Raw genomic sequence first — 269,833 nt, 5'->3', positions numbered from 1 at the left:
CCCAGGTTCAATTTATAGCCCGAGAAACTCCCAAACTCAGCAAGAATCTCCATCACCTCCGGCATTCCCCCCACAGGGTCTGCTACATACAGCAGCAAGTCGTCCGCATACAGCGACACTCGGTGCTCCTCCCCACCTCGCACCAAACCCCTGCACCCCTCCCGACTCCCTGAGAGCCATGGCAAGAGGCTCAATTGCCAATTCAAAAAGCAAGGGGGACAGGGGGCACCCCTGCCTCATCCCACGGTGGAGCCTGAAGTACTCGGACCTCCTCCCATTTGTCGCTACACTCGCCATCGGGGCCTCGTACAGCAACCTCACCCATTTAATAAACCCCACCCCAATCCCGAACCTCTCCAACACCTCCCACAAGTACCCCCACTCAACCCTGTCAAAGGCCTTCTCCGCATCCAATGCCATCACAATCTCCGCCTCTCCTTCTGCTGCCGGAATCATTATCAGATTTAGCAGCCTTCGCACGTTAGTGTTCAGCTGCCTCCCCTTCACAAAACCCGTCTGATCTTCATGTACCACCCCCGGCACCCGGTCCTCTATTCTAGTGGCCAAAATCTTCGCCAGCAACTTGGCGTCCACATTCAGCAGTGAAATCGGCCTGTGTGATCCGCACTGCAAGGGGTCCTTATCACGCTTCAGGATCAGGGAGATTAGCGCCCGAGACATCGTCGGGGGCAGAACACCCCCCTCCCATGCCTCGTTGTAGGTCCTAACCAACAGGGGGCCCAGCAGGTCCGCGTATTTGTTATAAAATTCAACCGGGAACCTATCCGGTCCCGGCGCCTTCCCCGACTGCATGTGGCCAATCCCACTGACCAGCTCCTCCAACTCGATCGGCGCCCTCAGTCCCTCCACCTGCTCCTCCTGCACCCTTGGAAATCGCAGCCTGTCCAAAAAGCTCTCCATTCCCCCTCCCACCACCGGCGGCTCCGACCGGTACAGTTCCCTGTAAAAGTCCCTAAAGACCTCATTGACCTCTGCCCCCTGCCGCACCACATTCCCACCCCTATCCTTCACTCCACCAATCTCCCTAGCCGCATCCCGCTTACATAGATTTACATAGAATTTACAGTGCAGAAGGAGGACATTCGGCCCATCGAGTCTGCACCGGCTCTTGGAAAGAGCACCCTACCCAAGGTTAACACCTCCACCCTACCCCACAACCCAGTAACCCCACCCAACACTAAGGGCAATTTTGGACACTAAGGGCAATTTATCATGGCCAATCCACCTAACCTGCACATCTTTGGACTGTGGGAGGAAACCGGAGCACCCGGAGGAAACCCACGCACACACGGGGAGGATGTGCAGACTCCACACAGACAGTGACCCAAGCCGGAATCGAACCTGGGACCCTGGAGCTGTGAAGCGATTGTGCTATCCACAATGCTACCGTGCTGCCTTACGAAGCTGATGCGCCAGCATCCTGCTCGCCTTCTCTCCATACTCATAGACCGCTCCCTGCGCCTTCCTCCACTATGTCTCCGCCTTTCTGGTGGTCAATAAATCAAACTTGGCCTGCAGGCTGCGCCACTCCCCCAGCAATCCCTCCTCCGGGGCCTCCGCGTACCTCCTATCTACACTCAACAGCTCCCCCACCAGTCTCCCTCTCCCTCCTCTCCCCCCTCTCCCTATGGGCTCGGATGGAGATCAGCTCCCCCCTAATCACTGCCTTCAGAGCCTCCCACACCATCCCCACCTGGACCTCCCCAGTATCATTGACCTCGAGGTACCTCTCGATACATCCCCGAACCCTCCTACACACCTCCTCATCAGCCAACAACCCCACGTCCAGACGCCAAAGCGGGCGCTGATCCCGCGCCTCCCCTATCTCCAGATCCACCCAATGCGGAGCATGGTCCGGATTCGCAATAGCCGAATACTCGGCCTCCTCCACACTCGGGACCAGTCCCCTACTCAAAACAAAGACATCAATGCGGGAATAAACCCTGTGCACATGGGAGAAAAAAGAGTACTCCTGAGCCCACGGCCTCCCAAACCTCCAGGGATCCACTCCTCCCATCTGGTCCATAAACCCCCTCAACACCTTGGCCGCCGCCGGCCTCCTGCCTGTCCTTGAACTAGAACGATCCAGTAGGGGATCCAGCACCGTATTGAAGTCCCCCCCATGATCAAGCCCCCCACCTCCAGGCCAGGAATGCGGCCCAACATACGCCTCATGAAACCAGCATCATCCCAATTTGGGGCGTACACATTAACCAACACCACCCTCTCCCCCTGCAGCTTACTGCTCACCATCACATATCTGCCGCCACTATCAGCCACAACCGTAGACGCCTCTAACGCCACCCTCTTCCCCACCAGGATCGCCACCCCCCGGTTCTTCGCGTCGAGCCCTGAATGGAAAACCTGCCCCACCCACCCCTTCCTCAGACGGACCTGGTCCGCCACCTTCAGGTGGGTCTCCTGGAGCATGGCCACGTCCGCCTTCAGCCCCTTCAGATGCGAAAATACCCGGGCCCACTTAACCGGCCCATTCAACCCCCTCACGTTCCACGTAATCAGCCGGATCAGGGGACACCCCGCCCCCCTCCCCCGTCGACTAGCCATAGCCCAACGACTGCTCGCCCCTGGCCAGCACCCATTCGGCCCGTTTCCCACGGCGATAGAACCTCACCCCGACCCGCACCAACTCCTCCCTGGCCAATCCAGCATCAACCCGGTATCATCCCCCCCCCCCCCCCCCCCCCTCCCCCCCAGGCTAGGACCCCTCATAGCCGCGACTCCCCCTCCACTGTACTCCCGTGAGCCAGCTGACTTCTGCTGACCCCGGCAGCTCCCGCCCTAACTCCGACCCCTCCCGATATGAGGTCCCCCCTCCTCCCCTGCATCAGCTCCTTGGCACTGCTTCAGCGCGGGAAAACGGATCTGATAACCACGCCCCTCGCCACCAGCTCCACCCCCTTGTCCCGCAGCGCGGGAAACCAGAAAAAAGCCCGCGCTTTCACACTGCCCCACCCCACCCCCTCAACGCAGCTCCCAAACAGCAGTCCCAACCCATCCACCAACTCCGTGCATACAAAGACACAGATCAACCACAAACCCCAATACCCCCCTTAAAACACTAAACCATAACCAACATCATCCGAAAGCGAGAGAAAAAACAGAAACAAACAGAATAACCAGCAACAGCATAAAAGTGATACAGAAATAGAAAAACTCCCACAGCCCCCAATCTCTAGTTCGAGTCCAACTTTTCAGCCTGCACAAAGGCCCACGCTTCCTCCGGGGACTCAAAGTAGTAATGCAGGTCCTTGTAGGTGACCCACAGGCGCGCAGGCGGCAACATGCCGAACTTCACCTGCTTGCCGTGGAGCACCGCCTTAGTCCGGTTAAACCCGGCTCTCCGCTTGGTCACCTCCGCACTCCAGTCCTGGTAGATACGCACTACCGAATTCTCCCACTTGCTACTCCTCACCTTCTTGGCCCATCGCAGCACACACTCCTGGTCACTGAACCGATGGAACCACACCAGCACTGCCCGTGGGAGTTCATTCGCCTTAGGCCGCCTGGTCAGTACTCTGTGGGCTCCCCTCCAGCTCCAGGGGCAGATGGAAGGATCCTGCCCCCACCAGCGAGTTCAGCATCACGGCCACATAGGCCGGCAGGTCCGACCCCTCCAGCCCCTCCTCGAGGCCCAGGATCCGCAGGTTCTTCCTCCGTGACCGAAACTCCATCTCCTCGAACCGATCTTGCCACTTTTTATGAAGCGCCTCGTGTATCTCCACCTTCCCCACGAGGGCCGAGACCTCATCCTCGCGCTCAGAGGCCTCCTGCTGCAACTCAAGTATCGCTGCACCCTGGGTTGTCTGGGTCTCCAGCAGCTTACTCGTCGTTACCTTCAGGGATTCCAACAACTCCCCTTTCAGCTCCGTGAAATAGCGCAGAAGGGCCGCCTGCTGCTCCTCAGCCCACTGCCTCCACTCCTCAGGGGCTCCACCGGCCGCCATTTTGTCCACCTTCCCCCGCTTTTCCAGGGGAGCTGCTGCCATTTTTCACCTCGCCCCACTCCGGGTCCGCACCATAAATCCCGGGGGGTTTTGCTCCAGACCCCTTTATCCACCGGGAATCGTCGAAACAGCGCCGTTTGGGGCCCTTAAAAGAGCCCACAAGCCCTATTAAAGCGGGAGCTGCCGAACGTGCGGCTTAGCTCCGCATAGCCCCAACCGGAAGTCACCACCACCTTCTCAACGGCAACTAGGAATGGACAATAAATTGCTGCCTTAACCAGCGACGCCCACATCCCTTAAATTATTACTTTTTTAAATGCAGTAACTCACCTAGGTTCCTTCCACAGCATCTTCCAAACTCTCAATCTCTACCACCTAGAAAGACAAGCAGATGCAGGCTGACACCACCTGTAAGTTGATCTCCAAGTAGCACCATCCTGACTTTGTTGTACGTTGCTATTCCTTCCCTGGGTCACAATCCTGGAACTCCCTCCCTAACTGCACTCTGGGTGGGTGCACCTACAATACATTGCCTGCAGAGGTTCAAGAAGGCAGCTCATCACCACCTTCTCAAGGGCAAAAAATAATTGCCCTTGGCAACAATGCCCACATCCCATGAAAGAATCACCCACTCCATCTAATTCTTTGCCTTTCCATATTCCTCCTCTTATTGTGCAAAATATGACCCGAAACACCCTGGATCCTTGTGAAATTAAAATAATTTCAATGTTTGATACATTAATAATCTATCAATTTTTTCACCAATCACTTTGACCACTTGACCAACCAATTTTTCATTACATTAATAGGGCACTGAACGTGATTACAAAAAGTAGGGTAGGTGGAAACAAGGGATTAAATTTTCTCTGTTGAGTTCTGATCCCAATGCTGGGAAGCATTCTGAGTCAGGAAGCTGGAAGTGGCCATAAGCAGGGTTCATGGATGCAATCTTCCTGGAGATGGCTATTAAAACGCCCCATCAATTAGGGATGGAAGGTGGTTTCCAAGCATTGGGAAGTCCACTCAGTGTCGCCCTTGGAGATGGCATAATCCATCTTTGCCGTGTGGCTGATAACTGGCCATCATCTGGAGTGGTGACAAATCAGTCTCCTAGGGGTGGCTGGAAGGGCATGCCAGCAGCCTGGGGAGGGATAGAGATATCTTTGTGAATTACTGCCAGAAAATAAAACTAAGCCCTGAAGAGTCTCAGCTCGGACTGTCTCTATGGGGCCACCTCCCACCCATTTTGGGGCTCCTGAGAATCAAAGCGGGTACGGGGTCGCTGGGGCATCAGGAAAGCCTCTTGCCACCTGGAAATTTGATAAGTGGCTCATTACCATCCGTAAATGGATTTCAGCCACTGCTGAGCGGACTTCCTTCACGCACGCCAGCCTGATCTTGGAGGTGAGAACACATCATGGCGTTGACCCAGTGCACACATTTCCAAATTCCCCCACACCTCCGTGGCGCGTTCCATATCACCTCCTTGGCCCTGGGAAAATTCAGCCCAAGGAATCTGGTTAGTCCTTGGTAACCAGGTGACTGTTTCCAGGGCAAAACCAGCTTATTGTCTTTGAGTGCTACGATTGGTCCATGAGAACAATACGACTGAAAATCTGATCTGTTATTGGTTTCCGATGCTTATGTAAGAAAATGACATCTCAATGACATGGTGACATCATAGAACAGCTGTAGCTGCCCACCCACAGCACCCCTCCATGAATGAAAGACACACTTTCAGCTCAGAAACAGGTCCTCCAATGGTTATTTTACGATAGGACAATTTTCCCTCTGTACAAGGTTTCAGTTTCTGCCCACTAGTAAAGTCCCAGATGGCCATAGACCGATTTCCCCTTTGAGGGGGAGAGTTGACTGGTGGTGATTTAACCTGAGGATCACCACACCTCAGGCTGGGAGCAAGGTTGGTTCGGCGGGGTCTTCATGAATAATCTCAGCCGGTACAGGATTGAACCCGCGCAGTTGGCCTGGCTCTGAATCACAAATTAGCCATCAGGCCAAGTGAACTGAACAGATTCTGGCCACTAGGTGGCACATCAGAGCAAATTATATCAATACCCTCCCCATTCCTGTTTTTTTTCCGGGAGGTGAATTATCCATTGTAATTACATAATCATAAATGCTGGAAATCTGAGATAGATACAGAAATCTCTGGAAATGAAGAAGTGCATGACCAGTATCTGAAAGCGAAAGATAAGCCATCAATTAAATGTACAACTGGAGTTTCCTGGAATTGGTATCAATCTCCTGGTAGCTATTGAAACCAATCCGGGGGAATTAAAAATCTTATTTTAAACAAATAAATGAATATGTACAATAACTAGTGCCAAGAAGCTCATGGTTCAATGTAGAACGCTGATTTGATTGGGTACTTGGCAGTGTAATGACGGCCCTGAAGTGAGGGGCTGGTTTAGCACAGTGGGCTAAAGAGCTGGCTTGTAATGCAGAACACAGCCAGTAGCACGAGCTCAATTCCATTACCGGCCTCCCCGAACAGGTGCCGGAATGTGGCGACTAGGGGCTTTTCACAGTAACTTCATTGAAGCCTACTTGTGACAATAGGTTATTATTATTATAATACAGGGTCATGCTGTGCTAATAAACATCGCGACCTACTGTTTCTGCCTGATTTGCCTCACAGTCAGAGGAACTCCCCCCCCGAGTTGCTTTATTGGAACGAGTAAATGTTCTGGTGTGAATTGTGACCCAGACCCCCTCTCCCCACCCGCCCTGGTCCTAGATTTCCTCAGTGGGCAAAGAGAATAAGCTGCAGCATGAATAGAAGTGAGTCGGAGTAACGCAATGGTGACCCCTGTGTCTCTGGTTTGCACGGTAGGAGGTTTGGAGGGTCCCTGTGGTGAATGCGGTGTGAGCGGACAGGATGGTGACCCCTGTGTCTCTGGTTTGCACGGTGGGAGGTTCGGAAGGTCCCTGTGGTGAATGTGGTGTGAGCGGACAGGATGGTGACCCCTGTGTCTCTGGTTTGTACGGTAGGAGGTTCGGAAGGTCCCTGTGGTGAATGCGGTGTGAGTGGGCAGGATGGTGACCCCTGTGTCTCTGGTTTGCACGGTAGGAGGTTCGGAAGGTCCCTGTGGTGAATGTGGTGTGAGCGGACAGGATGGTGACCCCTGTGTCTCTGGTTTGTACGGTAGGAGGTTCGGAAGGTCCCTGTGGTGAATGTGGTGTGAGCGGACAGGATGGTGACCCCTGTGTCTCTGGTTTGCACGGTAGGAGGTTCGGAAGGTCCCTGTGGTGAATGCGGTGTGAGTGGGCAGGATGGTGACCCCTGTGTCTCTGGTTTGCACGGTAGGAGGTTTGGAAGGTCCCTGTGGTGAATGTGGTGTGAGTGGGCAGGATGGTGACCCCTGTGTCTCTGGTTTGTACGGTAGGAGGTTTGGAAGGTCCCTGTGGTGAATGCGGTGTGAGCGGACAGGATGGTGACCCCTGTGTCTCTGGTTTGCACGGTAGGAGGTTCGGAAGGTCCCTGTGGTGAATGCGGTGTGAGCGGACAGGATGGTGACCCCTGTGTCTCTGGTTTGCACGGTAGGAGGTTTGGAGGGTCCCTGTGGTGAATGCGGTGTGAGTGGGCAGGATGGTGACCCCTGTGTCTCTGGTTTGCACGGTAGGAGGTTTGGAGGGTCCCTGTGGTGAATGTGGTGTGATCGGGCAGGATGGTGACCCCTGTGTCTCTGGTTTGCACGGTAGGAGGTTCGGAAGGTCCCTGTGGTGAATGCGGTGTGAGTGGGCAGGATGGTGACCCCTGTGTCTCTGGTTTGCACGGTAGGAGTTTCGGCGGGTCCCTGGGGTGGATTAGATGTGAGGGGGCAGTAAGCGAGGGCATGTGTAGGTGTTTCACTTGCTACCTGACATGGGAGTGGAGGATCTGATTGGGAACCAGCGTCACCTCCGGCTTGTCCAAGCAGCAACAAGCGACAGGTTGCTGAGGAGCAGGAAGAAAGTTGAATCCATGATACCTTGTGGTCTTCGGCCAAAAATGATTCCCCTCCGATTCCTGGGCCTTTGGGAATGCAATCATTATCGGGGATTCAATTGTCAGGGGAATAGACAGGTGTCTCTGTGGCCACAAACAAGACTCCAGGATGGTATGTTGTCTCCCTGGTGCTCGGGTCAAGGATGTCTCAGAGTGGTTGCAGGTCATTCTGGAGGGGGAGTGAATAGCCAATGGTGGTGGTACACATCGGTACCAACAACATAGTTAAAAATAGGGATGAGGTCCTAAAAGCAGAATATAGGGATTTAGAAAGAAAGTTGAGAAGTCCGTCTTCAAAGGTAGTGATCGCAGGATTACTACCAGGGCCGTTACTACCATTACTATCACTACCTCTGCTAGTCAGAGTAGAAATAGCAGACTATATCAGATAAATATGAGGCTGATGAGATGTTGTGAGGAGGGTGATTCAGATTTCTGCAGCATTGGGACCGGTTTTGGGGGAGGTGAGACCAGTACAAACTTGACGGGTTACACCTGGGCAGGACCGGGACTGATGTCCTCGGGGGAGTATTTGCTAGAGTGTTTGGGGAGGGTTTAAACTAATATGGCAGGGGGATTGGAACCAATGCTAGGGTGTGGGGGTGTTGAGGGTGGTGCAGGGGGTGGTGAAGCGCATGCCTTGGGGAATCGCAATTCAGCAGAGTTTCACTTGCTCGCCTGATGCTGATCTCTGCCCCAGTGACTGTCCTCTCTTTGGGCCCGCCGACCAGGTCCCGTGCCCACTGCTCTGTTGCAGTGAGGGGCCACAGGTCCGACAGCCCCATCAAATCTTTTTCCTTTCCCAGTGGTTGTGGGCCTCCTTCCCCCGGGGGTGGGGAGTTGGAAATACAAAGTGTTAGACAGTCGGACGCACGCAGCACAGGGGGTGGGTAGCTGGTGGCCTTCGTGACCAGGGCACCTCCGGGTGGGGAGGTAGGGGTGGGTGCAGGGGCTACAAGTGTGTGGAATGGCGGTGAGGCACTCTCAATTACGACACGAAAGTTAGGTCAGTAATCAAAGGCTTTAATAAGCAGTGAACAATGGCAGCCTCCATGAGAAGTGTGCTCGCAAAATGGAGTCTCATCTTAAGTACTGTTTCCCAGGGGGCGTAGCCAGAGGCGGAGTCCCCCAGGGTTCCAAGCCTCTTAAAGGGGCAATGTATTCCGATCATCACAAGCCTCTTAAAGGGGCAAGGTATTCCGATCATCACATTCACCCCCTGTTTAAAAAAAACATAGTCCGTCGGGGATGAAGTGTTTTTAAATTATAAGTTCAGTCTTTGTGGTGGTCTGATAGTCCGTTCTGACTTTCGCCGCTCCGGTGGTGGCGCCATGGATGCGGTCGGTTCCGATGGTGGTCTATCCGGGAGCACGGTTGACTGAAGCTTTGTCCGCCTTGGAGAGGGGGGGTATCAGGAGTGATTAGGGTGGTCGGTGTCGGCTGGGGGGCAGGGGGCGTTATGGAGGGGGCGCTGTCGAAGTCGGCGCTCAGTGTAGGGCCGGGAGCGTCGGTAGAAGGGGGGGGTCGGTGGGAGGATCGGTGGAGTCGGTGGGAGAGCCAGCGGGTGCCAGGTCTCGCAGGGATACAGTATCCTGCCTGCCGTCGGGGTGCTCGACGTAGGCATAACGAGGGTTTGCGTGCAGCAGGTGGACCCTCTCGACTATTGCATCCATTTTATGGCTCCTCACATGCCTCCGGAGTAGGACTGTACCCGGAGTCATCAGCCAGGGTGGAAGCGAGACCCCAGAGGTGGACTTCCTGGGGAAGACAAACAAACGATTGTGAGGGGTCTCGTTCGTGGCCGTACAGAGGAGCGACCTAATGGAGTGCAGGGCATCGGGTAGGACCTCCTGCCAGCGGGCGATAGGGAGACTCCTTGACCGTAGGGCTAGGAGGACAGCCTTCCAAACTGTCACGTTCTCCCTCTCCACTTGCCCGTTTCCCCGCGGGTTATAGCTCGTCGTCCTGCTCGAGGCGATGCCCTTGCTGAGCAGGTACCGACGCAGCTCATCGCTCATGAACGATGTACCCCGGTCGCTGTGGATATAAGCGGGGAAACCAAACAGAGCGAAGATGCTGCGCAGTGCCTTGATCACGGAGGCCGAGGTAGTATCAGGGCAGGGGACAGCAAAAGGGAAGCGGGAGAATTCATCGATGACGGTGAGGAAATAGATGTTGCGGTTGTTGGACGGGAGAGGCCCTTTAAAGTCAACGCTTAGTCGCTCAAAGGGCCCAGAGGCTTTTATCAGGCGGGCCTTGTCTGGTCGATAGAACTGCGGTTTGCATTCTGCACAGATCTGGCATGCCTTAGTCATGGTCTTGACCTCCCCTGTGGAGTAGGGCAGATTGCGGGACTTGATGAAGTGGGCAAGCCGGGTGACCCCCGGGTGGCAGAGGTCATCGTGGATGGCTCTCAGGCGGTCCAATTGCGCGTTGGCGTACGTGCCGTGAGACAGGGCATCTGGGGACTCGTTGAGCTTCCCCCTATCGTACGTATAGGTGGAGAGCTCTATCCTCCACCTCAGAATCTTGTCGTTCTTTATTTTGCCCCGTTGTGCGTTATCGAACATAAAGGCGACCGACCGTTGGTCGGTGATGAGGGTGAACCTCCTACCGGCTAGGTAGTGCCTCCACTGCCGCACGGCCTCCACTATGGCTTGTGCCTCCTTCTCGACTGCAGAGTGTCGAATTTCCGAGGCGTTGAGGGTTCGGGAGAAGAACGCGACTGGTCTGCCTGCCTGGTTGAGGGTAGCAGCCAGGGCGACGTCTGATGCATCGCTTTCTATTTGAAAGGGGATGGCTTCGTCCACCGCGTGCATGGCGGCCTTGATGATGCCGGCCTTGATACGGTTGAAAGCCGACTGGGCCTCATCCGTCAGAGGAAAAACCGTGGTCTTAATGAGTGGCCGGGCTTTGTCCGCATATCTGGGGACCCAATGGGCGTAATAGGAGAAAAGCCCCAAGCACCGTTTGAGTGCCTTGAGGCTACGGGGGAGGGGGAGTTCCTTAAGGGGACGCATGCGGTCGGGGTCCGGGCCTAGGACCCCGTTCTCCACGACGTAGCCGAGGATGGCGAGCCGGGTTGTGTGGAACACGCATTTCTCTTTGTTGTAGGTGAGGTTGAGGGCCCGGGCAGTCTGGAGGAACTTCCTCAGGTTTGCATCGTGGTCCTGCTGGTCATGGCCGCAGATGGTGACGTTGTCCAAGTACGGGAAGGTCGCCCGTAAGCCGTACTGGTCCACCATTTGATCCATCGCCCTCTGGAAAACGGAGACTCCGTTTGTAACACCAAAGGGTACCCTGAGGAAGTGAAACAGCCGACCGGCTGCTTCAAAAGCCGTGTAGGGGCGGTCCTCTGAGCGAATAGGGAGTTGGTGGTAGGCCGATTTCAGGTCAACCGTGGAGAATACCCGATACTGGGCAATTTGGGTCACCATTTCAGCTATTCGGGGAAGTGGGTACGCATCGAGTTGTGTGAAGCGGTTTATTGTCTGGCTATAATCCACAACCATGCGTTGCTTTTCCCCGGAGCGGACTACTAATACCTGGGCCCTCCAAGGGCTGTTGCTGGCCTCTATGACCCCCTCTTTTAGTAGCCGCTGAACCTCCGACTTGATGAAAGTCAAGTCTTGGGTACTGTACCGGCGACTCTTGGTGGCGATGGGCTTACAGTCGGGAGTGAGGTTCGCGAAGAGGCGGGGTGGCGCAACTTTGAGTGTCGCCAGGCTGCAGACTGTGAGTGCGGGCAGGGGTCCGCCGAACTTCAGTGTCAGGCTCTGGTGGCTGCACTGAAAGTCGAGGCCAAGCAGCAGGGGGGCGCAGAGTTGAGGAAAAATGTACAGTTTAAAACGGGAGTATTTCGCGCCTTGAATTGTGAGGTCAGCGACACAATACCCCGTGATTTGAACCAAATGGGACCCTGAGGCGAGGGCGATAGTTTGGGAGGCGGGATGGGTGCGCAGGGAGCAGCGCCTTACCGTGTCTGGGTGGATAAAGCTCTCCGTGCTCCCGGAGTCGAACAGGCAGGGAGTGTCTTGGCCGTTGATTCGCACCCGCATCATCGAGTTTCGCAGGTGTTTCGGCCGTGATTGATCAAGCGTGATCGCTCCTAGGTGCGGGTCGTCAGAGTCGGACTCACAAAATGGCCGCCCGGAGTCACAAGATGGCCGCCGCCGCCGGTCGCACGTGTCGGGTTTCGAAGATGGCCGCCGCCAAGATGGCCGCTCCCATGACTCGCACGAGGTCGATGACGCGTCGGAAGTGGGCGTGTCTGGCCGCAGCGCAGCCACGTTGCTGGGTCTGTGAGGCCGGGAGCTTGATTTCTGGGCCCGGTGAGACTTTTGTTTGTGGCCTTTGGGCCCAGCCAGGCAGACTTTCGCGAAGTGCCCTTTCTTCCCGCAGTCGTTGCAGGTCGCGGATCGGGCCGGACAACGCTGACGTGGGTGCTGGCCTTGCCCACAGAAATAGCATGGGGAGCCCCCGGAGTGAGTGGATCGACGCGTGGCACAGGCCTGGAGGGGATTGAGAGGGATTCGTAAGGTCCGCGGAGTACGTACGGAGGTTACGGTGGGCCGTTTCGAGAGAAAAGCCGAGCGTTACCGTGCCTTGGAGATCCTTCGCCCCGTCTTCTAGGAGCCGCTGCCGGATGTACGATGACCTGATGCCAGACACAAGGGCGTCGTGAATGTGTAAGTCCCTGTGTTCTTCAGCCGTCACTGCTTTGTGGTCGCAGTTCCTCGCGAGCGCGGTGAGTCTTTCCACGAACTCGTCCAGCATTTCTCCGGAGCGCTGGCTGCAGGTCGAGAGCAAATGCCTGGCATGTACCTCATTGGTAGTCTTTATGAAGCGTTTCTTCAATATTTCGATCGCCGCCTCATAGGTCGTAGCGGTTTCAATCATGGCAGAGATTCGGTGGCTCACCCGGCCATGTAGGAAGCGCAGCTTGCGAGCGCTGTCGACATCAGACAGTGAGGAGTCCAAATAATCCTCAAAACACCGGAGCCAATGTTTAAAGATTTCCGAGGCTTCAGGCGTCCTGCCTTCCCGGTTGAGTCTCTCTGGTTTCAGACCGCTGTCCATCTTGATGTGCACTGCTTATTAAATTGAGGCACTCTCAATTACGACACGAAAGTTAGGTCAGTAATCAAAGGCTTTAATAAGCAGTGAACAATGGCAGCCTCCATGAGAATGTGCTCGCAAAATGGAGTCTCATCTTAAGTACTGTTTCCCAGGGGGCGTAGCCAGAGGCGGAGTCCCCCAGGGTTCCAAGCCTCTTAAAGGGGCAAGGTATTCCGATCATCACAGGTGGTCAGTACCGGCAGGGCCGGCTCAAGGCACCGGCAACTCGGGCTGTTGCCCGGGGCGCCATGTGCTCGGGGGCGCCAGACTCGGGTCCCGCGCATGCGCAGTTGGGCCGGCGCCAACCAGCGCATGCGCGGTGGCCGCATTCCCCGCGGTCCGTCCCCTCGGTCCGCTCCGCCCGCTCGGTCCGCTCCCCCCCCCCCCCGCCTCGGGTCCGCCCGCCCCGCCCCCCCCTCGGGTCCGCCCGCCCCGCCCCCCCCTCGGGTCCGCCCGCCCCGCCCCCCCCCTCGGGTCCGCCCGCCCCGCCCCCCCCTCGGGTCCGCCCGCCCCGCCCCCCCCCTCGGGTCCGCCCCCCCCGCCCCCCCCTCGGGTCCGCCCCCCCCTCGGGTCCGCCGCCCCGCCCCGCCCCCCCTCGGGTCCGCCCCCCCGCCCCGCCCCCCCCATGGGTCCGCTCCCCCACCGGGTACAGATTTTAAACTGTAATATTTTTTCTCTCCCCTGTTTAGTATGTGATGCGGGCAGATGCTACAGAGCTCACTGCGTGGCTGCTGTTCAGAGACCTTAAGATCTGTGTTGGAATACAGCCATTTTATGAAGCAGTGGAGTGCCCATTGAGCAGTGGTAGTTCGTTAAGGCCTTGGGCAAAGCTTATGGGTTTAACAATATCGTCAGAAGCCCGAGACACAAACGTCTGACGCCCTGATGTAAAGTCTTGCCACATTTACTGAAGACATTCGCTCACCAGTTCCCCACACACCCGCACCACCACCCCCCCCCCCCCGCCCCCGCCATGTGTGCGAGAATAAAGATAGAAGTAAGCCATTACTTGTTTGTATAAGTGCTCTTCATCTGTGGATTTATTAACAAAAGTAAATAAACAGACTCCGCCGCGGTGCTGGGAAAATACTATTTTTGGACGTAGGGTTTTTCTTTTCCTATTTTTACTAAATGGGAAAGTAAGTGAAGGGTTATTATTGTAAACTGGCAGATGTTTTTATGTCATAGACAGGAAGTCACCAACAGTCATGATGTTGTCAACAACCGCTTTCATTTCACTGCATCTTTAAAGTCGAGGGTGCTGCACAGAATGGTTATCAAACAAAATTTGACATCAAGTCACATGAGGCGCGGTTGGATCAGGTGACAGGAATCTTGGTCATTCATCAAAAAACTAGACTAACGGAGTGTCGTAAAGGAGATTTGAGGAGAGCATTCCGGAGCTTCAAGTCCTGGACAACTGAAAGCGGGTTCGACGTTGAGAATGCGGAAAAGGTCGGAGGCCCTCTCGGCCCCGCCCCCCCTCTCGGCCCCGCCCCCCCTCTCGGCCCCGCCCCCCCTCTCGGCCCCCCCCCCCCCCCCGGCCACGCCCCCCCCCCCCCCCCCCGGCCACGCCCCCCCCGGCCACGCCCCCCCCCCCCCCCCCCCCCCGGCCACGCCCCCCCCGGGCCACGCCCCCCCCGGCCACGCCCCCCCCCCCCCCCCCCCCCCCCCCCCGGCCACGCCCCCCCCCCCCCCCCCCCCCGGCCACGCCCCCCCCCCCCCGGCCACGCCCCCCCCCAAGGGCGCCGAAGCTCAGCTTGCCCGGGGCGCCAGCAACCCTAGGGCCGGCGCTGAGTACCGGGGGTAGCAGGGCTGCCTATTCACCTTGGCTCCTGAGGAGTTCATGCAGTATTTTATGGCACTGCTGGCTGGTCCCACAGCGCTCACGGCGCCTGCCACCTGCGCCCGATTCCTTCTACCCCGGGGTACAGGGGGACCTCTCCTCCATGGCAACTAACAGGGTCTCCAGCTCTGCGTCTGCAAACCGGGGTGCCGGCCTCCATGCTGCCATCTTGTTGGCTGGGATGGGGAGAGGAGGGCTAAAATGCGGCTGCAGCTCATGGGACTCCCGAATGTCAGTCCCAACTGTGGCATATCCGACACCGTTTCACATTGGAATCGCTCGAGTTCCACATGACACCGGTGCTAGCCCATTAACGGTTGATGAATTGCTCCGATATCAGCCCCAATTTTGCTGTCGTAGAAGTCCACCGATTCAGTCCCAACATTAGCACTTAGTCCCTGAAACGGAGAATCACACCCGGGATCTTTAATTTTTTTTAAAAAAAGTTTTTATTCGAGTTTTATTTTCATACACAACAAAAATAAACATAAACAAATCTGTGCACATCAGTTACAATTTACAATTACAAATTTCCCACATTAGTATCAGCCTCGTGACTCCTTCCCCTTCTTGCCATCTGTCGTGTTTTCATCACACGTTACTTCATCAGTCCTCAGGGGAGTATAGCGATAGATATGTTGCATCGTGGTAGGTTGTCTGTATTTGCAAACTTTCGGTCTGGGGTGGGGGGTGGGAAGGGCGCGCGAGCACCGCCCCATCCACCACCAATGGGGTATGTTTGGCTCATGTGCCTTCCTATTCCCCCCCCCCCCCCCCCCCCCCTCCCTTTTCATTGGTGTCTATGGTCCCTCTTAGGGACCCCTCTCTGTTTGGCCTATTGGCTGTTGGCCACAAACAGGTCTTGGAACAAGTTGGTGAATGGCTTCCACGTCTTGTGGAAGTCCTCTTTCGCCCCTCGGATGGTGAATTTTATTTTCTCAATTTGGAGAAATTCCGACAGGTCGGCCAGCCAGTTTGCAGCTTTAGGTGGTGCTGCTGATCGCCAGCCAAGCAGAATTCTTCAGCAGGCGATTAGGGAGACAAAGGTTAGGGTGTCGGCCCTCCTCCCCATAAAGTGTTCTGGCTGGTCTAATACCCCGATGACTGCCACTTTTGGGCATGACTCCACCCTCATCCCCATAACTTTGGACATTGCTCTGAAGGAGGCTGTCCAGAACCCGAAAAGTCTGTGGCATGCCCAGAACATTTGGGCCTGATTGGCCGGGCCTCCCTGGCACCATTCACATATGTCCTCCACCCCTGAGAAGAACCTAGTCATTCAGGTTCTCCTTAGGTGCGTTCTGCGTGCCACTTTCAGCTGCATTCGGCCTAGCCTTGCGCATATAGAGGTGGAGTTGACCCTGTTCAGTGCTTCGCTCCAGAGTCCTCACTCTATTTCAAACCCTAGCTTTTCTGCCCATTTTTCTCTTGTCTCATCCAGTGGGAACGTGCCTTTTCCAGTTGTCACCCATACAAGTCCCCGCAGTTTCCACCCCCAGGTTGTCTGCATCCAGCAATTCTCCTAATAATGATTGTCTCCGTACCCGTGGGTATGTCTTTGTTTCCCTACGTAAGAAATTTTTAATTCGTATGTGTCCATGCTTGTTTCCTGGTCAGTTGGAGCTTCTCTGTCAGTTCCTCTCACGTTGTCTGTCTGTTGACCATGTAGAAGTCCCTAACTGTCAGTGTCCCCCTGTCCTGTCTACACCTTCTGAAGGTGACAGCCATTTTGGATGGTTTAGCACAATGGGCTAAACAGCTGGCTTGTAATGCTGAACAAGGCCAATAGCACGGGTTCAATTCCTGTACCAGCCTCCCCGAACAGGCACCAGAATGTGGCGACTAGGCGCTTTTCACAGTAACTTCATTGAAGCCAACTTGTGACAATAAGCGATTATTATTATTGTTATGGTTATTGCGAATGGGGACCATGATGGACATTTTGGTTAGACAATAGTGTTGTCTTAGCTGGTTCAACAAGCAGAGCGTGGCTATTACCACTGGGCTTGTAGATTGCTTGGCCGGAGGGGATGGGAGCGCTGCCAGTCATCCAGCCATCAATGATTTGGATCCTCAGGTCATAGAATTTTGGGCGGGATTCTCCGACTCCTCGCCGGGCCGGAGAATCGCCGGGGGGGGGGGGGGGGGGGGTGGCGTGAATTCCGCCCTGACGCCGGCTGCCAAATTCTTTGGCAACGGTTTTTCGGCAGGGGTGGGAATCGCGTCACGCCGGTCGGGGGCCGTTGTCAACGTCCCCCCCCAGTGATTCTCCGCCCGGCGATGGGCCGAGTGGATGCCCGTTTTCGGCCGGTCCTGCCGGCGGAAATCAAACCAGGTCCGTACCGGCGGGACCTGGCTCGGCGGGTGGCCTGCGAAGTCCTCGCGGGGTGGGGGGGGGGGGGGGGGCACGGTAGCCTGGCCCCGCAATCGGGGCCCACCAATCCGTGGGCGGGCCTGTGTAGTGGGGGCACTCTTTCCCTCTGCGCCAGCCGCTGTAACAGCCCGCCATGGCCGGCGCGGAGAAGAACGCCCCTGCGCATGTGCTTGGATGACACCAGTATACGCTGGCGCTCCCGCGCATGCGCCAACTCGCGCCGGCCAGCAGAGGCCCTTTGCCGCTGGTTGGCGCGGCGCCAAATCCTTCAGTGCCGGCTGGTGCGGCACCAACCCCGCTGGCGCCGGCCTAGCCCCTGAAGGTGCGGAGGATTACGCACCTTCCAGCCGGCCCGGCACCAGAGTGGTCCACACCACTCCTCAGTGGCGGTACGGCCCGCCGCCCCGAGTTAGGGGAGAATCCCACCCTTTGTTTTGCACTTGTTTAAATGCTAGTCCCTCCAGCTCTGCCCCTCTCCTTTGCGGCTTCACCGGGAAGATTTCACTTTTGCTGAGATTGAGTTTGTAGCCCAAAAGGCTCCAAACTCTTTCAAGAGCGCCGTGATTCCTTCCATTACTACTTAGTGGGTCGACGGGATAGAGAAGCAGGTCATGTGCTAGAGCAAGACATTTTGGTCTCTGACTCCCCTGCAGATCCTCTTCCTGGTCTTTGCTGTTCAGAACACGATCGCTAGAGGCTCGATCACCCAGACAAACAGCAGCAGGTACAGCAGCATCCCTGCCTTGTGCCTCTGTGCAGCTAGAAGTACTTAGAGCTGATGGTGTTTGTCTGCATGCTTTCCATGGGAGCGCTGTACAGGAGTTTTACCTGGGCAGAGCGCAAACGGCTCCAGTATCTCTATGAGGTACTTCCATTCAACGCTATCAAAAACCTTTTTTGCGTCCAGGGAGATGATCACTTCTGATGTTCTCTCCCTGGGTGGGGTCATTATCATATTTAGCAAGCGCCTGATGTTCGACGTTAGCTGACAATCCTCAACAAAGACCGTCTGGTCTTCTGCCAGCAACTTTGGTATGCAGGTCTCCAGTCGCCTGGCTAGGATTTTGGACAGTATTTTCACATCAACATTGAGCAGCCAGATGGGTCGCAGGACCCACATTTTGTCGGATCTTTGTCTTTCTTGGGTAATTGAAGCTTGTGCTAGTGTAGGCGCAGGGTGCCCCTTGCCAGCAAGTCCATGAACGTCTCCCGCAGGTGTGGGGCCAGTGCCTTCGCTAATGTATTATAAAAGTATGCCTGGAAGACTTCCGGTTGCTGTGATGAAGTAGGAAGCCACACATTTGGGAGGTCCCGTTTTAAAAGGACTTTGCGGCTCTTTTTAGAGCCAAAACGGAAATTTTTCGACGTCTCCCGGTGGGGGAAGGTGTGCTGAACGACTTTCCCCGCAGTCCATGACTCGAACTCGGAGTGGAAAGGGGGAAAAAGCAGCAGCAGCTCCCCAGAAAAAATGGGGGAAGGGATCCAAGATGGCCACCGGCAGAGCTCCAGAGGAGTGGAAACAGTGGGCCCAGGAGCAACTAGCTGCTCTCCTGCGCTGCTTCACAGACTTCAAGGCTGAGGTACTGAGCTCTCTGCAGGAAAAAAACAGAAGGCTGTCGGAGATTCAGACCACCCAGGGTGCTGCCATCAAGGAGTTGCAGACGCAGGCCACTGAACGAGAGGAGGAGGCCGTGGTCCTCGTGAGTAAGGTGGAGGGGCACGAGGCACTCCACAAGAAGTGGCAGGAACGCTTCGAGGAGCTTGATCACCGCATGAGGCGGAAAAACCTGCGGATCTTGGGCCTTGCGGAGGGGCTGGAGGGGTCGGACCTGACAGGAGGCCTAAGGACAATGAACCCCCGCGTGCGGTGCTGGTGAGGTTCCACCGGTTCAGTGATCGGGAGTGTGTGCTGCGCTGGGCCAAGAAGGTGAAGAGCAGCAAGTGGGAGAATGGGGTAGTACGGATCTACCAGGATTGGAGTGCGGAGGTGGCTAAGCGGCGGTCCGGATTTAATCGGACGAAGGAGGTGCTTTACAGGCAAAAGATAAAGTTTGGAATGTTGCAGCCCGCGCGCCTGTGGGTAACTTATTCGGACCGGCATTATTATTTCGATTCCCCGGAGGAGGCGTGGGCCTTCGTGCGGACGGAGAAACTGGACTTGAACTAGGGGTTTGGGGTTGCGGGGTCGGTTGTAATATCTTAGCGCTGGATTCTGCTGTTGCTATGTTCTTTTTTTTTTGTACTTTTGCAATTTTGATATGGTTATTTATGGGGGTGTTCTGCTATGTTTTTTTCTGCTGTGGGGCATTGGTTGAGTTGTGTATCTTGCGGGGAGGGTCGGGGGGGTTTGTTGTATTCTATGTCGGGTTGGGGGTATGGAGTGGGGCTGTTATTTGGGAGCTGCGTCAGAAGGGTGTGGTGGGGCAGTGCGAAAGTGCGGGCTTTCCTCTGGTTTCCCGCGCTGCGGGGCTGGGGGGCGGGGACGGTGACGGGGAGGCGGGGCCCTAACTGGTTCTTCCCCGCACTGGAGCGGTGCCTGGAGGAGGGATAGATTGGGGGATGATCCCACTTTGGGCGGGGTTGGGTTATTGGCAGGAGTTTCCGGGGTCAGCAGAAGTTAACTGACCCACAGAAGTACAATGGAGGACGGTTCGCAGCTGGGAGGGTTCCTAGCCTGGGGGGGAAGGGAGGGGGGGAAAGGGGAATACCGGGTTGCTGCTGGTAGGGTCGGGAAGGAGCTGGTGGGGGCTAGGGGGACAGAGGAGAGGTGTTGTCGCTGTGGGGACTGGGTCGGGCAGGGGGTGCTGGCCTGGGGCGGGCAGTCGACGGGCTATGGCTAGTCAATGGGGGGGGGGGCGGGACGCCCTCTGATCCGGTTGGTCACCTGGAATGCGAGAGGGTTGAATGGGCCGGTGAAGCGGTCGAGGGTACTGGCTCACCTGAAGGGGCTAAAGGCAGATGTGGCAATGCTTCAGGAGACCCACCTGAAGGTGGCGGACCAGGTCCGCCTGAGGAAGGGATGGGTGGGGCAGGTTTTCCACTCTGGGTTGGATGTGAAGAACCGGGGAGTGGCGATTCTGGTGGGGAAAAATGTGTTGTTTGAGGCATCGGAGGTGGTGGCGGATAAGGGGGGTAGGTATGTTATGGTTAAGGGCAGGCTACAAGGAGAGACGTGGTACTGGCTAGTGTGTATGCCCCAAATTGGGACGATGCGGGCTTTATGAGGCGTATGTTGGGACGGGTCCCGGATCTGGAGGCGGGAGGTCTGATCATGGGGGGGGCTTTAATACGGTGTTGGATCCTTCACTGGATCGGTCCAGCTCTAGGACGGGTAGGAGGCCGGCGGCGGCCAAGGTACTGAGAGGGTTTATGGATCAGATGGGTGGGGTGGATCCATGGAGGTTTGTGAGGCCGAGGGCACGCGAGTACTCTTTCTTCTCCCACATACATAGGGTCTACTCTCGGATAGATTTCTTCGTGGTGAGTAGGGGACTGATTCCGGGAGTGGAGGAGGCCGAGTATTCGGCCATTGCAATCTCCGACCACGCTCCGCATTGGATAGAGTTGGCGATGGGGGAGGTGCGGGACCAACGTCCGTTGTGGCGGTTGGATGTGGGGTTGTTGGCGGAGGAGGAGGTGTGTAGGAGGGTCCGGGCAAGTATTGAGGGGTACCTCGAGGTGAATGATATGGGGAAGGTTCAGGTGGGGATGGTCTGGGAAGCCCTGAAGGCAGTGATTCGTGGGGAGCTGATATCCATCCGGGCACACAGGGAGAGGAGCGAGATGAGTGAGAGGGATAGATTGGTGGGAAAGATGCTGGAGGTGGACAGGAGGTATGCAGAGGCACCAGAGGAGGGACTGTTGGGGGAGAGGCGCAGCCTACAGGCTGAATTTGATTTGCTGACCACTAGAAAGGCGGAGGCACAGTGGAGGAAGGCACAAGGGGCAGTGTACGAACATGGTGAAAAGGCGAGTAGGATGCTGGCTCATCAGCTCCGCAAGTGGGATGCGGCTAAGGAAATTGCTGGAGTGAGAGACAAGAGTGGGAATGTGGTGCGGAAGGGGGTAGAGGTGAATGAGGTCTTCAAGGACTTTTACGGGGAACTGTACCGGTCGGAGCCAACGGGGGAGAGGAGGGGAATGGAGAGGTTCCTTGACGGGCTTTCTTTCCCAAAGGTGCAGGAGGAGAAGGTGGAGGGGTTGGGTGCGCTGATTGAGCTGGAGGAGCTAGTTAAGGGGATCGGGCAGATGAAGTCAGGGAAGGCACCGGGGCCGGATGGGTTACCGGTGGAATTTTATAAAAAGTTTGTGGACCTAGTGGGCCCCTTGCTGGTGCGGACACACAATGAAGCGTGGGAAGGGGGGACTTTGCCCCCGATGATGTCGCGGGCGCTGATCTCGTTAATTTTAAAGAGGGACAAGGACCCCCAGCAGTGTGGTTCATACAGGCCCATATCTCTCCTCAACGTGGATGCTAAGGTCCTGGCAAAAATCCTGGCCACCAGGATAGAGGACTGTGTGCCAGGGGTTGTGCACGAGGACCAGACAGGTTTCGTGAAGGGAAGGCAGCTGAACACGAATGTGCGGAGATTGTTGAATGTCATCATGATGCCGGCGATTGAGGGGGAGGCAGAGATAGTGGTGACACTGGATGCGGAGAAGGCCTTCGATAGAGTGGAGTGGGGGTACCTATGGGGGGTGTTGGGGAGATTTGGATTTGGTGAAGGGTTCATTAGATGGGTAAGGCTGCTATATGAGGCCCCAATGGCGTGCGTAGCTACGAATAGGAGGAGGTCGGAGTACTTCCGGCTTTACCGAGGGACCAGGCAGGGTTGCCCCCTGTCCCCCTTGTTGTTTGCACTGGCAATGGCGTTGAGGGATTCAGAGAGGTGCAGAGGCTTGGTGCGAGGTGGAGATGAACATAGGGTGTCGTTGTATGCCGATGACCTGTTACTGTATGTGGTGGACCCGATGGGAGGGATGCCGGGAGTGATGGAGTTGCTAGCTGAGTTTGGGACCTTTTCAGGTTATAAATTAAATTTAGGCAAGAGCGAGGTGTTTGTGGTGCACCCTGGAGACCAGGAGGAAGGAATTGGTAGGCTCCCGCTTAGGCGGGCAGGGGAGAGCTTTAGGTACCTGGGGGTGCAGGTGGCCAGGGACTGGGGGACTCTTCACAAGCATAACTTCACCAGACTTGTAGATCAGATGGACGAGGAGTTCAAGAGGTGGGACATGCTGCCATTATCGTTGGCGGGGAGGGTACAGTCCGTCAAAATGACGGTGCTTCCGAGGTTCTTGTTCCTCTTTCAGTGCCTGCCCATCTTTATCCCCAGGGCCTTCTTTAGGAGAGTGACTAGCAGTATTTTGAGCTTTGTGTGGGCACATGGGACTCCGAGAGTGAAGAGGGTGTTCTTGGAGCGAGGGAGGGATAGAGGCGGTCTGGCGCTGCCCAACTTTCTGGGGTACTATTGGGCAGCCAATGTGTCAATGGTGCGTAAATGGGTGATGGAGGGGGGAGGGGCGGCGTGGAAAAGAATGGAGATGGCGTCATGTAGAGGTACGAGCCTGGGTGCCATGGTAACGGCACCGTTGCCGCTCTCCCCTAAGAGGTTTACCACGAGCCCGGTGGTGGCGGCGACCCTAAGAATCTGGGGACAGTGGAGACGGCATCGGAGGGAAACAGGGGGCTCGATGGAGGCTCCACTGGGTGGAAACCATCGGTTCATCCCGGGGAACAAGGATGGGGGATTTAGGGGGTGGCAAAGGGCGGACATCAGCAAATTGAGGGACCTGTTTATTAGACCATAAGTCATAGGAGTGGAAGTAAGGCCATTCGGCCCATCGAGTCCACTCCGCCATTCAATCATGGCTGATGGGCATTTCAACTCCACCTACCAGCATTCTCCCCGTAGCCCTTAATTCCTCGCGACATCAAGAATTTATCTATAAGACCGGAGGGAGGTTATTGGCGGGAGGTTTGCGGGCCTGGGGGAACTGGAAGATAAATTTGGCCTTCCCCAAGGGAACATGTTCAGATACTTGCAGATAAAGGCGTTTGCTAGGCGACAGGTAGAGGGATTCCCTCTGCTGCCGTCGCAGGGGACGATGGACAGAGTGCTTTCGGGGTGTGGGTCGGAGAGGGGAAGGTGTCTGACATCTATAAGGCAATGCAGGAGGTGGAGGAGTCGTTAGTGGATGAGCTGAGGCTAAATGGGAGGCGGAACTCGGGGAGCAGATAGAGGACGGGACTTGGGACTTGGAGAGAGTCAACTCTTCCTCCTCATGTGCGAGGCTTAGTCTCATCTAATTTAAGGTGCTGCATCGGGCCCACATGTCCGGGACTAGGATGAGTAGGTTCTTTGGGGGCGAGGACAGGTGCACCAGATGTTCGGGGAGTCCAGCGAACCACGCCCATATGTTCTGGGCATGCCCAGCACTGGAAGAATTCTGGAAGGGGGTGGCGTGGACGGTGTCGAGGGTGGTTGGATCCAGGGTCAAACCAGGGTGGGGACTTGCGATTTTTGGAGTTGCGGTAGAGCCGGGAGTGCAGGAGGCGAAAGAGGCCGGTGTCCTGGCCTTTGCGTCCCTAGTAGCCCGACGAAGGATTCTGCTACAGTGGAAGGATGCAAGGCCCCCAAGTGTGGAGACCTGGATCAGTGACATGGCGGGATTTATAAAATTGGAAAGGGTCAAATTTGCCCTGAGAGGATCAATACAAGGGTTCTATAAACGATGGCAGCCTTTTCTGGATTTCCTGGCTCAAAGATCGGTAACTTGGTCAATAGCAGCAGCAACCGGGGGGGGGGGGGGGGTGCTTTCCTTATTGTAGTGTCTATTCTGTAACTTTATATTGTGTTAATTTGCGTTGTTGTTAAAATGCTGTGTTGTTCATGGAGGTGGGGCGAATGTTTATGATTGTTAATATTATTGTTATTTTTGGTATTTTACTATAGTGCGTTATTGTTGTATAAATTCAAAATTTTTCAATAAAAATTATTTCAAAAATAAAAGTATGCCTGGAATTCATCTGGTCCAGGTACCTTTCCTGCCTGCATGGAGTTGATCCTCTTTATGACTTCTCCCAGTTCTAATGCTGCTTCCAGCCCCCGTTTTCTATCCCCCCAACGACTGACATGTACAGTCCATCAAGGAACTGCTTCATCCTCAAGTCCCCTTTGGTGGGCTCGGAAGTATACAGCCACCGATGGAAGGCCTCGAATGCATAGAGCATAAAACATATACAGTGCAGAAGGAGGCCATTCGGCCCATCGAGTCTGCACCGACCCACTTAAGCCCTCACTTCCACTTATCCCCCTAACCCAATCATCCCTCCTCACCTTTTTTGGACTCGAAGGGTAATTTATCATGGCCAATCCACCTAACCTACACATCTTTGGACTGTGGGAGGAAACCGGAGCATCCAGAGGAAACCCATGCAGACACAGGGAGACGTGCAGACTCCACACAGACAGTGACCCAGCGGGGAATCGAACCTGGGACCCTGGCACTGTGAAGCCACAGTACTATCCACTTGTGCTACTGTGCTGCCCGTATCATTGACCTTTTCCAGCTCCACTACTAATTTTCCCTTGTCTCTAATCTGTACAATTTCTCTCATGGCTGACTTCTTTCTCAGCTGCTGGTCCATAGAAACGTGGAAACACAGACAATAGAAGCAGTAGGAGGTCATTGGCCCTTCCAACCTGCTCTGCCATTCATTATGATCATGGCTGATCATCAAGTTCAATACCCTGATCTTACCTTCCCCCAATATAATCCCTTGATCTCTTTAGCCCCAAGAGCTATATCTAATTCATTCTTGAAATTACACAATGTTTTGGCCTCAACTACTTTCTGTGGTAGCGAATTCCACAGATTCACCACTCTCTGGGTGAAGACATTTCTCCTCACCTCAGTCCTAAAAGGTTGACCCCTTATCCTCAAACTATGACCCCCTGGTTCTGGACTCCCTCACCATCAGGAACATTTTTTCTGAATCTACCCTGTCTAATCCTGTCAGAATTCTGTATATTTCTATGAGATCCCCGCTCACCACCCCCCCACCCAGCCCTTTCTTACCCACAGCTCACTTTTCTAAACTCCAATAGATATAATCCTAACCGACTTAGTCTCTCCTCATATGTCAGTTCCGCCAACCCAGAAATCAGCCTGGTAAACCTTTGCTGCACTCCCTCCATAGCAAGAACATCTTTCCTCAGATAAGGACACAGAAACTGCACACAGTACTCCAGGTGTGGCCTCACCAATACCCTATGCAATTGCAGTAAAACATTCATATGCTCAAGTCCTCTCAGGCAGCTGGCTTCGACTCCGTGTTCATACAGGGTTCCCCGTGACTGCATCGTTTTCCCCGTGGAGAGCAGATCAATGTCCATTTGCAGCATTTTTATCTCCGCCAGGAGCTCTATGGATCCGGGCCATGGAGTATTACCGGTCTCTCTCCAGTATGGAGCCGAATAGCAGTTGCCTAGCGACCCTCTCTTCCCTGTCTCTATGTGCTTTTGAGGCCATAGTCTCACTCCTGAGCACAGCCTTCAGCGCCACCCAGAGTGTGGAGTGTGAGACCTCCCCGTTCTGGTTATTGATAAAATACCTGTCTATGGTCTGTGATATTTTCTCGCAGAAAGCCTTGTCAGCAAAGGAGGACCATGTCCAACCTCCATGGGAGGGGGGGGGGGGGGGGGGGGGGGGCGTTGGGCATGGCCTGTCTCCAACTTCACATCCATGTCGTGTGGAGCATGGTCAGAGATCACGATCGTGCAGTATTCCGCTCTTACTAATACTAGAATCACCCATTTTCCCACTACATAGAAGTCAATCCGTGTGCATACTTTATGTACCTGGAAGGAGAAGAACTCCTTCTCCATGGGTCCGCTGCCTCCATCTGCTCCATGAATATGCTGAGTTCTTTTGCCATGTTGGAGATCTTCCCTGTTTTGGGATTCAACTAGTCCATTCGTGGGTCCTGTACACAGTTAAAGATACCGCTCCACCCCCCCACCCAGCCCTTTCTTACCCACAGTCAGTTCTCCCGCAGGTGCGTCTCTTGGAGGAAGACTATGTCAGTTTTCATACTTTTCAGATGGCAAAGGCTTTGGATCTTTTAACTGGCCTTGATGTTCCAGGTGACTATTCTGATGGGGGTTTTTTTTTTGTCGCCCCCCGCCCCCCACTTCTGCAGGATCAACCTTACTGACCTTGTGGATGTGCCCCTGCATTCTTGGGTTTCTCTTTGTTAGGGAGCCATCCAAAATGGCCACGGTCACCGCTGGCACCATGAGGCCGGGCCCCTGCGCTCCGGGGTTTCCCTTTGTCCAGAAGCCACAGAACATGGCTGTCATCTGTGTGTACGCCATGTGGGTGAGCCCCTGGGGTTTCCCTTTGTTTGGGGCTCCAAAGTGGTTGTTTGTGGTGCCATTTTGTTCCCTGTTACCATGTATGGTCTGTTGTAGCCGAGAGTCCTCCCCCCCCCACCTTGTTCCAATTTCCCTCTCTCGGTCTGCGCTTTGCAGACCGGGGTCGGTCTGAGTTTCCCCTTGCCATTCTTTTTCTACCCTTTCCCCACTTCCTCTTTCTCCACTCAGGCCTCCTTCACTCTGTTGAATTTGGTCCGTTGATTGGCCAGGTCTGCCCCAATGCCCTGATAAATTCTAACCTGGTGTCCCTCCCAGTGGCAGATTTTCATCTGTCTGGCCCATCTCAGGACCCTTTCCCGGGCTTGGTACCGGTGCATCTTTGCAATTATTGCCCTTGGTTGCTCTTCGCCTCTGGGTTTAGGCTGGAGTGATCTGTGTGCCCTGTCTATCTCTGATAGGTTGTGGAAGCTGTCCTTTCCACCAAGTTTCCCACCATCTGGGCCACATAGTCCATGGGGTTTGTGCCTTCGATCTCCTCTAGCAGCTCCACTATTCTCAGGTTTTGGCATCTGGACCTGTTTTCTTGGTCTTCCACCTTCCCCTTCAGGCTCCGCTGGGTCGCCACCAACCTTGATGTGTCCGCCTCTAGGGTGACGATCCAGTCACCTTGGCCTGTAGAGGTCCTTTCTAGGTCTCACCTCTCCACTTTGACGAGGCGGCCAGCATATTGGCTAGTGCCTCTGTGACTGCTGCCTGGACCGCGAGCCTTATCCTCCTTGGGCTCCTTCTGCTCTTGGGTGAGGAACTTCCTCCAGCCATCATCAGGCGAGGGGGAATTCTTGCACGATTCATTGGCCCCTCTCTTTGCGTGTCACCAGGGCTTCCTCCTCTCGTGGGTCCATTGTCCCGCCCGTGGGCTTCTCTCGGCTCCTGTTGCCTCTCGTCTCCTTGCAGTCTGTGGTGCAGCTGCTGTTTGGCATTTCGATTATTTGCCTGTATCTTCTTTAGTGGTTGAAGAGCGTGATGAGGGCGTGCTGTTTCCTCAGATCTGGCGGGCTAATTTCGGATCAAATTGCCTAAATTCAATTTCCTAGGAAGAGAGCCACCTTCCGTGCATCCACTCAACACAAAGCCATCGCCCGCAGTCCCCTCAGGATCTTTAATAACTGCAGATACTGAAAATCACACTTTCTACTCTGAACAAGAGTTGGAAATAGCACAAGTCTTGGGATGTTCAAACTCTTACCTATCAGAAGATGACAGCTTGGGCTGCAAAAATGGGGGTGTTTCTTGGCCGACCTGGCACTGCGCCCAGTCCTACCTGGTTTTCTATGAATGCTGGCTTCAGGGAGCAGCCAGCATCGGATGCCTGGCCTTAAAAAATGCTGTCTAGTAAATTGTGTATTTATTCCTGTGATCAACATGAGTCAGAACTGTTGTAAATCATCTGCAATGAATGCAAAGTGGAAATTACTAAAGACACAAGCATTTTATTCCAGATTTCTATTAATTAAATTTCCCCAGTCGCTGCAGTTGAATTTTAGCTCTCGTCTCCAGAGCATTAGTCTAGGTCACTGGATTGCTCATTCAGTAACATTACTGTTATGCTGCCATGCCCTCCTGATGCATTTCTGTGAGAAAGAAAAAAAGGGAGCTAATACAATTTTAAAGAGGTTTGGGAGCAGAGAGACCTATGATTTACGTACGCTGCTCATTACCACGGACCATCCACGGTCAACTGATCAATCAGTACTCCTCCATGTTGAACACCATTTGGAAGAAGCACTGAGGGTGGAGAGGGTGTCGAATGTACTCTGTATGAGGGACTTCAATATCCATCAGCAAGATAGTACCACCACAAGCCAAGCTGGCCGGGTCCTGAAGGACATAGCCTCTAGACTGGGTCCATGGCAGGTGGCGAGGGAACCAACAAGCGGGAAAAACATATTTGACCTCATCCTGCATGCTGCAGATGCACCTGTCCATGGCAGTAGCAATAGGAGTGGGCCACCGCACATCTCTCATAGAGATGAAGTCCCATCATCAAATGGAGGATACCCTCCATCATGTTGTGTGGCACTACCAGCGTGCCAAACAGATCCAGAAACTCAAGACTGAGCATCCATCAGGCGCAGGGGGCCATCAACAGCAGCAGAATTGTACTCAACCATAACCTGTAACCTCATGGCCCGGCCGATCCCCTACTCTACCATTACTAACCATGCCAGGCAATCAACCCTGGTTCAAAGGAGAGGAAGGAGGGCATGTCAGGACCAACACAGCCATACATAAAAAATGAGGGGTCAACCTGGTGAAGCTACAACACAGGAGTACTTGCATGCCAAATAGCATAGGCAGCAAGCGATCTCACACCAACAGATCAGATTTAAGCTGTGCAATGCTGCCACATCCAGCTGTGAATAGTGGTGGATAATTCAACAAGTCATTGGAGGAGGAGGCTCCACAAATATCCCCATTTTCAATGAACTCACCAAGGCTCCTCAGACAGCATCTTCCAAACCCATGACCATTACCGTCTAGACAGGCATCAGATATATGGGAAAACCACCTGGAAGTTCATCTCCAAGCCACTTACCATCATGACTTGGAAATATTTCGCTGTTCCTTCACTGTCGCTGGGTCAAAATCCTGGAACTCTCTCCCTAACAGCACTGAGCTGTACATATGCCACATACACTGCAATAGTTCCAGGAGGCAGCTCACAACCACCTTCTCAAAGGCAATTAGGGATGGGGATACCTGCTGGCCGAGCCAGCAAAGCCCACATCTCTTGAATGTTTAGACAGTGTACATTTCTTTGAGACGAGTTGATCGAGCTATTTAAAACATAGAATCATAGAATTTACAGTGCAGAAGGAGGCCATTCGCCCCATCGAGTCTGGACCGGCTCTTGGAAAGAGCACCCCACCCAAGCCCACACCCCCGCCCTACCCCCAAAACCCAGTAACCCCACCCAGCACTAAGGGCAATTTAGCATTGCCAATCCACCTAACCTGCATGTCTTTGGACTGTGGGAGGAAACCGGAGCACCCGGAGAAAACCCACGCAGACATGGGGAGAACGTGCAGATTCCTCACAGAGTGACCCAAGGCGGGAATCGAACCTGGGGCCCTGGGAGCTGTGAAGCAATTGTGCTAACCACTGTGCTACCATGCTGCCCGAGATCACAGGTCAGAATTGTATGGTGGGTGGGTTGTATTGCTCACCTCTTTGCAATAAACGTTGGTCGCAAGTTGACCGACTTTTTAAAAAAAGGCTGCCCTCCTGGAATAGTATATGTTGGGATAATTGGGACTTTCTTTCCCTGAGGCGCAGAAGTCCCACCCTTGAGACCTGCCAGACAATCTGATGTCTGCAGCTGACCAGCTCCAGCAGTTCGAGAACTCAGTACTGGCTGCTGCTGGGACTGCAAGGCAATGCCAAGGAGACCATGGATACCAGATTTGAAACTTAGTCCAGGCTCCTTGTATCTATCAGCTGAGGTCTAACTAGTGTCTTGTACTCTATATGCCCTGGCCCTTATTAATAAATCCTAGACTACTACATTGTTTTATTAACTTCTCCTCCTGTCCTGCCGCCTTCAATGATCTTAAGGACATAAATCCAGGTCCCTCTCTGCTCCTGCATTTCATTGAATTTTACCCCTTTTATACTCTCCAGTATTGAGGGGGGAATCCAACTTCTGTATTGAACTTGATCTGCCAGGCCCTATTTGGCCCAGTCCACCAAAGTAGAAAATTTTACTATTCCTTCACTAACTAGCACTGGGTTAAAATCTGGAACTTCTACCCTAATGCGGGTGGGTACCTAGACCACATGGTCTGTCAGTGGTTCAAAAAGAAGGCTGGCTGCCCATAACCATGGAAGGCAGCAGGCCTAACTTTACCCATCCTGTTTAAACATGCCCTGTCACCTGCAAATATGCCAGTGCTGCCAAATCCCCCCATCCATTGGATGTCGAGATTTTTAAAGATAACCAACCTTTAAAATACCCGTGTCTTTTCAACCCCAGCTCCTCATACTAAATGCAATAATGAGTCACACAACATTTTAGTTCTTTCAAATCTCAAGTACTTGTAGGCGTTTTATTCAATTTGAATCAGTGAAACACGGGTGTGAAGTAGCGAAGATGCATTCAAATAAAATTCCCTCCAAGTACAAGTCGGCCTTGTGCACATTTCTGCTAAGCACTTGCTAGCTCAAAACATCGTTCTATTTCTTTTTTGGTCTATCATAGCTTCTTAAGGGCAACGTCTTGCAGCTCTTCTGCGATGAACAAGATGAGCCCTGACAATCGTACTCGATCTTTGTTTACACGCCCGCTTCTTCCGCTTGCACGCATGCCTGCGCCTGCGCCTGCGCTTGCGCCCACACTTCATGGTTCAGCGTTCAACCACTGGTTTCCTTTCAATCGTACAAATCACTGCTTTTATAGTATTTTTACCTGTGTGGCCTATTATGATGTCATCGTGATTTCATTATCTCTTCACTACCTTAACATGTCCATATTTGACTTTAAACATGGGGGTGTTCAACCGGATGTGCTACAAAGCGAGTATCACTGCCTTATATGGTATTGTTGTGTGAAGCTATTGTACTTTGTTGTTCAGGTCATGATCCTCCAGGCATAGACAATGGGATTAAACTCACAAAAGCATGTTTCTGCTTCTAATATATCTCTCTCACCAATGGATTGTTGAGTACAATCGAGTCTATGTGTCATAGAGTTCTCATATCTGGTTGAAGGTATTCCTTTATGGGCTGATCACATAATACCGAATCATGCTATCTAAATGTGTGGGAAGGCAATTGAAAATGAAAATGAAAATCGCTTATTGTCACGAGTAGGCTTCAATGAAGTTACTGTGAAAAGCCCCTAGTCGCCACATTCCGGCGCCTGTCCGGGGAGGCTGGTACGGGAATCGAACCGTGCTGCTGGCCTGCTTGGTCTGCTTTAAAAGCCAGCGATTTAGCCTGGTGAGCTAAACCAGACCCTGGAATTGAGTCTTCACAGTTTGAGTAAGAATTGGATTTTCCCTTATCACACCGATACAACAATGTAGACCTTTGTAACACCTGCAAAATTACCTATTGAGATAGAGAACTGTTTCTCCAACCTTTTCCTCAGAAGTGAGACTAAGTTTCTGCTTTGTCATTGTTCTCTGTAGTGTTTGAACAGTGTTTGAATAGTTCCTCTTTCAATAGCCAGATATGGTACAGGCCACTGGACAGAATGGCTGTCTTTAAATTCTATCCTGTTTTTCCTGTTCCATGGTGCAACATTATCAGCAGTGCCTGCTGCACCGAAGAGTTGGAAAATGAGTGGAAAGGCTGTTGCTTATCTTATTAGAAAATACAATTCTTTACTTCTATTTGTTATGTTCTACACAGTTTTATATTCGCTCCGATGTTTCTGGAGGGGAGCTTCAGGGTCAGGGTGTGACCTCAAGGTGGGGTGTGGAGAAAGAAATTTGCAAGTAAATTAGAGGTGCATGGATTATAGAGTAATTGTAATGGGGGACTTCCATTATCCAAAAATAGGCTTGGATAGGAATCGTGCTGAGGGGTAAGAGGGGCGAGATTTCCTTGAATGTGTTCTGAGATAGTTTTCTGCAGCAGTGTTTTCAGTTTGGCGAGAGGGTACTGGCGCTGAGGAATGAGTTGCCCCGAGTGGATCAAATATCCAGAGAGCATTTAGGGGGACACAGTGACCATTGTTGGCCACAGAGGAGGACAACCAATTGCAGAGCAGGGATAATTAATTGGGGAAATCCAACTTAGTGGGGATGAGAATGTATCAGAGTCGAGTGAGTTAGAATCAAATGTTGGGAGAAAAGATAATGGCGGAAAAAAAAAATCCCCTATCACTATAGCTCTCCCACTGTCCTTCTTCACCCCAGCACAGCTGCACCACCCTTGGAGCGCCCTGAGGAACCATTTCCTCACCAGAATCCAAAATGGGAAAGCGGTTAGAGAGTGAAATAGCTTCAGGGCATTCTGCCTTACTTTGCAGTCTATCTTAGATATTCTACGGCAGTCACCCATTCTCTGATTGTATGGCTAACTGCAGTGTGGCCACCTTTCTAAATCTGCTACCCATGCTACCCTTAGCCTTGCGGATATTGACCACAGTGAATTCAGCTGCTGCTCGAGTTCTGCAATCCAGAGCTCAAGTTTTGGCAGATGTAGTCATCAAGAAGACTATGTGCCTGTGTGACTTCCCATGCCACGCATGATGCACATTCCACATGACTGATTGTTCTCAATTTAAAAATGCGACAGCCAATTTGCAGGCAGTAAACTCCCACAAGCAGCATTTTCTATTATGTATTTATGTAATAACGACCATATAATCTGCATTGTGATGCTGTTTGATGGATTGAACAGGACACCAGGGATTCTGTTATGCTTCATGGACTCTGTTTCATCCACCTGAGAAGGTAGAATGTCGATGTATTTGACCATCTGATGTGTAATCAACTGGAACATGAGCCGAGATTTGTTTTTTGTTTTTGAGCCCTGGACCTAGATCTGAACATGCAACTGCTGACTCCAAGGTGGTCGTGCCAGCAACTAAGCCTGGGCTGATGCCACATATTTTTTTGCTCTGTAAATTGCTGGACTTCGGAGCTGCTAATGGAAAGGTGAAGTGTCCCTTGAGGAGATACAGGATGCAAAAGCGTGTTTGGGCCAGGGTATCTGCAGCCACTCACCTGGCTGTCTGGGATTTCAGTGATGGACCGATCCAGGCATTGTTCAGATGGGTGCGTGAAGCTTCATTCCAACAATAACCCACCTCCCCATACCCACCGGGTTGCCAGTAAGCCTGATAGAGTCACAGAGGTTTGCAGCATGGAAAAAGGCCCTTCGGGCCAACTTGTCCATGCCACCCAGTTTTTACCACTCAGCTAGTTCCAATCGCCCATATTTACCCACCTTGTCCATATAACTGCTTTTTAAAAGACAAAATTGTATCCGCCTCTACCACTGCCTCTAGCTGCTCGTTCCAGACACTCATCACCCTCTGCGAGAAAAAAATTGCTCCTCTGGTCCCTTTTCTATCTCTCCCCTCTCACCTTAAACCTATGCCCTCTAGTTTTAGACTCCCCTATCTTTGGGAAAAGATGTTGACTATCTACCTCTGCCCCTTATTATTTTATAGACCGCCAGAATATTTCCCCTCAGCCTTCTAAGCTCCAAGGAAATAAGTCCCAGCCTACCCAGCATCTGAGTCCATTTTTTCTTTCCTCTTTCTAGGTTATTAATATCCTTTGTATAATAGGGGGACCAGAATGTTACACAGTATTCCAAGTGTGGCCTTACTAATGTCTTGTACAACTTCAGCAAGATGTCCCAACTCCTGTATCCAGTGTTCTGACCAATGAAACCAAGCATACCGCACGCCTTGTTCACCATCCTGTCCACCTGTGACTCCACTTTCAAGGAGCTATGGACCTGGACTCCTAGATCTCTTTGTTCTATAACTCGCCCCAACACCCGACCATTAACTGAGTAGGTCCTGCCCCGATTCGATCTACCAAAATGTATCACCTCACATTTATGTAAATTAAACTCCATCTGCCATTCATCGGCTCACTGGCCCAATTGATCAAAGTCCCATTGCAATCCCAGATAACCTTCTTCACTGTCCACTATGCCACCAATCTTGGTGTCATCTGCAAACTCACTAACTGATGCCAGTATTGAGGAAAATTCTAGAATCCATTAGCAAAGATTTTATAGCCGAGCACTTAGGAAAATGTAGCAGGATCATACAGTCAGCATGGATTAATGGAGGGAAAATCATGCTTGACAAATCTACTGGAATTTTTCGAGGATGTAACTAGTAGGGTTGACAAGGGGGAGCCAGTGGATGTGGTATATTTGGACTTCCAGAAGGCTTTTGACAAAGTCCCGCATAAGAGATTAGTGTGTAAAATTAAAGAGCAAAGGATTAGAAACAGAGGGATAGAAAACTGGTTGGCAGACAGGAAACAAAGAGTAGGAATTAATGGGTCTTTTTCAAATTAACAGGTGGGGTAGCGCAGGGAGCAAAATGAAATATCCCCAAATTTGCAGATGACACCAAGTTGGGTGGGAGGGTGAGCTTTGAGGAGCATGCAGAAATTCTTGAGTGTGATTTGGGCAAGTTGAGTGAGTGGGAAAATGAATGGCAGATGCAGTATAATTTGGATAAATGTGAGCTTATCCACTTTGGTAGCAAAAACGAGAAGGCAGACTATTATCTGAATGGTCATAAATTAGGAGAGGACATTGTGCAATGAGACCTGGGTGCCCTCATACACCGGTCACTGAAGGTAAGCATGCAGGTGGTAAAGAAAGCAAATGGTATGCTGGCCTTCATTGCAAGAGGATTCAAGTAAAGGAGCAGCGATGTATTGCTGCAATTATACTGGGCCTTGGTGAGGCAACACCTGGAAAATTGTGTAAAGTTTTGATCCTCCATATCTGGGGACGGATATTCTTGCAGCAAAGGTTTACCTGACTGATTCCTTAGATGGCGGGATTGACTTCGGAGGGGGTATTGAATTGGTTAGGATTATATTCGCTCAAGTTCAGAAAAATGAGGGGGTTCTCATAGAAACGGATAAACTTATAACAGGGCTAGACAGGGTAGATGCAGGAAGGATGTTCCCGATGGTGGGGTGCCCAGAACCAGGGGTCATAGTCTGAGGATAGAGGGTAAACCATTTAGGATAGAGATAAGGATGTCTTCACCCAGAGAGTGGTGGGTCTGTGCAATTCGTTACCACAGAAGTAGTTGAGGTCAAAAAATTGTGGTCGGGAGTCTCCATTTCTGAAACTAAGTGTTGACGCCGACGCAGAATTCGTGGTCTTTCATGACTGCAAAACTGGCGCCACATCTGGACTAACTCCGCTACTGTTAAGGGGAACATGTGGAACACAATTGGTTCTAATGAGAAACAGTGCGGGATTTTTCGGTTTCGCGATTGACGCTCAGGAGGCTGACAAGTTGCAGCTGCATATACACACTTCACTCCCCACACACAATCCCAGCCAACAAGATGACAGCGAGGAGAGCAGCCCCAAGGTTCATGGGCGCAGACCCCGAGACTCTCCTGGTTAACGGGTGGATGTTTAAATGGAAAAAAGGTGCAGGAGTAGTGGAGGAAGAGTTTACTCCACCGGTGGATTGATTTGTGGACCAGAAGTGGTTTTAGGCGGAAGGAGCTTTGGGAGCGAAAAACTGTTCCTGCGACACAGGGGAAGATGGCGGAGGGCAAGGGATCGGCCCTACCATCTCAGTGGTCTATGAAGCAGCTGGTGGACGAGAAGTTCACCCAGCAGAGAAAGGAGCCTCTGGAGGACCTGGCGAGGACGGTGGATCCGTTTGAGGACGGTGGATCCGCGTAAGGCCACATGGACCTGGGTTTGGAGTCTCAAAGCCAGACAATCCAGAAGGTGGAGGAGATGGTGAGGGAGCATGAGGAGCAGCTTACTTTGTTGGCGACCGAGATGGGGGTGATGTGAGATATCCAGAAGCGCCTTCAGGAGAAGGTGGAAGATCTAGAGAACCGCTCCTGGAGACAGAACCTGAGGATAGTGTGGTTGCCAGAGGGCATTGAGGGAGCTGACACACATGTAGCCAAGATGCTGGAGACGCTGCTGGGATAGGGGGTCTTCGACGGTCACTGGAGGTGCACCGGGCGCTCAAGAAGCCTCAGGGTAACGGGCCGTCGAGGGCGATGGTGGTGCGGTTGCAGAGCGGGCTTAACTGAGTGAATGCTGTCCTCTTTAAGGAAGGGGTGAAATATGGGATGCTGTACCCGGCCCACCTCTGGGTAACCTACAATGGTCGGTAATATTATTGTGGGATACCGGGGCAGCACGTTGGCGCAGTGGTTAGCTCTGCTGTCTCACAGCGCCGAGGTCCCAGGTTCGATCCCTGGGTCTCTGTCCGTGTGGAGTTTGTACATTCTCCCCATGTTTGCGTGGGTTTTGCCCCCACAACCCAAAAAGATGTGCAGGGTAGGTTGATTGGCCATGCTAAATTGCCCCTTAACTGGAAAAAATTAAATGGGTACTCTAAATGTATATATTTTTTTAAATTAAAATTTTGGGACACCGAAGGTAGCGATGGAGTTTGTGAGAGACAATGGACTGGCAGGAAGGTAGCAATGGAGTTTGTGAGAGACAATGGACTGGCAGGAAGGTAGCGATGGAGTTTGTGAGAGACAATGGACTGGCAGGAAGGTAGCGATGGAGTTTGTGAGAGACAATGGACTGGCAGGAAGGTAGCGATGGAGTTTGTGAGAGACAATGGACTGGCAGGAAGGTAGCAATGGAGTTTGTGAGAGACAATGGACTGGCAGGAAGGTAGCGATGGAGTTTGTGAGAGACAATGGACTGGCAGGAAGGTAGCAATGGAGTTTGTGAGAGACAATGGACTGGCAGGAAGGTAGCGATGGAGTTTGTGAGAGACAATGGACTGGCAGGAAGGTAGCAATGGAGTTTGTGAGAGACAATGGACTGGCAGGAAGGTAGCGATGGAGTTTGTGAGAGACAATGGACTGGCAGGAAGGTAGCGATGGAGTTTGTGAGAGACAATGGACTGGCAGGAGAAGAAGGACATTGAACTTTGGAGGAGGTGTTTGAGGAGGTTAGTTCTCCCTATAGAATCATAGAACCATAGAATTTACAGTGCTGAAGGAGCCCATTCAGCCCATCGAGTAGGCACTGGCCATTTAAGCCCGCACATCCACCCTATCCCCGTCTTCCCATCCAACCTTTTTGGACACTAAGAGCAATTTAGCATGGCCAATCCACCTAATGCACATCTCTGGACAGTGGAAGGAAACTGGAGCACCCGGAGGAAACCCACGCCGACACGGGGAGAATGGTGGTGGGGGGGTGGGAGGAGTGGGGGGTGGTGGTGGGGGGGGGGTCCTTTCCTCCTTTCTTTCTTCCAGGAGGGATTGTTAGGGTTATTTGGGGAGGGGGGGGGGGTGGGAGAGGATCATGGGTGAGTGCATTGGGCTCTATTTTTGCTTTGGGGGCCATTATCCTTTGTTCATCTGTGGGGGTTGTGTCTTTTTTTTCTGTCTTTGATTGTTGATATTTTTCTTTGCACCAAGATAGTGCTTGAGCAGGGGAGGGGAATTAGTGGGGGTAGGATGCTAGGCTCCTTGAGCGGGGGCAGCCAGGCTAGCTGGGCGGGCTGGTTCATGGAAGCGCAGTGGAGGGGTGAGCAGGTGGTTAGAGTTTTGATGGGGGTTGGGATTGTTGTTTTGTTGGGGGGAATGACTGCATGGTCAATCCACCTACACACCCTTTGGACTGTTGGGGGAAACCGGAGCACCCGGAGGACACAGGGAGAAAATGCAAACTCCACACAGCCAAAGATTCAAAGATGCTTACACAGCGTGAAAATAAACTGACTTAAACTCCACTAATCCAATGCACAATGCTGAATGCTTTAACATTTCCTTTCCTTAGCACAACAAACTTTTAATTGCCAGGGAGGTAGATAGTTTGTACGAGCAATTCACCTTGCATCACTGCTTTGAGGCCATATATTCATTCTTCCTTGTCAACTTTGAGTATGATGCAGAGACTAAGTCATGTGATGAGCTTGTGTCCCAGAATTCAGTATCAAATCGTATTAGGTTGACATAGATTGTGTGTCAACTAAACTAAAAAATAATCAATTAACATTGGTTTCCCTACCTTGAGACAGATTGCATGGGCTTTTGATGCCCCACCTAACTTGTCTGCTGTACGTCAAATATCTCTCATTGTGTTTTCTCCTGTAAGTGTGGGTACTGAACTGGCCGTGCCAGTATCATTGTAACTCCCAAACCCTACCATTTCCTAATCCTGGCATCATTTGTAAAATATGAAATTTGCTCATTTTCTGTATTATTAATCCCATTCATTGCTTTTTATGTGGCTTAAATAGTATTTCAATTTATGAGACAACTATAAGATTTCAGTTTTCACAGGGTGGCATTTTACGTCTTCACCTCTCACCTTATTATTATTCTTTTTTTTAATAAACATTTTATTGAGGTACTTCTTTGGCATTGTAACAGCAACAAAATCAACAATGTAAATAACAAGGAAAATATTAACATCGTACAAATACTCTCTCCCATAGGTCCCACCATTACTTACCCACTAGTCTGCATGAGCCTCCTCCCCGGTTGCCACCTCCGGGCGAACCCTAACAATGACCCTCTCATAGCAAACTTAATTTTCTCCAGGCAGAAGATCCAACCATGTCTGTTAGTCAGGTCTCTGATTTCGGAGGCTTCGAGTCCCTCCATGCTAGTATTATGTGCCTCCGGGCTACCAGGGAAGCAAAGGCCAGAACATCTGCCTCTTTCTCCTCCTGGATTCCCGGATCCCCCGACACCCTGAAAATCGGCACCTCTGGACTCACTGTAACCCTAGTATTTAATACGTTGGACATGGCGTCGGCAAACCCCTGCCAAAATTCTCTCAGTTTTGGGCATGCCCAGAACATGTGGACATGGTTCGCTGCCCCCCCCCCGCCCCCCCCCCCGCACACTTTGCACACCTGTTCTCCACCCCAAAGAATCTGCTCATCCGGGCCATTGTCATGTGAGCCCGGTGAACGACCTTGAATTGGATCAGGCTGAGCCTGCCGCATTTTGCGGTCGTGTTGACCCTACCCAACGGTCCGCTCAGAGGCCCTCCTCTATCTCTCCCCCAGCTCCTCCTCCCACTTTTGCTTCAGCTCCTCGGTCTGCATCTCCTCTGATCCCATAAGCTCTTCATATATGTCCAAGATGCTCCCCTCTCCTATCCATCCTCTAGAAACCACCCTATCCTGAATCCCCCTTAGCGGCAGGAGTGGGAAGGTTGGTACCTGCCTCCACGGAAAGTCCCGCACGTGTAGATATCGAAATTCATTTTCCCCCGCCAACGCTAACTTCTCCTCCAGCGCCCTTATACTCAGGAAGCTTCCTTCTATAAACAAGTCCCCCATCCTCTCAATCCCCGCTCTCCGCCAAATTCAGAACCTCCCGTCCATCCTCCCCAGGGCAAACCGGTGATTATCGCAGATTGGGGACCACACCGATGCTCCCTCTGCTCCCACATGTCTCCTCCACTTCCCCCAGACTCTCAGGGCCGCCATCACCACTGGACTGGTGGAGTACCGCGCCAGCAGGAACGGCAGAGGCGCTGTTACCAGCGCCCCAGACTTGTGCCCTTACAAGAAGCAGCCTCCACGACAACCCATGCCAGCTCCCCCACCACCCCCCACCATCCCCAGCCACCTCCTCACCATGGCTATATTAGCCGCCCAGTAATAATTGCTGAAATTCGGCAGCGCCAGCCCACCATCCCCCCCGACCCCGCTCAAGCATTGCCTTCCTCACTTGCGGGGAATTGCACACCCCCCCAAACAAAGCCCACAATAATTTTATTGATCCGCTTAAAAAAGGACCACAGAATAAAGATGGGGAGGCATTGGAAAACAAATAGGAACCTCAGGAGGGCCGTCATTTTTACTGATTGAACTCTGCCCGCCAGAGGCAACGGGAGTGCATCCCATCTCCGGAAATCCTCCTTCATCTGCTCCACCAGCCGGGCCAAGTTCAATTTATTTAACCCGTCCCAATCCCTCGCCACTTGGATACCCAGGTACCTAAAACTGTCCCCTACCATTCTGAACGGCAGATCTCCCAGTCGCTTCTCCTGTCCCCTCGCCTGGACCACAAACATCTGGCTCTTCCCCATATTGAGCTTATACCCCGATAACCAGCCGAATTCCCTAAAATTCCCATAATTCCATCCATCCCCTACATTGGATCTGAGACATACAACAATAGGTCATCCGCATACAGCGCGACCCTGTGCTCCACCCCTCTCCCTCCCGGGCCAGCCCCTTGCGGCCCTCCGAGCAATTGCCAGCAGCACTATCGCCAGCGCAAACAGCAGTGGGGAGAAGGGGCATCCCTGTCACGTCCCCTGGTGCAGTCTGAAAAAGTCCGAAGTCGCCGTTTGTCCGTACGCTTGCAACCGGAACCCGGTACAGCAACCTAACCCAGTCAATAAAGCCCCTCCCAAAACTGAACCACTCCAGCACCTCCCATAAATAATGCCACTCAACTCGGTCAAAGGCTTTCTCCACATCCATTGTGACCACTACCTCAACCTTCCAAGGGCATCGTGATCATGTTTAACAGCCTTCTTACATTGGCCACCAGCTGCCTACCCTTAACGAACCCTGTCTGATCCTCCACAATAACGTTCAGTACACACTCCTCGATCCTGGACGACAAAAGTTTGGCCAGAAGTTTGGCATCTACGTTCAGGAAATCGGCCTGTAAGACCCACATAGCTCAGGGTCCTTGTCCCGTTTCAGGATGAGCGAGATCATGGCCTGTGACATTGTCTGGGGCAGAACCCTTCTTTACTTAGCCTTGTTAATGACCTTCATCAGCACCGGCCCCTATATTCCGGAGAACTTTTTATAGAACTCGACTGGGTACCTGTCCGGCCCGGGGCCTTACCCGACTCCATGGCCTTCAAATCCTCCACTATCTCCTCCAGCCTGATCGCCTAGTTGCCCCCTCCCCTCCCCCGCCGATCAGCCATCCCCTTGCTTGGGCCCGTCTCCAGCCTCTGCGCCGTACCTCCACCAGCCCGCCCCACGGCGGCCCCCACCCCTGACCTCCTCAGTGTCCCTCCACCGAAGTCCCACCCTGGTCAGCAGAACCCATCCCCCCCTTCCCCGCCCAGCAACACTACTCTAAAACCTAACCCAACTAGCAAACCAAACATTTTTTTTTTTTTAATAAATTTAGAGTACCCAATTATTTTTTCCAATTAAGGGGCCAATCCACCTAATCTGCACATCTTTGGGTTGTGGGGGCGAAACCCACGCAGACACGGGGAGAATGTGCAAACTCCACACGGACAGTGACCCAGAGCCGGGATTCGAACCCGGGTCCTCAGCGCCGTAAGCAGCAATGCTAACCACTGTGCCACCGTGCTGCCCCTAGCAAACCAAACATATACACACTCCTCCCCCCACCCCCCACTGTGTCTCACCCAGCTAGCTTGGTGGCCCCCGGCGCCAAGAAGTCTCCCACCTATTGTTCCTTCGCTCCCCCCCCCCCGCTTATACAAACAAAATCCCTCATCTAACAATCCCCAAACAAACACCCAACAGCAAGAAAACAGAGAAAACAAGAGCACCACCCACCGAAACCCAGACATCCTACAAAAGTGCACATCCAAAAAACAAAAGGGACATTGCCAACATCTACTGTCTTTTTCCCGCCCTTTCTTATTTTTCCCCTTAAACAGAGCCCCGAAAACAGACACGAAACGCTAAGAGAAAGCCTAACAAATTTTTTTTAAAAAAGGAAAACAAAACCTTTTCTCCATACACCAATACGTGGAACACCGGTGCCCAATTGCCTCAGCCTTCGAATTTGCCGTTTAAAACCAGAAAAAAGTCCGGGGGAAAGGTCCAAAAGTCCGACCAGAGCGGGAGCCACCAAATGTGCGACTTACTCCTTCATAACCGCCACCGGAAGTCCCCTCATTATTATTCTTAATCATTTTTTAACTCTCTGTAGCAAGTGTGTGATCCGTGCAACAGGAAAATCTATTTTTGTTTACTCCTGTTTCCCCTTTCTCCCTGACACTCTCCATCTGCAGATCATCCCACTTAATATCATTCAAAATAACATAATGCATGAATTAGCACAGGGCTAATTTGCTGGCTTTGAAAGCAGACCAAGCAGGCCAGCAGCACGGTTCGATTCCCGTAACAGCCTCCCCGAACAGGCGCCAGAATGTGGCGACTAGGGGCTTTTCACAGTAACTTCATTTGAAGCCTACTCGTGACAATAAGTGATTTTCATTTCATTTAAAATATTCGGCAGCTCTCCACTCCTCCAGATCCATCTTGTGAATGCGTTTCACCAGGTTTACTTACCACCATGTCCTTAATAGTCCTAATCCAAATTATTCACTCTTTCACTTTAATTTTACTCTTTTTTGACAGTTATTGATGTGTTTAATTCTATCCCAATTGTTTTAAAATCAGCATCTCAATGGAGTATGTGGAGCTTTGATAACTGAAAGGTATTGTCTTACACTACTGGCCCCATTAACCCTTTCACACCATGCTGTTTGTCAGGTAGTGGTCATGCCTGGGGCCTGCTCTTCAATGCATAATTGCAAGTATTTTCAAAGCCATGAATGTGAGGAAGTGAACAAACGAACAAGGTGTACTTTAGGACCATGCGGATTGAGTGTTCACAGACAGGACAAAAGGATTCAGCCAAAAGCCTGTTTGAAACCATCGGGGGAAGGGGAGCTTTTGCCTCGTGGTAAGCATGGGGCAAAGGATGATGGGATTACAAAGGCAAAGCGACCAATTAAGATATAGAGCCAGGTCAGGAGGTGTATAGAATGACCAATGGGAAGCTTATATGTGAATCTTACTGTGATTTTTGAATATATCAGCTAAAGCTCTTTTGTATTCTGTCTCTTTGGTCCGGAGTGCTGCAGGAGACAGCATGTGGGTCCTGCAGCTCTATGGATTAATGCAGCCTTGCAAGTGAGTCGATTAAATGATATTATACCTGCAAATCCATCTCGATTTAATTGAATCTAGACTGACTGCGAATTAACCAGGAATTAACAAATGTGCCTATTTTGAATTGCTTTCCTGTACATTAGTTACTTCATATACAACTCTTCTGCACACTTACACCGTGCCCCAAATGTTATACCGTGCATTCTTGAGCTCTTTGCAATCTTATCAAAAGATCTCAAAGTTATTGCTGATCTCTGATACCCAGATGCCCTGGCTGGTGGCCAGGATATCACATTTTGTTCTCCGAAGTAAAAACATAGACATGGGCACAAGCATTACCAAGAGAAAGTTTATCAATTTATTAGCCTCCACCCCTTTACATATCGAGGCCAGATTGAAGCATTGCATTGAATTGTTCCAATGTTCCAAATCCCATTTGCTGCTTTAATTTCCTCCCTCTATCTTCTACCCTCAATGACTTAATCCTATCCCAACCACGAGCGCTGGAGAATGTTTGCAGTCTAATAAAATATCTTCATAATAGGCAAGATTCTCTGGAAATATTTCTAACTGTGGTATTTAGTGGGAACTGCTGCGAGCTTCCCGGCGCTCGGCCCAGCTGGGCCAGCAATGTCATTCAACGTTAATTGGTCCACTTATCGAGGCTCCACGGGCTTCTCGCCGCAAGTGAAGGCTTGCCAGCTGATTTACGGGCACCGCGCTTGGCAGCAACACGCTAACAAGGTCGAGCAGCACTTGCTCAGCCAACCCCAGCCAGCTCACAATAATGGTGCCGAGGGGACCGGCCCCAAGATTCAGTGATGCACACCTGTGGAGGGTCCTAGATGCAGTGAAGGCCAGGAGAGATGTCCTATTCCCATGAGGGTCCTGGATGGACAGCCATAGGGCAGCCAGTGCTACCTTGATGAGGTGGCCGTGGCTGTAAACTCCAGGAGTGTGACCAGGAGGACTGGCCTCCAGTGCCGAAAATAGGTCAATGACCTACACCAGGCAGCACGAGTGCGTAGACCCCAACGCACCCACCTGCCCGAGACTTTTCCACCCCCATGCGAGCACGCACCCCCCCAACTTTCAATGCGACCCCCAACCCTCCCTCCACCCCACCTCTCCCTTCAATTCCCCCAACCCTTCCTTCACATCCCCCTCCCACCTAGCATGAACCAAGCATGTGGCTAACGATGCCTTCTGTGTCTCCTCAGGAAAGCTCTCTCTCACAGTCACCGGGAGAGGTTCCAGACTGGCGGTGTTCCAAATTCATAGTGTTGTTAGCTTTCAGATTTCTTTTTCTTAAATAAACAATTTTATTGAGGTATTTTTGGCATATAAAACAATGACATTGTATAGTTGATGCACAATCAATAACTCCCGAAGCGAGATTGTAGGACAATTGAAGGCTTTATTGAACTAGATGTTTCCCCCAGCAGCGCAGGTACAGAATGCAGCAGCAAGGGAAACACAGACTCTTATACTCGGCCTTACTGGGTGGAACCAGCAGGCAATTCACCAATGATCTTACAGCATCAGGTACCTCCAACCTAGGTACCGTAATACCCCTAATACCGACTATTACAATAGTACCGTACAAAAGGAAAAGCAAATAACACATAGTGCAAACCATTCGCGCAAGGATCTGCACTACACTACCCTAGTCTCCCCCCCTGCTGACGATTAATTCTCCGCAAAGAAGTCAATGAATGGCTGCCACCTCCGGGCGAACCCCTATAGTGAACCTCTCAAGGCGAACTTAACCTTTTCTAGACCACGAAATCTCGCCATATCCGATAGCCATGCTTCGGTCTTCGGGGGCTTTGTGTCCCTCCATGCCAACAGTATTCGTTGCCGGGCTACCTGGGAAGCAAAGGCCAAGACATTGGCATCCTTCTCCTCCTGGACTCCCGGGTCCTCCGACACCCTAAAGATTGCCACCTCAGGACTCATTACCACCCCAGTTTTCAAACCCCGGGACATGATGTCCGTGAATCCCTGCCAGTACCCCCTGAGTCTAGGGCACGACCAGAACACGTGCACGTGATTAGCCGGCCCACCGGCGCATCTGACACACTTGTCCTCCAGCCCGAAAAATTTACTCATCCGGGCCACTGTCAGGTGGGCCCGGTGCACGACCTTAAACTGGATCAGACTGAGCCTGGCACACGTTGCGGTCGTGTTTACTCTGCCCAGAGCTTCTGCCCAAATACCGTCCTCCAGCTCCCCCCTGAGCTCCTCTTCCCATTTAAGCTTCAGGTCATCAGTCTGTGTATCCTCTGCTCCCATTAGTTCTTTGTAAATATCTGAGACTCTACCCTCACCTACCTCTCTCTTCGATACTACCCTGTCCTGCCTCCCCTTTGGCGGGAGGCATGGGAAGGATGGCACCAGTCTGCGCATGAAATCCCGCACCTGTAAGTGTCTAAAGTCATTCCCTCCCACCATCGCGAACTTCTCCTCCAACGCCCTCATGCTCGGAAAGCTCCCTTCCAGGAACAGATCACCCACCCTCACAATCCCCGCCCTCCGCCACAGTCGATACCCACCGTCCATGTTCCCCGGCGCAAATTGGTGATTGCCGCAGATTGGGGTCCACACCGATGCTCTCACATCCCCTATATGCCTCCTCCACTGACCCCAGATCCGCAAAGTCGCCACCACTATAGGGCTGAGTGGAGTACCGCGCCAACGGGAGCGGCAGAGGCGCCGTAACTAGGGCCGCCAAACTGGTGCCCCCGCATGATGCAGCCTCCATCCGCTCCCAGACCGACCCCGTGTCCACCATCCATTTCCTTATCATCGCTATGTTGACCACCCAGTAGTAGTTGCTAAAGTTCAACAACGCCAGCCCCACCTCGCCTCTGCTCCTTTCGAACATCACCTTCCTCACCCGCGGGGACTTCCCCACCCAGACAAATCCCAGGATAATTTTATTCAGCCTCTTAAAGAAGGATCTCGGGATGAAAATGGGGAGACACTGAAATATGAACAAGAATCTCGGGAGAATTGTCATCTTGACAGTCTGCACCTTCCCCACTAGTGACAGCGGGAGCGCATCCCACCTCCGGACCTCCTCCCTCACTCATTCCGCCAATCGGGACAGGTTGAGCTCATGCAATCTGCCCCTGTCCCGTGCCACCTGTATCCCCAAGTATCTTCCTCCTACCAGCCTGAATGGCAGCCCCTTCAGCCTACTCTCCTGGCCCCTCGCCTGAATTATGAACAACTTGCTCTTAGCCATGTTCAATTTATATCCTGAAAACTGGCCAAATTCCCTCCATGATGCCGTCCAACCCCGCCATTGGGTCCGCTACGTATAACAACAGGTCATCCGCGTATAACAAGACTTTATGTTCCACTCCCCCCTGGACCAGCCCTTTCCAGTCCTTTGAAGCTCTCAGATCAATTGCCAGCGGCTCTATGGCCAGCGCGAACAGCAGTGGGGAGAGAGGGAAGCCCTGTCTTGTCCCGCGGTGTAGTCTGACGTAATCTGATGTCACCCTTTTTATCCTTACACTAGACTCTGGGGCCTGGTATAACAGCCTAACCCAGTCAATGAACCCCTCCCTGAACCCAAACCTTCCCAGCACCTCCCACAGATAGTCCCACTCGACCCGGTCGAAAGCCTTTTCCGCATCCATAGCTATCATTATCTCTGCCTTCCTGCTCTCCGGAGCCATCATGATCACATTAAGCAGCCTTCTTAGATTGGCCGCCAGTAGCCTACCCTTTACGAACCCAGTTTGGTCCTCTGCAATTACGTCCGGTACACAGTCCTCAATTCTAGTCGCCAAGATCTTGGCCAGTAACTTAGCGTCTGCGTTGATCAAAGAGATTGGCCTATAAGACCCACAGGCCTCCGGGTCTTTATCCCGTTGCAGAATAAGCAAAATAATGGCCTGCGACATCGTCGGGGTAGGACCCCTCTGTCTCTCGCCTCATTAAAAACCCTGACCAGCACCGGCCCCACTATCTCGGCAAACTTTTTGTAAAACTGCACCGGATACCCATCCGGCCCAGGGGCTTTACCCGACTGCATGACGTTCAGGCCCCCAGTACCTCTACAATCCCAACTAGGGCCCCCAGTCCGTCTACCAACCCCCTACCCACTTTTGGGAAGGTCAGTCCATCCAGGAACCATTTCATCCCCTCCAGTCCCCGGGGGGTTCCGAAGCGTATAGCTTACTATCGAAGGCCCTAAACACCTTGTTCAGTCCTGCCGGGTCCCCCGCCAGATTTCCCTCTCCATCCGCTATCCTTCCTATTTCCCTAGCCGCTTCTCTCTTCCTTAGTTTTTGCGCGAGCATTCTGCTGGCCTTCTCTCCATGCTCATATATCGCACGTTTTGCCTTTCTAAGCTGCTTTACAGCCTTGCCTGTAGTCAGCATCCCGAACTCGGCCTGCAGCCTCTGTCTTTTCCTGAGTAATTCTGACCTCGGGGACCCCGCGTAGCTCCTGTCCGTCCGTAAAATTTCCTGAACCAGTCGGTCCGTTTCTGCCCTGTCTGTCCTGCCCCTATGGGCCCGGATTGAGATCAGCCCCCCTCTCACCACTGCCTTCAGTGCCTCCCACAGCACCGCTGCTGAGACTTCTCCGGTATCATTTACCTTCAGGTAATTCTGTATACATCTCCTGAGTCTCTCACAGACCGCCTCGTCCGCAAGCAATCCAACTTCCAACCTCCATTGTGGGCGCTGGAAGCTATCGTTACAAATCCGTCGGTCTACCCAGTGCAGAGCATGGTCCAATATGGTAATTGCCGAATATTCTGCCCCCACCATCCCGGCCAGCAAGTCCCTACTCATGACGAAATCAATTCGGGAATACACTTTATGGACATGGGAGTAGTACGAAAACTCCCTCGCCGACGGCCGGCTAAACCTCCACGGATCCGCTCCCCCCATTTGCTCCATGAACCCTCTCAGTTCCTTTGCCATCGCTGGCAACCTGCCCGTTTTTGAAGACGACCGATCCAGACTCGGGTCCAGGACTGTGTTAAAGTCCCCACCCATGATCAGTTTGCGTGAGTCCAAGTCGGGGATCTTTCCTAGCAACCTCCTGATAAAATCCACATCGTCCCAATCAGGGGCATACGCACTGACCAAGACTATCCTCACCCCTTCGAGCTTACCCCTAACCATAACAAATCTGCCGCCCCCGTCCGCAAATGTACCCTCCGCCTCAAATTGAACCCTTTTATTAATCAGGATCGCAACCCCCTTCGTCTTAGTGTCGAGCCCCGAATGAAAGACCTGACTAACCCAGCCCTTCCTCAACCTAACCTGGTCTACCACTTTCAGGTGCGTCTCCTGCAGCATGGCTACGTCCGCCTTCAGAACGCGCAAATGCGTGAACACACGCGCCCTCTTCACTGGCCCATTTAGCCCTCTAACATTCCAGGTGATCAGCCTGGTTGGGGGGCACTTCGCCCCCCCCCCCTTGCCGATCAGCCATCCCCTTTCCTTGGCCAGACCTCAAGCCATGTGTCGCGCTTCCTCTGGCCCGCCTCCTGGCCGGCTCCACCCATGACCTCCTCACTGTTGCCATGTCCAATTTCCATCCTCGTCAGCAGATCAACTCCCCCCCCCCCCTCCCCACCAGTGACACCATCCTACCACCTAACCCCTGCTCTAGTCTAACTGTATGAATCCCCCCCACCTGGCTTCCGTTGACTAGCCCACCCAGCTAGCCTGGTGGCTCCCCGCTTCGGCGCCAGCACGTCTCTCACCCATTGTTCTCTGGCTCCCCTGTTGGCACTCCTGGCACCGACGTACCAAGGCTGCTATGTCTGTGTCCAAACTTGGCCACCAAACGTAGCTTCGAGCTAGCATCTTCATTTTAGACACCCCTGGGTGTCCGTGATGTAACTCGGTTAAGATTGCCTGACGGCCCTGAGCTGGGACGATTACCCGGGCTCCCCATAATAGGATACTGTCTTCTACGGTTATTTGGTCCCTTCTGCTCCAGTATGGGTGCATCTGGGGCTCCACTGGTCTTTCCAGTTCCCCTGTTAGCAGTAAATGCTTCATCTTGGCTAAAACTGGGTCTTTTTGCGTCCACAACCGAATATGTTGTGCGTCTACTGGTAGGGTGTCCAAAAAATTTAGAGTCATTACTGTCTCCTCTACTTTTGGTAGCGGTGGAGTGTCCGGGAGGGGAAGTCTGCTCAAAGCATCTGCATTTGCGACTCGCGTTCCCGGTCTGTGCTCCAGAACGTATCTATACGCCGCCAGTAGCAACGGCCAGCGTTGGATTCTAGCTGATGCAATCGGGGGTATTGACTTGTCTTCTTTTAATAACCCTAATAACGGCTTATGGTCCGTCACTATGGTGAATTTCTGCCCGTACAGATACTGGTGAAATTTTTTTACTGCGAATATCACCGCCAGTCCTTCCTTCTCAATTTGGGCGTACTTCCTCTCAGCCATCGCCAAGGTCCTCGAAGCATAGGCTATTGGCCGTTCTTCCCCATTACTTCCTCTATGGGCTAAGATGGCTCCTACCCCGTAGGGGATGCGTCACAAGTGACCACCAACTCCTTCCTTGGGTCATAATGCTCTAGGGCATTTTCGGATGACAGCTGTTCCTTAATGTCCCTAAATGCTCGGTTTTGGCGGGTGGACCATTTCCATTCTTGCCCCTTTTTTAGTAGCTGGTGGAGGGGTTCTAGGATGGACGCCCTATTTTCAATAAATTTTCCATAATAGGTTACCAACCCTAGAAATGATCGTAACTCCTGGACCGTGGTGGAAGCTGGGGCTTCTTTTATTGCCCTTACTCTGTCTTCTAATGGGTGTAAGCCTGACTCGTCTACTTTATATCCCAGGTACATCACTTGTGGGGCCAGAAAAATACATTTTTCCCCTTTTAGCCGTATGCCTGCCTTTGCGAAACACCTGAGCACTTCCTCCAGGTTCCTTAAGTGTTCCCTGTTTGTCCTAACCGTGATTAAGACATCGTCCAAATAAATCGCCACCTGCGGTAGTCCCTGCAGAATATTTTCCATCGTACGCTGGAATATAGCGCAGGTTGATGACACTCTGAAAGGTAGCCTAGTGTAACGAAAAAGGCCCTTCAGGGTGTTGATCGTAGCGAACTTCTGGGAGCCCTTGTCCAGTTTTAACTGTAAGTAGGCATGGCTCATGTCCAGTTTCGTGAACAAAAGCCCATCTGCCAATTTGGCATATAGGTCGTCTATTTTCGGGATTGGGTATTTGTCCAAGCAGTGCGTATTTGTTTACTGTCTGTTTGAAATCTCCACAGAGACGTATCGAGCCGTCTGGCTTCAAAATTGGTACCACCGGCGCTGCCCATTCCGAGAACTGTACTGGTCTGATAATGCTGTCGTGCCGTAACCTTTCTATTTCGTCATCTACTTGTTTCCTTAATGCAAAAGGTACCGGCCTGGCCTTACAAAATTTCGGAAGGGCTTTTGGGTCCACGTGCAAAGTTGCTTTGGCGCCTATGATTTCCCCCAAACCTTCCTGGAAGACCTCCGGGTATTTTTGGAGTACTCCACTCAACTGCCCGCTTCCACACTGGAAAATTTTTATCCAATCTAATTTTAGGTCTTTCAGCCAGTTCCGTCCAATTAAGCTCGGTCCGGAGCCCTCTACTATAGTCAACGGTAATCTGAGCAATTGTTTCTCATATTCCACGGGTACATGAGTCGTGCCTAGAACTTCCAGGGGTTCCACCGTGTAGGTTTTAAGTTTCGTCAATGTTTTTGTTAGGGTTAGTGGCTGGAGTCCATCTTTGATTTTTCTAAATGCTGTCAGTCCCATTACTGATACGGCCGCACCCGTGTCTATTTCCATTATTGTCGGCCGCCCGTTCACCCGTGGGGTAATCTTAATGGATTCTGCTTTCTTCGTTGCAATATTATATAATTGTTCCCCTTCAGAGGAAGATGGGGCGTCTAGGTTGTGTACTTCCCTGTGTCCCCACCTGCTATTCCTCTTTTGCCACCTCCTTCTAGGGTTTCTGTCATTGTTACCCCACTCTGTCTGGCGCCAGAAACGGTCCTTCTCTGTTGGGGGAGCCTCAGCCGGTACTTCCCTCTGTCTCCAGTTAGTCCTGGCAGACTTGGGGGCAGTTCTGGGGTTTTCCTTTTTCCCTCTATTCCTCAGGTTTTTCCTGAGATCGGCTATCTGGTAGCAGGACCCGTTGTGGTAGTCAAACCTCTCACAGGTTTCTACCTCCATTGGCGTGCCCTGTAGTTCCTGCGCCCCACTTGCTGCCTTTTCTAGGGTCAGTGCGAGCTGTAATGCCTGCCTGCAGTCTAGCTCTGTTTCCGTCAACAGGAGTTTCTGTATTGTGAGGTCGTTTGTACCACACACTAACCGGTCCCGAAGCATTTCATTTAGCGTTGGGCCGAACTCACATTTTTCCGCCAGCCTTCTCAGGCAGGTCAAGAAATTCGTGACTGACTCCCTGTCTTCCCGCTTCGCTGTGTAGAATCTGTACCTATGCAAAATGAGGGGTGGTTTTGGGTCGTAGTGCTCTTTCACCAATTCCGTTACTTCTTGGAAAGTTTTCATGTCCGGCGCATCGGGATAAGTCAGACTACGTATAATGTCAAAAGCTGAGGGTCCGCGTGCCGACAGCAGGATAAGCCGTCTCCTTTCGTCCGTCAGTATATCATTTGCCCGGAAGAAGTAACACACTCTCTCCACAATCTCAGTCCTCAATAGCCCGGTCGAATGCCTCTAACCTTCCAAAAAAACGGCATTTTTAAAATGGCAAGGCTTACCCTCCGAGTGCGGCAGCTGGTCTCCGCAAAATTCTTAGTTTACCTCATCGCCACTGTAGTAATCCACGGGAGGCAGGAGTTCCGTCACCACACCAATATTTATTTACAATAACGATATTACAGGAGGACTTCCGGTAGCGGCAATGAACAGCTGAGCCGCACGTTCGGAGGCTCCCGGAGAAAACGGACTTTGGGGCTTTTTTAAAGGCCCCCAACGGAGCTTGTGAGGCGAATCCCGGCGTGGGAAGAGGCCAGGAGTCGCCCTAGTGGTCCCATGGTGGAGACCAGGAGCGGGGCAGGGAGAGAATCGACGGAAAAAACACCCAGAAAAAATCGGGACCCGAAAAACAAAATGGCGGCCGGCGAAGGTTTTGAAGAGTTGAAGAAGTGGGTCGAGACGACTCTGCTGCGCTGCTTCCAGGAGATGAAAGTGGAGCTGCTGGAGTCCATCAAGGTAACCAACAGGGAACTGATGGAGTCCCAGACAGCCCAGGGAGCTGCGATCCGGGAGCTGCAGCAGCAAGCCGCCGAGAGGGAGGATGAGGTCGCGGCCGTGGTGGGGAAGGTGGAGGTGCACGAGGCACTCCATAAAAAATGGCAGGAGCGGATAGAGGAGTTGGACAACCGGTCGAGGAGGAAGAATTTACGGATCCTGGGCCTCACAGAGGGGCTGGAGGGGTCGGACCTAGCGGCCTATGTGGTGACGATGCTGAACACGTTGATGGGGGCTGGTTCCTTCCAGGGGCCCCTGGTGTTGGAGGAGGCCCACAGAATTCTGGCTAGGAGACCCAAGCCGAACGAGCCGCCGCGGGCGGTGTTGGTGAGGTTCCACCGGTTCGTGGATCGTGAGTGTGGGCCAAGCGGGAGCGGAGCAGCAAATGGGAGAACACGGAGGTGCGGATCTTCCAGGACTGGAGTGCGGAGGTGGCGAGGCAGAGAGCCGGGTTTAACCAGACAAAGACGGTGCTCCACAGTCGGAAGGTGAAATTTGGAATGCTGCAGCCGGCGCGTCTGTGGGTCACCTACAAGGATTGGCACCGCTATTTTGAGTCCCCGGAGGAGGTGTGGGCCTTCGTGCAAGCCGAGAAACTGGACACAAACTGAGGGTCCCCCGGAGGGGGGATGCTGTAGAATACTGTATTTATTTATACTGTATGTGTATTTGCGGGGTTTAGGGTATGAGGTGGGGTGGCCGTAGGGTGGGTGGGGTGAGGCCATACGGGTGTTTTTGTATGGGTTTTCTAGCAGGAGTTGGGTGGACGGGTTTGGACTGAGGGGTAAACGGGGTGTTTGGGGAGCTGGTGGGGGGGACTGACAATGGGAGTGGCCCTGGAGGAGGTGGGGCCCGGCAGGGCGATAGCGCGGGCTTTCTGCGGGGTCCCGTGCTGGGAGAGGGAGGGGGCGGGGTCTTCTTCTCCCGCACAGGAGCGGGGGAGGGTGGACTGGTTGATGGGCACTTTGGAGGAGGGGCGGTCTCACGTTGGGAGTAGCCGAAAGTAGGGCGGGAGCCACCGGGGTCAGCAGAAGTTAGCTGGCTCACGGGAGTGCTGTGGAGGGAGGGGCGCGGCTAGTAGGGGTCCTAGCCTGGGGGGGGAGGGGAGGGGGGGGGGGTACCGGGTTGCTGCTGAAACGGTCAGGAAGGAGCTGGAGGACGCGGGGGGTGCTGGAGGGGGGGGAGTTGCCGCCGTGGGAAACTGGCAGAGCGTGGGACGCTGGCCGGGGGTGGGCAAGGGATGGGGTATGGCTAATCGGCAGGGGAAGGGGGCAGGGAGCCCTTGGATCCGGCTGATAACCTGAAATGTGAGGGGGCTGAATGGGCCGGTCAAGAGGGCCCGATTAGTTGCGCACCTGAAGGGACTGAAGGCGGATGTGGCCATGCTCCAGGAGACACACCTGAGAGTGGTGGACCAGGTCCGGCTGAGAAAGGGGTGGGTGGGCCAGGTATTCCACTCAGGGCTGGACGAGAAGAGGAAGGGGGTGGCGATCCTGGTGGGGAAGAAGGTGTCGTTTGAGGCGTTGAAGGTGGTGGCTGACAGTGGCGGGAGGTGCGTGATGGTGAGTGGCAAGCTGCAGGGGGAGCGGGTAGTGTTGGTAAATGTTTATGCCCCAAATTGGGACGACGCGGGGTTTATGCGGCGTTGCTGGGCTGCATTCCGGACCTGGAGGTGGGGGGCCTGATCATGGGGGGAGACTTTAACACTGTGCTGGATCCCCCACTGGATCGATCCAAGTCCCGGATGGGTAGGAGGTCGGCGGCGGAGGGGATTTGTGGACCAGATGGGGGGGGTGGACACTTGGAGGCTTGCGAGGCCAAGGGCCAGGGAATACTCGTTTTTCTCCCATGTACATAAGGCCTACTCGAGGATTGACTTTTTTGTCCTGAGCAGGGGGCTGGTGTCGAGGGTGGAGGAAGTGGAATACTCCGCCATTGCCATTTCGGATCATGCCCCGCACTGGATGGACCTCGGGCTGGGGGAAGAGAGGGACCAACGTTCGCTCTGGCGCATGGAGGTGGGGCTGCTGGCAGAGGAGGAGGTGGCCGGGAGGGTCCGGGGATGTATTGAGAGATACCTCGAGGCCAATGATAACGGGGAGGTTCGGGTGGGGACGGTCTGGGAGGCATTGAAGGCGGTGATGAGGGGGGAATTGATCTCCATCCGAACCCATAGGGAGAGGGGGGAGCAGAGGGAAAGGGAAAGACTGATAGGAGAGATGGTGCAGGTGGATAGGAGGTATGCGGAGGCCCCAGAGGAAGGATTGCTGGGGGAGAGGCGTAGCCTTCAGGCCAGATTTGACCTACTGACGACTAGAAAGGCGGAAGCCCAGTGGAGGAAAGCACAGGGGGCGGTGTATGAACACGGGGAGAAGGCGAGCAGGATGCTGGCGCACCAGCTCCAGACGCGAGACGCGGCCAGGGAGATTGGGGGAGTGACGGATAAGGCTGTGAAGGTGGTGCGGAGGGGAGTAGATGTTAATGGGGTCTTCAGAGACTTCTATGGGGAACTGTACCGGTCGGAGCCCCCGGTGGAGGGGGGTGGAATGGGGCGCTTCTTGGACAAGCTGCAATTCCCGAGGGTGGAGGAGGAGCAGGTGGAGGGACTAGGGGTGCCGATCGAGTTGGAGGAGGTTGTCAAAGGGATAGGGAGCATGCAGTCGGGGAAGGCGCCGGGGCCGGACGGGTTCCCGGCTGAATTCTATAAAAAGTATTTGGACCTGCTGGGCCCTCTGTTGGTCCGGACCTTTAACGAGGCATGGGAGGGGGGGGGCCTTGCCACCAACTATGTCGCGGGCGCTGATTTCCTTGATCCTGAAGCGGGACAAGGACCCTCTGCAGTGTGGATCATATAGGCCGATTTTGTTGCTGAACGCCGACGCTAAGCTGCTGGCAAAGATCCTGGCCACTAGAATAGAGGATTGTGTGCCGGGGATCATACATGAGGACCAGACGGGGTTTCTGAAGGGAAGGCAGCTGAACACAAATGTGCGAAGACTCCTCAATGTCATTATGATGCCGGCGGTGGAAGGGGAGGCGGAGATAGTGGTGGCGTTGGACGCGGAGAAGGTCTTCGATAGGGTGGAGTGGGAGTACTTGTGGGAGGTGTTGGAGAGGTTCGGGTTTGGGGGTGGGGTTTATTCGGTGGGTGAGGCTGCTTTACGAGGCCCCGATGGCAAGTGTAGCCACGAATAGGAGGAGGTCGGAGTACTTTCGGCTGCATCGGGGGACGAGACAGGGGTGCCCCCTGTCCCCCTTGCTCTTCGCGCTGGCAATTGAGCCCCTGGCCATGGCATTGAGGGAGTCAGGGAACTGGAGGGGCATGGTGCGGGGGGGGGGGGGAGGAGCATCGAGTGTCATTGTACGCGGATGACCTGCTGCTATATGTGGCAGACCCGGTGGGGGGATGCCGGAGATGATGAGGATCCTTGGGGAATTCGGGGGTTTCTCGGGGTATAAGTTGAACCTGGGCAAGAGCGAGCTGTTTGTGGTGCATCCGGGGGATCAAGAGGAGGGGATTGGTAGGCTCCCACTGAAGCAGGCAGGGAAGAGCTTCAGGTACCTAGGGGTCCAGGTGGCTGGGAGTTGTGGTGCCCTGCACAAGCTCAACCTCACAAGGTTGGTGGAGCAGATGGAGGAGGAGTTTAAGTGGTGGGATATGTTACCGCTGTCACTGGCGGGGAGGGTGCAGTCCGCCAAGATGACGGTGCTCCCGAGGTTCTTGTTCTTGTTCCAGTGCCTCCCCATCTTTATCCCAAAGGCCTTTTTTAGGAGGGTCAACAGCAGTATTATGGGATTTGTGTGGGCGCATGGGCCTCCGAGGGTTCGAAGAGTGTTCCTGGAACGAGGCAGGGATAGGGGGGGCTGGCGTTGCCCAACCTCTGTGGGTACTACTGGGCAGCCAACGCAGCGATGGTGCGTAAGTGGGTAATGGACGAGAAAGGGGCAGCATGGAAGAGGATAGAGGCGGCGTCATGTGTGGGCACAAGCCTGGAGGCGCTGGTAACGGCGCCGTTACCGCTCCCTCCAACGACGTATACCACGAGCCCGGTGGTGGCGGCTACCCTCAAAATTTGGGGGCAGTGGAGACGGCACAGAGGAGAAATGTGGGGCTCGATGGAGGCCCCGATACGGGGGAACCATTGGTTCGTTCCAGGGAGCATTGATGGCGGATTCTGGGGCTGCCACAGGGCAGGGGTTAGGAGGTTGAGGGACCTGTTTGTGGAGGGGAGGTTCGCGAGCTTGGGAGAGTTAGAGGGAAAGTTTGGGCTCCCCCAGGGGTGCATGTTTAGGTACATGCAGGTGAGGGCGTTTGCCAGGCAGCAGGTGGAGGGGTTCCCCTTGCTGCCCCCACGGGGGGTGCGGGATAGGGTGCTCTCGGGGGTGTGGGTTGGAGGAGGGAGGATTTCGGACATATACCAGGTAATGTAGGAGGTAGACGAGGCCTCGGTGGAGGAACTGAAGGGTAAATGGGAAGAGGAGCTGGGTGAGGAGATTGAGGAGGGGACGTGGGCGGATGCCCTGGAGAGTGTGAATTCCTCCTCCTCCTGTGCGAGGCTTAGCCTCATACAGTTCAAGGTGCTGCATAGGGCCCACATGACGGGGACAAGGATGAGTAGGTTCTTCGGGGGCGAGGACAGGTGTGCTAGGGGAGCCCAGCGAACCACGCCCATATGTTTTGGGCGTGCCCAGCGTTGGGGGAGTTTTGGAAGGGGGTAGCAAAGACGGTGTCGAGGGTGGTGGGGTCCAGGGTCGAGCCAGGCTGGGGACTCGCAATTTTTGGGGTGGCAGTGGAGCCGGGAGTGCAGGAGGCGATAGAGGCCGGGGTCCTGGCCTTTGCGTCCCTAGTAGCCCGGCGGAGGATCTTGCTTCAATGGAAGGATGCGAGGCCCCCAAGCGTGGAGGCCTGGATCTCGGATATGGCGGGGTTCATTAAATTGGAGAGGGTGAAATTTGCCCTGAGGGGATCAGTACAAGTGTTTTTCAGGCGGTGGCAGCCGTTTCTGGACTTCCTGGCGGAACGGTAGGGAAATAGGTCGACAGCAGCAGCAGCCCGGGGGGGGGGGGGGGGGGGGGGGGGGTAAGGATTAGGGGGAGGGAGAACTGTGCACATGGGTTTGTGGAGGGTGCTATCTCCCTCTTGTTTTTTTTTTCTTCCTTTTCTTTTTCTTTCTTTGTTGTTGTTTTTTCTTTTTGTTTGAAGTTGCTATTGAAGCTGGGGGGTATTGTTCGTGGAGTGTTATTGTATGTTAATAGAGCTAAGATGTTTATATTTTGTATTCTATTTTGTAAAAATTTCAATAAAAATTATTTTTAAAAAAACGATATTACAGGAGCAGCTACAAACAGTGCTGCTAGCTGTCCAGTCAACTTAAGACTAGCTCACAAAGCCTATATACAGGTGATTATATGGGCCCCCTCAATGAGCTATAATTGAGGGAGCTCATACTCCAATTGGCCAACCAATAAAGCCAATTGGAGTTCATTACAGAACCTATACTAAGGGGACATGGATTTTCTATATCCCACAGCAACTCCTGATTGCTTGCAAGAGTAATAGGTTACAGGTTGCTTTTCATCTCCCTGTTGTTGGGTCACTACCGCAGTGTAATAATTCCATTATGGCTGTATATGTGGAAGGGGAAGTTAAATCTGGCAGCCTAATGCCGGTGTTGTTGCGAGGAGTTTTTAAGACTGCTGAATGCAACCTCGTATTCCTCTGTCCATTCTGTCTTTCGTAGCTCCTCCCTAGATGCCCACTCCCCTTTCACTGGATTTTAAACTGGGCTGACTATTGCTGTGATATTGACAGTCTGCAAATAAATTCTTGAAGCTACAATCTTTTTTCATTTGCAGTTTCCTGTAAAACAAAACACAAAAGATCCATTCTGCTTGGGGCAAAATGGGTTAATTGATCTGAACATAGCGGACAATTAAAGAACTTAAATTTTGTAATTCCCAATTCCTGTAAAAAAAAATATGTATATATCTTCAGCTGTTAACAGACACAAGTTAATTCTCTGCTAGTTTGAAAGAGGGTTGCGTATAAGTTCTCACGACATCACCACCACTCTGTCACTCTGTGTGTGTGTGTGTGGAGACGTCTTGAGTGTCGGCCGGTGTCTGTGAGGTTCTGTGCCAGGAGCTCAGGGTGAGTGAGATGCGGTGATTGAGGGGGTGGTCAGGCCACTCCATTCCCAAGGTGAGACGGAAGATGCCCCCCCCCCCCCCCTTCCCGGTGCACCTGCGCCCGAGGCTTGACGCACTGCCACTCGTAAATGTCAGTCAACGTGCTTATTCTCGGGGGATGTGTCCACGGATTTTTACATTTTATTTTAGTATCTGAAGTCACATTTTGAAAGTTAGTGCCTGGCTCTTCTGAGAAGGATTCCCCTCTTGTGATATAAACCAAACTTTGGTGTAAATGACCGTGAAAGGTCTACAGCTTATTTTAGTATACTCCTTCGAGCACCACCGGAAATGCACACATCCAATGTTGACACCCTTCGTTGTCCATCGCCACCACAAGCTCGCCCCTCCCCACCAAGAATGGACAAAATCATCACGATGTAACATTTTATGAACATACTGCTCGTGTCCACCAGGCAGATTCAGACATAGACCCAGAAGGACCACACGCTGGCGAAACTATGCCACGATCCTGAGTGGCACAATTCAAGGACAACCTATGGAGGACCTGAATCCCTCACTATCTAAACATCAAGAATTCATCCTGTGGGGAGTCCAAGTAATTGCCCCTCGCCCTGGCCAGTACCCAATCTTCAAGGAGTGACACGGTGGTCACCCAGGAGTCGTCAAGGTGAAGATGCTCACACGGAGCTATGGTGGCCTGGGCTTGATTCTGACATTAAAAAGTTTGTGAAACAGTGGCCATCATGGCAGGAAAATCAGAAGCTCCCGCAATTGGCCTTGTTACACCCAGGGTGGAAATGGCCAGGGAGGCCTTGGGCGCAGGTATGCATGGGCTTCGTCAGGCCAGTTTATTGGGTCAATGTTTTTAACCTTGGTTAACGCCCATTCTAAATGGATTGGCATACTTCTGTGCGGGGGTCGGAGAATCGCCAGGGTCGGCGTGAATCTTGCCCCCGCCAGCTGCCGAATTCACCGGCACCGGGGATATGGCGGGGGCGGGAATCGCACTGCACCGGTCGGCGGCCACTAGCAGCGGCCCCCCCAGCGATTCTCTGGCCTGTTTTCGGCCAGTCCCGCCAGCGTATGTTGCACCTGGTATTTGCCAGCGGGACCTAGCTGCGTGAGCGGCCTCTGGGGTCCACCGGGGGGGGGGGGATCTGTAGGTGCCCCCACGGTGTCCTGGCCCGCGATCGGGGCCCACCGATCCGTGGGCGGGCCTGTGCCGTGTGGGCACTCTATTATTTTGCGTCGGCTGCTGTGGTCCTCCGCGATGGCCGACACGGAGATGAACCCCACTGCGCATGCGCTGGGATGATGCCAGCACACGCTGGTGCTCCCGCGCATGCGCCAACTCGCGCCGGCCGGCAGAGGCCTTTCGGCGCCAGTTAGCGTGGCGCCAAGCCCCTTCCCCGCCGGCAGGTGCGGCGCAAACCACTCCGGGGCCTGCCTAACCCCTGAAGGTGCGGAGGATTCCGCAGCTTTGGGGCAGCCCGACGCCAGAGTGGTTCACGCCACTCCTCGCCATCAGGACCCCCCATCCCGCCGCGTAGGGGAGAATCCCGCCCATTATGTCCTCCATGACTTTCAGCACCATGATTGCACCAGCGGAGAATTCCAGGCGTTCATGAAGTCCAATCGGATGAAACACGATCAAATAGCGCCATGCCACCCATCATCTAATGGCCTAGCTGAATGGGTGATCCAACCATTTAAAAATGGTGTGAATAAACAGTGAATGACCATGCCACATGCCACGACCGGGGTTACGCCTGCAGAATTGCTGCTGGGCCGACGCCTCCGGATTAGACTCTACTATTTTCGAACCTCGGTGGGAAAGTGGAGTCAAAACAGGAGGCGCAGAATAAACATTATGACACCAAATGACACGACTGCACCTTCAGGCCAGGAGATACTGTCTATGTACGCAATTTAGGAGACGTGTCCCCTTGGATCCCAGGACTGCTGGTAGGGAAGACTGGCCCCTTGTCATACAAGGACAAGTCCAGGGAGAGGACTGCAAGAAAGCACGTAGACCATCTCCTCGACTGCAGAAACTACTCTGGGCAGGGTGAGGCCCTCAGCATCCTTGAAACCTACCTCCAGGCAGCGGACTCAATCCATGGTACAGCCAAGGGTAATCCCCCAAGAGGACAAAGACTCAGGCTCCGAAATGGAGACTGAGGTGACGAACCCACAGCTGGAAGACAACGTTGGGGTAGAACCCCCATCAGTGGCCTGCTGACGCTCAGCTCAGAAGCTGCATTCACCCATCCACTTTGTGGGTTTATGTTTGAGTTTAAAATAAAGTCAGTTCACCCTTCGTCTTCGTGTCTCCCGGATTACAACAGGTAATGATGTCTGTCACTGACAAATTCTCTTCCTCCCTCAGATGCGGCATTCTTGTGACATGCCACAAACCCAGAGGACCCTCTCGACATCCGAGGAGGAACCGCTTCAGCAGTGGAGAATTCCCGGCGGAATGCACCTGCGTCACATCATCTCTCGGTTCCAAGCACCGGGGCAGATACTGGCATGTCGCTGGTCAATAGGGCATCGGGTCAGATGGCATTGAACAGTGGCGAGGGCACGTCACCCTTGCACAAGGAGCTGGCAGAGAGTATCCAAGGCGATGGCAGTTTTGAGGACTGCTGGACACCGGGACCATGCTGAGTCCAAGCCAGATGATCAGCCTCTGGAATTGCCCCTCAGGCAGCAGGGACTGCGGGATGTGCGGGAGAAGTCCTGGCAGAGGTCCCTGGGGGTATCTGTGCCATGGCCACTATCTTGGGGGAGTTCATGTGGAGCATGACACAACATTGACCCTGAACAATGACTGCACCAACCCTCTGAAAGAGCAACATCACCCTACCTAGGCCCACACCCCTGCCCTATTCCCGTAACCCCATAACCCCACATAATGTGTGAGGAAACCAGAGCACTGAGGAAACCCATGCTGACATGGGGAGAAAGTGCAAACTTAGCAGTCACCCAAGGCCGGAATTGAACCTGGGTGCCTGGCTCAGTGTGGCAACAATGCTAACTATTGTGCCACTGTGCCTGCCGCCCTTTGTGTCACCATGCCCCCATCCCCCTTTGAGGGGAGAGCTGGCTGGTGGTGATTAAACCTGAGGATCACCGACAATTTTCAGAAGGGGCAGGGCGCCTTCATGAATAACTTCAACTGGTCCGGGAATTGAACCTGTTCTGTTGGCCTCGCTCTGCATCACAAACCAGCTGTCCAGCCACCTAAGCGGCGGATCGTTAATGTCAGTGGCATCACAATGTGCTCAAACGTCCCAAGTGCACTTTCCCAGTGATTTACCATTGGATAGCAAGCAGGGAAGGGGGAGGGGCCCCTTGGTTGTACTTCCCTTTTCCTGATCACCGAGATTCCACCGGACCTTAAAGTCCCATTTGAGACCTGGAGTCTCAGGAGCAGAATGAGGCTGGAGCAGTTTGTATGGCTAATACACACCGACGGAAGTCCCCAGGATGAAAGGCATTGGAGAGGGAACAAAAAAAGTAAAAAAGCTGATTAGACATAGTTACATCATAGATCAGTAAATAATTATCTCTAATCCGTTCGATTGAAAACAGGATACACATTGTTTATTTGAAGTTTATTCAAATGGCTGCAGTATATATGAAGCAGCGTGTACTGTTTACAGAAAGGACCTTGTTATGACCAGTGAAACACTCTCCACACGTAATTTTTGATGTTCGGTGAAGTCAGCTAGGTAATGTTTTAACATCTTCTTCTTCTCTTCTTTGGTAGTCTTCTGACGTGACGCCTTCTTCGATACGTTTTTGACGTATCCCTTTTGCATACGTTCAGGCGGCGCAAGTGTCGTCTTCGTAAAAAGCAAGGAGCTTGTTTCTTTTTCGGCTTACAGCTTCCCATTGTGTCTCTCACCTTTCTTTTTGCTTCTTGTATCGCAGTATTTTTTTTTGATGTTTTGCCATCTTTCACAGCTTATAATATATGAGGCATCTATTATGATGTGGTGGATTTTTGTGACTTTTCACTGCCTTGTAAGGGATTGGTGACAGGGCGCGTTGGGCACTGATTATGATGTAGTTGAGACATTAATGCCTTATAAGGTATTGTGTCCACCCAGGATCTCTTATCTATTTTGCCTTTGGTAAAGCAAGGGATTTTATCCTTGGCACCATAACACTTTGCAGCACCAACATAGCCCACATTAAGTATCGCACAAGCAGCTGCAGAGTAAACCTCTCTCTAGATATCCTGACCCTCACTGCACCTATTTCTATGTAATACACAATGCACCATTATTGCCTTTGAATGACATCATGAATTTGATGCCAAATTAGGAGCTTTTTTGTATTATGGGCTCACCTCTGGCCAGAAATGGGCTGAAGGTGCATATCTCGCAGAAGGCCCAGCCAAGAGCAGACTCCCATAATTTCAAACTGCTTTCCAATTGGGTTCCAGAGTTGGAAAGGCATTCAGCTGGCTTAGCTGTGCCCTTCAAATTATTCTACAAGGCTTTGTACTGTTGGTTGGGGAGTTTCTCACCTTATGGCACTCAGTTATTTTGAGCTCTGAGCTTCTGAAGCTGGTAGCAAATAATGCACCTGAGAGATCAATGTGAAGCATCCATCTGACATAGATTGCAAAGACCAAAATGGTTAGATGCTGGCATTAGTGGGTGAGATGCTGGCATTTCATCTCTGGGATCTGGGTTCATCTGGAGTTTCCAACCCTGTTGATGGAGCAGTGAGGTACTGCCCATGCATTCTGCAGGAAGAAAGCTGGGCCTGAAACAGCATATTCACTTCATTCACAGCATCTCACAACATGGATGGAGGTTCTGTGGCCCATCACGTCTGCCCTTTGAAAGAGCCACTCAGTTAGGCCCATGCCCTAATTCCCTCCCCCACTTAACCTTTCAGGCATCCATCCAATACTCTTCTGAAAATTGTTCTTGACTCAACATCCACCACAACAACATCCAGAATTTATATAGCACCCTTAACCAAATAAAATACCCCAACCCCTTTCACATCAGCATTGTCAAATAGAATTTGATATCGAGCTACATTAGGAGATATTAAGACAGGCGACCATTAGCTTACACATTACAGATCCTGTAGAAAAACTCAAGTTCTCTTGCCAATCATCTTAAATCTCTATCCCCTGGTTGCCAAACCATGTGCCGGGGGAGATTTTTCTCTTGTTTATGATTTTGAACATCTCTGTTAAATCTCCCCTTAACCGCCTCAGCCCTAAGGGCAAAAGCCCTTGTCTCTCTAGTCATCTCCACACAAGTGAAGCCCCTCAGCTCCGATTCCATTCTAGCAGTTCTCCACAATTGCCAAAGCCTCGACAACCTTGTATGATGCCCAGAATTGGACTCGGAAGTGCCATTGAGGCCAAGCCCGTGATTCATGTTATTCAATTAATCAAATACATGCCAATGGACCCCCATGTTGTTTTTCAATTGGTAGATTATAAGGGAGAGGGAGGAAAAAGCTAATTTCCTTTGTCGGATGCAGTTAGACAGGTGGAAAGTGATTTATTTTATTTTCTTTCAGTACAAATATCTAATGCAAGTCACCAGAACAAATAGGATTTATCAAAGTGTTGAATGTGTTGCTCCTCCACAAAAAGAGCAGAGTTTGGCTTTGCCACCTTTCCACGTAAGTGGTGGAGTTCTCAGTGCCTCCCAGTGATGGCAGATCCGACAACTATTTCCATTTCCTCCTGTTGTTTCGGTTGATAAATTTTACACTCAGCTTTTTCAAGCTTTAAAGGTCGATAGATACGCCATGATCCACGATGGGTTAGAATCATATCCTTATTTCACTTATTTATGAATTCCAAGCTAAACTTCTGTCACAAAGTTGTCAGCCCCATGGGGAAGCCCATCGGTAGGACCAGTGTATAGTCACAGGAATCATCCATTTGTGGGTTAAGTGAATCTACTCTGGTGCCACCAGTCGAGAGGATCCCTACAAACCACACCCGATACTGTGGATTCCATTTGGCGAAACAGATTGGGAGTCATCGTTTTAAAATTTGAAGTTTTATCTCATTGTTTGGCTGCGTTGGATTGAGAGGGGTTGATTTTGGACGCCTCTAACTGTGATGTTTTCCTTTGTTATTTCCAACTAACCAATAAAGATAAGGCAGAAAGCAAATAAATCATGCACGACTGATGAAATTTAATGCAGGGATGTGTGAAGTGAATCATTTTGTGAAGGTGAGGTAAAGTCCCCATAGTCCCAGATGACCATAGGCTGCTTTCCCCTTTGAGGGGGAGAGCTGACTGATGGTGATTCAACCTGAGGATCACCACACCTCAGGCGAGGAGAAAGGCATGAATAACCAGGAATAACCAAGAAATAACCATGAATAACGAGGAAAAAGATGGAAAGAAAATATAAAATACATGGTGCAATTCTAAAGAGGGTGCAGGAGTAGAGGAACCTTGCTGTACAGGTGAATAAATCAATGATGGCAAAATAGGGTGTGAGAGCGATTATTAAAGCATTCGGCACCCTGGGCTTTATCAAAGGGGCATAGAGGGCAAAAGTAAGGAGGTTGGTTATGTGAAACCTCTATAAACACAAATTCAGCCTAAACTGGAATATTCAATCCAGTTCTGAGCATCACACTTGAGGAAAGATGCAAAGATATTGGAGAGGATATAGAAAAGATCCACGAGAATGGTGGAAAGGATAAAGAGTTTCAGTTACGTAGAAAGATTGGCAAAGATTCTGTTGGAGAGAAGAGGAGAGAGATGAATGCCCTGGGGTCAAATTGCACCGTAGCAGATAGCTAAACCTCCGTTCATTAAAAATTGTGGAATTAACAAATGCATGTCTAACAATTACCATAGCTGCCCTAAAATCGCATTCAGTTCACTGATGTCCTTGTAACCACACAGTGGTTAGCACTACTGCCTCATAGCGCTAGGGACCCAGATTCGATTCTACCCTTGGGTGACTGTGTGAAGCCTGTACATTCTCCCGTGTCTGTGTGGGTTCCCTCCGGGCGCTGTGGTTTCCTCCCACAGTCCAAAGATGTGCAGGTTAGGTGAATTGGCCACACTAAATTGTCCCTTGGTGTCCAAAAATGTGTAGGCTATGTTGCGGGGATGGGCTGGGGGAGTGGGCCGAGGTAGAGTGCTCTTTCGGACGTTCAGTGCAGAAGTGATGGGCTGAATGGCCTTCTGCACTGTAGGGATTCTATGATTCTAAGTCAGGAGCCATCCAGCTCCCAGGCTGTGGGCACTGTGTAAAAAGTTGTAAGTTGTAAATGTTAATATTATTTGAAAAATGTGTTTGTGCATACAGAGTTGATAGTAATCTTGCAGTGAAATGAGGGCAAGCGTGCAGTGCAGGAAAGGCAACATGATGTTGATTGAAAGTGTAAAAAAAGAGGTAAGGATTGTGCAAGACTGTTGTTGAAAGGGGAAGAAAGGGGACTTAGCTGAAGCTTTTTTTGATGAGCTGGTCCATGAGGGTTCAAACAGACAAGAGTTATATTAGTCACTTTTAATCCTCAACTTCCTCTTACATTTCATCTTCTCCTCTACCTGCAGATGCTAAGGTAAATTATAGAATCTTACAGCACAGAAAGAGGCCATTCTACTTGTGCATATATCTTTGAAACAGTTGTCCAATTTAGCGCCACGCCCTAGATTTTCTCCTATAATCCCAATTGTTAGTGCGCTCACTAAAACACCGAATACTAGTACAACATATGAAAGGTGTGAACTTCAACATGCATCAAGGAAATGGCCAGCTTTTCACCAATTCTGTAAGGCATGTGGCAGGAGGAGCCATTCTCAGCAGCAGTTCACCAGAGCAAAGGCTACAAAGAGCTGTGCCCTGATCCAAACAGACCAAACACAATGAGTGCCTTCAAGCAACAGGAATAACCATTCAGTAACCTGTCAGAAACACATACATGAGGTGACTGACAAACCAGAAAATGATGATGATGTGCACAATGAGACAAAGAGTGGTGGACAAATGTTTCATACCGTCAGCCTCATGGAAAACATACATGTCATCACTTTGTTCAAAGTGTTTGCCAAGATTCAAATGATCTGTCCTACGAAAGTTAGTAACTATTCATTATTGCCATGGTTGACACAGGGGCATGTGCCAACATAATACCTCCGGGAATTCTGAAAGACATTTATCCACAGAAGTAACCACAGAAACATATGAACATACGAATTAGGAGCAGGAGTAGTCCAGTCGGCTCCTTGAGCCTGCTCCCGTCATTCAATAAGATCATGGCTATCTAATTTTAATCTCAACTTCACATTCTTGCCCATCCTCAATAATCTTTAACCCCCTTGCTTATCAACAATCTATTTACTTTTGCTTTTAAGATACCAAAGGCAGAATTCTCCGCTCCCCACGCCGGGTGGGAGAATCGCGGGAGAGCCGGGGCGACTCATGACACGCCGCCCTGGCACCCCCCGCGATTCTCCCACCCCCCCCCCCCCCCCCGCTCGGATGAATCGGCGCTCGCCGATTTTCACGGCGACCGGCGATTCTCCGGCCTGGATGGGCCGAGTGGCCTGACGTTCCCGACCGGTTCACGACGGCGGCAACCACACCTGGTCGCTGCCGTCATGAATATGGCGCCAAATCTTTGTTTGTGTCTTGTGGGGGGCAGAGAGGGGAGTGAGCACCACGGCCGTGCTCGGGAGGGGACTGGCCCACGATCGGTGCCCACCGATCGTCGGGTCGGTGTCGCCAAAGAGACGCACTCTTTCCCCTCTGCCGCCCCGCAAGATCAAGCCGCCACGTCTTGTGGGGCAGTGGAGGGGAAGACGGCAACCGTGCATGCACGGGTTGGAGCCGGCAGCAGTCGTGACGTCAGCCGCGCATGCGCGGGTTGGAGCCGGCCAACCTGCGCATGCACGGCTGACGTCACTTAGGCACCGCCGTCGCGTCATTCTCGGCGCGCCGCCTTGACGCAATCGTCAAGGCCCGGCGGCCGAGATTTACGGAGCGCCGCTCCCAGCCCCCTGGGGGGGTGAATAGGGTGCGAGGAGCGGCCTCAGAGGCCGTCGTGAAATTCGGCCGAGTTCCCGATCCCGCGCGGGAGCGGAGAATTCCGCCCCAAAAGTCTCAGCTTCGACCACCCTTGTGAGGAAGAGAACTTCAAAGTCTCACAACACTTTGAGAGGAGAAAAAAAATCCTCATCTCTGACTTACGGGTGACCTCTTATTTTTAAACAGTGGCTCCTAGATATAGATTCTCCCACAAGAGGAAACATTCTTACTGCATTTGCCCTGTCAAATCTCTTCAGGATCCTTAATGTTTCAATCAAGTTGCCTCTTAAACTGGGAGCTGGTTTAACTCAGTTGGCTGGATAATTGATTGGTTTGTGATGCAGAGCAAGGCCTTGAACAGCACAGGTTCAATTACCATACCAGCTGAGGTAATTCATGAAGGCTCCACCTTCTCAACCTTGCCCCTCAGCTGACGTGTGGTGATCCTGAGGTTAATCCACTACCAGTCATCTCGTCCCCTCAAGTCATCTGGGACTATGGCAACTTTACTTTACTTTTACTTGTCTAAACTCTAGTGAATCCAAGCCTAGTCTGTCCAGCATTTCCTCATAGGCCAACCCCACCCGTCCCGGGTATTAATCCAGTAAACCTTCTCAGAATTGCTTCCCATGCATTTACATATTTTCTTAAATCTGGAGACCAATACTGTACACAGTACTCCAGATATGGTCTCACCAATGCCCTGCTTTACTGAAGCACAACCTCCGTACTCTTGTGTTCAATTCCCCTCACAATAAACAATAACCTTCGATTAACTTTGTTAACTTTGTGAAATTCTTACGCTGAAAGTTTTGGCATACAGCGGTTCATTAAATCCATTAAATCCAGACCTGTCACCGTGTGTGCAAGTCCAATCAATACTCCTGGGTATTTCAGATGTTCTGCATCATGGAAACTAAAGGCCCAGCAATTGCATGTTTACCGGAACGTTGTGACCTCACAATAGTAACACTCCTAACAATCTATGGAATCAGTTCGACATCACAATCTCAGAAAGTGCCACTACCTCCTCAGTTCAGGTCCTCAAATAAAAAGATCTAGAATGATTGAACAAAATTGGCAGTTTCAAGGGAGCTGCAACATTTCACATTGCAGAAGCATGGAAGTGTTAAGAATTGGGGAAAATTAAGATTAAAAAAGAAGGGAAATTAGGGAATTGATTCAAGGCAGACGTCTGAGAAGTGATGAGATCCGACTTTGTCTATTGGTGGAAAACAAGTATTTGAACTCCGTCCCTCACATTATAGCAGAAAATACACATACACCACTACGAACCGGGGTTCCAAGTAACCCTTCTGGGTTTTGGATACCTTCGTAATTAATTGGGGCGCCCCCCCCCCCCCCAACCCCCGGCAATTCTCCGGCCCGGGATGGGCCGAAGTCCCGCCACTGTCATGCCGGTCCCACTGCCGTGAATCAAACCACCCATCTTACTGGCGGGACCAGGCAGCGTGGGCAGGCTCCGGGGTCCTGGGGGAGCGCGGGCCGATCTGGCCCTGGGGGGGTGTCCCCACGGTGGCCTGGCCCGCGATTTGGGCCCACCGATCGGCGGGCGGGCCTGTGCCGTGGGGGCACTCTTTCCCTTCTGCCTTCGGCCCTGGCTGGCGTGGCGCCAAAGGCCGTTCCCGCGGCCGGCAGGGCGCCAATCACTCCGGCGCGGGGCTAGCCCCTCAATGTTAGGGCTTGGCCCCTAAAGGTGCAGAGACTTCTGCATCTTTGGGGCAGCCCGACGCTGGAGTGGTTCACGCCACTCCATCCCGCCAGGACCCCCCGCCCCGCCGGGTAGGGGAGAATCCCGGCCCAGGTTCCTCTGATTTTGAATCTCTCCATCCTGCCCCAAATATACCATTTGGATTATACAGTCTTTCCATTTATTCTCCCAAAATTGCATCATTCACGCTTATCGACATGAAATTGGACCTGTGCATGTGTCTGTCCATGCTCACCTCAAGTCTTCTATTCATGATTTACTAATTGCTAAGTTCTGTATCATCCATAAGCTTCAAAATTGTACTTCCTATACCCAAGTGCAGGTAACATATTTTTAACAAGAAAAACAATAGCGAGCAATAGTAAGCATTCTAATAATCCGAAAGGGTCTCAGATGAGACATGAAACCGAGGACCTGGCTGCCCTAATCAGGCAGATGTAAAACACCACACATTAGTATTTCAAATACCAGGGAGTCAGCCATGGAATCCTGGCCAATATTTATTGTTCAATCAACATCGTAATAAACAGATTATTTGGTGCTGTGCTATTTGTGGGAGCTTTCTTTGCATATTTTGTCTGTTGGCTTTCTGCACCATAACATTATCTACACTTCAAGTACTTTATTGGCTGGCAAGAGATATTGGATGTAGTTGTGAACGGCTCTATTTAAATCTGTAAAATAAATATAAATCATCATAGAATTTACAGTGCAGAAGGAGGCCATTCGGTCCATCAAGTCTGCACTGGCCCTTAGAAAGAGCATCCTACTTAAGTCCACATCTCCACCTTATCCCCAGAACCCAATAACCCAACCTAACTTTTTGAATACTTAGGGGTAATTTTAGCATGACCAATCCACCTAACCTGCACATCTTTGGACTGTGGGAGGAAACCGGAGCACCTGGAGGAAACCCACACAGACACGGGGAGAAAGTGCGAATTCCTCACAGACAACCACCCGAGGCCAGAATTGAGCCTGGGTCCCTGAATGTGTGAGGCAGCAGTGCTAGCCACTGTGCCACCGTGCCGCCCATATGAGTCATTATTTTTTTAATACCATCTACTGACCGCTTTTCTCTCCATAATACCATAAGACACAGGAGCCATTTGGCCCATCAAGTCTGCTACGCTATTCAATGAGATCATGACTGATTTAATATGATAATTCTCAACTCCATTTTCATGCCTCATCACCATAACCCTTGATTCCCCTACTGATTGAGAATCTGTCTAGCTCAGCCTTGAACAAAGTAACCCAGCCTCTACAGCTTTGCAGGGTGAAGAATTCCAGATCACTACCCTCTGAGAGGAGACATTTCTCCTCATCTCTGTCTTAATGGACGGCCCTTTACTTATACCCTCTGGTCACAGTCTCTTCCACAAGGGGACACAACCTCTAATCATCTACCCTGCAAATCCCCCTGAGAATCCTATACACCTCAATAAGGTCACCTCTTATCCTTTAAACTCCAATGTGTACATGCCCAATCTACTGAACGTCTCATAAGAAAATCCCTCTATACTTGCGGTCAACCGAGTGAACCTTCTCTGGACTGCCTCCAGTGCTCGTATGTATTTCCTTAAATAAACCGTCAGAAAATCATTTATTTACCACTACACGCTGCTTCGTAACCCTCAGTCAATTCCACCTCCAAGTTACAATTGTCCCTTTAATCCAAGTGCTTTTATTTATCGAATGAGCCCATTATGTAATACTATACAAAATGTTTTCAGAAAGTCCACATATATAATATCTACTTCACTACCCCATAGCCTTCTGTTACCTCATCAAAGAACTCAAAAAGGTCCATCTGACATAATATTACTTTACTAAATGTATACTGGCTGTCTCTTATTAAACTCATCCTCCCCTAGTGAGAATTTAATTTGCTCCTTGTCAATGGTTTGTAATAGTTTACCCACTGCTGACAATTAAACTAATTGGAGTGCATACAACATCTCATCTTCCGGTTAGGCACGCTACAGCCTTCCGGTCTCAACATCGAATAAACAACCTCAGATGATCAGCTCTACTCCACCTCGACCCATTTTATTTTCATCCCATTTCATTTTAACTGTCTTTTACCATTTCTTGTCTTTCTTAATATATATTTAACGCCATCTTATCCACCTTTCCTTACCCTTTCTCCTCTTTGCTTCCCCCTTCTCTCCCCCCCACATCTACAGTTCGCCCTCTGATGTTAGTTTCTCTGCTGTTTGTCCCTTCACATCTTTTGTTCTCTCTGGGGACTGCCATTAGCACTCTTTCCCCTTGGTTTCTGTGGTCATTAGCACCTGGTTTCCCTGGGTTTCTGTGGCTATGACTCATCTTTCATTTTCACGCGACAGTATAAATATTTCACACTATCTCTGTCTGTTAGCTTTGACGAAGAGTCATCGGACTCGAAACTCTTTTCTCTCTCTACAGATGCTGCCAGACCTGCTGAGATTTTCTAGCATTTTCTCATTCATTTCAGATTCCAGCATCCGCAGTAATTTGCTTTTATAAAACAAATTGACCTTTAGTTACCAGTTTATAGAAGATCTTGTGGTGCAGGGGTAGTGCCAAAAGTTCAAATCCCATGCCAGGAATTATTAGTCATGAAGGAGTGTTTATGATGTGGTTCAATGCGCTGATGATGAGCCTGGGAATCCATTCACCACCTCCCCATTGTTCTCAGAGGAAAAAGTCTGACGGTACACTTAAAAAAGACAGATTTATTCCTCTCCCCTTTCCCCAGTCCCATGTCAAAGGAGGATTAAAGTGTTGTGCTCAGTCTCCGCCTTCACGTGCCTCAGCAAGCTCGAATGCATGACTTATTACCCTTGAATGACGCCAATCCAAATAATGTCTTCCTTGTATCTATTTTTATCCTAATTCCCTGTCCCTCCTTCGCTAGAGCAACACTCACTTTATTGTCATTTTTGGTGCAAAATACTCTTTCAGCACCGCAGTGCCCTCTTGCTCTATGAGAAGATTTTGTTTTTGCCCTCAACTAGTGTTATCAATCACTTAAATATCCTTTTGCTTTGTATATATTTATAAAAGACTTTTAAGTTCCCTTTTATTTCACGCGTGAATCTTTTTTCACACTTTCCCAGGGCAAGTGCTACCCTCACTCAGACAAACCTTTCCCTTCCACAGTGACCTCCCTCCTCGCCACTATCCCTCCCATTCCTCATCCCCCTCTGCTCACTCATTCCACCTCCCTTCACACCCCTATTCTCTTGATACCCCTCCCCTCACCTCATCACATCCTCTCTTCATCCCATTCTCTCAACCCCCATTCCACTCCTCACCACCCCATCAACCTCCATTCACCCCCACCCGCTTAACCCCATCTTCCCTCTCTTACCCATCCCCTCACCGATGCCCCATCCTATCACCATCTCATTCATTCTCCCCTCACCTCCTAAGACTCATCCTCTTATCTACATCCCTCAACCCCCATCCCCTTCCCTCACCCCATCCCCTCACATCCATTCAGTCCCCTCATCACTCCATCCCCCTGCTCTCCCCATTACCTCCTCTCCTCACCCATCCTCTCCAATGTTTATTCCACCCGTCACCATCCCATCCCCCTCCCCTATTCCCCCCCCTCATGCGTGCATCCTCAACCCGCATCCCACTCCCCACACCCTCGTACCCCCTCCCCCTCACCACTACTCATTTATTTATTTAGTGAATGCAAAATATTTAAACCAAGCAGTTTCTTCCGGTCCTGCTGTGCTGAGTACAGGCAGGTGTCCGCTGTGTCTGTGGATTGGACATTCTTCTATGACGTGTTGCATAGTTTGTTGTATAGGGGGCTGACAGTAATGTGGAGGTTGGCCAAGCAGGGGCCATGGCCAGCCCTGAAACCATTAATGGTGGGCCACACTTTCCCTGCAAGGTTTAAACTAGGCCATTGTTGGTTGGGGGAGGGGGGGAGGGAGGGGGGGAGGGGGGAGGGGAGGGAGGGGGGATGGGGAGGGGGAGGGGGAGGGAGGGAGGAGGAGAGGGGGGAGGGACGGGGGGGTGGCATTGCAAACTTTTACTGTCAATTTGTGGATTATTGGAGCTCAGTGTATATGTGGAGGAGTGACGTTTGCCAGGACAGAGAATGGTGTTGAACATAATGTTCCAGTAATGATACACATGGTAGCATTCAGCTAGATATCAACTCTGTGTGTGAGTGTGATGATCTTGGTCAAACCGGGAAGAAGCATTCTGCTACTGAGTGTGAGAGCACGAGTGCTGAGGCTCGGAGGGTGGTGGTAACTGCACCCCACCTCGAGCTGGCTAGTTTGGCAATCAAGTTGTTTCTGGACCTGACCTTGGCAACAGTAGTCCCAGAAGGTCAGCGCCCTTTCCAAGGTCACTCTGAGGCACGCTGGAGTTCGGTGGTGCTTTAACTTGTAGCCATTCATTTGGGTGTTAATCTTTTCACTGGCTTTTGAATTGTAAAGATGCGGTAGGCCGTATACTGTTTTTGCAGGGCTTGGCTCGAGTCCCCGTGTGTTACACTGTTATTCAATATGTTTATTGAGAAACAACAAATAAGCTTAAAAAAAATAATTGAACAGCCAGGCAAACTATTCTAATTCTATTCGCCGATTCTCACTGCATTTAGGCTGGTTTAGCTCAGTGGGCTAGACAGCTGGTTTGTGATGCAGAACAAGGCCAGCAGCGCAGGTTCAATTCCCGTGCCAGCTTACCCGAACAGGCGCCGGAATGTGGCACCTAGGGGCTTTTCACAGTAAATTTGTCCTTGTGACAATAAACAGTTATTATTATTATTTATTCTTGCTTTTCAGCTCAAGGATCAGTTGCCTCTACACTGTGCAGCTAGTCGACCCAGTGGGGCACTCAACATCGTGCAGACACTGCTGAAGTCCTCAAACAAAGATGCTCGGTTCATACAAGATAAGGTAGGTGATGGACAACCTTCGCAATTATTGGGTGCAGCTGAGTACACTGGCACTGTCATTCTCTTTCTGGTCGCACTTTCCCAGGTTGTTGACAATTTCTGCAGCATTACCCGTAAAATTCCAGTGGTTAGGCAAGCGGATCACTGAGTGAACATGATGTCATCAAGTGGATCACTGATTGAATGTGGAGTCACTGATTGGATCACTCATTCAGCCTGGTGTCACTGAGAGGATCACAGATTGAATGTGGAGTCACTGAATGGATCACAGATTGAATGTGGTGTCACTGAATGGATCACAGATTGAATGTGGTGTCACTGAGTGGATCACAGATTGAGTGTGGTATCACTGAGTGGATCACAGATTGAGTGTAGTATCACCTGAATGGATCACAGATTGAGTGTGGTGTCACTGAATGGATCACAGATTGAATGTGGTGTCACTGAGTGGATCACAGATTGAGTGTGGTATCACTGAATGGATCACAGATTGAGTGTAGTATCACTGAGTGGATCACAGATTGAGTGTAGTATCACTGAGTGGATCACAGATTGAATGTGGTGTCACTGAATGGATCACAGATTGAAGGTGGTATCACCTGGGTGGATCACAGATTGAAGGTGGTATCACCTGAATGGATCACAGATTGAGTGTGGTGTCACTGAATGGATCACAGATTGAATGTGGTATCACCTGAGTGGATCACAGATTGAAGGTGGTATCACCTGAATGGATCACAGATTGAGTGTGGTATCACCTGAGTGGATCACAGATTGAAGGTGGTATCACTGAGTGGATCACAGATTGAATGTGGTATCACTGAGTGGATCACAGATTGAGTGTGGTGTCACTGAATGGATCACAGATTGAATGTGGTGTCACTGACTGGATCACAGATTGAATGTGGTGTCACTGAGTGGATCACAGATTGAATGTGGTGTCACTGAGTGGATCACAGATTGAATGTGGTGTCACTGAATGGATCACAGATTGAGTGTGGTATCTCCTGAGTGGATCACAGATTGAGTGTGGTATCACCTGAGTGGATCACAGATTGAAGGTGGTATCACCTGAGTGGATCACAGATTGAAGGTGGTATCACCTGAGTGGATCACAGATTGAGTGTGGTATCACCTGAGTGGATCACAGATTGAAGGTGGTATCACCTGAATGGATCACAGATTGAGTGTGGTATCACCTGAGTGGATCACGGATTGAGTGTGGTATCTCCTGAGTGGATCACAGATTGAGTGTGGTATCACCTGAGTGGATCACAGATTGAGTGTGGTATCTCCTGAGTGGATCACAGATTGAGTGTGGTGCCTCCTGAGTGGATCACAGATTGAGTGTGGTGCCTCCTGAGTGGATCACAGATTGAGTGTGGTATCTCCTGAGTGGATCACTATATTTGATGTCACCAAGGCAGTCGAGAGGTAATCCAAGCTTATTTCAGCCAAGTTGGAGTCTGGCAGCTGTTTTTTAAATTGTTACCAAGGCTGAAATTTACACGGGTGGGCCTCGACCCCGGCAATAAGGCCAATTCTTGATCAGGAACCCGGAATTGGCCAGAGCAAGGTGTTGGGCGAGATCTTCCCAGCGGCGTCCAATTAATAAGTTATCTCCAGGAGCCAATCCAATTAGGGCTTTTTCTGGGTTCTACAATTGCAGTCCATGCATTTGGCTGTTGGCAGCTATTTCAGCAGGAGAGACTGCAGCGCCATCGAGATGCCTTGAGTAGGACTTACACCATTCGTGGAGACATCAGTCTCAATGACATGGCTCCAGTGGTATTGTCTTGCTCCAGAGGACACATAAGCCTTGAGAATTACTGCAAGTAAATTAATAAACAACCTCAAATGTTTCGCATCTCAGATCTCCCACTGTGAAGGCGCCTTGGTGGCGTTGCTGGACTCCAGCCACAGCAGGGAGTCTGCAACAACAGAAAACCTGTCTCCTTCCATGCAAATGGGTAGGTATGAGTTTTCCATTGCCTATGACTGCCTCCCGTGGACACACTGGCAAACTCATTCACAGCCCGCTTTGAGTAAACCTGCCGGAGGCAGAAACGGGCAGCATGGTAGCACAGCGGTTAGCACAAATGCTTCACAGCTTCAGGACCCCAGGTTCAATTCCCTCCTTGGGTCACTGTCTGTGTGGAGTCTGCACGTTCTCCCCGTGCGTGCGTGGGTTTCCTCCGGGTGCTCCGGTTTCCTCCCACAGTCCAAAGATGTGCAGGTTAGGTGGATTGGCCATGCTAAATTGCCCTTAGGGTCCAAATTGCCCTTAGTGTTAGGTGGGGTTACTGTGTTATGGGGATAGGGTTGAGGTATGGGCTTCGATAGGGTGCTCTTTCCAAGAGCCGGTGCAGCCTCGATGGGCCGAATGGCCTCCTGCACTGTAAATTCTATGGAACTATTAGTGAGCTTTCCCAGCTTCATATGACGGCAAGATAGCACAGTGGTTAGCATGGTTACTTCACAGCACCAGTGACCTGGGTCGATTCCCGGCTTGGGTCACTGTCTGTGCAGAATCTGCATGTTCTCTCTGCATCTGCGTGGCTTTCCTCCGGGCACTCCGGTTTCCTCCCACAAGTTCAGAAAGACGTGCTTGTTTGGTGAATTGGACTTTTTGAATTTTCCCTCAGTGTACCCGAGCAGGCGCCGGAAGTGGCGACTAGGGGCTTTTCACAGTAACTTCATTGCAGTGTTAATGTGACACTTGTGACACTAGTAAAGATTATTAATTATTATTTTCCCTATTTTCCTAGTATCCTTCCCCCAACCTCCTATCCTGCCTCCAAGGAATATTCTGGCCTGAGAGAGAGCCTGATAGAATTAAGCTCAGTCAGCTATGCAATTTTCCGATGTGTGCAGTGGAACTCTGCAGAATTGTATCTTGTAAAATGACTGCCCAAAGCCCCATAGGAGGAGTTGTGGTGGAATCTTGAGAGTCTTTCTGCACCTCTTTTCTTCACTGGGTCAAAATCCTCCTTCCCTAACAGCACTGTGGACGTACCTACACCACATGGACTGCAGAGATACAAGAAGGCCACTCACCACCATCTTCTCAAGGGTTAGGAATGGGCAATGTCCGCATCCCATGAACGAAGAAATAATTTTTATTTTAACTCGCTTGGCCCAATTCTCCAGAAAAATGTCTGTGTGTGGTAGCGAGCCGGAATTGCTGTGAGCTTCCCAGCGCACGGCCCAGCGAGGCCGGCAATGCAATTCACCGTTAATTGGTCCACTTACCGAGGCCTCATGGGTTTCCTGCTGCAAATGAAGGCTCGCCAGTCCCCCCCCCCCCCGCCCCCCTGTTAATAAGCACTTAAGCTGCACTTGCTCAGCCAACCCCAGCCAGCTCACAACAAGTGAGTTTGAGTGGGGTGATCATTGCTCGGCACAACATCGAAGGCCGAAGGGCCTGTTCTGTGCTGTACTGTTCTAAATGGCGCCCAGGAGACCAGCCCCAAGTTTCAGGGATGCTGACCTGGGGAGGATGCTAGACACGGTGGAGGCCAGAAGGGATGCCCTGTACCCCCGATGGTCTCTCAGGGTGAGCCACAAGGCAGCCAGTGCTGCTTGGGCTGAGGTGGCGGCAGCTATCAGCTTGAGGAATGTGACCAGGAGGACTGGCCTCCAGTGCAGGAAGGAGATCAATGACCTACAGCGGGCAGCATGAGTGAGTAGAAACCAACACTCCCCACCCCCCAAGGGGGCATCCATACCCCAACTCCCCATGTGACCTCCAACCCTTCCTCTACCCCCTTCCCCCCCCCCCTCAACCAACTCCTGCAACCTCTCCTTCACACCCACTCTCCCACCACTGTGAACCACACATGTGGCTACCGATGCCCTCTCTGTATCTTCTCCCCAAGAAAAGCTCTTCCATAACCATCAAGAGAGGGCCCAGACTGGTGGAGGAGTGCCGAACATAAGAATCCTCACCTCCTTCGAGGAGCGTGCCCTGGAGATGACGGGGGTTGCCGAGGCCAGATTGGTCAGCCGCAGAGTTGTGAACCACTGGCCTCCACCTGGTGGACCTGTCAAAGTGGGTTATTGCATTACTGACTGATCAATCTGTACCACTGACCACATGTCCATTCTCCAGCAGGTCATCGAGCCAACGGCGTTGGCCCATCCCAGGTGCTCTCCTGACTCCTTGGCAAACCTTGGAGGAGAGCTCCGAGGATGCCACCGTAGTTGCTGCACAGCTGTCATCCCCACCCCCCACCAGCGCAGGTACACACACCTTGGTGGGACATGTTAGTGGACAGGCTTCCGGGGCACAATCTGGTGAGTACCACACCTCTGATGATGCACATCGGGTGGAGGCAGTAACCCCCAGGCGAAAGAGCAGTTGGAGGGCTGCTGGATCCCAGGATCCAGCTGGGTCCCAGCCTGATGCTGAGCCTCTGGTACAGATGTACCCAGAGCTGATGGACGATGATAGGGAGCAACCTGGATGTTCAGAGGGAGATGTCAGCGTCACTCCAGCAGATCCGAAGCCACTTCGAGGAGTCCCAGAGGCTGCGGGTGCAGGAGGTGGTGCCGGCAATGAGTGGCACCAAGGACAACAGGATGTTCGATTAGCTGGGGGATGTCACCAGTCCCAGACCGACCTTGATAAGGTTGTGTGGGACATGTTCCGCTCTCAGATGGGCATGGACGAGGGGCTGCTGAGCATGACTCAATCACTGAGGAGCATCACCGAGGGCACCGACATTATGGTGCAGTCCATGGGGAGCCGCCAGGGGCTGGCAGAGTCAGATGATGCCTCTACCTCTGATGTGCATCCTGGGGAAACCAAGATGCACTGTTAGAGGTAGGAGGGCCACGGAGGGCATCAGGGGAGGGGCGAGTACATAGGGAGTGGGGAGGAGGGTGGGGGTTCAGGGGGGCACCATCGGAAGTGGGGCTTGTACAACACATTTAACATCTTTTCGTACAACCATTATGATGCCTCTGTCCCTTCTGCAATGCGGGCTGATCCCCCGGACCCTTTGCCCATCTCTCCAGGTATCACCCCCCCCAACCCCCTCATGGCGCTCACCCACCATCCAGTGGGCATGTCCCCGGAGTTGTGTACCATCCCCTGGGTGTTCGGATGTTGAGAGTGTGGTGTTGCCTCCTGCAGTGTTCAAGAATAGTGTCCAGGGTCAGGGTGTTATTGGAATGCAAGGCAATGACTCCCACATACTACATGGCCCGCCTACCCATGGGAACCCACTTTGCATGTGTGAAGTGCTCACTTAACTACGATTGCCAATTTCCTATTAGCGATAGCCTTCTGCCATGCAGCCAGAGACCTCAGCAGTCTATCTCAGAATAATTTACTATGGATGGTAGGGAGCTACACTCCATGTAAGTTTGTTTTGGGGAGAAATCCCAAAATTCCTTCAGTCTAGAACGATCATCCTCCAGCTTGAGAGGGGACTACAATTCAATCAACCTTTTCTGAGCATTTGAATGCACTGCACGTGGGCAGGAAAGCATTCCTTAAAGCAGAGACTTCAAAGAATTCAGAGAACTTTGAGGCACAATGTTCGGTCATCGGAACATATTTTCAAATAGGGAGATGATAAAATATAAAAATGATGGATATACCGAGTGGAAAGGTCCAGGAAAATAATAATCTTTAACAGTGTCGCACGTAGGCTTATATTAACACTGCAATGAAGTTACTGTGATAATTCCCTAGTCGCCACATTCCCTAGTCGCGATTGTTCGGGTCCACAGAAGGAGATTTCAGAGGCCAGGATTCTCTGAGCCCCCGTGTCGCAATCGCACCCGGCGCGGGGAGGAGAATGGGGCGTCCGACCTGCGACGGAGAATCGCCGCCTGCTGTGCGTGCGTGGCCGACGCGGCACCGGTTGGGGGCCGTTGAAAGAGGCCCCGTGGCGATTTTCCGCGGTTGACTGGCCGAGTTCCCGCTGGCGTGGTTCTCGTATGGTTCCACATGGCGGCTGAGGTGGTCATCCTGGTGGGGGGAGCGGGGGATCAGTCTCCGGGGGTGGGGGGGGGCCTCCACGTCGGCCAGGCCCGTGATCGAGAGCCACCAATCGGCGGGTGGGCGCGATCTGTGGGGGGGGCCAACCTTCTTCTGCGCTGGCCCACTGTGTGGGTCCACCATGTTTCGCGGGGCCGGAAGTGCAGGGCCCTGTATCGACAGCAGGAGCTGCGCAGAGCACGCCGGGGCCCTGTAAGCCCCCTTAAAATGGATTGGCGCCCATTTTCTGACGGGCGTGTTGACTTAGCCCCATTATTGGAGAATCCCGGCCAGAATGTCCAATTCACCTGACAAGCACGTCTTTCAGGACTTGTGGGAGGAAACTGGAGCACCCGGAGGAAACCCACACAGACACGGGGAGAATGTGCAGACTCCGCACAGACAGTGATCCAAGCCGGGAATCGAACTCGGGTACCTGGCACTGTGAAGCAACAGGGCTAACCACTGTGCTACCGTGGTGCTATAGTGGTGGGGTGATAGGGATAGGGTGGATGTTTAGGCCAGGTTGGTGCAGACTCGATGGACTGAATGGCCTCCTTCTGCCCTGTACAGATTGTATTGTGAAACAGGGAATATGTAGCCAGAGTGAGAACGTGATGATGCGGCTACAAATGAGGTCATGTGGCGGGAGTGCAGGCAGGGCATAAGTGTCATATGTAGCTATTGAGCTCAGGAATAAACTGCTTCTGTTGGAAGTCCTCGTTGTTGGTGATTAAGGGAACCCACAACATCTACAGAATGTTGAAAATCCCAGCAGGTCTGGCAGCATCTGCAGGGAGAGAAAAGAGCTAACGTTTCAAGTCCAGGTGACAAAGGGCAATATGGACTTGAAACGTTAGCTCTTTTCTCTCCCTACAGAGACTGTCTGTGCAGAGTCTGCACATCCTCTCCGTGTGTGCGTGGGTTTCCTCCGGGTGCTCCGGTTTCCTCCCACAGTCCAAAGATGTGCAGGTTAGGTGGATTGGCCATGCTAAATTGCCCTTAGTGTTGGGTGGGGTTACTGGGTTATGGGGATAGGGTGGAGGTGTTGACCTTGGGTAGGGTGCTCTTTCCAGGAGCCGGTGCAGACTCGATGGGCCGAGTGGCCTCCTTCTGCACTGTAAATTCTATGATAATCTATGAGATGCTGCCAGACCTGCTATGATTTTCCAGCATTTTCTCTTTGGTTTCAGATTCCCGCATCTGCAGTAATTTTCTTTTATCTGCAGAGTGTTTTCACATTGAGAAAAAAATGTATGGGGTATTGAAAAAAGGGCTTAAGGTGGAGGAACAAGGTCAGAGTCTAAAGTTGTTGAACTCAATACTGAGTCCCGAGGGCTGCAACGTGCCTAATCGGAAGATGAGATGCTGCTCCTCCAGCTTGCTTTGGGCTTCAATGGAGCATTACAGCAAGCCAAGGACGGACATGTGGGCACAAGAGCAAAGTGCTGAGTCACACTCAGTATATTGTCACACTCAGTTCACTGCCCCTGTGTTCATTTTGTTATCTCTTGAGACTTTTCTAAGACTGGAAAGTTTTGCTAAAAATATCAGCATGCCTCTGTAATTGCTCCCACCATTTGAAGAGTTTCCCTGCAGCATTCCCAATCCAGCTCCCAAAGCTCATCCTCGGGTCAACTTTGGAGATTGTCTAAAACTTTATGAATGAAACTGAACTCATCAAAATCAGATGAGGGGAGTGATCATCCAAAGAACAGAACGGGACCCAGCAGCTGAGAGCTTATTGTAACCCTGACTGGAAGACACCTCGTTTGTGTCCAGTTTACACTTTTCACGACAGATTATCCAGGCCAAAACTAGGCACTGGCAGCACTAATTCTCATGTACTTATTACGCATGGCCAGTCAGCAAATATAGAAGTATCAGTTGCGAGAAATATCACTTCCAAAGGCTCTGGGTTTTATAGGAGTTCAGTACTTGTTGGGTTATTGACAGTATTCAAACTTGGTGCAAAATTTTAATACAGCCATGAATTTATTTTAAAATCATCAAGGATTTCATCCCACCCATCACGACTAATAGATACAAAAATACACTAATTAGCTAGTTCACGAGGCATAATTTTCTTTATTTCTTGCTTTCTTTCTTACAGGGGCAGCACGGTAGCATTGTGGATAGCACAAATGCTTCACAGCGCCAGGGTCCCAGGTTTGGTTCCCCGCTGGGTCACTGTCTGTGTGGAGTCTGCACGTTCTCCCCGTGTGTGCGTGGGTTTCCTCCGGGTGCTCTGGTTTTCTCCCACAGTCCAAAGATGTGCAGGTTAGGTGGATTGGCCATAATAAATTGCCCTCAGGGTCCAAATTGCCCCTTAGTGTTAGGTGGGGTTTCTGGGTCATGGGGATAGGGTGGAGGTGTGGGCTTGGGTAGGGTGCTCTTTCCAAGAGCCAGTGCAGACTCGATGGGAGTCTGGACTCGATGGGCCGAATGGCCTCCTTCTGCACTGTAAATTCTATGAAATAAAATATGTCTGTCAGTCAGGGCTCAGTTGGTACCACTCTTGCCTCAGAGTCACGAGGTTGTGGGTTCCCAGTACCATTTCATGGACCTGAGCATCATCAAGGCTTATGCTCCAATGCTGTGCTGAGGGAGGGTAACACTGTTGGAGGTGTCAAGTTTGGGATGAGGCATTAAACTGAAGGCTCGTCTGCTCTCTCAGGTGGACATAAAAGATCCCAAGGTACTATTTGCAAAAGAGCAGATAGTGCTCTCCGCTATTCTGTATCCCTCAGTCAGTATCACAAATCAAAAGAGATGACCTGGTCATTATCACATTGCCTAGGTGGGACCTTGCTGCATGCAAATTGGCTGTCATGATTCCTACATTATAAAAGTGACTACGCTTCAGAAGTACTTCATTGGTTGTAAAGCCTGACATTGTGAAAGGCACAGTATAAGTACAAGTTCTTTCTTTCTACACTCTCTTTCCCATGTCTCACTCCCTTTTCTTCTTTCCGCAGGATGGCTGCATCCCATTGTTCCTAAGTGTTGAAATCGGTAACATCGCAGTCTGCAAGGAGCTGCTTAGTGTCAATGCCGATCTGCAGCTCAGGGCACAGAGGAAGGTATAAGTGAGCAAAGGTGTGGGTCAGGTATTGTTGGAGCGATGTGCAGTAAGGCTTATCACCAAAGGGAAGAATATCATGGGCTAAGTACATCCAACTTCGCAATGCATGTTCCCCAGTGCACAGAGCTCTGTGCTGGGAATGCTGATGCTCTTGATGACTTTAACTGAAATGATTAGACCCTGATCTCCCCTGCGAATGTAAACTTGTTTTTATGTTGAGAGTTGGAATCCCCTATGGTTATGAAATAGATGCGTTCTTTCTTGAATCCGGTGTATAGTGTCATGGGAGTGTTGCTTTAAGAAAGGTTTTTGTCTTATTACATGGCTTCAGTGATGTCATTTTGTTCTGCGAGGGCTATTTGTTCTTTTTCCCTTTCCTCTCTCCTTTTCTTTTTATTCTGCTCGGGCTATTCTTTCTTCTTCCCTCATTTCAAATTCAAGCTGCTTTAATTTTTTTTCATGCTTAGCCTCTTTATCTGTAATTGAATTCTTGCCATTTCCAGCGATTCTGACTGTCTCAGGCAATTTTAAATTCTCAGCTACCGCTGCAATTACCCCTTCTTTCCGTACTTTGTCGGGCAATTTTATCTGTAATGTTATTACCAAATCTGAAATCCTTTTTTTAGTCTCCATTTGTAAGGTACTCCACCCCCAAAAACCTCTGAGCCTCTGAAAGAGCCATTGTCTGGGGCTGGTTTAGCACGGGGCTAAATCACCAGCTTTGAAAGCAGACCAAGGCAGGCCAGCAGCACGGTTCAATTCCCGTACCTGCCTCCCCGAACAGGTGCCGAAATGTGGCCACTAGGGGCTTTTCACAGTAACTTCATTTATAGCCTACTTGTGACAATAGGCGATTTTCATTTTTCATTGTCCACAACACACTCCCTATTTAAACTTGAAAAGAACACTTGAAAAGCAAACACAAATATGCTCACCCCTCACTGTCTTTAAGTTCACTAAACCAACCCAGTCACGAAAGATAGACTTTTATCCCACGAGCCCCCAATTTGGTTATGGGCCAGGGCTTAGAAATTCCAAAGTATATTATGAAGTCCACGTTGAATTTGGCTAGGATGAACACAAGAGCCTTCCCTTCAGGTGTGATTCAACAGACTCCCTAGACACTTTCATCAAAACAAGCTTTATTCTAAGAATTTAGTTAACATATATATATATATACACACACAGGCAGCAATAATTTTTATTAATTACAAACATAAAGACACCCCACAGCTACAGTAATCTATGTATAACACTTAATGAATTCCCCTTAACTGTTCCAATTCAAAAACAAAATCCCATAAACTAAAAACCCCTTTCAATGGTATGGCCCAGCACTCTGCATTCTCACTTCAATAAAACTGGCTTTCCATGAGATTCTGACCCCGTCTCACCAGCAGGTTTAAACCATTCCAAAAAGCAAACTATATATTTTAAGTTTAATTTATTTTATTTTAATTTTATTTTAAAACATAGTCAATGTTTTTTTTATGGAACAATTCTTTAAATTGAAAATAGAGAGAGACAGGCCAAAACACTTATTTTCTCTGTTTGTAGTTCACAGCAGTCAAAACTGAAAGCGAAAGTAAAACAGACCTCACAGCCACAGCCCAGCTCCACCCACAAAATGACATCACTGAAACCATGTGAAAAGACAAAGACAAATACCTTTCTTAAAGTGACACTCCCGTGACAATAGTCTCGTCTCAGTGTTGAGACTGGGCCACATGTAGCCGACCCCAATCATTTTGCACACTTTGACTGGTTTGCATTCTGAAGTTTGTCAACATACTCAAATTGCTGATGTGAGGAAACTGTTGTTTTGTTCAGTGACTAAAAACGAAAATGCTGCAGTTGCTGGAAATCTGAAATAACAGAAAATGCTGCAAATATTCAGCTGGTCAGGCAGCATTTGAGGGGAGAAACAGATAACATTTCCAATTGATGATCTTTCATCAGAACTGGAAGAGGTTAGAGATTTAATAGGTTATAGGCATGTACAGAGTACTAAATACAGCAATGAAGGAGACCAGGACGTATACACAAGCATTGCAGGAGGTACAGCAACATTTCTCTAAATTACTCCCTGGGATGAGGGGGTTGACCTTGATGAGAGGCTGAGTAAAGTGGACTTATATTTTCTGGAAATTAGAAGAATGAGGGGCAACCTCATTGAAAGATGTAAGGTTCTGAAGGGGCTTGATAGATTCGAGGCTGAGAGACTGTTTCCTCTGGTTGGGGAATCAAAAACACAGGGTTGGGGGTGTGGAGCACAGTTTTGGGATAAGGGGCTGATCATTGAGGACTGAGATGAGGAGAAATGACTTCACTCAAAGATTGTCGATCTTTGGAACTCTGCCCCAGAGAGTTGTGGAAGCTCCATTGCTGCGAAAAGTTTAGGCTGGGATAGACAGATTATTGATGTGTCAGAGGAACAGGGATGTGGGAGCGAGCGGAAAAGTGGAATTGAAGTCCAAGATCAGCCATGGTCATATTGAAGCTGTCTCAATGGGCATTATAGTCCACTCCTGCTCCTACTCCTTGTGTTCTTCTGAGTGTCGACCCATCTTGTCTGTATTGATCAAGAGAGCGTTCCCCCCTCTAATTCCACTGCCCGGCTCTTGAGTTTTTTGGTTCTGGCACTTCAAGTGCATATCCAAGTACATTTTGTTCCCAGAGACCATCCGCTTTGTAAGGTACCACTCATCCTTTTAAAAAAAATAAATTTAGAGTGTCCAATTAATTTTTTCCAATTAAGGGGCAATTTGGCATTGCCAGTCCATCTACCCTGCACATCTTTGGGGTTCTGGGGGAGAGACCCACGCAAATACAGAGAGAATGTGCAAACTCCACACTGACAGTGACCCAGAGCCAGAATCGAACCTGGGACGTTGGGGCCGTGAGGTAGCAATGCTATCCACTGCGCCAACCACTCATCTTTTAATTCCAGTATGAAATTTAGTAAAGCTTCTGAAGTCTTGTATGTGTTGTTCTTCTGGGAGTCCTATGCTGCTTACTCCACATACTATCTAACAACATGCACATTCGCAGCAAATCTCATATTGCCACCATCTTGTTTGGTTTGACGATGTTGCGCCAGGTCTGATCTGGATTGTAGATTATATCGGATACGTTTGACTTTGCGTCTTAGTGCAAAATGGGCGCTGGTGAATAGGCAGACACTTTTGCAATTCTTGTGATTATTTCCATTGCCTTCAATAAATATATAAAATGTTACATGTCACCGAGCTGTAACACTCTTGGCATCCAGTGTATTATTAAGGGGTGGCACAGTGGCAAAGTAGTTAGCCCTGCTAACTCACAGCGCCAGGGACCAGCTTCGATTCCGACCTCGGGTGACTGTGTGGAGTTTCCACCTTTTTCCCATGTCTGAGTGGGTTCCCTCCGGGTGCTCTGGTTTCCTCCCACAGTCCAAAGATGTGCAGGTTAGGCGGATTGGCCATGCGAAATTGTCTCTAAGTGTCCAAAAGGATAGGTGGAGAAAGAGCAGGGGGTTGGGTTCAGGGAGGGTGGTATTTTGCAGGGTCAGTGCAGACTCAATGGGCCGAATGGACTCCTGCACTGTAGGGATTCAATGAAGTGACTAAAAAATCAGGGCCGGGATTCTCTGTCCCACCAGTCCCGTTTTCCAGCACAGTATGTCCTGCCGGCAGTGGGATCCTCCATTCCGACAGCTGGCCAATCGGAAGATCCCGACAACAGAGAATCCCGTTGTAGACATCTGAAACTCCTACTGGGCGCACGTGGGTGGTGAGAGAAACGGAGTTAAAGGTTATTTTGGCCTGAAATGTGAACTCTGGGCGCGATTCTCCGCACTCCCGACGGTGCGGAGAATAGCGTGGCTCGTAAAATTTTACGGCCACGCTGTTCCGACGCCCTCCCACTATTCTCCCCCCCCCCCCACGCCCGACTCCCGATACGAATCGCTGCCGCCGTTTATTTACGGCCGGCAGTGATTCTCAGCTGATGGATGGGCCGAGTTCCCAGCCCTTTACGGCTGTTTTTACGAACGGCAAACACACGTGGCCTGGCCGTTCGTAAAAACGGCCGTAAACTGTCGATTTTTAAAACCATGGCACCGATTGGCACGGCAGTACCATGGCCGTGCTAAGGGTGCCATGGGCCCGCAATCGGTGGGCACCGATCGCGGGCAGCGGGCCCGATGCCCGCGCACTATTTGTCCTTCCGCCGCCCCGCAGTATCCATTCGCGGGGCGGCTGAGGGGCATCCCGGCCCGCGCATGCGCGGGTTTCGCACAAATGCGCGATGACGTCATCCGCGCATGCGCGGGTTGGAGTCTTCCAATCCGCGCTTGCGCGGCTGACGTCATATGACGCGTCAGCCGGCGCTAACTCTGGCAAGCGGGCTTAACGAAATTCGTTAAGCCCGCGATGCCGGAGTTTACGGCGTCGGGATGCTAGCGCCGACCGGGGACCAGAATCGGTTCCCGGTCGGGAAGGGGGGGGGCTGGCGTCAAACCCGCCCGGATTTGACGCCAGCCTTACGATTTCTCCCCATATGGGAGAATCGCGCCCTCTGTTTCTCTCTCCACAGATGTTGCCAAACCTGCTGAGTTTATCCTCCATTTTCTGATTTTATTTCTGATTTCCAGCATCTGCAGTATTTTGCCTTTGTGATTGGCGCACATGGATGTTCATTTCAGAAGAAGTTGCAGGGTCATGAATTTTAAACATGCATGCCATAAAATGATATTAAACTGCACCTGATCTTCTGACTTACTTTTCAGGACAATGGCGACACAGTCTTGCATGTATGCTGCAGGAAAAAAGACACGGAACTAGCTAAACTTTTGGTGGAGCTAGGTGCTGGTGTTGATTTTCAAAATGTGAGTACAGAATAATGATGGCCATTTCAGGTTATCAGGAGTAGACAGGAGATTAAATTTGAATCAGCCATAATCTTACAGAATGGTGCAGCAGGTTCGAAGGGCCAAGTGGCCTACTTGTGCTCCTAGCTCGTATATTGACGGTTGTTGGCTGGTCAGGATCAAGGGAGACTGCTGAACCTATTGATGGAGAAAGATTTCTTCATAAATTGCGAGCGCCGTCAACAGTCGCATTACCTAAACTGCAAAAGCCAAAAGATTAAAATTTCCAGCTATATCCATGGGGGAGATATTTCTTCCTTTGTCCTCCCTCTGTGTACCGAACAAGTGCTGGAATGTGGTGACTAGGGGATTTTCAGCGTAAATTCATTGCAGTGTTAATGTAAGCCTACTTGTGACAATAATAAAAATTATTCTTATTTTTATTTCCATAATACAGCAATGGCTACTTGAACACAAACAATTATATACAAATATAATCTTCCCCTTCATAAGATGATATCATCAGTCACATCCGGACAATACACGGACATTGGGCACGATGCTTTTGGGTGCAATGGTGGGGTGTTTCTCAGCAGCTCCAGCGCTGAGATTCACCCCGCTACTCACTGGCACTTTCCCGTTTTTTTGAGTCTCGGGGAGCTCCTTCCTGCCGAGGTAACGCTTTAGTCGATTTCCTGTTAGCAAGCTGATCTCGCCAGCAGGAATTTACCCTCACAGATCGGGGCACTATTGTTAACGGCAGCCCCGATCTTTTCCCGTCCCTTTCAGAACCCCCCCCCCCCCCCGCCCCCCCACTTTATTTTTAAAAATAAATTTAGAGTACCCAATTAATTTTTTACAATTAACGGGCAATTTAGCATGGCCAATCCACCTACCCTGCACATCTTTGGGTTGTGGGGGCGAAACTCACGCAAACACGAGGAGAATATGCAAACTCCACACGGACAGTGACCCAGAGTCAGGATTGAACCTGGGACCTCGGCGCCGTGAGGCAGCAGGGCTAACCCACTGCGCCACCGTGCTGCCCTACCTGCCACTTTATTGATTTCTCCTTCACACACCCCCAATCTTGCCGTGGCTCCTGGACCCTCCCCATCTATCCCCCCCCCCCCCACCCCCACCCCCCACCCACCCCAATAGACCTGACCCCAGGCAGTGCCAATCTAGCACCCAGGCACTGCCAGCCTAGTACTGCAGGGTGCGTGAGTCGCACTGCCAGGGTTCCAAGCTTCTAGTCCCAAGGTGCCTGGGTGCCAAGGGGAGTCCCAGGGTACCACACGACTTGCGCCCATTATCTTTGCTCATCGAAAATAAATTCTTCCTGTTTTGCTAATTATTGGGCTGAGTTTTCCATGTTAGGACAGACGTGGCAGAAACTTCGGCTGGGTTCTTCCTCTTTCTTGGCAGTGGGAAGCAGCATGCCTCTCACTGGCGTTGGGATTCTCTGTTCCCGCTGCTGTCAATGGGAATTCCCATCGAATCCAGCCACACTGCCGGGAAACCCGCGGGCGGGGTCGAGCTTCCAGCGTGACCAGAGAATCCCGCCACCAGCGAACATCCGGACAATTCCGCTCCTAATGTCGTAAAGTGCAAAGTAACATATTTTGGTCGGAATAATGAGAATCAATACAAACTAATAGCGTATAATCCTAAAGTGGGTGGAGGAACTGAGTTCTTGGTTATATTAATGGACTGGCAGAAGCCTGGACTAATGATCCAGAGTCATGCAGGGATGGTAACCCCGTCCACAAGCTGAAAAGCCCACATCCGCTCGACCTGGACACAATTACACTATTTTATGTTGTGCAGACCATTAGTTGCCTGAGGTTGGGGCTTCTAACTAACTCCCTGTGGCAGGATGTCCCACCTCCAAGCAAGTCAGAGAGCTGGCAGCTCATCAATCCTGGCAGCTCCATTGGGAGCAATGGCCACTGCTGGTACTGCAGCAGTCCCCGGGCCATGCCAGGGCCTGGCGTGTAACGGAGCTGGAATTAATTGTAGCTTTCAAAGGAAGATTGGATGAGCACGTGAACACAAAACGTTTGTAGGACGACCGGCAATGAGCTCGGGAATAGAGCTAGCTATGAGACAGAAGGTATACAGATAATGTTTTTGCCTGTACATCAAAATCCTCCTTCCACAATTTGAGTTGTCTTCAGCTCGGTCACAGCAGATGGAACCCAAACAGCACAAGCTTTCAACACAAAATAAATATTGGTTTGAAAAATGATGGCTGAATTAAGAGCTTCCCATAAAAAACATAAAAAGGAGTTGTGAGGGCTGAAGTTGTACAAATGTCAGTTGAGGATGATGAACATGAGAGCCATAAATTAACAGCAAGGTAGGTTGTAGATAGCAACAGGAAAGAAACATAGATGTAGGAGTAAGCCATTCAGCCCATTGAGCCTGTTCCGCCCGTTAAATAGATCAGGGCTGATTGCCTGCTCAACGCCCATCTTCCCATACCATCCCCCATATCCCTTAATGTCATTAGAAATCTATCAATCTCAGGGCAGCATCGTGGCGCAGTGGTTAGCCCTGCTGCTTCACAGCGCCGAGGTCCCAGGTTCGATCCCGGCTCTGGGTCACTGTCCGTGTGGAGTTTGCACATTCTCCCCGTGTTTACGTGGGTTTTGCCCCCACAACCCAAAGTTGTGCGGGCTAGGTGGATTGGCCACGCTAAATTGCCCCTTAATTGGAAAAAACGAATTGGGTACTCTAAATTTTTTTTTTTAAATCTATCGATCTCTGTCTGAAACAGGCATTCCTGCCTTGGAATGAACAAAGATCAAATGTTAATTATGGGAGTGGTGTGCAAAGACACTAGGTGTAATTTCTTCCTTTTGCAGAGTGTGGCAGTGGGCAGGTGAAATGACCCCAACGGTGACTTTCTCCACCGTATTACGAGCAACATAGAAAAGAAAAACCCAAGCAACAGGTCCCATGTCACACTGGCGGGGCAGGTTCTGGTTGAGTCCATCCTGTCAGCAACTTAGATTTTAAAACATTGGGGCAACCTTTTTAAAGCACATCCCGATATATAAAATCAAAAAAATAGAACGCCTCCACCATACGCCCCATCCCTGATTACCCCGCCTGGCACTCACCTGAACTCCTCTGGTGGGTTCTGCTCACCAGGTGCACACCATGGGAGATGTGGGCATGCCATCGTGAATGGACACTCTGACAAAGGAGGGGAATCATCAGGTGTAGAGGCTTGGTAATCGTGTTTAAATTTATTCTCTTGGGCGTTCCAAATTTCAACATTGGATAATCGCGACAGGAAATTCCACCGGCGTAAATCACATTTTGGGACTTCCGGACAATTTAAACCCCCCCCCCCCGCGAAAAGTGGGAACAGAAAATCACCCCCCCCCCCCCCCCAACTTTCTTTGAGTGGAAAACCATGCAGACACTTGGAAAAGGAGAAAACAACAAGCATGTTTGAAGTCAACAAGACGGCAGAAACTGCAGTTAATGTCAAATATAATCAAATTTGCAATGAAATTCATAAAAAGTTATTTTAAAAGTAATTGCTCTAATCTATGTTAACATCAAATAATTGGATAAAGTCATGGTAATTGAGAAAGTTTTGTAAAGGCAAAAGGTGCATTGAATTAATGGATAAATCAGTGGCTGGATTGAGGACTTATTCAGTGATGGAATCATTCAGGACACAATCTCAGACTAAAGGGATGGTCCTTTAAAACAGAGATGAGGAAGTTCTTCAGCTAGAGGGTGGTGAATCTGTGGACCTCTTTGCCGCAGAAGGCTGCGGGGGCCAAATCATTGTGTGTCTTTATGACCGAGATAGATAGGTTCTTGATTAATAAAGGAATCAGGGGTTATGGGGAGAAGGCAGGAGAATGAGGATGAGACAAATATCAGCCACGATTGAATGGTGGAGCAGACTCCATGGGCTGAGTGGCCTAGTTCTGGGGTTATGGAGAGAAGGCAGAAGAATGGGCATGAGAAAAATATCAGACATGATTGAATGTTGGAGCAGATTTGATGGGCCGAGTGGCCTAATTCTGCTCCTATGTCTTATGGTCTCATAGAAGATGAAGCCAAACAGTGATATCTCAGGGAAAGCAACTAGTGGGGTTTCACAAAGTTAGCCCTCTGTTCCTTCTTGTTCACCCAATACATAAGGTAAATTAATTCCTGTAGTTTTGTTTGATTATCTTCAGGGGCTTGGAGGAATCTTTTCCCTGGAAAGTGGTCAAACCCGGGTTTTACATGGGCAGTGGCGGGAATTGGTTTTCTTTTGTCTTTTGCATCTCCGCAAATAGGTCCTTCTTTCAGAGTCAGATTACAGCGGAGAACAAGCATTCTTTGAGCTTTGCCATTCAAATATCATCCGGATGAAGGTCTTGCTTTGTCGGGATTGTATTCTACCTTTAATTCAGGAAGTGCAAATTGCAACTTTCAAATATAACCAACAGTAACACAATTGGCGATTTGCTGCACGGTTAATTTGCATCGACCTTTGCTTCTTTCTTCAATGCAGGATGATGGTCAGACTCCCTTACATGTCGCTGCCTGGGAAGGGGATGAGTTAATGCTGAAGTTTTTCTACCAGTATAAAGCTAACCCAAACATTGCAGACAAGGTACATTTGATATTGAGTTTGCATCAATTAAAGTGATGATAAGGAACAAAAATTCAACGTTTTCTGTTCAAATACAGGACTGAGTACTGAGCGAGTGCTACACTCTTTGTACTGCTGCATTTTGGATGAGATATTAAACCAGATCATCTCTGAACATATAAAACCATGTGGCACCATTTGAAGAAGAGAAAGATAAACCTTATCTAAGGAAGGATATACTGACATTGGAGGCAGTCTAGAGAAGGTTCATTAGGTTGAAAGAAAATTATTGCCGATGCTGGAATCTTAAACAAAAACAGAAAATATCGTAAAATCTCATCAGGTCTGACAGCGTCTGTGGAGAGGGAACAAAGCTAAAATTTGAAGTCTGGATGACAGTGCGATGTTTATAAACAGCTAGCTATGATTGACAGCTCATGAGTACATTAAAAGCAGTTGAGTACTTGCTGCTAAAAAAATGAGGAAGAGAAAGCACTTAACTTCTAGATGTTTATAAACTATTGTGGTCACGTTCAAAGCAGGGTACTTGAGATCCATTCAAGCATTGAGGGAAATTAAAATAAACAATTCACCCCATGGATCCCCAAAGCCTATCCACCGTCTGCAAGACACAAGTAGGGAGTGTGATGGAATAATGATAATAACTCCCCAAACCAGTCTATATTGCCCATCCCAGTTGCCCTTGAGGTAGTGGTGGTGGGCTGCCTTCTTGAACCGCAGCAGTTCCTGAGGTGTAGGTACACCCACAGTGCTTTTAGGGAAGGAGTTCCAGGATTTTGGCCCAGTGACAATGAAGGAATGGTGATATATTTCCAAGTCGGGGTGGTGAGTGACTTTGAGGGGAATCTGGGGTTCCCAGGTATCTGCTGCCCTTACCCTTCTAGATGGTAGTGTTCGTGGGTTTGGAAGGTGCTGCCTAAGGATCCTTGGTGAGTTCCTGCAGTGTATCTTGCAGATGGTACAAACGGTTGCCACTGTTCATCGGTGGTGGAGGGATTAAACGTTTGTGGAAGGGGTACCAACCAAGCAGGCTGTTTTGTCCTGGACGGTGTTGAGCTTCTTGAGTGTTGTTGGAGCTACACTCATCCAGGAAATTGGAGAGTACTCCTTCACACTCCTGACTTGTGTCTTGTAGATGGTGGACAGGCTTTGGGGGAGTCAGGAGGTGAGTTACTCGCCGTACGATTCCCAGCCTCTGACCTGCTCTTGTAGCCACAATATTTATATGGCTAGTCCAGTTCAGTTTCTGGTCAATGATAACCCCACTGATAGTGCCATTGAATGAATCGTTCTCATAAATCTTTTCTGCCTCCTCTCCAATGCCCGGATCCTTCCTAAGGTGTGGTGCCCAGAATTTGACACAATACTCTAATACTCCAGCTGAGGGCGAACCAGACCACTCTGGAGGAATGAATTAAGATTTGGTGTGAGACGTACCTCATGCAGTTTTATTTATTTTTGGACAACGAGATGCAGACTGTGGGCAATACAATAAAATACTCAGTCTTCAAGGTTTTAATACAGCCAATACAAACAGAGGAATAAGTTACTCCTCATCAACAATGCTGAATTGCACTGAAATGTTTATTTATTTAATGTGGACCGATGTCTCCTCCTATGTTATTGCAGCTGGACAGGTCCCCATTACACATCGCTGCAGAACGAGGGCACACTAATGTGGTGGAAGTATTAACAGGGAAATTCAAGTCTAACGTGTTGGCCCGCACCAAGGTACTTCCTTCGTTCACAGGTTTCAAATGCTGACATGTCTCCCTGAGTTGGACACAAGGCAGGTACAAATAAACGACAATGATAGGCAGGAAGCAATGATTTAATTCTTCCTCTCATCTCATTGCTATTGATCATGGAGCGAGAAAAGAGAAAAGGCCGGGTGTAATAAATGAGAAACCATGTCAGCCACATATCAGCCACAATCAGGGCCGGCTCAAGGCACCGGCAACTCGGGCAGTCACCCGGGGCGCCATGTGCTAGGGGGCGCCAGAGACTCGGGTCCCGCGCATACGCAGTTGGGCCGGTGCCAACCAGCGCATGCGCGGTGGCCGCCCTCCCCCAGGGCGGCCCCCCCCAGGGCGCCCCCCCCGGGCAGCCCCCCCCCGGTCCGCTCCCCCCCCCGGCTCGGTCCGCTCCACCCGCCCCCCCCTCGGTCCCCCCCGCCCGCCGCCCCGCCCTCGGGTCCGCCTCCCCCTCGGGCCCGCCCCCCCCCGGGCCCGCCCCCCTCGGGCCCCCCCCCCCGCGGGTCCGCCCCTCCCTCGGCCCCGCCCCCTGCCCCTCCTCGGCCCCGCCCCTCCTCGGCCCCCCCCCCGCCCCTCCTCGGCCCCCCCTCGCCCCCCCCCCCAAGGGCGCCGAAGTTCAGCTTGCCCGGGGCGCCAGCAACCCTAGGGCCGGCGCTGGCCACAATTGAATGGCGGAGCAGACTCGATGGGCCAAATGGCGTAATTCTGCTCCTCTGTCTTATGGACTTATGGAAAAGAAAAACCCTCTCCCTCTCAAAAGTAGTCAGCGTCTTCAATCTGACCTGTTACCAGTTGGCATTCAATATTTATTTAAATCCAAAGGTTCACTGTCACCAGCAGCTGAATAAAGACAATCAACCCAGAAGAACCTGTTTTGTTCAAAATAAATCAATATCCCCAATTGTACAGAAAATATGGCTGTGGGGTTTCTGCCCCACCCCCACCACCCTTCACCCTTCCCCACTGAGGGCAATGACCCATCTTTTCCTTTTGAAAAAGGGAAATTCATATTCTTAAAGCAACGTTTGAGGCTCATTTGAAAAAGACGTTCAATTATAGAGTGAAATCAGGAACAGGTGGATGTTCGATATGTTTCCCAAATGGCACGGAACACTCACACAGGGCAGAATCTTGTCTTAGAATCATAGAATCCCTACCATGCAGAAGGAGACCCTTCAGCCCATTGAGTCTGCACTGACCCTTGGAAAGAGCAACCTACTTAAATCCATTCCTCCACCCTATCCCCATAACCCAGTAGCCCCACCTAACCTTTTGGACACGAAGGGGCAATTTAGTATAGCCAATCCACCAAACCCGCACATCTTGGGACTGTGGGAGAAACGTGTTCCCCTAGCTGCTGCCAGATATCCTAATGGGTGGGCTTTGCCAATGCTCTTTCCCATAGCAATGATATGAGCTCCCCAACCAATTACGGTTGGGGTCTGCGTGCCGAATGACACGGCCCTTCTGTCAAAGGAAAGTTGTCTAGTTAGAACATAGAACAGTACAGCACAGAACAGGCCCTTCGGCCCTCAATGTTGTGCCGAGCCATGATCACCCTACTCAAACCCACGTATCCACCCTATACCCGTAACCCAACAACCCCCCCCTTAACCTTACTTTTATTAGGACACTACGGGCAATTTAGCATGGCCAATCCACCTAACCCGCACATCTTTGGACTGTGGGAGGAAACCGGAGCACCCGGAGGAAACCCACGCACACAGGGGGAGGACGTGCAGACTCCACACAGACAGTGACCCAGCCGGGAATCGAACCTGGGACCCTGGAGCTGTGAAGCATTTATGCTAACCACCATGCTACCCTGCTGCCCCGTTAAAGAGACCATGTTTAGCACAGTGGGCTAAACAGCTGGCTTGTAATGCAGAACAAGGCCTGGGTTCAATTCCCGTACCGGCCTCCCCAATCAGGCGCCGGAATGTGGTGACTAGGGGCTTTTCACAGTAACTTCATTAAAGCCTACTTGTGACAATAAGCGATTACTATTATAATGATGATGTGGGAATTGCAGGAGCTCAACAGGCTGCAGCACACCTACAGGAATGGAGAGCAGACCTAGGCGAGTAGTCCTCTGAGTCTATCACTCCTCTTGGAGTCCCTGCTGTGGGATCTGAGGGACCGCAGTGAGGTGAGCTCTCCCAAAGACGGGCAACTAGTCGCTTTTCCCAATGTCCTCTCCGGTTGGCATCAGACATCCTATCGGCAGAAAGCATGGGCACGTGTGAGTGCTGTGGTCACTTCCACATGGTACCAGCAGGACAGTAGATTCCCAAATCAGACAGCACCAAACTGCGGTGAGATTTAGGTCAGAACTGATTTGCAGTCTTTTATTTCAAACTAATAAGACCTGTGGTCAGATCTTCTTGTGGATAAGAACAAAATCCTCTGAGTTTTGGAAGGTTTCAAATAATTATAGTCTGGAAATTGCTTTTAGTAATATAACAAAATATCCATTCACACAATGGTAATTTTTCTGCCATTTTAGTATGGATCTGTTAATCAATTTTAAGTAACAGATTAAAATTGAGTTGAAAATAGCAGTCAGAGGATTGTTGTGCATATGTGTCCATTAATATCACCAAGAAAAATCTAAATTTGCGCAAAATGGCCCTTTGGCTATATTAAATTGCACAACAATAGGTGCCTCTTAACTGTTCCCTCATGGGCAGTTAGGAGTGGGCAATAAATGCTGGCCCAGCCAGCGATGCCCACGGCCTGTGAATGAATAAAATAATAAATATGGATAAAGGTGGAGGAGGGAGTTCACAGTCTGAAGTTGTTGAACTCAATGTTCAAACCGGACATGTTCTGCAAAGCGGCTACCGCGTCTGCATTTAGTCTTCCCGATGTAGAGTAGACGGCACTGGGAGGAGCGAAATGCTGACAGGGGAGAGTGAGGGGAAAATGTGTTTGGTGGTGGAATCATGCTGGAGTTGGCAGAACTGATGGAGGATGATTGTTAGACTGTCAACTCTGCATCATAGACATAATGAATCTACAATATCAGATACAATTGTGTGCATGTATGTCCAATAGATTTTTTTTGTTGTTGCTGCTTATCCCCGGGGACACTTCGATCATTCCTTCCTGGGCAAAGAGCAGTCAAGTAAGAAGCGATATCGGACTTGGAAATCTCAATGTCATATGAGATAGAATGTATCCCCAATTCAGGCTGCCCTGTGTTTTTAATTTTCATTAAATACTTCAATAAACACTTCATGCCAATTAATACTGAATAAACCGATTTTTGTGAACTTTCTATATTGTTGCAGGATGGAAGCACCCTGATGCACATCGCCTCACAGTGTGGCCACCCTGACACAGCACTGGCATTTCTGAAGAAAGGGGTCCCTTTGCATATGCCCAATAAGGTAGAACTGATCATTATTTGTAATGTTTTATTTACTTCCCTCACTTTGGGCGACGCTCTGGGGACAGATTTTCTGCACCAATGAACACATTGATTTGGTTGGCACTATTCCATATACATTCCCCAATCCTGCTCTCCCAATGGGGAACTGTGCTTGGAAGGAGCATGACTCAGAGATCGATAGCACCGATTTACAAACAGCACTTCCTTTGAGCTTGACTGGGTACATGGAACAAATGAATTTCCCCCAATTGGCCTGATTCCATCATACCATATGGTATTTTAAGGAATAAATAAGAAAGGCCTTCAAAAACGATCAGAAGCCTACTTGGGTTTCTTTGCTGACTTTTCTCTCTTCCTATAAATCACTTCCCGAGTGGAATATACGGTTCCACAAATGCCAACAATCCACCTTGTGTAAGTGGCAGTTCTTCAGGCTGTGCCCAATTCTGTTCAAAGTCTAGATGATGTTTCCGTAAAGAACTCTTGCATCTGTGTCCTGTGATTATAATGATTGGCGTCTAAAAACTTTAGCCATCATCGTGTGCATTAGAGCTTGAAGGCTTTCCCCTTGACCTTCATTATATCACATTTTACCAACAATGTTTCAACCGGTCCATATGACAATGTTGGCGAGGAGAATACTGAGATACAGGCTACTAGACTAGAAGGGCTTGAGGCTCATAAGGAGGCGGTGTTAGCAATTCTGGAAAGTGTGAAAGTAGATAAGTCCCCTGGGCCAGATGGGATTTATCCTAGGATTCTCTGGGAAGCTAGGGAAGAGATTGCTGAGCCTTTGGCTTTGATCTTTATGTCATCATTGTCTACAGGAATAGTGCCAGAAGACTGGAGGATAGCAAATGTTGTCCCCTTGTTCAAGAAGGGGAGTAGAGACACCCCCAGTAACTAAATACCAGTGAGTCTTACTTCTGTTGTGGGCAAAGTCTTGGAAAGGTTTATAAGAGATAGGATTTATAATCATCTGGAAAGGAATAATTTGATTAGTGATAGTCAACACAGTTTTGTGAAGGATAGGTGGTGCCTCATAAACCTTATTGAGTTCTTTGAGAAGGTGACCAAACAGGTGGACGAGGGTAAAGCAGTTGATGTGGTGTATATGGATTTCAGTAAAGCGTTTGATAAGGTTCCCCATGGTAGGCTATTGCAGAAAATGCGGAGGCATAGGATTCAGGGCGATTTAGCAGTTTGGATCAGAAATTGGCTAGCTGGAAGAAGACAAAGGGTGGTGGTTGATGGGAAATGTTCAGCCTGGAGTCCAATGACTAGTGGTGTACCTCAAGGATCTGTTTTGGGGCCACTGCAGTTTGTCATTTTTATAAATGACCTGGAGGAGGGCGTAGAAGGACGGGTGAGTAAATTTGCAGATGACACTAAAGTCGGTGGAGTTGTGGACAGTGCGGAAGGATGTTGCAAGTTACAGAGGGACATAGATAAGCTGCAGAGCTGGGCTGAGAGGTGGCAAATGGAGTTTAATGCAGAAAAGTGTGAGGTATTCATTTTGGAAGGAGTAACAGGAAGACAGAGGGAAGACTGGGCTAATGGTGAGATTCTTGGTAGTGTGGATGAGCAGAGAGATCTCGGTGTCCATGTACATAGATCCCTGAAAGCTGCCACCCAGGTTGAGAGGGTTGTTAAGAAGGCGTACGGTGTGTTAGCTTTTATTGGTAGAGGGATTGAGTTTCGGAGCCATGAGGTCATGTTGCAGCTGTACAAAACTCTGGTGCGGCCCCATTTGGAGTATTGCGTGAAGTTCTGGTCGCCGCATTATAGGAAGAAAGTGGAAGCATTGGAAAGGGTGCAGAGGAGATTTACCAGGATGTTGCCTGGTATGCAGGGGAGATCTTATGAGGGAAGGCTGAGGGACTTGAGGCTGTTTTCGTTAGAGAGAAGAAGGTTAAGAGGTGACTTAATTGAGGCATACAAGATGATCAGAGGATTAGATAGGGTGGACAGTGAGAGCCTTTTTCCTCGGACGTTGATGTGTAGCACGAGGGGACATAGATATAGTCAGAGGATGGTTCTTTACTCAGAGAGTAGTAAGGACGTGGAATGCCCTGCCTGCAACAGTAGTGGACTTGCTAACATTAAGGGCATTTAAATGGTCATTGGATAAACATATGGATGATAAGGGAATAGTGTAGATGGGCTTTAGAATGGTTTCACAGGTTGGCGCAACATCGAGGGCCGAATGGCCTGTACTGCACTGAAATGTTCTATGTTCTATATGCCAAGGACCATGGGCAAGCACTGTGCCCATGGGTTTAGTTGAAAGTGGGGGCAAACAGATTGTATTTTACTTTTGAAAAACTGTAAAACTCGTGTCAGAGCAAAACCTCTTCCTGGTGTCTGCCCATTTAAGGTGACCTCAATTTTTGATTGGGCAAAGTAACAATTAAAATGATTTGATTCTACAGGAATTTGCAGTTCCGTAGTTTGACTATATTCGGCTTCTGAATGCTCCCTGATGTTAACAGACAAGGGATGGGGTGGTTATGTCTCTGCAATCCAGCAATAGCTTTAAGTGTACTCGTGCAACATCAGTTCTCTAGGTATAACTTGTATTCCATTTGTAGCCTGTCTGTCCAGTTTTACAGGGAGTGAAGGTAGGAGGAGGAGAGGAGATTAGCACTTCTGTGTTTCTTAGTATCTGAAAAAATACTCAGTCAAATTTGGCATCCAAATACAAAAAAAATGTAGACTTGCTTTTGAATTCCTCCATCTTCAAACATGCTTATCGAGTTTGTAGTCAACGCTTTGGCACTCTGCTAAAATACCCTATCTATTTTAAATAATTGCATCCATCCAAGATGTTAATTAAAGCTTAAATTAGGGGGAAATCTTATAGAAATATATAAAATTATGGAGGGAATAGATAGGACAGAAGCAGGGAAATTGTTTCCACTGTGGTGGGTGGGGGGGGGGGGGGGGGGGGTGAAACTAGAACTGGGAGGCATAGCCTCAAAATAAGGAGCAGCAGATTTAGGACTGAGTTGAGGAGGAACCTCTTCACCCAAAGAGTTGTGAATCTATGAATTCTCTGCCCAGTTAAGCAGTTAAGGCTATCTTGTGAAATGTTTTTAAGGCAAAGGTAGATAGATTTTTGAACAGTAAAAGAATAAAAGGTTACGGTGAGCGAGCGGGTAAGTGGAGCTGAGTCTACGAAAAGATCAGCCATGACCTAATTGAATGGTGGAGCAGGCACGAGGGGCCAGACTCTGCCCCTAGTTCTTATGTTCTTATGTAAAATATCCCCAGCCTGTCTTTCTTAATTTGATGGTACAAAACTTGAGTTTTGTGAAAAAAGAGACATGCTGTCGAAGCTTTTTGCTTTGCACTCTTTTTTTTTTTTTTAATTTTAGATTAGCCAATTATTTTTTCCTATTAAGGGGCAATTTAGCGTGGCCAATCCACCTACTCTGCATATTTTTGGGTTGTGGGGGTGAAACCCACGCAGACACGGGGAGAACGTGCAAACTCCATACGGACAGTGACCCAGAGCCGGGATCGAACCTGGGACCTCAGCGCCGTGAGGCGGTTGTGCTAACCACTAGGCCACCGTGCTGCCCCTTGCTTTGCACTCATAAGGACAGACACAAGAATGCCAAATTTCAAAGACAGCAACAATTTTTACGACATGAGAAAAGAATGCCGATTAGTTGGCAAGTCAACTCTGATTGGTCTTGGCATGGAAAATGCACCCAAACGTTGGTTCAGTTCAAAAAAGGTACAATGTCTGGACATATTGCTTTTTTCCTGTGTATGAACATAGCTTCTGACAAGTGGAAGTGAGTCACATTGTAAACCCGACTGATTATCTTAAACTGGTTGTTATGAGAATTCTTAACACACTCAGAAACTGCTGTCAAATCAGAGAATCTCTTCCAGGATTACAAGCATGGGCTGGTTGAATACAGTCACTCCTCTGCCTATTGCAAACAGCCAAAGGGATGTGCTGTTCAATACAATTCAGCCGTTGGGACGTATCACACAGGCCTAATCACACAGGCACTGAAATGCCACATAACGCATATATGTGATTGGCAGAATGTCTTTTTAGCTTGATGGCAGCACTCTGCTGGTGGGTAATAACCCTGTTTGCCACTGCATAGTTGCAGCGTTAAACAGCTGAGACATCTTAGCCTTCCAGGGTAATTTGAAGCAGGCTGGGCACTTTGCAGATCCGGAGGTGACAGCTTCAGACCCCTTCATGAGTATGCATGATACACGGCAAGTAATGATTTGATCTGGGTGACTATTCTCTCACAACCTTTGCTTTGATGCTTCTCTATTCGGTGTTGAACGTGCACGGTGAGCAAATGACTGGCTGACCATATCCACAGCACATTGCTTCAGCTGCCTGAAATGGATGGAATACTGAGAGTACAGCCCATGCAAATCTTTTTTCATTCTTTTCTCATAGTTTTTCATTTTTCTTTCCTTAGTCGGGGGCAGTGTGTCTCCACGCTGCAGCAATGAGAGGACACACGGCCGTAGTGAAAGCTTTGCTTCAGAAGGGAGCACACATCGATGCCAAAACAAAAGACTGCTACACAGCCCTACACATTGCAGTGGAGCACTGCAAACCCATGGTGGTACAGACCCTGCTGGGCTTTGGGGCTCAGGTGCAGCTCAAAGGGGGCAAGGTAAGATTAGACATGGTATAGTGGGAACTGAATAATGATGGATTTTTTTTCAGTTGTTTCCAAAAGATAGCTCGTGAGCTGGCAAAGCTGCCTTTATTACTCATCCCCAGTTGCCCTGAGAAAAGAGTGGGCCTCCTTTAACCATAGAAACCCTCCAAAATTAAATGCGAGTTGCCATAGTCCCAGAGGACCAGAGGTGGCTCTCCCCTTCGAGAACTGACTGGTGGTGATTTGACCTGAGGGTCACCACACCTCAGGTGAGGGGAAAAGTTGGATAACCTCAGCCAGTACGGGAATTGATCCCACCCTGTTGGCGTTGCACCGCATCATGACCAGCCGACCAGCTAACTGAGCTAACCAATCTCCAAACCGACCTCCAAAATATAACTGATTCAAATAACATATCTTGGCTCAGACTGGTTAACCGGAGCTCAATTACCTGGAGCTACCCATCGTGCTGTTTTAAGTTCTCTACATTGCTTCCTCAAGTCACAGGATAAGGCATTTTGAGCGCAGCTTATTTTCATTATGATGTACAGGGCAAAGGAAGGGTCAAGGCCTACCCCAGAATTATGACAGAATTCATTGTGGAATAGTATTAACTTGTACTCGGCTGAGTTCAAAAGTGTTCTTAAGTCATATGAAGTAATCAATGAACTAAAAACACATCAGTTGCAAATAATTAATCTCGGAACTGTGGAAACAACATCAATTATGCACAGCAACCATTCATCTGACATCATTAGTGATAAAATCCTTGCAGATAGCAATGTGTACGGTGTTTTCACAGTGTTAGGATCGCAGTTGATGTTATAACTAGATGGGAAGATCTCAGAATGAAACCCTGGCTCAATAGACGGTAACTTTTTTTTATAAAACGTAGAGGAACAGAGGTACAGTACCACTAATTAGTTTTAACAACAAGAAAAAACATTTATTAAAAATGAAAAATTGGATTATGATACTTTACTCCCCCTTAACTTAACAATTACTCACATATTTAAATATTAACATGGATTGCAGAGTACATCTTAAATGACAATGATCTGATTAACACAAAGTGTCCCTTTCAAACATACAAATACCAAATGCACACTCCGCTGGGAACCCATGTTAGTGTCTGTGGTTTTCTCCTCAGAATCCCCCAGATGATTGTCACATGAGAGTTTCCAAACTCCACTCCCAAAAACACTTAGAAATTCTTCTCTAATAAACTTGGGCGGGATTCTCCCAGCCCCGCGCCGGGCCTGAGAATTCCCGTCACCACGCCATGCTGCCCCGACACCGGCATGCGATTCTCCACAGAGCGGAGAATTGGCACCGGCGTGTATGGCACGGCGCCGGTCGCGGGCGGCTCTACGCGGCCCGGCTGCCGATTCTCTGGCCTGGATGGGCCGAGCGGCCGCTCTAACAAGGCAGAGTCCCGCCGGTGCCGTCCACACCTGGTTGCAGCCGGCGGGAACTCTGCGCGCAGGGTCGGGGGCGGCCTGTGGGGGGCGGGGGGGTGCTCCAACCCCAGGGCGGGGGGGGGCCTACAATGGGCCCTGGCCCGCGATTGGGGCCCACCAATCGGTGGGCCGGCCTCTGTGTCTGGGGGCCTCCTTTCCTACGCGCCAGCCCCTGTAACCCTGCGCCATGTTGCGTCGGGGCCGGCATGTTGAAGGAGGCCACTGCATATGTGCGCGTTGGCACCGGCAGCACTGCACATGTCCTCGTTGGTGCCGGCGCTAATGTGCATGCGCGGATCCCGCGGCGCACAGTTCACGCCGGGATCTGCAGCTGGAGCGGTGGGAACCGCTCCAGCGCCATGCTGGACCCCTGTAGGGGCTAAAATTAGATGTGGGAGCGGTCCATTCACACCGTCATAAAACGGGACAGCGTTTACAACAGCGTGGACATTCTGCCGCGGCATTAGAGAATCCCGCCCAATGCTTTCACTTGCCGATTTGCATTCCAAAGTCCAACCAAGGTTTTACGCATGACGCATTCAAAAAAAGCTTCTGCTCCCTTTTTAACAGTGAATCCAGTCCAAGATTCAAACACCAACCACCATTTATTTGTCTCGACTGCTGTGCGAACTGCTCACAATTGCTTTAACTCTCAATTCCCAGACTGCATTAAATTACCTTTTAAATCTAGTTACTGTGATTGTTTCTTTAACTCAGAACAGTTTGTTTACTCTTCTTTGAATTTTTCTGAACAATATCTTGGTTATGTTTACCTAGACAGTATTTCTGTCTGAATTCCATGATTATCTGGATTGTGTCTTGTTCCTTCGGAAGAATGAACCTTTGCAACTCCCTTGTCCTGTCCAGTCTTTCTTCTGGCAGAGCTGAGAGATGTTCACTCCCAGTGACCTGGCTCCAACTGCTCTTGAATGACCTAAACTAAAACTTTTTAAAATATACCTTGTTACTAATGTTCACCAAAACAAAAATAAATCCCTCAAAACTTCCTTAAAACAGCAGTGGACTCATTTCTGCGCTTATTTGTTGAAAAACTTTCAGTCCCAGCGAAGACTGCACTTCATGGAAATTTTAAGCGTGCCGGCAGGAATATAAATATTAGAACCTTATATTTAAAAATGGAATATGTGTGTTAAAATGTATTGAAAGGGCTGAGAACTTTATGCCTATTCTGCACACACAGGGTCAACTCTATGTTAGAATTTTTTTTTAAAAAAGCACTTTTTCCACCCCACACTAACCCACTTCCATCCCATCTCTCAGAGAAATTCCCTATCCTTGAGTTCCCTGCCCCCCGCATGCAGTGGAAGAATTCCCAATTACACCACTCACCCTTGAATCAATTCCCATCTCCCCCACCTTGGAGAAATTAGAAATTCTAAATTCCTAATTCAATTGAAGAAATTCCAATCCCACACTCCTCACTTCTTCCCTTCCCATCTCTCCCACCTTTCCTTTCCCTCAAGGAACCACAGCCCCCTCTACCCGCACACCCAACTACTCCCTCACCCCCTCTCTCCCTTCCCTTTTCTCCACTTCCTCACACCCTCACTCCTCCACACTCTCACTCCCTTATCCCCTCACTTCCTTCACCCCATTCACCCCTTTTCCGCTCTCCACTCCCACCTTTCTGCTCACCCCCTCCTGTCTTTCCTTTCTCCCTCACCATGTCTTTCCCCACCTCACTTTCCTCTTTGCCCCCTCCCTTTTCTCTCTGCTCCCTTCCTTCTTCTCTGTCCCCTCTCTCTCACTCTCCACCCCTTGCCTCACTCTCCACCCCCCCTCCTCCTACTCCCTCCCCATCACTCCCTGGCCCCGCCCTCACCCCCTCTCCATTCCCCTTCCTCTTACGCTCCCCCTCCATCTCCCTGCCACCCTCCTATTCCCCCTCCCCCACATGCACCCCTGACCTCAGTCCCGCATTTACTAACCACAAACCCACAATATAGCAAACTTGGTCATTCCCGATAATGACAGCGAAGTGGGTGTAAGTGGAGGAAAGTGTCCCATTCCCAAAGACTGAAGATTACAAAGGTTCACCTACCCACAAAATGAGAATGATCATTTGAAGTTGTGATGGAATGTCTCCATTTTCTGTCTGCCGATGGTAATAGTTTCACTTCATTCTGGTTCATACGGAGCATCAACACCAGCATGAAACTGTTGGGCTGAAGGGCCTGGCTCTGTGCTGTAGATACCACCTATTACTGGGAACACCACAGGTCAACCAACAACATCTAAACAGAGTATCTGGTCATTCATCTAATTGCAGTAGTTGGGATCTTGCTGTGCACAAATTGGTGCCTGATTTCCCTACAACACACAGCAACTATTCTTCAAAAAGACTTAATTGGCTGTGAAAGGATCTGGAACGGCATGATGTCGCAAAAGATACTTCATAAAATATAGGTTTCTTTCATGACTCGCCAGCTCCATTGAGCGCCCTGAAGTGGACGTGAATGCACGAAGGAGGTTGAAAATTGGAACTCTTCAACAACGTACTTAGGATTGTAAAGAGAATTGACGGTTACGTAGCCGAACCCCGTTGGGTTTACTTTTATTAATCTTTTGCCATTGGTTTCACATAAGGCTGTTTGAGGCCCAGTAATGCTGCCTTTCTGTCTGCAGGCTCAGGAAACTCCATTACACATTGCAGCTCGGGTTAAGGACGGAGAGAAGGTGGCAGAGATGCTGTTAAAAAGTGGGGCTGACGTAAATGCCGATCAGGAGGTGAGCCTTTCTTTTTTGTAATTGTTGTTAGTGTATCTTCACACCCGTACACTGTTTTTCACCCTTTGGGAATACGGGGGAAGTGGTTGAAGGATTTCCGATTATCAGCCCGTTGAACTGCATTGAACCGTCCTTTTAAGACCAGCAAGGCCTGATGTTGGACTCAAACCCGGAGTGCAGTGGTAGGGGTGCAACAACCAGCCACAAGGCCTCCTTTTTTTGTAATTAGAACTGATCACCGGCATCTGCAGGGCTGGGGGGGGGGGGGGGAGGTTGGGGGGGGGGGGTGACCAGGAATGGGCCATGATGTCGGGTGTCCAGGCATGGACAGCCATTGCCGCCGCCTGCAAGGTAGCCACCTTGCTGCGCACCCCACTGACTGCCCACCATGGTCCATGGTTGCGTAGAGCAACATCGTCCGTGTGCGTGCATCCCACAAAAACCTCCCTCCACCCCACCACCACCTCATTAACCCCCCCTCCCACCTCCACCCCACCAACCCCCCACCCCAACACACAACTGGGTGCCATTCATGGGGCATCACGCGGCCCACGAATAGGGGCCACAATGTGCACCCCTGGAATGGGTAGTGCCAGCCACTGGTACCTGCGCCGGCAAGGACAGGTGCCGGGGACAGAGGTCCCCCCGGAGTTGGGCACCGACAGGGCCAGGGGTGCGGTGCACAGGGCAGAGTGCCACAGGAAAAAGCTGGGGATGGAGTTGGGTCCTGCGGGGGCAGGGGCTGCAGTGTAGGCCTGGGCTACCATGTAGCCCATTGGACCTGGTTGGGCATGGTGGTAGATGTCATGCTAACGTGTCTGCCTTCCAACCAGGAATGGTTGCCATTATCCTGGCCGCCGCAGCCCTGGGGAATGCACTGAGGCTGTATGAGCAGGAGCTGCTCGGGGAGGGCCATACAGCAGCGGAGCCTGTCCCAGAGGAACAGGAGCCAGCCCCATATGTACCGATAGCGTCTGTCATTCGAGGACATGCCAGACCGGGAATGCTGTTGAAGACTCTGGCTAAGCAGGGGGACCGTATGGCATATCTGCCAGACCATGACGCACCTGGAGACACTGGGTTATGGGGGAGGACACCCGCTCCCAGTGGCCACCAAGGTGATGGACACCTTGAACCTCTTCGCTGTGGGGTCCTTCCAGGCGTCAAGTGGGGACTTGACATGTCAGGGATCTCACAGAACTCGGTATACAGATGCAGCCACGCCATAACGGAGGCCTTGTATGCCCGCTTGGCACAATATAATTAGCTTCAAAATGGAAAGAACCCACTAGGAAGCTCGGACAGCAGGCTTTGCTGCCAGCGCCAGGATGCCCCAGGTCCAGAGGATGATCGACAGGACGCATGTCCCCTATGAACATGGCCACATGAGGAGGTGGTCTTCACAAACCGAAGGGGGTTCCACTCCATGAATGGGCAGCTGGTGTGTGACCATGAGATGCACATCATGCACGTCTGCACCCGATACCTGGGTAGTGTGCACAACACCTTCATTCTGGTGCACCCATGGGTGAGGGGTTGGCTCCTGGATGACAGGGGTTACCCACTGCGGACGTGGCTGATGATGCCTCCCTGGAGGCCACAGACCAATGCGGACACCCGCTACAACAATGCCCGTGTTAGAACTGATCGAGCGCATTGGCGTCCTGAATATGCGGTTCAGGTGCCTGGACCGCTCTGGAGGGGCCCTCCAATATAGCGCTGGGAGAGTCATCCACATTGTGGTGGCCTACTGCGTCCTACACAACACCACGCAGAAGAGGGATGACATGCTGGAGGAGGGGGATGACACCAGTCCTCGTCCGACATGCAGGATGCGGGGGAGGGCCAGGATGGGTAGGGCATGGGGCTCAGGCAGTCTTAGTAGGTTGCACTACATGAGTGCCAGCGTGCATGGGATGCTCTAATCGCCTGCAGGTTCGTCTAGGGGTCTGACCGACGGCGGCATGAACATCCCATCCCACCCCACACCCTCCACCAGGAGTGATGTGGGGGAGGTTAGGGTGATGTGGCAGGGATGGGCTAATTGGGTGCTGGGGTTGAGATAGTATGAGGCTGGTCTGCGGATTGTGCCACGTATGCCATCAGGAAACCGCAACTCAGCGGGGGCTCACTTGGTTCCCGGATGCCGACCTCCGCCCCGGTGACTGTCCTCTCTCTGGGCCAACCGACCAGGTCCAGTACCCACCTTTCCGCCTCGGTGAGGGGCCGCAGGTCCGGTGGTTCCCCCTCCGCTCTTCTCTCTCTCTCTGCAATTATGCGTCGCCTCTCCTGGGGATGGGGAGACAGAAAAGGCACAGTTGGTAGTCGGACATGGACAGCACATGGAGTGGGCAGCTGGTGGCTTTGTGAACGGGGCACACTGCCATGGCGGGCAGTGTGGGTGCTGCCATGTGGCGCAGGGTAGGATGCGAGCAGATTACCGGCGGCAGGCCCACCTCTCCTCCCGCCTTTCCCCTCCCCCGCTGACAAGTAGGGGCATACCCCACCACGGGGAATGATGGGATCCCACCCCCCACAGTACCCACTCATGAGGGTGACCAGACTGCTCCCCACCTCCCCCACAGGTTGGCACTGCCAGGGGACACGTCCCTCTCCCTCTCCGGAGAGATCCCCTCAGCTGATGGAGAGAGAGGCTCAAAATCGCCCCTGCTGTTATTCTTCCAGTTTTACTGGTACAATGATGACTTTGGCTGCAGCTGTGCCTAACTTTGGAAGGTAAACCCATGCTGGCAATATTATTGACTTGAATGTAGGAAAACCTACGAGCCAATCTTTTTGCCAGAATGTGGGGCTATCTAAATGAGCTGGAGAGGGTTTCAGAGTTTATAGCCTATAGTTAACACAACCATTCGAGGAAATTAGCACGTGATGGGCAGTGTAAACTGAGGTAAACTGGTTGTGTATGAAGTTCTTTGGAACAAAATGTGCAACTTTGCTCTTTCACCAAAATTATGTCGGCAAGTTCCAGGATATTCCGGGCCTGTTGTCTGACTGGTTAGGGTTTGGCTGTTTTTTTCTGGCTCGAGTGAACTTCTTATTGATTCACGTGTTTTCTTTGTTTTGACGTCGGCAGGACGGTGAAACAGCCATGCATGTCGCGGCTCGCCACGGCAACTTGAAAATGATCCAGGCCTTGATTGAGGAGGGAGGCGATTTAACATGGCAGTCAAAGGTAAAGAGGGCCCACTACTGCAAACATATAAATGAGTGAAAAGGAAATACAGCAGTTTAACTTCCTTTTAGGTAATTGGCCAGAGGCCACAAAGGGCTCACTCCACTAGAGAGCGTGCGAGAGACAATTGGCTATATGTTACTGAGACCACTTCACAAATGTGGGGCAAGGTGAGGAGACAGGCCTCCATGAATAACCACAGATAGTTGGGAGATTGAAACATCTTTGGTGTCATTCTGCATCACACCCCATCCCTATGCTAACTGACCCCTAACCACTTATGAGAATCTATTAGAATTACATCAAAATTTAGAGAGAGGCCATTTGATCCAACAGGTCAATGTCCATGTTTATGGCCCATAAAGGGCATTCTCCCATCTTTCTTCAGAATCTGTCAGCAGATCCTTCCATTCTTTACCTCCACATGTGCTTGTCTCTATTCACTTTAAATCCATCTATGGTGAGGAAAAGGATGAGGTCCTACAAGCAGAATATAGGGAGTTAGGAAGTTAATTAAAAAGTAGGGCCTCAAAGGTAGTAATCTCAGGATTATTACTAGTGCCACGTGCCAGCAAGAGTAAAAATAACAGGATATACCAGATCAATACATGGCTGGAGAAATGGTGTAGGAGGGAGGGATTCAGATTCTTGGGACATTGGGACCTGTTCTTGCAAAGGTGGGACAGGTGCAAGCTGGATATATTGTATCTGGGCAGGGTCAGGGCCAGTGTCTTCGGGGGAGGAGGGGTGTTTGTTAATGCCATCAGAGAGAGTTTAAACTAGAATGACAGGGGGATGGAAACCTGAGCATGGAGACAGGGGAAGGAGAAACAAGGATAGAAACAAAAGACAGGCATATAAGAAGCAAAAGTGGAAGGCAGAGATAACAAGGACAAAACACAAATGGGGACGTAATTCAAAATAAAGCTAAGATGACTAAAATGGTTAATAAGACAAGTCTAAAGGCTTTGTGTATTAATTCGCAGAGCATTCGCAATAAAGTAGGTGCATCAACAGTGCAAATAGATATAAACGGTTATGATATGGTTGCAATTACAGAACCACGGGTGCAAGGTTACCAAGGATGGGAACTGAGCATCCAGGAGTATTTATTATTTAGGAAGGACAGACAAACAGAGAAAGAAGACGGGGTGGCATTGTTAGTAAAGCAAGAAATCAATATAATAGCGAGGAATGATATTGGCTCAGAAAATCATGATGTGGCATGTAGCATGGCCAATCCACCTAACCTGCACATTTTTGGACAATAACTCACATTTATACAGAACTTTAGATGTAGTAAACTATCCCAAGGTCCTTCACAGATTATCAAACTAAACTTGACAACCAGCCAAATGTTAACATAAGCTTGATCAAAGAAGTAGGCTTTAAGGAGTACCTGAGAGGAAAAAAGAGAGGTAAGGAAGGAAGTTTAGGGAAGGAAGTTGTTTGGAGCCTGAACCACTGAAGGCATGTGGGACGCACGAGAGGTCAGAAATGGAAGAGCGCAGAGATCTCAGAGGGTTGTCGGGCTTGATATCGTTGCCAGCTTGAGTCACCGGGAAAGTCTTGGAAATGTGAGTCAGCAGCAGGGCTCTGCATCTAAGCCAATGTTTGATAAGAACTGGCGTGTTCGATTGTTGCTTCTTGGTTTAGGCGGGAGAGAATCCATTGCACCTTGCAGTCCGACACTGTCATGTCAGTGTTGTGGAAGAAATACTCAGCTACCTGACCAATGAGAGGAGCCACATCGAGGCTGTTGCGTGTGTCAACCAGGAAAACAAGGTAAGAACCAGGAAAGTGAGAGATGCCAGAAATATTTTCATTCAGATAAAAAAATCCCATTGCAAATTGAATTAAGGGAAGGGGGAAAATCTTGCTGCCCTCCACCAAAGAAATGACACCTTTTAAAGCTTTGTAGTTAGGAAACTCCTTCCTACTTGATAAGGAAACATGTATTCTCCTTTAGTACTCCCTTCGCAATCTGGTGATGGAAACTCTTTGTCATAATTCTGCTGAGAATAGTTTTCAACATCATCGTCCCTGATGTCATTATCTGATTTGAGAACAGATATGTTGACTAAAGAAAGACATTTTTTTCAATTATATTGTGTGAGTCTTAAAGCAATTATTCACATTTCTCTCCAGACAACAAAATTAAATCTTTTTGGAGATGAGCAAGGAACTAATAAGAATCCGGATGCATTTCATACAAACAGATTTTTAAGTGTGCACATTTGCAAACTAGGCTAAACTGATAAGTGGGTGCTTCCCATGAGGTGGCATGGCGGAACAGTGGTTAGCACTGCTGCCTCACCGTGCCAGGGACCCTAGTTCAATTCCGACCTCGTGTCACTGTGTGGAGATGGCAATTTCTCCCCTTGCCTGCATGGGGTTATCCCGGGTGTTCCGGTTTCCTTCCATAGTCCAAAGATGTGCGGGTTTGGTGGATTAGCCATTCTAAATTTCCCCTTCGTGTCTAAAATGGTTGGGTTAAGGGGTCATTGTGATAAGGTGGAGGAGTTAGCTTGGGGTGGAGTGCTCTTTCAGCGGGTCAGTGGAGACGCGATGGGCCAAGTGGCCTCCTTCTGTACTGTATGATTCTTCTATGATGATTCCACGACTGTCAACTTTATAGTTGCTTCTGTTTTGTCCAGGTTGGAGAAACGTCCCTGCACCTTGCAGCTGAGATTAAGAAAGATGTGATTCACTTTCAGCAAGAAGACACTAAGATTGTTAAAATTCTCATGGAGTATGAAGCTGACATCACTGCAATGACAAAGCTGGTAATTAATGATGGGAAACTACTTGGTACTCAAGGAGTTAAATCGACAGCGGTATTGTTACAGAATATTTTCCTGTGAGGCATTTTACTATGTACAGAGATGAAGGAGGAGGCATGAATTCAGAAAACAGGCGAGAAAAGCAACACTTGCCGAGAATAACAGATGTGTCAAATTTACTGTTTCACAAATGGCTTCTGTGCTGTAGACCTCTATGACTAACGGGTCCTTCGGCCCATCGCGTCTGCACCAGTCAAAAGTAGCCTAAGATTAACTAATCTTCGGTAATTAAGGAGCATATATAGATCTTGGGTAAGAGGGTGGATTCATGATTAGGGTAGTATGTACTGTGAAAGGAATGGGTTGATGAGCCAAATGGACTCCGCTCATTTTAACCTCTTACCGTATTAATTTTCAATTTAGACATCTGAGATACATTGAAATTGAAATGCACTGTAGCATAAACGTTCCCTGCCAGTGCGTACAGCAGAATAGAATAGGCTTTTTGGACCAGGTTTTAACAGATAATGAACTAACCTGCAAAACACCCCAATGAGGCAAATACTGCTTCTGCCATATTTTCATAGCTCTTGAAAAAAAGAAGGCACCAGTGCTATCTAACCAATTGAGCTTTGACAAAGGGTCAGCTGGACTCGAAACGTCAGCTCTTTTCTCTCCCTACAGATGCTGCCAGACCTGTTGAGATTTTCCAGCATTTTCTCTTTGGTATCTAACCAATTGATGGCTCCTCACGTTCGTATTTACATCTTTACATGTAAAGTTGCTGGAGCTAGTTTTTGCACAGCTGAATGTCAAATTGATTTAACTTCGGTATAATACATATTTACAATAGAAAAAAGTAAAGTAATGTCATAGAAAAGAAAGGGGAAGATGGAGGAGAAAAGGCCATTTAAACCAGCCAAGGACCTCACTCTAGTAGATTGACCCTCCTGTAAAGGCAATGTAACAAATCATTGTAGGCAGATAATTAAACTTCAAAATGTTTGCTGCTGGGGTTTCAATTAAACATTTGCCTTTGTAAATTAATTGTAATGTTATTGCTACTGGCTTTCTAGACACATGAGACTCCATTGCATTACTGCGCACATGTGGGAAATGCTGACGTTCTTCTTGAGATCTTGAAATACATCAGCTCAACTAGAATCCAACAGGTCATCAATAAACAATCTAAGGTACATTTCTATCATTTTTTATTCAAGTTCTAGCTATATTTAGGTCTTCTGAGACGTTTAGGATGAATCCCCGTTTCCAAATTAGTTATAAGTAAACCTTAATGTTGACACAGCAAAGGCTTTGGGCACTGGCTACATCTTGACTGTATTGTCTGATTGCCAGAAATAGTCATACTCCCAGCCAAGCCGCTTCAGTGCAGCTATGAAACTGGCATTGATCTAATAATGCATGAAGTGGCCCAGTTGCGCCCTGTTTATAAAATAGAAGAATAAATCTAACTCTGCAAATCCCTGCCTGTCTCCCAAATATCTGTAAAAGTGACCCCTCACCGATTAGTTACTAGTAACCAATGAGCAGCTTTCCAGTACTCAGATTCTTTCATAGCCACTCAGGCAGCATTAAGGCTTTGATATAGATGAGTGCAAGAACTGAATGCCAGAGGAGGGGTACAGTCAGCAATCCTTTTACATCAAGGCAGCATTCAACTCAGAATGGCACCAAGGAACAAACCTGAAGTCGATGTCGGTCTAAAGGAAAATCCATCTCTGGCTGGTGGGGGGGGGGGGGGGGGGGGTGCGTGGTGACACACCAGATACAAAGGAAATGGTTGGGTTGTTAGACACGTTCTATATGTCGGAATAAACCCACGCAGACACGGGGAGAACGTGCAGACTCCACACAGATAGAGACCCAAGCCGGGAATCTAACCCGGATTCCTGCCACTGTGAAGCAACAGTGTGAACCACTGTGCCACGGTGCCCATGATATGCATGAAGTCACTGAATGATTTTGACCATAAACAGCACACAGGTGGTTGTTAGATACAGATTTTGAAGTTTACATTTGATTGTCTTTCTGATCAGAAAGATATCTCACAATCTTGCATATTTATTGATGGTTGTTAACCCTCTCAGGAGCTGGTTCCGGAAAGTGTGTAGCAGTGTAAACTTCAAGAGTTTTGTCAAATAGAACAATGTCAGATGGCTTGTGAGCAAGTTGATTATCTATTCTATACTTGTGCTCTTAGAAATGGTGCCTTAGGTGCCATATTAGAGATGGTGGCATAGTGGCAATGTTACTTGACTAGTAATTCAGAGGCCCAGGTTAATACTCCAAGGACACAGGTTCAGATCCCATCACAGCGGCTCAATAAATACAATCTGGAATTAAAAGCTAGTCTCAGTCACGGTGACCATACAGCTATAATTGATTGCACTGTTGTAAAAACCCACTTGGTTCATTAATGTCCTTCGTCTCGGGTAGGAAATCTGCCAACCTTGCCTGGTCTAGTTTACATGTGACTCCAGATACACAGCAATGTGGTTGGTTCTTTGAAAAGGCCTAGCTCTTAGGTCAAAAGCAATTAGGGATGAGGTGGGCAATGAATGCTGGCCTTGCCAGCGACGTCCACATCCCATGAAAGAAAAAGGAGTGCCGTTCGTATCAGTAGTGCAGTGTGTTGAGGTCATGAAAGGTGCCATGGAAATGAAATTCATTCTTTCTTGCTGTTGTAATGTTGAGCAAATGGTTTATGTTTTAAATTGCTGAAAATACACAGCAGTCCATCTGTAACATGCGTATTTCCACTATTTTCTGCTTTTATGTCATGCTTTTCATTCAGTTGTTTTCATTGCAGTGTTTGCCCTTATTCTACATTTGAAAGTGAGAGGACTGATTTGCCTGTGTGCTCATGGGCTCCCGTTTTAATGTCTAAAATGGTATTCATCCAGCGCCCAGAAGCGTTTGGTCTCGGTCTCTGTTTGAGCCTCGGCTGAGTGGAAACATGTAGACATCCTGTGACCAAATTCTAATGCTCCTGCGCTGTCGCCTTCCCTCTCAACCTTAGACTCGGAGTTATGCACTTGACAAGTTTAAATGTCCGTCCGAATAACCCGCTGGAACTTTTGTGACTTTAAGACAAAGAACAATAAGCATTTCCTGAATTTCTTATTATATATTCAGAATGGTTGTTCCCCGTTGCTTCTGGCTGCAGAGAGAGGGCACACTGAGATGGTGAAAATACTGCTGTTAAACCATGCGAGAGTGGACGTTTTTGACGAGGTAACTGCGATTCTCATTTTAAGGCGCAGGCATTTAACTGTTATATTCGAAGTAAAGCACGTTAGCTAAACAAAGGAATCAGGGCATTATAAGTATTGTACAGTGCTGAATACGTTATTAATTATTCGAAATGTCATCATGTTGTCTATTATGTAACATCTACCAATATTGTAACTTATGCATTGACACTGATGCTACCTAGCAGTGCTTTAAATCTAGTTTGTTGCCAAAATTGCACATCCCAATCTTCAACTTGTAACACCTAAATATTTGGCTGGTGGTTTATTGAACCGCTTCTCCAAAGTTAAGTAAGTTTGATGCTTAACATTTAAAATACAAGGTCCTGCAATACTGCTTGAAAGACTTGTTCCTTTTGTTTTGTTGTACAGCATGGTAAAGCTGGGCTTCACCTGGCAGCGGAGAATGGCCATGACCAGATCTCAGATATCCTACTCTGGCACAAAGCCTTTGTCAATGCCAAAACCAAACTTGGCCTGACGCCTCTTCATCTGGGAGCACAAAACGGTTACAACAGGCTGGTGAAGCTTCTAGTGGAGACCCACGCATCCAGTATTGATGCACTCTCTCTGGTAAGTTGCTAACTATTGTCGCTTACACACAATGGGTTAACAAGATTTTGCAGATGGCTATCAGTAGGTGCGTCACACTACCAGGAATGATGAATGCCACTCAACATTCAAGGACCCACCATGGCTGCCCATTAGTGTAGTCAAGTTATGGCATACAACGTGAGCACCATTCATTAGCCATTCAGGGTCTTAAATAGGCCCAAGGGTGGGTGGGCTGCCCAATGCCTCCTCTAAACTTTCAGAAAGTTTGGGGAGTGGTTGAGGGTGGGTAGACAGCACCCACTGGCTATAACATACCCCCAGCCCTCCCCCACATCTCCTACAGCCTTTCAAACCTGCCAGCAGGGAGCATAAACACCCGCCCTAAGGAGCTAGAAGCCACTTTCCCAGGAGTGAAATCGATGAATGAGTGAATACTGCATGAGACATAAATGAACATGGATCTTTGTACAGCAATGAATGCTTGCACGTTAGAAAAACCTGAGACACAAGTGAAATAGTTTGGCCCCGTAAGTCTGAGAGCCGGTTATCTCCATGAAAAGTGAGGTCAAGCCAGCTCATTGTGACTCTGCTGAAAGCTACATCGCTTTAGACATATTATTGAGTTATTCACATCTGGAAAATATTCACAACCATCTGAGCTGGCAGGACTGGAGCTTTATACAGAGGCCAAATGCTTATTGGGTGATCCCTGACTGTAGGTGGTGCTATGGTACAGTGCAAATCCCAAAGACTTTAGGACAGATTATATTGGTTAGCAAGAGACTCATCGCTGTTTTACATTGAAAATCATTGCAGAGATATCTGTTGATGAGTTCCTTTAAAAGGGAAGCACAGAAAATAAGAGCAGGTATAGGCCATTCAGCCCTTCGAGCCTGCTCCGTCATTCATTATGATCATGGCTGATCATCCAACTCAGTAACCTGTTCCCAATTTCCCCCCATATCATTTGATCCCTTTACACAATCAGATTATTTAGTAATGGGAATTTTTCTTTTGGAAGACATCTTTAAGATTTTAACAACTTGTGTGTGATAAACATAATTTACAACAACAAATGCAATCTGAATCCAGCAAGACGTACATGTGAATAGATAAGCAAAAGGTCTACCAATACCTGACTAAATGTTTCCTCAAACACTGGTATGCATATTAAAGTTGCTGGTTGAAAGCCATGTTGCAGTTTTCTAGAGAATTGTACTATATCTTTGTGCAGGAAAAATGCCTGTTGATTGATGCCTGAGTTTGCTGAATTCCCACATGTCCTGCCACTGGTATCTCATGAGCTACCCGCAGTACTATCTGATGGACAACAGTCCATTCCTCATCCGCAGGTCTATGAGGATGTCACCACTTCCTCATCAGAACTCTGGGCGCGATTCTCCGCTGCCCACGATGGGTTGGAGAATAGCGGGAGGGCCTTCCCGACATTTTTCCCGACCTCCCGCTATTCTCCCCCCCCCCCCCCCCCCCCCCCCCACGGCCGCCCCACGACACGAATCGCTGCTCGCCGTTTTTTACGGCGAACAACGATTCTCCCCAGGCCGATGGGCCGAGTTCCCAGGCCTTTACGGCCGTTTTCACGAACGCAAACACACCTACTCTCAGCCGTCCCGGACAACAATGACACCGATTGGCACGGCCACACCACGGCCGTGCCAAGGGTGGCATGGGCCTGCGATCGGTGGGCACCGATCGCGGGCAGCAGGTCCGATACCCGCGCACTATTTGTTCCTCTGCCGCCCCGCAGGATCAGTCCGCGGGGCGGCTGAGGGGCATGACGGGCCGCGCATACGCGGGTTTGACGCATATACGCGATGACGTCATCCGCGCATGCGCGGGTTGGAGCCGTCCAACCCGCACATGCGCGGCTGACGTCATCGTGCGCGTCAGCCGCCGTGACGCTTGGCGCGCGGGCTTAGCGACGGTCGCTAAGCTCGCGATGCCGTGCTTCACAGGGCCGCGCTGCTAGCCCCGCCCGGGGGGGGGGGGGAATCGGGTCCCGGGAGGGGGCGCGGAGGCTGCCGTGAAACACGGCCAGTTTCACAGCAGCCTTTACGACTCTCCGCATTTGCGGAGAATCGCGCCCTCTGTTATTAAGGTAATAGCACTCTGGAACCGCCTCAGCCTCAATTTCTGTGAGAGCTGACTGTGCTACATTAGATTGGATTGGATTGGATTGGATTTGTTTATTGTCATGTGTACCGAGGTAGAGTGAAAAGTAGGCCATTTGGCCCATCGAGACTGCACCGACCCTTCAAATGAGCTCTCTACCCATTCTCACTTCCCCCCTATTGGCGTAACCCCATAACCTAAGCTGCATATCCCTGGACACTAAGGGGCAATTTAGCATGGCCAATCCACGTAACCTGCACATCTTTGGACTTTGGGATGAAGCCGAAGCACCCGATAGGAACCCACAAAGACACAGGGAGTACAAACTCCACACAGACAGTGATCCAAGACGGATTTGAACCAGGGTCCCTGGCGCTGTGAGGCAGCAGTGTCTTGTGCTTTGTAGATGGTGGACAAAATTTAGGGGTCAGGAGGTGAGTTACTCGCCGTAGGATTCCTAGCCTTTGACCTGCTCTGGTAACCACAGTGTTAATATGACTAGTCCAGTTCAGTTTCTGATCAATGGTAATCCCCAGGATGTTGATTGCGGAGCATTCAGCGATGGTAATGCCATTGAAAGTCATGGGTAGATAGTTAGAGCCTCTCTTGGAGGAGATGGTCAAGGCCTGGCACTTGCGTGGCACAAATGTAACTTGCCACTTGTCAGCCCAAGCTTGAATATTGTCCACATCTTGTTGCATTTGGGCATGGACTGCTTCATTATCTGAGGAGTCACAAATGGTGCTGAACATTGTTCAGTCATCCGCAAACATCCCCACTTCTGACCTTATGATGGAAGGGAGATCAGGATGAAGCAGCTGAAGACGGTTAAGGCCTAGGACACTATCCTGAGGAACTTCTGCAGTGATGCCCTGGAGTTGGGATGATTGACCTCCAACCACCATCTTCCTTTGTGCCAGGTATGACTCCAACCAGCGGAGAGTTTTCCCCCTTTTTTCCATTGACTTCAGTTTAGCTAGGGCTCCTTGATGCCAAACCCGATCAAATGCTGCTTTGATGTCAAGGGCAGTCACTCTCACCTTACCTCTGGCATTCAGCTTTTGTCCATGTTTGAACCAAGGCTGTAATGAGGTCAGGAGCTGAGTGGAGGAGTTCTGATTCAGCAGCTGATGATGGACGGTATGTGATAATCAGCAGGATGTTTCTTTTGCCCATGTTTAACCTGAAGCCATGAGACGTCATGGTGTCCAGAGTCGATGTTGAGGACACCTACCCAGGGCTCCTCCCACCTGATTATATACCACCATCTCTGCCGCATCTGTCCTGCCAGTGACACAGGACATACCCAGGAATGGTGTTAGTGGTGTCTGGGACATTGTGTTATGATACTCTGATTATGACTAGGTCAGGCTGTTGCTTGTCTAATCTGTGAGATAGCTCTCTCAACTTTAGCCCCCAGATGTTAGTAAGGAGGACTTTGCAGGGTCGACAGGGCTGGGTTTGCTGTTGTCTTTTCCGGTGCCTGGGTCTATGCCGGATGGTTTGTCCGGTTTCATTTCTTTTTCGTGTTTTTGTAGTGGTTGAATACAACTGAGAGGCTTGCTAGACCATTTCAGAGGGTACTTAAGAGCTCTGAAATTGCTGTGAGTGTGGAGGCCAAACCAGGTAATGATGCAGATTTCCTTCCCTAAAAGACATTAGTGAACCACATGTTTTTTTTTACGACATTTGTTATGGGCCAGGGTTTAGAGAACCCCAAAGTGTATCATGGAGTTCACCTGACGCACAACTTCTAATAGATTGTGGTATGGGGAGCACACGGCCCACTCTACAGGTGTGGTACAGCAGAAATGGAGAAGTATTTTTTAAAGCAAAACAATGTTTATTTTATGGACTTAAGTTAACCTTTTTAAAACATACAGTGAACATCTCAGCAACTATCAATTCAAATACAACCCCCAAAGAATACAACACTAAGTAATCCTTGATCTTTCCTTTTAACATCCATAAGATTTAAAATAAAACCTTTCAACAAAAGTACCTCAGGTTTAAATTCATTACGGAGAACAGTTCCCACGTTGAAATCAGCAAATGGACATTCATAAGCTTGCAGAGATTCACACACATCCTGCTGTCATTGCAGCTTCTCCAAAACTAAAATGAAACCAAACCCACCCTGCAGCAAAAAGCCTAAAGCGCAAGTAAAAAGCTGACACAGCCCAGCTCCACCCACTCTCTGACATCACTGCAGGAATAAACACCCATTTCTTAAAGGTACTCTCACATGACACAATTGACAATGGTTTCCTGGTCATCATTAGACTTTTACTTCCAGATATTTTGTTGAGTATGAATTCCATCACCTGCTGTAGTGGAATTCGAACCCGGGTTCCCAGATCAATACCCTGGGTCCAGCCATTAAAATTGTCCTGCTTAACCCTTTCAAGTACAGCATTAGTCTGTGCCAGCTGTTCCCTTAAATTCAAAAATGTTTGCCTATATACCTCCAGGGTTAATGCATATGCAGCTAGAATAGCCTTTTTTACTTTGTCATAATCCTTGGACACCCCCTGTGACAGGAAAGCATAAACTTCCTATGCCTGCCCTGTCAGTTTACTTTGCATGGGCTGGTTTAGCTCCCTGAGCTAAATCGCTGGCATTTAAAGCAGACCAAGCAGGCCAGCAGCACGGTTCGATTCCCGTACCAGCCTCCCCGGACAGGCGCCGGAATGTGGCGACTAGGGGCTTTTCACAGTAACTTCATTGAAGCCTACTCGTGACAATAAGCGATTTTCATTTCATTTCATTTCATGTCCACTTTTTTTTCGGCCACTCCATTTGGGTTGCTATTTTCTCAAATGCTGGAACTCTCTTTGTTTTACTTTTGCCTCTCTCTCTGGTTCCAGTTTCCTCAATTCAATTTCCATTTGAAAGCGCTTTCTCTTTCTTTTTTCTGTACATCGAATGGTTTCATTTGTAACTAGATCCTAGCTAATTCCACTGATTTTTGCCTTGCCCCTGACTGTGTTTCTGGCATCTCTTTCAGATTTAAAAGCTGAGCAATCGCTCCAATTATTTCTACCTTCCTAGCTTTAGCTGGCACCTTTATTTTTAATTCACTTGCCAATTCAATTAGGTTGTCTATTGAAAACCCTTGTAAACAAACCAAAGGCAGGTCCTCCATCTGAAGAAAAGCTTTGGCAGCTTCCAGGGCCATCCTGTTATACTATTAGAAACCTAGTGCCTCTTTTTAATAATGTACCCCAAAGCACCGCTGTCTACCATTTCAAATATCCCCAGACGATGCCCCCAAACTATATTACAGCACCCTGGGCCAGTGCACGGTCAGTGCCAGTCCTACTTGACCCGGAGTTGCAATTAACTTTTATTTTTAAAATGCCCGAGATCTTCGGCTGCCCAGTATCTCCAGTCACCAGGTTTGTAATTTTAAACACAATTCACTTTTTAAATTAATAATAGTAATTGTGGTGAATGTGATTCACACTATATATAGTTGCCAATATCACTCCATGTATATATGTTCGTTATCTACCCGTTGTAAGATCAATGCTGTATATAGTTGCCAATATAACTCCGTGTATATATGTTCACTATCCACCATTGTAAGTGCAGTTGCACTATCCGACCACCAGGGGGAGTCGCTCTGGGAGTACGTGAGAGTTTGTACTGGGCTCCTCCCTTGGCTCCGCCCAGGACTCCTCCCCCTGGGACCGATGTATAAAGATCAGTGCCTTAGAGCCAGCCTGCCAGTTCATCTGAAGTTCAACGACGAATAGGCTGGCTCCGTTGTAAGTGTATTAAAGCCTCTGTTCAGATCCAACTATACGTGTTCGCTGAATTGATGGTTCCATCAGTAATTATAATTAAACAGGCAATAAATACAACTGGTTAACTAATATCTAATCTCTAACCAACCCCCCTTAACTCACCTCACCCTCAACTCACACACAGACAAACAAACACATAGGAGAAAGAGGGGTGTAAAATAATGATGAAAGTAAAAGAATAAGAGTCTTTGTTTCAGACGGACACCTTCCAGTTACGTTCTTCTTCAGTCTCGGCTTTTAGATCTTTTATTTCAGATTGCAATGGTTTTCACTGTAGACTCACAGAAGTAGCAGGCAACTAGCATTTGAGAGAGTGAGAGAGACAGCTCCTTCTTTCAGGGTCTAGAAGCTTCTGCCTTTAGACAGTAGGCAGCAGAGCTGAGAGAGAGAGAGCTGCTTCCATCTTGACAGTCCAGTGGCTTCTCCTGGGTTCTCTCCAAAATACCCCCCCCCCCCCCCCCCCCCCCGACAGGAACCAATCGCTGTCGTTTGCTGGACAGAATACTGTCCCTGGCCAATCCATTGGTCACCAGCCCACCAATCGAAACCAACCCTTCCAAACTCTTGAGTGCCATAAAGTCTGGGATCTTCTGCCCAAAATACAAAACTTTATAACACAGTGTACTATTTTGACACTTTTGAGTTCCTAACCCCCTCTGCTCCACTTAAAGGTATGTCTCCATTAATGATCTATGGACCCAAAACAATAAAGACATAATAAAAGAAATAGGAACTAAGGAAATCAACAGGAAGGGACCTTACAATAAAACAGTGTGAGAATTTAACCACTGAAGAAATTAATACATTTATTTTTGCTTTGATTATATAAAGGAATTGTTGATTTTTAACCAGTGGTGATGTATTTATCAGTTATGGCACACAAAAAAAGGCATAGAATCAGGTATTGTGCCATTCTAGTTGAACGTTATTCAGCACCCAAACCGATGGAATTACTTGCTTCCCTCAATCCCATCTCACAATCTTGAAACATCTTTGAAAGGCCAAGGATGATCCATTCTTTACTGGATTGTTTGGTGTTCCACCCCTCCAACCACTCCACCCCCGTGGTTTTTCAAACACCATTCACATGCAAGTCCGAACAGCAACTGAACTAAATCGTTAGTATATCCAAATATGTTTCATCTGCTATGTGGTTACAAGCATCTCACATCCCAGAGTGGTATCTTAATAGAGGTAGTGTGATACACCACCTTTACGCTCCAACATAGAGAGTGCCACAGTGTCGCAAAGCACAGTTATAGAAAAAAAAGGAAATTGCCTTTCTCCAGCTCTCTTTTCATGTCTTCAGGATGTCTCAAAGGCCTTACAACCTGCGCAGTCCTTTCATGTAAAGAATGTTCAGAGAATTTGTGCACAGCAAGATTCCCCAAACAGCACTGAAATTAAAGGCTGATATCTTATCTATTTTGGTGATGCTGATGTAGGGATCAGTATTGGCCAGGGCACCAGGTGGATATCCATGCCTCTTATACTCTATTTCCTCCTACACTGAACATTCATAATGTATCTCGCGCAGTGAGTGAGATAAAAGCCCGTCTCAATGGGAAAGGTCAACATTGCAATAGGATTGAAAAGTTTCAATTCATGGAAGTGAGGCAGCTTATCTGCTTTGATATTTAAGTTGTAATTTTACAATTAATGTCATTGTTTTTTAATTCATTTAGACAAAGCGAACTCCTCTGCACCTGGCAGCGGGGAATGGGCAGCTTGATGTTTGCAACAGTTTGCTCAAGATGAAGGCGGATGTGAATGCCACTGATATAGTAAGTTAACATCATAGCATAAGAACATAAGAAACCGGAGCAGGAGTAGACCATATGGTTCCTCGAGGCTGCCCTGAAATTCACTGCCATAATGGCTCAACTCCACTTTCTCGCCCGCTCCCCATTTCTCAGGAAGACCAAAACTCTCAGCCTGAAGTATACTCAACAATAGAGCATTCATAACCTTCTGGGGTAGAAAGCAATTCGCAGCCCCGGAGTGAAGAAATTCCTCCTAACCTCAGTCCTAAATGATCAATCCTTTATCCCGAGGTTATGAAACCCCTCCCCCACTCCACCACCCAGTGTTCAAAATTCCCAGCCAGGTCAGTGTCCACCTTGTCAATCACCTTCAGAATGTTTTATCTTTCAATGAGATCACCACACACTCTTCTAAACCGCAGAGAGTCATGTACTCAATTTACTCAGCCCCTCTTATATTCGGGTAGCTCTCACATCCCATGTGCCAACCTGATAAATGTTTGCAGTACCACCTACAATACAAGTATATCATTCCTTAAATATGGAGGCCAATGCTACGCCTAGTCTTCTTCTTCGGCGATCGCACACTAACGAGTATGATTGTCCACTCTGTGTTACAGTTCATAGGTTCTGTGGGTCCTTGCACGGCTGCTGAGCCTGATTCTAGAGCCACATCTAGGTGTGGCCTCTCCAAAGCGCTGCCCAATTATAGCAAGAATTCCTTATTCTTCCGTTTTAATCCCCCTGCCCTGAAGACCAACATGCCATCTCATTTCCTAACTTCTCCAGGCAATTCGGCGTACACCTAAGTCTCTCTGAACATCGACATTTAGGCATTTTGTACCTTTCCTATTCTTACAAACAATGTGAATAACCTCACACTTGCCCAGGCTGAACTCTATTTGCCATCTTGTTGCCTCTCCACTTGACTTGTCTCTATCAATTTGTAGCCTCTTTGGGCTCGATTATATCCTGCTCGTTCGGCAGGTTTGAAGGCATGTAATATCCAGCCGCTGGCATGCTTACCGCCAACCTGCCTGCCCCTGTCCCTACCACAATTATGCCTTGTTGAGGATGGCATCAGGTGGCCTTCCCGCCAATTGAGAACCTAAAGGGGGAAATTGATGCACTCTTAAGGGCCTTATCTAGCCTCCACTTCTATTTTACCTACCACAAATGGATAGCCTGGCAGCTTTTACTGGGTTGGTGTCGGGCCAGGGTGGATACCTCCTTTGGCAGTCTGCAATGCCAAAATGATGCCCCCCCTCCAAGCTAATACACCCGCTTCTACCCTCCCCCCTGCCTCTTAAATACCCCCAGCCTCCTCATCCCACTCATTGGGGTGTGCCAGCCTGGCCCCAGTGATACCCGGACTTGCCTGAAGTCCAACCATGATTAGGAGCTGGCACAGTGATACAGTGGTTAGCACTGCTACTTCACAGTGCCATGCACCCTGGTTCGAGTCTGACCACGGGTGACTGTCTGTGTGGAGTTTGCACATTCTTCCAGTGTCTGCGTCAATTCCTTCCGGATGCGCCAGTTTCCTCCCACAGTCCAAAGATGTGCAGGCTCAGTGGATTGGCCATATTACATTGCCCATAGATGAGATTACGGGGATAAAGTGAAGGATTGGGTCCAGGTATGGTTCTCTTTCAGAGGGTCAGTGCAGAATTGATGGGCTGAATGGCCTCCCTCTGCACTGTAGAGATTCTATGATTAGCTCCTGTAGTCCCAGCATTGAACACAACTCGAATCAGATTGGTCTACAGCTCTCAAAAGTGGGACTTCGGGGTAGGAGTCTCATCCTGAGCCAATTAATACCCAGCCAATAATGCGGAGGGGGGGGGGGGGGGGGGGAGGTGTTGGGGGGGGCAGATTATTGTCTTCTTGGTGGGCTACTGACCGACCTTTCAGCCAGGGGTGCAGAGAGCACATCGCCCAAGAGGAAATATACAGCGGGAGCTTAAACCCCGCAGCTCCAACCCGGGCCGGTCTTCAGTATGGCTTTGATGTGCTTGCTGCAAGCTGTGGCAGCAGCCTTTCTCTTTATTTTGATAAAAGGGTTTGGTGATGGAAGACCGACCTTGGCGAAGTTATTACATTGGTGACGAGGAGCAAATAGTTTTCTTTCCCCAAGCAACCTGAAGAGTTGGAAAGAAGCGGCTTCTCCGCTAAGAAAAAATAGTGCTTTTCTTTGGTAAACTCGAACCCTATGGTGTTAACGGAAAAGACTGGGCCCAATACACAGAGAACATGTGTTAGTTCTCCCAGGCTAATAATATTGTGGAAGATGAGAAGCAGAAAGTAAGCCTGCTGACGCGGACCCCGACATTCAGCGTGATAAAAAACATGACCCACCCAGAATCAAAAGCTTTTGCCGAGCTAGTAAACCTGGTGCAAAATCACTATGACCCTAAGCCCTCTATCATCCTCCAGTGATACCACTTTAACACGGCAGTGAGAACCCCAGGGTACTCTGTTACCCAATGTTTGACCAGATTGCGGAAACTGGCGGAAGATTGTGAATTCAGACCACCCCTCATCGAAATGTTGCAAGACAGATTGGTGCGCGGAATAAAAAAGATGACAACTGAAAAAAGTTATTGTCAGTAACCAGTTCTGGATTTTAAAAAACATTGAAATAGCTCTATCACTGGAAAATTTAGAGAACAGGGCATCAGACAACAATGTCCTGCGGCTAGGCAGGGGGGCCTCATGTAAAAGTGACCATTCCTCAACAGAAGGCACCTGTAGTCCATCACAATATCGGGGCTCAGCTCGCACCCTCTGGAAATCAAGGAAACATAATGACAGTCCGAAAGATGCTCGGGAACCCGTTCTGGAAGTCTGCAGATGTCAGACGATGGACTATTGTAAGCACTGCCAAAGGGCACAGTCAAGGCAAAGTTATCGGAATAGGTAAAGTGGGTGCTACTCAGGGAAGAAGCCAGGGCCAGTACAAGCTCACATCATGCCGGAAACAGGGGCAATGTAACTAAATCACATCACCACGACCAAGGTCGCCCCGATAATGGTGCAACTGCTGTTAAATGGTCATCCAGTGAAAATGGAGGGAGCTGTGGACTCTGTCATTGGGGGGCAGACAGATGATCACCTCCAAACTGGTATCCGCCCTTAAGTCTGGAAGACACAAGGCCCAGATTAGACACCTATGCGGGGGAACGTTTGAGAATTAAGGGCATCACAGTGGCTCAGTGAACTAGAGTCAGCAGTTAGCCTGACTCCCGCTCATCAACGTGTGCGGCGAGGACCAAGCCTCCCGGGAAGAGATTGGCTCCAGCGAATCAGGCTGAACTGGCTGGAGATTTTCAGGCTGGGCGTGGGAGCACTGTATGAATTCATCAGCAAATACGTTGATGTCTTCCAGGGGGGCCTTGGAAAAATAAATGGAGCAAAGCTAAAATTTTTGTCGACCCCAATGCTTTTTGTTTATACATTTAGAGTAACCAGTTCTACTTTTTTCCCAATTAAGGGGCAGTTTAAGGTGGCCAATTCACCTAACCTGCATATCTTTGGGTTGTGAGGATGAGACCCATGTAGACACAGGGAGAATGTGCAAACTCCGCACAGACAGCGACCTGGGGCCAGGATCGGACCCGGGCCCTTGGTCCCGTGAGGCAGCAATGCTGACCACTGCACCACCATGCTGCCCAAGGCTACACCTAAATATCTTATGATGTGGAGATGCCGGCGTTGGACTGGGGTGGGCACAGTAAGAAGTTTCACAACACCAGGTTAAAGTCCAACAGGGTTGTTTCAAATCACTAGCTTTCGGAGCACTGCTCCTTCCTCAGGTAAATGAAGAGGTAGGTTCCAGAAACATATATATACAAAGTCAAAGATGCAACATAATGCTTTGAATACGAGCATTTGCAGGTAATTAAGTCTTTACAGATCCAGAGAAAGGAGTAATCCCAGGTTAAAGAGGTGTGAATTGTCTCAAGCCAGGACAGTTGGTAGGATTTCGCAAACCCAGGCCAGATGGTGGTGGTGGGAGGGGGGGGGGGGGGGGGGGGGGGGGTGAATGTAATGCAACATGAATCCAAGATCCTGGTTGAGGCCGTACTCATGCATGCGGAGCTTGGCTATCATTTTCTGTTCGGCGATTCTGCGTTGTTGTTTGTCCTGAAGGCCGCCTTGGAGACCGCTTACCCGAAGATCAGAGGCTGAATGCCCTTGACTGCTGAAGTGTTCCCCAACTGGAAGGGAACATTCCTGCTGGGCGATTGTCGCGCGATGTCTGTTCATCTGTTGTCTACCTGTACTCCACGTACAGATCAATCGGGGCATCCCTGTGGGTCTCATGGGGGTTATAACATACCTTCCCCCCCCCCTGAAGTCCATAAGTCCCTCTGTTGTAGGGAGGGGAGGAGGTTGTCTTCTCCACTTTAGACTTAGACTTAGAACAGTACAGCACAGAACAGGACCTTCGGCCCTCGATGTTGTGCCGAGCAATGATCACCCCACTTAAACCCACGTAACCCAACAATCCCCCCATTAACCTTACACTACGGGCAATTTAGCATGGCCAATCCACCTAACCCGCACTTTGTCGCGGATGCACCTCTGGCTGTTGTGGGGTTAAATCAGGGGGCATGTAGCGTGTCAGGGAATGTCATTTTCACGTCGATTGACTGGTGGGGCACCATCGGGGACCATTCCCTGGTGAGACCAACATCTGAAAACTCAGGGGCGCAATTCTCCGCTCTTCACATGGCGTGGGAGAATCGCGGGAGGGCCCCCCGACAAAATTCACACCCCCCTGGCGCCCCCCGCGATTCCCCCCCCCCCCCGGGCTCGGAAGAATCGCCGCTCCCCGTTTTTCACTGCGAACGCCGATTCTCCGACCCAGATGGGCCGAGCGGCCTGCCGCAACCACACTTGGTCGCTGCCGCATGAAACGGGTAAGATATGCCCATTTGGGGCTTGTGGGGGGAGTACAGGGGAAAGAACACCATGACTGCTCGGGAGGGGACAGGCCTGCGATCGGTGCCCACCGATCGTCGGGCCAGCGTCTCAATCGGACGCACTATTTCCCCTCCACCGCCCCGCAAGATCAAGACGCCACGTCTTGCGGGGCGGCTGAGGGGAAAGACGGCCACCGCGCATGCGCGGGTTCGAGCTGTCAGCGTCGTGACGTCAGCCCGCATGCGCGGGTTGGAGCCGGCCAACCTGCGCATGCGTGGCTGACGTCATTAGGCGCGCCGGCGACAGCCTTCTTCGAGGCTATGTCCTCGAGGCTATGTCCAAAGTGGTGGGGGTGAGGGTGGAGCCATGCCCGATAGTGGCGGTCTTCGGGGTTTCAGACCAGCCAGATCTATTCCTGGGGAGGAGGGCGGACGCCCTTGCCTTTGCCTCCCTGATCGCCCGCCGTAGAATCCTGTTTGGCTGGCGGTCAGCAGCACCACCCAGAGCTGCAGACTGGCTGTCCGACCTCTCGGAACCTCTCCAAATGGAGAAAATCAAATTCGCCATCCGAGGGTCAGACGACGGCTTCCACAGAACGTGGGAGCCATTCATGCAATTGTTCCGGGACCTGTTTGTGGCCAACGAACAAGAGGAAGAATAGTCGGGTGGCCAAGAATCAGGGGACAAATCAGATTCAAACAGAAGCATCTTTGCATGCTCCAAGAAACAATTCTCAGGAGAACTGAGATAGATATTGATCTCAATCAGAGGCAGCCAAAGATGGTATGAACTGTCAGAAGAAGATAATGGTCAAGTGTGATAACAGGGTCTTTTCTCAAGTATCTTAGGAGTCACAGAGCCATTAAGAAGCCTGTGAGACCTCGTGATTGAGCCATTGTCCATTGCATTAAGACTTTTGGGGGTATGGAAAGGTACAATGTGAATGTAAAACGTTCATTTTAACCATCTGTATCCGACCCGCCAGTGACAGAGGGAGATCATCCCACCTTGCCAGATCAGCTTTCACCCTCCCCACCAAACTAGAAATATTGTACCTACGGAGCTTTCCATATTGTTTCCAAAATTGTTTCTCGCTTCTAGAGGTTAGGTGGATTGGCCATGCTAAATTGCCCGTAGTGTCCTAAAAAGTAAGGTTAAGGGGGGGGGGTTGTTGGGTTACGGGTATAGGGTGGATACGTGGGTTTACGTAGGGTGATGATTGCTCGGCACAACATCGAGGGCCGAAGGGCCTGTTCTGTGCTGTACTGTTCTATGTTCTATGTTCTAGATGAGGGATTGGAGATGGGGTCTGCTTGTGTTCCCGTACAAAACTGTGTGGTGAATTAAACCTTTGAGCTAAAGGGGGGATGTCACCTAACAGAAGTTTTATAAATCGATCCAGGAAACCTAATGGAACTTTGCCAGATAAATGGACCACTCCAGTGTATTTTACGAGCTTCTTTGCTGGCATGGAATGTAATATCAAAGCTGGATCAGGCTTGCCTGATTCAATGGAGACAATAATGACTCATTTGGGGTTACCAATGACAATACTGAATGAGGTAACATTGGGGATAACATAGATGCAGGGTAAATCTCTTGTTCTGCACTAACATGCACTTCTGAATAGCATTAGTTATTGCACTTTTTTATAAAGAATTTTTCAGCACTGAAGCAGGCCACTGGCCCATGTGATCTGTGCCCGTGTTTACGCTCCACGTGATTATCGCTCATCCTATTTCATCTAACCCTGTCAACATATCGTGATATGTTTTTCTCTATCAGGTAACTTTGCCTAAACTGCATCTCTGCCAAATGCCTCAATCACTCCGTGTCCTAGAGTTTGACAACACAGAAAGATCGTATCTGCCCATCGTATCTGCGCCAGCCGTCAAACGCCTATCTATTCTCATTTCATTTTCTCGCACTAGGTCCATTTCCTTGCATGTTCTGTAGCAGCGCATTCCAAATTCCAACACTCTCTGGGTAAACAATGAGGGACATTTTTCCATTTCCCCAGTAGCCATTCCATGCAATGTGATTGATAATTTAGATTAACATTACAAGGTGACACAGTGACACAATGGTTTGCACTGCTGCCTCACTGCGCCAGGGACCCGAGTTTGATTCCACCCTGGGGTGACTGTATGGAGTTTGAACGTTCCCCAAGTGTCTGTGTAGGTTTCCTCCGGGTACTCCGGTTTCATTCCAGAGTCCAAAGATGTGCAAGGTAGATTGGCGATACTAAATTGCCCCTTAGTGTCCGGTGGGGATGGGGCAGGGGAGTGGGCCTGGGTAGGCTGTTCTTTCAGAGGGTCAGTGCAGACTCAATGGGTTGAATGGCCTCATTCTGTACTGTAGGGATTCTATGAGAAATTGCCTCAATACACATGTTCCAAGAGATTCTTCCAGCCCGCAGATGGAAGGGACTCTGATCACACCAGTCATGAGCTCTCATCACCCTCCCCTTGCTGTTTCTTGCTGTTGCCAGCACGGACAAACGCCACTTCACCTGGCTGCGGAGAATGATCATTCTGAAGTTGTAAAGCTCTTCCTCAAACAGAAGCCAGAACTGGTGACTTCGGCAAACATGGAGGGGTCCACCTGTGCCCACATCGCTGCGTCAAAGGGAAGTGTGGCCGTAATAAAGGAGCTGCTGAAATTCAATAAAGCCGGAGTAACGACAGCTCGGAACAAGGTAAGCCTGAGGTCTCCAAACCCTGGAGCCATAAACATACCATAAACAAGGTAGAAGATGATCTGTATGTCATGTATTTGAAGACATGTAAAATATTGTTGATCTTAAGGCTGGTTCACTATTGGCACATTCTTGTGTTTCTGCTAAAGTGTGCTCTTGATTCTTTTTCATATCAGTGCTGAGGATAGTTGCCAACACTCGGAATTTTATTCATGCTGGAAAAATCTCGCATGTCCGGCAGCAGCTGTGGAGAGAAAAAATGCAGTTCACATTTTGAGTCCATATGACTCTCCTTCAAAGCTGGGAATTCCATTGTTGAATTATTGTTTTTGTCTCTAATTATTTTTACTAGGTGCGATTTACTGCCTTTTGTCTCTGTGAATCACACATTAAATTTTTCAACAGAGCCAATAAGGTGGAAACAACCCCACAAGTACTGGCTATATTGAGAGCCCCAAATTTTATAGACTGTGAGATGCACCTCGGTGATAGTTTAGATTTAGTTAACTTGAGATGCATTCACAGTGCCAATATATCATATGCTCCCTGGGACAGCTATTGTTGTTTTTACATTTCAGCTCACACACAATGTTACAGTGAGAATTCTAGAGATGTCACTTTGTGCTTTATTGCAATTATTATAATCCCCGTGGAGACCAATAATCTTAAAAGAGACAAATCCCCAAATAACATCAATGGAAGGAACAGATGGACTGGATTTCACTTTTTAAAATGTTTCCTGTAATAGGCAAAGCCAAAATTAACATACTGTGTGCAGTTCTGGTCACCTCATGTTAGGAAGTAGGAAGCTTTGGAAAAGGTGCAAAGGAGATTTACCAGGATGTTGCCTGGAATGGAGAGTAGGTCTTACGAGGAAAGGTTGAGAGTACTAGGCCTTTTCTCATTAGAACGGAGAAGGATGAGGGGCGACTTGATAGAGGTTTATAAGATGATATGGGGAATAGATAGAGTAGACAGTCAGAGACTTTTTCCCCGGGTGGAACACACCATTACAAGGGGACATAAATTTAAGGTGAATGGTGGAAGATATAGGGGGGATGTCAGAGGAAGGTTCTTTACCCAGAGAGTAGTGGGGGCATGGAATGCACTGCCTGTGGAAGTAGTTGAGTCGGAAGCATTAGGGCCTTCAAGCGGCTGTTGGATAGGTACATAGATTTTGGTAGAATGATGGGGTATGGATTAATTGTTCTTAATCTAGGACAGAAGTTCGGCACAAATTCGTGGGCCAAACGGCCTGTTCTGTGCTGTATTTTGTTTCTATGTTAATTCAGTACAAACATATTGAAGGAGGGGGGAGTTTTCCACTCCCATTTTTGGGGAAGGGGAAATGGCGGAGGGGTCAGAGAGTCGAGCAGGAGTGCCAAAGCGACTTCCCCCCCCCCCCCCCCCGCCAATGACGTAACGGGAATCCCGACTTTAAAAGTTGGGAGCCCTATTTGCTGCTATTTAATCATGCAAATCAGGACTTTACACCTGATGGTCCGCCACATTAAATTGTACAGTAACGTCGGCGTTGGGGCACGCTGACATGAATCGTGACAGATCGCCCATGACGTGCACCTGGCGGTCAGAACTCACGGAGTCACATAAATGAGTACAGCCCCACCTGGGGGTTGGGGGGGGGAGGGTCAGCCTTAATCACAGAACATATTTAATTTCATGTGCTCCCAACCAATCTATAGGTTAGCACTGCATCTTTAAGTGTGAATTCTCCACCAGCGGAATTGTCTGTTCTGCTGACAGCGCACTTCCGCCCGCAGGTTTCCCGGCGGCGGGAATGGAGAATCCCGCTGCCAGCGATGGTGTGCCGGGGCGGCATGGTGGCGCAGTGGTTAGCACTGCTGTCTCACTGCACCGGCGACCTGGGTGCGATCCCGGTCTGGGGTCACTGTCCATTTGAGTTTGCACATTCTCCCTGTGTCTGCGTGGGTCTCAGATTCACAGCCCAAAGGTGTGCAGGGTAGGTGGATTGGCCACACTAAATTTCCCCTTAATTGGAAAAAAAAATGAATTGGGTACTTTAAATTTATTTTTGAAAAAGATCATTGAAGTTGAATCCCATTACAACTCATTCCGTCATTAAAGCTACTTGATCAAATTCCTGTCTTTTGACTCAACAACTTAACAAGACAACTTGCTCATGACCCATGCAATTTACTATGTGTCACAAATATCTGGGAAATGGCCTAAAGATTAAATATAAATTGTGTTAAAATACTTGTAGCAACAGGGCACAGATAGCAGCACAAGAATGGCATTTCAAGATACATAGTCCGGGTAATTTGCTACATGATGTGCTACTGAATTACACAGTTTACTAGTCTCAGATTCAATTCCCAAATGTGTCTTTAATCATCTTCAGGCAAAGGAGTTGGGATTCAGCTAGGGTTTAACCATCCTCCAGGATTATGGTAATACCTTCTTCCATTGAATAGATTTGTTTTCAACTACCTCCCCCAACATTTTCTAGCTACGTCGGGGATGATGCAAGGTGAGTCATAACATTGTGGGTGCATATCCCACTTCAGGAATACGAGCACATCGGCGATGCTGATACCAGCACAGTGAACAGGGAATGCTGCACTGTTGGACAATAATGCAGGTATTTACCGGTGGGGCCGCAGCCCAGTGAGCTAAACCAGCCCCTACTTTACCCCTCACTTAACATAAACATAACTAAAACAGTTTACCTCATGATTATCATATTGCTTTTTGTGGGAGCTTGCTGTGCCCAAATTAGCTGCACACGTCACAATGGGGACCAAAAGTACTTCATTATAAAGTGCTTTGAAATATCCTGCTATTATGAAAGATGCTATATAAATGCAAGTCCTTTATGTTAAGTACATGTGAAGGTGGGAGCTGTAACCTCCATCCTGGATCATGCTGTCTGCATTTTTCCAATTCTAGATGCAGTGGTGGAAGTCCGGAGGCAAAAACTGAATAGATTTTATGAAGCCATTGTTGATTTTGAGTGCATGAGCTTGAAGGAGGGCTGCCCATTGTACACATATGTTTCTTGACTTGACTGCGGGTTGTCAATGAGGCTTCCCATTGACTGCGCCCTCATTGCCGGGAAACCCACCACTGTGGGCGCCGTCCGCAGGACCAGACGATTCCGCCGGCATGAACGGCTGGAAAGTTCTGGCCCTTGTGTTTAAAACAGCAACTCCAATTTTAACCCACAGAGGGGTTCAGACAGTCAAAGGACAGAGCAAGCCCCCATGATGCCTGAACATCTCTGCCCGTACCCTGCCCATGCCTATTCCTACACCCATGTCCACCTTTCAGAACTTGTCTGCCTGTTGGAAATAGAGGGTGGGATTCTTTGGAAACTGGCGGGGCGGGCAGCTCCGGTGGGGAGGAGTGGCGTGAACCACTCCGGCGTCGGGCAGCCCCGAAAGTGCGGAATCCTCCACACCTTCAGGAGCTAGGCCGGCGCCGGAGTGGTTTGCGTCGCGCCGGTCGGCGCCGAAGAGGCTTGGCGCTACGCCAACCGGTGCCGAAGGGCCTCCGCCCACAGGCTCGAGTTGGCGCATGCGCAGGAGCGCCAGCGTGTACTGGCTTCATCCCAGCGCATGCGCAGGGGGGGTTCATCTCCGCGTTGGCCATCGCCGACCGTGCACCAGCCGGCGCAGACGAATAAAGAGTTCCCCAATGGCACAGGCCTGTCCGCGGATCAGTGGGCCCCAATCACGGGCCTGGCCACCATGGGGGCACCCCACCAGGGCCAGTTCCCCCCGTGCCCCCCCCGAGGATCCCGGAGGCCCCCGCCGGTAAATACCTGTCGTAAAATACGCCGCCGAGACCCACCGAAGACTGGCGGCCACTTGGCCCACCGTGGGACGGAGAATCGCCGGGGGGGGGGGGCGTGATTCCCGTCCCCGCCAAATCCCCGGCATCGGAGAATTCAGCGGGGGCGGGATTCACGCCGCCCCCCCCCCCCCCCCCCCCCCCCCCCCCCCCCCGGCGATTCTCCGACCCGGCGGGGGAGTCGGAGAATCCCGCCCAGAATCTCTGCTGCAGCAACGGTATTTAAAAACATTAAAAGGCTGTCAGCGGAAATCCCACCCGTTCTGGCAGAATGTCGGGAGAAACTGTGGAAATCCATGTGACTCGGAGGTTGCTGGGAAGTGGGAGGTGGGTCTCTCACAATCATTAGCAGGGAAGCAATCAGCGTTCCTGCTCCTCCAGGCTCCACAAGCACATTTCAGCAGAAAGGCTCATGTTCCTGTGGTCCTAATCTGCTCACCCACCAGATCTGCCAGGAGAGGCAGTGATGTAATGGTAATGTCACCGAGCTTGTAATTCAGAGGCTCAAACTACTGCCCTGGGGGCATAGGTTCAATAACATTTGGAATTGAATGCTACTATCGTTTGGTTCACTAATGTCCTTTAACAAAGGTCTGATCTGACGTGTGACTCCAGATCTCCAACAATATGGTTGTCTCTTAATCGCCCTCTGAAATGGCCCTCAGTCCAAGGCAGTTAAGGATGGACTACAATTACTGGCCTTTCCAATGACACACGTCCCATGAAAGAACAGGGAAACCCACTGCCTCAGGCCAACAAGTTAAAATTACAGTCAGGTCCTAATAACATAAAACCCCCATGACTCCTTTCAGTCACACTTCCTCCCAATTCCCACTCTTCCCTTTTATTTTGCGCTTAAAATTCCTTGCATAAAAGATGCTGGGCAAAGGTAAGTTGTTGTCGGCGTTTCCTCAATCACTCATTCTGCTTGACAACATTAACATTGTCCTTCATCCCGACTCACTGTCGAGCTTCGTCAGAATTGAAAGTACTCAATTCGTAAATAAATACTTTGTTCCCAACATAACGTTCCTCACCTCACAACCATCAAAGGAAATGGCTTCATTTACTAATAAAGGATGTTCGTTATAAGTGGTGCAGGAAAAAAGCAACAGGAGCCTTCTTTTTTTCGCAGCGACTTTGCCTGTTTTTGAAAATTGTCTCTTTCCTTTTGCAGACTAAAGACTCCACTCCACTCCATCTAGCCGCTGCTGGTGGTCATTCAGAGGTTGTTAAGGTGCTGTTGGAGGCTGGGGCATCGGCCACTGATGAGAATGCCGTGCGTATTAATCTAATGGAGGTCTTTAAAATCAGGACAGGGTTTGATAGGGAAGATACAGGGAAAATGTTTCCATATGTGGGAGCTTTAAAATTGGCAATGGGAGCCGGGGCGGAGTGGTGTCATAAACCTCAGAAAGTCACTGATAAATCCAATCAGGAATTCAGGAGAAACTTTACTTAGAGAGTAGTTAGTGTGTGGAACTGGCTGCTATTTGAAGTAGGTGAGGCAAAAAAGCATGACAGGATTTCAGAGGAAGCTCGCTAAACATATTAAGGAGAAAGGAAAATAAGGATGTTTGCTGTTCGGGTTAGAAAAATATGGTAGAAACAAGCTCCTATGGGACTGGAACACTAATTGCGACCAGCTGAGGTGACTGGACTGTTTAACTGCAATTTCTATGTAATTCTACTCAATATGAGTCTGCTGAGTTACACTTGGAAACCCAGTTATTTTGTTTCTTTCTTTATGTGCTGCCACAAGTAGAATTAATTTTGCTCTTCCATCACCCTAATCAATATGTCCTGTATGGAAAGAGTTGCATCTTTTCCTACCTTGAGTGGGTATTCCAAATAAATAATTAAGCAGCAAGCTTTTGTGACTTTAAAATAATGAAGGTTATTTATTCTCATGTACCAACCCCAAAATTAAAACAATGTGACACCCTCAGTCTCACGCGTGTGTACATATAAACACACATACACAAAGATTGAATGCAGATAAGGATAGTGCAGTTTTACAGATTATATTTAATTCAGTCTTTGATTTAAAATGACCAGCCTCCCACATGGAAGGTCAGTGGTTTCTTAAATTGATAGGATGGTTAAAAGTTGAAGTAAGGGTCCCATAAAGCAAAGAGTTGGCAGTAGGTTGTGAGGTTTCTTGTATTCGTATATCTATGAGTTTGTTTCTCAGGCGAAATTTAAACTGGAACAGGTTGTTTCCTTATTGACTGGCAGCTAGCTTCAGAGTCTGGTTCTCAGACTGGCTGATAGTTCTGAAAAGACAAAGATTGCATAGTCACTTTGCAGCTGCTGTCTTGTCGGTGTTCCACTGTGGTCTACTCAAGTCCCTTCTGGATCTTGGGGTAATAAAGAATATCAATATCGGACGCCGGTTTCAGTCACACGGTCAACAGCCACCTGTAAGATCGAGGGCTACAGATACCCAAATAGACAGTCAACTAATCATAAGTAATTTTAAGATAGTTTATTAAGAAACAGCAGAATAGATATGATGCATTAACCAATTAGACCGAAAAAGTATACAACTCGTAACAGTTGGCACAGTGTGTTGACCTCAGTCGAAATGTTAGGAAGCTGTTCTTTTGACCTACCTCCTCCTCCTCTGGTTCATCTTCCATCTGAAGAAAGCAGCTACCCAATGAACACTGCCACCTCCCCAGTAACTCAACATCCCTCGGTAAGGGCATCCCCATATGAACCGTTGTTGGGGGGTTCGTCGCTTACCCATTGTCAATCACCCATTGCAACAATTCGGACTAATGGACATTGGGCTGGTACTAAAAACGTCAGAATGGTCACCGTCACCACTACTTCTTCCCCCCCCCCCCCCCTCCCCCATGCGTCACCCTGTTCAAGTGTCAGCTTTTTAGTTTACATCATGCTGAGGGTCATATACTGGACCATTGTAAACATTTTAATGGCGAAGGAGGTGCACATGATGCTGTTTAAAAATTAATGCCTTTTTAGAAAGCTTTTTCTTGATTTCTTGATTACATATTGCAGATAACATACTAAAACTACTAGAATTGTTTGATGACTTGATTTGACACTCCCCACCTGCAGACCTAACGGTTCTTCCTTTGAGAGGGAAATATCCTTAGGGCAGGAATCTCCCGGCTTTTGGCATATAATATATATAATTAAAACAATAGATTGTGCATGAACTTAAATGATTCACCAGCTCTCCCTTCACCTGCATTCATCTTGTGGAGGATTATTGTTAAGTATCATTTACCATTATACTTCATTTATCCAAAACCAAACTTACTTTTACTTGAATTTGACTCTAATGGTCAAATAATTCTCTTAAAGTTAGTTTCTGTACGGAATATGTGTCAGAGCCTTGATCATTTAAAAATGCTTTCTTAACCTTCAGACCATATTAAACATTTCATGTCATACCGTTTGTCAAGTAGCTGAACAAATCCCCTTCTTCAGTGCAGCTGCACCATACTCACATTTATTTACAAGTTACAAATCACATAGGTGCTCCAATTCCTTATTTAATCATCTTTACACAGTCCCCTATCTGTTGGAAGTGGGTCCTAGGGTCCTAGTTTTTTTTTAAACCAGATTTTCTTTTCAGACTTTTTTAAAATCATCATGCTTGGTGCTAATGGCCCGTTCCCACAAATCCGTGGCCTATAACTTCCTGTACCCCCCAGCGTCGGATTTTGGGGTACCCCAATGATGCGCTGGGGAATTTCTCTGAAACATTCCCAGGTAAGGGTTTACCCTCACAGATGCCCCCCAGAACGGACCCGATCACCACCACCGCCCCTTACCCCCTGTCCTCCCAGGAGTTGACCCAACACCCCAGAGTGAACCCAACTCCAATATCCCCAGAGTAGGCCCGATACACCCCCTCCCCTCACCCCCCTTAATTGGACCCGGATCCTGACATCCCCAGAGCAGACCCAGAATCGATGATTTTTTGATTCTATGATTCCAACAACACAAAGCTGAAATAAAACTACTTCTAACTTCAGCATAACAATTCTAAGAACCCAGCCCGAGGACCGCATGGGACAGCCCCCACCCACCCGAACCCCCAATGGGATAGCCCCCCCCCCCCCCCCCAACACCTGGCCTCCAGCTGCATGGGATTCCCCCCCCCCCCCCCCCCACCCCCAACCTACGGGCCCAAATGTAAGTCCCGCCCGGCCCCTCTCCGGAGTGAAACGGGCCGCCTCCCTCCGGAGTGAACCCAACCAGCCCCCCACCCCCACAGAGCCTGAATTCTCCCCACCACCCAATAGCGCCCCCCCCCCCCCCCCCCCAAATTAGAGCAAATTAGCTCCATGCTACAATTTATTGCCAATATTCTGAACAAGTTTAAAGACAGGATTATGTTAAATTTTGAATGAGGTCGAGCATTTTTCTTGCTTGCTATATTTGTTGATTATTATTATTCCTGAATGTAATTATTTTGATTGTTTCTTTTTTCTTTTCATTTACCAGGAGGGGATGAATGCAATTCATTTAGCTTCTAAAAATGGGCACATCAATGTCCTGGAAGCCCTCAAAGGCACTATATCCTTTAAAATATCCAGTACAAAGGTTAAAGACATTGCCTGTTTATTTATTCTATATTCTCTTTCAGTTTGAATTTATATCAGTCTCTTGGTGGTACCAAACTTGAGTACTACTGAGAAAGAAACATTCTGTCGAAGCTTTTTGTCTTGCATTGATCAGGACTGATTTGCAAGAATACCAAATCTCTTCCAAATCTTCCCTGATGAATGGAAGAAGCAAAGCTTTGACAGCTCCTGCACCCCTTTAGAAATGTACACATTCTTTTATATTGTCTCTGTGCATTCGCCCGAACAAAATGAATCACTTCAAACTTCCTTGTATTAAATTCTATCTCCCACTTGCCCACTCATTCCATCAACCCATCAATGCTCTTTTTAAGTTCCGCACCATCCTCCTCATGGGTCACAATACTTCCAGTTGCCGTCGTCAATCCCTGGGAAAATCCACTATAAATATTGTCCAGTCTGAGAAACAACTGTTCTCCACTACTTTTCATTTCCTGCCACTCAGCCAATTCATGTTGCTACTGTCCCTTTTATTCCATGAACTCTGACGTTGCTTACACATTAATGCTGTAGAACACAGACACGCCTTAGATAAAAGTCTAACCAATTCAAGGCGCTTACATTGTGCACAGAACCTATCCATGGTTTACGATACAGCTCAGATTTTCTGATGGGCTAAAATGGTTGACTTAATGGAAAAACTTGTCAGCATTGTGGCACTGCTGCCTCACAGCGCCAGGGACCTGGGACCAATTCCAGCCTTGGGTGACTGACTGTGGATTTTGCGTTTTCTCCCCATGTCTGCACGGGTTTCCCCTGGGTGCTCCGGTTTCCTCCCACAGTCCAAAGATGTGCGGGCTAGGTGGTTATGGGGTAATGGGGATAGGATGGGGTGGATGGGGGAGTGGACATGGGTAGAGTGCACATTCGAAATGCCGGTGCAGACTCGATGGGCCAAATGGCCCATCTGCACTGTAGTGATTCTGTAATTCTTTTTTTTTTCTTTTTCTAATTAAGGGGCAGTTTAGCATGGCCAATCCACCTACCTGGCAGATCTTTGAGTTGTGGGGGTGAAACCCACACAGACACAGAGAGAATGTGCATATCCACACGGGCCGTTACCCGGGGCCGGGTTTGGACTCGGGTCCTCGGCGCCGTGGGGCAGCAGTGCTAACCACTGCGCCACTGTGCTGCCCTTGAGATTCTATGATTCAATGATGATTCTATGAAATCTGTCACACCAGATCTCCACCCACTTTGAGGATGCTCAAGGTGTAGAGTGCTGGCATCAGAAGCAACGAACTCAAGCAATCTAGAGGCACATTTAGATATTAAAATGCTCCCTCCCCTCCACAAAGCCCCGTGCATAATTTCCAACTGCGCGTACATATAGGATGGCTATCCAACATTGTGGCACTACAAAATGGGGATTCTCTGTTCCTGCCAGCAGCGCACCGCTGCCCATGTGTTTCCCAGCGGCATGAGGTGACTTCAACGGGAATTCCTATTGACAAGCGGCGGGAGTAGAGAATCCCGCTGCCAGCGAATGGAGCGCCACCGAGAAACACGCGGCTGGGGGAACCAGAGAATTCAGCCCAATTTATGCAACACAGCAATTTACAGGTGAAGAGGAGACGAATTCTTTGGGGTTGCCTAAGTAAAATATTTTAGTCTGTAGTCCCTGGTGAGTGAAGGTTTACTTGATAGAAAAATATATCTTTGCTGTTGTCTAATTCTTAAGCGCCTTCAAACTATAACCTCTTCCTGTCTTTATGGGTGTCAGCCATAGCTCAGTTGGTAGCTATACTTGCGTCTGAGTGAGAAAGATAGGTTTCAAGTCCCACTCCAGAACTTAAGCACATAAATCAATAAATCTCATGCAGCACTGAGGGAGCGCTACCCTGCTTCAGGTGCTGTCTTTTGTACAAGACTTTAAAACAAGGCCCTGTCTGCTCTCTCAGTGAACATAAAAGCTTCTCATTATTTTGGAGAGGAGCAGGTTGGTTAGCCCTGACGTCCTGACCAATATTTCTCCCTTAATCAACACCAAAAAAACTGATCATCTCATCATTATCTTGTTGCTGTTTGTGGAACTTGTGATCTGCAAATTAGCTGCAGTGTTTACTGCATTACAACAGCAGCTGCACGTCAAAAATACTTAACTGGGTACAAAGCACTTTGAGCCACGGATGATCATGTAAGGGCTATATAAATAAATGCATGTTTATTTTCCTTTTTTTCATTGCCTCCTTCTTCATAGGACGGCACGGTGGCACAGTGGTCAGCACTGCTGCCTCACAGCGCCAGACACCCGGCTTCAATTCTGGCTTGGGTCACTGTCTGTGTGGAGTTTGTACGTTCTCCCTGTGTCTGCGTGGGTTTCCTCCGGGTGCTCCGGTTTCCTCCCACAGTCCAAAGATGTGCAGGTTAGGTGGATTGGTAATGCTAAATCGCCTCCAAGCGGGGTTACAGGGCGAGGGCAGTGGATTAGGCCTTGCTCTTTCAGAGAGTATGTGCAGATTCGATGGGCCGAATTGCCTCCTTCTGCACTGTAGGGATTCTATTCTATGATTCATAATAACATGATAAAGAATTTCTCATTAGGAGACCCAGAGTACAAAGCTGTTCTTTGAACTAAGCTGAGTAAATATAGCAGCAAAGACCCTACCCCAAATACAAGTGCAACCTTCAAGTAGAAGCTAACAAAATGACCTCCTCAGCGAGGTGTGCATCTCGGAGACACCTTGGGGCAGGTCTTTTCATCGCTGACGTAATGGTGGCTGTTATGCAGTTTAGGCCAGAAATTCAGAAGGGTGGGGCGAGGGATTAGCCACTACCCCTTGACCCTATTAAAATTTGGTGTGGTAGGTTTCTGACAGGTCTTAAAGGGAGCTAGCAGTTAATTGGAAACAAATTCAGACGCAGTTTGGCAGGTTTGATGCAGTGACATTTAACATCACGTGACCGCTTACCCAAAGCCCCACTAATTCAAAAGAGAATACAGCCATTGAGTTTTATTTGCTTACAATCAGCCCATTAGCCATTCAGTATCCAACAAACTATCAGTAATCGTACAGGAATGCATTTATACTATATTCTACATCTGAACCAAATAACTTAAAAGCCAAACTACCAATGTTTTATTATGAATATATTCTGAATGTAACAGACTACCATTGTCTGTTATTCTGTATGTATTCTGAATGTAAAATTCCACCGTCTCTTCAAAAGCAACATTTTTACATTTGCCACAATCTTCCTGGTAGTGATGTGAGTAGTTTGCCAGTGATTTTATCATTGTTGGCTGTTACGACCTTGAGGTTTTTCTCACCTCTAGGTCCTTTCCTCAGGATGAGTGCACACACATCTAGGGAGGCCCTGTGCTCTTTGAATCTTGAATGCAGCATAATCTAATCAGATTCCTTTCCTTCCCTAAAGACGGGATTCACAGCCCTTCATGTGGCCGCACATTTTGGCCAGATGGAGTTTGTGAGGGAGATCCTCACCAAGGTGCCTGCAACCATACGCAGTGAGACTCCGAAGACCACCAACGAAGGACAACTATCGAAGGAGCAGGCAAGCGAGGTAGTAAGAGTTGACATCCTCCTCACACAAAAATCTGACCGGTTGACAAATGTAAGCAACGAGATACCCCACCAAGGTCCGCTTTTTAACTTTTGAAGCAGTTCTGGCTGTCCTCAGCCAAATATCACTTTCAGTGGCAAATCCATATTATTGAATTTTTTTTAACTGAGGATTTCATGTCCTCGAGAATGGAGCACTGAACAAACAAATGAAAGCACCTGCTTTGTTGTCAGAATGTTATCAGGGCTCCAAGTCTTAAATGGCATGGAGAGATTGCATAAACTAAGTTTATATTCCTGGAGTTTAGGAGGTTGTATTTCATGCATAAGGACTGCAGTTTTGGCATCAGTGTCAGTCTCTGTGAGAGGCTTCATTGAACTGATCTTCAGCTGTCTGTCTCCAAGGCAGCATCATGGCATAGTCACATGACTGCAGAAGGTTATATGCATCAATCAGATTGGTTGCATTGTAAAAGCAAACAGATTAAGGGTTAATTTGATGTAGATTTTTATGATTTTCAAAGGAATTGATAGGGTAGATTGAGGGAATCGTTCTCTCCTGAGGTTGAGTCTAGGTTCAATGGAACTTTAAGGGCAGCACGGTAGCACAAGTGGCTAGCACTATGGCTTCACAGCACCAGGGTCCCAGGTTCGATTCCTGCTGGGACATTGTGTGGAGTCTGCACTTTCGCCCGTGTCTATGTGGGTTTCCATCAGGTGCTCCGGTTTCCTCCCACAGTCGACGTGCAGGTTAGCTCGATTGGCCGTGATAAATTGCCCTTAGTGGCCAAAAAGGTTAGGAGGGGGATAGGGTGGAAGTGAGGCCTTAAGTAGGTCGGTGCAGACTCAACAGGCCGAATGGCCTCCTTCTGCACTGTATGTTCTACGTTAACTTAGGCCTAACCAGCTTCAGCTGCTTCATCAATGACCTTCCATTCATTATAAGGTCAGTAGTGGGGATGTTCACTGATGATTGCACAATGTTCAGCACCAATCACAACTCCTCAGATACTAGAACAACCCATGTCCAAATGCCACAAGACCTGGACAATGTCTAGGCTTAGGGTGACAAGTGGCAAGCAACATTCATGCCACACAAATGGCAGGCAATGACCATCTCCAACAAGAGGGAATCTAACCATCGCCCCTTGAGATTCAAATGGCATCACTATCGCTGAATCCCCCACCATCAACATCCTGGGGCTTACCATTTACCAGAAACTGAACTGGACTAGCTACAAGGGCAGGTCAGATGCTAGGAATCCTGCAGCGAATAGCTCACCTGATTTCCCAAAGCCTGTCCACCATCTACAAGTCAGGCGTGTGATGGAATACTCTCCACTTGCCTGGATGAGTGCAGCTACAAAAACCCTCAAGAAGCTCAAAACCATCCAGGACAAAGCAACTAGCTTGATGCTCCCCCATCCACAAACATTCAAACCCTCCACCATCGACCAACAGTGGCAACCGTGTGCACCATCTGCACTGCAGTAACTCAACAAAGTTCCTTAGACAGCATCTTCCAAACTCGTGGCCACTACCATCTAGAAGGACAAGGGCAGCAGATACCCTGGAACCCCATCACCTGGAGGTTCCCCTCCAAGTCACTCACCCTCCTGACTTGGAAATATATCACCGTTCCTTCATTGTAGTCAGGTAAATATCCTGGAACTCCCTTCTTAACAGCACTGTGGGTGTACCCACACCACACAGCAGTTCATTCAGGTGGTTCACCATCACCGTCTCAAGGGAAATTAGGAATGCTGGCTTACTCAGCAACAGCCACAGCCCTCCCATGAATGATCAAAAAACAATTAGAGCCAGGCCATCACGAGTGAAGCTAAGTACAATTTCAATGAAAGGGCAGCACGATGGCGCAATGGTTAGCACTGCTGCCTCACTGCGCTGAGGTCCCAGGGTCGATCCCGGCTCTGGATCACTGTCCGTGTGGCGTTTGCACATTCTGCCCGTGTTTGCATGGATTTCGCCCCCACAACCCAAAGATGTGCAGGGTAGGTGGATTGGCTATGCTAAATTGCCCCTTAATTGGAAAATATGAATTGAGCACTCTAAATTTATCTTTTTTAAAGTACAGTTTTAATGCAAAGGACTGTAAAGGATTCTTTCCCATAGGAAGCAAACGTGGTAACACAATTCACCAGTTTAAGGCTCGGATTGCTAGATTCTTGCCAGCCAAGGGTACAAAAGGAGATAGACTGGAGCCAGGGTAGGTGGAGTGAGCTAAGCTACAGATCAACCATGATCTCACTGAATATCAAATCATGCCCCAGGGCTGAATGGCCTGCTCCTGTTCCTATACTTCCGCATCTTGAGTTTAGGATCAAAGCCCTCATTGCAAATGAATCTTTTCATTAAAATACATTATCGGGAGTATATTGAGTTGAAATCAGCTCAGATAAAGGATGCAGAGATCTATTTATGGCAGACATTAAGGGGCCATGTGATATTATCCAATACAATCATTGATGCAGAAAATCACTGCTGCTACTGTTCATGAGTATACATGGTCCCAAAGTTGGTTGCAAATTCTCCTGTTTTACTCAGTGATTAAAGATGTGTGGGGTCATGAATTCCGAGGCTACAGCCACGCTAGTACAATGAAGAGAAGGTCAGCATTGTGTAGCATCTGGGAAGTACTCCTCACAAGATAAGGGAAATCATTTCCTGATGCATTTTTATCCAAAAAAGGAATTAAATATACTCATAAATCCTTTAATTATTGGACCAGACTTGACTGGAGTGGGGCCTCCCATGTCATTCCCATGTTTAGTCTTGTTTGTACGTTTAGGTTTAGGTTTTAGAGCTAATAACAGCAGAGTCAAAATGAGAGGTTCTAGGTTTGTTTTAAATTCAGGAGAGCTTAGCCTGAATACAGAAGGCAGACTTCAGCCATATTCATTTCACAAGCCAGTGCTCTCGGTTGAAGTTGCTCGACACATGAACTCTGCCAAGTCCTGTAAACAACGGCGGTGAATCTCTGAAGGGGTTTAATCTGTTTGGCCACTGTAGCTTCAGCGACAGGTCTGTGGAGACTCTGGAGAAACAGTGTAAATCGGCATTTCGTTGTGGGGGATAACCGGCTGCGATTACTCTTCATTATTCTGGAAATCATTAAAATTGAGGTCACCTTTTTTCGGAAGATGGTGCCTCTTTCACGAAGTTATAATTTGTCATCTTCCCTGCGAAAATTGAGTAATTGTTTTCCAGTTAGTGTTGTGGAAATACGTGTTGACCTGGGGCTAAAACCAATATTGTTGCTGCTTTCAGTCAGGGTACACACCGTTACACCTGGCGGCACAATCTGGACACGAGAACTTGGTGCGACTCCTGCTGAACTACCCCGGGGTTCAGGTAGACACTCAAACCAGCCTGCAGGTGAGTGGCCAACTTTGCTGAATTAATTTGCATCAGTTGCTGCTTCACAAGGCTCGGCTAGTGAACGTACTCTAGGTTTATAGAGATTGTATAAGACACAGAATAACAAGAGGTCTTCCCCATGCTATTTGTAATAGTCATAAGCACACTTATAACTTGGCATTTTTCTTTCGTCAATGTGATGGTTCTGCATGGTGCAAGGTTCCACTTGAGGTAAGGTCACTGAGCTTTTATACCACCAGGTCATTCCAGGGCTGAGCAGGGACCTGTGTGGCATTTCACAATCTAGAGCCCAATAGCTCATCCGAGAGGTTACGGATGTCCTGTATGCCCGGGCTTCTGACTATATCAACTTCCAGCTGGTCCACGCCCACCAAGGTGCCCAAGTTTCAGGATTTTCTGTCATTACCAGGATGCACCAGGTCCTGGGGTGATCGAAGGTACACATGTTGCCCTGCGAGCCCATGCTGCCACCCAGGCTGTCATTGAACGGTGGCATGCGTGGGCACCGCACCGGACACAAAAGGGTTATGCTGATGGGTGTCAGGGGTTCTGGTTCAAGCATGAAGATTGGATGTGGGGAGGTTGCGAAGTGTCAGCCAGTGATTTAGGGAGATAGTTGGGGCAGGGGGCGTGGTGGCGGGGTGCAGTTTGGGAATTTGAGGGGTGACAGGCAGAACAATGCCAGAAAAGAGGTGTTAACTTACCTTGCAGCTCATTGGAGGTTGTTAGTCTTCCTCCTACATTGGACGGTGGTCCTCCTTGTCATTCTTCTGGATGTTAAAAGAACAGCATACAGATTATTTAGTGTTGTATTCTTTGGGGGGTGTATTTGAATTAATGGTTGCTAAGATATTCACTGTTTGTTTTAAAAAGGTTAACTTGAGTTCATAGATTAAACATTGTTTCATTTCAAAAAATACTTTTCCATTTCTGCTGCACCACACCTGTAGAGTGGGCCGTGTGCTCCCCATACCACAATCTATTAAAAGTTGTGGGTCAGGTGAACTCCATGATACACTTTGGGATTCTCTCAACCCTGACCTATAACACTATGGGCGCAATTCTCCGCACTCACGACGGTGCGGAGAATAGCTGGGTTCGTTAATTTTTACGGCCACGCTAGTCTGACGCCCTCCCGCTATTCTCCCCCCCCCCCACCACGCCCGACTCCTGACACGAATCGCTGCCGCCGTTTTTTTACGGCCAGCAGCGATTCTCAGCTGGCCGATGGGCCGAAGTCCAAGCCCTTTACGGCCGTTTTTACGAACGGCAAACACACCTGGTCTGGCCGTTCGTAAAAACGGCCGTAAAGTCCCGATTTTGAAAACCATGGCACCGATTGGCACGGCAGTACCACGGCCGTGCTAAGGGTGCCATGGGCCCGCGATCGGTGGGCACCGATCGCGGGCAGCGGGTCCGATTCCCACGCACTCTTTGTCCTTCTGCCGCCCCGCTGTATCACTTCGCGGGGCGGCTGAGGGGCATCCCGGCCCGCGCATGCGCGGGTTTCACGCAAATGCGCGATGACGTCATCTGCGCATGCGCGGGTTGGGGTCTTCCAATCCGCGCATGCGCGGCTGACGTCATGTGACGCGTCAGCCGGCGCAAACTCTGGCAAGCGGGCTTAACGCGATACCGGAGTTCACGGCTGCGACATGCTAGCCCCGACCGGGGACCAGAATCGGTTCCCGGTCGGGGAGGGGGAGGCTGGCGTCAAACCCGCCCGGTTTTGACGCCAGCCTTACGATTTCTCCCTGTCTGGGAGAATCACGCCCTATATTCCTCTAGGGCCACAGTTGAATTCCTCCCTTTGGACTTGCCAAAAGCCTTTCTCTTTCTCCTTATCCAATCCTGGATTGTTCTCAACATCCAGGGTTTCTTGAACAAATTGCTCCTCAGGGCCGGTTTAGCACAGTAGGCTAAACAGCTGGCATTGTAATGCAGAACAAGGCCAGCAGCGCAGGTTCAATTCCCGTATCGACCTCCCCGAACAGCCACCAGAATGTGGCGACTAGGGGCTTTTCACAATAACTTCATTGATGCCTACTTGTGACATTAAGTTATTATTATTGTTATATTTCTCCCTATAGGCAACATGTTGGACCTGTACTCTCACTTGAGTGCATTGGAAAAGTTGACCCTGGAGATAAAAAAAGGCACAAATGAGGGTTTCAGCAACACATAAGCTGAGACATGGGCAAAGTTGGGCAATGTTTCTGAGATGGGAATCTCAGTGAAAATATGCAATACTTTTGTGTTTTCATGTTTATTAATAAAGACTCTCATAATCTGTTCCAGTTTTCTTTTTCGGCACAGTGGAAATTGTCAGCCATCATTTTTCTTAATACTTTTTGGCCCGAATGGGAACAAGTTGACAAAGGAGCATTTCTCATTGGAACTAGATTATAGAACATAGAAGATACAGTGCAGAAGGAGGCCATTCGGCCCATCGGGTCTGCACCGACCCACTTAAGCCCTCACTTCCACCCTATCTCCTTAACTCAGTAACCCCTCCTAACCTTTTGGACACTAAGGACAATTTAGCCTGGCCAATCCACCTAACCTGCACGTCTTTGGACTGTGGGAGGAAACCGGAGCTCCCGGTGGAAACCCACACAGACACGGGGAGAACGTGCAGACTCCGCACAGACAGTGAACCAGCGGGGAATCGAACCTGGGACTCTGGCCCTGTGAAGCCACAGTGCGAGCCACTTGTGTTACCGTGCTGCCCTGTGTAAAAATGTGTAAAAATAATTACTTGCGGCGATGCGTGGTAGAATTGAAACAAAATAAACTTGTATTTATGTAGTCCTTTGTCATATCGTGAAGTAATTCCAAATCATTTCATAACCAAATAATAGTATTTGTAATGCAGAACAATGCCAGCAGCGTGGGTTCAATTCCTGTACCGGCCTCCCTGAACAAACGCCGGAATGTGGCGACTAGGGGATTTTCACAGTAACTGCATTGAAGCCTACTTGCGACAATAAGCGATTATAATAATAATTATTATTACTGAAGGATAATTTAGAATGTCCAAATCACCAAAACAGGGATGTAATTTGGGACTTGTGGGAGGAAACCTGAGCACCCGGAGAAAACCCACACAGGGAGAATGTGCAAACTCCGCACAGACAGTGACCCATGCCAGAAATCGAACCTGGGACCCTGGTGTTGTGAAGCAACAGTGCTAACCACTCTGCTACCGTGCCGCCCATTCCATCATAGCCTCCCTCCTCTTATATTCTATGCCTCGATTAATATAGGCACATATTCCATATTTCTTTTCAGCTATCCTATCTATCTGTTCTCCTGACTTCAGGGACCTATGGAAATGCCTACCAAGGTCTCTCTGACCCTCTGTAGTTCCTCGGGTCCTACCATTAATTGTTTATTCCCGTACCAGCCTCCCCGGACAGGCGCCGGAATGTGGCGACTAGGGGCTTTTCACCGTAACTTCATTGAAGCCTACTCGTGACAATAAGCGATTTTTATTATTCCCTTGCCTTGTTTTCAGATTCTTTATGCAGCGTGAAACCACAGGCTGAGCATGTGCCGTGTAAAACCTGACATTCCACAGGCCCCACTTTCCTGGAACAACATGAAGAATCTGCTGCTTTCCAGATCCCTTCATTTCCTCTCATCTGTTTAATGCCACAAACAGGAAGGTCCAGTTTTCTCCTGGAGTTTGAGAGAAATCAGCTTTCAAAATGATGCAGAGTTTCAGCCAGTGAGAGAGATTTGGGCTCAGTCCCGACTCTCATTCACTCCGATTGGTTGGAGGACCAGCTGCTCCCGCTCAGTCCTCCCCTTCCTCCTATTGGTCCGGAGTTGCTGTCAATCACTCCCCGTGCGTGGTGAGCTGGAGCATGCGCAGTACCTAGAGTAGCTCAGGTTGAGACGGTCGTTTGGGTGAATCGTGAGGGAGGAATAGAGCCGGTTGGTGGGTAGGGAGGCTCCATAAACATCCCGTGCAGGCTCCAAGCACCAAATATGAATCTCGGATACGGCATTTGAACCAGTGAAATCTGCTCAGCCTTTTCCCCGAGACAAGATGGCATTAACCGCCGCCTTCTTTTTGTGTCATCGCTGTTTATCAGCGGCGGTGGGATTGAATGTTTGTGGAAGAGCAATCAAGCGGGCTGCTTTGTCCTGGATAGTGTCAAGCTTCTTTAGTGTTGTTGGAAATGATAACCCAATTCCACACCTCTTGCAGGAAACAAAAGGAAGGGGCAGCTGAGCACAGTAGGAGGTCCTGCCACCATATCAATATTGGGAGACGGTACAGAGAGAGAAGACTTGCACTGTGCAAGATGTCTGTGCTGAAGGTCAGGGACAGTGGGGTGTTTGAGCACCTTCCTTAGCATTCTCACTCACACCGTTGCACAAGCAACATGACAACCTGCTGGTGGTCACTCTTTCCGTTACTTATTAACCCTTATCACAGTTCTGTGTTTTTAGGTTCATTAGCTACCTCAGTTATTGCAGTCACATAGACTACAAGGGAGAATTGGCACCCACTTTAACATTCCCAAGCATTAATAGAACAATGAGCACGCCTCCTCCGAGTACAATGCGTTTGAAGAGTCCACAGTGGGTGATTTTGCAAGTACAAACCAGCATGAAAACAGTTCACTGGAAGGCCAGCTCATGTCCTCGCTCTGCTGAAGAGGATAGTGGATACAAACTTTAGAATCATAGGCCATTCAGCCCATCGATTCTGCACTGATCCTCCAAAGGTGCATTCTACCTCGGCCCACTCTCCCGCCCTATCCTCATAATCCCACCTAGCCTGAATCATTGGACACCAAGGGGCAATTAAGCATGGCCAATCCACCTAACCTGCACATCTTTGGATTGTGGGAAGAGACCAGAGGAAACGCATGCAAACATGGGGAGAATGTGCAAACTCTACACATTCACCCAAGGCCGGAATTGAACCCATGTCTGGTGCTGTGAGGCAGCTGTGCCACCATGCCGCCCTTTAGGTGCTCAGAATTTAAAATTAAGTTCTGAGCACCAACAAATGATCAGATGACTGAACTGCCTTCCAGGATGTTTCTGGAACACGTAAAGGTGTCCACTACCAACTTGTCCTGGCTTTCAAAGCAAGACATCAACACTGTCCATGGAGAGTGTGGACATCTGAGTAGAAGCTGCAGCTACACAGACCCTGCAGAGGGCTGTGCCACTAATGGAAGCTCCCTGTGATGCTCATGCTGTGGCCATACAAACTCTGAGCTCTACCACCGCCATTGCCTTGGTTAGACTGGCTTGCCAACCTCCCACAGCCTTCGCTCCGCGGATTAACACGAGACCTGTGTCAGAACCTGGAGGCAGGGGCAGTCATGCAATGCGAAAAGATGGAGCACATCTGTACCTGCACTACCCCTTCAACCAATTCCTGGCCTTGGTGACGGAGGCTACTGGGGCCGGATTGCCCTACCCAATCCCAGGCCCTCCTCAGCCAGCTTCCCTCTGACCTGGGCTCCAAAAGCAATACTGAGGCCTCAGCTTGAAGGTCGAGCTTCAAATTCTGCAAGCAACTCCATTAAGCTCCATCAACCATGGCAGTGCCAATCATCAGCAATTACAGCGACCTTTTAAAATCGACATATCTATTCATTCCAGTTGACTAAGCAGGGCTGCAATCAGTGATTGACATTGCCTGAAAGTTTGTACTTGGCTGGTCAAAGTAGATAAGGAGTTCAATATCTGAAAGTAACCCCTCCATTCTTCTGAAAGGCTGGGAGATTGTTCTGCACAGGATGCGACAGCCACTTAACAAACGTTCAAAACATATGACGTCAGCCAATGATTGTGGGAACATGGCAAGTAAAGCAAAAACTTGATACGATGACTCATTACCCCACTTATAATTTTTTTAAATGTATTTAAGCTCTTTGATGTGACTTCACTTCAATTGATAAAGCAGCAAAACTACTGGGAGTTCTCTGGCTGTCAGGTTGAAAGTTTCCGCAAATAGAGGATTGTCGATGAGAGTATTCGGTGAAAGAGCTGGACTGAGTCTACAAAATAGGAGTTTACTTAGAATTACAAAACAAAACTTTACAGCACAGCGACAGCCCATTTAGCCCAACAAGTAGATACTCCACATGAGCCTGCCCTCACTCCTTCTCATCCAATCGGTGTATCATTATGCCCCCCTCCCCATGTACATATTTAGCTTCCATGTTCGTTTTTTAATATGCTTTTTGTCTATCGTCAAACACACATGTGAAATATTAAATCAAAACATTAATTCATGCTAAACCCATGGGAGTGCCATCCCCCCTAGAGATAGCTTAAACATAAGATAAAGTCACCATAGTCCCAGATGACCTTGGGCCACTTTCCCCTTTGATGGGGAGAACTGAATGGTGGTGATTTAACCTGAGGATCACCATACCTCAGGCAAGGCACAAGGTGGGGTTTACATTAATACCCTCAGCCAGTAGAGGAATTAAACCCTCACTGCTGGACTTGTTCTGCATCACAAACCAGCTGTCTAGCCCACTGAGCTAAACCGGCCCCGCAAAGCAGCCTATGGCCATCTGGGACAATGGCGACTTTGCCTGCTTAAAAATAAACATCGCACAAGTATATTTTCTACCTATCAATAACTTTTTCTAGTAAAATCACATTGGCATGATCTTCCCAAAAGGAGACAAAGTCCCCTAGTGAGCGCGTTTAGCCACGTGCTTCCCGGCACACGCAGTGCCTTGAAGCACATCACTATTCAACGCGACTTGTGTTGAATAAGGGTCCTGAACAGCCAAGGCCGCAGATAGCCCCATTTTTTACAATGGGGAGCTCCAGTCGCTGGAAATCCCATTGTAACGAGAGATCGGGATGCCGCTGCCCAACACCCACCCGGGCAACCCTGGCCTGATCACGCGTGCACAGAAAATGCCATCTTGGCACCTTGGCAGTGCCAAGCTGGTACCCTGGCAATACCCATGTCAGCTGGCAGTGTCACCTAGGCATCTTGGCATTGCCAGGTTGGCACTGCCAGGGTGTCCAGGTGGCACCAGCAATACCACGATGCCACCCTGCCCAAAGGGCATGTAGCTGGGGGCCTCCAATCCCTTTGGAGACCCCCACGAGTGCTGTTCTGTCTGGTCCCCTTTTGTGGGGATCAGTGTAGAACAGCGATCATCGAGGTTTCTGAGTTACCTCAGGAATCTGCACATTGGCTTACTGCCTCGCTCTAATATGCATATTTGCCAAAAAGTGATCCACCCATTCTGGGTGGGATTCACCTCGCAACGTCTCGCGACATTTAATCTCGCGAGGTGTTGCGAGCCTAGTAAATCCCAGGAGCGGTGTCTCCCGGCTTTCAACGACCACCGGCACAGCATGGCCATCCTATCACGCCCATTGTTTTCTACATGACAAGGGCGACCAACCTTTAAAAGTGCTTCATTGGCTGTGAAATACGTTGGGATAGGTTGAGGTTGTGAAAGGCTCTAGTCTTCCTTTTCAAGTTTTTCTTTCCCCAACAGGAGAACTTTCATCCAATATGTCTTACTTCCTAAATTGTCTAAAATCTTAGAATTTTGGGTTCTCTGAGCAAGGAATTTTCCCCCAAAGTCAATGCGTAATGATAGTGAAACAAGTCCAAATATTTCTTCTAAAATATTTGAAGTAAATTGTTACTAACACTATACCCATACTTGCAGCTTTCCCATTATTGTTCTCTGTACCTGCTATTGTAATTTTATTTAATAGTATTTAAATGCTAGATTTTAACTTTCATTTTGTGTTTTAATTATTAAAATGTAAGTGTTTTTCTTCAGTGTTTGACTGTTCCTAATCTGACGATTCAGAACCACTTGACTCCAGGCTTCTCTTCACTGATGCTTGAGCTTCCCTATCATTGAGGATGGGGATATTTGTGGGGCCTTCTCCTTCAGTTAGTTTTTTAATTGTCCACTACCATTCAAGACAGGATGTGACAGGACCACAGAGCGTGGATATAATCCATTGGTTGTGGGATTGCTTAGTTCTGTCTATTGATCGCTCCTTCTGCTCTTTGGCACACAGTTAGACCTGTGTTGTAGCTTCACCAGGTTGACGCCTCAATTGTAGGCATTCTCTGTGCTGCTTCTGGATGGCTCTCCTGCACTCTTCATTGAACCTAGGTTGATCCCTGGCTTGGTGGTAATAGCAGAGTGGCGGATATGCTGGGTCATGAGGTTACAGATTGTGGTTGTATACAATTCTGCTGCTGATGATTACCCACAGAGCCTAATGGGTACCCAGCTTTTAGTTGAGATCTGTTTGAAATCTATCTCATTTAGCACAGCGATAGTGCCACCCAACACTTTGTAATCCAGAATGGCAGTGAGGTGAACTATGACACCCTGATATACCCAGCCCCTGCGTCTGACTTCCCAAAAGAGGACGACAATACAGAAACTGTAGTTAAGGGGGAGCAGTGGGGAATATTAGATGTGATAAAGTAAATCAGAAATATCAACCTTGATAATGTTGGCTGTTTGGGGGTTAGAAGTGGAAAGAATTAACTGCCTCCTCAGAAATTCTATGTAGCTTTTGGTGGAAAGTAAACTTTTCCAGCTCTGCACAGCCTGCACTGCCTTCCCGTAGTTTTGCTGGACATCACAGGGACCTTCCATGTTATGACTACACGTTCATTCACACGCACTGTCAGAGTCACATGCACACGCAGACATGTACAAAAACAAATCACTGAACTCCTATAAACAATTCTCAGAATCCAATTAGGAATGAAACAGTCTGATACATTTTTAAATATGATTTACAATAGCAATCAACACTTGAAAATGCACCAATTTTTTAAAAGGTCAATGGTGTCTCAAAACTTACAGGCAAGGTACACCCCATAAACACAACAGCTCTTCATTGGTAATGGATTGGCACTAAGAGCACTGTCACTTCCAGGAATTTCTCTTTCCATGTTAAAGATATTCCGATCCCTGTTGGTGTTATAACTGGATGGGAAGGTCCCAGAATATAACCCTGGCTCAAAAGACAGTAACTTCTACTTTTTTTTAGATCACTTGGAGGAACAAAGCCACAGGCTCCTGCTAATTAACAAGAAAAATAATTATTAAACGTGAAATAATTGGTTCATGATACTCTCCAAATACGCTTACCAAATACACAATTTTAATATTAACACCCATTGCAAAGTACATCTTAAGGCAGTCATTTTCAAACTCAGGGCCACAACCCCTTGGGTGGGGGTGTCACAGGCGGCTGTCGGAAGGTCGCGGAGTGATGGGTCACGGCGTCCCAATTGCAGGACGAAGTGCCCAACGTTCACAAGCAGTTTACAAGAATGCCAGCCTGGGTCCCAGGTTCAATTCCCGGCTTGGGTCACTGTCTGTGCAGAGTCTGCACGTTCTCCCCGTGTCTGCGCGGGTTTCCTCCGGGTGCTCCGGTTTCCTCCCACAGTCCAAAGATGTGCGGGTTAGGGGAATTGGCCATGCTAAATTGCCCTTGGTATCCGAAAAAAGATTAGGCGGGGTTACAGGGATAGGGTAGAGGCATGGGCTTGAGTAGGGTTCTCTTTCCAAGGGCCATTGCAGACTCGATGGGCCGAATAGCCTCCTTCAGCACTGTCAATTCTATGAGAAGGCATTGCAGCACCTCTACTTTCAGCAGAATGTTAGCCATTTCATATTTTTTGTAGAATTGTGTTGACACGATGTTGGACCAACGTCTGAGTAGAGAACACACAAACAAGTGACCAGTTGAATCTTGTTCCAGGGTTCCACCCCACTCCACCTCGCAGCGCAGAATGGACATACTGCAGTGGTTGGGCTCCTCCTGAGTAAATCCACCTCCCAGCTGCACCTCAAAGACAACAGAGGGCGAACCTGCCTGCACCTGGCTACAGCCAATGGTCACATTGAGATGGCGCGAGCACTGCTTGGCCAAGGGGCTGAGATCAACGTCACAGACAAGGTGGGTGATAAGGAGCAAGAAATGCCACCCTTCTGTATTCTCTGCCTTTATGACTGAGTTTTATTTTCTGCTGACTTAAGAATCCATCCCAGTGTAAAATGGATAACTGATTTGCCATCACCTAATTTTCATGGTGATAAGATTTAACATTAGCCACCTCCAATCTGCTCATTGAGATCTGTTCATCGGCAACTGCAAACCCCAGTACATGATGTTCACATCCATTGTGCATTGTGGTGTTCAGTAGGACGAGAAGTCGGCCTGCCGAGTGTGTTCCCTTCATTTTCTTTTTGTCCCTTGGTGATTCAGTGATAAGAGAATTTAATTGAAGAGTTTGGTTTTGAACCGAAGTGCAGCAAGCACATTGTGTAGTGTTTCAATGCACCTTTGCTCGACAATGGTTTCCAATTGCAATTCTGTGCCAAGCAAAGTCAGAACATTGATCATGATAAAGAAAGTGCACTGGCACACTGCTCCCTGTGGCTAGAAACATAGGGACAAGAGTAGGCCAGTCAGCCCCTCGAGCCTGTCCCGCTGTTCAATGAGATCATGGCTGATCTGTGGTCTAACTCGAAATATCGGCCTTTGGCCCACATCCCTTGATATTTTTGCTTCACAAAAATCTATCTCGGATTTAAAATTAACAACTGATCGAGCTTCAACTGCTGTTTGTGGGAGAGAGTTCCAAACCTTTACCACCCTTAGAGTGAAGAGGTTCTTCCTAACATCTCTCCTGAAAGGTCTGGTCCTAATTTTGAGGCTATGTTTTAGAATCTCTAACCTGTGGAAATTGTTTATCTATATCTACCCTATCTTTCCTTGTTAATATCTTGAATATTTCAATCAGATCACCCCATAACCTTCTAAATTCTAGCGAAAACAAGCCGAATCTGTGTAATTTCTCCTTGTAACCTAACCCCTGTGGTCCAGGTGTCATCTTTGTAAACCTGCATTGCACTCCCTCCAAGGCTAAAAGATGCTTCCTAAGGTGTGGTGCACAGAACTGCTCACAGTGACTCCAAGTGGTGTCTAACCAGGGTTTTGTATAGCTGCAGCATAACCCCAGTGTCTTTATACTCCAATCCTCTAGATATAAAGGCTAGCGTTCCATTAGCCTTTTTGATTATTTTCTGCACTTATTAATCGAATTTTAAGGATCCCTGAATCCCAAGTCTCTTTGCACATCCACTGTAACCAACCACTTGGCATTTAGAAAGTACTATGCTCTATACTTTTTTGGTCCAAAATGGATAACCGCAAACTTGCTGACATTAAATTCCATCTGCCATAATTTTGCCCATTCACCTAGTCTGTCAATATCTCCTTGCAATTTTCTGCAATCATCTAGGCTACCTACAATGCCATCTAACTTTTTATTATCCGCAAATTTGGATATATGATTGTCTATGCCATCATCCAAGTCCAGTAAGAAGTCTTACAACACCAAGTTAAAGTCCAACAGGTTTGTTTCAAAGACGAGCTTCCTCAGGTTCATATATTCACCTGAGGAAGGAGCAGTGCTCCGAAAGCTCATGTTTGAAACAAACCTGTTGGTCTTTAACCTGATGTTGTAAGACTTCTTATTGTGCTCACCCCAGTCCAACGCCGGCATCTCCACATCATCATCCAAGTCATTCATGAATAATGTGAATATTTAAGGCCCCAAAACAGACCACTGTGGTACACCACTAGTCACCGCCTGCCAATTAGAGTAATTACCCATTATTCCCATTCTCTGTCGCCTGCCACTCAACAGCGTTACTAACCAAGTCAATCATTTGCCCTCAACTCCGTGGGCTTCCACCTTAGTTAACAATCTCTTATGTGGGACTTTATCAAATGCCTTCTGGAATCCATGTAAATAGCATCCATAGACATTCCCCTGGTCACTATCGAAGTCACCTCTTCAAAAAATTCAGTTAGACTAGTCAGGCATGACCTTCCCTTTACGAATCCATGCTGGCTCTCCCTGATCAACCAACGTTTGTGGAGGTGTTCAGTTACCCCATCCCAACTCCAGCAATTTTCCCACCACAGATGATAGGCTAACCAGTCTGTAATTCCCTGGTTCTAACCTTCAGGTGTTATTCATCTGTCTTCCCAGACACTTTAATCAAAACAAGCTTTATTCTAAGAACTTAGTTAACATTTATATAAACACATAGCAAGAATTTGTATCAATTACAAACATAAATACACCACCCAGCTGCAGTAATCTATCTATAACACTTAATGAATTCCCCCTTAACTGTTCCAATTCAAATACAAAATCCCATAAACAAAAGCCCCTTTTCAAGGGCGTGACCCAGCACTCTGCATTCTCACTTGAATAAGATTTGCTTTCCCTGAGATTCTGACCCTGTCTCACGAGCAGCTTTAAACCCTTCCGAAAGGCAAACTATATCTTTTAAGTTGCAAAGCAGGTAGCTATAATCAATGTTTTTTTTTGCTGGAACAGATATTTAAATTGAAAATAGTGAGAGACAGGCCAAAACACTTATTTTCTCTGTCTGTAGTCCACAGCAGTCAAAACTGAAAGCGAAAGTAAAACAGACCTCACAGCCACAGCTCAGCTCCACACACAAAACAACATCACTGACATCACCATGTGAAAAGACAAATACATTTCTTAAAGAGACAGTTCCATGACACAATATCTCTGCTTTCCCTCTTTCCCAACAGTCAGAGAAAAGGCGACCGTACAAAGTGGGGGATAGAGGGGGAGGGCAACATTGAGCTAGAAAACGAAAATGATCACAATGTTGAATTCAATTGACTATTTTCACTCCTCTGTTCAGAATGGTTGGACTCCACTGCACTTTGCAGCCAAGTCTGGTTACCTGGATACAGTACAGTTCCTGGTGGAAAACGGAGCTTCTCCCAAGTTGGAATGTAAGGAAGGAAAGACTCCTATTCAGTATGCAGCAGCTGACCATCACCAAGAGGTGGTCAGCTTTTTAATCCGAAAGAACAATATCACGTTTAAACTAACAGAGGATCGCAAGGTAGGCGGTTGAAGTGCAAAACTGTGGACAGCACCTCTGTTGAATCTACGCGGATAGCATGCTACCATTTATATCACATTCAGCACAATTAATTTTTTCATAGAATATTTCCTGACCTCATTGCAGCCTTGGTTCAAACATGGACAAAAGAGCTGAATGCCAGAGGTGAGGTGAGAGTGACTGCCCTTGACATCAGGCAGCATTTGACCGAGTATGGCATCAAGGACCCTTAGCAAAACTAGAGACCGGGGGGGGAATCGCTCCACCGGTACAAGTCATACCTGGCAGAAAGGAAGATGGTTGTGATGGTTGGAGGTCAATCATCTTAGCTCCAGGACATCTCTACAGAGGTTCCTCAGGGTAGTGTCCCAGGCCCAACCATCTTCAACTGCTTCATCAAGCTTCTACCATAAGGTCAGAAGTGGGGATGTTTGCAGATGACTGCACAATGTTCAGCGCCATTTGCGACTCCTCAGATCATGAAGCAGTCTGTGTACAAATGCAGCAAGACATGGACAATATCCAGGCTTGGGCTGACAAGTGACAAGTTATATTTGTGTCACACAAGTGCCAGGTAATGACCATCTCCTATAAGAGAGGATCTAATCACTGCCCATGGACATTCAATGGCATTACCATCGCTGACCCCCGCAATCAACATCATGGGAGTTACCATTGACCAGAACTGAACAGGACTAGCCATATTAATACTGTGGTTACCAGGGCAGGTCAAAGCTCACAATCCTAAGGCAAGTAACTCACCTCCTGATCCCCAAAGCCTGTCCACCATCTACAAGGCACAAGTCAGGAATGTAATGGAATACTCTCTACTTGCCTGGATGACTGCAGCTCCAAACACACTCAAGAAGCTTGACACTATCCAGGACAAAGCAGCCCGTTTGATCGCTCCCCCTTCCACAAACCTTCAAACCCTCCATCACCGACTATCTAGGGTTCTGACGAACACTGGCAGTCGTGTGTACCATCTACAAGATGCACTGCAGTAACTCACCAAGGTTCCTTAGACAGCACCTTCCAAACCCACGACCACTACCATTTAGAAGGACAAGAGCAGCAGATACCTGGGAACCGCACCACCTGGAGGTTCCTCTTCAAGTTACTCACCACCCTGACTTGGAAATATTCTGCCGTTCCTTCACTGTCACTGGGGCAACATCCTGGAACACCCTCCCTAACAGCACAGTGGGTGTATCTACACTTGGAGGACTGCAGCGGTTCAAGAAGGAAACTCACCACCACCTTCTGAAGGGCAACTAGGGATGGGCAATAAATGCTGGCCGAAACAGCGACACCCACATCCCATAAATTAATTTAATTATTTTTTAAAAGAATAACACAAGAGGAGGTCATTCCAGCCATCAGGCCCCCATTGAAAGAGCTAGCCAATTAGTCGCAATGCCCCGCCCCCCCCCCCCCCCCCAATAACCTGCAAAGATTTCCCTTCAAGTATTTACCCAGTTATCTTGCTGCCACCACCCTTCTCGGCATTGGTAATATCGATCAAGCTACATTGTTTACATGGCCAAATATGAGTGAATAAGAAATTCATATTGATGTAATTCACATGAATAGACATCTATATAAAAAATAAGGTACCTGACAGAATCAATAAACAACCTACTTTATTAACTTTTGTCTGCATGGTTCAGTGTGTGCGCCTGTTTGATCTTTCTAATTAGTGTAATATTTTTGCTATTTATAATTGGAACCTGTAATGTCAAGAGACTTAGGGCAGGTGTCATAATCCCCACGAGGCCCATGGGGAAACCATAATTGATCTCCCTCGGACTCTGGGAATACAAGCTTCTCAGGTACTGGGCGGAAGCCCACCCAGCTGGGGCTCGGGAAACTGAGCATAGAAACCGGCCCGAGCAGGGACCGGCACGTTGGTTGACCCAATGGGGACTGTGATTGTGGACCGTTACTGCCATGGGCGGACTTTATTTTAGTTAAATAAATCTTGTGTCACTCCTACCACTGGCTTCCTGGTCATTAAAGCAGGATTTTCCGTTTGGGAGAATAAGTTCTCCCGCAGAGTAGAATCACTCCTATTCTGGGCCAACGTTAGGAGCGGCGCCCACGAGCAACTCCCTCTCTCTTGCCATGAGGGGAGAGTCACCTGGATTCTGATATCCCCCTTTCAGGCTGCCATTTTGAGCTGGCAGCCCAATACTGATGTCCGGCAGCTGGCACTCCTCCCCACTACAATGCAAATCCTGGCCCCTTCCTCCCTGCCTCCCAATGATAAGTAGGGGCATTCCTCTCCCCAACCAGGGGAACTTGCTGGGATTCTCTGCCCCCCCTCCACCCCCTCCACAGCACACGCATGAGGACAACCTGACCCCCCACCAGACCCACATCAGAACCTCCCCCATCAAACCCCCCAGCAGACCCCATATCAGAGACCCCCCATATCAGAAACCGCATATCAAAGCCCTCCATATCAGAGACCCATCGAATCAGAGTCCCCCTGTATCAGAGACCCCCATATTAGAAGTCTGTCTTTCATTCCCAGCACTGGCTATTTCCACCAGCATGGGAATTGGGCCCAGTTACAATGAATGAGAACTTGGTGTTTAAAGTTGCTGGCACCATTTTAAAGATGGTCAATTCAGATCCCCATGATGTTCATGTACACGGCCAATATCGGGAAGGCTTCTTGATTTGTTTCTGGCATTACAATTCATCAGGAAAGTTTGCAATCTGAAGTGTACCTGTGTCATCAATATTCAGAGCTAACCTGACTTTGGATGGGGGAGTGTTTTGTTTCCAGCGGTTCATGCGGCTAATATTTCTTTTTAAATTTTGACAGTTCTATGGGCATTTGCAAATTGTTATTCTAGAAACAAGAGTGTTTGCTTGGGAGGCAGATCAGGGCAAGCGAGGTTTGGTGTGGGTGGGGGTAAAGTGGGTGAAGGGTGGTGAGGAAGGTATGAGAAGTGAAAAAGGATGAGGTTGGCAGTGCCATAAAGCTTATCCCCATTGCTTTATTTTTGTGTTGAGGTGCCGTTGTTCTCATCCACAGAGATAGACCTCGACGAGGAGATTCACTAGGTTAATCCGAGAACTGAGGGGTTGGATTGAGGAGAGGTTGAGTAGGCTGGGACTGTACTCGTTGGAATTTAGAAGGATGCCGGGGGTGGGGGTGGGGGGGGGTTGTGAATCATATAGAAACATATAAAATTAGGGCAGCACAGTAGCACAAGTGGATAGCTCTGTGGCTTCACAGCGCCAGGGCCCCAGGTTTGATTCCCTGCTGGGTCACTGTCTGTGAGGAGTCTGCACGTTCTCCCCGTGTCTGCGTGGGTTTCCTCCGGGTGCTCCAGTGTCCTCCCACAGTCCAAAGACGTGCAGGTTAGGTGGATTGGCCATGATAAATTGCCCTTCGTGTCCAAAACGGTTAGGAGGGGTTATTGGGTTACGGGGATATGGGGCAAGTGAGGGCTTAAGTGGGTCGGTGCAGACTCGATGGGCCGAATGGCCTCCTTCTACACTGTATGTTCTATATGAAGGGAATAGATAGGATAGATGCAGGCAGGTTGTTTCCACTGGCAGGTGAAAGCAGAACTAGGGGGCATAGCCTCAAAATAAGGGGAAGTAGATTTAGGACTGAGGTTAAGAGGAACTTCTTCACCCAAAGGGTTGTGAATCTATGGAATTCCCTGCCCAGTGAAGCAGTTAAGGCTCCTTCATTAACTGTTTTCAAGATAAAGATAGACAGTTTTTTAAAGAATAAAGGGTTATGGTGTTCGGCCGGGAAAGTGGAGCTGAGTCCACAATAGATTAGCCATGATCATTGCATGGCGGAGCAAGCTTGAAGGGTCAGATGCCCTACTCCTGCTCCTAGTTCTTATCTCTTATGTCTTATGTTCTAAACCGGGCCACATCAGCATTGGTCCACCTCTGTCTCTTATCCTGATTCCAAAATGTTGGGCCCATCCCTAGTCCTCCGTAAGACAAACATAAGCCAGGCCGGCTCCTCTAAGATGGAGACGAGATTGCGGGGTCAAGAAAATTCCCAAATCCCGGCATCTACCTCAACCATGAGTTTATTGTGCCTGTCACTTGAAGTAATCTGAGATCCAGTGGTTCAGTGGTAAAAAATGGCCTAAAACTTCCAGTGAAGTTGGAGAACCCGTGCAAAGCAGCCTTTTGGACTAATTGCTGTTTGAATCCAGCACTTTAGGGGCAGCATATGGCTCTTAGCAGTCTGTATGGATACACTTAGCACTCACCACACACGAGATTTAACAAGATCTCACAAAGAGCAGAGGAGTATAGGGTACCTGAGAATTTCTGTAGCTCACTATGCCATCACAAGCTGCAGCAGTTTGTGACTTCATATGGTTTTGGTGTGCTTGGTGTGTTGAATCCCACCCCCATGCTTCCTCTCCTCAGAATTCAGTCTGTCCCAGTGGCAAATGGAATGGTCATTTGTTGTTTGTTATTGAGAAAATGGCATTGATCAGCTGCTGTCCAGGTTAACTCAGGTCTTTGCTATCTTCCCTTCTTTCCCATCCCAGGCTTGCCAACTGTTATATTCAATCACACAATTCCAAGGTGGTACTTCCTCCCTCCTCCACCGACGAACAGTGGCAGCCGTGTGCACCATCTACAAGATGCACTGCAGTAACTCATCGAGGTTCCTGAGGCAACACCTTCCAAACCCACGACCACTAACATCTGGAAGGACAACAGTAGCAGATACCTGGGAACTCCAGCAACTGGAGGTTCCCCTCCATCCTGACTTGGAAATATATTGCCGTTCCTTCACTGTTGCTGGGTCAAAATCCTGGAACTCTCTTCCTAACAGCACTGTGGATGTACCTACACCTCCTGGACTGCAGTGGTTCAAGAAGGCAGCTCATCACCACCTTCTCAAGGGCAGTGAGGAGTGGGCAATATCTGCTGGCCTAGTCAGCGATGCCCAAAGCCCTTGAGTGAACAAAAACAAATTTTGGAGAAACTTTGATATACAGAGTGTGGTTAGTATGTGGAAGCGACCAAGGCTTGGTGGGAGGCAGATAGCATTGGTTCAACTAGGAGGAAGCTGGATAAACAGATGAGGGGGGAAAGCACAGAGTGACATTAGATAAAGTAGGGTGTGGCTTTGTAGCCTTGTAGCCCATCAGAATAACTAACTCAACCTTTGTATATGTTGTTACAGTTTATCTTTGACCTCATGGTCTGTGGAAAGCTCAATCGAAACAAGGTCATTGAAGAGTTTGTACTGCACTCAGCTGCCCCCATGGACACTGCCATCAAGCTCTCCCGTGCTTTTGGCATCACAGCTCTGAAGGAAAAAGAAAGGTCGATGGAGCTGCTGGAAGCGGCCAAGTACTGCGAAAACATGGCGGCCGAACTCCTCACCGTGGCGTCAGGTTGCCGGAGCGCCGGATTCCTTCTCCGTGCTGTGGATCACCGTGGCACAACAATGCTGGATGCTTTAATAGAATGTGAGCAGAAGGATGTGGTGGCTCACCCAGCAGTTCAGAAGTACCTGACCGATGTCTGGTACGGCAACCTGAAGTGGGCCCACTGGAAAATAGTCCTTTTGTTCTTTACCTTCCTGGTTTGCCCTCCTATCTGGCTGATGTTCTCCCTTCCGCTTAAGCACAGGTTCAACAGAATTCCCATCATGAAATTCATGAGCCATTTGGTTTCTCACATCTTTCTCCTGGTGTTATTTATATTAACCATAGTCTACCCCCCACTTAGCCCTATATATGAAGGGCGGATGCTTCCCGGCTGGAATGAATGGCTCCTGCTCGCTTGGCTTTCAGGAATGCTGGTCTCGGAACTGACCCACCCCGGGGAGAGAACGGGACTAGCCTGGATACGGGTTTTCATCCTGGGATTTTCAGCCATTGCCGTCTTCTGTCACCTGCTGGCCTTTGCTTTCCGGGATCATGACCGGCTACACTGCTTCTTTGCTCGGAACATTTTCCTCGCAGTGGCCATGACGCTTTGCTTTGTTCAGTTTTTGGAGTTCCTCACGTTCCACCACCTCTTCGGCCCCTGGGCTGTCATCATCCGAGACCTGATGAAGGACCTGGCCAGGTTTGCAGTCATTCTGGCCCTGTTTCATGTAGCCTTTACCATGCAACTTTCAGCTGTTTACCAGCCTGTATACCCCGTGCTGCTGGTCAACCCATCTGCTGGCAATAGTTCGAGTTCGGGAGAGGATTATTACAATATTCAAGACCCTTTGGATATTACTGTCCTCCTTTTCTTTGCTCTGTTCGGTATGGTGGATCCAGACACTTTGCCTCCATTGTATCGGACACCTACCTTTACCCAATTCATTGTCAAGTTTGTGTTTGGAATGTACCTTGTCATGACCCTGATTGTTCTGATTAACTTGCTAATCGCCATGATGAGTGACACCTACCAGCGGATCCAGGCGCAGTCAGACACCGAGTGGAAGTTTGGGAGGGCCATGCTGATCCGTGACATGATCAGAAAATCAGGGACTCCTTCTCCATTCAACCTGTGCACCAATCTCTTCTACTACATTAAGATGCTGTGCAAACATAGGGGTAAGTCAATGACTCTTGCCGAGTGGAATATATCAAGAACTGGTCCTACCCACGTGAACCAGGTTCCCTGCACCTGATCATTCCCGTAGACCTGGGATAGAGAGAGGGAATATCATCTAGGTTACCTGCCCTTTCTAAATTATGTTCGAGTCATGATCTCAAAAGACACTAATGTGATGCATTCCATGGTATAAGGAGCAACGTTAAAACCTTTGCCTTTCCTTTTCCCATTATCCAGCAGAGATTAAATATTTAGATATTTCCCCAGTGTGAAGTCCCAGGTTACATTCACCCCTTCACTGACTGTTGCACTCTCAGCAGTGTTATTGCTCTATTTTCCGACTGCATGTCACCTTGAGGAAATGCTAGGCCCCACGCTCACCCACAGCCCCCTGACCCTTTTCTCCCTGCCTAAGCCCCCATCACCCCCAGTCCTGAATGCCTTGTCTCACTCTCTCCTCCCACCAAAGTCCCAATCTCTATTCCTCCATTCTGTCCCCATATTCGTCAATCTTCTTCTCATCCCTCCCAATCGAATCCTCTTACACCCAACATCAATCTCCCCAGTCCATGCTCTAATCCCCTGATCTGGTCATAAAATCAGAGAGTGTCAGAGAATTTACAGTGCAGGAGGCCATTCGACCCATCGAGTCTGCACCGGCCCTTGGAAAGAGCACCCTATCTAAGCCCACACCTCCACCCCATCTCTGTAACCCAGTAGCCCCTCCTAACCTTTTTGGACACTAAGTGCAATTTATCATGGCCAATCCACCTAAACTGCACATCTTTGGACTGTGGGAGGAAACCGGAGCACCCGGAGGAAACCCACGCAGACGCGGGGAGAACATGCAGGCTCCGTACAGACAGTGACCCAAGCCGGGAATCAAGCCTGGGACCCCAGAGCTGTGAAGCAACTGTGCTATTCACTGTGCTACCGTGCTGCCCTATGTCCTTACTCTTCCTCTTGTGCACTCATCCAAGCCCCACTCCCAGCTCCCATCCCAGACTCTTAGTCTGTAGACTAGCCCTACTTACTTCTTAACTCCAGCCCCCCTTTCACTCAAGCTCCAATTCCCCATGTCCTCGAGTCCCCAGTCTTCCTCTCCCCCACCTTATCACCAGAAATAACCTCATTAATCCTGATTACACCCCCCCCCCCCCCCCCACACACACCCCAAAAGCCCTCGATATTCTTCAACAAGGCAGTGAGGTGACATCAGTGAGCTGAAGGCAGTTTCTCTACGATGGTAGGCAGAGAGGGCTAGGCACTGGCAAGAAACGTAAAACCCTCCACGTCACTTGGTGTGTGGGCTCTAGTAGCAGGAAATCCTTCCAGGCTGCAAGCAGCTGTAGCCAGGAGAACCCTCCTCTTTTCCGGGATACTCCTAGGGCGCAATCTAATGGCAATCTGTCTAAGTATTATTTGTGGTTGGTTTTGCTGGGAGTTTCCCACCAGCTCTGTTGTCTACTTCCCCACAGCTATCCAACCAGAATTTAGTCACTTTTTTGGGCCCTGGTCAAGCCCAGACTTAGAATTATTTGCATCACTGGGGAACTAATCTCGCTGGCCAGACTGGCTCCACAGAGATCGGCCACCATTTTGAAAGGGTGCCCCGATCTCTAAAAGGGCTTGATGGTCACCCCCAGCTTGGGCAATGAATGGTACTCCCACACACATGGGCATTAATCCCCCCAAGTGATGACAGCCCATTATGGGGTTATTCAAGCCCTCGCCTTTTCAGGCCTTCCACGCCCCCTTTCAGGCCCCTCCTTCCAGGACCCCAAATCACCCTCCCCAACTTTCCAGAAGCCCCTTCATACCCATCCTTCACCTCCCCACCCTTCATACCCCCCTCCACTCCATCATGGGCATGGCCAGGTGGCAGTGCCAAGGTGCCCACGTTCCAGGGGGCCACCCTGCCCTGTCCCTGACAACGCAGAGGCCTCCAATAGCCTGGGGGACACCCCCTGGTGCTGTTTAGCCTGGTCCTGAACAGCGCCCAGCTGGGGACCCCATGGGGAGGCCGTTAGATGTTGGGAACCGATAGATCCCTGGTTAGGAGACCTACCTGGGTTTAAAACCGACTTCGACGCGCAAAGCTTAGTCACGCCCATTAGAACATAGAACAGTACAGCACAGAACAGGCCCTTCGGCCCTCGATGTTGTGCCGAGCAATGATCACCCATCTCAAACCCACGTATCCACCCTATACCCGTAACCCAACAACCCCCCCCCCCCCCCCCTTAACCTTACTTTTTAGGACACTACGGGCAAGTTAGCATGGCCAATCCACCTAACCCGCACATCTTTGGACTGTGGGAGGAAACCGGAGGACCCGGAGGAAACCCACGCACACACGGGGAGGATGTGCAGACTCCACACAGACAGTGACCCAACCGGGAATCGAACCTGCGACCCTGGAGCTGTGAAGCATTTATGCTAACCACCATGTTACCATGCGGGATCCTGGGCGGGATCCTGATTGCAATATCTAACAAAATCTAAGTAGCTCTCGCAAGTTATGCTGGCTGCTGTGAAGCCTGCAGAAGGCTTCTCCTGGCATCTACCAGCCACGTCGTGCTCCCATTTATGTGTGACGCAGCAGGTAGATCACGCCCCTAGTTACAAAGGTGATCCAGGACTATGCCAGCAGCTGAAAGCCTGTGAGACTCCTCATATTCCTGCCCCTACTGCCAAAGCTAGGCTAGAATAAGCTTGTAACTGGCAGGTGGTGTACCTGCATGAGCGCAACTCCCATCCTCTTAAATGTCCTAGGCAGGCATTCTGAGTGCTTCCACGACTGGGCGGATGAGTGGACCTTCTTTAGCCGCTTAGGGAGGGGAGGCAACAACAAAATCATCCCTTATAATTATAAGTCAGTAAAAAAGGAAAGACTTACATTTATGTGGCACCTTTCATTATCATCAGACCTCCCAAGTATTTTACAAGCTAATGAAGTCATTTGAAGTGTTCTAATGTAGGAAACGTGGCCAGCAATATCTGTATAGTAAATTCCCCCAAGCAGCAAACTTACAATGATCAGGAAGATCATCTGTTTTTGTGATTCAGGGATAAATATTGACCAGGCATCCAGGGCTGATGTTCTTCAAAATAAAGCCAGCAGATCTTCTGCATCCTGCTGAAAGGGCAGATGGACCTCAGTTTAAATTCTCATCCCAAAGATTTCTTTTTTTTAAATTTAAGAGTACCCAATTATTTTTTTCCCCAATTTCGGGGCAATTTAGCTTGGCCAATCCACCTATCCTGCACATCTTTGGGTTATGGGGGTGAAACCAACGCAGACACGGGGAGAATGTGCAAACTCCACACGGACATTGCCCCAGGCCTGGAATTCGAACCCGGGCTCAACCCAAAGATGGCACCTTCAACAGTGCAACTACTCCTGCGTGACCACTCCAACCCAACACAGCTACCCTCTCCACCCAACCAGGTCTCCGACCAGCCGATTGCCCTCCCTGGCTCAACACGACTACTCTCTCAACTCAACCTGACTACCTTTCTGACCATCCAACTACCCGCCCGACCCAACCCAACCCAACTATCCTCTCAACCCAACTACCCCTCGACTATCTGATGACCGCCAAGACCCGACGGTCCACTTCAACCACCCTACCACCTGGCATCTCATCCAACTGCCTACCTCACCCATCTACCCATTCACTCATTCATCCATCCACTAACGTCCATTCATTAACACTCAAACTGGACCTTTATACAGAGGTGCTGAGGGGGGTGCCAGACTATTGGAGGTTCTGCCAGCTGAGACATTGAACAGATGCCCCTCACTGGTGGACATAAATGATCTCACAAAATGATTCAAAAAGGAGCAGAGGAAATCCGCTCTCTTTGATCTCCTGGCCAAGTCCCTCAACCAACGTGTCTGAACCAGATGATCTGGTTATTATCTCACTGTTGAGTGTGGAAGCGATTTACTCAGAATGGTTGCCATGTCCTCCACATTGCAACAGTAACTACATTTTAAAAAGTACTTGTGACTTACTAAAGTCATATACAGTTGCAAACGTATAATCAATAAATCAGAATGAATAATAGTAACAATTGGGCAGGTTGCCCAACCTAATAATGCCCCATTTTGGGGTTGGGCCAATCATGGGTTTTCCTGCAGTACGGAGCTCCGACTGAACGTAAGAACTAGGAGCAGAAGGGGCAATTTAGCCCTTCTATCCTGCTTTGCCATTCAATCCAATCATGGATGATCTCAGCTCGGCCTCATCTCCACCTTTCTGCCCTCTTCCCTTAACCCTTCATCCTGCTACTAATTAAAACCCTACCTATCTCCTCCTTAAAGTTGTTTAGTATTCCGGCATCCCCTGCACTCTGGGGCAGAGAATTCTACAGATTCACGGCCCTTTGAGGGAAGTAATTCCTCCTCATTTCTGTTTTAAATCTTCCGCCCCTTAACCTAAAACTATGGCCCCTCATTATAAAATGTCAAACAAGGGGAAACATCCACTCTACGTCTACCCTGTCAATCCCCTTTAGCATCTTTTATACCTCAATTAGATCTCCTCTCATCCTTCTAAACTTCGAGTGAGTAGAGGCCTAACCTGCTCAATCTCTCTTCATAAGACAATTCCTTCCTCCCTGGAATCAATCTAGCGAACCTTCTCTGAACCGCCTCTAATATATTTACATCCGTCCTCAAGTCAGGGGACCAAAACTGAACTCAGTACTCTAGATGCAGTCTCACCAATAACAATGAATGCAAAAATTCCATGTTCCTTCCTCTTTACCTGCTGCACCTGCATGCCAGCTTTCTGTGATTCATGCATGAGGATACCCAGATACCTCTGAATTGAAGCATTTTGAAGTTATTCTTTGTGACTCAAATGTTGGAATTTTACCAACTGAGCCACAACTATCCAAATCATAAGGAATTTAGATAGCAAGTTTTATTGATAACAAGTAGATAAAAGGTTAGGCAAATGTGATGAATGGTTACATTTCAGAGCAATCTCACTTACAGGTCTAGATTTATTTCGAACACTTGACTGAGATTTTCAACCAAGCACTTTTTGTGATTATGATGTCAGATGCAACTTCTAATTTATCGTTATTTTCCGTGTTAACTTACTTTAAACAGTATAAGTTTAAGAATGACATGAGCGTGCTCATTTTATCATAAGGTTAAGGAAGATGACAGCGAAGGATAATGAGGCAACCCGGAGTAATTAACTGCAGAGAGCCAACTTTAATGGGGCAAGGACAGAGTTAGGCCAAAGGGATTGAAACAACAGGTTGACGGGAAAAACTGTCGCTGAAATACGGGCTTCCTTCAAAGCAGGAACGGTTCAGACATAGTCAAAGTATATTCCCTTAAAAGGGAATGGGGAGGCAAACAAATCCAGAGCTCCCTAGATGAAGAAGTATATCGGAATGAAGATAAGGAAGAAAATGTGTGCTTATGACAGATAGAAAATACACTTGAGAACCAAAAGGAGTGGAGAAGCAGTACGGTAGCATAATGGATAGCACTATGACTTCACAGCGCCAGGTTCCCAGGTTCGATTCCCGTCTTGGGTTTGCTTTCTGTGCGGAGTCTGCACGTGATAATAAAGATTGTTCAAAGATTCAGAGGGGAGGTGAAAAAGGACATGAGAAAGGTGAAGAGGGATTATGAGAAAAGACTGGCAGCCAATGTAAAACAGAATCCCAAAGTCTTCTATCGGCATATGGACAGTAAATGAATAGTAAAAGGGGTATGGCCCATTGAGGACCAAACAGGGAATTTACACATGGAGGCTGGGGTATTAAATGAATACTTGCCATTTGTCCTTACCAAGGAGGTAGATGCTACCCAGGACCTGGTGGCAGACAAGGAAACTGGTCCCAAATTCACAAGGAAGAGATGGCTCTTGGTACTAAAAGCCCTCAAGGCACTGGGACTGGGTGAAATGTATTCAAAGACTTTGAACAAAGTGAAAATGGCAATTGTTGGGGCATTGACCGTAAACTTCCTGTCCTCTCTAGACGCAGGGCATGTATCAGAGGGCTCGAGAATTGCACGTTACACCCCTGTTCATAAAGGGTTGTAAGGATAGCCCCAGCAATTTCAGTTTCACATCAGTGGTGCAAAGCTTCGAGGTGCAATTATTCGGGATAGAATTGGTAGTCACATGAAAAAAATGTGGGTTGATTAGGATGAGCCTGCCTTGATTTCTAAAGGGAAAATTGTGTTTAATGAACATGCTGGAGTTTTTGAGGAGGCATCAGAAAGTGTCGATGAGGGTGATTCGACAGATGGGGCACATGGACTTTCAGATGGCATTTGATACAGTGCCGCACAACACACTTGTGAGAAAAGTGGAATAAAAGGGTCAGTAACAATGCGGATACAAAGTTGGCTGGATAGTAGGAAGCAGAGAGCAGCGGTCAATGGATATTTTTCAGGCTGGAGGAGAATTTTTCATGGTTTCCACAGGTCTCTTGCTTCTGCTGATAAATATGAACTACCTAGATCTTGGTGTGCAAGGGACAATTTCAAAGTTTGCGGATGATCTAACACTTGGCGGGAATTATAAACTATGAAGAGGACAGTGTAGAACTTCAAAAGGGATATTGACAGGTGGAGTGGGGAGATAGGTGGCAGATAATGTTCAATGCAGAGAAGTGTGATTTGATGCATTTAGTAGGGAGAATATGGAGAGACAATATAAAATAAGAGGTAAAATTCTTAAAGAGGCTCAGAAGCAGAGGGACCTGGGTCTATATGTGCAAATATCATTGAAGGTGGCAAGACAGGTGGAGAGAGCAGTTAATGAAAATCGCTTATTGTCACGAGTAGGCTTCAATGAAGTTACTGTGAAAAGCCCCTAGTTGCCACATTCCGGAGCCTGACGGGGAGGCTGTTATGGGAAGGCGACTAGGGGCTTTTCACAGTATATAGTATTCTGGGCTTTATTAATACGGACAAAGACTACAAGAGCAAGGAGGTTATGCTGAACCTACACAAGGCACTCGTCAGACCTCAGCTGGAATATTGTGTACAGTTCTGGCCGCAGTGCTATAGGAAGGATGTGAACACATTGGAGGGAGTGCAGAGGAGGTTTACAGGAATGGTTCAAGGGATGAGAAACTTTAGTTATGAATTATGGAGAGGCTGGGACTGGTTCTCCTTGGAGAGAAGAAGGTGAAGAGGAGATTGGATAGAGATAATCAAAATCATGAGGGGGCTGAACAGAGAGATAGGGAGAAACCCATGTGAAAGGGTCAAGAACGAGAGGGCACAAAGCTAAAGTGATTTGCAAAAGAAGGAAATGTAATGTCAAAGAAACATTTTTTACACAATGAGTGGTTCAGGTCTGGAATGCTCTGTTTGGAAGTGTAGTGGAGACAGGTTCAATCGAGGCATTCAGGAGGGTGTTAGATGATTACTTGAATAGTAACAATGTGCAGGGGAACGGGGAAAAGTCAGGAGACAGGCAGTAAATCACGATGCTTGTTTAGAGAGTCGGACAGACATGATGGGTTAATGGCCTCCTTCTACACTCTTAACAATTTTGTGATTCTGTGATTGTTTGAAAATTCATCAAGTTTTCTTCTGTAGTTTGACTGGAGGCAATAAATAGTTGTGTGATACTATCATAAATGAATTCCAATGCTGCAAAGTCAGTGAAAAACCATGGGGAATAGAATAGTTGAATCGTCAGAACAGAAAGAACCCAGTGAACCTCAGAATTGAGGAAAGAAATCTGGGGCAGGATTCTCCATCACCTGACGCCGGAATCAGGAATCGAGACTGGGCGGAGAATGGCGTGTGAGGCGTAAATCGTGTCCTGCGCCGAGCACCCAACAGAATGCCTCCGGTACCACGACAGCGACACTAATGCATTCTACTCTGCACGTACAGTTAACGCTGTTGCCATATATTTTTAAAATAAATTTAGAGTACCCAATTGTTTACCAATTAAGGGGCAATTTAGCGTGGCCAATCTACCTATCCTGCACATCTTTGGGTTGTGGGGGTGAAACCCACGCAGACACGGGGAGAACGTGCAAACTCCACATGGACAGTGACCCAGGGCCGGGATTCAAACCCAGGTCCTCAGCGCCGTAGGCAGCAATGCTAACCACTGTGCCACCATCTGTTGGCATATCATTACCAGGCCTGACTATTCTCTGGGACCTCCGCAATGGTCCGCCTCCGCCACGAGTAACTACCGACAGCGAGTTTCGCTTGTGGCTTTAAAAATCGGGGAGCAGGCTACTGAGGAGGTAGGACATGGAGAGGCACGACCGTGGACTGCCGGTCCTGACACTATCAGGGCTGGCTGGGAAGGGGGGGGGGGGGGGGGGGGGGGGGCGAGCGGGAGATGACCAGGAAATGGCCATGGGGTCACGGTGACCCCCAGGACTGGGATATCCAGGCACGGACCACCATTGCCGTGGACTGCAATCAGCCATCTTGCTGCAACATCCCCAATGACTGCCCACTCGTGCCTCATGGTCGCACAGAGTGACACCGGCCGTTTGGGTGCCCCCCCCCCCCCCCCCCCACTTTCCACTCCCCACAATCGGCGCCGCACAGCAGCGGTGCAGCAATCGGGCTAAACAAGGGCAACACCCACTGTAGCCCCGACAGGATGTTGCCAGACGGGCCCGCGGAACAAACCGCTGGCATGGGTCGTGCCAGCTACCGGTACACCAGCCAGCAGGGATGGGTGCCAGGGCCAGAGGTCTTCACGGTGCCAGGCACCAACGGGGCCCAGGGTGCGTAGGGGAGAGGGCCAAGGGGATTGGCCAGGTGTGGGAATAGGGATGGGGGAGGAGGTAGTGTGGGGGGGGGGTATGTGGGGCAGGGGCTGCAGTGTACGCCAGGCCATCATGCAGCCCATTGGACCTGGTTGGGAATGTCGGTACACACTATGCTAACATGTCTGCCGTTCAACCCTGAAAACAATGGCTACCGGAATCCAACCAGGAATGGTGACCTTCACAGCCACAGCCCTGGGGAGTGAACTGAGGCAGTAAGAGCAGCAGCTGATCGAGGGGGACCATGAAGACCAGGGGCTTGCCCCAGAGGAATGGGTGGCAGCCGGTGAGGATGGAGAGCCGACCACACAACAGACCGAGGAGGAGGTGGGAAGGTAACGATGCCTGAGGCCTTGTGTGTACCAGCACACCTGTCATTTGTGGACCTGCCAGACCAGGCATGTTGCCAAAGACTCCGACTGTGCCAGATCATGGCACACCTGGAACCGTGAGGATATGGGGGAGGACATCCGCTTCTGGTGGCCATCAAGGTGATGGTCGCCCTGACCTTGTACACAACGAGGTCCTTCCAGGCGCCGAGTGGGGACCTGTCTGCAATTGCACAGATCTCGGTGCACAGGTGCATCCGCGCCACCACGAAGGCTCTGTATGCCCATTGGCGCAATACGTCAGATTCAATGTGGACCAAGCCCACCAGGATTCCCCAGGTCCAGGGAGTGATGGGCACTGGCCCTTGAAGGGCAGGTCTTCACAAACTAGAAGGGATTCCACTCAATAAACGTAGAACATAGAACGATACAGCGCAGTACAGGCCCTTCGGCCCTCAATGTTGCACCGACATGGAAAAAACTAAAGGCCATCTAACCTACACTATGCCCTTATCATCCATATGCTTATCCAATAAACTTTTAAATGCCCTCAATGTTGGCAAGTTCACTACTGTTGCAGGTAGGGCATTCCACGGCCTCACCAGTCTTTGCGTAAAAAACCCACCTCTGACCTCTGTCCTATAACGTACTGGTGTGTGACCATGAGCTGCATATCATGCACCTCTGTGCCGGTTACCCGGGCTGTGTGCACGACACCTTCATCCTGGCACACTCAACGGTTGCTGACATCTTCGCGATGCCCCCCCCCAGCAGAGGGGTTGGCCCCTGGGTAACATAAGAAATCCGCTGCGGTCATGGCTGATGCCTATCCGGAGGCCGCAGACCACGCGGAGACCCATGACAGCTATGCCATGCCGTGACCAGGGGCATGATCGAGCAATGTTTCTGCATCCTGAAGATGCCGTTCAGGTGCCTGGACCGCTCTGGGGGGCCCCTGCAGTCTAGCGCTAGGAGAGGCTCCCACATCATGGTGGCCTGCTGCATCCTCCACAACACCTCACAGCAGAGTGGCAGCATGCGGGAGGAGGAGGATGAACGGCAGGCCTACTCTGGCGAGGTGGATGCGGGGAGAGCAAGGATGGGCAGGACATGGGTCCCAGGTGGACACAGAAGGCCGCAAAACATTTGCACCTGGGTCAATGCACACAGGACGCCAGAATTGCCTCCGGGCTGACCAACTAGGGGGCCTGGTCAGCTTCATGAAACTCCACCCCCTCCCCCCAGCCGCCTAACCCCTCCCATGACCACCCTCCAATTGCCACATTACCCAGTGACTGTGCCACATCACCGAGTGACTGGGCCACCTTCCTCTGTGGCGGCTGTGGTCGGCCAGCGCCCTGGCAATGTCACTGATGCCCTCAGCCATGACCCGTTGTGGCTGGACGAAGCTCTGGAGCGCCGCTGCAACATCCAGGTGGCTCTGGTACACGGCTGCCTGTGACAGGGCAGACATGTCCTGTGCCTTGACCACCACCCGCACAGAATGCCCCAGGCCCTGGACATCCTGACCCCTGGCTGATAACTCTGCCCCCAAGACCCCCACCGTGGACCCCAGGTGTTGGCCTGGGTAGGACACATGGTCAGCAATGCCTCCTGCCCCTGCAGGCGGTTGGATTTCTCCAACTGCGCCACAGGTGCTGGATGGTTGTTGACAACTCCTCGTAGTCCCTGGCTCTGTGGCTGCACCTCCATTATTGATGGAACCGCCCTTTCCAGATGCCTGAAATCTGTCCAGGCAGCAGCTCCGACCGTCCGCCCCCTCGGGGGTTCCTACCTCCACCAGATGTACCACGGCGCATGTGTTGTGCGCACCAGAAAGTGTCCCAGGAGCCTCTTCACTAAAGTGCCCAACCGAGGCGAGTATCTCTGGGCTGGTGGACGGTGTTGGAGATAGCTGTGATGGGAAGCCAGTGTTGTCCCGGACTGGTGCTCTGGGTGTCTCATGTTTGGGGTGGTCCCTTCTGTGTCCATGTCCTCCACGCCGAGGGAATCTGCTTGCAGTTGAGGCTGGGGGCAGGGGTCACCAGAAGGGTCCATCCCATCGGCAAGTGATCCTGCAAAACACAAGACATGACGCATGATTGGATTGCGCGCTGCGCTGGTGGGTAGTGGTGTGGGGGTGATGAATGGGGTGGTGTCGAGATGGTGTGGGGCAGTAGGGGACGCTGTGGGGGGTGTTGTCGGGATGGTGGTGGTGAGGAAATGGAGAGGGGTGGTAACACATGTGCCATGGGAACCACAACTCAGCAGGTGCTCACTTGCTCACCCGATGCTGACCTCCTCCTCGACGACTACCCTCTCTGCGGACCCACCAACCAGTCCAGTGCCAACCACTCCGCTGGATGAGGGGCTGCCGGTCTGGCGGTCGTCCTCCGGTGTTCTCTCCCTCCGGCAGTTATGTGCCTCCTTCTCCTGGAGGGTGGGGTGGGAGAAGACAGAAAGTGTAGAGTATTAGGCAGTTGGACGCATGCTGGGGGTTGGCAGTTGGTGGTGTCCGTGGCCAGGGCACCCGGTTATGTTGGGCCGGTATGGGTGCTGGCATTTTGTGCAGGGTGGGGAACATGCACACTGCCAGTGGGTGGGTTTTGGTCGCCCTCCGGATGCGGGGCAGGTTGTGGGTGTTTTGGGCAGGAGTTGGTGCCAGGGGCACAGTGCTGCCTACTCACCCTGGCAGCCCTGAGAAGCTCATGCTGTCCGGTCCGGGAGGTGGGACCCACGGCGCTTCTGATCTCTGCCACTTGCGCCCAGGACTGGTGTATGGCAGCAGCTGGCAACCTCCTTCCCACCCTAAGGTACAAGATAGCCGGCCTCCTCCATGCCATCCAACAGGGTCTCGAGTTCCGCATCCACAAACCGGGGTGCCACTCTCTGTGCTGCCATCTTGTTGCTAGGTAAGTGTGTGTGGGGAGTGGAGTGCTAATATGCAGAGCTTGTAGCCTCTTGAGTATCAATCCCAACCCCAGCGAATCGGACGCCGTTTTTCACTGGAATTGCTCATGTTCCATGTGGCATCGATGCTAGCCCAGTAACAGTTGATGAATCGGTCCTGGGCCAACGCCAATTTTGTTCTCCTGGAAGTCCACCGATCAGTCCCAATGTCAACACATGTCTCTGAAATAGAGAATCCCGTCCCAGGGCTCTGCATCGAGAATAGTGCATTGCTCTAAGACATTGATGCCGTCACAATGGGAGAACACATAAGACTGTAGCTGTGGCTCTTGTTGATCTGAATTAACCAATTCTCCAACCATGCACGACTGGGACTTTAAATATCAGAATACACACCATTTCAGTTTCAGCGCTGCATATCTACACTTTGCACCAATAGGCTGAAAACTGGGTTCAGTACATGAGAAATTTCCCAAATTTATTGCAAACCATTGGGGATCTTTCACTCCGAAAATGAGAATATTAGGTTAACTTTTTTGTTTTAAATAATTTTTATTGAGAAATTTTGATTTTATACAACATAACGCACCTTAGTAAAATACCGAAAATAACAATAATATTAACAATCATATACATTCGCCCCATCCCCATGAACCAACCCAGCATTTTAACAACAACGCAAATAACACACTATAAAGTTACAGAATAAACACTACAATAATGAACCACCCCCCCCCGGGTTGCTGCTGCTATTGACCCAGTTACCTATCTCTGAGCCAGGAAGTCCAGAAAAGGCTGCCATCGTTTATAGAACCCTTGTATTGATCCTCTCAGGGCAAATTTGACGTTTTCCAATTTTATAAATCCCGCCATGTCACTGATCCAGGTCTCCACGCTTGGGGGCCTTGCATCCTTCCATTGTAACAGAATCCTTCGACGGGCTACTAGGGACGCAAAGGCCAGGACACCGGCCTCTTTCGCCTCCTGCACTCCCGGCTCCACCCCAACCCCAAAAATCGCGAGTCCCCACCCTGGTTTGACCCTGGATCCAACCACCCTCGACACCGTCCCTGCCACCCCCTTCCAGAATTCTTCCAGTGCTGGGCATGCCCAGAACATATGGGCGTGGTTCGCAGGACTCCCCGAACATCTGGTGCACCTGTCCTCACCCCGAAGAACCTACTCATCCTAGTCCCGGACATATGGGCCCGGTGCAGCACCTTAAATTGGATGAGACTAAGCCTCGCACATGAGGAGGAGGAGTTGACTCTCTCCAAGGCCTCCGCCCAAGTCCCATCCTCTATCTGCTCCCCGAGTTCCTCCTCCCATTTAGCCTTCAGCTCCTCCACTGACGACTCCTCCACCTCCTGCATTACCTTATAGATGTCAGACACCTTCCCCTCTCCTACCCACACAATATTAGGTTAACTTGACTCTTACTTCAGCAAGCAAAACTTGCCAATTTTTGGTTGATTTCAGTCCTGCTGAAGCCTGTAGCAAAGCATCTGACATCTCAAACAGTGAGAGTCGTGGCAGAATTCAACTCTCTGACCCATTTCACAGATTGGTCTGGCAACTGCTTGGTCCAAGATCGCAAGAACCTGCAGACTGGTGAACTCAGTCCAATGCATCACACAAGTTTGCCACCCTCCCACTGAATCGGTCTATACCTCCCGCTGCCTCAAGAAGGCAGACAGCATTGTCAGAGACCCCTCCCACCCAGGCATTCCAGACCCTTCCATCAGGTAAAAGGTACAGAAGTCTGAAGGCTTGCACATCCAGACATAGGAACAACTTCTTCCCCACAGCTACTAGACTCCTCAACGACTCCCCCTCGGACTGATCTGTTCCCTGTAAGAACATTATTCACGACGCCAAATGCTGCTCTTGCTCATGTATTTGATTTGTTTGGCCCCTTGGTCCGCTCTGTAACTAAACACTCTGTAACAAACAAAAAAATGGTTGATGTACCATTTGTCAATGTTCTCTGTTGATTATTCTTTTTGTCCACTATGGGCAGCACGGTAGCATTGTGGTTAGCACAATTGCTTCACAGCTCCACGGTCCCAGATTCGATTCTTGGGTCGCTGTCTGTGCGGAGTCTGCATGGTCTCCCCGTGTGTGCGTGGGTTTCCTCCGGGTGCTCCGGTTTCCTTCCACAGTCCAAAGATGTGCAGGTTAGGTGGATTGGCCATGTTAAATTACCTTTAGTGTCCAAAATTGCCCTTAGTGTTGGGTGGCGTTACTGGGTAATGGGGATAGGGTGGAGGTGTGGGCTTGGGTAGGGTGCTCTTTCCAAGAGCCGGAGCAGACTCGATGGGCCGAATGGCATCCTTCTGCACTGTAAATTCTATGATGTACGTAGTGTGTACGTTCCCTCGGCCGCAGAAATATACTTTTCACTGTACTTCAGTACATGTGACAATAAATTAAATTAATTAAAATTTTCAACCTGCTGTCCATACACAGTGAGAGAGGAGGTCAGTGGCATTTCAGCTGGAAGGGGTATGCCACTGGTGACATCAAAGTTGATCTGGCATACTCTGCAGGTGAGGGGAGTTGGAGGAAGTGGGTTAGGGGCAGGGTGGGGAGGGATAAGAAGAAGAGTCAGTCCTGAGGCAATCACAGGAGTGGAAGAGATTCCAAAAGTTCCCTTGTGAAGCCCAGAAGAGCACCTTCTGAGCCACAAGGAATCTGCAGAAGGTTAAAAATGGTGAATTACTCGAGCCTCTTCTAACCATGGTATTTGCTTATTGTCACAAGTAGGCGTCAAATGAAGTTACTGTGAAAAGCCCCTAGTCGCCACATTCCAGCGCCTGTTCGGGGAGGTTGGTACGGGAATTGAACCGTGCCTTGGTCTGCTTTCAAAGCCGGCGATTTAGCCCTGTGCTTTTTTATTTCCTGCTTCCAGGCTTCATGATGAGCGAAGCGCTCAATGTCTTTGCTATGATTGCCAATTGAGACACGTCAGATTCCAGATGATGTCTTTGGGCTCCAATATTTCAATTTATCTGAGGCTGCTGCCTGCCTACAGTAACAACACTGACGCTGCAATTAAGATGAATGCTGGCACAAATGCATCAGGAATGCAAGGTTACGTGTCCTGCTGCCATAATACATAGAAACATAGCCCTTCAAGCCTGTCCTGCCGTTCATTATGCTCATGGCTGACCATGCAACTCAATAGCCTAATCCCGCTTTCCCCCATATCCTTTAATCCCTTCAGCCCCAAGTGCTTTTTCTAACACTTCTTCAGGGCTGGATTCTCTCTTCCTGTCGACACCGGTGCAGGATTCATGGGGCTGGATTCTCCGCAGCCCCGCGGCAAAATTGCGTTTGGCGCTGGGGCGGAGAATCGACTTTTACGCCCGAATCGGGCCCGGCGCCACTCCCGCGATTCTCGGGTCCCTGGAGAATCAGTCGCCCACGAATCACGCCGTGCGGCTGTGGAGCCATTGCCAGAGGCCCTCCCACCAATACTCCGATCCCGATCAGCCAATTTCTCAACGGCGTAGTTCTAACCACGTCAGGCCGGTCGGCTCAGTCCGCGGCCGCCCTGGTGGAGGGGGCTGCGGACCCCTCACTGGGGGGGGGGGGGCGGGGGGGGGAGCCTTTGCAGTGATCGTGTGGATCAGATGAAGCGGCGCGGGGCCGATTGGGGGGGACCTTCTTTCTTGGTGCTGGTCCGCGGTCCGAGTCCACCATTGCATTCGGTGCGGCCGCTGGAGGCCGGCCCCTTGCACATGCTCAGACTCAGAACTGGAAATGCAGGGCCCATATCCGCAGCCAAAGCTGCGTGAAGCTCCCAGGGTCCCTGCAGGTAAGTGAATTGATCTCTATTTTTTGCAGGAAACTGGGGAGTGTAACGGCAGAGTTTTTCTGCTGGTGTGGGAAATAGCCCCATTTTTGGAGAATCCAGCTCATGGAGTTCCACGACAGCAGAGCTGGTGCCGTAGGTGGGCTGATTCACCAACTGTGGAGGGGCTCGCACCAGCAACACACAAAACACAGTCGATTCCAATGAAAAACGGTGCGGGATTCGCCGGGTTCGTGAGTGACACTCGGGAGGCTGACAAGCTGCAGCCACATATACACATTACACTCCCCACACACTTTCATCCCAGCCAACAAGATGCGCTGGAACGCACCCATCCAGCTGATGGGTCAGCTAGGGCCAGAGGGCACCTAGAGGGGTGCCCTGGGGGATACCCACATGACCCGTGTCCCTAAGTTCACAGTGGGCAGTCAGTGGCGTGCACAGCTGCAGCCGCGGCAATAGTGTTCTGTGCCCATCCACCCCGACTCCACAGTCCACCTCCTGGCCATCCCTGCTATTCCCCCGGCCCAAGCAGAAGCCCCACTCCGGTCAGCGGCACAACTGTCAGCTGTCAGAATGCTATGGGAATGTTGGACGCTTTTCGTACCCCCTCTCTATCCCTCATCAGCAGCGATACCAGTTTCACGATTTTTAAAAAGACAAGTGAACCTTGCCGTCGGGAACTTGGCCCATCGGAGGCAGAGAATTGGGGAGGCCCTAGAGAATACCACTTATATGCAAACAGTGTTTACTGTACCTGCGTGCCTGAACGCATTGGAGCCGCTGTCGAGGCGACGGAGAATTTCAATTTGCCGTCAAATTGGCGCCCACCGTGATTTCAGCATCGAACAAGATTGCCCGCCCAATCGCGTTTCCCGATTTCGCTGTCGACTGACGGAGAATCCCGCCCACAATGTTTTGCTGTCAACTACTTCCTGTGGTTGAGAATTCCACAGGCTCACCATTCTCTGGGTGAAAAAGTGTCTCCTCACCTCAGTCCTAAATGGTTTACCTCGTACTCTTACTGCGGCCGCTGGATATGGACTCCCCCACCATCAGGAACATTCCTCCTGCATCTACCCTGTCTAGTCCTGCTGGAATTTTATAGGTTTCTATGAGATCCCCCCTCATTCTTCTTAGCACCAGCAAATATAATCCTAACCAACTCAATCTCACCTCATATGTCAGTCTGCAGCCCCAGGAATCAGTCTGGTAAACCTATCTGCACTCCCTCTATAGCAAGAACATCCTTCCTCAGATCAAGAGACCAAAACTGCACATAATATTCCAGGTGTGGCCTCACCAAGACCCTGTATAATTGTAGCAAGACATCCCTGCTCCTGTACGCGAATCCTCCCCCTATGAAGGCCAACATATCATTTGCATTCTTCACTGCCTACTGCACCTGTACACTTACCTTCAGCGACTGATGTATAAGGTTTCCCTCTCTCATTTTATAGCCATTCAGATAATAATCTACCTTCCTGTTTTGCCAGCAAAGTAGTAACCTCAAATTTTTCCACATTATACCTCCAACCAGAGCAGCATGGTAGCAAAATGGTTAGCACAATTGCTTCACAGCTCTAGGGTCCCAGGTTCGATTCCTAGCTTGGGTGACTGTCAGTGCGGAGTCTGCACGTTCTCCCCGTGTCCGCGTGGGTTTCCTCCGGGTGCTCCGGTTTCCTCCCATATTGCAATGATGTGCAGGTTAGGTGGATTGGCCATGCTAAATTGCCCTTAGGTTAGGTGGGGTTACTGGGCTATGGAGATGTGTGGGCAGAGGTCTGTATCAATCACAAACCTCATGGATTTGGCTCCATTTTGTGGAGGATTTTACGTTAGAAGGTACCAAACAAGCAAGTGATAACATCAACAACCTAAGTGCTGCTCTTAAGGGACAGCATGACAGATAACCTAGATAATCTGGATGGAGTATTCAGCTTGCCCAGTATATCAAGCTAGTATAGGTGCAACTTGGCAGCAGATGGGTAGAGGTCACACGTTTGGGCTCCTACAGATTTATGGGGTAAGTATTGCAGGTAGTATAACCGCTACAACCATTAAACCAGTGAACTATTTCGAAACTTCCAATCACTAATCAAATAAGGCTAGAATAACTGTGACTGATATTAGCAAACAAATAAATATCTTCAGATGACATTATTTTGTCTGTTATCTCAACCATTAGCTTGTTTATTTTAAATGTGTTAAGCTCTCATCCACTCATACCTTCAACAGCAGTTGCTGGCTGCAAATATTTAAACTTCCAGCTGAAAGCTCATTTATTTCCTGTAAAATTAAAAGGGGCCATTTTAAACACCAGATGCCCAGGATATAAACACCCAGATGCCCAGGATATAAACACCCAGATGCCCAGGATATAAAGGTGGCTTGTGAAAGGGAAATAATGCTAATGTAATTTATTGGAATTCTTTGCAGTAATAAGCAATTCCTGTACCAGCCTCCCCGAACAGGCGCCGGAATGTGGCGACTAGGGGCTTTTCACAGTAACTTCATTTGAAGCCTACTTGTGGCAATAAGCGATTTTCATTTCATTTCATTTCATTTGTCAGAGTCATTAATTGTTAGGAGCTTGGTTTTTGCACCATTGATTGTAACTCAATTTTCTGGATGTGTCTGCTGGATTGTCCCTTTTTTTTTAGCACACATTCCATACCTTTATTAATGAGCAGATGTCATAAGCGGTTGAAAAGGTCAGTTCACCACCACCTTCTCAAGGGAAATTAGGGAGAACATAAGAACATAAGAACTAGGAGCAGGAGCAGGCCATCTGGCCCCTCGAGCCTGCTCCGCCATTCAATGAGATCATGGCTGATCTTTGTGGACTCAGCTCCACTTTCCGGCCCGAACACCATAACCCTTAATCCCTTTATTCTTCAAAAAACTATCTATCTTTACCTTAAAACTGTAATGAAGGAGCCTCAACTGCTTCACTGGGCAAGGAATTCCATAGATTCACAACCCTTTGGGTGAAGAAGTTCCTCCTAAACTCAGTTCTAAATCTACTTCCCTTATTTTGAGGCTATGCCCCCTAGTTCTGCTGTCACCCGCCAGTGGAAACAACCTGCCCGCATCTATCCTATCTATTCCCTTCATAATTTTAAATGTTTCTATAAGATCCCCCCTCATCCTTCTAAATTCCAACGAGTACAGTCCCAGTCTACTCAACCTCTCCTCATAATCCAACCCCTCAGCTCTGGGATTAACCTAGTGAATCTCCTCTGCACACCCTCCAGCGCCAGTACGTCCTTTCTCAAGTAAGGAGACCAAAACTGAACACAATACTCCAGGTGTGGCCGCACTAAACACCTTATACAATTTTTTTTTTTTTTTTTTTTTTTTTTTTTTTTTTTTTTTTTTTTTTTTTTTTTTTTTTTCAACATAACCTCCCTAGTCTTAAACTCCATCCCTCTAGCAATGAAGGACAAAATTCCATTTGCCTTCTTAATCACCTGTTGCATTGTAAACCAACCTTCTGTGACTCATGCACTAGCACACCCAAGTCTCTCTGAACAGCGGCATGCTTTAATTTTTACGTTTTAAATAATAATCCGTTTGCTGTTATTCCTACCAAAATGGATAACCTCACATTTGTCAACATTGTATTCCATCTGCCAGACCCGAGCCCATTCACTTAACCTATCCAAATCCCTTGCAGACTTCCAGTATCCTCTGCACTTTTCGCTTTACCACTCATCTTAGTGTCATCTGCAAACTTGGACACATTGCCCTTGGTCCCCAACTCCAAATCATCAATGTAAATTGTGAACAATTGAGGAGCAATAAATAATCACCTTGCCAGCAAGGAAACCACAGGCCAGTTAGCTTAACATCTGTCACAGGGAAATTGCTGGAATCTCTAATTAAAAAAATTTTTTTTTATAAATTAGATTACCCAATTATTTGTTCCAATTAAGGGGCAATTTAGCGTGGCCAATACACTACTGCACATTTTTGGGTTATGGGGGCGAAACCCACGCAGAAACGGGGAGAATGTGTAAACTCCACACGGACAGTGACCCAGAGCCGGGATTGAACCTGGGACCTCAGTGCCGTGAGGCGGTTGTGCTAACCACTAGGCCACCGTGCTGCCCTGGAATCTATTATTAAGGAGAGTATTGTGGGGCACCTAAGTAATCAAGTAGAGTCAAGGTGGCTTGTGAAAGGGAAATAATGCTAATGTAATTTATTGGAATTCTTTGCAGTAATAAGCAAAATGGATAAAGGAGAACCTGTGGAGGTGCTTTACTTATATCTCCAAAAGGCATTTGACAAGGTGCCACATCAAAGGTCACGATGCAAAATAAGAGATGATGGTGTAGCGGATATCATATTTGCATGGATAGAAGATTGGCTAGCAATTGGGGTTGGCAAGATGTGACAGGTAGAGTGCCAGATGGATTAATAATGCGGCCTCAACTATTTACAGTTTATTTTAATGACTTAAATCAAGGGACCAAATGCATGGTTCCCAGATTTGCGGATGACATAAATTTAGATAGAAAAATAAATTGTGAAAAGGGCATAAGGATTCTGCAAAGGGACTGGACAGATTAATTGAATGGGGAAAAAATTGGCAGATGGAGTTTAATGTGGGAGAATATGAACTTTTCAAGTTTGTCAGGAAACATAGAAATTTAGAAGCAGGAGGAGGCCATTCAGCCCTTTGAGCCCGATCCGCCATTGATTATGATCTTGGTGAATCATCAAGTTAAATACCCTGCAGGGGCCTGTATCCGCAGCTAAAACTGCGAGAAGCACTTCGGGTCCCTGCTTGCCCCCTGCAGGGCATTGAATTAGGTCAACTTTTGTTTTAATATTTTTATTCTCCTCATTTTTCACATTTTCTCCCAAATTTACACCCACCAACAAGAAACAATAATCAGTAATGAATGCAATGTCAATCCCCATGTCAATAACAACAATCCCATCCTCCCGCCAAACATTAGCCCGCATGTTAACATAAACAAATAACAAAAAGGAATCAGGAATCACCCATAGTCACCATTACCACATGCAGTCCCCCTCCCCCCAGCTCTCCCAACACCCCCCCCCCCCCCCACAATGCTCAATGTAATCCAATTCTCGAACGTGCATAACGAATAATGTCCATGAATTGTACAACCCCTCCATTCTTCCCCTCAGTTCAAATTTGACTTCAAGAGTCAAGAATTCCAGCAGGTCCCCCCACCACACCAAGGCACAGGGTGGAGAGGATCCGTCCTTGGCCGATAACGAGGCGAAGGCTACAACGCCTGCGTCCGTGCCCGTTTCCAACCCAGCTGGTCCGACACCCGAATATGGCCTCCCGAGGGCCCAGGTCCAGTTCCACGTGCACCACTTTAGAGATTACCCTAAAAACCTCTTTCCAGTAATCCCTAGATTTGGACAGGACAAACACACATGAACATGGTTTGCGTGCGCCCCCCTCCACAACATTAACACACATATTCTACCCCTCAGACAGCCGGCTAATCCTCGCCCTTGTAAGATGCGCTCTATATACCACCTTCAGCTGTATCAGCCCCACCTCGCGTTCGAGCACCTCACACCAGAACCCCTCCTCCATACCCTCTCCCAACTCTTCCTCCCACTTTGCCTTGATCCCTTCCAGCGGTACCTCCTCTTCCAAAATAGCCCGGTAAACGCTGACACGACCCCCTTCTCCACTCCCACTGTTATCAGCACCTCCTCCAGCAATGTGGAAACCGGCTCTACTGGGAAGCTCTGTAGCTCCTTTCTGGCAAAGTCTTGAACCTGCAGGTATCTAAATATTTCCCCTGCTCCAGCCCATGCTTCGCTACCAGCTCCTTCAATCCAAGAAACAAATCTTTTAGTGTCCTAATTCCTTTCTCCTCCCATCTCCAAAAATTTCCATCCCACTTCTCTGGCTCAAATCTATGGTTCCACGAATCAGCATTTCCTTGACCCTGCCCCCAACCGAAGTGCTGGCGAAACTGCCTCCAAATTCTCAATGAAGCTATTACTACCGGACTCCCTGAGTATTTCCCCTGGGCCGTCGGGAGCGACGCTGTTGCTAACATCTTCAATCCCGACCCCCTACACAAACTCTCCTCCATTCTGACCCACTGGGATTCAAACCCTGTGACCCAGCTCCGTACCATCTCCACATTTGCCACCCAGTAATAATACATCAGGTTCGGAAACTCAAACCCCCTGCCTGCCTTCCTCTCTGTAGTAGCACCTTTCTTAATCTGGCCACCTTCCCTCCCCATATGAACGAGGTAATCATCCCTTCAATCTCTCTAAAAAATGCCTTTGGCAGGAAAATCGGCAGGCATTGGAAAATGAAAGAATCGCGGCAACACGTTCATTTTAACCGTCTGTACCCGGCCCGCCAGTGACAGAGGGAGACCATCCCACCTTGCCAGATCAGCTTTCACCTCCTCACCAAACTAGAAATGTTGTACCTACGGAGCCCCCCCAATCCCAAGCAACCTGTACCCCCAGGTATCTAAAGTGAGTCCCTGCCTTACAGAATGGCAGCCCCACCCCCACCCCTGCTGCCACCCCGGCCGAGACACCACAAAATAACTCTTGTCTAGATTTAATTTGAACCCAGAGAAAGACCCAAACACCCGAAGCAGCTCCAGTATCCCCCCTATTGACACCTCGGTGCCGACACGTATAATAAGTCATCGGCATATAAGGACACCCAATGCTCTATCCCCCCCGGTACTATCCATTTTCATACCCCTGAACGTCTTTACGTGATGGTCAATGGCTCAATCGCGAGTGCAAACAGCAGGGGGGACGTAGTAGATCGTGGAGATCTACCTGCAGTCTCGCTTACACTTTAAAACACGGTAGAAATTTGAGTTACACTTCTCGGATGCAAGTAAGAATTTTTTATTGCCTCTACTGATTACAATTGAGAGAAACTTAAATCTATTCTCAATAAAGCCTTGCCAACAAAAGACTTAAAGAGAAGTAACTTATAAAACAATTTTAACGTTCAAAAATAGTACAGAAATGGTTTCTTGCTTAAAGCAAAACAGCTTGCGCAAACTTTAAGAGTTAGAGTGGAAAAGTGAAAATACGAAAATAAAGATAGCAAGTAGTTAGATCAAAGTATAGAGTAATACTGGATAGAAAATGGCTGTCTGAACTCTCGTGTTTAAGGAAAATTTTATCAGTCTGAGGCCATCTGTCCATACCTCTATGTCGTCCTAATTTGTTTGGGTGAGTTTCAAATACATTTGATTGGATGGTTAACTGTCAATCCTCAATGTGCAACATAAGTTTTAAATGTTATATGTTTGAATATTTGTGTGTACTATGGAATGTGATTTTGTGCTGTAATCGGGTCTTATTGTAATCGGTTCTTTCTGGTTTTCTGCTGACTCTCATTTTATCCATATTCTGAACAATTGTGGCTTCATATTGCTATGGTGCTTATTTCGACCTTGATCTGATTACTGGTACAGCTCATTTCTTAATATGAAATCTGTTCATTAGAACAATAGTCAGTTCATATTGTCAGTAGAAATGTTGCCTTTATCTTCAACTAGTTTGTAAATGTGTCAAGCTTTGTACCTCTGTTTAAGTTATGTGTTTTGTCATGGCCTAAGGTTATGAATACTGAAATCCTTATTTTAAAATGGGTATTAAAGACTGGGCTTTAATATTTACACTAAAATGGCCTTTTACCCTTCAGAAATAGCTGATTTCCTTCATAGGTCTACTATTTTATCAGACTTTCGGGAGTTAAACTCCATCGTTTGTACACCGGGCTGGGGACATAGTCTCACTTTGGGAGAATCCAGCCCCTGTTTCTAAGTTTACCCTGTATAATCCTGTTAGAATTTTGTAAGTTTCTATGAGATCCCCTCTCACTCTTCTAAACTCTAAATGAATTTAATCCAAACCGATTTATTCTCGCCTCATATGACTGTCTCGTCATTCCAGGAATCAGCCTGGTAAACCTTCACTGCACTCCCTCCATATGAAGAAAGACAGCATATTATTTAAATGGGGAGAGTCTGCAGAACTCTGAGATACAGAGTGATCTGGGAGAACTTTCAAACTCCAGACAGGCAGGCATCCAAGGCTGGAATCGAACCCGGGTCCCTGACATTGTGGTGCAGCAGTGCTAACCACTGTGCTACCATGCCAACCCTAATGAGTTCAGTAAAATTCATCGTCTCTCACCCACCTACCAATAAATCGGAGTGTTGGAGCTCAACCAATACCTGAAAAAGAAAAAGTTCATATTTGAGGTATACTGGGTGGGATTCTCTGATCCTGAGGCTAAGTGTTGACGCCAATGGAAACGCCATCGCGTTTCCCGATGGTGTCAACACGGCCTCAGGAGCAGCAATTCTGGCCCCTACAGGGGGCCAGCACGCCACTGGAGCGGCCCACGCCGCTCCAGCTGCTGATCCTGGCATCAACTGGGTGCCGCGAGGTCCGCGCATGCACAGTGGCACCGGCGCCAACACGTGCATGCGCAGTGGCTCCCTTCTCCGCGCCAGCCCCGACGCAACATGGCGCAGGGCTACAGGGGCTGGCGTGGAAGAAAGGAGGCCCCCAGCCCGAGAGGCCGGCCTGCCGATCGGTGGGCCCGATCGCGGATCAGGCCACAACGGAGGCCCCTCCCGGGGTCGATCCCCCCTCCCCACCCACCCACAGGCCACGCCCGGACCCTTCCACGCCGAGGTCCCACCGGCTGAGAGCAGATTAGAACAGCGCCGGCAGGACTCGGGTACTTTGCTGCGGCCGCTTGGCCCATCCCGGGCTGTAGAATGGCCCCCGACCGGCGCCGCTGACCATACTGACGACAATGGTGTTGATTCTCTTCTCTGCACAGAATCGCGTCGGGGCGGCATGGCGCGATTCGCGCCAGTCGCGGGGATTCTCCGGCCCAGCCCCGGCTGAGAGGATCCCGCCCAATGTTTCACATAACTGATCTGAAACATTAACACATCTTTCCCATACAAACTGACCCATATTTAATTTCCTGTGATTATTTTAGGGCACGAGAAGTATTGTTTTATTGTCCACTGACAGTAATATCCATACCAACCTTCTTAAATACATTTAGCCAAGCCCCATTTTCAAGATGGTGGAATTTTGAATTTAAGACCATGATGTGTTTGTTATTATCTTAAACCATAGGTAAGTTGTGCTCCACAGAGGGCAGGGAGTTGATGAATGAAGAAGATGACCTTGACACAATATCGGATACACGCTCTATCGACATGTTGGCACATACATCTGTTGGTTGGATACGAAACACCTCAAAGAGAACAACACAAGTCTCTCCCGAGGGTACGTTAGGCATTTTCTTTTCTATGGAAGTACCAATGTTGTAGGTATCAATTTTCATGAAATGGAGGATGGCACGGATTATGTTCGGTTAGATTTGATGTTGGGACCACACTTGAAAAATAATTAGCAATCAAGGAAATGGATAAGAGGATACAGCTTTGCAGTAGGCACATGCCACTGGGGGCGAACAAGGGGGTTGACAGAAAGAGCAGCCATAAATATGCATTGCATTCCACACAGCTACTTCATGCTCACTAAACATTTGGATGCAGTCGTTCTGCTTAACAAATTGCTAGGTGGACTATATAGTGTGAGGTATTCACTTTGGTAGCAAAAATACAAAAGCAAAACCTTTTTTTAAAAGGCATGAGACTTGTAAATTTGTTGTTTGTAGGGACTTGAAACTAATCACACTAGGGACAAAAGGTTAGCAGGTAAAGAAAACAATTAAAGGCAAATGACATGTTGGCCTTTATTACAAGGGGATTGGAGGACTAGAATAAAGTGTCTTGCTACAGTTGCTCAGAGCTTTGCTAGGACCACACCAAGAGTATACATGCCATTTTGGTCGCCATATTTAAGGGAAGACAGAGTTGCATTGGAGGCAGTACAGTGAAGGTTCCTGCAATGAGTGATTGTCGATGATAAGAGAACTAAGAACTATACAGCACAGGAACAGGCCCTTCGGCCCTCCAACCTGTACCGGTCATAATACCACCCTTGGCCAAAACCCTCAGCATTTCCTAGTGCCGTATCCCTCTATACCCATCCTATCCATGCATTTATCGAGATGCCTTTTGAACTCCGTTAATGTGTCTGCTTCCACAACCTCCCCTGGCAACGTGTTCCAAGCACTCACCACCTCTGTAAAAACCTGCCTCGCACATTTCCTCTAAACTTTATGTCCTTAAACCTACATCCCTAGTGACTGACCCAGCCACCCTTAGGAAAGAGTGCCTGCCCATTCATTCTATCTATGCCTCTCATAATCTTGTAAACCACTATCAGATTGTCCCTCAAACTCCGCCGTTCTAATGAAAACAGTTTGTGTCTATTCAGCCTCTCTGCATAGCTAACACCCTCAGACCAGGCAACATCCTGGTAAACCTCCTCTGCACCATATCTAAAGATTCCACACCCTTCCTGTAGTGTGGCAACCAGAATTGTGCACAATATTCCAAGTGCAGCCTTACCAAGGTTCTATACAACTGTAGCATGACTTGCCAGTTTTTTTACTCGATGTCCCGCCCAATGAAGGCAAGTATTCCAAATGCTTTCTTGACTACCTTGTTCACTTGTGTTACCACTTTCAAAGATCTGTGGACCTGTATGCCTAGATCTCTCTGACTTTCTATATTCCTAAGAGTTTTGCCATTTATGGTATATTTCCCTCTATGCTAGACCTACCAAAATGCATTACCTCACATTTATCCGGATTAAACTCCATTTGCCATTTCTCTGCCCAAGTCTCCAACCTATCTATGTCCTGCTGTATCCTCTGACAATCCTCAACACTATCTGCCACTCCACCAACCTTGGTGTCATCCGCAAACTTACTAATAAGACCTGCTACATTTTCCTCAAATCATTTATGTATACTACAAACAACAGAGGTCCCAGCACTGAATCCTGTGGAACACTACTAGTTACAACCTTCCATTCAGAAAAACACTCTTTTACTGCTACCCTTTGCCTTCTGTGGCCGAGGCTGAGTAAGTTGGACCTATACACTTTGGAAATTTGAAGAATGAGAGGTGATCTTATTAAGACATACAAGATTCTGAAGGGGCTTGACAGAGTAGACGTTGAGAGATTGTTTCTGCTGTTTGGGGAATATAGCACACAGGGACATAGTCTCAGGATAAGGAAATGATCATTTAGGACTGAGATGAGGAAGAATTTCTTCACTCAAAGTCGAACAAATCTTTGGATTTTTTCACTCCAGATGGTTTTGATGCACCTTTTGGTGACAATATTTAAGCTAAGATCACTCAGGAATCAAGGGAAATGTGAGAAAATGGCAGGAAAGTGGCGTTGAATCCAAAGATCAGTCATAGCGGAGATAGCACAACAGGCCGTAAACTCAATCTCCAATTTCTTAAATAAAGGCAAAATGCTGGAGATGCTGGAAATCTGAAATCAAAACAGATAATTCTTGAAAGACTCAGCAGATCTGGTTGCATCCGTGGAGAGCGAAGCAGAGTTGATGTTTCGAGTCCATATAACTCTTCTAATTATTATGTTGCTATATTCTTATGTTCTCTGTGTACAGAAACTGACCTGAGAGAGATTTCAGAGTAAGTTCATACCCATTCAATGCAAATGTAACAATAGACGAGTGTCGGGTGTAAAGACTTGTATTCGTTGGTATATCTAAATGGCCAGTATCACTTTGAATGGCTGTTATATGGTCCACTCGACACTCCTTTGATTCAAGTCATTGATAAAACCAGGTCAGGCAGAATAATAATGGGGTGGCACGGTGGCACAGTGGTTAGCACTGCTGCCTCACAACACCGGGGACCTGGGTTCAATTCCGGCCTCGGGTGACTGTGTGGAATTTACACTTTCTCCCCGTGTATGCGTGGGTTTCCTCCGGGTGCTCCGGTTTCCTCTCACAATCCAAAGATGTGCAGGTTAGGTGGAATGGCTACGCTAAATTGCTCCTTCGTGTCCAAAGATGTGCAGGTTAGTGGAGTTACGGGGATAGGGCGGGGGAGTGGGCATAGGTAGGGTGCTTTTTCAGAGGTTCGGTGCAGACTTGAAGGGCCGAATGGCCTCCTGCATTGTAGGAATTCTGTGATTCTAATAGTTGGCATATTTGACAATGCCTATTTTATCCCCACCAAGAATAATTTCCACCGCAGGGTATTAGGATTTTGCCTCCCCTCCCCCTTCTCCTCCCCCTCCCCGCCAAAACCACCACACCTTTATTAGTATATGTGCTTCATTCAGAAGCTTGTTTTCATAGATCATAGAATTTACAATGCAAAGGAGGCCATTCGGCCCATCGAGTCTGCACCGGCCCTTGGAAAGACACTCCACCCAAGCCCACACCTCCACCGTAACCCAGTAACCCCACCTAACCTTTTTGGACACTAAGGGCAATTTAGCATGGCCAATCCACCTAACCTGCACACCTTTGGACTGTGGGAGGAAACCGGAGGAAACCCACGCAGGCACAGGGAGAACGTGCAGACTCCACACAGACAGTGATCCAAGCCAGGAATCGAACCTGGGAACCCTGGGGTTGTGAAGCAACTGTGCATTTGGCTAATGGGTGGTTATTATTTCAGTGTGACACACACAAGTGAATATTTCCCTTAGATTGCAAGATTTGGTTTCTCCTAAAGATTTTCACCGATACAGAGAGCTGGACTTTTTATTATGATCAGGCAGAAATCCATAAAATACTTGTTGCCACCCAGGGATACATTAAAAGCAGGATCTAGCTGTCCGAACCCACATTCCAGGGAACATTTAGGTGAATGACGTGTTACAGCCTTCCCAATTAAGATGAAATATAAATATGGAAAGTGCCAAGGAAAGACAAAAGAACAGTAAACGCAACGTTAATCAAAGGAAGAGACATTTTTCTGAGCCTGGCTTCATTTCTGGCTATTTTAAAAGCCTGGGGTTGAGCAATCAAGAAAAAATAGGCAGAAGCAGAAGCATAAATCTAAAATATTTGTAATAGTGTAAAGTTTAAAACCAAATGCTGATGGTAGAATATTTCTAATTTTAGCCAAGTATGAATTTGGTAAATCAGACTTCCAACGTTGCCTCTTCACAGGTGGTTTCTTAAGAGGCACCCGACAAAATGGTCCGATGCAAATTGAAGATGTTATCGACTGGCACAGTGTTGTGTTTCGTTACCTAACAATGAAAGGGCAGACGGATGCTGGTATGTTTGAAAAGAATTCCTCTCATTATGAGGGAGCAAAGAACACAAAACGTTTCGCGTTTTTGGTATATACTAAGATCTGAACTGGTATCTCCACTTAGGCGGTCTAAAAAGTTAAAGCATAAAGGAACTTTTTAACAGTGTTTTAAGCACAGTTATAAGAATGTGCCAAGCTGCTGATGTGCATTCATTTTTATTGACTGAGAATGGAATGGGACACGTAAGGTGGTGTGGAGCTTGAAATGGCACCTCGTCACATTGGCGATGCTCAGGTTAAAGAAAAGCAGTCTTCAATAGCCTAAGTGTTGCTTTGCAATGCCAGTTGTGAGCAAGACTTGCCCAGTCTTTGCCATCGGGCATTGTCATTCACAATTTGTGGATTTCAGCATGGCTCTCCAACCATGTATCCAAAGGAAGGACGATAAACAAAAACCTGAAACAATGCAGGGAAATAATCATCCGTACAACCCCCCCCCCCCCCCCCCCCCGATACAAAATTATTTTTCTTTCACCTTTCATCATTGTTTCTGAATTGCTACTGTTCAGTCAGTTTAAAAAGGAGAGGCAATGTATTTTGTGGAAGGTTAAATTGGAGGTATTTATTTTCAGTTCAGCTGCTTCAGTAAAGGTACACTTCTCTGTAGAAAACAGATTTTTGTTTTGATCTTCTGTATCGTTTAGGATTGGTCTTGATACAGCTGCAGTACGAAGGAAGGCCCAAGGTCTATAAGTGTGATTTTGGCACCAACTGCCAAATCCCAGCTTCATCAAGATCGTGAGGTGCTGCCCAGTTTGACGACAGTTTTGCTCAATGACGTGTGTGGGAACCAGTGCTGCGGAACGTGCATCTTTCCAGGACATCAACTCTGCTGAAAGCATTTACTTGTCAAGTAACAGTGATCTGTGGAGCAGTATCTTTGTAACCATGAGGAAGAGTGTGTAGAGTGTGATATATTTTTAATTCATTTTGGAGTTATTGTATAGTTTAAAGGGTCTCACCTCCATGTGTAAGTGCTTAGCAGAGGTCTCTTTATATTCAATGGGAGCACGGACATAAGACAGTGTGTTATTTTGTTGCAGAGTGCAACAGGACATGACAAGATTGGCCATACAATTCACACTTTTCATGAAATGTACCTCTTTAAGCAGGTAGGTGTCTCATTAATTCTGTTTAAATAACGTGCTTATTTTAGCCATTAGAGCTGAGAGAAATGAACCAAAAATAAGGAAAACTTTGAACAGAAGTATGAATGGTTGATGATCAAATATTGAACAGTTGAACCTTGAAATGTGTTTCCACCAACTTCCTCCTCTCCTTCTTCGTTCTGCATTGTTTCACTCCTAATCAAATTCTGAAGCATTGAAGATGATGTCTGAAATGCAGACCTTTCTTTCTTGTCAAAGCTCTATTTAGTTTGAGGTATAATAATACATTCAGAATATATCTCGTACTTGTGCTCCAGGTGTAGCAAACTTCTAGCAAAATGTTGAGCTGTTCCAGCAGTGCACTTTTTTTGAACATCTATTTTCCTTTTTCTTCTGCACCAATTCTGATCCTCCTCAGCCTAGAGCATAGGTAAATGATCAGCTCTAAAGCCTTTTCCCTTGATATAATCAGAATATGACTCGTACTTGTTCTCCTGTGCTTCCCTCACATACCAGTCGTCTGAGCTTCCACTACAGCTCTCAATATTGGGTAACTGCTTCTTGTACTGCAAAGGAAGCTGCAGCATAACCATCACAGCTGCATTATAGTTGGGTCCACAAGTTCGCTGATGGAGGTTGCTACATCTCCAGGCTGGAACTATTTTGTTCTTCATCATCTGCAATTTTTGCTGAGTCAGGCCAACTTTTAAGCTCTCATGGTGCATGTCATCTCCAAGGTGGAAGAGAGAAACTTTTGAAAGTTAAGTTCAAAATATCTTACCCATGCCCCCATACCAAGCTACAGCCCTCCAGCCACTCCCAACTGCCCCATATACCCTCCTTCTAAGTTCTGCCCCTTCACACTCATCTCCATCATCCCTCATATGCTCCATGCTAACCTATGCTTCTCCACCAATCCGCTATGGCCCCTCATACCCTCCATGCTAAGCTATAGCACTTGCTTGCCCAGTCTATGATCTATGCTTTATGATCTATGATTCACACACTGTATATACTCTGTACAGGACCAATAAACCCAACAGTAAAATAAGATGTATGATAAAGCTTTATGATCAGTGATTCACTCATAGCTTTCTATTATGAATCTATAAAAGTGTCAATCATCCAAACTCTTTAAAATATCAATGGCTGAGACTGCAACCACTTGAAACCTCCTTATCTTGTGTACATAAGCATTGTGCAATTACAGCTTTTTGAACAGTCTTGGTGCTCAGCCAAGGCTCACTGCATTCATTGTCCTAAACCAGACCCAGCATTGCTTCCTTCTTGTTGGACTAGAAACATATTAAAACATTTTTAAAATGTATTTATTCAAAGTTTTCAAAACCCTCCAAAAAGGAAAATAATACAAAGAAAGAAGGGCAACATGCCAATAGAACAGCTTAACCCTCTAAACGATACAGTTTAGCAAATTAACACTAAATTCAAAACAGGATAGAGCATGCGCCCCTTACAAAAAGGGGAAAAAAATCCCCCCCCCCCCGTTGCTGCTGCTGTTTTTTTTTAAATTAAGGTTTTGCTAAATTTTCCATATTAAATAGTAATAATCTTAACACAGCAACTTAGTGAACATTAACATAGTGCATAAAGAGAATATACATCAGCAATCCACTAGACGTTACCCCACGCGCCTCAATCCTCCCACCCCCTCCCATCGGGGCACTCCCCCCCCCCCCCCATGGGTCGCTGCTGCTGAGTGTTTAATTTTCCTCGCGAAGTCAGCGGACGGTATTGTGCCCCCGCTCAACAGCGGCAGCTCTGTACCCGTGGCAAAGTTATTCACACACATATCCGTTCGTGGTGTTGTCCCTTGCTTCTCCCAGACGGAGTTCGCTGACGTTGTTGTCTCGAGCGCACTTCCGCTTCTGCGGCCCTCCCGTCTTCCCCATTTTCTCTGTTCCTGTGGATGCCAAGTTTATTAAAGTTTCCCTGCCTTCCCCCTCCCTGGCTCTCCTCTATTGTTCCCTGTCTCTCCCCTCTGCCCTCCCCCCTCTCCCCGCTTCTGCCCTCCCCCTCCCCAGCCCTGTGGTTCGCCTTTCCTTCCTCTTAGATTTAGCTGTCTCTCCCCCCCCCCCCTCCTCCCGGTCTATCTCTCCCTCTCATGCTTTGGCTACTTTCCCGTTTCTTGGCTACCTGGCTGCTCTTCTGCTTGTTTGTTGGCCACAAACAGGTCCCGGAACAATTGGGTGAACGGCTCCCACATTCTGTGGAAGCCGTCGTCTGACCCTCGGATGGCAAATTTGATTTTCTCCATTTGGAGAGATTCCGAGAGGTCGGACAGCCAGTCTGCAGCTTTGGGTGGTGCTGCTGACCGCCAGCCAAACAGGATTCTACGGCGGGCGATCAGGGAGGCAAAGGCAGGGCATCCGCCCTCCGCCCCAGGAATAGATCTGGCTGGTCTGAAACCCCAAAGACCGCCACTTTTGGGCATGGCTTCGAAGAAGGCTGTCCAGTACTCCACAAGTCTGGGGCAAGACCAGAACATGTGGGCGTGGTTGGCCGGGCCTCTTTGGCACCGTTCACCACCTGTCCTCTACCTCTGGGAAGAACCTACTCATACGGGTTCTTGTTAAGTGGGCTCTATGTACCACTTTTAGTGCATCAGGCTGAGCCTTACGCACGTGGAGGTGGAGTTGACCCTATGCAGTGCTTCGCTCCAGAGTCCCCCACCCTATTTCGATCCCCTGGTCCTCCTCCCACTTCTTTTTTATTGCGTTCAAGTACAGTGTCGGCCCCTTCTACCAGTCGGTCGTACATGTCGCTACAGTTTCCTTTATCTAGTATCCTTGCGTCTAGTAACTCTCTAGTAGTGTCTGTCGTGGTGGTTGTGGGTACGTCCTTGTCTCCTTTCATAGGAAGTTTTAATTGTAGGTACCTTAGCTCGTTCCCCCTGGCTAGCTGGAATTTCTCTGCCAGTTCGCCCAGTGTTGCGATCCTGCTGTCCGTGTATAGGTCCGTGACTGTCATTGTCCCTCTGTCCTGTCCCCACCTTTTGAAGGTGGCGTCAGTCAGCGCTGGCGTGAACCTATGGTTGTTGCAGATGGGAGCTTTGTCCGACATTTTGGTCAGGCCAAATTGCTGCCGCAGTTGGTTCCAGGATTGGAGGGTGGCTGTCACCACTGGGCTGCTGGAGTGTTGTTTGGGTGGTGATGGGAGTGCCACCGTGGCGAGGGCCCGGAGGGAGGTTCCCATGCAGGAGGCCTCCTCCGCACGCACCCACTCGGCTTCTGGCTCTTTGATCCATCCCCTTACACGCTCAGCCGTCGCCGCCCAGTGGTAGAGTTGTAGGTTTGGGAGGGCAAGCCCCCCCCCTGGATTTTGTTTTTTGCAGGACCTTCTCTGGGATCCTAGCATTCTTCCCCCCCCCCCCCCCCCCCCCACTCCCCATACGAACGCCATGATTAGTTTGTCCAGTGCTTTGCAAAAGGCTTTGGGGATGTAGATTGGGATGGATCTGAATAGGAAGAGGTACCTGGGGAGGACGTTCATTTTGATCATCTGGACTCTCCCCGCGAGGGTGAGTGGGAGTGTGTTCCATCTTTGCAGGTCCTTTTTTACTTCCTCTGTCAGACTGGTAAGGTTCCATTTGTGGATCCCTTTCCAGTCATGGGCTATTTGGATCCCTAGGTAGCGGAATTTGTGTCGGGCTTGTTTAAACGGCAGTCCCGTTAGTGCTGCCCCCCCCCCCCGGGGTGTACAGGGAAGATCTCGCTTTTGCTCATGTTGGGTTTGTAGCCCGAGAAGGCACCAGACTCTTTCAGGAGCGCGATGATTCCGTCCATGCTGCTTTGTGGGTCCGAAATGTAGAGGAGCAGATCATCCGCATAGAGTGAGACTCTGTGCTCTCTACCTCCCCTTCGGATCCCCCTCCAGCTTTTTGCCGCTCTGAGCGCAATTGCTAGTGGCTCGATCGCTATAGAAACATATTAATAAAGAAAGTTCTCTTTCACTAATTTTTTGGAATCCCTCCTCTCTTTTCCTTTTACAGTTATTTTCCCAGCCTATATAAGGGTAATTGAAGATTCCATTAATGCTACTCCATAGTTCTGGGATAGTTCTGTAATTTGCCTGAAAATATGCCCCTCTATCTGCTTCTCACAATTTGGTGGCCTGTAGTATAAACCTAGCATCATAATATCTTCTGTATCAGCTCTTAATTCGAACCAAATAAACTGTTGGCAGATTTTCCAGCCGTTCCCCCCCCCCCCCATGGATTCCTCAGTGGCAGAGAGTGGGAACAATGGTAAACCCCATTGACAGCAGCAGGACAGGAAGATCCCACAGCCTGCCAATGGCGGGCCACCTCTACCACCACAATACATGCCATGTAGCGTGATGGTAAACCCTTTCCTATGTCTTTGAACCTTCAAGCACATCCGCCCCGCCTGGAACTAAATTAGTGGACAGGAGTCTCCATTTCTGAAGTTAAGTGCTGACACCAACGCAGAATCCACGGGCTTTTACTACATAAAAATCAGTGCCACACCTGGATCGATTCAGTTACTGTTGAGGGGCTAGCACTGGTACAATGTGGAACACAATCGATTCCAATGAAAAATGGGTGCGGGATTCACCGGGTCCGTGATTGACACTCGGGAGGCTGACAAGCAGCAGCTGCACATATACATTACACTCCCCATGCACTCTCATCCCAGCCAACAAGATGGCACTGGGGGGATACCTATATGACCCGTAGCACTAGAACAAAGAAAATTACAGCACAGGAACAGGCCCTTCGGCCCTCCCAGCCTGCGCCGATCCAGATCCTTTATCTAAACCTGTCGCCTATTTTCCAAGGATCTACTGCCCTCTGTTCCCGCCCATTCATATAACTGTCCAGATGCATCTTAAATGATGCTATCGTGCCCGCCTCTACCACCTCCGCTGGCAAAGCGTTCCAAGCACCACCACCCTCTGCGTAAAAAACTTTCCACGCTCATCTCCCTTAAACTTTCCCCCTCTCACCTTGAAATCATGACCCCTTGTAATTCACACCTCCACTCTTGGAAAAAGCTTGTTGCTATCCACCCTGTCCATACCTCTCATAATTTTGTAGACCTCAATCAGGTCCCCCCATAACCTCCGTCTTTCCAATGAAAACAATCCTAATCTACTCAACCTTTCTTCATAGCTAGCACCCTCCGTACCAGGCAACATCCTGGTGAACCTCCTCTGCACCCTCTCTAAAGCATCCACATCCTTCTGGTAATGCGGCGACCAGAACTGCACGCAGTATTCCAAATATGGCCTAACCAAAGTCCTATACAACTGTAACATGACGTGCCGACTCTTGTACTCAATACCCCGTCCGATGAAGGCAAGCATGCTGTATGCCTTCTTGACCACTCTATCGATCTGCGTTGCCACCTTCAGGGTACAATGGACCCGAACTCCCAGATCTCTCTGTGCATCAATTTTCCCCAGGACTCTTCCATTGACCATATAGTCCGCTCTTGAATTTGATCTTGCAAAATGCATCATCTCGCATTTGCCTGGATTGAACTCCATCTGCCATTTCTCTGCCCAACTCTCCAATCTATCTATATTTTGCTGTATTCTCTGACAGTCCTTTACAAACTTGCTCATCAGACCACTTATACCTTCGTCCAGGTCATTTATGTATATCACAAACAACAGTGGTCCAAGCACGGATCCGTGTGGAACACCACTAGTCACCTTTCTCCATTTTGAGACACTCCCTTCCACCACTACTCTCTGTCTCCTGTTGCCCAGCCAGTTCTTTATCCATCTAGCTAGTATACCCTAAACTCCATACGACTTCACTTTTTCCATCAACCTGCCATGGGAAACTTTATCAAATGCTTTACTGAAGTCCATGTATATGACATCTACAGCCCTTCCCTCATCAATTAACTTTGTCACTTCCTCAAAGAATTCTATTCGGTTTGTAAGACATGACCTTCCCTGCACAAAACCAAGCTGCTTATCACTGATGGGTCTATTTTCTTCCAAATGTGAATAGATCCTATCCCTCAGTATCTTCTCCAACAGTTTGCCTCCCACTGACGTCAAGCTCACAGGTCTATAATTCCCTGGGTTATCCCTGCTACCCTTCTGAAACAAAGGGACAACATTAGCAATTCTCCAGTCCTCCGGGACCTCACCCGTGCTCAAGGATGCTGCAATGATATCTGTTAAGGCCCCAGCTATTTCGTTCCTCACTTCCCTCAGTAACCTGGGATAGATCCCATCCGGTCCTGGGGACTTGTCCACCTTAATGCCTTTTAGAATACCCAAAACCTCCCCCTTCCTTATGCCGACATGACCTATAGTATTTAAACATCCATCCCTAGCCTCAACATCCATCATGCCCCTCTCCTTGGTGAATACTGATGCAAAGTACTCATTAAGAATCTCACTCATTTCCTCTGACTCCACGCATAAATTCCCTCTTTTGTCTTTGAGTGGGCCAATTCTTTCTCTAGTTACCCTCTTACTCCTTATATACGAATAAACGGCTTTGGGATTTTCCTTAACCCTATTAACCAAAGATATTTCATGACCCCTTTTAGCCCTCTTTATTGCGCGTTTGAGATTTGTCCTACTTTCCCGATATTCCTCCAAAGCTTCATCAGTTTTGAGTCGCCTCGATCTTATGTATGCTTCCTTTTTAATTTTAGCTAGTCTCACAATTCCACCCATCATCCATGGTTCCCTAATCTTGCCATTTCTGTCTCTCATTTTCACAGGGACATGTCTGTCCTGCACTCTAATAAACCTTTCCTTAAAAGACTCCCACATTTCAAATGTGGATTTACCCTTAAACAGCTGCTCCCAATACACATTCCCTAGCTCCTGCCGAATTTTGTTATACTTGGCCTTCCCCCAATTTAGCACTCTTCCTTTAGGACCACTCTCTTCTTTGTTCATGAGTATTCTAAAACTTACGGAATTGTGATCGCTATTCCCAAAGTAATCACCGACTGAAACTTCAACCACCTGGCCGGGATCATTCCCCAATACCAGGTCCAGTATGGCCCCTTCCCAAGTTGGACTATTTACATACTGCTCTAAAAAACTCTCCTGGATGCTCCTTACAAATTCTGCTCCATCTACGCCTCTAACACTACACGAATCCCATTCAATGTTGGGGAAATTAAAATCGCCCATCACAACCACCCTATTGCTCCTACATTGTTCTATAATCTGTCTGCATATTTGTACCTCTACTTCATGCTCGCTTTTGGGAGGCCTGTGGTAAAGTCCCAACAATCTTACTGCACCCTTCCTATTTCTTAGCTCTATCCATATTGCCTCAGTGCTCGAATCCTCCATCGTGCCCTCCTTAATCACAGCTGTGATATCATCTCTGACTAGTAATGCAACTCCTCCCCCCCTTCTACCTCCCTCTCTATCCCTCCTGAAGCATCTATACCCTGGGATATTTAGTTGCCAGTCTTGCTCATCCCTCAACCAAGTCTCAGTAATACCAATAACATCATATTCCCAGGTACTAATCCAAGCCATAAGTTCATCTGCCTTACCTGCTACACTAGGTTCGAAGTGGGTTGTTAGTGGTGTGCGCAGCTGCATGGCGGCCTTGCTGGCTGCTGCAATGCTGTTTCGTGCCTGTCCACCCCGGCCCCACAGTCCACCACCCGGCCACACCCCACTACGCCCTCAACCCTGGCCGGCGGCACAACTGTCAGCAAACTATGGCAATGTTGGGCAATTTCTGTGCCCCCTTTCCCTCCCTCGGCAGCCACCACGGCAGTTTCTCGATGATTAAAAGCTCAAGTGAACCATGCCATTGTGGACTTGGCCCATCGGAAGCGGAGAATCACTGAGGCCCCAGAGAATATTGGGTGGGCCCACTAATGATATGCAAACAGTGTCTACACTGCGTACGTTCTGGAATGCATTGACGTCACTGTCGAGGTGCTGGAGCATTGCGATTTGGCATCTACCACGATTTCAGCATCGGGACCGATTCTCGGCCCAATCGCCTTATCTTTGATCAATATTGCCTCCCATACCTACCACTCTTGGGCACTCTGAAACCAGGAATATGAAATGCCCAATCCTCCCCTTGTTTGAACCAAGGTCTCTTTATTGCTGCTAAATCATAATCCCATGTGCCTTGCAGTTCACCAACCTTATTTGCCACACTCCATAGATTTGCACGCATGCACTCCGGACCTGTGTTAGAATCCCTCACAGTCCCCGCCACATCTGATCACTCTTATTTCTGAACTAATCTTCATCCTAATGATATTTGTTTCTTCCAGCCCACTGCACAGCTAATAAAACATATCTAATCATAGAATCCTAGAATCCCTGCAATGCAGAAGAAGGCCATTTGGCCCATGGAGTCTGAGGCGACCATCTGAAAGAGCTCCCTACCTAGGCCCAATCCCTCGCCCTTTCTCTGTAATCCCACCTAACCGTTGGACACTAAGGGGCAATTTAGCATGGCCAATCACCTGAACCAGAACATCTTTGGACTGTGGGAGGAAACTGGCGCACCCGGAGGAAGCCCACGCAGACTCGGGGAGAATGTGCAAACTCCACACAGATGGTTGATGGAACCATAAATTCACTAGACACGTGCTTTAAGATATGAACAGTGGTTTTAATCTACTTACTACAGAGCCAGCCTGTTATCCGTTGAACTTTCGATGAACTGCAGGCTGGCTCTGGACAAGGGTATTTATACAGTAGTCCAGGGGGAGGAGTCATGGGCGGGGCCAAGGGTGGAGCCCTGTACAAACTCCTGAGCATTCCCAGAGCTACTCCCCCTAGTGGTCGGATAACGCTACTGCGCTTACAATGGTATTGGTAAATACAGTGTGAATTACTAAGTTACATTCACAACAATGGTCACCTGGGGTTCAAATCGAACCCAGATCCCTGGCGCTGTTACACAGTAATGCTAACCACTGTGCCACAGTCCCACCCTGCAAATCCTACAAGCTGGTGTCCCTCCCGCCAACCAGATTAGTCTCGACCCAGCCCAATCTTCTCAAAAACCAGACTGTCCAATCCGTAAATGAGAACATTATCAAATGATTATTCCAGAAATTCAATTTTTCATGGACGGACATCTGTTAATACAAATCACAAAGTAAAATGTAAATGAAGAAAATAATCAGCTTCTTGTTGCAAATCTGCAAGTCGTGATTTTGTAAAAAAAAACTGCTTCAATTAATTGGATGGAATTTAAAACTACCCTTTTAATTTGTTTGTTCTACTTTTAATTCTGAAGTATGCAATTTATTTAGTACAAAGTATTCCAATTCTTTTTCCGAATTTTCAAAAGCACGGAGAACATTTCCAAATGTTTCAGTCATAATTATCACATCGTAGATCATACATAGAAACACACATGGAAAATAAAAGCAGAGGAGGCCATTCTGCCCTTCGTGCCTGCTCCACTTCGTGGCTGATCATCAAGTTCAATACTCTGATCCCGTCTTCCCCCCATATTCCTTGATCCCATTTGCTCCAAGAGTTAGGGGCGCGATTCTCCGCCCCCCACGCCGGGTGGGAGAATAGCGGGAGGGCCTCCCGACATTTTTCACGCCCTCCCGCTATTCTCCCCCCCCCCCCACCCCCCCCACACACAACCCATGCCACGAATCGCCGCTTGCCGTTTTTTAGAGCGAGCGGCGGTTCTCCGAGGCCGATGGGCCGAGCGCCCGGGCCTTCACGCATGTTTCAACACGGCAGCAAGCACACCTGCTCGTGCCGACGTGAAACGGGCGCCAGGGCATCTGGCGGCCCGATTGGCACGGCAGTACCACGGCCGTGCCAAGGGGGGCATAGGCCCGCGATCGGTGCCCACCCATCGCGGGCCGTGCACTCTTTTCCCTCCGCCGACCCGCAAGATCAAGCCGCCACGTCTTGCGGGGAGGCTGAGGGAAAAGACGCCAAATGCCCATGCGCGGGTTGGCGTTGTCCAACCTGCGCATGCGCGGCCGACGTCATGGGCTGCGTCAGCCGGCGTGACGCTTGACGTGCGGCCTTGACGACCGTCATCAAGGCCGCGCCGCCATGACGCACGGGGCCGCGCTCCTAGCCCCGCCCGGGGGGGAGAATCGGCATTTGCGGAGAATCTCGCCCTTTAAATCTAATTCCTTCTTGAAATTACACAATGTTTTGGCCTCAACTACTTTCTGTGGTAATGAATTCCACAGATTCACCACTCTGTGGGTGAAGAAATTTCTTCTCACCTCAGTCCTAAAAGGTTTACCCCTTATTCTCAACCTAGGACCCTTAGTATGTTCAGTACGTTTGCGGACGACACAAAGCTTGGTGGAATTGGGGATAGCGATAAGGACTGTCAGAGGATACAGCAGGATTTAGATCGTTTGGAGACTTGGGCGGAGAGATGGCAGATGGAGTTTAATCCAGACAAATGTGAGGTAATGCATTTTGGAAGGTCTAATACAGGTAGGGAATATACAGTGAATGGTAGAACCCTCAAGTGTATTGACAGTCAGAGAGATCTAGGTGTACAGGTCCACAGGTCACTGAAAGGGGCAACACAGGTGGAGAAGGTAGTCAAGAAGACATACGGCATGCTTGCCTTCATTGGCCAGGGCATTGAGTATAAAAATTGGCAAGTCATATTGCAGTTGTGTAGAACCTTAGTTAGGCCACACTTGGAGTATAGTGTTCAATTCTAGTTGCCACATTACTAGAAGAATGTGGAAGTTTTAGAGAGGGTGCAGAAAAGATTTACCAGGATGTTGCCTAGAATGGAGGGCATTAGCTACGAGGAGACGTTGAATAAACTTGGTTTTCTTCTCATTGGAACAAAGGAGGTTGAGGGGCAACCTGATAGAGGTCTACAAAATTATGAGTGCATAGACAGAGTGGATAGTCAGAGACTTTTCCCCAGGGTAGAGGGGCCAATTACTAGGGGGCATAGGGTTAAGGTGCGAGGGGCAAGGTTTAGAGGAGATGTACGAGGCAAGCTTTTTACACAGAGGGTAGTGAGTGCCTGGAACTCGCTGCCGGAGGAGGTGGTGGAAGCAGGGACGATAGTGACATTTAAGGGGCATCTTGACAAATACATGAATAGGATGGGAATAGAGGGATACGGACCCTGGAAGTGTAGAAGATTTTAGTTTGGACAGGCAGCATGGTCGGCGCAGACTTGGAGGGCCGAAGGGCCTGTATGGTAGAACCCACAAGTGTATTGACAGTCAGAGAGATCAGACGCCGGCCCCGGGCGACCCCCCGGGGTGTCAGAGAATCGGCGGGGGCGGGAATTGCGCTGCATCGATCAGCGGGCCCCCGTGGCGATTCTCCGGCCCGCGATGGGCCGAAGTCCCGCAGCTGACAGGTCTTTCCGCCCGGCAGGAATCAAAACACCTCCGGCGCATGCGTGGACATTCGGCCCCGGCTGGCGGGGCGCCATAGGCCGTTCGCGCCGGCCGGCAGAGCGGAAGCCACTCCAGCGCGGGCCTAGCCCCTAAAGGTGCGGAGAATTCCGCACCTTTGGGGAGGCCCGACGCTGGGGTGGTTCTCGCCACTCCACAACGCCGGGAACCTCCGCCCCGCCGGGTAGGGGAGAATCCCGGCCAATAATCTGCCTTTCTAATTTTTGCTACCGAAGCAGATAACCTCACATTTATCCACATTGTGCTGTATATGCCATGCATGTATCCACTCACCCAGCCTGTCTAAATCCTGCTGAAGCATCTCTGCATCCTCCTCACAGCTCATCCACCACCCAACTTTGTATTATCTGCAAATTTGAAGATAATGCATTTAGTTCCCTCATCCAAATCATTAATATATAATGTGAACAGTTGGGATCCTAGCACAGATCCCAGAGGTTTCCCACTGGTCACTGCCTGCCAATCAGAAAAAGACCCATTTATTCCAACTTTTTGCTTCCTGTTTGCTAACCAGCTTTCTATCCATCTCAAGACACTACGTGCAATCCCATGCGCTTTAACTTTCCATATTAAACTGCAGTGTGAGACCTTGTCGAAGGCCTTCTGAAAGTCTAAATAAACCACTTCCAGTCTCCCTGGGCAACTCTACTAGTTACATTTTCAAAAATTCTAATAGATTTGTCAAACATGATTTTCCTTTCCTAAATCCATGCTGACTTTGTCTGATTATACCACTGCTTTCCAAATGCTGTGCTATGAAATCTTTGATAATGGATTCTCGCAACTTCCCTACTACCAACGTTAGGCTCACTGGTCTATAGTTCCCTGTTTTCTCTCTACCTCCCTTTTTGAACAGCGGGATTACATTTGCGACCCTCCAATCTGTCGGAACCATTCCAGAGTCCAAAGAAATTTGGAAAATGACCACCAATGGATCTACTATTTCTCGGGCCACTTCCTTAAGTACTCCGGGATGAAGATTATCAGGCCCTGGAGATCTGTCCGCCTTCAACCCTATTAATTTCCCCCAAACCATCTCTTTACTCCTACTACTTTCCTTCTGCTCCTCAATCCCGTGGAGCAAAGTTCGAATTTAGTTCCCAGCCATGTCTTTGTTCCCTGTTATGATTCCCCCCGTTTCTGACTGTAAGCGGCCGACATTCGTTTTTATCGATCGTTTTCTCTTTACATACCTACAGAAACATTTACAGTCAGTTTTTATGTTTCCCGTAGCTTACTTTCAAATTGTATTTTCCCCTTCTTAATCAATCCCTGGGGAGAGAAGAAAAGTTACAAGTTTAACCTGAGCTGTGCCAGGTAAAAACCTGCTGCAGTATTAGAAAACATTTTGTTTGAACTATGCTGCGAATAATGTGTTAGTAATACTGTCAGAAGGTGGTAATTGGTAAAAGGACTAACAAGCATCAGGGTGTTGTACTGTGGGCATTTTGTCCTGAATTGTAGTGTATACTAATTGTCATTGACGCAATGTTTTATTGAAAAAAAACATTCTATGTTATTTTCATGAAGAATTAAAGAGATGTTTTGAATGATGGGTTGTGTTTATATCATTAGATGCTCAAACAGTACAATTCATCTTGTCCTGTGTCTTTATTAGAACGGGGAAGGCTGGAACAGGCTATTGAGATGCATGATCAGCTGTGATCATAATGAATGTCGATGCAGGCTCTAAGGACCGAATGGCCTCCCTCTGCTCCTATTTTCTATATTTTATATGCTTAATTGGATAGGAGGAAGCAGCGGGGAGCCCATCCCTCCTATGGGGCAGCCTCCGCCGAATGCAAGACATAGCCAGCGAAAAGGGCCAACCCAATGGGAAGATTCTTCCCTCTTCCCTCCAAATTGATCCCTTCTCCTCTCGCCTGACATGCTCCAACAAGACCACCCTGTTACGTTGGTTGCGGGGCCTCCACAGTCGCTCCTTGTCCTGGGCTCCTCCAGTCTCTGGGCCATTACTCCCGGCGGTACTGTTGTATCTGATGAGCCTCCAGCGCTCCGATTGCCAGGAGCTTTCCCTCCAAAATCCCTGCAAACCATGTCGGCAGGACGTAAATGCCTGATTGGGATTTAATATCATGGGGCCATTTAATATCCGAAAATGGCCATCGCAGGGCTGATACCAACTCTCCAGACAGTGGACAGGACATATTGGGATTAGGTTGAACATCGATTTGACACCATGCCCAAGGAGAACAATGTTAATCTGACCTGTTGTACTGTGGGAGATTAATGAGAGAATTGAGATTTGCACACAGCTTGATTTTACTGTACCTTGAAGTCAATGAATAATATTGAAAGGAATGTAAAATCAGCATTATACCTGATCCCCATGGGTTTTCATGAGTGAGCTAACATTGCCCTCATTATGTTTGTACATTTTCATATGTGGAGTTTTCCTTTTCAATATTATCCTTTTACTAAGATTTAGAATAGCCTGGAAGTCTGCAGAGGGATTTGGATAGGTTAAGTGAATGGGCTCGGGTCTGGCAGATGGAATACAATGTTGACAAATGTGAGGTTATCCATTTTGGTAGGAATAACAGCAAACGGGATTATTATTTAAACGATAAAATATTAAAGCATGCCGCTGTTCAGAGAGACTTGGGTGTGAAGTGCATGAGTCACAGAAGGTTGGTTTACAAGTGCAACAGGTGATTAAGAAGGCAAATGGAATTTTGTCCTTCATTGCTAGAGGGATGGAGTTTAAGACTAGGGAGGTTATGTTGCAATTGTATAAGGTGTTAGTGCGGCCACACCTGGAGTATTGTGTTCAGTTTTGGTCTCCTTACTTGAGAAAGGACGTACTGGCGCTGGAGGGTGTGCAGAGGAGATTCACTAGGTTAATCCCAGAGCTGAAGGGGTTGGATTATGAGGAGAGGTTGAGTAGACTGGGACTGTACTCGTTGGAATTTAGAAGGATGAGGGGGGATCTTATAGAAACATTTAAAATTATGAAGGGAATAGATAGGATAGATGCGGGCAGGTTGTTTCCACTGGCGGGTGACAGCAGAACTAGGGGGCATAGCCTCAAAATAAGGGGAAGTAGATTTAGAACTGAGTTTAGGAGGAACTTCTTCACCCAAAGGGTTGTGAATCTATGGAATTCCTTGCCCAGTGAAGCAGTTGAGGCTCCTTCATTACATGTTTTTAAGGTAAAGATAGATAGTTTTTTGAAGAATAAAGGGATTAAGGGTTATGGTGTTCGGGCCGGAAAGTGGAGCTGAGTCCACAAAAGATCAGCCATGATCTAATTGAAGGGCGGAGCAGGCTCGAGGGGCCAGATGGCCTACTCCTGCTCCTAGTTCTTATGTTCTTATGTTCTTAATTCTTCGATTAAGAATTAGTACAGAGACTTCCGGTGGCGGCGATGTCCGAGTGAGCCGCACATTCGGTGGGCTCTCACTCCGGCGGGCCTGAACAGCTGTTTCCCCGCGATAGCGGGACCATGGAGGCGGCAGAAAGGCTGCCGGGAATAGAAGAGGAGAGCGGGCTGCAGAAAATGAGAGTGTGGGAGGCCAGCAGGTGAGGAAGAAAGAGAGAGAGACGGAGGCAAGGAGGAAGCTGACCTGAAGGGTAAGATGGCGGACCCACGGACCTTCCTTCCTCCAGGACAAAGGGAAAAAAAAGTTTGGAGTTGCTGAGGAGGGACAGCTTGGACCCACTTCAGATGCCCAGGAGGGGGGAAAAATTTAAGGTGCTGGGCAAAGGAAAGCGGCAGCGGAGGCGCTGAGGAGCGGGCTGCGGCATATGGAACAGCGGGATTCCAGAAGGCAGAAGAAGAAGGAGAAAAAGGGACAGAGACAAGGACCTGAAGAAAATTACCTGGGACCTAAGATGGCGGACACACGGACCCCGGACTCAGCAATCCAGTTGGCGCTGGATAACATGCTCCAGGTAATGAAGTCCAGTTTTGAAGCGCTGAAGCGGGACAGCTTGGACCCAATCCAGAAAGCGGTGGATCAGCTGAACCAGAGGATGGACGCCCAGGATGTTAAAGTTAAGGAGCTGGGAGAGGCGGTGGAGGAGCAGGCGGATGCGCAAACGATTGCAGCGGTAGAAGTGGACGGCCTGAAAGAGCGGCAGAGAAGACTGCTGGACAGAGTGGAGGAGCTGGAGAATAGAGTCCGCAGGAACAATCTGAGGATGGTCGGCCTCCCGGAGGGGGCGGAGGGAGCTGATGCTGCAGCGTTTGTAGCAGACCTGCTGAAGCAGCTGATGGGAGCCGAAGCCTTTCCACGACCGCTGGAGCTGGAGGGGGCACACAGAGTGCAGGCAAGGCAGGGGCGGCCGGGCGGACCCCCCCGCCCGATGGTGATTAGGTTCCACAGGTTCGTGGACAAGGAGCGGGTGCTGCAGTGGGCAAAGAGCGGCAGGAGCAGCACGTGGAACAACAGTGTTCTCCGCATTTATCAGGATCTAAGCCAGGAGGTGGCTCGGCGGCGAGCAGCCTTTAAGAATGTCAAGGAGGTGCTGTTCAAGAAGCACGTGAAGTTTGGTCTGCTGTTCCCAGCCCGGCTATGGGTCACGCACCAGGGTCAACACCACTACTTCTCCGAGCCCGAAGAAGCGATGGATTTTGTGAGGGACCTGGGGCTGGTCCCGAAAGGAGGCCCCAAGGACGCGAGTTAGGGCCCGAGGATTTTTGTGGGAAGGAACGCCGAATGTGCCTGGACCGCTGCTCAACGGTTTGCTGGGCCAAAGGGGCCAAGCGGAACATTTGAGACTCTTTCCTTTGTTCATGGACATTTATGTGCTTTTTCTCTTTTTTCTGTGGTTTTTTCCCTTTTTATGTTTTTTTTTTTTTTTTTTCCTGTTTGGGCTTTTTGTGCAGCTCGTGGAAGACACTGGAACCGGCTTGCCCCAGTGGGGGGGGGGGGGAGGAGGACGGGGGAACAAAGGGAATGGGACAGGAAGGCGCCGGAGTGTTGAGTCACCGGGCTAGCAGATTGGCTAGTCAAGGAAGTCAGATGGGGGGGGGAAGTTACAGCCAGTAGATGGCGGGGGTGGGAGTATCGGGAGATGGGGTTAGGGGAGGGGGGGGGTTGTTCTGCTGACGGGAGAGGGACTTGAAATAGGCACTGGAAAGGAGGTCGAGGGTGGAGGCAGCCAAAGGGCGGGCCAGGAATGGCGCGACGCACGGGTCAGGGGCCGGCCCGGGAAAGGCTATAGCTGACCGGCGGGGTGGGGGGGGGTGGTATGTGCCCCCCGACCAGGCTGATCACCTGGAACGTCAAGGGACTGAATGGGCCGGTTAAGAGGGCGCGGGTGTTCGCGCACTTGCGGGCCCTGAGGGCGGACGTAATTATGTTGCAGGAGACACATCTGAAAGTGTCAGACCAGACCAGGCTAAGGAAGGGCTGGATTAGCCAGGTCTTCCACTCGGACTTGGACTCGAAGTCCAGAGGGGTGGCAATCATGATCAACAAGCGCGTGCAATTTGAGGCAGAGGGCATATCTGCAGACAGGGGGGGCAGATACCTGATGGTACGGGGCAGACTGGAGGGGAGAAGGGTGGTGCTGGTGAATATATATGCCCCGAACTGGGATGACGTGGACTTTATTAAAAGAGTGCTGGGGAAGATCCCGGACTTGGATTCTCGCAAGCTAATAATGGGAGGGGACTTTAACATGGTCCTTGACCCGACTTTGGATCGGTCGTGTTCCAGAACGGGTAGACTCTCAGCAATGGCAAGGGAGCTGAAAGGGTTTATGGGGCAAATGGGGGCAGTGGACCCCTGGAGAGAGGGACAGCCAACAGGAAGGGGCTACTCGTTTTACTCGCACGTCCATAAAGTATATTCCAGGATAGATTTCTTTGTAATAAGCAGGGACTGTATGGGGGAGGTAAAGAACACGGAATACTCAGCAATTACCATTTCAGACCATGCCCCGCATTGGGTGGACCTGCAGTTCGGGGGAGCGAGTTATCAACGCCCGCAATGGAGGCTAGATGTGGGACTGCTGTCGGAGGAGGGGATCTGCGAGAGGCTTCGGAAATGTCGGCGACCGTGTGGGAGGCGCTAAAGGCAGTAGTTCGGGGGGAGCTGATTTCAATTGGGGCCCACAAAGCCAAGGCAGACCGGGCAGAGATGGATAGATTGGTCAGGGAAATGGGCCGGATAGATGAAGAACACGCGGAGTCCCCGGGGGAGGTTTTACTCAGGGAAAGGCGGAGGCTACAGGCGGAACTGGGGGCACTATCCACGAGCAGGGCCGTGGAACAGCTTAGGAAGGCGAGGGGAGTGGTGTACGAGTATGGGGAAAAGGCTAGCAGACTGTTAGCGCAGCAACTCAGGAGGAGGGAGGCGGCCAGGGAAATAGGTAGAGGGGGGGCGCAAAGTGGAGGATCCGGCAGAATTGAATAGGGTATTCCGGGACTTCTATCGTAAGCTGTATACTTCGGAGCCGCCGGAAGAACCGGAGGGGATGAAAAGGTTTCTGGACGGGTTAACATTCCCAACAGTTGGGGGGGGGCAAGTGGAAGAGCTGGGCGCCCCGATTAGAGTAGAGGAGGTATTGGGGGGCCTAAAGGCCATGCAGTCGGGGAAGTCCCCGGGGCCGGATGGATACCCAGTAGAGTTTTATAGGAAGTTCTCTGAGCTGGTGGGCCCGGTCTTGGCGAGGGTTTTCAATGAGGCAAGGGACAGAGGGACCCTGCCGCCGACAATGTCACAAGCCACCATATCTCTGATATTGAAGCGGGGTAAAGACCCGGAGGTGTGCGGGTCCTACAGGCCAATCTCCCTGATTAATGTAGACGCCAAGCTCCTGGCAAAGGTACTGGCGGGGAGAATGGAGGACTGTGTACCGGAGGTGATTGGGGAGGATCAAACGGGGTTCGTGAAAGGTCGGCAGCTGGCGGCCAATCTGAGGAGACTGCTCAACGTGATAATGATGCCCCCGGCGGGTAGAGAGGTGGAGGTAGTGGTGGCAATGGACGCCGAGAAGGCCTTTGACCGGGTGGAGTGGGACTATCTATGGGAGGTGCTCGGACGGTTTGGGTTCGGGGAGGGATTGGTGGATTGGATCAAATTATTATATCAGGCCCCGAGGACCAGCGTCAGGACCAACAGAGAAGTGTCGGAGTACTTTAGGTTGTACCGAGGGACCAGGCAGGGCTGCCCGCTCTCCCCGCTGCTGTTTGCGCTGGCCATAGAGCCGCTGGCGATGGCGCTGAGAGCCGCAGAGGGTTGGAAGGGGATGGTGAGGGGCGGGGTTGAACACAGGGTTTCTCTTTATGCAGACGACCTGCTCCTGTACGTGTCGGACCCAGTGGCCGGGATGGGAACTATACTGGGAATGCTGAGGGAGTTCGGCCAGTTCTCAGGATACAAATTAAATACGGTCAAGAGTGAAATGTTTGTGGTCCAGGCAAGGGGCCAGGAGAACAGATTAAGAGGGCTACCGTTTAGGCTGGTTGAGGAAAATTTCCGGTATTTGGGAATCCAGGTGGCACGAGACTGGGGCAGGCTGCATAAGTTAAATTTGGCCAGGGTGGTGGAGCAAATGAAGGGAGAGTTTCGGAGATGGGATGCACTCCCGCTGTCGCTGGCAGGGAGGGTGCAGACTGTAAAGATGACAATCCTCCCTCGATTTTTGTTTATTTTTCAGTGCCTCCCGATCTTTATCCCACAGTCCTTCTTCAAAAGAGGTTAACGGGCTGATCATGAGCTTTGTCTGGGCGGGAAAGTCTCCGCGGGTAAAGAAGGCGATGTTGGAGAGGAACCGCAGCGAGGGAGGGCTGGCTTTGCCGAGTCTGGTCAATTATTACTGGGCGGCCAACATCGCTATGATAAGGAAGTGGATGGTGGGTACGGGGTCTATTTGGGAGCGGGTGGAGGCGGCTTCGTGCAGGGGCTCCAGTTTGGAAGCCCTGGTCACGGCTCCTCTACCGCTGCCGCCGGCCAAGTACACCACCAGCCCGGTAGTGGTGGCGACCCTGCGGATATGGGCCAGTGGAGGAGGCATGTGGGGGAGATGGGGGCGTCTGTCTGGGCGCCAATCTGCGACAACCATCGGTTTGCCCCCGGCAGTATGGATGGGGGGTTCCGAGTATGGCGGCGAGCAGGGGCGGGAAGGGTGGGTGATATGTTCCTGGAAGGGAGCTTCGCGAGTTTGAGGAGCTTGGAGGAGAAATTTGGGGTGGTAAGGGGAAATGATTTTAGATACCTACAGTTGCGGGACTTTGTTTGTAGACAGGTCCCATCTTTCCCGCGCCTCCCGCCAATGGGGATCCTAGACAGAATAGTCTCTGGGAGGGATGAAGGGGAGGGTAGAGTCTCGGGTATTTATAAGGTGCTCATGAGGGAGGAAGGGTCCCAGACAGAGGAACTGAAACTTAAATGGGAGGAGGAGCTAGGCGGGGAAATGGAGGATGGGCTGTGGGCAGAGGCCCTGAGTAGGGTAAACTCGACCGCGACATGTGCTAGGCTCGGGCTGATCCAATTTAAGGTCGTTCACCGGACCCATATGACGGTGGCTCGGATGAGCAAATTTTTCGGGATAGAGGACAAATGCGCTAGGTGCGCGGGAGGACCAGCGAACCATGTTCACATGTTTTGGGCATGCCCTGAGCTGAGGGGGTACTGGGAGGGATTTGCGGGGGTCATGTCCCAGGTGCTAAAAACAAGGGTGGTGATGAGCCCAGGGGTGGCAATTTTTGGGGTTTCGGAAGACCCGGGCGTCCAGGGGGAGAAAGAGGCCGATGTGCTGGCCTTTGCTTCCCTGATAGCCCGGCGACGAATATTATTGGCGTGGAGGGACTCAAAGCCCCCGAAGACGGAGTGGTGGCTTGCGGACATGTCGAGTTTCCTGGGGATGGAAAAAATCAAGTTCGCCTTGAGGGGTTCTGTGCAGGGGTTCACCCGGAGGTGGCAACCATTTATTGACTTCTTTGCGGGAGAGTGAGCGTCAGCAGGGGGGGGGGGGGGGGGGGGGGTTAGAGTAGAGTAGTTGGGAAAATATGGCGGATAGTACCGGTGGGAGAGGAGCGGGCTTGTGCAATATGTTACGGTGGAAGTATTGAAAGTACGTGGATGTTTGCACATTTTTGCCTTTTTTGCTTCCTTTCTGACGATGTCTGTAACTGTTTATAAAGCCAAAAACTACCTCAATAAAATTGTTTATTAAAAAAAAAAGAATTAGTACAGACAAAAATTTCAAAAGTACTTCCAATGGGTACAGAGACTGATCACCCCACCCCCATCCCTCTCCCTGGCACCCATGTGAGGCTAAACCCAACTGTTTGTCCTTCAGTGTCATCTCTTTGCTCCCTCTAAATTTGTCTATTCTAACATACTCTGGCTCCAATTTTTCACCCTCCGTGAACATGAAGTAAATTCTGTTACCCATGATCTAACCCGCACCAAGGCGTGCGTGCCTTGATGGTCCTGGAAAACGGGCGTGAAACATTTTCTCAGCCGTGGTCAGTGTGGTAATCACCACTGTTGTGTACATTAGGAGATGTGTGGTAAGACCCTGTACTACAGGTACGGGGGTGGACCCTGGCTCCGCCCAATAGGTGGAGTATAAATATGTGTGCTCCCTGTACAGCAGCCATTTCACCAGCTGCTGTAGGAGGCCACACATCTTAGAGTAATAAAGCCTCAGTTGTATTCAACTCTCTTCTCTGTGCAATTGATCGTGCATCAATTCATTACTCGAAGATTTTCAGAAGATGGACCTCCGCATCAAACCGGATCGCCTGCAGCTGGATCCGCAATCAAGCAACGCCAAAAAGGACTTTCAACACTGGCTAGCTTGTTTCGAAGCTTACATCAGGTCTCCACCAGACCCAATTCCGGAAGCTCAGAAGATCTAGATACTCTACTCGCAGCTGAGCTCCAACGTATTTCCTCTTATCCAGGACACGCTGACCTACGATGAAGCCATGGCGCGACTGAAAGAGAATTTACGCCCAGCGGGCGAACACGCTCTTCGCCAGACACGTATTCTCTACTCGTAGACAACTCCCTGGTGAGTCCGTAGAAGATTTCTGGCGTGCTTTAATTCCTCTGGTCAGAGACGGTGACTGTCAGGCCGTCACGGCCACAGAACATTCATACCTCCTCATGCGGGACGCTTTTGTTACGGGGATAGGGTCAGACCTTATATGGCAGTGACTTTTAGAGGGGGCCACGCTCGACCTCGCAGAAACCAAAAAAGCTGGTGCTATCAATGATGGTCGCCTCGCGGAATCTTCAGGCGTACACCCCCAGCCGCGCGGCCCACCCCTCCTACGCATTGTAGACTCCATAGTCGGCCGCCTCACTAGGGACCACATTCAACCAACCCTACGCCTGTGCCACGCGCCAGCCAGCCAACCCCGGGGGCCCCCGATGTTACTCCTGCGGGCAACAGAAACACCCCGCCATCGCTGCCCGGCCCGCAGCGCCTTTTGCAAGGCCTGCGGCAAAAAGGGGCACTTTGCTGTGGTGTGCCATGCCCGCGCAGTTGTCGCTATCGTCCGACCCCCCTCACGTATGGACAGTGGGTGCCGCAATCTTCCCCTCCTCGGACCACGTGCGGCCAGTGGGCGCCGCCATCCTCCCCTCTTCGGACCACGTGCGGCCAGTGGGCGCCGCCATCCTCCTCTCTTTGGACCACGTGCGGCCAGTGGGCGCCGCCATCTTCCCCTCCTCGGACCACATGCGGCCCATGGGCGCCGCCATCTTTGTCTTTGTCAACCCCCGACACGTGCGGCCCGTGGGAGCCAGGACCCGTGCCCCCTGGGTACCCCATCGTTTGAAACCAGCGATGACCAGCCGCGACTCGTCTCGGTCACGATTGACCAGTCTCGCCCGCACAATCCAGCCACCGCCTCGACAAGCATGAAGATCGATGGGAACGAGACCTCTTGTCTGCTGGACTCCGGGAACACCGAAAGCGTCATCCATCCAGATACAGTAAGGCGCTGCTCCCTCACGGTACACCCCACCAATCAGAGAATCTCCCTGGCCTCCGGGTCCCACTCCGTGGCGATCTGGGGGGACTGTATAGCCACGCTCACGGTCCAGGGCGTAGAATTCAGCGGTTTCCGCCTCTACATCCTCCCCAACCTCTGCGCTGTCCTGCTACTCGGACTGGACTACCAGAGAAACCTCCAGAGCCTAACACTGAAATTCGGCGGGCCCCTACCACCCCTTACTGTCTGCGGTCTTGCGACCCTAAAGGTCGACCCACCTTCCCTATTTGCAAACCTAACCCCGGATTGCAAACCCGTCACCACCAGGAGCAGACGGTACAGCACCCAGGACAGGACCTTCATCAGGTCAGAGGTCCAGCGGCTGCTTCCGGAAGGCATCATCGAGGCCAGCAACAGCCCCTGGAGAGCCCAAGTGGTTGTGGTGAAAACTGGGGAGAAACACAGAATGGTCGTGGACTACAGCCAGACCATCAATCGGTACACGCAGCTCGACGCATACCCTCTCCCACGCATATCTGATATGGTCAATCAGATTGCACAGTACCGGGTCTTCTCAACTGTAGACCTAAAATCCGCCTACCACCATCAGTAAGGCTGACCGCCCATACCCTGCCTTCGAGGCAGATGGCCGCCTCTACCACTTTCTTGGGGTTCCCTTCAGCGTCACCAACGGGGTCTCAGTCTTCCAAAGGGAGATGGACCGAATGGTCGACCGGTACGGGCTGCGGGCCACTTTCCCGTACCTAGATAATGTCACCATCTGCGGCCACGATCAGCAGGACCACGATGCCAACCTTGCCAAATTTCTCCACACCGCCAAACTCCTCAACCTCACCTGTAACAAGGAGAACTGTGTATTTAGCATGAACCGCTTAGCCATGTTCGGCTAGTGTGGTCCAGAATGGAGTTCTGGGGACCGATCCCGACCGCATGCGCCCCCACATGGAGCTCCCCCTTCCCCACTGCCCCAAGGCCCTCAGGCGCTGCCTGGGGGTCTTTTCTTACTACGCCCAGTGGGTCCCAAACTGTGCGGACAAGGCCCGCCCACTCATCCAGTCCACCCTTTTTCCCTGATGGCTGAGCTCAACAGGCCTTCAACCGTATTAGAACCGTCATCGCCAAGGCCGCGATGCACGCAGTCGATGAGACGTTGACCTTTCAAGTGGAGAGCGACGCATCAGACCTGGCTCTAGCCACCACACTCAATCAGGCAGGCAGGCCCGTGGCATTCTTTTCCCTCACCATTCATGCCTCCGAAATTCGGCACTCCTCCATCGAAAAAGAGGCATTGGAGGCATTACCTGGCCGGCAGGAGATTCACTCTCCTCACTGACCAACGGCGGTAGCCTTTATGTTTAACAACACACAACGGGCAAGATCAAGAATGATAAAATCTTGAGGTGGCGGATCGAGCTCTTCACCTGCAACTATGAGATTTTGTATCGCCCCGGTAAGCTTAACGAGCCCCCAGATGCCCTATCCCGAGGTACATGTGCCAGCGCACAAGTAGACCGACTCCGGACTCTGCACGACAACCTTTGTCACCCAGGAGTCACACGGTTGTACCATTTCATAAAGGCCCAAAATCTGCCCTACTCCGCCGAGGTAATACGGACAGTCACCAGAGACTGCCAGGTCTGTGCAGAGTACAAACCATACTTCTACCAGTTGGACCACGTGCGCCTGGTGAAGGCATCCCGCCCCTTTGAACACCTCAGTGTGGATTTCAAAGGGCCCCTCCCCTCCACCGACCGTAACACGTACTTCCTCAGTGTGGTTGATGAGTACTCCAGATTCCCCTTCAGCATCCCGTGTCCCGACATGACGCCTGCCACCGTCATCAAAGCCCTCCACACAATCTTCGCTCTGTTCGGCTTCCCCGCCTACATACACAATGACAGGGAATCCTCATTCATGAGCGATGAGCTGCATCAGTTCCTGCTCAGCAGGGGTATCGCCGCCAGCAGGACGACCAGCTATAACCCCCCGGGGAAACGGACAGGTGGCAAGGGAGAACGGGACGGTCTGGAAGGCCATCCTGCTGGCCCTGCAGTCCAGAAATCTCCCAGCCTCCCGCTGGCAGGAGGTCCTCCCCGATGCACTGCACTTCATTCGGTCGCTCCTATGCACTGCGACGAACGACACACTCCATGAACGTCTCTTTGACTTCCCCAGGAAGTCCACATCCGGGGTGTCGCTCCTGACTTGGCTCGCAGCTCCAGGACCAGTCCTGCTCCGTAAGCACGTACGACTCCACAAGGCGGACTCGTTAGTGGAGAGGGTGCAGTTGCTCCACGCTAACCCCCAGTATGCCTACGTGGAGTTTTCCGAAGGCCGCCAGGATACTGTCTCCCACAGGGACCTGGCACCAGCAGGTTCCACACACAATCCAGACGGATTGTGGCCGGTAAATCCCGCGCGAGACCTTTTCCGGGATTCCCGATGGTCGTTCTGCCCCATGAGATCTATCGAGATCTCACGGAACATTGCGATCAAGATTCTGCCCACAATGAGGCAGCCAGAACTAATCAGTCCCCAGGGTCTATCGGCTTCTCTGAGGACATCCCAGCCTTCTGCCGTTTCGCACTGGGCTCCACAAATGAGGACCAGGCGGAACACCACTTGGGTGGGGTCTTCCAGCTGTTTGGAGGCCCCCGGCTGGCACTGCCAGCCTAGCTGGGGCATTTCCAGGGTGCCAACCTGGCTGTGCCATGGGGTGCCCAGCTGGCACTGCCAGCCTGGATGTGCCAAGGTACCCATGTGGCATTTTGCCAATTCTGGCGTTCAGGCCCTTGTGTGCCTTACCCTTATGAGATGGAGTACGGAGGGGCCTTGAGGATCCCCCCCCCCCCCCCCCCACAAGATGTCAGTTGGGGGGTTTCTGAGGTCAGGTCGGGGGTCCAGAAATCAGGAAATGGACTGAGTGCTGCCTCGGTAAGAAGAAATAACAGGGTCCCGTTCGATAGCAGGGTCATTCCTGACACTACTGCCGATAGGCCGAAGAACCCCCGTTTTTGCCGGAATCGGGTGCGGGCCGTTTTTGCGATGCGCAGCCCCCTCATAAACGGCATACTTGGGGAGTATGGACGGCCTCAGGACGTCACCTGAGGCCCTCCCCCGATGATCCGCCCCCGATGGGCCGAGTCCCCGATGGAGCCGCTCGCGTGTGCTCAAACCGTTCAGGGACCTCGCATGGCGGCTGCGGACTGAGTCCAGTGTCGCCACAGTCGGAGGGGGCCATTCCGCTGGCAGGGAGGGCTTCGGCGGGGGCTCGGGCGACTGGTGGGGGGTGGTATGGCGTGGCAAGGCTGGTTACAGAGTGGCAGTTTTTGGCAGGCTGGGTCCGCTCACAGCCGGTGCCATGTTGTACGGTGCGGCCGCTGCAGGCTGCCGTTGTGCGCTTGCGCGGCCCATGGACCCAGCCATTCTCAGGCTATATCCGCAGGTAAAAAGGGGGGCTTTACGCTGCATGGTTGCTAGCCCCCCACCTGACGGAGAATCAGTGCGGGGTCGCCGTCGACTTTCTGGTTGTGAGACCAGACGGATCCTGCGGACACAGCCGCAGGATCGGCGAATTCCGCCCAATGTTGTTGTGGTTTGGTTCTTCAACACAATACAAATGTTTCTCAGTATTTCCTTCAGTACACTTGGGAGGCCAAAAGGATTCCAGGGCTGAAAAAGTTTGGGAAACACTGATATTGGTCATTATTCCTTGCGGAAACCACTAGTTACATGGTCCCATACCCGCGCATTATCCCTACCCTCTGTCCACTGTCAATAATTTGCCTTTAATTCCATGGGCTTCAACTTTAGCTAACCATCTCCAATGGCGGACTTTTCCTGGAAGCCACATACGAATAACATATATGGGCATTCTCTGTCCACTACTTTTAGTCACCTCTACATCATATTAATCAGACATGACCTACTCTTTAAAACTCAGACTTTGATCACCTGAAAATGTTCAATGTGTGCAGTCAACTAACCTTCATTATAGACTCCAGGAATTTTCAGACAAGTTGTTCAATTAACTGGTCGATTATTCCCTGCTTTTCCTCTCTCACCTTAAAATAGCAGAGCGACATGCGCCATTCGCCACTCCAAAGAAACAGATCCCAAATTAAGAAAACATCAGAGGATTGTAGGTAAGGCCGGTAACGTCATTGCCAAGCTTTTGTGTCCATTGCCTAACTTGTTATGAACTTCTCCAGTGTCTGATCTTTTTTCCTTTCATGAGATGAGTTCATGGCTGACAAGGCCAGCATTTGTTACCCATTCCTAATTGCCCCTAGAATAATTCGGCCCATTGAGTCTGCACCGACCCTCTGAAAGAGCACCCGACCGAGATCCAGTCCCCCAACCTATCCCCGTAACCCCACCTCGGGGCAGTTTACCATGGCCAATCCACCTAACCTGCCCAACTTTGGATTGTGGGTGGAAACCGGAGCACCTGGAGGAAACCCACGCAGACACGGGAAGAATTTGCAAACTCTACACAGTCACTCAAGATTGGAATAAAACCCTGGTCCGTGGTGCTGTGACCTAACCTTGAATAGCTTACTCAGCCATTTCAAAGGATGTGGGTGGGCCTGGGGTCACACGTGGGGCAAATTTCCTTCAGTAAACCTGATGGGTTTTTGCGATAATTGATGATCAATTCAGGCACCACTACTGAGAATAGCTATTAATTCCAGAGTTATTAATGCCATCAGATGCTGTAGTGGGATTTGAACTATTTCCCCCAGAGCATTAGCCTGGACCTCTGCATTATTATTTCAGTGACATTGCAACTATGTCATCATCTCCACCTATTAATTTGCCTTTAATCTGTTTGACCCAAACCATACTGGTTTGAGCTTTGTGACCATTATGGGATACAGCAGAGGAATAAAATAGATTCACGTGACATCTTGTTGATAATAAACAACTTCCAAAATCCGTTGTTTTTTTTCCCCCAGTCCAAAATTGTTTCCCATAGGGTTTACTCACAATGTTACTGGAGACACAGCAGCATGCTAAGCACTTACTTCAAGACATGTTTATAGTTCACCAAAAGTGCAGTTCTCAGGCTGGTCGTAACAGACCTCCCATTATAGTGAAAAGGGTCAGTGGACAGGATCGCAAGGGAGGCAGTCGGATGGTCTAGCTCTGCTTTAAAGGGGAGGCATAACTGCATGGGCAGTGTTCAAATATTGGCTCAGAAAGTAGAAACAAGATACAGTACATCATGAATGCGAAAATGGAGGAAGAAGTCACTTTACCCATTCGAGAAGCTCCGCTAAAACAGAAACTAGTCCCAGCGCAGAAGTTTCAAACATTAATTTAATCATTCATTCCCAATATTAAATGATGTTTAAACAAAATATTAAATATATTCTAAACAATAGCTGCAGATGAGACATGTATCTATGAATTTCAGTGCCGGTGTGATACTAGGTATGCAGGCCATACATCCCATGACTGGCAGATGGTATTAAACAGCATTTCCCATCAGCTGTTCGCAGTAGGCAAGGTACTAACTGTACACAGCCAGCCCGTGCTTGCAAAACTCAAAACATAGTGTCCAACATTAGAGGTGAATCACGTGACTGGACAACATTGCTGAAAAAACCTGGCTGTGCAAAGAATTATATTGATTACCAATTGAAGATTGTCAGTCGGGCTCCCAGTTTGGCACACTTGCGTATGTTAGAAGGTAAACATATTAATACTCAGGACCCTGTCCTTTGTAGACAAAGAATGAGGGGGGATTTTCCGGGATGGTGGGAATTGCAATAGCCTGGTGAATCCAGCGTGAGGCCAAAAACGGGATTCACGCCCATCTCCCACTGTGGTTCGTGCCGGCCCCGACGAGGCTCTCGCCCGGACCTGGCGGGAACACGGAAACACCTCATTAAATGTGATTTAAATGCCTTTTTCGGCTAGTAAGGCTGATTAACTGGTTTCCTGAGATGCCCCAGCACCCTCACCTGCCGAAAATCCCACTGGTGTGAGAAATGGGGACTTGGCAGTTTGCAGTCCAGGAGGCGGGGGGGGGGGGGGGGGGGGGGGGGGGGGGGGGGGTGGAAGGGGGTGTGGACGGAATCAAACCTGGGTCAGTGACACTGTGAGGCATACCACTGTGCCACGGTCCCGATTATCTGATGGTGGGCGCACTGAGCATAAGAACAGGACAATTGTGCCCAATGGTGTAGCCACCTGGGGTGGCCGATTCCAAAATGGATGCCCGCAAAGAATACAGGGAAAATTGGCCAGCCACAGGAAAACAAGCAGGTGCAAGGTTTCCTGTGTATTAAGATTTGCAGAACCCAGACAGAACCGAAACCAATAGCCAACTGCATACTAATGAGCAATCCCCAGGAACAATTAGAAACATTGAATCAATCGCGACCAAACCAGACTCCCCGGCGCCAGCGAGAGCCAAGACAAAGGCAGGTCAACGGACACATAGGGCCCGCCCAACGATCAGGGAACAACTCCAGTATTGGAGGAAATCGATGAAAACGATTGGGACATGGTCCAATTGATTGGGACCAGGTCCGGGGTCTGCCCACTATAAAGTAGAGTCCCCAAGTTCAGTTCGCTCTCTTGGCAGCTCTCAAAGAGCTCTTGACCATGACTCTCAACAAGGAGAGACCTGCCTAGCAGCTGCACCAACCAAGTAAGTCTCCAGTCAACGCACGCTACGAGATAGGCGCTCCTAGCTACTATTCCATACCAGCTTGAAGCCAGCAGACTCAGAACCGGACAAAGGCCATTGTTCCTCTGACCTGGTGGGCCATTTGAAAGCTAAGTATATGCCTTTAGTTATAGTGATAGTCTAGTAAGTAGAGTTTTATGCATGAGTAGTGGTTGACTGTGTGTATAATAAATGTGTTTTGATTTGAAACTTACTAACTGGTGTATAGAGTTATTGATCAGCACTTGGCTATGAACCTCGTGGTGGTATCAGAAAGATACCTGCCGACTCTAGAGCAAAGGTTATTAAAACAGAGCAATTACCACTGTACGACGCCTCAGAGGTCGCTCTCGCTGCCACTCTGAACCTGCATTCTCCCGAACCCTCTCCGCTTCAGACCTTCGGCACTCCTCAGTCGTAAAAGAAGCTCAAGCCACTGGAGAATATGCGGTACTGGGCGATCTGGTTGACCATGTCTGCAATTCTGGGGAGGGGATACGCATTGAGGTGCGTGAACCGATTAATGGTCTGGCTGTAATCAACCACCATCCGGAACTTTTCCCCGGTCTTGATGACCACCACCTGAGCTCTCCAGGGGCTATTATTGGCCTCGATGACTCCCTCACGTTGGAGCCGCTGGACTTCGGCTCAGATTAATACCCTGTCCTTCAGGCTATACCGCCTGCTGCGAGTGGCTATGGGTTTGCAGTTAGCAGTGAGATTAGCGAAGAGTGGAGGGGGGTCGATTTTTAGAGTCGTTTCGGGGACTCCATCAAGCCCCCCACCTCCCCCCTATGCCATCTTCATTGCCCCCAAATTTTGAGGGTAGCCGCCACCACCGGGCTCGTGGTATACCTCGTTGGAGGGAGCGGCAACGGCGCCGTTACCAGCGCCTCCAGGCTTGTGTCCACACAGGATGCCATCTCCATCCTCTTCCATGCTGCCCCTTCCCCGTCCATTACCCACTTACGCACCATCGCTGCGTTGGCAGCCCAATAGTACCCACAGTGGTTGGGCAGCGCCAGCCCCCTCCCTCTATCCCTGCCCCGCTCCAAAAACATCCTTCTCACCCTCGGAGTCCCATGCGCCCATACAAATCCCGTAATACTCCTGTTAACCCTCCTAAAAAAGGCCTTCGGGATAAGGATGGGGAGGCACTGGAATAGGAACAAAAACCTCGGGAGCACCGTCATCTTGACGGACTGCACCCTACCCACCAGCTACAGCGGTAACATATCCCACCTTTTAAACTCCTACTCCATTTGCTCCACCAGCCTTGTGAGGTTGAGCTTGTGCAGTGCCCCCAAGCTCCCAGCCACCTGGACTCCTAGGTACCTGAAGCTCTTCCCTGCCTGCTTCAGTGAGAGCCTACCAATCCCTGCCTCCTGATCCCCCGGGTGCACAACGAACAGCTCGCTCTTCCACACGTTGAGCTTATACCCAGAAAAGCCCCCAAATTCGCTGAGAACCCTCATCACCTCCGGCATTCCCCCCACCGGGTCCGCCACATACAGCAACAGGTCGTCCGCATAAAGCAACACTAAATGCTCCTCCCCACCCCGCACCAGGCCCCTCCAGTTCCCCGACTCCCTCAACGCCATGCCAGAGACTCAATTGCCAACGCAAAGAGCAAGGGGGACAGAGGACACCCCTGTCTCGTCCCCCGGTGCAGCCGAAAGTACTCTGACCTCGACCTCACCACCGGGGCCTCATAAAGCAGCTTCACCAATGGACAAATCCCTCCCCAAACCCAAACCTTTCCAACACCTCCCACAGATACCCCCACTCAACCCTATCAAAGGCCTTCTCCGCGTCTAATGCCACCACTATCTCCGCCTCCCCTTCCACAGCCGCATCATAATGACATTCAGAAGCCTTCGTATGTTGGCATTCAACTGCCTTCCCTTTACAAACCCCGTCTGGTCCTCGTGAATGACCCCTCGTCTGCCAGAAGCCCCACCTCCAAGCGCCAGAGCGGGCGCTGGTCCCTCTCCCCCCCCCAGCCCGAGGTCCACGCAGTACGGGGCATGATCTGAAATGGCTATGGCAAAGTATTCGGCATCCTCCACCCTCGAAACCAGGACATAAAAATCGATCCTGGAATAGGCCTTATGCACGTGGGAGAAAAACGAGTATTCCCTGGCCCTTGGCCTCGCAAACCTCCAGGGATCCACCCCTCCCATCTGATCCATAAATCCCGTCAACACCTTAGCCGCCGCTGGCCTCCTACCCGTCCGGGACCTGGATCGATCCAATGGGGGATCCAGCACCGTGTTGAAGTCCCCCCCCTTGATCAGGCCCCCCGCCTCCAGATCCGGAATGCGGCCCAACATGCGCCGCATAAACCCCGCATCATCCCAGTTTGGGGCATAGACATTCACCAGCACCACCCACTCCCCCTGCAGCTTACCACTCACCATCACATACCTCCCGCCACTGTCAGCCACCATCTTGACGTCTCAAACGACACCCTCTTTCCCACCAGGATCGCCACCCCCCCGATTCTTCGCATCCAGCCCTGAATGAAATACTTGGCCCACCCATCCCTTCCTCAGTCTAACCTGGTCTACCACCTTCAGGTGCGTCTCCTGGAGCATAGCCACGTCCGCCTTCAGCCCCTTCAAGTGCATAAATACCCGGGCCCGCTTGACCGGCCCATTCAGCCCCCTCACATTCCAAGTTATCAGCCGGATCAGAGGGCTCCCTGCCCCCCTCCCCTGCCGACTAGCCATAACCCATCCCCTGCCCGCCACTGGCCAGCGCCCCTCGCTCGGCCTGTTCCCCACGCCGGCAACTCCCCCCCCCCCCCCCTCCCCCCAAGCACCTCCTGCATTCTCCAGCTCCTCCCTGGCCATTTCAGCAGCAATCCGGTACCCCCCCCCCCCCCCCCAGGCTAGGACCCCTCCTAGCCACGACCCCCCCTCCATAGCACTCCCGTGAGCCAGCTAACTTCTGCTGACCCCGGCGACACCCGCCACACCTCCGACCCCGCCCCACGTGGGGCTACACCTCCTCCTCCGCGCCCATCAGCAGGTCCCCCCCCCCCCCCCCCCCCCCCCCCGCTCTTGCGCGGGAAAATAAAAACAACCAAAGGCCCGCCAGCACGGGAAACAAGAAGAAAGCCCGCGCTTTCGCCCTGCCCAACCCCACCTCCTCTAGGGCAGCTCCCATTGCCGGTCCCCACTACCAGCTCACTGCACTCCCAGTTTACCTCCCTACCCGAACCCGTCCACCAGACCCATACATAAAGACATCGCCCCACCCACCCTGCCAACACACATCCAGCATGAAACAGAGAACCCCTTCCAAAAAAATAGACACAGTTACATTTACATACAAAACCCCCATCCCTGACCCTCAGTTTGAGTGCAATTTCTCGGCCTGCACAAAGGCACACGCCTCCTCCAGGGACTCGAAATAATGGTGACGGTCCTTGTAGGTGACCCACAGACGTGCCGGCTGCAACATGCCAAACTTCACACTCTGTCTGTGTAGCACCGCCTTCGTCCGGTTGTACCCGGCCCTCCGCTTAGCCACCTCCGCACTCCAGTCCTGGTAGATCCGCACCACCATGTTCTCCACATGCTGCTCCGCTCCTTCTTGGCCCACCGAAGCACGCACCCCCGGTCAACGAATCGGTGGAACTACACCAGCACCGCCTGCGGCGGCTTGGGCCTCCTGGCCAGTATTCTGTGGGCCCCCTCCAGCTCCAGGGGCCCCTGGAAGGACCCAGCTCCCATCAGTGAGTTCAGCAAAACGACCACATAGGCCGCCAGGTCCAACCCCTCCAGCCCCTCCGTGAGGCCCAGGATCCGTAAATTTTTCCGCCGCGACCGGCGCTCCATCTCCTCGAACCGCCCCCGCCACTTTTTATGGAGCGCCTCGTGCATCCCCACCTTTACCGCAAGGGCCACGGCCTCATCCTCTCTCTCCGAGGCTTGCTGCTGCAGCTCCCGGATTGCGGCCCCCTAGGCTGTCTGAGTCTCCAGTAGCTTACCGGTGGTAGCCTTCAGCGACTCCAGCAGGTCCACCTTAAGCTCCCGAAAGCTGCGCTGAAGAGTCTCCTGCTGCTGCTGCGCCCACTGCCTCCACTCCTCGAGGGCTCCGCCGGCCGCCATTTTGTTTTCCTTCCCCCGCTTTTCCAGAGGCGCTGCCACCGCTTTTCTGCTCGCCCCACTCCTGGTCCGGACCATAGAACCCTGGGGGTCTACTACAGACCCCTTCCCATGTCGGGAATCGTCGATCAAGCATCGTTGGGGGCCTTAAAAAGAGCCCAAATGTCCGTTTCTAGCGGGAGCTGCCGAACGTGCGGCTTAGCTCCGCCACCGGAAGTCCAATGCAGAACATCACTAAGGTTCAAAAATTAGAAGAACAGACATGATAAATCAAAGGAATATTATTATGGATTAAAAATGGGGAGATGTTCAGCAATCTTGTATGCAGTGAGTGCATACTGGCCAATTTAAACCACAGTCATTCTCTCTTGGGATTTTTAAAGAGTTCCATCACTCATAGATTCCTTTAGGCCCAATTTAAAGGGCAGGACTTTTAAATGCCTTGACAGCTTGTTAGCACCCTTAACCTTTGCTTTTGACAGGTCCTCTTTATGTCTCTGATTGATTTGCTTGACAATATGAACACGTCCGCTTGATTGCTCTGACAGGTCCTCTTGTTCAGTCATTTTCAAAGTCAGGGTTGCAACCCACAGGTGCGTCATGGGTGGGTGTCAGGAGAGTTGTGGGTCCATCGATCACGGCGTTCATTAATTTGTTTTCTTGCCTCAATCATCGTCTCCAGTTTTCTCTATTGTTTTATGATTTCAGAGGGCATTTCAGAGTAAAAAACATTGCTGTGGGTCTGGAGTCACATATAGGCCATACCAGGTAAGGATAACACATTTCCTTTCCTAAAGGACATTAGTGAACCAGATGGGTTTTATGACAATCGACAATGGTTTATTGGTCATCATTAGACTTTTCATTACCAGACAGAGAGGAGGTGGGGGCGGAGGCTGCCTGGGGGCGGGCAGGTGGAGGCGCGGAGCATGGGATGGAGGCGGTCCCAAAAAAGGGGATGGCTGATTGGCAAAGGGGGGGGTGGCAATGAGACCCCCCCCAACTAGGCTGATCACCTGGAATGTTCGAGGGTTAAATGGGCTGGTCAAAAGGCGGACATGGTAATGTTGCAGGAGACGCACCTTCGAGTAACTGACCAGATTAGATTGAGGAAAGGTGGGTCAGTCAGATCTTTCACTCGGGACTAGACTCAAAGACTTGAGGGGTCGCGATCCTGATCAATAAGCGGGTGGTGTTTGAGGTTTGTAGAATAGTCTCGGATGTGGGAGATCGGTACATTATGGTCAGTGGGAAACTGGAGAGGGTGCAGGTGGTATTAGTAAATGTGTATGCGCCAAATTGGGATGAAGTGGAGTTTATAGAGAGGATGCTGGGGAAGATACCAGACCTGGACTCGCACAGGTTGGTCATGGGAAGGGACTTCAACACAGTTATTGACCCTGGCTTGGACCGGTCAAGCACGAATAAAGTGCACTCCCAGATTGATTTCTTCATTTTGAGCAGGGCCTTACTGGCAGGGGTGGTGGACATGGGGTACTCGGCGATCACAATCTCAGACCATGCTCGGCACTGGGTTGACCTGCAGGTTAGTAACGACAATAACCAGCACCCGCAATGGAGGTTAGATGTGCGACTTTTGGCTGACGAAGGGGTGTGCGAGCGGCTGAGGAAATGTATTCAGAACTACCAGCAGCTCAACGAGATGGGGAAATTTCAGCACCAATGGTCTGGGAAGCACTGAAGACAGTGGTCAGAGGGGAGCTGATCTTGATAAGGGCCCATAGGGAGAAGGTGGACAGGGCAGAGACGGACCGATTGGTTAAGGAGATACTACAAATCGATAGAAGGTATACGGAGACCCCAGAGGCAGGGCTTTTAAGGGAACGGCGGAGGCTTGTCAACCACAGGGAGGGCGGTGGAGCAGCTGAGAAAGGCGAGGGGGGGTGATCTATGATTATGGAGAAAAGGCCAGCAGAATGCTTGCACAGCAGCTTAGAAAGAGGGAGGCAGCCAGGGAGATAGGGAAAGTAAATGACGGAGATGGGAATCTGGTTGGAGATTCAGCAGGCGTGAATAAGGTGTTTAGGGATTTCTACAGTCGGCTGTATAGGTCGGAACCCCCTATGGGGCCGGAGGGGATGAGGCCCTTCTTGGAGGGGCTGAATTTCCCAAAGGTGGACGGGGAGCTGGTAGAAGGGCTGGGGGCCCCAATTGGGCTGGAAGAGATAGTGGAGGGCTTGAGGGCCATGCAGGGGGGTAAGACCCCGGGTCCGGGCAGGTACCCAGTGGAGTTTTATAAAACGTTCTCTGGGATATTGGGGCCGTTGGCGATGAGGATGTTCAATGAGGCAAGGGAAAGAGGGTTGCTGCCCCCGATGGTGTCACAGGCCAAGATTTTGCTGTTTCTGACGCGGGACAAGAACCCGGAGCTGTGCAGGCCGATATCCCCGTTGAATGTGGATGCCAAACCGTTGCCCAAAATTTTGTCCTCCAGGATTGAGGATTGTGTTCCGGACGTTATTTGGGAGGACCAGACGGGGTTTGTTAAGGGTAGGCAGTTGGTGGCCAATGTAAGAAGGTTGTTAAATATGATCATGATGCCCCCGGAAGGTAGGGAGGTGGAGGTGGTGATCGCAATGGATGCAGAAAAGGCTTTTGCTCGGATAAAATGGGACTATCTTAGGGAGATACTGGGGCGGTTCGGATTTGGGCAGGGGTTTATTGACTGGGTCAGCTTGCTGTATCAGGCTCCTGTGGCAAGTGTACGGACGAATAGGACAACATCGGACTATTTTAGACTTCACCGGGGGACGAGTCAGGGATGCCCCCTTGAGGATGTGAAGCAAAGCTTAAGAGCCAGAATGAATGGGATACATTAGTGGAAAATCACAAGTAGAGGAGTTTGTTATTGAAACCATTGAAGGAAGATGAACTTGTTGAGATAAGGGAGTTGATATCTGAATTCGTGAGCCAACTCATGACTGTAAGCCGAATAGCCTTGAGAAACAAGGAAGATGGCCGGATGACGGAATATGAAATGTGGGAGCCGCTTGCAACTATGGCTAACACCTGCTGTTTAAGCTAAGACTGCTATATACTCATGTGCCAATAGATAACCTCAAAGTCTGTAAAATCATGTATCGAAACTATGGCAATAACAAGTTTATGCTTTGTAATGGGGGCGAGCTCAAGTGAATGTAATGGATAGCCCCCTAATAATACATATTAAAAAAAGATGTTTTGAGCAATACTTTGGCACTCTCCGAGATGGTTCCCCGGAATACCTAGAGAGCGACCCCGATCGTAATAAAGAATATTCTGAAGTACGAACGTGTTCGAGAGTACTTTCTTCCGGACTGAGAGACAAGTAAATTAGAGACGCATTCACATTTTGGTGGCAGCGGTGGGATTTCAAAGAATCTCCGCTGAGACTGGCGGCATAAGCGACTGATCGAGTTCGGGAGCGAAGGAGGAATTGGGCCCCCACTGTGAGTAAAATGTTTGCCACTTAGGTATTCCCCTCCGCTGTACCGTCCGCGATTTGGCCCCACTGCCAGCGCTCAGGGACGCTCCTATGAAATCCAGGTCAGTCCGGCGAACCCTTTTAAGGGAGGGAGTGTGACCCCCTACAGTTATAGTCACAGGCACAGTCAGGGACTAGTGTCTTAAGGGAGAGAGTGTGACCCCTACAGTTATAGTCACAGGCACAGTCAGGGACTAGTGCTTTAAGGGAGGGTGTGTAGCCCCTACAGTTATAGCTACAGAAGAGGTTTCGGCATCATCATGATCCTTGCTTTTGTCTAAAAGTGCCCCCGCGATAAGAGGCTTTAGAAGGGTGCGCGATCAACCTTAAGGTAACAACATAACAAGGACGTCATAACCTTGTAGTTAGATAGGCTTGCAAGCACGGATGAGCCTGCCTAAATTGGGCAACGGAGCAGGATAACTCCATTTAAATTCATGATTGAATAAAGTGGTCCAGGACCATTTCGCCAAATAAACAATAATCGCAAGGATCATTAACTGCCAATAGTTTTTTTTTTTATAAATTTAGATTACCCAATTATTTTTTCTATTAAGGGGCAATTTAACGTGGCCAATCCACCTACTCTGCACATTTTTGGGTTGTGGGGGCGAAACCCACGCAGACACGGGGAGAATGTGCAAACTCCACATGGACAGTGACCCAGAGCCGGGATCGAACCTGGGACCTCAGCGCCGTGAGGCGGTTGTGCTAACCACTAGGCCACCGTGCTGCCCTATTAACTGCCAATAGTGTTAGAGATCGGTAATACGTTAGCTACAACCTCTGATAGTGGAAGCGTGCTTCACACCTTGTGTGAACAATATCCGGAATATTCCAAGCAACTGAGACAATTGTCAGGAGAATGGCATAAAAGTTTAGGAGAAGAAAAATGGCCACTGGGGGGAAATCTAATGCATTAAAATTGGGTATAAAATTGACAGAGAAAGGAATAGTTAAAACAGCCAATGTCTTAAAAAAAAGGAATGCGCATATGGGAAAAGAACCAAGTCATTAGGCTATCCGCCTTGAATCTGTATATTAATCCATGTGAGTTTAAGCTTAAGTGGGATAAGGTGCTGTCAGGGACTGCGGAGTCCACAGATCTTATCTCCCAGAATTCTGACATAATAAACTGCTTTGTTACTGATACTCAGGCCTTCGTGTGAATATTTTCACCCCTAACATTTATTGCAAGTCTGGAAGGATGTTGCTGAGTTGGATGCCGCTCGAGCCGGTGGACAAGGCGAGTAGTCAAACCTTTGACCGCCAAAAATTAGAGTCACTCGGCAAGGCAGACGGACGGTGAGGTAACATCCAATAAATCTGGTATCAAGGCCAAACGAGTAAAAGAGTCAGTTTAACATTTTTTGGGGTTTTTGAAGCGCAAAATACTCTAAAAAAAAAAACAATGATCAAAGATGGGTGTGATTTCTGTGGAAAAGAGAAAAATGGTGAGATACACAGAAGTAAAGATAAGACAAATAAAGTTAGAAGCACAAATGACATAAATTAAAACTTCACACCATTTGGAAGACAGGCTGGTTTAAAGGAATTGAGCTCTAACTCCTTTAAGCGTAGCAATAAAGCGGGTAAAGATAGCGGCAGTACAGATTGTGCAAACTAGCAAAAGACATCACAAAACTGCCAACAATTACGGCTAATGGCTGTCCCGGAATGGCTCAAAGGGAGAAAAAAAAAATCAAATTAGGTGAAGTCCAAAAGATCAGAAAGGGGCTAAAACACTCAATTAGTTTTGTTCAGGAATATCTGAGGATGACTAATCCCCCCCTCCCAAAACGAAAAACGGGGAGGAAAATCAATACAAGATTACGGTTATAAACTTAACAATGGATACATGTCGAGAATGACTTCAGATTGTTTCAAGCCGTCCAGATAAATTCGGCAGTAATTCAACTCATTTGAAATAAAAGAAAATAAACATCCAGTAATGTCTCTTTCCAAAAACCGGTTAAATAACGAACATTGAAAATTAAAAGAAAGGATGGATAATGTCTGAGGTCACGTAGCGGATGGAGATGGCATCATGCCAAGTTCTCCACCACTTTCGGTTCTGGACAAAAATTTAACCATTGCAGCAAGCAGGTCATCTGCACAAAGAAATATACCTCTCTAAGAATAGCTAATGCCTCTAAAATTAATCAGTGGAAATTGACTTAAATGGAATGACACAGATAAAGTTTTCAAAGGAGAATGAAAAATTTTGTTCAGTATTTTTATTGAGCTCCATTTTAGAGAAAGAGTGAGAGAGAGAGCCAGAGACAGAGAGAGGGACTGATAGAGACAGCGAAAGTTGAGTGAGCGAAAGAGAGATAGAGACGGGGAGAGGTAGTTATATAAAGAGAAAGAGCGACAAGAGTTCCAGAGACAGACAGAGTTACGTAGAGAGATAGACAGAGAGAGAGAGAGAAGGGGGAGTTTTAGGCATCTAAACTTTGTTCTGAACTATTCACTGTCTCTGTATTCAAGTTTCATTTTCAGACTTTGACTTCAGACTTTGACTTTTAAAAGTTTTGTTACGAGCTGTGATTATTTGAAAGCTTCAAATTGTCTATGCATTGCCTTTAAAGATTATAGTTTAAGTACAGTTAACAATTTTTTATTTTCAAAGGCTATCATTGGCATTTCCAGGGTAATTTGGATACACAAGGAATTTTAATCAGGGTGCAAAATCACGTATGTAAGAATAAGAAAATATTAGTTTTATGGTGTTCAGTGGAAGTTAGGATAATTGAAATACATATGACAAGTTGCAATGCATATGACAAATATGATCAAGCCGGTGTTTCATTAGTTCAGGGTTAAAACTTCCCTGACACAAATAATCATCAGTAGGGTGAAACTAACCTGTCTCACAACGCAGATGTTTTAATTATGAGATTGCAGAATTACTTATAAACAACAGATGGGTAAATGAAATATGTCCATGATCATGCTCGTCTGGGAAAGAACCACGATACAGCGCAAAATTGGTTCAGTCAGAGATTCAATAACATATTGTGTTTGCTGAAAGACTTGATAACGGGAATTTGGCAGCACTCCAACTTTTACTCCCAGTCCATTTGAGTGAAAAATATAAAAAAACATTTAGATATGCGAATGGCATCATTCCAATTTATCCACCCACTATACGCCCCTTTTTGTCTCTGCAAGAAAATTAACCCTTTCAACAAGCTTGTATTGACACTCCCATGCTGGATTTGCCTGTGAGCTCTGGCCCTTTTAATTCTGATAAAGTAATGAACAGTCCACACAGCTGAAGATGCATTTTAATTGGAATTTACAAATCTTAAGTTTTGAATTTTCAGATTTTTTCAGATGAATTAAGCCACTTTGTCCCATGCAGAATGGATCTTTGAGCAAGAACACCCTGGACATGATTGCATGTCACTTGTAAAGGACAATTCATCTGTCAGGGAGGACCTATCGGATGCCCCTCTTAACGACCCAGACCTGACCATGTTCACAGATGGAAGTGCGTCCATCGGTGAAAGGGGGGAGCAGTTATCAGGATATGCTATAATCAACCAGGATGGGGAAACAGTAGAATCAGCAGCATTTGAAACTCCATTCTCGGCCCAACAAGCAGAATTGTTCGCACTAATACGCGCATGCGCACTAGGAGCAGGCAAAAAAGTAAATATTTATACAGACTCCAGATATGCCTTTGGAGTCGTACATGATTTTGGACAATTATGGAAGAACAGAGGATTCTTAACATCCGCTGGCACCCCAATTTCCCATCAGCAGCTAGTAACCCAGTTACTCCAAGCTCTTATGCTCCCAGTAAAGGTAGCAGTGATAAAGTGTACTGCCCATACGAAAGGAAAAACTCCAGTAGATGAAGGAAATAGGCAGGTAGACCACCAAGCAAAAGAAGCCTCAAAGTCAAAGGCCATAATAGTGCCTAAAATGATGAGCCAGACTAAAAGCTCAAAAGACAATTCTCCCTCTGAAAAACCTATGCCGACCATTACTGACGTAATCCAGCTACAGGAGGACGCTCCTGCTAGCAATAAAAAGTTATGGGAAGAATTGGGGTGTACATATGATAAAGAAAGTAAGCTGTGGGTCACCCCAGCAGGGCAGACATGTATGCCCGATGCTTTGGCAGCCTGGGTGACCGAATGTGTACACTTTGCAACTCAGTGTGGTGCTCGCGCTACATGTGATATATTGTTAAAAACCTGGTGGCATCCCAGACTGCAGGAGATAGCTCAACGAATTAGCAGTCGCTGCTTGATATGTCAGCAGTATAACCCTGGGAAGGCTGTCCGCTGCGAGCAGGGGAAAACACCATTGCCCGAGGGTCCCTTTGAGACCCTGCAACTGGACTACATTGAGTGGGAAAGATGCCAGTGTTATAAGCATGTATTAGTGATTGTTGATGTGTTTAGTAAATGGATAGAGGCCTATCCTACTGTAGATAATAAGGCTTCAACTGTAGTAAAAGTTCTTATGCGTGAAATTGTACCAAGATTTGGAATTCCCTATCGTTTAAGCTCTGATAATGGACCTCACTTTGTGGGACAGATCAATAAAGAATTCTGCACTCAACTAGGAATTAAACAGCAGTTACACTGCGCCTACAGACCCCAGGCAGCTGGGATAGTGGAAAGAGCTAACCAGACTCTGAAAACCAAACTTGCTAAGCTACAAGCAGAGACCGGAGCCACCTGGCTCAAACTTTTACCTGTTGCACTTTTCCAGATCTGAACCACCCCTTCGGGAAAGACTCGATTGAGCCCCGCTGAAATCCTGTTTGGAAGACCTCTCCGCACTCCATGGGATTGTGAGATTCCCTAAGAGGTCCAGTTCCACCACATGACTACAGAAATGGCTAATTACATAATAGCCTTGACTAAAGTATTAAAGAGTCTCCACTTACAAGTAGGTGCCGCACAAGAGGAAGTGCCACCCTTGGCCAGCTCCGATATTGTGCAACCAGGAGATCATGTGATGATTCGCAATTAGACACGGAAGGGGTTGGAACCACGTTGGAAGGACCGTTCCAAGTTCTCCTAACCACCCCCACAGCAGTCAAAGTTGAAGGACGTAATGCATGGATCCACATGCACCACTCTAAACTAATAAAGTTTGCATGATCACTAACTCTCGTTTTAAGTTTTAGGTACATACGACCTTACTCGGAATAGGAGCAGGACCCCACGATGAAGCTGCTCTTTTTACTAGTGATCCTTGCCAGCGCCATCCAGTTTACATTCACTAGCGACCGGCGATGTAGACCCGGCGGACGAATTCTGCACCTTTGTCGTGAGGACACCTTTAGCTGTGCCAACAGCACCACAGATGAGACCTTGTGGACGGCGACCCCAGTAGATACCTGCACCACCATCATTCAGACTCCGCACGGGCAGTGACCCAAGTGGTAATCGAACCTGGGATCCTGGCGCCGTGAAGCAACAGTGCTAACCACCGTGCCGTCCCAACCAAAGAGAAGGGGATGACAGTTACATGCATTCAGCCAACTCACCTCACAAAAGAGATATAATTTTTTTTTAAAGTTTTTTGCCTCACGGCTCATAAAATTACAGTTTAAAAGAAATGCCACGGAAGGAGATTAGAGGTTTATGAAGGAGAATCCAGTGGTCGCTTGACTTACATAAGACATGGGTAGAATGATGTGTGACTTGGGAAGGACACAGGGGAGACGTGAGTCATTGTCAGATTAAAATGGGCAATGAAGCCGGAAATGAGCAGCACAGTAACCTCCAGCTGCAAACCTTCAGATCATCACAGAATGAATAGGAAGAAAGAAACGCGTCATTTTAACAAAAGAACTCTGCTGCATTTCTTTGTTGGATGTATCTAATCATCTGTATCAAACATCGACATCAAAGGACTGAAATTCATACCCTAAAGCCAGAAGAGAGACTGAGTAATGTCTAATGTCAAGGACGACCCTGAAGTTGAAAAGTAGCATGGGCTCTGTCAGGCTTGCTTTAAAAGTACTTGACTCTGTGGGTTAAAATAATTTTGCTCTCTGATTCAAGGTCCTGCAATAATTCATATACTTGCATTGAAATGTTGATGATATCAAACCCCCGCTTAATCATAAACACATCAATTAGAAACCTGTGCTTTGTAATGTGTCTGCATTTTAAACATTTTCTTGAACCTTACTATGAAGGTTATGATAAAAAAGTTATACAAGAACCTGGATGGAACATATTGTTTTTGTTCATTTTAATATATTACAGCTTCACCACATATATGTTTAAAAAAATAACCTGGTGACTTGAAAAAGAAAAGCATTTTCAGGATACGATTTTCCAAATGAAATAGTGATATTTATGACACTGGGTAAGAACCAGTGTTAACATTTACATATAACACAATGAAGAAAAGCAGAAACTCAGGAGCTATTTTCTGACTGTGCATAATTTTATGCTGATGGCAGTGAGAGGACAGTTGCAGCGTCTGTTAGATTTTCGATTAACTAAAGTGGTGAAAGGTTGTTGGGCAGGAATGTGGGGCTGAAGTTACAATCTGATCAGCCATGATGTTATTGAACAGCAGGCTCAAGGGGCCGAGTGGCCTACTCCTGCCCCTAATTATAATATAGTAACAATCTTTATTGTCACAAGTAGGCTTACATTAACACTGCAATGAAGTCACTGTGAAAAGCCGCTAGTCGCCACATTCCGGCGCCCGTTCGAGCACACGGAGGGAGAATTCAGAATGTCCAATTCACCTAACAGCACGTCTTTCGAGACTTGTGGGAGGAAACTGGAGCACCAGGAGGAAACCCACACACACGCAGGGAGAACGTGCAGACTCCGCACAGACAGTGCCCCAAGCTAGGAATCGAATCTGGGACCCTGGAGCTGTGAAGCAACAGTGCTAACCACTATGCTACCGTGCCAATTCGTATGTCCGCAACCAAATAACATTGGTTTATTTCACTGTTATATGTTTCCAAGCCAGAACCAGAAACCAAGCCAAAAATGGAACCGGGCAATATATGAGTAACGACATCTTCAATATTTGAAGTGTCAAAGGAGTTGGAAGGGAGATAAACTCAAATGATGGAAGAGGGTAGAACAAAGGACATCAGCTGAAAATCAGAGCTTGTCTGTTCTGGCCTGCACTCAGAGAGCAATTCTTCACACAACATTGTACTGGAAATCTGGAAATGTCTTCTTCAAATCTCTGTTGAGGCTGACAGTCAGTTGAAAATTTCAGTCCTGAGATAGACCAGGTTTTTGTTAAGCAATAATAATAATATTTATTATTGTCACCAGTAGGCTAACATTAACGCTGCAATGAAGTTACTGTGAAAATCCCCAAGTCGCCACATTCCGGCACCTGTTCAGGTACACTGAGAGAGACTTCAGAATGTCCAATTCACCTAACAGCACGGGCGCGATTCTCCGACGCCGCGCGGCATCGGGAAGGCCATCGTGAACTCGGCCGAGTTTCACCACGGCGCAAAACGGCCCCATTCCCGATCGATTCTGGCCCCGAAATTGGGCTAGGAGCGGGGCCGTGGGAAACACGTGGGGGATGACGACTAAAGCCCGCGACGCCCGAATGATGCTGCTCCGCATCGTAAAAGGGCGCGAGTGACGACAACAGGGGAGGGGGTGAAAATGTCAGAGCCACGGAGGGCCGCCCCGAGGTTCGGTGAGACTGACCTCGAGACCCTCCTCGATGAGGTGGAGCAGCGCAGGGGCATCATATGCCCAAGACGAGGGCATCGCCACCTTCCAGCACCGTGCGACGGGCCTGGCGTGAGGTGGGCATGGCAGTCAGTGCTGTGGGGCAGACCCCTCGGTCTGGGGAGCAGTGCCGCAAGAAGCTCCACGACCTCACCAGGGCTGCTACGGTAAGTGCCAAGAGGGTGACCCCGGGTCACAACCATCCCCCCCCCCCATGTCCCTCATCACCCACCTCCCCCGGGCACAAGCGGGAGTGAGTGGAGGGTGGTTAACAAAGCTGTCACAGACCCACATGAGCGCTGCAACCCCTTGGAGAGATGCCATGGTGTAGCTGCAACCTTCCCCCCAACCTGTGCCAATATCTGAACACCCTGATGATACCTGCCGAATTGTGATGATCTATCTATGCCCCCCCCCCCCCCCCCCCAAACAGGACAAGATTGCTCACAACAGCCGAGAGCAGAACAGGACCGGAGGGGGTTCACCCATCATGCACCCCCTGACCATGTTCAAGCAGAGGGCACTGGAGCTTGCTGGGGGATCTGCCACCCGGGAGGTCGCGCAATGCGGGGTTGGAGGTGCAGAACCAAATGAGACAACCCTGCATGACAACCCCCCCCCCCCCCCCCCCCCAGCCCATCCTCTGTCCCCTCAGACTCTACCCACTGGATCCCCCATCCTCTGTCCCCTCAGACTCTACCCACTGGATCCCCCATCCTCTGTCCCCTCACACTCTACCCACTGGATCCCCCATCCTCTGTCCCCTCACACTCTACCCACTGGATCCCCCATCCTCTGTCCCCTCACACTCTGCCCACTGGACCCCACATCCTCTGTCCCCTCACACTCTGCCCACTGGATCCCCCATCCTCTGTCCCCTCACACTCTACCCACTGGACCCCCCATCCTCTGTCCCCTCACACTCTACCCACTGGACCCCCCATCCTCTGTCCCCTCACACTCTACCCACTGGACCCCCCATCCTCTGTCCCCTCACACTCTACCCACTGGACCCCCCATCCTCTGTCCCCTCACTCTCTACCCACTGGACCATCCTACGCCCGGCCGAGTGTGTCAAACTAACCCCGTATTATTCTGTTCCCTAGGGCATGCTGACGAACGTCCAGGGCCGTCTGCTGCCACACACAGACGCCCATCTGCCACGACCACCGCACCCAGGGCCGCACGCCAGAGGGTGGCAGGAGGTCAGCCAGGAGTGCCATCCTCCCAACCCGGGACTGTCGAGCAAGACGCACACAGGACGTCGATGCAGTCAACAGACTCACCTGACGGAGAACCAGACATGGGCCACGTGCAGCCTGCGCTCGGATATGACTGGGACGAGGACACTGCTGGTTTTATGATGGACAAGGACCTAGAGCTTGCGGCACAGCTGTCTCCCACACTATCCACCATCCCAGAGACACTCACCTCGGTTGGCCAATTAAGTGATGAGGCTCCTGGGTCACGGTCTGGTGTGCACCACACAGCTGAGCCGGTACAGCAGGTGGAGGTCGGAGCAGCCGAGGGGCTGGACAGTCGGAGGGCAGCCCAGGCCCAGCATTCAGCTGGCTCCCAGACGTTTCCCAGGTTCCTGGATTTACTCGACCCATGGGGACAGTCGATGCATTTTGAAACCCAGGGACACAATGACGGGATGAGGGCCGTCTTCCAGCAGCTGCAGACGCAGTTGGAGGAGTCAAACCGCGTCCAGGAGCAGGGAGTGGTGCCGCTCATGGCAGAAACCCAGGCCGACACCGCACGGGTGGCGTCCGCGGTCGAGGCAATGGGTGAAACGGTTTCAGCCATGGGTCAGGTTCTGCAAGGCATTGGGCTTAATGTGTACGCGTCATCCTCAGCCCTGGACAGGGCTGCCCTCTCACAGGCAGCAATGCGCCAGAGCCAAAACAACGTTGCCGGTGTGCTACAGGCCCTGGCCGAGTCTCACCAGGCCATGGCCCAGTCGCAGCACGCCATGGCACAGTCCCAGCACGCCATGGTACAGTCCCAGCAGGCCATGGCACAGTCCCAGCAGGCCATGGCACAGTCCCAGCAGGCCATGGCCGAGTCTCACCAGGCCATGGCCCAGTCCCAGCACGCCATGGCACAGTCCCAGCAGTCAGTCGCGGAGAGCATCGACCGACTGACACACGTGCTGGATGGCGTCGCGCACTCACAGGTTGAGGTCGCACAGTCCCTGGCGGGAATGTCTAACTCCCTGGACTCCGTTTCAGCAAACCTTCGGACCCTGGTCGATACGGTTGCAGGCCTCCAGGACTGGCAATGCCAGGTGTCGGTGGGGCGACGAGGCACCTCCCCGCTCGCACCTCTGTCCCAAAGTGAGGCCCGGGGGCCACCGGGCTCCCCGAGGGACGAGGAGGTTTCGGGGCCCGTCCCATTAACTCCATCACGGGACGTCCCGGAATTCTCGGCCTCCCCCCGTCCCATCCCTGGTGCATCGGGTGGGCAGCGGGCAGAGCAGGGTGGCACCACGTCATCCGAAACACCCGCGGAGCAGCCTGGCCCATCAAGGCCGGGTCGCCCCAGGAAAGTGCCGACGGGGAGACATGTCTCAGGTCGTGATTCTCAGCAGTCCGCCTCCACTCCTGCTGTACCATCTGGGGATTCACTTAGACGTAGTGGTAGGGTCCGTATGGCAATGAAGAGGGACACATAGTAAGTTGGCATGGGTGAAGGGCACAGCTTAGTTTTAGGGGCTCGGGCATCTGTACATAATATTCACCATTAAACTCACTTTTGCACCTAACTTGTAAGACTGTGTGATTTTTCCGTTGCCACGGGGATCGTGATAGTGACCGAGTGCCGCTGGGGTTGATGAGCGGTGCCGGGTGTGCAGTCCCTTCCCCCCCCCACCCCCTCCCACAGCTAGCCCATGCGGGCACGTGATGGAGTGTCCGTGACGATCTCAGCGGCCACCGAGATGGATGGTTCAGCTATTGCCATGGGTCAGACTCTCTCTAACGATTCTGAGCTCACAGCTCATCGCAGAGCGGGCTGTCATCATTCCACATGGCACTGATCACACCCGCTGACACAGCCATCAATGTCGTGCCATACCGTTGTGCCGCAGTGGTAAGGGTGATCTCGAAGTGCAGCAGTGTACGCAGAGCGGGGGTCCGGAGGGGTGTGGGGGGGGGGGGGGGGGGGGGGAGGGGGGGGTGATGGTGGGAGTTGTGTGCTGACCGTCTGCACGACTGGCGATGCAGGTGGTAGTGGTAGTGCTCAGCGATGCCGTCGCACGCGACGCGTGAATCTTGCAGCCACCAAGGCATCACGTGCCCGCTGTCCTCGCCGGTGCCGTCAAGCAGCCTCCTGGACATTACCAGCACCTGGGTCGTGTCTGTGTGCTGCGCCCAACGCACCACCAACCTCCTCCACCTCCTCCTCCTCCTCCTACTCCTCCTACTCCTCCTCCTCCTCCTCCGTGTTGGCACCACTGCCACTGGCTTCTCCCTCTGACTCTTCCACAAGGGCATCTCCCCTCTGCATCGCGATGTTGTGCAGCGCACAGCAGACCACGACAATGCGAGCGACCCTGTCGGGCTGGTACCGCAGGGCCCCTCCGGAGCGGTCCAGGCACCTGAATCGCATTTTCAGCAGACCAAAGCAGCGCTCCACCACACCCCTGGTTGCTGCATGGGCCTCATTGTAAAGGGCCTCCGCGTTGGTCTGAGGCCTCCGTATAGGCGTCATCAGCCAAGACCTCAGCGGATAACCCCTGTCGCCTAGCAACCAGCCCCTCAGCCGGGGGGGACGTCCCTCAAACATAGCAGGGATGAATGACTGCGCAAGAATGTACGCATCATGCACACTTCCAGGGAACCTTGCGCACACGTGCATGATCTTCATGTGGGGGTCGCATACAACCTGGATATTCATGGAGTATGTCCTCCTCTTGTTTGTGAACACTTCCCTGTTGCCTGCAGGCGGGCGCATGGGGACGTGAACACAATCGATGACTCCCTGGACCATTGGTATCCCGGCCACGTTGGCAAATCCACAGGCTTGTGCTTCTTGATTTGCTCTGTCCTCGGGAAAGGTGATGTAGCGATCGGCAATGGCATAGAGGGCATCGGTCACATCCTGGATACACCTGTGCACCGATGCCTGCGAGATCCCGGATAGGTCCCCACTCGGAGACTGGAAGGAGCCGGTCGCATAAAAGTTAAGTGCCACTGTCACCTTGAAGGCAACTGGTATCGCGTGTCCTCCTCCCGTTCCACGTGGGGCGAGGTGCGCCACGAGGTGACAGATATGTATCACCGTGCCCCTACTCAGCCGGAGTCTCCTCCTGCAGGTGGAGTCCGGCATTGTTAGGAAAGAGATCCGAGCACGGTACACCCTCGGCCTCACTCGTCGCCTCTGGCACACTGGCTCCACCATCAATGTCTCATCCTCCTCCTCCTCCTCCTCCTCACCATGCTGCTCGACGACGGGCCACTCCGCGGCCATTCCCTCTGCTGCTGCAGCTGCCCCTGCATCCACTGTGGGGTGTCGCTGTGGACGCTGCTGGATGTCCAACTGCAGTGCAGCGGCCCCAACCACTGCGCTGAACATAGCCGTTCTGTTAGAATACATTATGGTCACCTACAGAAGGGTGGTGGGGGCAGAGAAACGACATGTTAGACGGAGGTTATTCGACACCTCGGCAGCCGCCTGCCACGGGATACCAGTGTGTCCCGGTGGCCTGGTCGCGCTGCTGACACGCGGCCAGCCTAACCCCTCGTCACTTTCTGCGTCCAACGGGCAGTTAACAACACGTCCTCCTCACCGGAGCGTCAGTGGGCTGTGGCCATCAGCCACAGGGCAACCAGCGGCCGTGTCCTCGTCACCGTCCTCCCATGGCAGGGCGGCTGAGATGTTGCAGCCGGGGGTGGATGACCCACCCCACTCACTCCCTCTCCCCCCTCCCCCCTCCACTCGCTCACTCTCCCCCCCTCCCACCTCCACTCACTTCCTCTCCCCCCACTACTTGCTCTCCCCCCCTCCCACTTCTCCCTCACCCCCCCACTTCTCCCTCTCCCCCCCTCCCACTCACTCCCTCTCCCCCCCACTACTCGCTCTCCCCCCCCTCCCACTTCTCCCTCACCCCCCCACTTCTCCCTCTCCCCCCCTCCCACTTCTCCCTCTCTTTAACCCCCCTCCCACTTCTCCCTCTCCCCCCCTCCTACTTCTCCCCCCCCCCTCCCCCCCCCCCCCCCCCCCCCCCACTGGCCGCTGCGTTCTCGGGGATGCCTTCCCCAGTTTGTGGAGACTCCGGGAGGGTCCGCTCACCTCCTCACTCCTCGCCAGCCAGCACGACTGGCTGGCAACTTTAAAAAGCAGGTGTGGACGGCGACGGCGTGACCTGGCGTCACGACGTCGGGACTTCGGCCCGGAGAATAGCGGGGGTGCCGGAGATTCGCCATTTTGGCGGAGATTCGCCATTTTGGCTGCATCGGGCGATTCTCCGTGTTTTTGCACGCGAAACACGATGAGACAAATTTGGCCGTTTGGGAGAATAGCGGGAGCGTGTCGGACCGGCGTCGCGTGAAAAACTGGCGCGGCCCGCTATTCTCCCAACCGGCGTGACATCGGAGAATCGCGCCCCACATCTTTGGGTTTTATGAGAGGGGATCGGAGCACCCGGAGGAAACCAACGCAGACACAGGGAGAATGGTCAGACTCCGCACACGACAGTGACTCAAGCCAGGAATCAAACCTGGGACCCTGATGCTTTGAAGAAACAGTGCTAACCAGTGTGGTACCATGCCACCCGAGGAGGAGAGGGGATAGGGGAGGGAGGATAGTGGGGCTGAGGGGGGCTAGTTGCTGTTACTTTGTTAAAATAAAAGTGACAAACTGTTTATATGATATAGTTAAGACTTTGAATGTAAGAATTGGATAATGTTTGGAATAAAATATATTTTAAACAAAAATCCATCCTGTAATATATTCCAAATATGTTTGGAGTTTGGAATGATGGAACAGTGTGGAAACTGCCAAAGATGTGATAATAATAATAATAAGGTGCCTGGTCAAAAGTGTTGAACATGCAAGAAAGAAAGGAACTTGTATTTATATTACTACCCTATATAATCTCAGCATGTCCCAATGGACTTTGCAGCCATTGAAGTGTAGTCACTGCTGTAACATAGTGTGAAGCAACAGAAAATTAGTGTGCAGCGAGGTCCTACTGAAAGCAGAGATTAGTGTCCGGCCAATGTATTTTAGTGACATTTTTTAGGGTTAACATTGGCCATTCCACCCATAGAGCTCTTGTGCTCCCCTTCAAACAGTTTAATGGAATTATTTACACCCAGAAAGAGAGCAAATGGCCCCTTGATTTAAAGTCTCATCCAACAGCAAACTAAAGTTACCATCGCCCCTGATGACCTTCAGCTACTTTCCACTTTGAGGGGGAGAGCTAACTGGTGGTGATTTAACCTGAGGATCAGCACACCTCAGGCGAGGGGCTAGGTTGAGAAGCTGGGGCCTTCATGAATAACCTCAACCAGTACGGGAATTGAACTCCCGCTGCTGGCCTCACTCTGCATCACAAAACAGCTGTCGGGACAACTCAGCTAAACCGGCCCTCCAAAAGAATTGGTGTGCACCATCCGGGAATCGAACCCGGGTCACAAGAATGGGAATCTTGCGTGATGCCAATGCACCAGCGGAGCAGGTTGCACTGACAGTACAGTTCCACTGACAGCACAGCACTCCCCTGGCGCAGCGCTGAAGTGTTAGCACAGATTATGCACTCAGGTCGGTGGACCTGGTTGAACCCGTGACCTTCTCGCTCAGAGGCTGGAGAGCTACCAGCCGAGCTGTGGTTGACACCTAACAGTTATCTTCTCTCATTTTCTCCAGAGATCATGTGCAGTTGACTTTGTTTTCCTTTCTTAGATGTAAGTCTCTAAATGTCTTCATGAGGTTTTTCAATGATATCATCACATCCCAATATTTGAAAGAATAATTGTTTTTGTGTTTTGCTGGAGGAGCTATCAGGAGTAGAAACAGAAAATGCTAGAAATACTCAGCAGATGAGGCACCTGACAATTCAGGTCGATAATGCCCATTCACCAGAATACTTTGATGAAGGGTTATCTTCAACCCAAAACATTAACTCTATCTCTCTCCACAGATGCTGCCTGGCCTGCAGAGTTTTTCCAGTATTTTCTGTTTTGGTTTCTGATTTCTAGCATCTGCAGTATTCTGCTTTTCTATGGCTAAGGCGTGAATCCGTGACAGAAAGGCTCCAAAATCCTGCATCTGGGAGAAATGCACACACAGGCAATTAACTGTAATTGGTATCAGTAAATGACATTTCAGTTGCAGGGACCCCTCATGCCAACACACAAACTGCCTGGGCTGGTAGGGGTGGGGGGCGGGGGACAGCCCTGGCTGGGGTGGGCCGCCTTGGGGAAGGGGGGCGCTGGGAGGGGGAACCGAGGGGAGCAACCGCTCGCAGCACGACCATGACAACCCCTGGATCATACTTACCCATTCGGGGGGCAATCTTTGTCCCTGCCCATCTGGCCCACCGACCATCCATAACCCCCACCGATGGCAGAGGCCTCTGGCCTTGCTGCTGAAGGCTATCGCTAATAGGAATTGGCAATCGTAGTTAAATAAGCGCTTCACACAACCCAAGTGGATTCCCGTGGGTGGGAGGGCCATGTAGCATGTGGGAGTCATTGTCTAGCATCCCAATCAAACCATGATGCCTGGATTCTGTGCCTGAACACTGTGGGAGGCTGCACCACACACACGACAGCCAACGCCCGAACCCCCGGGGGATGGGACACAGCACCGGAGACATGTCCACAGCCAGAGGATGGGTGAGTGCCACGGGGAGGGGACCAGCGCCAGGTCCAGATGATGTTATGAGCGGGTGTCCAGGATACATGGTCTGGGGTCTGGTGATGGGGGCCCACTGCAGCTGGGTGGGTATGGGCAGGCATTCCGGGTGGTGGGGGGAAGCAGGAATAAATTGGGAATGGAGGGTCCCGGGCTGTTAGTCAGTCGAACACAGTGTCCCAATTCATTACAGATATTGAAAGCTATGGCAGAGATATTAGCCCCTAAATTTGCCCTAGTGCTGCTGCTGATAGTCCGGGCAGCCAGACGTCGGAGACGGCAGCAGCAGCATCTGCACATGCTCAAGGCGGAGGCCCCTGTGACCCACCCCCACCCCCACCCCATGGAAGGATCGCACTCTGCACTCCCTCTCCCACCAACACAACCCCTCTGCCAACAATGAACAATGAAGATGCCATGGCCTGTGCAGAGTGCAGCATACCATCTGGCTGTCTTGGAGGACTCCACCCGACCGCTCAAGGCACCTGAACTGCATCTTGAGCAGTCCAATCATCTGCACGACCAACACATGTGTTGACACCTCGTTGCAGCGAGTCTCAACCGGTTTTCGGGGCATCTGCACTGGCATCATCAGCCAGCTCCTGAAAGGGTATCCTTTGTCCCTGAGGAGCCATCCCTCATGGCATTGGTCTCCCTCAAACACAGCTGGGATCTGCGAGTATCCCAAGATGTAACTATCATGAACGTTCCCTGGGAAACAGGCACACACCTCGATTATGCGCATGGCGTGGTTGCGCACAATCCATGCCACCATGGGGAATGCAGGGCCATGTGGGTGCAATCTATGACACTCTGCACCTTGGGCAGGCCAGCTATGTGGGCAAAACCCATGGCCCTGGTGTCCTGGGTCACCTCATCCTGGTTAAAGTTGGAATAAAGGTGAGCCCTCGCAAATAACGCATCTGTCACCTCACAAATGCACTTACGTGTGTCTGACTGAGAGATGCCGCACAGATGAGCTGCTGGTGGAAAGGCTCAGTGCGATTGTGACTTTCAGGGCCACAGGCAATGGATGACCTCCCAGTCCATGTGGTGATAGCTCATACATCACCTGACACAGGTGGCCCACCGGCCCCTGGGACAGACACAGCCTTCTCTGGCACTGGAGGTAGGATAAATCCAATGGCAGACCAGTGAATGGCTGATAGTGTCTCCTCCAAGCCTCATTCGTCAGTGACCCTGCACCTGAATAACAGTGGGCCCTGCCTTCCTGTCCTCTGCAGGGCGTTGGTCCTGCCCACATGCAGCCGTACGGCGACGTCGCTGCTGACGCTCCGAAGTTATCAATAGAATCGGCAGCTCCACTGGCTCCGTTGTTCTCTCGAACCACAAACTGAAAGGAAGAAAACATAAATGTGAACTATGAGGAGTCCTGACAGTGCCCTGACCCACAGCCCTCTCAGGGTCTTGGACATCCACCCATGCACATTCCCCTATGTGAGCACTTTTCTAATGAGCCTCACTCCCTCCCCTCTCACACATTGGCCAATTTCCCACAGCTGCCCTCTCAGCACCACCTGAATGCGTTCAGCATAATCTCCCCCTGCCCCCCCCTCCCCCCCCCCCCCCCCCCTCGCCAAGGGCGAGGACTGAGGGCAGTTGCCTGCATTTAATTGACCTGCATTCCAACTTCACTTGGGGAGGTTGTAACTCAGCCTGTCCTGAACAGGGTGACTGATGGGCGCTGGACAGGCTGAGAGATGACTATCGAATAGGACCCTGGCTAGAATCGATATTGGTTGTCTGCCGGACCACTCAAGTCAGCACAGAAACTCATTCTCGCTCAATGGAACTTTATGATTACAAGGTTGCAACAGTTACACATTAACACAAAAGGATAAAAGGACCATTCTATGAATAACTAACATTGAAACAGTAAAGATCAACTTTGCAGCAGGGAGAACGATAAACAAAGAGGCCATCAGACTCCATAATGGACTACTAGCTGGTCAGTCAAGAGTGTTTCAAAGGATAACGGATCTTGATTAAATCACCCTGGCTAAACAGGAGTATCTAGTTTATTGCTATGAATGGTTTTAAGTCTCGATGAAACAATACAACTTGGGCCAGGTGCGTGTGTGCATCATGTCTCAGCACTGGCAGAAACTGGATAAAAGAAGAAACATCTGCACATATCGTCAGCGTCAACCTAGGAGCAACCATCGTGGAGAAGGAATACTGAACCCGGAGCACAGAGAGAAGAAGACATCCAACTGAGTGATCGTAGCCTGACCAGCCCCCTGCACGGGTACGGGTAATATCGAGAGCTCAGCTGTGAGCCTGACACATATACTGTGTGATTGAGTTTGAACGTCGTAATTCCCAAATAAAATAGGGTTGCAGTAGACAGTGTGGGCAGGATTCACCCCGACCCGGCAGGGTGGGGGTTTCCGGCGGGATGGAGTGGCGTGAATCACTCCGGCATCAGGCCACCCTAATCCGCATTTTCAGGGGCTAGGTCCGCCCCGGAGTGGTTTGCACCCGGCCGGCCGGCGGGAAAGGGGCTTGGCGTGACGCCAACCGGCGCCGAAGGGCCTCCGCCGGCCAGCGTGAGTTGACACATGCACGGGAGCGCCAGCGCGTGCTGGTGTCATCCCCGCACATGCGCCGAGGGCTTCACTTCCGGACCGGGAATGGCTGACCGGTACAGCCTCCGGTGTGGAAGGATAGAGTGCACCCACGGCACAGGCCCGCACGCGGATCGGTGGGCCCCGATCGCAGGCCAGGCCACCATGGGGGCACCTCCCAGAGCTAGATCCCCCCGCGCCCCCCCCAAGAACCCCGGAACCCACCCACGCCACCAAGTCCTGCCGGTAAGGTACCTACTCTAATTTACGCCGGTGGGACCGGCTACAGACGGGCGGGACTTCAGCCCATCGCGGGCCGGAGAATTCGGGCAGTCCCGGGGCCCATTGAGTCGCGCCGCACCCCGCCATTCTCTGAGGCGGGCGGCGCGACTCACGCCGGGCCGATTATTGGGGGGCCGGAGAATTAAGAGGACGGTGGGATTCATGCCGACCCCCGGCGATTCTCTGACCCGGCGGAGTTTGGAGAATCCCATCCGTGTGTTTTCTTCTGTCTGCCTAAGCCTATCGAACAGGGTCTCGGTCAACAGCTGCTACCCTCCCACTTTGCATTAGGGGCAACATGTGTGTGCCTCTCTGTCATGGAAAAGTGAGCGAAAGCCTTGGTGTTGAGTGCTTGGGGCCTCAGCTTCCAAAGGGTTAACCATTGGGCACCAAGCAGTGGCACACTCAAGCCTTGGCAGGACAGACTAAATTGGCATCATTAACTGGTCAAGGACGGCAAGCTGATTAGGCAACTGGCTTCCCCATTTGGCACACCTGATTGAGTTGAGACAGAAAATTTCAGTCACCTTCATCCTTAGATGGCACGCCCATTCCCCCAGCTCTCCTGGGCTGCCGATTAAACGATCCTCCGAGCTTGAACAGCCAGTCACCTAGACGTTATTTCCTGGTCTCCATAATCAGTGGCTTTTGCCTTCCAGATAGCTCATGTCCTGAGGATGCACTTTGAAGCCTGTGGGTTGGGGGTTCATTCTGACTGCATTCGTCCTCCGCACTGTGTGAGGGTCTACTTCCCCCGTGAGGCTGGGAACCATCCCTTGTCAGAGTCCCCCTACTCTGCTCATGAATCCTGGAATTTCACGGGACTCCACCCAGGAACCTCACAGCTGCCCCCATGTTGACCCAGTGATTGCAGCTGCTCCCACCCACCTCCAGCTGCCACTCTGGAACATCAATTCCTCAGCGGAGAAATAGCCATAAACCAGCAAGGGGGTCTCGAGAAGCGAAACCAGGCAAACCAGCTATCAGGCCTATTGAGGCCTGGATGACCACAGTTGTGAAGGGCCACTAAGGCCTGAGAGCATCCCGTCCTCCAGAATTCTGAGATACAACCCCTCCCTAACACCGGCACCAAGTTCCACTCATCCGGGCCATCCCGTGTCCTCTTCAGTGCTCTCTCTCCGTTTTACAGCCTAAACGGTAATGGTGATCCGAGTGCTTACTCCGATATTGCCTTCGGAATTGAGGTCACCAGTGTGACATAATGTAGAATGTCTAATATATAAAGGGTTAATGTAATATCACAATTGACCACTAGATGGAGCTGGGAACAGACCTATAAAAGGGACTGATTCTCAGGCTTCTGGGAGAGAATGGAAGAGAATCAGAGAGTGCTGGAGAGAGCAGAGTACAGTTTAAGACAGAGTGCATGAGACAAGTATTAGTATAGTCTAGGTTGTAGTTTAACAGATTATTGCTTGCTGTGGGAGTAAGTGGTCGAGCTGTACATTAATTAGTGTAATAGATGTTAGCTTTGTTATTGAATGTAGCTTGAGTAGTCTTTGTGAACACTACGACATCCATCCTGAGTATAAGAAACAGAAAGAACACCGCATGGTACCAAGTGTGGGTTCCTAAAAGCATAGCAGTTGGTTTCGAAAGTCAGATTAGCATCAAAGAAGAAAAGAACAATCGGGCTACTGAACAGATCTCGAAGTCAGCACCAAGTTACAGATCGTAAGATGGAAGGTCCACAAAAGTCATGACACTTCAAGATGACCGGTAAACTAAGTCTAAATTGGAAAAATTTCAAACAACAGTCTGAAGGCTTTTTATCTGCTTCCGCGTTAGAATCAGCTCCTGATCATTGTAAAATTGCGCTTCTCCAAAATTTAGCTGGACCGCAGGCATTCGAATTATACAATTTGTTTGAGTTTGAAGACAGTGAGGATATAAAAAATATGGTCGTGAAGAAATTCGACATACATTGTATAGCACAAGTGCATGAAACTTCTGAGCGCTACATGTTTTAAAAAAGGCTGCAGCTACAAGGAGAATTGATTGATTCATTTGTTACTAATCTCAGACCCAGAGCTCAGTCTTGTAATTTTTTGTCCGTACCAGATGCACTAATTCATGATCAGAGTGTTTTTGATGTATATGATGTGCGATTGTGTGAACGTAATACTTCGACGACCAATTCTGCCTTTAGATGAAGCAATTAATCTCTGCAAGGCTACAAATCAATATGTAGAATCTAGGGCTCAAGAAAAGGACGCAAATTCGGGAAACGTGGCCGGCGCCATTAACTCAGTAACGCAGTTTAGAAGACAGTGTGTGACGGCCATTTGCACATGACACAAGCAGCATGATGACGTGTATGCGCTGTGGACATGCCCATTTTAGAAAAAATTGTCTTGCAAAAGGAAAAAAATGCTCTCAATGTGGTAAACTAAATAATTTTGCCTCCCAATGTTGTTCTACATCAGCGAAACCAGTGACCGACTCGGAAAAAATCGTTCAACATGTATAAGGAAGTACAGAGTGTTAGAAACAAAGGCGGTGAAGAAAAATGTTTTACTTCAAATTCAGAATCATCTAAGTGTACTCTGCAAGTCACTTTCAATGGTTGATGCGATTACAAGCGTGAATAAATTGGACACGGATGAAAAGAAAATACTTCAACTAACAGATCTGAACAAAGATTGGACTGTTATACTGAACATTAATGGTTCAGATGTTGCATTTAAGCTTGATACGGGCGTGCATGCAAACTTGAAAGCAGATGTGGATCTGAAACTAGTAAAGAAGTTTCCAAAGGTTAAAAAGTCCAAATGTCGCCTGACAGACTACAGTGGAAACGCAATTGCAACAAGACGTTCCTGATGCCTCACAGTAAAGAACTGTGACATTTGCATACCATTAGAGTTTGAGATGCATGCACCGACCGCCATTACGGTGACCATCTTGCTGACCACCCACCCCAGCCCCTGGTTCTCCACAGTGACACCGGCCATATGGTGTGCCCACACCAGCACCCCACGCCCGCCCCCGAACACCCCACCCAACCGCAGCCACCCACCGGGGCACCACCCAGGGCCACACCCATGGCAGCCCCCGGTGATGGTAGTGCCAGCCAATGAAGCCCCTGGCAGTAGGGACCAGCACCGCTGCGATGTCCACGTGGCTCTGGCACATGGTTGCCTGTGAGAGGGCAGCCCTGTCCTGGGTCTCGGCCCCCGCCTGCACAGAATGCCCCAGACCTTGCACACTTTGACCCATATCTGATACCGTCACCACATTGCCTCCACCACGGACGCCACCCCGGTGTCGGCCTGGGTGGCACGCATGACCGGCACCACCCCCTGCTCCTGCACGCAGATGAACTCCTCCATATGCGCCTGCAGGTGCTGGAAGCCGGCTGTCATCCCCTCTTGTAGTCCCTGGCTGTCTGACTGCACCTTCACTGTGGCTGGGACTGGATGTTCAAGGAGCCCGGGACCCGTCTGGACGGCAGCTGGTTCCTGGGCTGGCCAGCCCACCTACCACCCAGCCCCGCAGCTGCTCCGACCTCCACCTACTGTACCGGATGCGATGTCTGGTGCGCACCAGATAGTGTCCCAGGAGCTTCTTCACCAATGTGTCCAACCGAGGTGATAGACTCTGGGATTGCTATCAGGGCAGCCCAGTAGCATACTGGTTAGCACAGTTGCTTCACAGCTCCAGGGTCCCAGGTTCGATTCCCCACTGGGACACTGTCTGTGCGAAGTCTGCACGTTCTCCCCGTGTGTGCGTGGGTTTCCTCCGGGTGCTCCGGTTTCCTCCCACAGTCCAAAGATGTGCAGGTTAGGGGGATTGGCCATGCTAAATGCCCTTAGTGAGGTGAGGTTCCTGGGGATGGGGTGGAGGCGTGGGGCTTAAGTTGGGTGCTCTTTCCAAGGGCCGGTGCAGACACTATGGGCTGAATGGCCTCCTTCTGCATTGTAAATTCACTGATTCTATGATGATGGAGGGTATTGGAGACAGCTGTGACGGAAAGTCTGTGTCCTCCATCATGTGCGCGAATCATGGACCCGGCGAATCCGGCGCCGTTTCGCTTGGAACAGGTTGTGTTCCACATGGCGATGGTGCTAGCCCATTTAGAGTTGCTGAATCGGTGCAGCTGTTGTGCTGTTTTTCCCGTTTTAAAACACCACTGTTCACACGCCAGCGTCAGCACTTAGTCTCAAAATCGGAGAATCCAGCCCCTGGTGTTCGAGGCGATGTTAATAATGTGTTTATATGGTCAAATACTCCTGAAGGACACTGTGAGAGATTTCTGAAAGTCATGACAAGAGTTCATTCATATGGTCTAAAGTTGAACAAAGACAAATGCCAATTTGGCAACCAGAAATTAAAGTTTCTCGGTGATGTCGTGTCAAAAGAAGGTGTACAGCCGGATCGTGACTTGGGCGGGATTTTCCCATCTCGCAGCAGAGTGTCCACGCCGTCGTAAATGCCATCGTATTTTATGATGGCATGAACGGGCCGCTGCCAGGTGTAACTCTGGCCCCCACAGACGGCGCAAACTGGGTGGCGTGGGTCCGCTGCGGCGCCAGGCCAACATGCACATGCGCAGTGACGCCGGTGCTAATGCGCGCATGCGTGGTGGCCAATTTCAATGCGTCGGCCCGACGCAACATGGCGCAGGAGTACAGGGGCCGGCGCGTAGGAAAAAAGGCCGGGGGACAGAGAGTCCTGCCCGCCGATTGGTGGGCCCGATCATGGGCCAGCCGCATCGGAGGCCCCCCCCGGGGTCGAAGCCACCCCTCCCCCCCTTCCCCCCCCACAGGCCACCACCCGACCCTTGTACACAGAGTTCCTGCAGGCTGTGAGCAAGTGTGGTTGGCGCCAGCGGGACTCAGCGTTTTAACTGCAGAGAATTGCGTGCCACCATCGGGGCGGCGTGGTCTGATCGCGGGGATTCTCCGGCTCGGCCCCAGGCTGAGAGAATCCCACCCACGATACATGCAGTTTGTCAAATGGTAATTCCAAAAGATAAAAAGTTTGCGAGATGTCGTAAATTTTATGGGCAAGCTTATTCCCAATCTATCCACGAGAACAACATTATGGAATCTTATCAAGAAGAATGTTGAATTTCTGTCGACATCTCAGCATGAAGCTGAAAGGAAGGTCATGACGTTGTCACTAACTATAGCCCCTGTATTAGCATTCTCTGATTCAGCCAAAGAAACCAAGATCTCAATTGATGCCAGTCAGAATGGGATTGGAGCTGTCTTATTTCAGAAATCCAAGGACGATATCTGGAAACCTTTTGCATGTGCATCATGTGCAATGACGCCGACAGAGCAGGGATACGCACAAATAAAGAAAGAATGTCTAGGTTTACTTACAGGCGTAAGCAAATTCCATTATGTCTTTGGCCTGTCACATTTCACTGTGGAAATGGATCACCGTCCTTTAGTCAACATAATTCAAAAAAGATCTCAATGATATGTCGCCAAGACTACAAAGGATGATGATGAAGCTGCGTAGATATGGTTTTACGTTATCGTATACTCCAGGCAAAGATCCTGTCGTGGCTGATGCTCTGTTACGTGCAACTAGTTACACTGATGAGGCAACATCAGAGGTAATCTTAAATGTGGAAGCTCAAGCCACATTCACAGCAGACATGTTACCAGTATCTGATGCACAACTAAGTTTAATTAGAGAAGAGACAGCCAAAGATGCACTCCTTCAGCATGTGATAAAACATCTGATGGAAAGATGGCCAAATGGCAGTTGCAATAATTTTAGAAGTGTCAAGGATGACCTGACCGTTGTCAATGTTTTCTTTGCTGAAAGCGGACAGAATTGTCATACTATCCTGCCTCCGAAGACGTATCCTAGCAAGGATACATGAAGGGCATCAAGGAATAGAGAAATGCAAAAGATGAGCAAGGCAGTCTATTGGCCAGGCATCAATAAAAATGTTGACAACTATGTTCAGGATTGTAATGTCTGTCAAACACATTAACCATCCCAGTGCAAAGAAACATTTGCATCGAGTGAACCTATCACAAATCCATGGTTAAAGGTTGAGATGGACTTATTCTATTTTAGAGGAAATGATGACCTGATAATCATAGATTACTATTCCAATTATCGGGAAGTGATAACGCTAACAGATTCGACTGCTCAATCAGTCATAAGAGCTGCAAAGTCAGTATTCGCACGACATGGCATACCCCGAAAGGTCATGATGGATAATGGTCCCCATTTTAGTGGTTGGGAATGGTTATCGTTTGCCAAATGCTGCAACTTCCAACACATCACATCAAGTCCATTATACCCACAGTCAAATGGGAAAGCCGAGAAAGGTGTGGGAATAGTAAAGAAACTGTTCAAGAAGGCGTATGATGATTAAAAGGATCATTTGTTTAGCATTGTTAAGCTACAGAGCTACTCCTCTGGCATCAGGTGTGTTGCCTGCTCAGATGTTGATGAGAGGAAAGCTACATACTCCGTTACCAGGCATAACCCTTCCAAATCTGGATGAACTGATGATACATGATAAAACTCGACAACAGAAAAAGCAAACAAAGTTCCTGCTACGATAGACATGCAAAGGAACTACCGCCACTTAACCAAGGAGATATCGTTAGGTTACGAAATCCAAATGGTGGTTGGGTGGAAATTACAAAGGTGATGAGTGAAATTTCATACACTCATATGTGTTACAAACCAAATCTGGAGTGTTGTCTCATAGGAATCAACGAGCTTTATTAGAACATAGAACATAAGGTTCGGGAGGCCATTCGGCCCATCGAGTCTCCACCAACCCACTTAAGCCCTCACTTCCACCCTATCTCCGTAACCCAGTTACCCCACTTAACCTTTTTGGACACTCAGGGCAATTTAACATAGCCCATCCACCTAACCTGCACGTCTTTGGACTGTGTGAGGAAACCAGAGCACCCGGAGGAAACCCACAAAGACACGGAGAGAATGTGCAGACTGCGCACAGTGACCCAGCGGGGAATCGAACCTGGCACCCTGCCGCTGTGAAGCCACAGTGCTAGCCACTGTGTTACCATGCTGCCCCAGTACAGTATTAAAAGTCAAGAATCCAATTCACGTTCCAGAACCAATTCTAACGCAACTGTGTTTTGCAATATTGAATTTCCAACTGCTTTGTTATCAAACAGAACTCATGAACAGACAAAGGACAATTTTAATGACACCCCGAGTGTATTAAGAAGGCCCAAGAGGAAAAGGAGACAATCTAATTGTCTGAACTTGTAATAAATAATAACCTATTCCAGTGTAATTGTGATATATTTGACATGACATTGTACATGATATATATAAATTAATTTAAGTACATGTATGTATTAAATGTTTGAAAGTGTTTCAAACATTTTTCAAAGAAAGGTGGATGTGACATTATGTCGAATGTCTAGTCTAGAAACCTGGTGTTGTAAGACTTCTTACTGTAATATTGAAAGGGTTAATGTACTATCATAATTGACCACTAGATGGAGCTGGGAACAGACCTATAAAAAGGACTGACTCTCAGGCTTCAGGGAGAGGGTGGAAGAGAATGAGCGAGAGTGCTGGAGAGAGCAAAGTACAGTTTAAGACAGAGTGCATGGGACAAGTATTAGTATAGCGTAGGTTGTAGTTTAATAGATTATTGCTTGCTAGAGGAGTAAGTGGTCGAGATGTATATTAAGTAATGTAATAAATGTTAGCTTTGTTATTGAACTTAGCTTGTGTAGTCTTTGTGAACACTACGACATCCATTCTGAGATAAGAAACATAAAGAACACCACAACCAGGTTCTTGCTTTTGTAAAGCTGTTGTAAATCGCACCAGCATGACGTAATGAATATTTAGTGAGGAAGCAAGTCCCAGCTAATGATATTGCAATTTATTTAAATAAGGTTCCTAAAGGGCAGGATCATCGTGGAGCGGCATGGAAAATCAGCAAATGTGATCTCGCCAATGATAACCATGTTTTTTGCTTCTTGTGCCAGGCTTGCCGATCTGGCTGGTGGCTAGCGTGAGCTCAGTATCCTGCTCGGTGGGTACACTGATACATCATCACGATGACCACACTAGGTGGCCTGGCTGGCACTACAATTCATTTTAAAAAGCTATTAAAACAGTGATCAAGGTGAACTGTGACACTATCTCTAAAAGGAAAACACAGCTTGAGTAATGGGCAGTATCTTTTCCTTTTAGTACAAATAACTGCTGGAAAATGGAAGCCAATTTGCTATTTTCTCATCATTAAAAAGCCAACAGCTTTTTGCTGCCCCCACACCCCCAAACTATGCCACCGTGGGCGACTAGTTCTTTTTAAAAAAATGTTTATTAAGGCATTTATATAAACAACAAACACACAAATAAGAGCAAGAGCAAACTTATACAATATAATGAATAACCAAAGCCCACGCTCCCCCTGCCCTTCCCCTCCTCCAATCCTGCCTTCCCCATTTTAACCCCCTGATCCCCCCACCCCCGCTGACCCCTCAATCCTCCTTAAAGAAGCAGGACCTCTTCCCACATCCCGGCCTCCCCCCCACCCCCTTCCCCAGATCCTCCTCCCATTGCCGTTTAACATCTCCTATCAGGGCTCCCTCCCAGCCCAGCAGCTATCAGCTCCTTAAAAACCTCGGACACCTTCCCCTCTCCTACCCCCTCCTTCGACAGCACCTTATCCTGCAGCCCCGAGGACGGAAACTCGGCACAAGATGGTGCCTATTCCTGCTGGGCAGCTCATATTCCTCCTCCAGGTCCACTCAGCTCGCAAAGCTGCCGCCCAAACCACTCAATACCCGCCTGCCGCCACCCCCGAAGCCTTGCGTCCAGCCCCCCACCTGGTGCAAACCTGTGGTTGTCAAAATTCGGTGCCCCCACCGAGGCACCCTCCAATCTCAGCTGCTGCCTCCACTGCCGCCATACCCTCAAGGCCGACACCACCACTGGGCTTGCGGAGTACATGGCCGGCGGGAACAGTACAGGTGCCGTCAACAATGCCCCTAAACTCGTTCCTCTGCAAGAGGCCACCCATATCCGCCCACATACCGAGCCCTCCCTCACTATCAACTTCCTAACCATTGCAATGTTAGCCGCCCAGTAGTAATTCATTATATTTGGAAACGCAAGCCCCCCCACCTCGTCCCCGTTCCAAAAGCACCCTCTTGGCCTGAGGGGACTTACCCCTTCCCCACCCACACAAAACCAAAAATCAACGCATTGACCTTCTTAAAAAATGACTATGGGACGAAGATTGGGAAGTTCTGAAATACAAACAAGAGCCTTGGCAGCACCGTTATCTTCGCTGCCTGCACCCGCCCCAGCAGTGACAGCGGTAGCACATCCCATCTTTCAAAATCCCTCTTCATCTGCTCCACCAACCAAGCCAAAGTCAAATTTTTCAGCTGCGCCCAACCCCGTGCCACCTGGATACCCAAGTACCTGAAACTCACCCCCAACACCTTGAATGGCAGCTCCCCCAACCTCCTCTCCTTCCCCCGGTCTCAATCAGGAAGACTTCGCTCTTTCCCATGTTCAGCTTGTATCTGGAAAACCAGCCAAAGTCCTCCAAAATTCTCATAATTCTGCCAATGCCCCCCAATAGGTCCAAAATATACAGCAGCAGGTTGTCCGCATGCAGCGTAACCCTGTGTTCGAAACCTCCCGCACAATCCCTCTCCAATGCCTCGACGCTGAAGGCGCCATTGCCAATGGCTCTATCGCCATGGCAAAAAGCAATGTGATGGTTGGGCATTCCTGTCTTGTCCCACAGTGCAACCCAAAATACCCTGAGCTCACCCGGTTGATCCGCACGCTTGCTGCCGGCGACCTATAAAGCAACCGGACCCAATCCACGAACCCCTGCCTGAACCCGAACCACGCCAACACTTCCCACAGAAACTCCCACTCCACCCGGTCAAAAGTCTTCTCTCCTTTTCTCCCCGGTTGCTACCAGGCTTGCTGTGTGTTTTTCCATCATTTTTAATTTTTATTTCTATTGTCTACAAAATGGCTGTGAGATTTGTTACACAATGGGGAATGGATGAAAGCCATTCACTCCCTCTCCTGAAAAAGTGGTCCCGACACACCTCTCTTTGTTGGATTTCAGATTTGCAGGTACCAAGTCTGGGACAACCATTATATCTGAGTTTCGGTAAATGTCCAGACAATAGTAACGAATAATCTGTCGCATCCTGATGTTTCTTCAATAGACAGTTTTCCAAAGGGACATTTAAATGTTATTGTCTTTCCAGACACATGTTCAGACAAGTTAGCCCCTGTCTGTACCAAAAACCACAAAAGAAGTCACCTAACTCCCTGGACTCCATTTTCTAAAGGTTAATTATTTGTATTCCGTGTTTGTTTAAAAAGTAAAAATGTCCATCACCTTCATGCATTCACAGGCACATTATTCAAGTTCAGCATTTTGATTAAGCTTACATCTGAGTGGCACAATATTTTAACTCCTCTTGGCTCCGTGTTCTCATATTTATTGCCTTTCATTTATCCGCATTGAATTGAAATTCTTATCCTCTAATAGCTCAGGGTGGGTTTTATGGAAGAGATGGATTACCCACCCTCCCTGAGCTAGATGTCTGTCAACACCTCACTGACCAGAAATACATCTGCCTCATGGCACTAATACGCTGGCGATGACTTTAATTGGGTGAGAGTGGGACCTCCATCTTCAGGGACAGGAAGTCCCATCTTAAGAGGGGGCTCTACAGCCTCAGCAGTGCCAGAAGAGTGTGCTGGCCACTGCTGAGACTACAGGCAGTCCCTGAAAAGAAGAGAAGGTTGATGCTGGTCCAGCGATTTTGGGTGGGCATGACTGGGAGACTAAGGTGAGGGGGAAGAGGGCTAGGTGAGAGAGGCCAAGGGAAAAGGCCTCACGGTAGCATGGTGGTTAGCATCAATGCTGCACAGCTCCAGGGTCCCAGGTTCGATTCCCGGCTGGGTCACTGTCTGTGTGGAGTCTGCACGTCCTCCCCGTGTGTGCGTGGGTTTCCTCCGGGTGCTCCGGTTTCCTCTCACAGTCCAAAGATGTGCGGGTTAGGTGGATTGGCCATGCTAAATTGCCCGTAGTGTAAGGTTAATGGGGGGGATTGTTGGGTTACGGGTATACGGGTTACGTGGGTTTAAGTGGGGTGATCATTGCTCGGCACAACATCGAGGGCCGAGGGGCCTGTTCTGTGCTGTACTGTTCTATGTTCTATGTTCTAAAATAGGCAAAGTAAGTTATGACTTTGGGAGTGGAGCCCCCGGGTGGATACAGCTCCCCCCTCCCTGCCAAATGAGGCACCTGCCCCCCCCCCCCCCACCCCACCCCCCCCACCCCCCTACTTCCTGCCTGCCTTCAGCTCATACAGTGAAAGTTGCCAAGCTGATTGCCTTCCTATCACTTTCCCCCACAGAGCGGAAAATTATCGCAGAGGAGGTTGTTTGACCTTTTACCCATACACCCACAATATGGGGGGCCTATCTGGGCAGGATGTGAAGCAGCAACGCACTTTACGTTACGTGTCCCTCACCTTCACACACACAGGCAGGGGCCCTTAAAACCCACCCCCTGCATCTTTCTTTATCTGGTGGCATTCGTCTTCACTGTTCAATCTATCTTCCAGTTTTGTTTGATTCCAGGGTTTTACTTACTGTAACTTTGTCAAACTCATTAATATATGTCCGAGAAAGCTAAAGCCGACTTCTGATTAACTTTAAATTTATCAGGGGTTTTGATAGTAGACAGACAGAAATTGTTCGGAATGGCAGGATGGTCAGTAACCAGAGAACACCGATTTAAAATAATTGCCACAAAGTTTAATGGGAAGATGAGGGGAAGTCTTTTTGTTGTTACAGGCTGGAATGCAAAGCCTGAATGGGCGGTGAAAGCAGATGGAATAGTAACTTTGAAATGAAATTAGATGTTGTAATGTTCTTTGTTGGAGACACAAAGTGAAATCAGAGGTGGCACAGGTAGAGTTGGTATAACACAGTCCAAGGGGTTTATTTACAAGATGCTGCTCAAACAGGGCACAATGGTGCCCTGTCTTGGTCCCCCCATGCCAACACTATAGTTAAGAAAGCCCACCAACGACTCTACTTTCTCAGAAGACTAAGGAAATTTGGCATGTCAGCTACGACTCTCACCAACTTCTACAGATGCACCATAGAAAGCATTCTTTCTGGTTGTATCACAGCTTGGTATGGAGCCTGCTCTACCCAAGGCCGCAGGAAAATACAAAAGGTTGTGAATGTAGCCCAGTCCATCACGCAAACCAGCCTCCCATCCATTGACTCTATCTATAATTCCCGCTGCCTCAGAAAGGCAACCAGCATAATTAAGGACTCCACGCACCCTGGACATATTCTCTTCCACTTCCTTCCGTCAGGAAATAGATACCAAAGTTTGAGGTCACGTACCAACCGATTCAAAAACAGCTTCTTCCCTACTGCCATCAGACTTTTGAATAGACCCACCTCGTATTAAGTTGATCTTTTCTCTACACCTTGCTATAACTGTAACATTATATTCTGCCGTCTCTCCTTCCTTCCTTATGTACGGTATGCATTGTTTGTACAGCATGCAAGAAACAATACTTTTCACTGTATATTAATACATATGACAATAATAAATCAAATCAAAAACACTCCGATTACGACATTGCGTAACATGTGACATTACACCAGCCAATGGTGTTACTGTGATACATAACACCCCTCCCTCCTCCCTCTTTACTCCTTTTGTGATCCCAGCATTTTTACTTCATCAAACACTTTAACACAGACCCAACACTTTAGGTCATAACTAACGTTGTTGTGATACAGGTACATATTTACATCTCGAGTTGGCAGAACACGACGTCCAGGAACTTGGCTCTTAGGAGTACTGGGAGTATATTCCTTACGCTGGTTGGTGTTAAGTCTGGCAAGTCTTTGATTGTGTGGATGATTCTGTCGTAACAGATTCCGTAATTTCAGCATTTGGAGTCCTCAAGTCGGGCATGTCACTGTCTATACTCTCTGTGGTGAAAACATCTGGTACAGATTCTGTACTCTTACTACATGCAAACAATAATTGGTCAGCATGCTGATGCTAAATTTGTTCATTGTCTGATTGTACAGTATCTGAAATCAGACCCATTCTGGCTAATACAATTGCTGGAGCCCATTTTTTGCCTGAGCTTTAATTTCTGGCAAGAACACATTCCTCACGGTCAAAGACTCTATTTTTGGAATGTTGTTCCCTTCTCGCCACTTGCGTCTGCTGTTGTTGCCTGATTATCTTTGTAGTTGAAGGGAGAGTCAAAAGGTGGAACTGTGTGTGCAGTTTCCTTTTGAACATCAGTATAGTCGGTGAGCTTTGTGTTTCTACATGTCATTACAAAGCTATTGACACGTTTAAGTAGAGAGCCTTTATCTCACGAGACCTTCACTGCATGCTTGAACGATTGCACGGAACATTCAGCTAAGCTGTTAGTAGCTGGATGGAAGGGAGCAGATTTCATATGGCGGATGTCACAACCCTTCAGGTATCCTCGAATTCGGTTGATGTAAATTGAATACCGTTATCGCTCACAATTGTTCAGGTCACCAAAATCTTGCAAGTCTTTCTCATCGAGCATTTCTATGGTCTGTTCCATAGTTAGTGATTTCATTATGGCAACCTCCGGCCACTTTGAAGATGTGTCAACCATGACCAAAAAAAATGTCCTTCGACTGGTTCTGCGCAATCGACATGGATTCTTTGCCATGGCCTGGTAGGCTATTCCCATGGATGCAAAGGTTGTAGTGGAGGTACATTTTCTAAACACAGTGCAGAACCCCACCTTCCCCTTTATTCAGACTTCCAATCGGGCCACTTGCCAACTCCTTCATTCTAACTACACCGGCATGGCCCTCCTGCAGCTGTTCCAGGATTCTATTTCTTAGTCACAGCGGAATGATTACTCTGATACCACACAATTATACTCCACTTTGGACCGTCAACTCAAGGTGCCTGGTAAGATAGAGTTTAAGGCCTGGATTCTTTCTGTGCTCTTGTGTTAGAGAGTCTTTTTCAATCATGTCCAAAACCTTCCCCATCATCAGATCTGTTTGGGTAAATTTTCACACCTGAGATGACGTTACCGGAACATTTTTCACATGAGACAGATAAAATATGTCATTGAAGCGTTCGCATGCTGTTCAGACCTACGATATTCAATAACATAATTGTGTGCTGACAGGATTAGTGCCCAACATTGTAATCCACTAGCACCGGGCAAAGGAATACCCTTATGTGGCCCAAAATTGTTGTTAAGGGACAATGGTCGATCAATCGAGTAAATTGACGGCCAAATAAATAATGGGGGAATCTTCAAATACCAAAAATAATGGCAAGAGCTTTTTTCTCAAGCTGAGCATTGTTGGACTGAATAACCTGGAAGCAAATGCGATTGATCGCTCTTCACCTGAAAGCATTATATGTAAACCAGTTGTTCCAACCCCATAGGGTGATGGATCACAAGCAAGCTACAGCGTCAGGTTTGGATTATAATGGACCAATAATACTGATTCCTGTAAAACTTTTTTAAATTTTGGTAAGCATCCTCACAATCTTTCATCCAGAGCCAAGCTTGTTTGTTGGAAAGCGAAGTGAGTAAAGGCTTCAGCCTTGTTGCTAAGTGCGGTACGATCTTTCCACAGTAATCTAATAATCCTAGAAGCAGCTTCTCGTTCTTTACGTGTTCTACATCATTCGAATCTGTAATCAAAATGTATTCCAAGAAGCATTGCACACCCAAAAGTCCACACACGATCTGCTCCATAAATCATTGGAAGAGAGCTGGTGCTGACGTTATCCTGAACGGACGCCTCTGATACTGATACGGACACCCTTGTGAGTTATTATGGTCAGTAATGGTTGTGACTCAATTCTACGTTCATTTGCAGATAGGCTTGGCAGAGACCAATTTTACTAAATTTTTGGCAACATGAAATACCTAAAAAAGGCCTTCAATAAGTGGTGCAGGGCATTGATTAGCAAATAACACAGGGTTGATAGTCATTTGAAATCCTCGTTTATTTATACTAAACCATCCTTCTTTAAGGCGGGTATTATTGGGGTTGCCCAATCGCTGGTGGTAACAGGCTCAATGACTCATGTCTTCACCTTCAGATCAAATAAGATAGAGTACAGTATGCGCTTTCAAACACTTAGGCACACGGCCTTTATCTTGAATTTCACTTTGACCTCAGTCATGGATCCAAGTGATTCCTCAAATACCTTTGCATACTTTCTCAGACTTGGTTGAATATCAATCGTAGAATCAACAAGTTGGTTCACAATGGCCCATATTAGCTTAAACTTCATAAACCAAGATCTCCCAAATAATGCAGGAAGGTTTCCTTGAACAACATGAATAGGCATCCACCTGTTGCTCATAAGCTTCCTTGATGAAGCTCTTCAGCGGCCGACTTCCTCGGTATATGTCCTCAAGATCACATCAGATGGTTGTACTTGCAAATGCTTCCATTTCCAATGGTATATTGATTCATGTATAAGTGATACTTCAGTGGTTGTATCCACTTCCATCTTAATAGTGTTTCCATTTAATTTTGGATAGACTCAGAATCATTACTGGTCTCCTCCTGCTAGAATGCCAAGCTTAAATTCCTTAAACTGAATTGAAATTTTGGTAAAGTAAAGTAATCATAGACCCAGGTGACCATAGGCTGCTTTCCTCTATGAGGGGGGAGAACTGACTGGTAGTGATTTTACCTATGGATCACCACACCTCAGATGAGGGGTAAGGTTGAGAAGGCGGGGCCTTCATGAATAACCTCAGAGTGGTGCCAGAATTGAACCCATTCCGTTGGCTGCACTCTGCATCAGGAACCAGCTCTTCAGCCAGCTGAGCTAAACCAGCCTCCTTTCTCAGCGAGTCTTCAGTTGGGTCACCTAACCGGTAAACCCGCACTATATTCCTCTTCGTATTTTTCTTGGTACACTTCTTTTGTGCAGATGAAGGTTGGCGCAACCAAAATGCCTTGGCAATGTGACCAACTTTACCACAATTTTTGCATTTGTCCTCCTTGGTCCAACAACACCCAGTCACATGTCCCTCTTGGTTGCAGCGATGACATGGTGGGCTCTTGCTGAACCTGCTTCTCACAGGCTCCATCTTATGGACTCAAACTCGATTTTAGCACCTTTCGTCAAGTACTTTCTTTAGATGGCTTTATTCCTGAGGCCTGAAGCTAATCGGTCATGAAGTGTATCATCCAAAGTCTGGTCACATTCGCATACTTTGCTCGCTAGCTTTCGCAGTGATGCAGTAAATTAAGAAATGTTTCCCCTTTATCCTGTGCACGACGGTGAAAGCAGAATCTTTCAACCGTGGGGCCGCACGGTAGCATGGTGGTTAGCATAAATGCTTCACAGCTCCAGGGTCCCAGGTTCGATTCCTGGCTGGGTCACTGTCTGTGCGGAGTCTGCACGTCCTCCCCGTGTGTGCGTGGGTTTCCTCCGGGTGCTCCGGTTTCCTCCCACAGTCCAAAGATGTGCGGGTTAGGTGGATTGGCCATGCTAAATTGCCCGTAGTGTCGTAAAAAGTAAGGTTAAGGGGGGGTTGTTGGGTTACGGGTATAGGGTGGATACGTGGGTTTGAGTAGGGTGATCATGGCTCGGCACAACATCGAGGGCCGAAGGGCCTGTTCTGTGCTGTACTGTTCTATGTCCTAATGGTGAACGGGAGAGAAAAGACAGTCACCAACTCGTCATATGACATTTGTTATGGGCCAGGATTTAGAGAACCCCAAAGTGTATCATGGAGTTCACCTGACCCACAACTTTTAATAGATTGTGGTACGGGGAGCACACGGCCCACTCTACAGGGTGTGGTACAGCAGAAATAGAAAAGTATTTTTTAAAGCAAAACAATGTTTATTCTATGAACTCAAGTTAAACTTTTGAAAACATACAGTGAACATCTTAGCAACCATTAATTCAAATCCAACCCCCAAAGAATACAACACTAAGTAATCCTTAATAACTTCCCAAACAACATCCAGAAGACAAAAGAAACACCTTTTAACAGAAGCACATTAGGTTTACATTCACTGCTGAGAACATTTATAATTCTCAATTCACCAAATGATCAAGAGATAGTCTTTTCATGGCAGGGAGATCAACAGTACACCTGCTCTGTCTGGCTTCAGCTCCAACACTGTAAACAAAACTAAAACACACCCCGCAGCAAACAGCCTAAAACGAAAGTAAAAAGCTGGCAGACAGCCCAGCTCCACCCACACTCTGACATCACTGATAAACACCCATTTCTTAAAGGTACATTTCTTAAACGCCCATTTCTTAAAGGTACTCTCACATGACACTTATCTCCAGGTTTAACTGGGTGCACTAAATTTTGTAGCAACATAAATGTTTTCCTCCCAACTGAGCTGAGAAATGCCGCAGTATGCAGGTCTGCTGGTGCCTGATTGGCTATAAGGAACAACTGGGACTTTCCTCCTAAGAGTTCCATGTCTCCTCTCTGTTGAGCGTGTCCGTGGTGCCTTTTCTTCCTGCCATTTGTGGATTGCAGCTCCCTGATCTGTG

At 49.5% G+C, this 269,833-nt stretch overlaps 1 protein-coding gene across 1 annotated transcript; it reads left to right on the top strand.

Annotated features, from left to right (window-relative positions):
* The first annotated feature begins 35,983 nt into the window (after nt 1-35,983).
* Nucleotides 35,984-198,553, top strand: trpn1 (transient receptor potential cation channel, subfamily N, member 1). Its single transcript, XM_038810458.1, has 28 exons — nt 35,984-36,123; nt 66,610-66,799; nt 74,282-74,395; nt 83,362-83,466; nt 88,237-88,335; nt 92,849-92,950; nt 94,580-94,681; nt 97,998-98,096; nt 102,559-102,759; nt 106,854-106,955; nt 110,050-110,148; nt 111,805-111,933; nt 112,806-112,934; nt 114,008-114,124; nt 116,088-116,186; nt 116,576-116,776; nt 124,386-124,484; nt 131,884-132,090; nt 137,102-137,203; nt 140,410-140,508; nt 143,928-144,074; nt 147,362-147,469; nt 157,229-157,426; nt 160,225-160,431; nt 165,620-166,991; nt 192,001-192,153; nt 195,947-196,057; nt 196,739-198,553. Exons 1-28 carry the CDS (start codon nt 35,984-35,986, stop codon nt 196,834-196,836), a joined length of 4,929 nt encoding a protein of 1,642 aa, XP_038666386.1. The 3' UTR covers nt 196,837-198,553.
* The last annotated feature ends 71,280 nt before the right edge of the window (nt 198,554-269,833 follow it).

The sequence above is a fragment of the Scyliorhinus canicula genome, chromosome 10, assembly GCF_902713615.1.
Source record: "Scyliorhinus canicula chromosome 10, sScyCan1.1, whole genome shotgun sequence".
NCBI classification, from domain to species: Eukaryota; Metazoa; Chordata; class Chondrichthyes; order Carcharhiniformes; family Scyliorhinidae; genus Scyliorhinus; species Scyliorhinus canicula.
The sequence above is the reverse complement of the archived record's forward strand: the minus strand, read 5'-3'. Positions and strand labels throughout refer to the sequence as shown.

Coding starts and splice junctions, on each gene's coding strand:
- trpn1 (XM_038810458.1), top strand. CDS start 35,984: ATGGCGGAGGGCAAGGGATCGGCCCTACCATCTCAGTGGTCTATGAAG. Junction 66,800..74,281: donor AAATGATCTGTCCTACGAAA/GTTAGTAACTAT, acceptor CTTGCTTTTCAG/CTCAAGGATCAGTTGCCTCT. Junction 132,091..137,101: donor TAACGACAGCTCGGAACAAG/GTAAGCCTGAGG, acceptor TTCCTTTTGCAG/ACTAAAGACTCCACTCCACT.